Raw genomic sequence first — 288,358 nt, 5'->3', positions numbered from 1 at the left:
GAAAATACAACATCGTTTTAAATACATGGTCCAGATTTTCTCATCTCTCTCAGGCAGAGGAACTCTAGTAGCCACTGGAACGTGGGGGAGAATTATAGCATCCTAGCATCATCTGCCAGCATGGATCTCCATCATTTTCCAAGTATCTCTACTTTTTATAAGACATATGATGAAGGCTGCTGTGGAATGCTTAATGATCGGAGAGGGCAGAAGAAATGTGTCACAGGAGGTGGGTGAGTGTGGGGTGGGGGAACCCTCGGGGCTGTCTTTGTTTCAGAGATGTGGCTCAGAACACAGATTCATTTGTGAGTTCCAAAGAACCGTTTTCACTTAAAGGTCATCCTGAGGTTCCAGGAGACAAAGTGAGACATAAACAGGAAAGCAGCAGTTGTCCCCAACCCTGGGACAGTCTGTTTGCCTTGTCCAGGAAGCACAAAACCCATAAACCCTAATGGCCCCACTTCTGTGTAGAGTGGGATGGGGAGTTAGTGGAGCAGTGGACGCTGCCCAGCAGGAGAAAAGAAGGAAATGGTGGACTCTTCGGGAATCTGATCAAGTTTGTCTCAAGTGCCTGAGAGACATACCCTGGGAATTCCCAGGAAAACAATTTGTAGTGGGAAGTTTATGCAGGAAGCAATAACAGAATAGGGTTTATTATGATTAGTATAGTCTCCATTTTAATCCCCAGGCTGGTGTACAAAGAGCAAACATAGACCACACATCTCTTTAGAACTACTGATTTAACTGTTAATTTTGATAAAAATTTCTGGCTTTGAAAGTAGAAGACTAAAGTAGGGCCATTGTAGGAACAGGGACAATAGCAACGATCAATATTCCTTGGACACTTGACATTGCCCAGTCTCCTTTGTAGTTAGGCTGAGGGCGTGTGATTGGTTCTGGCCAATAGAGTTCAAAGAAGAGCTAAACCTCTGTTCTGTTAAGCAGCTGGGATTTGTGGGTGGAGGGAAACTTGTTTATTATGCTAGCTAGTGGTAACCAGCCCAATTAACACACACTGTAAACTTTGAGTTGCTGATTTAAAACACATTATTGTGATGCTCTGATAGTAATAAAACTGGTGATTTTAGGCTAGACTCTTAGAAGTTTTTGAGACTGTAATGGTACCTTGTATTAGTTTTCTTATTGCTGCATAACAAATGACCTTGAAAGGTGCTGTTTTATAGCAACAAGCATTTCTTATCTTAATGTTTTGAAGGTCAGGAGTGTACGAGTGGCTTAGTTAGGTGATTCTGACTCAGCATTTTTATGGTATGCAAGCAAGGTGTTGGCAGGAGCTTTAGTCATTTGAAGGCTTGTTTGGGGCTGGAGGATCCACTGATAATAGGAAGACTTGATTTCTCACTGGTTATTGGCTGGAGTTTTCAGTCTTCTTGACATGGGCCTCTCCATAGTCATTCTCATGATATGAAAGCCAGAATCTTCCAGAGAGAGTGATCCAAGAAAGAAAGCAAGCAGGAATCCACTGTGCCTTCTCTTGCTTAGCCTCTGATGTTGCACTCTGTCACTTTTGCTTTTTTTTCCCCTGTTCATTATTTATAAGTCACTAAATTCAAGAGAAGGGGAATAGACCTTCAAGAGAGTGTCATAGAATTTATGGATGCATTTCAAATGACACATATGCTATTATTCCAGAACAGGCTTGTAGGAAGCTGATGGGGATGGAATGATTGATTACACCTAAGATTGGGAAGAGGGGTTTCAATGATCCATCATAGAGCAGGTTGATGGAGTGTAATGATATAATTGCTCTGTTCTTACAATGCTCCCTGGTCTCACGAATGAATAAAAGGAGCCTAACCTGTTCTATTAAAACTAAGTGGACCAGACCCCTGTCCTGAGGCTGCATACTGAGATGGCAAGGAGAGCATGAAAGCCTTCCTGCTTCCCTGGTCATTTACTGCAGTAAGTCACAGGGGGCATTCTACATGATGCAGAGTAAATTTCTCCTCATGAAACAGGGGCCCTGGCTTCGTAGGTGGAGATGCAGCATCCTCCTCTGATGTAACCACCATCTGCTGACCTCCTGGTTTGCCCAGGTGGCACAGCATGCCAATTGTTGGTACTCACTCTGGGCATTTGCATAGAAGAATAGGAGTTGGACCATAAAGAAGGCTGAGCACCAAAGAATTGATGTTGTTGAACTGTGGTGCTGGAGAAGACTCTTGAGAGTCCCTTGGACTGCAAAGACATCCAACTAGTCCATCCTAAAAGAAATCAACCCTGAATATTCACTGGAAGGACTGACGCTGAAGCTGGAGCTCCAATACTTTGGCCAGCCCGATGAGAAGAGCCAACTCAATGGAAAAGACCTTGACCCCAGGCAAGATTGAGAGCTAGAGGAGAAAGGAGAAAGAGGATGAGACGGTTAGATGGCATCATTGACTCAATGGACATGAGTTTGAGCAAATTCCAGGAGATGGTAAAGGGCAGGGAAGCCTGGTGTGCTGCAGTCCATGGGGTTACCCAGAGTCAGACACAACTCAGCAACTGAACAACAATAGGATAAAATAGGGTAGAATAGAAAAGAGAGAAACTCTTCCCTCCGTACAAGACACAGTGGGCAGATGAAGCAGATCTTGATTTAAGCCAAATTTCAGGAAATGTCAATAGCACTGTAAATATTGGCTCTGAGGCCTGGGATTTTTTTTTTTCTCCTGTTTCCATAGTGTCTATAAAAGTGTTATATGCGTATACAATAAGCTCCTTGCTGAATAATTTTCTTTAATTTATTGGATGAATCAGTACCATGGAAAACTAGAGGGTGGTGGGAATTCAAGATTTGTTAGGTTTCTGATTCTAGAAACGTCCATCCCTGCCACAGTGATGACAGGCTTGCACCCTGAGGAAATGGTTGTGTGAATGTCTATAAAGGTCTGTCGGGGTCCAGTCCAATTCACGGCTAAGCCCACAGTGGGACCTATGCCAACAGGCAGAGCAATGGTCAGAGATGAAGGTTCAGTCAAGCCACATAGTCTCAGGCGGGTGATGTTTCAGGAAGCAGATGCCATACTTCTTGCTTCATCATCCATAGAAAGCAGCCACCGGAGACGGCTAGAGAGCGTGGTCAAGCTGAACATGTCACGGCAGCCTGCCAGAAACATACAGGTAGGGAGCCAGGGGAGGGGTCAGCTTCCTTCTCATCTGGGCGTGACTTCTGGGTGAAGTAGGACATCCCCACCGAGCCACCGCTTTACTCTAACTTAAAAAGGACTTTTATTAATTTTTAAAATTTTATTTTGGACACCAAGAGGAGAATAAAATACAGTGAATGTCACAGAAACCAAGATCAGGGTTAGCAAATGGAACTGGAAAAAAAAAAAAAAACAAGAAAATGAGGACAAAATGTGCCCTTCGAATTCACTGTTACAGAATTTACTGAGGATCATGGGAGAACAGTGCTGATGAAGAAATTGATGGGTGGGGTGGGTTGAGTAGAAAATTCAGGCTAGGAAATGTGACTAATGATTTTAGACAACACTTTCAACAAATTATGCTATAAAGAAGAGCAGAGAGGGATCTGAGTAGCTGGAGAATTTAATAGGTTGTTGAAAAAAGGTTTTGCTTTATTTATTCATCTATCCGTCTATTCATTTGTCCATTCACTTATAATTTCCATTTGTTTTTGTTCTTAATATACATATATATAACAATTTTGAATATGAGTCAAAATTTCTATGTCTGAAAACCCTAAAGACTCTACCAGAAAATTACTAGAGCTAATCAATGAATATAGTAAAGTTGCGGGATATAAAATTAACACACAGAAATCCCTTGCATTCCTATATACTAACAATGAAAAAACAGACAGAGAAATTAAGGAAACAATACCATTCACCATTGCAACAAAAAGAATAAAATACTTAGGAGTATATCTACCTAAAGAAACAAAGGACCTATACATAGAAAACTATAAAACACTGATGAAAGAAATCAAAGAGGACACAAACAGATGGAGAAACATACCGTGTTCATGGATTGGAAGAATTAATATTGTCAAAATGGCTATTCTACCCAAAGCAGTCTATAGATTCAATGCAATCCCTATCAAGCTACCAACGGTATTTTTCACAGAACTAGACCAAAGAATTTCACAATTTGTATGGAAATACAAAAAACCTCGAATAGCCAAAGTAATCTTGAGAAAGAAGAATGGAGCTGGAGGAATCAACCTGCCTGACTTCAGACTCTACTACAAAGCCACAATCATCAAGACAGTATGGTACTGGCACAAAGACAGAAATATAGATCAATGGAACAGAATAGAAAGCCCAGAGATAAATCCACGAACCTATGGACACCTTATCTTCGACAAAGGAGGCAAGGATATACAATGGAAAAATGACAACCTCTTTAACAAGTGGTGCTGGGAAAACTGGTCAACCACTTGTAAAAGAATGAAACTAGAACACTTTCTAACACCATACACAAAAATAAACTCAAAATGGATTAAAGATCTAAATGTAAGACCAGAAACTATAAAACTCCTAGAGGAGAACATAGGCAAAACACTCTCCGACATAAATCAAAGCAAGATCCTCTATGACCCACCTCCCAGAATATTGGAAATAAAAGCAAAACTAAACAAATGGGACCTAATGAAACTTAAAAGCTTTTGCACTACAAAGGAAACTATAAGTAAGGTGAAAAGACAGCCCTCAGATTGGGAGAAAATAATAGCAAATGAAGAAACAGACAAAGGATTAATCTCAAAAATATACAAGCAACTCCTGCAGCTCAATTCCAGAAAAATAAATGACCCAATCAAAAAATGGGCCAAAGAACTAAACAGACATTTCTCCAAAGAAGACATACAGATGGCTAACAAACACATAAAAAGATGCTCAACATCACTCATTATTAGAGAAATGCAAATCAAAACCACAATGAGGTACCATTACACGCCAGTCAGGATGGCTGCTATCCAAAAGTCTACAAGCAATAAATGCTGGAGAGGGTGTGGAGAAAAGGGAACCCTCTTACACTGTTGGTGGGAATGCAAACTAGTACAGCCGCTATGGAAAACAGTGTGGAGATTTCTTAAAAAACTGGAAAGAGAACTGCCATATGACCCAGCAATCCCACTTCTGGGCATACACACTGAGGAAACCAGATCTGAAAGAGACACGTGCACCCCAATGTTCATCGCAGCACTGTTTATAATAGCCAAGACATGGAAGCAACCTAGACGCCCATCAGCAGATGAATGGATAAGGAAGCTGTGGTACATATACACCATGGAATATTACTCAGCCATTAAAAAGAATTCATTTGAACCAGTCCTAATGAGATGGATGAAGCTGGAGCCCATTATACAGAGTGAAGTAAGCCAGAAAGATAAAGAACATTACAGCATACTGACACATGTATATGGAATTTAGAAAGGTGATAACGATAACCCTATATGCAGAACAGAAAAAGAGACACAGAAATACAGAACAGACTTTTGAACTTTGTGGGAGAATGTGAGGGTGGGATATTTCAAAAGAACAGCATGTATGCTATCTATGGTGAAACAGATCACCAGCCCAGGTGGGATGCACGAGACAAGTGCTCCGGCCTGGTGCACTGGGAAGACCCAGAGGAATCGGGTGGAGAGGGAGGTGGGAGGGGGGATCGGGATTGGGAATACATGTAAATCCATGGCTGATTCATATCAATGTATGACAAAACCCACTGGAAAAAAAAAATAAAAGTAAAAAAAAAAAATTTCTATGTCTGTTTTGCATCAACTTCTTTTTATTTTTACTTTTTACCTTTCAATCTCCTTCCTCCATTTCTCTCACCTCCCCATCCCAACCTCTGGCAACCATCAGTCTCTTCTCTGTACCTATGAGCTTATTTTCTTGTTTGTTTGGTTTTTTTTAATTTCACATGTAATGGATATCATATAATATTTGTCTTTCTCTGTATGACTTATTTTAGTTAGCCTATGTCCTTGAGGTGCATTCATATTGTCACATGGAGATATATGCACCTCCATGTTTATTGAAGTAACATATACATCAGCCAAGATATGAAAACTACCTAAGTGTCCATCAATAGATGAATGGACAAAAAAGATGTTAAGGGAGGGATCCTACCCTAGAGTTATGGGAATGGCCAAACACAGAAAATCCAACAATAGGCAAATGAGACCAACAGCAGTTTATCGAACATATACACTCATCCCCTGTCCTTCATTATGTCCCAGTGGAGGAAGATAGGGCTTGAACTGGGGCCAGAAGGAGCAAGCTGGCTTTGTAGTAACAACAGGGTAGGGTAACCCCTGGTTCCTATAGGTCTGAGGATGTCATCAGCCTGCTTGAATAATTCTGTAGGCTGGCATGGAACCAAATAAAACCCGCTAGCCAGGGATGAGCAAGAACCACCCTTGGCCTGTTTGATAAGGAGGGTTGCTTGGCTAGGGGACCTTACCTGCAGCAGCAACATTCAAAAGGAACTAGAAGCAAAGGCTAGGCTATTTGGGGCCCTTCTGATGGGAATAGTTATCACCTGTTGCTGTTCAGTCATTAAGCTGTGTTTGACTCTTTGTGACCCCATGGACTGCAGCACACCAGGCTCCCCTGTCCTTCATTATCTCCCAGAGTTTGCTCAAATTCTTGTCCACTGAGTCAGTGATGCTATCTAACCATCTCATCCTCTGCCATCCCCTTCTCCTCCTGCCTTCACTTATTCCCAGCATCAGGGTCTTTTCCAGTGAGTCAGATCTTCACAGCAGGTGGCCAAAGGATTGAAGCTTCAGCTTCAGCATCCTTCCAATGAATATTCAGTGTTGATTTCCTTTAGGATTGACTAGTTTGATCTCCTTGCTGTCCAAGGGACTCTCAAGAGTCTTCTCAATCACCACAATTCAAAGCATCAGTTCTTCGTCGCTCAGCCTTCTTTATGGTCCAGTGCTCACATTTGTACAAGAGTACTGCAAAAACCACAGCTTTGACTATACGTATTACTATTTGTAGTCTTACAATCCATACTTTAAAGAGACAGTAACAGGGTCTTGGGGTGGTTAACAGGAATATTGCCCAAGAATGCACAGCCAGGAACCCATGAAGCCAGAATCTCACCTTCTTTTTACTTCTAGAAAGAGGGTTAGGAAAGTATCAGCCCAATCTTTTTCTTTAGTGCCTCCTCCATCTCACTGGCATACAGTGCGGTGTGAAGATAGGGGTTTCTGGTTAAAAGAGCAGACAACTGAGATCTTTGAGTTCAGTCTGCCCCTACCCTCCCTCTGCCAAACTATGTGCTTGCGCACCAAGAGCCCTGAGTCAATACCAGCCTTTAATGGTCCTGGGATTTTAAATCTATTCAGCAGGCAGCACCCAGGGTATGGTTTCCAATACTTGGAGATATCTACATATGCAAATCTCATGCTGTATAGTCTCTTAAGACAGCTTGTGATTGGGAATAGATTTTAGATGATGTGTTTGGTATGCATGCATGCATGCTCAGCCGCCTCAGTCATGTCTGACTCTGCGACTCTATGGACTGTAGCCCACCAAGTTCGTCAGTCCATATGCTGTCTAGGTCTGTCATAGCCTTTCTTCCAAGGAGCAAGCAACTCTAGAAGTTCCTAGTTCCCAGAGTGGGGAAGTGCTTCTCCCAGGGGGAAAGATCGAGTCTCATTGGAATTTATGCAACGGCTGTCTTCCAGTAACTTCAGGCTCCTTATGCCCAAGAGACTTGTGGGTGAGGAAAGGGGTGGCCACGCTGTCAGTAGTGAGTGACTTGATCTTTGGAAGGTGGTCAAGCTGCTATTACACCAAGGACACAGGATAGAATAGGTTTGACACTTGGGAAAAGGCTCGGGCAGCTCTTCATTCTCTCATGCCCAAATCAAACAATGAAAATAATCATAACTTAAAAGGGTGTTGGAAACAGAGACTCAGATTCCTCACAGATGAGAGTTTGAATCAGCCTATCAGACTGACCACCCCTGCAGAGATGGGCCAAGGATAAGGTAATCAATACAGGATAGTTGATAAGGGAGATGAGAAGTATGAGTTCAAGACCAACCGAAGCAGCAGAAGTGGTAATGGTTCTAAAAGTGCTTCTCATGTAACTGCCCAGGAAACAGGCACACACGGAAGCCTATGAAAGTTCTTTCCACACAGGGCAAACCTACTATAAGAAGAAAGTAGATCTGGACAGCACAAGGGGTAATGACAGTCTTAGTCCATTTGAGATATGACAAATTTAGACAGCATATTAAAAAACAGAGACATCACTTTGCTGACAAAGGTCCATAGAGTCAAAGCTATGGTTTTTCCAGTAGTCATGTACAGATGTGAGACCTGGACCATAAAGAAGCCTGAGCACCAAAGAATTGATGCTTCCAATCTTTGGTGCTGGAGAAGACTCTTGAGAGTCCCTTGGACAGCAAAGAGATCAAACCAGTCAATCCTAAAGGAAACCAACCCTGAATATGCATAGGAATAACTGATGCTGAAGCTCAACACTTTGGCCACTGGATGAGAAGATCCAACTTACTGGGAAAGACTCTGAGGCTGGGAAAGATTGAGGGCAGGAGGAGAAGTGGGCAACAGAGAATGAGATGGTTGAATGGCATCACTGACTCAATGGACATGCGTTAGAGCAAACTCTGGGAGATGGTGAAGGACAGAAAAGAGTGGTATGTTACCGTCCATGAGGTCTCAAAGAGGCAGACACAGTGAGTGACTGAACAGCAACAATAACAGAAAACCTTAGACTAGGCGATTTATAAACAATGAGAGAAATTAATTTCTCACACTTATGGAGGTTGAAAGTCCAAGACAAGGTTGCCAAATGGTCAGGTTCTGATGAGAATCCTCCTCCAGGTTGCAGATGCCCAATACCTTCTCTCTGTGCCCCAGATGGTGGAAAAGTGCTGAGAGCAATATGAGGTCTCTGTTACAAGGGCACTAATTCCATTCCCGAAGGCTACACTCTCATGACCTAATTACCTACCTCCTCTCTCTCTCTCTCTACACACACACACACACACACATACACACACACACACACACACACATACACACACACACATACACACACACACATATGTTAACCACTCAGTTGTGTCCAACTCTTTGCGACCCCCTGGACTGTAGCCCACCAGGCTCCTCTGTCCATGGGATTCTCCAGGCAAGAATACTGGAGTGGGTTGCTATTTTCTTCTCCAGGGGATCTTCCCAACCCAGGGATTGAACCCAGGTCTCCCGCATTGCACAAAAAGCTTATTTCTTTGGTTAAACAGAGGCATTGAACCATGGGCTTCCTGTCTTTCCCTATCTGACAGAATTTCCTGTTACCTGATGAATCTTGGTATTAGAAGTAGTGTATCTGGACCTATATTGTGATATTTTGGATATAGAAGAGTCAAAGTGGTTTAGGTCCTTGTTACTTTTTCTTATAATGTAAACAGAATGCTTTGTGAATGTTGAATTCCCCAAGATACAGTATGCAAAGTGTGCATATAAAATTTTTATGAGATTTCTTTTAGAGTTTGTGTGTTTTACTCAATAAAACAGTTAACACTTATCAAGTCACATCACATTTATTCTAATCACCATCCGTCAACACCTAACTTCATCATATAGAATATTGTATATTCTTATTTATTACCAAGAAATAGACTTTTTCAAGTCTATGATGAAAACGTTTAGATGCTAACTTACAAAACACATACTTGGAGTAGATATATTTCTCATCCTTTTTTAGAGATGTATATGAACAATATAAAATGTAACTATCAATAGAAAAAAATAATACCACTCATAGTTGCCCATGTTCTCAAGCCTTTAGTAAATAAAGACAAATAGGAGGTCAAATTGTGTAATGAATATCCCTCCACATGGGGCAGAGAAGAAGCCTCACCTCCCCCCAGACATGACAGCCACATAATATAGATTTTCTGGGTAGACTCCAGATCCCAATACTCTGATCTGTTATCCTTAGATTAGCATGTAGGGCTGTCAGATGACTTGTCCTCTTTGGGGGAGGAGCATGGAAATAAGCACCTTCTTACGCAACCTACAGAGCCTCGAAGCAGAGAGGCTGCAGTGTCCTTGACTTCCTGGCCAGGTGCTCCTGGCTGGCCCTTTCCCTGGCAGTTCCCAGCAGACCTGGTTCCTGGCAGTTACGCCTTCGCTTTCCTTCCAGGTCTATTTTTGCCCAGAGTTGCAGATTCCCCACCACAAGTCTCCATTCTTTTCCCCCAAGGACCCTATCAGTTTTCATAAAGGAGGGTTTTCCTTGCCCACTCCTGGTGCCTCTGAGTCACAACCAGCATCCTTGCCTGTGGGCCATCAGCCCACTTTCTTAACTAACCAACAACCCTGTTTTTGCCTCAGAGAAAAGTCCCTCGTGTGATCATCAGAACTTCAGCCAGAGGACACATGTGGGCAGAGCCTAGAGCAAGGGCCAAAGACAACAAGCCCCAGGCAAAAACAGAGATGTGAAGTCATCTCCAGTGCCTGCTGTGCCTCCAGACACACCCCTGGTAGAACCTGTGCTCTCCCTGGGGGGACCAAGAGTTCTCACTCCCTTGATACAGCGAAGTCAAGTGTCTCAGCCTTGGAGAAGTCAGGAGGCTTAAATGGACATTTTCTCTGTTGAGTCTTCATCCATGTATCTTGATCCTTGAGGTTATACAAATAGTGAAGCATGAGACATTTGATACTGAGATCTCATATGTTCTACATCAAAAGGAATGAAGCCTGATAGGGTTCTAGGAAAATGCATACCATTGTCTGTGGTAGCCGTGTCTTCAATTCATTTCTGCCATGTTGTTCCAGGGAATAGCATTTTAACTCAGTGAGGGCAGGGACATCCCTGTTTTATCCCTGATGCATAGCTCACACTGTTGATATCTACACAAATATTGATAGAATGAATGATCAGTCTGATTTGAAAGGGCATTTATCAAACTTTTACTCCATCAAACATAAGAAATCATTGATGATGACCCCTTTTGCTCTAACTTTTCAGAGTTTGCAGAGATTTCTTTGCAGGACTTCATCACCACCGCAACAGGATAAGGTGGTCACCTTCATCTAACTCCTCTATATTACCTTTCATCCCAGGCACTTGTGCTCTCCAATGCTTCTAAGAGAAGACTCTTTTCAAGGTCAGGTAGACGAGAAGGATTAGAAAATCCCACACTCCATTAGGTGAACCTATTTCTACTAGGTTCATGAAAGGATGAACTTATATTCATTCTTTGAGCTGTGGTGTTGGAGAAGACTCTTGAGAGTTCCTTGGACTGCAAGGAGACCCAAACAGTCCATCCTAAAGGAAATCAGCCCTGAATATTCATTGAAAGGACTGATGCTGAAGCTGAAACTCCAATACTTTGGCCACCTGATGTGAAGAACTGACTCATTGGAAAAGACCCTGATGCTGGGAAAGATTGAAGGTGGGAGGAAGATGGTTGGATGGCAACACTGACTCAATGGACATGAGTTTGAGTAAACTCTGGGAGTTGGTGATGGACAGGGAGGCCTGGAATGCTGCAGTCCATGGGGTCTCAAAGAGTAGGGCACAACTGAGCGACTGAACTGAAATTTTTCTTTCTAACTGCCCCCTACATTCTGACAAGCCAGCCTCAGATCATCTCCAAGAGCAAATGGTGCCAGGTCTTCACCCAAGGAGAAAACTTCAACTCTTTACCACCAAGAGTTGGGTCTCTGAGTATGCTACTCATTAACCAACTCACTCTCTCGTATCCACTTGTAGCACATGGGTGGGAGATTTTCTAGTATCTTCGCCAGTTGATCTCCAAGTGTGAACAAGAATACGGGGAGAGGTTCAGCCCTGGAAACCCAAAGCTGGTAAGGAGCAAAAAATACCTCTGCAACCATCTGCTCAAATTCCTTTTCATTTCTCTCCCTTCATCCTCCTCACTTCCCCGAAATGACGTATAATAGAACCATAATTGAGGATGAAAAGGGCTCTGCAGAAACTAACGCAATATTGTAAAGCATCTCTGTGTGTACTTAATTGCTCAGTTGTGTTCAACTCTGTGACCTTTGAACTGTACCCTCCAGGCTCCTCTGACAATGGGATTTTCACTTTCTTCTCCAGGAAATTTCCACTGGGTGAAGCTTTAAATTGGCTCTTGTTTTTACTCCACTCCTCTCTGCTCTCCTGGGCTCCTCGTCTGAAAGGCTAAGTATACGCCCCACGCCCCAGTTCATGGTTTTCAGACAGAGGATTATGTCAACTGGACTCGAGACTGATCTTCATTTTCCACAAATAGATGCAGCTCCCATCAGCTGGGCACCCTGGCAACCTCTGTGACTCAGGCTCTTCTGTGAGTCTCGGTTTTCCTGCCAGCAGGCTCCTGATCTCTCCTGTAATCAGGGTTCAGTCTCTTGCTGGGGGACCCGCACCAGTGGACACCACCCAACCAAAGTCACCCTGAGATGGGTCATATTTGGTGAAGCCAAATTACAGCTTCACCCAATGGGTTGCCACTTCCTTCTCCAGGGGATCTTCCCGACCCAGGGTTCAAACCCGCATCTCCAGTGACTCTTGCATTATAGGCAGATTCTTCACCCGCTGAGCCATCGGGAAGCCCAAGGCAGCTCTAGCCCAAATTTTAAAAATAGAAGGTCTCTGAAGCACCCAGGCTGTCAACATAATATATTTATAATCATACGTATAACTATAGAGTTTTGGTCTTGCGTTTTCCTCCAAGATGCTGACCATACAAATGCCCCCAAAGCCTCACAGTAGGCTAGAGAGAAGTAGGTCTTCTGAGGATGGCAGGGATGGTGTGAAGCTGAAAGAAGCAGTCCCTTTCATCTGACGGCCTCAATAACTGGGACTGTGAGAGAATCATTTTGTTCAGGCTTTCCCATTTCATAACAATCAAATAGTCCTCAGCCTCCATGAAGTCAAACTTGAAAGCTTCACATGAGGCAAAGGCCGCCGTCGACTCAGGTTAGCAATGCCCTATCCCATTGTCTGTGCAGGCAAACCCAGGAGCAGACTGGAAACCTACCACCCCTGATGCTAGAGCGGTGATTTCTGCTGACACTGCAGTGACCCTGTCTCCCCAGCACACTTCCTCTGCTATGTTATCAAGTAGAGCGAAGCCAGGAAAAAGTCAGTGAATCAAGTGTTTACTTGGCTGGTGAGTGTTGATAAGCAGTTGGCCTCTGTGTAGTTCTGGACCCGGCACACACTCCACAACCCCGCCAGCTCCGGGCTCCAGAGCATGCTGAAGAGCAGGTGGCGGTTCTGAAACAATACCCACTTCCGGTTTTCAGCCCAGCCCCGGCTCGCTTCTCCCAGGAGCTGGACTCAGCCCTGTTTATGCTGAGTCCGTCTCAGGGTCACTGTGGTTGAGTGGTGTCCACTGGTGCGGGTCCCCCAGCAAGAGACTGAACCCTGATTACAGGAGAGATCAGGAGCCTGCTGGCAGGAAAGCCGAGCTCAGAGAAGAGCCCGAGTCACAGAGGCTGCCAGGGTGCCCAGCTGATGGGAGCTGCATCTATTTGAGGAAAATTAAAGTCTTTTTGAGTCCAGTCTAGAGTCCAGTTGACATAATCTTCTGACTGTCTGAAAACCATGGACTGGGGCGTGGAGATATACTCAACCTTTCAGATGGGGAGCCCAGGAGAGCAGAGAGGAGCGGAGTAAAAACAGGAGCCAATTTAAAGCTTCACCCAGTTGAGACTCTTGTTGTTGCTATTGCTTGATGTTTAGTCATTCAGTCATATCCGACCCTTGTGACCCCAAGGACTGTAGCCCCACCAGGCTCCTCCGTCCATGGAATTTTCCAGGCAAGAATACTGGAGTGGGTTGCCATTTCCTCCTCCAGGACATCTTCCTGACCCAGGGATTGAACCCGGGTCACCTGCATTGGCAAGCAGAGTCTTTACCACTTAGCCACCCAGGAAGTCCCTGTTAAGACGAGAACCCATCTTTCCAGAGTGGCAAACAATAATAATAATAATGGTGATCATGATCATAATTATTGTTATTATTATAATGACAGTACATTAAATGAACATCCACTGAGCTGTTTGCTCACTTCTGCTTATGCTGATACTTCCTTGAGGTTCACAGGAGCGATATGGCAAAAATAGATTCTTGCCCCTTCTGACTCCAGAAAGAAAGCAAATTATCTTGAGTTTTACAGCCTGAGTAATCTAATTGGACCATGAAGAGAATTTAGATACATGCACCAAGATTAAGCCATCACACCAAAGGAGATTCTCCTTGTGACTGACCTTTAAAACCAGAGGGGTGAAAAGACCTGGGTGTTGAGAAGTCCGTGTTTTCCTCCAGCTCTGTGGTGAGTTGGCACCATGGCCTTGAGCAAGACCCTGGGCTTTGTGCATCCTCTTAGGTCCAGGAAGGTGCTGCTACCTGCTGAGCCCTCCCTGATAGGGGAGCTCAAGCAGGTGGGGAAGCCCTCTGAGAAGGACAACGTGCAGAACAGAAGCCAGGCCCCTGGGGATGTGGTTCCTATCACTGCTGGGTCTTTTGCAAGGATTTGCATTATGTCGTCATTCAGCTGTGGGAAAATGAGACTTAACGGAATAGGACCTGTAGGTTGGAAGAAGAATGATTCTGGTGGAAAAGGCTGCGGCAATTCCTTTGACCTTTGCTTTTGATTTTTAATTACTTAGACCCCACAATCACTCTAGTGCCAAAAGGTATCATGGATGAAGCATTCCACACCCTCAAATGCACAGCTCTTCTGGATCATTTGGCTACATAATGATAGAACGCATTTAGGAAAAGTCTTTCCTGACTACTCAGTGACCTAAGAATCCACCTGCCAAGGCAGGAGACGCAGGAGATGCAGATTCAATCCCTGAATTGGGAAGATCCCCTGGAGGAGGAAATGGCAACCCACTCAGTATTCTTGCCTGGGAAATCACATAGACGGAGGAGCCTGGCGGGTTACAGTCCATGGGGTCACAAAAGAGTTGGACACGACTGAGTGACTAAGCCTTGTGATCTAATAAGCAGGGAAGAGGTAGGCGCAAGGGTGGAGCCATCATCAGCTAGGCAAGGAATGCAGGAGCCCCAGAGGAGCTTGGCAAACACAATGCTGCCTGCCCACACTTCTCCTAATGAAGGACACTTTGCCCCTCTGCCAGGAGGGCCACCAGCCCCTTCTTGGGTGGCCTCAGATGCAGAGAGAGGCCTAACCAGGGTACCCACCACCAATGACAGGTGGAGGAGGGAACACAGAAGCCTAGCGTTTGGCCATTTTAACCCCCAGCATCCCCATAGGGTCAACTGATGCTGTCTCCCATCATCCCATGCATGCATTTCTTCTCCTTTGACAGGTGTCAATCTCCAAGGGCACTCGTTAATAAACACCCTATACTTGAAACTCCATTTCAGAGTCTGCCCCTGGGGACCCAATGTGTGGCAACTAGGAAACAGAACAGATGAAATTCCCCAAGACAAAGAGTGAGAATGAAAAGACGAAAGACAAGTGTGCTTTCTTTAGTACTGCCATCACTTTTCCTGGCCTGGGTTTCTGCTGGGACAAGATGCCAAGGCAGAGTGGAAAGGATACAGGAGTTAGGATCCTAGGGCCTCCTTCTCGTCTGAGTTTGGCCAGTCACTACTTGTATGATCTTAGATAAATCAGCCTGCCAGGGGCCCTGTTTGCTCACTGGCAAATGGCGAGACCAATGATGCTACCTGAGAGCTGATTCATCATGAGGGTCTATGAAGATAATGGATGTGAACAGAAAGCCATAAAATGCCATCTACTACTGACCACTTCTCTCCCCTCCAACCAAAGCTTGGAGAGCCAGTGGTAGCCTGAAAACAGCAGCCTGAAAGGAAGCGTTTCTACTTGACTCTTCTATCTGCAGGCTGGTGGAGAGATTGCAGGGAAGAGTTAAGAGCCAGAAGTGATGGAAAACAGAACATGTCTCATAAACCCTCACACAGCAGGTAACCTTGAGTGCCTGCTACACAACAAGCATCATGCCAGTCCCTGTCTTCAAGGGGCTCACAATGGAGGGGGGGGGGTCATGCACATTGACTAAAAATCCTTAAAAACATCCCACAAAGAAGTAAAACCTCCCATAGGGAAATGAGCCAAGTAAGAGCAGTCAGAGAAGGCCTCCCCAAGGAAGTGATGCTTGAACTGAGAAATGTATGATGGGTAGGATTTATGTCAATAAAGAGGAAGGGAAGGTGATTCTGAAATCTGAGAAAATGCAAGTGCAAAGAGGTCCCCGTGTTCACTTGTGATCAGTGAACACAAGGCCTGGAAAGCTTGAGGGTGACACCTGGAGAGTCAGGGGAGTGGGGGCTGGAGAGGGTTACAGAGGCGGGTGAGGGCCACAGTGATCAATGACTGGCAGATCAACTAAAGGCCATCGTCTTTGTTTTAAGTGCAACAGGGAGCCATGGATGGGCTCTAAGTAAAACAATCAGATGATTACTCAGGCTGCAGAGGGAACGAAAGATGGGAGGGAGGAAGGAATAGATAATATTAATGACAGCTTGTACTGATTGAGTTAGTATGTGCCTGGCACAGTTTTAAGTTTCAATGAAGTACAGGCACCCAGTAAGACAGGTACTCTGGCGATCCTCGTTTTAACTAGGAAGAAACTAAAGCCAAGAAAAAATAACCAGGATCCCAACCAAGCTGTGTAGCTGAAAAACCATACACTTAACAACTACACAATGCTATACTAGGGGTAGACCAGATGGTTGGTTATTTCAGTAACCTAATTTAGGTGGTAGCAGTGAAGCTGGGAAGCAATGGACACATTTCTGAAGATATGCAGGAGACTAAAAGACAAGGCAGAATCCATTGTAAATTGGTCATTGAATGTGGAGGAGATGGCCTCAGGGTTAATGCTGGGGTAGAAGCAAGAGAGGGGTACCACTCCCTGAGATGTGGGCCCTGGAAGAGAACTAGGGTCACATGTTTCCTGGCCGGGGCAGGGGGCTGCAGACAGCATGAGTCCACTTGGATCTGGAGAGAACCGAGATGCCTTGGGGACATACTGGGTTGTATTGAATTCTTGGAAGGAGACATTGTTCTGTCCTCTCAGGAGACTGCAGTTCTTTCTACTTGGTTCTGATCCATCTGGTACCTGCACATGTTAACACAATATACCTCATGAGCACACAGGGGAAGTGCCACTACCTCCCTTAAAGTCTCTTTCCAGAGGCCAGCAAGTCCCCCATCCCTCCACTTCAGTCCAGGAAATCAACACCAAATCGTCCTATAAAGCAAAAACCATCTACCATGAGGACAGGCAAGTGTGAGGGATGGTTAAGAGCATAGATTGTCATCTGTGTGGCTTTGAAAGGTGAAAGTGAAAGTCGCTTACTCGTGTCTGACTCTTATAGTCCATGGAGTTCTCCAGGCCAGAATACTGGAGTGGGTAGCCTGATCCCTTCTCCAGGGGATCTTCCCAACCCAGGGACCGAACCCAGGTCTCCTGCATTGCAGGCAGATTCTTTACCAACTGAGCCACCAGGGAAACCTTTAATTAAGTTTATTTATTAAAAAAAAATTATTTCTTTTAAGGAGCATAGATTTTAAGTCAGATGCTGTAATAACAGTCTGTTCAGCCAGCCACGTGTGTGTGCATGCTCATTCACTCAGCCATATCTGACTCTTTGCAACCCCATGAACCGCAACTCTCCTTGCTATTCTTTGAAACTGCATTCAAATGGGTATGTTTCTCCTTTCCTCCTTTTCCTTTCGCTTCTCTTCTTTTCTCAGCTATTTGTAAGGCCTCCTCAGACAACCATTTTGCCTTTTTGCATTTCCTTCTCTTGGGGATGGTCTCGATCACTGCCTCCTCTACAATTTGATGAACTTCCATCCAACCTGAGTGCTGAAGAATTGATGCTTTTGAACTGTGGTGTTGGAGAAGACTCTAGAGAGTCCCATGAACCTCAAGGAGATCAAACCATTCCATTCTAAAGGAAATCAGTCCTGAATATTCATTGAAAGGACTGATGCTGAAGCTGAAACTCCACTACTTTGGCCACCTGATGCAAAGAGCTGACTCACTGGAAAAGACCCTGATGCTGGGAAAGATTGAAGGTGGGAGGAGAAGGGGACGACAGAGGATGAGATAGTTGGATGGCATCATCGACTGGATGGACATGAGTTTGAACAAGCTCCGGGAGTTGGTGATGGACAGGGAGGCCTGGCGTGCTGCAGTCCATGGGGTCGCAAAGATCAGAACATAGCTGAGTGACAACTGACTCACTGACTGACTGACTGAACTGCAACTCACCAGGCTCCTCTGTCCGTGGGATTTTCCAGGCAAGAAAACTAGAGTGGGTTTCCACATTCTACTCCAGAGGATCTTCCCTCCTCAGAGATTAAACTGGAGTCTCCTACATTGGCGGGTGGATTCTTTACCACTGTGCCACCTGGGAAGCCCTCAGCCAGCCATGACAAAATACCAAAGATCAGGTGGCTTAAACGATAAATATGTGCTTTCTGACAGTGTTGGAAGCTAACAGCCCAAGACCAGGGTGACTTCACGGTCAGTTTCCAGTGAGGCCTCTCTTTCTGGCTCGTAGATGGCTGTCTCCTCAATGTGTCCTCAAGTGGCCTTTTCTCTGTGTGCGTCATGGAAAGAAGAAAACCTCTACTGTCTTTTCCTCTTATTATAAGGACACAAGTCCTATCGGATTAGGGCTTTTCCCTTAGACCTCATTCAACCTTAATCACCGCCCCCAAAGGCCATACATCTGCACAGTCACTCTGGGGACTTAGGGCTTCAACATACATTCTGGGTTCCATCATTCATGAGCTTGAGATTATGTCTTTGCACAATTCATTAATCTCTCTAAAGCTCAGGTTTTCTATCTGTAAGATATGGTTACTGGGAGAATACAATGAGAAAATACATGTAAGACATATAAAGAATCAATGCCTTCAAACTGGGTGCTGAAGAAGACCCTTGAGAGTCCCTTGGATGGCAAGGAGATTAAACCAGTCCATCCTAAAGGAAATCAACCCTGAATATTCATTGGAAGGACTGATGCTGAAGCTGAAGCTCCAATACTTCGGCCACCTGATGTGAAGAGCCGACTCATTGGAAAAGCCCCTGATGCTGGGAAAGATTGAGGGCGGGAGGAGAAGGGGACAACAGAGGATGAGATGGTTAGATGGCATCATCAACTCAATGGACATGAGTTTGGGTAAACTCCAGGAGATAGTGAAGGACAGGGAAGCCTAGCGTGCTGCATTCCAAGAAGTCATAAGGAGTCAGACACAACTGGACGACTGAACAAAACAGAGAGACCAGGAGCTGATACACAGCGGCCAAGTAGTGTTAACAATTATGATCTCTGGCAGAAGTCACAGTGGATGGTCACTCAACAGAGCTTGAATCCTGGAACCATAGGAACCGCCCCCCACCCCCCCCCCCCAATTACTCCCATCCTTACTCTTTTCATCCTGAGGCCTGTCTTGCGCGGAGCGTGGTTGTGAATTATGAGGACAGTGCCGAAACATCTCATACATCTCAAAGACGTTTTGTTCCTGTTCAGCTGCAGAAATGCTTGCCATTTGTTTCCTGGCACGAGAAGGAAGCCCCACCTATGAAGCTTGCTCAGTGAGAGCAAGAGGGAGGGGACAGGAAAAGCAGTTTGTCTGAAGACTTGGAAATCTAAAGGTAGGGTTTTTACACATGAGTGATGGATGGAGCCATCCTCTCTGTAATAAATCCTTCTCTTTTTCTCATGGTTGATTTCAAGGAAAAGAAAATGCCTGCACTCTCTGTGACCCTTGACGAGCCTCTTCTTGAGATACAGACAGAAGTGGTCTCTTGCCTCCACTTGGGAGCTTTCTTCACTGAGGCCTCCCAAAACACAACCTGACTCAGAAGGTGGTGGGTCCCACGTGCCGCGGCCTCTCGTGGGGTGATTGCAAAACAGGCAACTGAACTACACACTCTATAGCCACTCAGGACGCAAGACCGCCCCTCACCCCAAGGGTAGGACAGGAAATGGGACAGCTAAGTTTCAACAGTTTGGCCACTTCATACAAAGAGCTGATTCAGTGGAGAAGACCCTGATGCTGGGAAAGATTGAAGGCAGGAGAAGGGGACGACAGAGGATGAAATGACATCACCGACTCAATGGACGTGAGTTTGAGCAAGCTCCAGGAGTTGGTGAAGGACAGGGAGACCTGGCATGCTGCAGTCCATGAGGCTGTGAAGAGTCAAACATGACATAGCGACTGAACAGCCCTTTAGACTTTGAATTCACAGTCTGATGTTTGGAGGAAAGAGGGTTCCTAGGTACTGCAGATCCTGAGGGGGAGAGTTCTCTGTATGAACACTTGTGGGGGCACAATCATGCCTGATTTGGAGACAGGAATTCTTGTGGAAAGGGTGACTTTCACAGACAGCTCTTGCCTTCTTCTCTGGCACCAGCAACCCACAGGGAAAACAGGCGGCGCCTTTGCTAAGATGCCTTGAGATTCTGTCACTGTTTGCGTTAGAAATAAGTAGCTAAGTTTCCCAGCAATTATTGCCATCGACACTAAAAGAGAGGAGAAAATCGTGTGAGCACAGTTTTTTTTCTTTTTAATAAAAGACAATAGTTTTCTTAAGAGAAAAGAAAAACAAGCAAAAAAGACTAAACTACTTTCATGTGTATGAAGAAGAGGAAAGGGAAGAAAGGAGAGGAAGAGGAGGGGAAGGAGGAGAAAGAAAAAGTGCACCTGACCCCTAGGTACCCTTTCCCAGGATGGGAGGGTCATGTCTGGAATCTCAAAAGCTGGGGCTTCAGAAGGCACCCCATGCATCCTTGTTTCCTGGAATCTACTAAAAGAAAATGGCAAACCAGCCAAGATATTTGACTGAGGTTTGCTAAGAAAACACATCCTCGGTTTGGGTTGTTTTCTGAGAGGAGGGTCGGAGAGATGTGGTTTAACTACGAAAATTGCTCGTGGATGGTTATGGAAATAATGACTCTCTCCATAGCCCTGAGCACCGCTGGTTGCAGCTATAGGAAGCAACACAAGACAGTAGGCAAAAATCACCTGGGGACGTGAGCGGGATGTCCCACTGACGGAGGTAGGCCCCAGGAAAGCATCTTCTGTGTCAGTTGCCCAGAAAATTCTGTAGCCAGAACGTGTGTTTACTTATTGAAGTGGAGGGCAAGAAGCTTCTGATTTCTGGAGCCTGGCTAGACTGCGAAATGGAATAAGAGAATCTACTTCATGTGATTTGTGGTCCACACTCCCCAGAGAAGGCGCAGCTCAGGTCTCTGACGTCTCCCATTCAGGAACCTCAGAGGACCCATTTTCATGTTCTTTTAATATCAGTTTATGACACATTAACCAAAGTCTAAACTGTTTGACTTGACCTTGAAGATAGTTTTAGGCAATTACAGCCCACAGTATAAATGCATGAATGTTACCCAAAAGCTGGGTTAACCTCTTGGTGGGTGTCAAGCCAATAGACATAACCAAGCCAGAGATGAGAAGAAGGAAGGACTTAGTGTTATTTGCAACAAGTAAGGAGAATACTAAGGATTCTTCCCAAAGCATTTGTGCCCCAACACCACAATTTTGGGGGATGTTTTAAGCTAAGGGTATATGCCTACTCATGAAAGGGCTTGAGCAGAGGAGAATTCAAGTTGAATTTGGGGCAAAAGCTGACAGAGTCCAAGCTTTAGTTGATTGATGTCAGGAGGGTAAACATTCTACAATCCTCCACCCAGGTGGGAGTCTTAATTCCTGCAGAACTCAAAGACGTGTTGTGGTTGAGTTGCTAAGCTGTGTCTGACTTTTTGTGACCCCATAGATTGTAGCCCACCGGGCTCCTCTGTCCGTGGGATTTCCCAGGCAAGAACACTGGAGTGGGTTGCCATTCCCTCCTCCAGGGGATCTTCCAGACCCAGAGATTGAACCCACATCTCCTGCGTCTCCTGCATTGGATTCTTTACTACTGAGCCACCTAGGAAGACTCTCAAAGACATACTATTATGCACATACTAAATTCCTTGAGTTTAGTATACTAAACTCATATACTAAATACCTTGAGGAGGAACTAGGGCTCTGCTTTTTCATTGCACTGTTGTTTGCCTGCCTTTTCTCTGTTCCTGCTTACTTTGTTCCCTTGAGGTCATTAACTTCTGAGACCTGTTCAAGGGCAAGCACTGTGGCCAGGCTGAGATAAAATAGCTTAAGCCAAAAATGCCTTCTCTTATGTCAAGAAAGACATGCCTAGTTCTCTTTCTTTAGGAACCCCCTACCTTATCGGCTTACATGAACAGTTTCCATTGCTCTGACTTAATAAGATAAATAATAATAACAATTCTAAAGAGCAGATGATTTTGGTTGCTTGGCCATCAGAATTAGTTCTTTCTCTTTGGTGTATCTTTGTGGTTACCCTTTATGGTGTCATGTGTCTATTACCCACTATTTAGGGAAAGATAAACTAAAGTTGTGTTACACTTGATCTTACATTTGGAGTTAAGGATTCAAAAATTCTACCTAACTATCTCCAGTAATCAGTGAAAGGTCCTAAATTTCTAGATCATGGCGCTCACATGCCAGCTCAGTCATTTATATGTGGTCATTTGTTCAAGAATTCATCCATTCCCTCAGCCTATCAACACGTGGTCCATACCTGCAGAATCCTGACTCCACCATGAATACAAAGAACTTTCCAGGGACACAGCAACATCCTAACACCATGGGGAGCCACGGGAGGGCATGGTTACTTCTCAGGGACATCCCCAGAGAGGGAGAGGGTCGCTTTTGGTCTACAAGGATGGGAAGGATTTGGGCAGGGAGAAAGAAAGGGCTTTTAAGAGGCTGTAGGTAGACGGTTTTCCAAGTTTGAGCAAACTAAGGAAGGAAGAAATGAGAAAAACTGAGTGATCAAACTGCCAGTTGCCAGTGTCAACTGAAAAATAAAAAGTCACAACCTAAAACTTGAGAATGTTTTATTTGGCCAACTTGCTAAAGACTTTAGCCCAGGAAACGGCTTCTCAGATTGCTCTGATGGACTGCTTCTGAAGACATCAGGGAGAAGCCAGGATATACAGGAGTTTTTACAACAAAAACCAGGTCATCGAAACACCAAAAGATTGCTGTTAATTAAAGAAATCCAGACATCATCTCAAGGTGGAGAATTGAGTGCTCTTCTATGTATGGGAAGGGCAAGAGTCTGGGCCCACTGCACTCCTTCCTCAGAGGTGCATCCTAACTATCTGGGGCCAGGATCCTTTTTTCGCCTTCCGGAATCCCCTCAGGGTGCACAGCTGGGGGTGGTTTCATCAGCTGATGGCTTGACAGCTGCAACATTCCTTGTTTACTGATAAGGTAGGTGACGTTCTTCATCCACACCTGAAGATGCCGGATGAAGTGGCAGATGAAGATGGTGACAAATGAGTGGATAACAAGACACAGTAGATTGAAGTTTGGATTTTTAAATTTTTTTGGTAGCAGCTGGGAACCACAGAAAATGTGTGAGTAGGAGCAGGAAAATTAAGGATCTGGGGAGAAAGTGCAGTCTGCTGTCAGTGCAAAGGACTAAAGAGGTGGATGAGAAATGCAGGGATCAGAGATGGGCCAGAGCAGGAGTCCCAGAGAGAAGCAGTGAGGAGCCAAGGGGAGTATCATGGGCGGAGGGAAAGATGAGGTGGCTCTGAGTGAGTGAGGATGGCTTTAGACCAGGGATGCATAGCCCTGGGCTTAGTCCTAGCTCTGCATTTGGCACCTGGGCCACCAAGATGTAATGTATCCAGCCATCAGTTCCTCCAAAGTGAAGGCAAGAGATGGGAGGAATCCCAGCCTTCCGTACAGAAGCCTCTCCTGTGAGCCAGTGGAGACACTGTAGGGTGGAGAGCTTGACTGGTCAGGAAAAGAGAAAGTTTCAGAGCCAGGGGTGACCTTGGTGATGCTGGTTCTCAAACTTGAGCACAGTTCAGAATCACCTGGGTGATGTGTTAAGAGATCAGTCAGCCATCCCTGGAAGGAAAACTGTGAAAAACCTGGACAGTGTATTTAAAAAGCAGAGATACCACTTTGTATAGTCATAGCAAAGGTCTGTACAGTCAAAGGGATGGTTTTTCCAGTAGTCATGTACAGATGTGAGTTGGACCAAAAAGAAAGCTGAGCACCCGAGAACTGATGCTTTCAAATTGTGGTGCTGGAGAAGACTCTTGAGAGTCCCTTGGCCTGCCAGGAGGTCAAACCAGTCCATCCTAAAGGAAATCAACCCTGAACATTCATTGGAAGGACTGATGCTAAAGCTGAAGCTCAGTCCTTCAGCCACCTGATGCAAAGAGCCGACTCATTTGAAAAGCCCCTGATGCTGGGAAAGATTGAAGGCAGGAAAAGGGGACGACAGAGGCTGAGATGGTTGGATGGCATCACCGACTCAATGGACATGGGTTTGAGCAAGCTCCGGGAGACAGTGAAGGACAGGGAGGCCTGGTGTGCCGCAGTCCACGGAGTCACAGAGTTGGACACAACTGAGTGATTGAATGACAACAGCAATTTGAGGTTCCTTTCCCACTGCACAACACTGTGTGAAACTCTCCTCTGGAGTGTCTGGAGTGTTGCAGGGAATCTGAAGCCCAGAGGGGCTGAGTTGGTGTCCAGCCTCTAAGGGGCACACCCCCCAGTCTCTAGAGAGGGGACCCCCTCCAAGAGGCCACAACTTCTGGGGCTCTCTTTTTCCATCTAGTCCATCTCCCCAGGATGGAAAGAGAGCATGTTGAGCTCAGAAGATCCCAAGAGCCCAAACAAGAGGCTACAGATTTCAGAGCAGCTGGCCTGAGATGGCCCAGGGGCTGCGGTTCAGCTGCTACCAACTGCTTCACGCTTGTCAGACCTCATCACTCTCAGTCAGCAGCCCTCACTGGGCCTTCATCAGAGCTTTGAGACTTGGCCAGGGCACAGGCACGTTAAATTTTGACACCTCCTCATGCCTTGCTGTCCAGAGCATCATTCAGGAGAGGCTTCTGAGCTTCCATGGTGGCTTAGACGGTAAAGCATCTGCTCACAATGCGGGAGACCTGGGTTCAATCCCTGGGTCGGGAAGATCCCCTGGAGAAGGAAATGGCAACCCACTCTACTACTCTTGCCTGAAAAATTCCATGGACAGAGGAGCCTGGTGGGCTATAGTCCATGGGGTCACAGAGTTGGACACAACTGAGTGACTTCACACTCACCCACACTCACGCTGAGATGCTATTGGAAACGGACAATCTCGGGCTCACCCTCGACCCAGGACTCGGAGTCTGTATTTTCACAAGATCCTGAAGTGACGTATCTGTGCTGTGTGCATAGTGGAGTCTGAGAAGCTTTGGTTTCTGCCTCCTCTGCTGTCTGTACATTCCTCTCCCCCAGCCCCTACCTAAGATAAAGAAAGAAGAGAAGGAGAAGGGAGGTGAGAGAGAGGGGAAGGAGAGAAAAAAAGAAGGAAAAGAGGGGAGGGAGGGTGGGAGGAGATTGAGTGTTTGGGAGGGATGAATAAAGAGACGGGACATAAAGGAAGGGAGAGAGAGGTTTAGAATCATTTGTTGCTGCTCAGTCACTAATTTGTGCCCAACTCTTTGTGACCCCATGGATTGCAGCATGCCAGGCCTCCCTGTCCATCACCAACGCCTGGAGCTTGCTCAAACTCATCTCCATTGAGTCAGTGATGCCATCTAACCATCTCATCCTCTGTCGTCCCCTTCTCCTCCTGCCTTCAATCTTTCTCAGCATCAGGGTCTTTTCAAATGAGTCAGCTCTTTGCATGAGGTGGCCAAAGTATTGGAGTTTTAGCTTCAATATCAGTCCTTCCCATGAATATTCAGGGTTGTTTTCCTTTAGGATGGACTGGTTTGGTCTCCTTGCTGTCCAAGGGACTCTCAAGCGTCTTAACCAGAACTACAGTTCAAAAGCATCAAGTCTTCGTCACTCAGTCCTCATTGTGGTTCAACACTCACATTCATTGGGCTTCCCTGTGGCTCAGATGGTAAAGAATCTGCCCATAATGCGGGAGACCTGAGTTCGCTCCCTGGGTTGGGAAGATCCCCTGGGGAAGGGAAAGGGTACCCAGTCCAGTATTCTGGCCTAGAGAGTTCCATGGACTACAGTCCATGGGGTCACAAAGAGTGGGACACGACTGAGCGACTTTCACTTCTCACATCCATACATGACTAACTACTGGAATAAACCATAGCTTTGACTCTAGGGGCCCTTGAGTCAGTGATATCATTAGAGCCGGCCTCTTAACATCAGTCCAGCTGCAGGACACACCTTTATTTTTCCTCATGTGAGCTTTGTTGGTGCTGACTAGGACCAGGCAGTGAGTATTTTAGAATCCTGAAATCAAAGACCTCTTCTAACCTCTTCTTGCTTTCCTCTCCTAATAAGGGAGGTTTTGGTCCCCATTCCTGTAAGAGATATTAAACCACGTGGATTATGGTTGATTCATCACACAGCCATCTGGAGCAGGAAGTACATTAAACCCGGAGCTTGTCTGCACATAGCTAATTGAAACCCTCAATTAATCGGATTAGCTTCCACCTTTAAGAGAAAAGCAAATACTGGGAAAACAAAGCGGCACCTGGGATTAAGCCTTCCTTCTTGTAAGACTCAAAGGGGTGGCTGTCTGCACAGGCAGGCACCAACCGCACCCGTCATCCTCTGAGACGCGGTGGCTGGGAGGGAGTTGGCAGAGAAGCAGGGTTGGCATCCCAGCACCACCCTGCACAGGCTGCATCAGCTTGGTGAGTTCACTCGGCTCCCTGAGGCTCGGGTTTGTGGCCTGTGCTTTGGGGATTAAACATTTTAAAAACCGACTCAGCGGGGTCATTGTCCAGGGGATTAGGAGCTTGTGGGACTGCTAACCTGGCAGCTTCTCAATAGGAATAAGTTCTCTGTCTTTTTTTAAATGTGTGTGTGTGTGTGCAGCTGAGTTACATCTGACTCTCTGTGACCCCATGGACTGTAGCCAGCCAGGCCCCTCTGTCCATGGGCTTTCCCAGGTAAGAAGACAGCCAGTGGGGATTTGCTATGTGACTGAGGGAGCCCAAACTGGGGCTCTGTGACCACCTCGAGGGGTGGGACGGGGTTGGGGGTGGGAGGGAGGGGACATAGGTATACCTATGACTGATTCATGTTGACGTATGGCAGAAACCAGCACAGTATTGTAAAGCAACTATCCTCCAATAAAAAATTTGAAACCAAAAAAGAATCCTGGAGTAGACTGCCATTTCCTCTTCCATGGGATCTTCCCAACCCAGGGATCATTGAACCCGATTCCCCCGCATTGCAGGCAGATCCTTTATTACTGAGCCATATTTACATGCTTCCCAGGTGGTGCTGGTGTTAAAGAACTCGCTTGCCAATGCAGGAGATGCAAGAGATGCGGGTTCGATCCCTGGGTTGGGAAGATCCCCTAGAGGAGCTCATGGCAACCCACTCCAGTATTCTTGCCTTAGAGACTCTCATGGACAGAGGAGCCTGGCAGGCTACAGCCCATGGGGTCACAAAGAGTCAGACACAACTAAAGCGACTTAGAAGGCACAGATATATATGTAAATAATTAGAAACAGTGTACCTCAACTACGTGTGTAAAATAAGCCACGTTTCAAATTTAAGCTGAACAACCAAACTGGGAAAATTCAGTTCAGTTCAGTTGAGTTCAGTCGCTCAGTCGTGTCTGACTCTTTGCGACCCCATGGACTGCAGCATCCCAGGCCTCCCTGTCCATCACCAACTCCCGAAGTTTACCCAAACTCATGTCCATCGAGTTGGTGATGCCATCCAACCATGTCATCCTCTGTCGTCCCCTTCTCCTCCCACCTTCAATCATTCCCAGCATCAGGACTTTTTCATGAAAATCACCTCAGTAATATTTGCTGTTATTGAGAGCACTGTACATACTGTCAATACTTTAAAAGTGGATATCTATTCTTCACACCCTTCATCCCCTCCCCGCCAGGACTGGGTTCCCTGGCCTTCATCCCTGCATAGAGCAGCCCTGGTCCAACACAGAGGGGAGCCCTGGGCTGGCCCCGCAGCATCACGGGCCTGCATGAAGCTGAGAAAGCTTTCATTAGGACCTGCTGACTGTGGTCTGGCTAACACCAGCAGAGCCGGCTGCTTCCCACCGTGGGGAATCCCAGTCAAGGTCTCCCTTGTTTTGAAGCAACAAGACAAACAAAAGGGGAGCCTGCAGACAGAAGGGGGGGCCTTGCATGAAAAGCAGAGAGGAGATGCGCTGGGTCTCTTTTACGAAGCACCCATGCCATCTGCTGGCCGAGGGCGAGATTGGCGTGAGTCCCTGGTGGGGTTCAGTTCAGTTCTGTTCAGTCCAGCCGTTCAGTTGTGTCCGACTCTTTGCGACCCCGTGGACTGCAACACGCCAGGCCTCCCTGTCCATCAGTAACTCCCGGAGTTTACTCAAACTCATGTCCATCGAGTCGGTGATGCCATCCAGCCATCTCATCCTCTGTCATCCCCTTCTCCTCCCGCCTTCAATCTTTTCCAGCATCAGGGTCTTTTCCAAGGAGTCAGTTCTTCCCATCAGGTGGCCAAAGTATTGGAGCTTCAGCTTCAGCATCAGTCCTGCCAGTGAACACTCAGGACTGATTTATTTTAGGATGGACTGGTTGGATCTCCTTGCAGTCCAAGGGACTCTCAGCAGTCTTGTAGGTTCGGCGAGTCCTTTTCATTCCCTCAACTTTGGTTTCTAATTAGAACCCCAGGGTTTCTTCACAGAGACACATTCTTCATTATTTCTTAGGAAGAATCTTGCATATCTTTATTCTCCTTTCTTCCATCCTAAGATTTCTTTTGCTCTTGTTTCACCGGACCTTTGATCGGAATCTCCAAGTTGCCATCCTAGTTCCTAAATTTGTACATCAGTCCAAACCTTCAAAGAAGGAATTCTCTAAGAGGATTAGGTTTATCCTCTCAACACAGAGAGCCTTCCTGCTTATGTCTTAGCAGAGGCAGTGGGGCATCGCAGCTCCGATCACAGGCTCTGCCACTGGACTGCCAGCATTAGGCAGTGTTAGACCCCCACCCCGGCTCAGACCTTGGGCCACTCACTGACGCTCTCTGTGCCTCCGACCCTCGTGTGGAATGTGAGGCGGATTGCAGAAACCACCTGGAATGCCTGTTCTAGCGTTAAGTGAGTTAATACCCGAAGCGCTACTTTAGGACTGGTCCATGATGCTAAGGAGCTGGGTGTTTGCCAACCTTGGTTTCAGGGCTATTCTTGCAGTATTTACCACACTGGGATGTGAGTTCACCACCGGGCCAGTGATTCTGCAGTGCGTGTGCGTGAGCAGATTATGTCTGCGCCAGACATCGTTAGCGCGCAGACACGGGGACGCCCATGCAGGTGGTCTGCCAGCTGTACTCACCTGAGCCCCAGGCAGTGACCGCTCCATCATCGGCCACCCCGCCCCTGACACACACCTGTGTAGAGTGCGCACCTGGCCCCCCCGGAAACGCTCTGCTCACGGCAGCTTCCTTCTCCATCTCTCCTGCCAGCTGGTTTTGGAATGAACAAATGCCAGACCGGCTGGACACTGAGTTAAAACAACAGGACGTCTCAGAGCCCTTTAGAGTCTGAGTCTGCCCTTTGTATTCTCCATTCAGAACACACAGAAGCGGACTTCCCTGACGGCTCAGTGGTTAGGATTCCCCCACTCACCCTGCACGTGGGCAAGGGTTCGATCCCTGGTCTGGGAACTAAGATCCCACATGCCACATGGCCAAAATAAGTAAACAAAATATATTTTAGAAAAATTAAAAAAAAATAGAACACATGTGAACACATGCTCCCTCTTAGATCTGAGCTGTTTTTATGAACGTTATCTGGAAAGTAGATGAAATAATAAATGAGTCTCTCAGGACACATATAAAAACAGATTATTGGTGAGAATAGCAAGGCTTCTGGCTTGGAATTTAATGATGCTTTTCTACAAAGGGATGCTCTTTCCCCGCCACAGGAATCACCAAACACATCTTTAACTTAAGGACATCAGACTGAGAGGAGGATACAGCAAAGCCTCCCTTCCCGGGTGTGTGTCGCTGAGTTGCAAACACCTCGCTTTTTGTGAAGGACTTGCAGGCAGTTACAGTGGGGCGGGGAGGGGAGCGTGTCCGCGCTCTTATGGAAGGTTCATGGAGGGGAGGCGGCTCTGTTTTCACTCAAGAACATGACTGCAGCCCTCACCCACACCCCTGGCCCGGCTGCCTCTTCCCTTGGCAGCTGACCCCTCGCCCTGAGATGCTGTGGAACCCAGGGCTGCTTGAAGGGGTTCCGAGGCTCCCAAGAGGAGTATGTCCAGGTTTTGGAGGTCAGAGCCAGGGCAGAGTCTGCAGGAGGCCCCAGGGGAGGTTGATTCTGATGTTCCCTCACCTGAGGGTCTTCAGTAGCTCTGCTGACCGGAACCTTCCAACGCTGGGGGGGGACCGACCCCAGTGTTCTCCCCATCAGGAGGCACTGATGGAATGAGCGGATGAGGCAAGAGTGCTGAGTGTGCAGCCCGCAGAGCACACACACACGCACACGCATGCACACACATACACACGCACACACTCACACACATACACACGCACGCGCGCGCGCACACGCACACATACACACACGCACGCACAGATACACATACACACATGCACGGGCGCGCGCGCACACACACACACACACACACACATACACACACGCGCGTGCGAGGACTTTATTTATTTATTTATTTTGCGCGAGGACTTTTAAAAGAAGTATGTGCCGACTTGATTCAATCTCGAGATCTCTCCCCGAGCCCTTCCCAGGCTCGAAGCACGGTGGAGCTGACCTCACAGCTGACCTCTGACTCCTCTAGAGAGCAGAGAGACTTGACCGCGGGGATGGAGGTGCAGAAGGCGAACCCCCAGGCAGAACCTGGGTGTCGCGTTCCTGGTCGCCGAGCGCCACCTCGTGGACGCACGGGAGGCTTCCGGCGCTTTCGCTGAGCCTCCCGGACTTCCCGCCCAGCCTGCCCGGCCGGAGGCCCTCTTGGCCCCGGGTTCCCCAGGCGTGGTGACCGCGCGGCGTGCTCCAGAAACACTTCTACACTGGCTCTCCTTCAGGGCCCCTCCAGTCAAGAGGGGCGCGGCTGCAAAAACTGCTCCACATCGCTGTGAACTCACAGAAAGGAGGGGTCGGAGCTCTGAGACGACAGCAGACACACACACAGACACACACACACAGGGACACACACAGACACAGACACACACAGGGACACACACACATAGACACACAGACACACACAGGGACACACACAGACACAGACACACACAGGGACACACACAGACACAGACACACACAGACACACACGGACACATACACAGACACACACACACACAGGGACACACACACACACAGGGGGACACACACACACACACACATGGACACACACACACAGGGGGATACACACACAGACACACAGACACATACACAGACACACACACACGGACACACACACAGACACAGACACACACAGGGACACACACACACACATAGACACACAGACACACACGGACACATACACAGACACACATACACACACAGACTCACACACAGACACACACGGACACACACGTACACACACAGGGACACACACACACGGACACACACACACACAGGGGGACACACATACGGACACACACACAGACACACAGACACACACAGGGACACACACACACATAGACACACAGACACACACACATGGACACACACACACAGACACATGGACACACACACAGACACACACAGGGACACACACACACGGACACACACACAGGGGGACACACACACACAGGGACACACATAGACACAGACACACACAGGGACACACACACACAGGGACACACGCACACAGGGGGATACACACACAGACACACAGACACATACACAGACACACACACACGGACACACACACAGACACACAGACACAGACACACACAGGGACACACACACACATAGACACACAGACACACACGGACACATACACAGACACACATACACACACAGACTCACACACAGACACACACGGACACACACACACAGACACACAGACACACACGTACACACACAGGGACACACACACGGACACACACACACACAGGGGGACACACACACGGACACACACACAGACACACAGACACACACAGGGACACACACACACACACAGGGGGACACACACACAGACACACACACACACACGGACACACACACACGGACACACACACAGACACACACAGACACACACACACAGGGGGATACACACACAGACACACACACAGGGACACACACACACGGGGACACACACACAGACACACACACACACACGGACACACACACACAGACACACACATGCAAGGACACACACAGACACACACACACGGACACACACAGACACACACACACAGACACACACACATGCAAGGACACACACAGACACACACACACAGGGATACACACACAGACACACACAGACACACACACATGCAAGGACACACACAGACACACACAGGGACACACACACACAGGGACACACACACACAGGGGGACATACACACAGACACACACACACACAGACACACACACAGACTCACACACAGACACACACACATGCAAGGACACACACAGACACACACACACAGGGACACACACAGACACAGATACACACAGACACACACAGACACACACACATAGGGGGACACACACACAGACACACACACACACAGACACACACACACACAGACACACACACACAACAACACGCAGAGGCACAGACATTCAAAAGGAACCTGTGCTCAAGGCTTCTTGCCCCCAGGGCTCTGCACCCCGCCCGCCTGCAGCACACGCCCCTGGGATCCCGTCAACCCCAGTGCGGGGAGGCACCGTCCAACCAGTGACCCCGGTGGCCAAAGCTACCTAATCAAGGTCTTGCCCCTGTTGTGTGTTTTCTTTTTTTAAGTCTCATTTTCTGCCCACCCCAGATAAGAATGCAGGTCTGGGCCTCCCAGGGAACAATGGAACAAGCCAGGAATCCTGGGGTGGGGGCAAGGCAGTGATCGTTCACCCTCTACACGCCCTGATCGCCGGCCCCCACCAGGGTGACCGACAGCCCGGGGCTCGGGTCACCCACCGCCTGCCCTCTGTCCGGGGCAGTGGACCCGTCAGGTGGTGGAGACTTCCCTGGGGAGGGTTGGTGAATCAGGAGCTGATAACACAACTCAGAGGCTCCCCGCACCTTCCCTGGGGAGAAAGAGAGAAAGTCAGTGATGATCTGTGCTCCCGAGACACACAGGCCACCCTGCGGGAGCCGATGTAAAGTTAAGTTCCAAGCTGCCAGGGCTGGAGGGTTTAGAGACGAGGAAGGAAAACAAACAAACAGGCAGAAAGAGCCAAATGGCTGCAGTCCTGGCAGCTGCAGGGGAGGAAATCGTGCTCCCTCCCGGCAGGAAACCTCGGCTCTCCAGCCTGGGGTGTGAATCTCAGGACTTCTGAGCTGTGTGACCTTAGGCAGAACGACTTAACCTCTCTGAGCCACAGCTTCCTCAACCATCAGGTGAAGATTCTGACAGCGTGAGCCTCGTGATGAAGACCCGATGGGTCAACAGTAGTGTTTACTTGAAGAAGAGTGGCTTCTCCTTTTAGAGTGGTCCTTCGTGGTGATCCATCCAAAAGACCTGGAGTTGAATCCACGCTCTTTGAAAATTCACGGGTGGGTCTTTACTGACTGCATTAGAAGGGAGGTGGCGAGGCAGAGCCACAGAAAACACAAGAGTGCTGAAATTACTAGAACAAACCAACCGACTGAGCTTACTCACTTACCTTGCACATCCCGGGCGGCAGGCAGCCGTCCCAAACGCCTCCTCTCTCTTCAGCCCTGCTCTGTCCCCGAAAAACGCCTCCAAAAATATTATTGCCCTTTATAAGCACTCCCTGCTTATGCTCATGGTTCCCACTCCTGGCTGCCCATTCAATGCACCTATGACTGAGTCCTTTTGCTCTACATCAGAAATTAACACAACATCGTAAAGCAACTATACTTCAATAAAATTACAAAGGAAAAACCTTTTAAAGGGCCAACCTCCGGTCCCCACATCAGATGAGTGAAACCTGAATTTCTGGAAGTTAGCTCTCGCTATCACTCATTTTTAGATGCTCTGAGTTGATTTCATTTGCATCTAGGGTAGAACTTGCTCTTCTAGATATTTTTAAAACTATTCCTTTTAAATGAGTCCGTTGACCACCTCTGGCTTCTGTCAGTTCTCCTCTGTGTGTCTGTGATTGCTCAGCCACTGTTATTTGCATGAAAATAGGTTGAAAACAATCATAGTTCCTTCAACAGGGAACAAGTCAAATATAAATGGCACATCCAAGCAACAGAAACCACCATGTAGCTATGAGGAACCAGGAAGCTTTCTCTGAAACGATGTGGAACGTCTCTAGGGTACATTTTTAAGAGAAAAAAGCAAGGTACACAGCAGTGCACAGGGAACATACTCTGCCAGCATTCACATTGAAAGGGAAGAAGGTAGGTGTTTCTATTCATGTTGTCTTACATATGCGTTTTTAAAACTGTAGAAAGATACACAATTGAACAATAGTCATTATATGTTGAGGGGAGGCTGGGAAGGAGGAGACCAGAGGGAGAAATATTGTGTGCTATTTGGTATTTTCAAATGCCAAACATGAGATCCTGTTACTTATGCAAAAGTTGAGATAAAACGAATTAAACAAGAGAAGAAATCAAGGGAGGGGGCACGTCTGAAACTTGCTCTGGGCCTCCCGTCGGGTGGGAATAGCAAGCCAGAGAGTCTCTTCCCTGGCTGCGCTTCCCTTCTGGCGAGGGAGACATGGTAAACACGCAAACAAGTAAACGCAGTGAAGGTGACATGTGCGATGGATGGGGCAACGCAGCAGGTTGTGGGGTCAGGGGTCAGGGGTGGGGGGGGCGGGTGCCGGTTTTAGCAGGATGGACCTGAAGGAGCTGGTATTTGAGGAGTGCCTCAAGGAAGGGAGGGACTGGAGCCTTGAAGATACTCGGGCAGAGAACAGCACGTTCAAAGGCCCTGAGGCAAGTGCGGGTTCTGAGGATCGGCAGGGTGGTCAGTTTCCCTGGAGTGGAGTGAACCAGCGGATGGTGGGTGAGGAAGTCTCGGAAGTGATCGGAGGCTGGCGGTCAGGTTCTCCAGGGTCCTGCTGGTCACTATGAGGAGGCTGGTTTTCACTCTTACTCAGAGGACCAGGCAGCATCGGGAGATTTGAACAGAAGAGCAATGTGACTGGATGAAGGTTTTAAAAGGACTTTTCTAGCCACTGAGTTAAGAATGAAATTGCAGCGAGGCGGGGAGACTAGAAATAGGGAGATGGGTTTGGAGAGATGGTAGATTGTGTGTTGTCCCTTTATAGTCCCAGGAGTTTCCTTTCTGGGCTTACCTGCCTCCCACGTGTAGAGTAAACTCTCCCCACCCTGATGACATTGCACTTGCTTTGGCTCAAGGGCCATTGGTACATTCTAATTCTGTTTTCTGGAAGAACCCTAACTGATTCATAGCCCAAGTCCAATGTTGCTTTGCAGTGAATATTCTGGAGTTAGAGCATCTCCCTTTGACCAGAATAACCACACGTAGTGGGACAACATGAGACAAGGATGCTGAATTTCCTGATACTGTGGATGCCACACCAGCCCCAGACTATCTCCCCGCCTTTGGAGTTTGACATGGAGGAGACACAAACTTCTCCTTTGGTTAAACCATTGTTTTTCTTCTCCTATAGTCAAACTTAATTATAAGTGACCTTTATTTAACCAACAGAGAAGGAAAGACAACTTCTGAGACACTAAATTCTATAACCAAGTTCAAACAGTCATGAAACAGTAGGACTCAGTGTATGCCCAGGGAGCTGGAAACCCTCTCTATGTCAACTACAATCTGCAAAACCCAGACTTTTAAGTGTCTAGGTGCTAAGCTATGGTTTTTCCAGTAGTCATGTACAGATGTGAGAGTTGGGCCATAAAGAAGGAGAAAGGAGAAAGGGGTGACAGAAGATGAGAAGGTTAGAAGGCATCACCAACTCAGCGGGCAGAAGTTTGAGCAAACTCAGGGAGATAATGAAGGACAGGGGAGCCTGGTGTGCTGCCATCCATGGGGTCACAAAGAGATGGACACAACTGAGTGACTGAACAACAACAAATATCCCTTTTGTATCTGTGGGGAAAGTATTTCTTTAAGTGATATTATTTAATCCAGAAAGCCTAAGAGGGGACCCATAATTTGTCAACTGAGTGACAGAAGAATGAGCCAAAGATATTTTAGAAGCAGAGAGGTCACTAGATCTGAGGCCAGCTTGGACTAAATCAGCTCAGCCATTCTCACAGTCTAAGGCGAGACGGTAGGTCAGACAGAATCCACAGGCAGCAATGCTGAGAAAGTCAAACTGTTAGTCGCTCAGTCGTGTGTAACTCTTTGCGACCCCATGGACTGTAGCCCACCAGGATCCTCTGTCCATGGGATTCTCCAGGCAGGAATGCTGGAGTGGGTTGCCATGCCCTTCTCCAGGGGATCTTCCTGACACAGAGATCGAATCTGGGTCTCCTGCATTGCAGGCAGGCTCTTTACCATCTGAGCCACAAGTTGCATTCATTATCTACTGCAGTGTAATCAATTTCCCTGAAACATGGTGGCTTACAACAACACACATTTTTATACTGCACAGTTTGTGTGGGTCAGGAATTCAGAAGCGGCTTAGCTGGGTGGTTCTGAGACAGGGTCTCGCGTGAGATTTCGGGCAAAATTTTGACTGGGAATGAGCCCATCTGATGGCTTGACTGAGGCTGGAGGATTGGCTATGGGTGGGAGTCCTCAGTTCCTCACCCTACGGCCTTACCATTGGGTCATTTGGGTGTCTTCCTGGCATGCAGTTGGCTTTCCCTGGATTGAGTTATTCCAGGGAGAAGACAAGGAGAAGGTCAGCAGGCCTTTTACCACCTAATCTCAGAAAACACACTCTGTCACCTCTGCAACTTTCTATTGATTAGCAGGTCAGCCTACACTCAGAGGGTGGGTAATTAAACACTATCTCTTGAAAGGAGAGGGCCCACAGGAGACGCATGTGAGTGACAGGCAGAGGGATGTGGAGACATTCAACAATAACTAACCATCAGAGAGCCTTTGGCAGAGGAAGTCAAACCTGGGGAATACCGAAACCTGCTGGACCGAAGGTGAACTCTCATTGCCCCTGGAAGAGGAAACAGCATTCTCTGCAGGGAGCGGTCGGAGGGCAGCACGCTTTGCTGCCCCCACAGCATGCTGCTGGCGAGCGGGGAACCGTGGCTTCCTGTGTGTTTATCCAAAGTCCTTAACAGCGCGGAACTGGGGCTTCCTATGTGTTTATCCATAGCCCTTAAAGGACATTTGCATCGGAAGATACACCATAGGTACAGAAGAGTCTGTGACGTGAACACACAGGGCAAGAAAAGAAACAGCTCCCACTATGGGAAAAAAGAACATGTCCTTAAAACACCTGAGCATCCCTCCTTGACCCCATCTCTCTTCTCCCCATTGAGAGGTAATCACTCTATTGGCTCTAAAATAATCAGCCCCTTGCTTTTGTTCCTACTTTGGAACACTTTTGCATGACTTTTGAACAATATATTGTTTGTCCTTGCCTGCTTTTGAAATCTAAATAAATGAAACCACATTGTGTATGTTTTCCTGATATTTATTTCTTTGGCTCAATATTAAGTTTATGAGTTTCATTCATGGTCATCTGTATTTCCATGATGCGCAGGTACTAAAATTGGCTTATCTACTCTAATGTGGACGGATTCCTGGGTTGTTTCCGGTTGTTATTATTACAAGCATATTTGTAGGGACACTGTGGTTCATGTATCCCAGGGGACTTGTGGAGGCCTCCTGGTTTCCCTTGGAATTTCCCTAGCAGGGCTTTGGGTATACACTTTATCTGTTCTACCGTGAATGCCAAAGAAGGACAAACTGTTTTCCAATGAAATTGTACCGATCTCTGCTCCTACCAGTAGTGCGTGAGAGCTCCCTTTGTTTTATGTCATAGCCATCACGTTCTTGATTGGGCTTTTTAATCTTGGCCAATATGGTGGGTATGAAATGGATATCATTTTGGTTTTAATTTGCATGTCCTTGATTACCATGAGCTTGATCACTGTCCATACATTTATTGTTCATCAAATTCCCACTCTTAAGAAGTGAGCTATTCAATCTTTTTACATATTATTTTATTGCTTTTTTCTTATTGATTTACAATAGTTATACAATCTAGATACTAATAATTTGCAGGTGATGTGGGTTACAAATGTCTTCTTCCAAAGTGTACTTTGTCTTTTCGCTTTCTTTAATGATGTCTATTATGAAAAAGTTCTTAATACAAAACTTTATCAATATTTCTTTAGCTCTTGTAGTTTTCTTTGGTTGTATTTAAAAATTGTTTTGTACTTCAAGGTCATGAAGGTATTTTTCTGGAGGATCTCTGAAAATCTTTATGCTTTTGAATTTTAAAGCTTAGTTAGTCCTTAACCACATTTCATTGATTTTTGTGTGGTATTATATGACACTCTATCATATTTTTCCCAATATAGATTTCTAATTGTTTTAGCTTCATTTATTAAAAAGTCTATACTTTCTGCACTGATCTTCAGTATCATTTACGATTATTTCAGATATTCATATATGTTGAATTTGTTCATGGACTTCTATTCCATTGATCTATTTGTCTCTTTTTGAGCCATCTCACACTGTGGTTTTTAATTAACTATACTTTATAAGATTTAGTGTCTGGATGGATGAAAACCACAAAACATAGACTGTTTTTCTTCAAGAGTGTCTTTGTTAATCAGGCCTTCTACATAAATTCTAAAATCAGCTTGTACAATTAAAAGGAAAAAAAACTTGGGAGTTTTTGATAGAGAGTGCAGTGAATTTCCAGATTTTGCAAATTAACAGACATTTATAATGCTGAATCATAACAACCCCATGAATATGATTCATCTCTTTATTTATTTAGATCTTTGATATCGCTCAGTAAAGCATTATTACTTTCCTATAGTGATTTTGCATATCTTTAGTAGATTCATTCTTAGATACACATACTTCATGTTATTGTAAAAAATATTTTAATGTTTATTTTTCTAAGTGTAATTGTTAGCATGTAGAATGCCATGGACTTTTTTATTTCAACAGTTTTGCTAAGACTTTCATAAAGTCAAAAAATTAACCTTTAGGATTCATTTGGATTTTCCACATAAACAGCCATATTTTTTCTGATGAATGAAATACTTATTTTTTTTCTTTCCAATATTACAACTTTTATTTCTTTTTTCTAGTTTGGTTCTGGTGAGAACCCAAAATTATGTTGAATATAAATGGTAATTGTAGGCATCTTTATCTTATTTTTGACATCAAGAAAAGGCTTTCAACTTTAAACCTTTCAGTCTGACATTTGCTATATGTTTTTACAGATAAACTTTAATAGATACGCTTTCTATTCTTAATCTGCCAATACTCAATAATATATACCTGTTTTATTATATTAAATAAATTTTGTGTCTATCAGATGATCATGTTTTGCTTCTATAGTATGCTCATGTGGGAGTTACACTAATTGATTTTCCAGTATTAACCCAACTTTGCATTATTTTGATAAGTCCAACCTGGTTATAATATAAGTGCTTTCCTGTACATGGCTAAATTCTGTTAGCTAATATTTTGTTTAATATATTTGCATCTCACAGTCATAAGTGTAATTGTCCTTTTTGTACTACCTTTGTTAGCTTTTGCTATTTTGTACAATTTGTTATGCTACCATTACAGATTGTATTGGGGAGTGTTTCTTCTTTTTAAATTCTCCACAGTGCTTGTGTGAGTGCTAAGTCGCCTCAGTTGTATCCAACACTTTGTGAATCCATGGACTATAGTCTGCCAGGCTCTGCTGAACATCGGATTCCCCAAGCAAGAATACCAGAGTGGGTTGTCATTCCCTCCTCCAGGGGACCTTCCCAACCCAGCAATCAGCCCACATCTCTATGTCTCCTGCATTGGCAGGCGGCTTCTTTACCACTAGTGCCACCTGGGAAGCCCATTCTCCACAGTACTTTGGGTAACTGTGTGGGACTGTTCGTATCTTGAATATTTGGTTGATCTCACTGACGAAGTTGGTTGGGCTTCCCTTGTGGCTCAGCTGGTAAACAATCTACCTGCGATGCGGGAGACCGGGATTCGATACCTGGGTTGGGAAGATCCCCTGGAGAAGGGAAAGGCTACCCACTCCAGGATTCTGGCCTGGAGAATTCCATGGACTGTATAGTCCCTGGGGTCACAAAGAGTCGGACACGACTGAGCGACTTTCATTTTCACCGATGAAGCTATCTGTCTTGTAGTAGAAGCCATCTGACTCGTAGTAGAAGCCATCTGACTTTGTGGGAAGATTTTTTTTTTTACTACTTATTCAATTTCTTTAATGACTGTAGACTATTTGAGTTTTCTATTTCTTCTTGAGTCATATGTGATCAGTTTTATATTGCACAAGTATTTGTCAACTTAATCTTCAAATGAATCAGCTTAAATTGGTTTGCAATAACTTCTAATTTTAAAAAAAATTCTCTGCAACCATAGTTTTAGCCCTGTTTTCATTCTTCTTATTATTTTTTTGTGGCTCCTCTCTCCTTTTTTACCAATTTTACTAGAGATTTGTCAATCTTATTAATCTTTTCAGAGAACCAACTTCTTTTGTTAATTCTTTATATTTTAAATCTACTTTTCAATTCACTGATTTCTGCTTTCGTGTTTATAATGTCCCACTTTGACCTTTCCTTTTTTGCTTGTTTTGCTGTTCTTGTACAATTTTTAAAAAATAGCACTTACTGTGGACTTTCCTGGTGGCTCAGAGGTTAAAGCATCTGCCTGCAATGCGGGAGACCTGGGTTCGATCCCTGGGTTGGGAAGATTCCCTGGAGAAGGAAATGGCAACCCACTCCAGTATTCTTGCCTGGAGAATCCCATGGATGTAGGAGCCTGGTGCGCTATAATCCACGGATCTCAAAGAGTTGGACACGACTGAGCAACTTCACTTTTTCACTTTCACTAACTTCTATTCATTTTTCTATTTCAATATAAACATTTAAGATCACAAACTTTGCTCTCTGTTCTAACTACATGTCACAAATTTTGGTATGTATTGTTATTTCCTGTGTGTCATCAGTCACTCAGTCTTGTCTGACTCTTTGCAGCCCTTTGGACTGTAGCTTGCCAGCCTCCTTATTTTGCTAAGTCATAAATATGTTGTCAGTCAGCTCAGTTCAGTCGCTCAGTCCTGTCCAACTTTTTGCAACCCCATGGACTAGAGCACGCCAGGCCTCCCTGTCCATCACTAGCTCCCGGAGTTTACCCAAACTCATGTCCATCAAGTCGGTGCTGCCATCCAACCATCTCATCCTCTGTTATCCCTGTCTCCTCCTGCCCTCAATCTTTCTCAGCATCAGGGTCTTTTCCGATGAGTCAGTTCTTCACATCAGGTGGCCAAAGGATTGGAGTTTCAGCTTCAGCATCAGTCCTTCCAGTGAATATTCAGGACTAATTTCCTTTAGGATTGACTGGTTTGATCTCCTTGCAGACATGTTGTAGCTTCAATCATAATTTATTTGAAAACGCTAGTATGTTTCTTGAATACAATTTTTTTTGCTTTACTTTTGAGTTCTAGCATTGCATTGGGTCAGAGAAGGGACTGTGTCATTGTAATCCTTTAAATGTGCTGAGATTTGCCTAATTAGCCTATAAATGAAGATTTTTAAACAAATGACTCATACGTGTTTGCCTCCAGTAATCACTGTTGTCCAGTCTCTTGCTGACTACCCCGCACCCCCACACACATACACAACTGGGCATCGCATACTAACATACAGTTCAGTGTTTTTCCAACTGTCGTCCCCTCCTACTAGTTTCTTCCTGTCTCACCCATATTCCTGCCATCATATGAATAATAATTTATTTACCCATCCTATGGTCTTACTCTTAATTCAGTTTTCTCCAAGAGGTAGAACAGCATAGTGGCTAGACATTGAAACTTTGGAGTTCGACTCTGATTCAAATCCTGTCCCTGCCACTTAAACAGCAACAAGAACTTGGATAAAATGACCTTAACAAGTGTCCAGTCTTCATTGAGTGAATGATACAGAACATCTGTTAGCGTTTCCTTCTTAACTGGAATAAGGCTGCTATGCTGAGCATGGACCAGACAGTGTGGGTTTGAAACCCAATGACCACTGCGCAATCCCACTTCAGAATATGCCATATAATTGTGAATGGAAGGAGCATTACTGGATGCAAAATCTCAGGCTAAGAAATATGATGAGAGCAAGGATTTCTTGTAAGGAGAACTGTCATATTGACCACTCTAAGACAAGTCCCATTGTTAGGGAGGAACCATTATTCCCCACTACACGTTTCCATGTGAGGGCCTTCCCCAAAGTCAGTCTTGCTCTCTCCCCACCCCTTCCAGTCTCTCCCACAAGAAGAGGTGGGACTTACCCTGCTGGAAAATGATTCAGATTGTTCTTTCCCTGGGTATCGCCTTTTGTGAAGAAGGCAGTTTGCTTTGATCTCTGCTCACTTTCTGCCAACTTGTTGGAATATCCTGGCCTTCTAAACAAGAGACCTTACCAAATGGCTTCATAACTTCTAGCCCAAACTCTTTCTTACATTGTGGTTGTGGCTGTTCAGTCGCTTGGTCAAGTCTGACTCTGCGACCCCATGGACTGCAGCACGTCAGGCCTCCCTGTCCATCACCATCTCCCAGAGCTTGCTCAAACTCATGTCCATTGAGTCGGTGATGCCATCCAACCATCTCATCCTCTGCCGCCCCCTTCTCCTCATGCTCTCAATCTCCTCGTACCTTTCTGTTTAACCTCTGCTCCCATCCCCCCTTAGCATCTGAAGTGGAAAGCCAGCCTTCTCCCAGCCTCTGATGCCTGCTGGGAGGTGGGAGCTGTTTTAGTCTGGAGCTAGGTTGGGTTGAGGCTCACTGGGGCTTCCCTATACTCTTTCAGCTGAGCCATGACTAATGCTGAGCAGGCTGTGACCAACAACCTCCATGATGCATGCCTTTATGGAAGAGTGTTGCAGTGGGGTGGTCTTCCTCTTAAGTAAGAAAATGTGGAGGCACCTCCAACAGTCCCACCAGCCAGTTGCCTCTTCCCAGTCCCCAGAACCCAGCAGTGTGGAACAGACACGATGCATTTTAACCTCCGAGCAAAGTGGGCTCAAGTCAATCTGGAGACCAAAGACACAGGACAAGCAAATTTGGGGGGATTCTAGCATCTAAATTTTTAACCCCAAAATGAGTTCCTACCCTTGGGACTGAGTGATACTGATCAAAAGTGAGGCTTTCAAGCCATCTATGCATTTCAGATCCTTTTGCCTGATCTTCTAGGTACATCTGTATGACAGTTCATCATTTTGCAAAACCCAGATTGTAAAGAACTGGAAAAAGATCTAAATAGCTAAGTAGTCCACCTACTGACTGCTGCTGAATATCTGGTGAATAATCACATGGTCTATACCTGAGTATCCAACATTCAGCAACTGCTGGGCAAAGGATTGGCCATTCCATACAGAGCACCTCTGTTAAAGAGTTCTTCATTGAGTCTGGCCAATGGGCATCCATACTGAGTCCACGTTTAGTCCAAACGGTTATCTTCTTGGATGTTTACTCATACTCACAGGCTTCCCAGGTGGCTCAGGGGTAAGGAATCTGCTTGCCAATTCAGGAGCCCCAGGGGACATGGGTTAGATCCCCAGGTTAGGAAGATCGCCTGGAGAAGGAAATGGCAGCCCGCTCCAGTACTCTTGCTTAGAGAATCCCATGGACAGAGGAGCCTGGCGGGCTACAGTCCATAGCATCACAAAGAGTCGGGCACGACTGAAGTGACTTAGCATGCACGCACACATTCGTCCTCACAGCTGAAGACATTTACTCACAGCTGAATGCTGCCATTCACCATGTTGGGTCCTGGACTGACAGTGAATGTGATCCTGCTTCCAGCAGAAACACTGGACATCCCCTTCAGCTATTCTTCCATGCCATAATCTTGGGTTCCCCCCCTCCTCTTCTCTATTAGGTTTGCTCTAGCTGGCCTATGTACCTCTGCAAGATTATATCCAGAACTGATGTTGGAGTCAGTTCAGAACAGTATACATAAGTTATCTTTCACAATCTTTTTGAAAAAAAGCAACTTACATTTGGATAGTGGTATCTCTTTCCTATGTCCTGTCAACATGGACAATATATCATTAATAGAGGTTTGGGAGTCAGTACTGGGACAGCATCAGTTCACGCTCTTACCTTGGGTAAGCTGGATAAATTGCTTGGTCTAAGTGTCAGGATTTTTTATTTTTAATTGTTATCATGAGGACAACTGGAAGGGGTAATGAGACCATGATTTTGAAGTGCTCAGTGCAGTGTCTGCCCCTGCCGCTTAGCTCACTAGATATTGTATGCCCACACGTCACTGCCATCATCTTCAAAACCAGGATGTTTTTCACATGTGCTTTTGTTCAGTCAACTCTCAGGTGTTTGAATGATGCAGCTCCTAATATCATTAAGCTCCAGTTAGTCTATTATGGGTTTCTCTGGTGGCCCAATGATAAAGAATCTGCCTGCCAATGCAGGAGATGTGGGCTTAATCCCTGGGTGGGGAAGATTCCCTGGAGGAGGAAATGGCAACCCACTCCAGTATTCTTGCCTGGAAAATCCCATGGACAGAGGAGCCTGGTGGGCCACAGTTCATGGGGTCATGAAGAGTTGGACATGACTGAGCATATACGCACACGAAATCTGTTAAACTTGGCCCATCCCTTCAGTCAGCTCTTTTGGATCCTGAAACTGTCATGCAACCTATTTTTCTTTTGGCCCATGGCATTTGGAATTGTCCTTGGTGTACATCCTATATCTTCACCTTAATAAGCTATGAATAAGGTCAAGGGCAGAGGCCTGAAGCCTGTCCTCATGACCTATCTTCCAGATGGGTATTGATCTTTTAATCATTACTCTTGAATGTGCTCAACCAGTCATGACCTTGTAAAACCTTAAAACTGTTTCCTGATGTCCTTTCCTAATGAAATCCTAGCTACCATTTTTGTATTATTTTCTTCAGACAACATGCTATGTGTATCTATCCATGAATCAGGAAAAACTATTTTTTTTTTTCCATAAAGTTCTTACATTTAACAAGTTTCCTGCAGGTAGGTCTTTTAATTCAACAAGTTCTGACACAAATGATAATCAATTAATATTAGGACCTGCTTTAAAAAACATAATATTTGTTAAAATCTTTTATAAGAAAACAGATGAAGCCATTTCATTTTATAAAATTAAGATAAAAATGATAAGTTAGAAGAGCATGCACAGTGATTTCCATACAGGATGGTATTGGGCTGCTTTTTCAATAGAATCAAAAGAATATGTAAATACTATGAAGAAGTTAGCATATGCCCCTACATTTTCAACATAAATGTTTTCAGACTGGCCAGATTAAGGTCTACAGCCTTATTCCAAGAAGTCTGTATCACCAGTGGGAGAGGCTGCCACAGTGCCTGTGGCTTCAGGTACATAGTGCTGCTGAGAGGAGGCTGGCCTTTTGAGCAATGTGTGTTTTTGAGAGGTTTGATTGGCCAAAGGGTTTTAGAAAATGCTAGAAGACAGACAGAATATCTATGGTTTTAAGCAGAATTCTAAGGCAGCTCCTAAGATTCCCAACTCCCAGTATACATGCCTTATAGACTCCGCTCTATTTGAATGTGAGCAGGACCTATGAACATGACGAGTTATCACTCCCTTGATTAGGTTACATTCTATGGCAAAAGGAGTTTTGCAGATATAACTAAGACCCCTAATCAGTAGACTTGGAGTTAATAAAAAAGGAGATTCTCCTGGGTGGGCCTGATCTAGTCAAGGTGAGCACTTAAAAGCCAGAGAGCTTTGAAGTGAGAGAGGTTTTCCTCCTGGCCTTGAAGAAGCAACTGCCTTGCAGAGAGGGCCATGCAGCAAGGACCTCAAGTGGTCTATAAAACTCAAGGGTGGTCCCTGGTGATGGCCAGTAAGGAAACGGGACTTTAGTCCTACAACCACAAGGAACTAAATTCTGCTAGCAACCAGTGAACTTGGAAAAGGACCCCATCCCCAGAGAAGATCACAGTCCAGCCTGACTCCTTGATTTCAACCTGTTGAGACCCTGAGTGGAAGACCCAGCTAGGCTGTGCTTGCATGCCTGACCCATGGAAACTGTGAAGATAACAGACATGTGTTATTTCAAACTGCTGAGTTTGCGGTACTATGTTACTCAGCAGTAGATAACTAATACACAAGGGCGAATTAACAATAGGGAGGAGAGTTGTTCAGAGGGAGCCTAACTCTGGATGGCACTTCCAGAGTAAACTGAAGTTTCCCTGATGGTTGCTTTTCATGTGGCCACAGGGGGGAAAAAAAAAAAGTTATGGCATTGAGATTTCACACTGACCATCCCACACATAGACACAGATTATCTTTTTCTGTTGCAGTGACTCCCAAACTTCAACATGCTTCCAAATTACCTGTAAGGTGTGTTAGACCTGATGGCTGAGCCCCACCACCAGAGTTTCTGATCCAGCATGTCTGCAGTGGGGCCTGAAAATTTGCTTTTTTAACAAGTTCCAGGTGAGGCTCCTGCAGCCTCCTGGGACCCCACTTAGAGCACCGCTGCTCTATGCTAAGATGAAGACATTCTAGTTATTTTTAATACTTGATGTCTATAGCCAACCATTTCCCCATTTGACATGAAAACATTTCACCAATATTTTTTAAACCCAGGTTAAGATAAAAAGAAGGAATGGAAATGTGATGATACCTTTGAGTAATCCAAAGCGCTTTTCACTCTCCGAGTAGTCATCTCAGAACCTCTATTTGGGTGGCATGGTGGAAGACAGGTAAAAGTGATGGTGCTTCCTTTAAACACAGGTTAAAGGTCAATGCAGTGGCCCATGAGAACTCCATGTTTTCCCTATCTGCAATCACTGCCCACCTCCCAGGTGTTAGCAGTCCCTGCAGCTTCATCCGTTCATGTGGCGCCGCTCCAGACCCTTGGACCCAGGTGGCAGAAGCCGTAGCAGTGCCAAGGAGCTGTGAAAGAGGGGAAGGCACTCTACCTGTACCAGTTCTGACAAATTGCTTCATCATGAATCCCTCTGACACTCGGTAAGGACATCCAACTGGGAGCAGAAATGAAGTCTTGACTGAGATTTGGGAATCCACAGAGATTCCATCATACACAAATCCCAAAAGACTGACATTTAAAACAGGCAACAAGGGTCCCATCTCTTGCCAACAGAAGGGAAATTCTATAGCAATCGTGTGTGTACCTCAGGGCAAATGGAGAGATGGGGGAAGCAGAGGGAAAACGTTCTTGATGTCATCATGAATAGCAACTGGAGACTACTTCGGATCTCAGTTCTACAGGAGCAGAGAGTGAATGTTATTTTAGTCTATCATTGAGGAATTATTGGGGAGAACTCAGCATCATCATGTTATCTAAAATGATCCCAGTTGCTCATGCTGGTCATAAAGTTTGCTAATAATTTGGATGGGGGGGTGGGTGGGAGAGGGAGGTGGGGGAATCATAACTGAGAACATCTGTTAAAATTAAATATGAGAAGCCTGCCTTGTTTTTATTATTTTGCTCATGACACAGTCCTGAAAGAGGGGAACTGAGTGATTATGGGAGTAAATGGCTATTTATATGCAGAATGTAGGTGTGCTTCGACTTTGCATTCCAACATAAAAATGAGTGATCTTTTCCATTAAAACAGTGTGGGTCACCCCCGGCTGCCAGCTTTTATGCTTTTACTTATTTATTTATCTTCCCCAAGGAGGCACAGGCACTTTGCAGGCCTTTCCCAAGCTGCCGTAATTGATGGATAGTTGGATTTCTTTTAATTCAAGTAATGCCGAGTGTCTGCAGCTTTGGTAATCGGATCCTACCAGCGTTAGAGCCCACTGCCAAAATATTCAGAGCACAGAGGTTTGGCAACGTCATTTAATCATCGCGAAGGGATTACAGAGTGCAAAAGAAGCCCCCAGACAGCTCGGAGATGGGCCAATTCAGAAACTGACTCGGGCTGGGGAACTGCTCAGGCTTGCTCCCTCTCACATGGCCCTGCATCCCCGCTCTCCTTCACCCTGGCTGAGGCTTCGCCTAACCGCCTTCACCCTGGCTGAGGCTTCGCCTAACCGCCTTCACCCTGGCTGAGGCTCCATCCTCCGCGGCACACAGGAGAGAAAAGGAAGGAGTCAAGCGGGACGGACTTCGGATCAGAGAAATAAACAGTGTCTGAACACATGTCAGGCTCAGGACTGGTCAATCCCAGACCAGGGTACCCAGATTATCCTGGTGTGGGAAGGTCAAGGCCACAGGCTACCCGCTGAGAGCCTCTGATGCAGAAGCCAGATGGTGAATTTAGAAGCCGTCCCTGGTCTCGTTCAAGTGAGACACTGCCGCTGTCTGTGATGCTTTATTTACCGACAGTAACACAGTTTGCGCCGAGAACAAGCGTGTGTTCACCATGCAATAGATGCTTTCATGCAGGAAGGAAGGGTGATTTGTGACTGGATGGGGATCTGGAATCTGTCAATGACCACCCCAGCTTTAGAGGCCTCTTTCCACTCTGGGCCTAAGCCTGGAGGCTCCCAGGCTAAACCTTTGGTCTTCTTGCCCTAGACAGGGTGAGCTGGCAAGAAGGCCCCGGAGAGGCCCACACCATTCAGGTGCCAAATGTGCTAAGTCCTTGGCACTCCCTTGCATGAGTTCCCGGACAAACAAAACCTCTAACACCAAACCCACCTCCACACAGCACAAGTTTCTATTAAACAACTTGAGTTACTTTAAAAAAAAAAGTGCAAAGGCAGACTCCTGTGTAAATCTGATTTGCCATGCTAGGCCAAGCTTATTTTATTACATACATTCTGCATTCTAAGAACTAGTAACTTCATATTGTAAACATTAAGCATACAGAGTTAAAGTTCAAGGCCACATTAGATCATTGATTGTCTCTTGTGTCGTGTATCTTTGGCTGGCCGAGATCAACTCGTAGTGTATAAATGCATAAGTTATATAATTATTATATAAAAAGGAAAAAAAAACAAAAAAACAAACCACTGACTTGCATACTTCATTCTGACAAACGCACAGCGTTCGCGACTCAAAAGCAAAACTGGAGGCTGCCTCGCCCCGACACCCAGGCGGTTTCAGACTGGGGTAGCCAAGAAGGCTAGCGCTTACCTGACCCCGTGGAGAGCAGAGCCCTCCGCCTAAGGATGAGGTCCTGAATGTTTCTTTTTAAATATCAGACAATTCCAGTTACGGGTTTTCTTTTGATAAACAAACAAACAAAACAAAACAAAAAAGAGATGCATGGTTTTGTTTCCGCGTTCTCCTACTGTACGTGCCCTGCCCCCATCACGCTGCGTCCTTCCTCCTAACACTGGATTTGGTACAACACTGGCCGCATGAAGCCTCAAGCCTCCACGACGCAGTTCTCTGCAGAACCGACACCATCCCGAGTCCAGTCTGCACGGCTCGAGGAGCTCCCTTCCTAGTCCTTCCCTCCTCCTTCCCGTGTCTTCCTCTCCCACCTCCTCCACCCACACCCACATGCTCTCTCTCCACACACTTCCTCAGTCCCACCCTCTGGCTCAGAGTTCCCGTCTTATCATCAAGGAGTTGGAAGCCTCGGGTTGTTCTTCACATCCATTGGCAAGAATCTGATTTCACCCAAGACAGCAGATGCCGATGAGTTCCGTTAACAGTGTCTATCGATGGGCCACCGGAGCCTCCCTCTCCTCTCTTTTCTGTGTTTGATATGTTTCTCTTTTTAAATACAGGTAGTTCTCCTTCCAATGACGTTAGAAATGGCATGTTAGGTCCAGACTGTGTGGTATCTATTGCTTGAGTTTAATCCCTGCTTAATGCACTAGCAGGATTCCCAAGGACTACTCTATTAAGGTTTATACACGTCTTCAGAATGTTTTCTTTGGCACTTTGTCCTTATGACGTCACGCTTCTACTTACAGTGTCTTTTACAAGGTCGGTCCACAGATTACCTGTCCGTGTACACCGGTAGCATCCTCTTGATCTCTGTAGTCATGGTTTAGTAAGTCCCTCCTGCTCAGAGTCTCTGGTTCTCTCCCCCTGCCCCAGTCGAGCGTTCGCGTTTCCCTTGAGGCACTTCTGATTCGTGGTCTCGGATAAGAGTTTGTAGCAATGGATGGGTGTCTACACAGGTGCTGGGAAAGGCCTCTGCTGGGGGCTTTAGTAGTAAGTGCCCAGATGCGAAGGCATATGGCTGGCTGGGAGCCTGGTGCTGGGGTAGATGCCCCCCGTGGGTGAATTCCAGTACGGGTTCGGGGCGGCGAAAAAACTGGACGATGTCACGGGGAGGGCTGGGGGGTGGGGGGCCACAAAGTTCATCTTCTGTGGGTGGGCGTGATAGGAGCCCATGTAAGGGAGGTCCGAGGGGTACTTATACAGAGAGGACTCCGGGGGGTGGGGCTGGAGGGCCTGGGCGATTCCGTGGAAGTCGAACTTGTAGGCGTAGCGCTTCCCGTGGACCTTGGTCATGATGTTCTTGTCGTAGTAGTAGCGGAGGGCCCGGCTGAGCTTGTCATAGTTCATGTTGGGCTTGCTCTTCCGTTCCCCCCAGCGCCGCGCCACCTCGTCCGGGTCGGTCATCTTGAACTCCCCGTTGGTGCCCTCCCAGGTGATACAGTTGGAATTCGAGCTGTCAGACAGAAGCTCCAGCAGGAACTGCCACAGCTGGATCTGCCCGCTCCCTGAGGAGGTGGGGGAAGGAAACAACATTCGTGAGAACACCGGTGTGCAAAGCCATGGCCGACTCTCTGCGGCCCCATGGACTGCAACCCGCCAGGGCCCCTCTGTCCATGGGATTCTCCAGGCAAGAATACTGGAGTGAGGTTGCCATGCCCTCCTCCTCCAGGGCATCTTCCCAACCCAAAGTTCTGAACCTAGGTCTCCCACATTGCAGGCAGATTCTTTAGACCGTCTGAGCCACCAGGAAAGCCCAAGAATACTGCAGTGGGTAGCCTATCCCTTCCCCAGGGGATCTTCCTGACCCAGGGATCGAAGCAGCATCCCTTGTGTCTCCTGCACCGACAGAAGGATTCTTTACTACTAGTGCCACCTGGAAAGCCCCATGCAGAGTTCCTTTAGCAGGCTGTGCGCCCATCCCTCTGGGCTGGGGGCATTGGTGGATCTTGTCCCCCAGCACCAACCCCCTTTCTCCAGAGAACTGCCCTTGGCCAAACTGGAGCTGCCTCAACCCCCGCCTGCCCCCCAACCAAGTAGCCCATGACCTGATGGACTGACAAAGAAATCCAGAGGTCAGCCCCCTGCCCTCAAAGAAGGACCAATTCTGTGATGCTGGTCATGCCCGGGACTTAGCATGGATGGGGTCAGACTGAAGCAAGGTTCCCGCTAAGGTCACATGCATGCACACTCAGTGGCTCAGTCATCTCCGACTCTCTGTGACCCCATGGACTGCAGCCCGCCAGGTTCCTCTGTCTAGGGGATTCTCCAGGCTAGAATACTGGACTGGGTTGCCATGCCCTCCTCCAGGGGATCTTCCCCACCCAGGAATCAAACCCACATCTCTCATGTCTCCTCCATTGGCAGGTGGGCTCTTCACCACTGGTACCACCTGGGAAGCCCAGCTAAGCCCACAAGCTTCCTTAATCTCTCCCCTGCCATCTCCGGCATCCTCTCCCTCGAGAACATACCCTTCGTGAATCGCTTGCCCAAGTATGCTCAGCCCAAGCTCTGCATCTAAGGAACCTGGCCTAAGATGATGATCCTTGGTGACGACCAGACAGATATAGAGGCCGATCCAAGTCCTTTCGGGAATGCAAAGAATTCCCACAGGGCAGAGTTCAAGTCGGTTTCCTTCATTTCTGACTTCCTTAGAAGAGCAGCCAGGTCAACTTTGTGCTTTGGGGGTGGGAAGACTTAATTTTCCTCTTTTGTGAGACAGAAAGCTGGCATTATGTGGCTGGCAATAATGACTTAGTACCATTTATGTTGGCTAGGTCAAGTTGAATAATAAAAGTCAGATTTAGGAAATGAACATCGAAAAGTTTATGGAAAAAATAGAGAATGGAAGTAAACACCGTTATTTCTAACATAACATGGGGCTGGCACGCAGAAAGCCATTCTGTCAAAACTTTTCCTAGAACAGAATTAACCCACTCAAAATGAGGAAGTTTAGAAAAAAAAGTTGGCTATGTCTCAAACCAGATCACCCATTTCCAGTATTTAGGCAAATGCATCATAACGGAAATCCATGTGCTGCCCCTGCGTTGCAACGCCAGTTGGGTTAAGCAGAGTTTTCAGATGAAAACACTGCAACCATGAGTGATTGCAAGTCCTCTTGGGAGCAGAATGAGGCTCCAACTGAGTCAATGCGATCTCATTTGACTGGGTGTCCACACAGTTCTCTTGATCCCACTGGGGGTCTAGCGATGTGGCTTTTAGGTTTTATTAAATTCAGAGAAACATCCAGGCACATCATTCTAGCCTCTACGCTACAAAACTTTAGGATGATTGATGGCTCCCTTAAAGAGAGAGGCATGCAAATACCCACAGTCAGACTGTGGCCAGGAGAAGCTAAGACGCTTTAAGCAGGTTTTAGAAGCTTTGAAAACAGGTAAGAGGCAGGTCTTTGCTCCCAAACTCCCAGATACCACCTTGGGCTTGTTACCAAGGAGATGACCTTTTGTTACACTATGAGTAAATACCAATAGATATGATAAAATGATTAAAGGAACTCTGCCAATTCTTCAGGGAATTGATGAAATGTAAAAATCAATTATAAATTTGTTTTCTCTAAATCCTGTCCACAAGCTCCCCATATAAACAGCCCAGCTCATAAATCTTTGTTTCCACATTGGCTGTATGCAGTGGACATGTTTGTGAATCTATCCATACGATAGCATCGTGAGAAAGGTCAGCCTTTTCTGAATACGTTCTGGAAAATTAGCATTTTTTCACTCTAGCAACACATTTGAAATGTATTAACAGCTTGTAGTTCATCGCAATGTAAAGTCTTCACTTTTGGGGGGCCACATATTCGAACTGTTCTCAATTTTTGCTGCCCCCAATATTTCATTAATATGCATTTTAAAAAATACAAAGAGCAGTTTGAGAAAACCATATGGTTTTAGTATACATATTGTAACTAAAGGATTAATACTTGAAAAAAAATTCCATATATGACTTGGGAATAGGGAAAAACATGGATTTTTGATTTAAACAATCTAACATATGTTTCAATATAAGCACACAGAGTTGTTTGAAAATAGATATTCATTGTCAACCTCCTCCCACAGAGACAGCAATCCCATAGATTTTGTATAAAATACACAGATTTTCCTAAACAGCCAAAATTATACTTGTCATCTCTTCAAACCTTGGCATTGTCTCTGGGGAATCTGTCCCTCACTCACTTCTTTTATAAACGTGTGTAAGAGAAAAACAGCAGAGAAAAGTATTTTCTCATCTCTCCTGTTTCTAACTAGTAAGTCGGGGACCTAAGTTCAGGATTAGAAACTGGAAGGTCAAGGGATAGATGAGGAATTTCTCCTTTGACTAATTTACCATCAGCCTTTAAGACACAGGGGCTTGGACTTCTGAGCCTTTCAAGGGTATATGGGAATAAGACATCTGTAAAACAAAATTCACCTGCTTTCTTACCAAAAAAAGCCATAAATGTAAACTGATTAATCTTTAAGTTGTTGTTGTTTAGTCACTAACTCATGTCCGGCTTTTCGTGACCTCATGGACTGCAACCTTCCAGGCTCCTCTATCCAAGAGATTTCCCAGGCAAGAATACTGGAGTGGGTTGCCATTTCCTTCTCCAGGGATCTTTGTGGACCAGGGATCAAATCCCCGTCTCCTGAATTGGTAGGTGAATTCTTTACCACTGAGCCAGCAGGAAGCCCCATTGTTTAAGCAGATGCTATCAAATGCAACATTATGTCAAGCTCATTAACTGTTCAGTGTGATATAACAACACCCACCGCCTTCACAGTCTATAGCAGATCTTCTTGTTCTGCTTGAATTCTCAAGGGGGCACAATATTTGCTGAGGAGTTATAGTTGGTGGTAAATTAATTGAGTTATTCATGGCTATAGCATTTCAAAAGCCATTTATTAAATCCTTCTTTTACTGTCGAAACAGTAACACTGTGCATTAAAGGTGTGTATTAGAATATAGAATAGAGATTCCAAAACACGAATACCTAAGATTTAGGTAGTCTAAGAGTGGGTGTCTCACCAGCCAAACCAACAAGTAAAAACAGAAGCCCGTTTAAGACCTATTGTCCATCCAACAGCCTCATCACCTGCACCTCAAGAATCACCTTCTTTGGGAAAAAAAAAACAAAACTTGTTACATCTCTTTTCTCCTCTATCCTGATAACCCCCTTTGAAACATCAGTAAAGAGTAGCTACTTTTGTCCTAGGTTTGTCCAGGGTAATTAACTAAAAAGGCAAGATTGGGGATAGGGGGAATCCAAGCCTGTTGGCTGCCCACCTACAGGAAGGCCACGTGGGATGAAGGGGCCTGGGGCATGGCTTCAAAGAAAACAAAAGGTAAGCCTTTAATTCTGGGGGAGGACCATCATCTCCGATTCAAAGAAAAGAAGAGAGAGGTTCAAAAGGGAGCGGATACATGTATACCTCTGGCTGATTCATGTTGAGGTTTGGCAGAAAACAACAAAATTCTGAAAAGCAGCTATCCTTCAATAATAAAAATGAATTAAAAAGAAAGAAAAGAGAAACACTGTAGCACAGAGGTACAAACCGGGCAACAAAAAAGGGCAAAACAGCTAAACGGTTTATAAACCACAGAGAAAAGCACAGCTGGGAGTGACTCAGCAGCCGTGGGGCAGGCAGGAGGGGGCGTCCCAAGGAGGACCCTCGGCCCCCAGCTGACCGAGGGAGAGAGCTGTAAATAAAGCAGAGTGGACCCAGCGGGCACTGTGGGGGCTGATGGTTGGATTTTCTGCAGTAGCTAGAGATGCTGCAGAAAAACTCAAGTGCACAGCCTGGACCCCCCGCCACCACGTCAAGATCAAGGCAGCAGGCGTGTGTCCTAGATGGAAGGCTCTGCCAGGGCTCAGGGTGGCTCAGACAGGACTAGTAGGGGGTGGGTGGGGGGGACAGGGAAGCATGAGGGCTGGACGCACCCCTTTGGAGTCGGCACCGTCTCAGCTGAATCCTGGCTCTGCCTCTTGACGGAACTTGGGGTGGCTCACCCGGCCGTCTATGCCTCAGTGTCCCTGTCTGCAGAATGGGGTGATGTAATACTATCAGCATGGTGGTATTAACATACTACCTTGCAGGATCTCCATGAAGACAAATTCAGTGCATGAGTGCTCGGATCATGATCTGTCTGAGCTGGTAACCAGGGTTTAACGAAAGGTATCACCCTTGCCTACAAACAGGAGACGCCAAAGGAAACCAGCCACCCTCCTTCCTCCCCAGAAATCGCAGGCTGGCGGGACAGAAGCTGGGAATGGTGGTGTTCTCAGGGCTGGCCAGTGTCACTGGAAGCTAACTAGTACCAGGCATCATTCTGAAGATGTTCCATGTGTTTGTTTAATCCCTCGCTCCCCAGAACTACGTGACAGCCCACGGCAGGTGAGGAATCAGAGCCCAAGAGGCAGAGTGGCTGATCTTGCCAGAGGTCAGCAAGGGTTGGAACCTGGACTCCAGGCCTGCTTCCAGGCCTGCTTCCAGGCCTGGGTTCTACACACACCTCCACAGGCCCTTCAGGTCCTTTGTCCCCTCCCTGGATCTGCGGTTGGTAAGTCTCAGTAGAAGACTGGACACTCCCACCTCGTGTCCAATGCCAAAGCATCCCTAACACTGGTCTCTGGCCCTGCCTGGAGCAGGTTCCACTTTCACGCTCATCATTAAAGCCTCCCCAGTGAGCCCCAAGGGAGGCAGTGATCTCCTGTTCCCAAGAAAGCACTTTCCCGGAGAAGCAATTTCTGTTCATCACAGGAGCCATGATAAACACTAAGCCACTCTGATGGGATACAAAGGGGGCGATGTCGCTAGTGTCTGATTCAGAACTTCATAATGCAAGGACACACTCGTCTCAGCAGGAGAAATGTGGTCCCCACTGCACACCAAATGCATATTTGGGAGGGAGATGTGGAAATGCTGTTATCATTTTGGGCATTCACATCACGTGAGGTCATCTTTTCATTTAAAATGGTTTTTAAAGTTTGCATCATGTGGAGAGCAAAGGCAGCGGTTTCAAGTGGTGAAGGATTTATTTATCAGAGACCGGGCAACCAGAACCAAACAGGAAGAGGCATTCTCATTAACAGCAGGATAAAAGACATTCTCGTCTTAGGAGGGGGAGGCCCCATGAATCTAACTGCCACACAGCCCAAGGAGGGATGGAGAAAGTGAAAGTGTTAGTCGCTCAGTCGTGTCTGAGTCTGTGTGACCCCATGGACTGTAGCCCACCAGGCTCCTCTGTGCATGGGATCTCCCGGGCAAGAACACTGCAGTGGGTTGCCATTCCCTTCTCCGTGGGATCTTCCCCACCCAGGGATCAAACCTGGGTTTCCTGCAAGTCACCTGCATTGCAGGCTGCTTCCCTATCATCTGAGCCACCAGGGAAGCCCACTTCATTTTATAAACTAAGTAAGGAAGTCTTTATCTTCGGGTCAGAAGTTGGATGTTGGGATTTCCCTAGCAGTCCGGTGGTTAAGATTTCGCCTTCTAATGCAGGGAGACTGCAGGTTCAATCCCTGGTCAGGGAGCTGACTCTACATACTTCGAGGCAAAAAAAAAACACAAAAAAAAACAAAAACAAAACCCAAAACATAAAACAGAAGCAATATTGTAACACATTCAAAAAAGACTTTACAATGGCCCACATTAAAAAAAAAGCTGGATGTGGCCACTTTCCCTGGACCCAGCAGACACGGTCTTAGTGGAATAAAGTGCGGCCTTGGCTCACGATGCCAGCGCTGCTATTGGGTACTGAGACATCTTCCATTTCCCCAGGCCAGTGAGTGGTCCTTGCTCTGCCCCCAAGTTCCTCTATCCACTGTGGGCATCCCCAGGTACTAAACGCTCTCTGCTAAGGGCACACAGCTCCCTTGGGCCCCAAGTAACCAACCGAGCCACACCTTTATCTGTGATGACATGGGCACAGAACTGTATATATTTCACTTAACCCAGCGGGGTGGGTGAAAGGGCCGGTCTGGTTTGGTTTGGTGCTGCTGGACAGGTTCCTGCTCTGCATCCTTGACTGTAGACCCATCCCAAGCACCGAAGCAGCTGTCTGAAAGGCAATCCTTCCTTTCTATTCTCTGGGTCCTCATTCTCCAAGAGCTCCCTCTTCCCACGCTCGCTCAGTGGCAGTGGTGGGGCCGGAAAATATTAAAGCAGATTTTGGAGGCAGAGAGTCAGGGTTCAAATCTGGCCTCTCTTCTGGTGGGCTGCGTGACCCAGGAGAAGTTAGCTCATTCATCGGGACCTCCGACTCCCCTTCTGCAGGAGGAAGATCGTGGTGTTCTGAGACAAGCATTTGCCCAGGCATGATATGGCCGGGGGCGGGGGAGGGGAGCTATTGGATTGTTATTTCACATTATTGTATGAACGTTCCCAGAGCATTCCAGCTTCCGCCCTTTCCCCCTCTCTAATCTCTCCTGAACGCTCCTGCCAGATCAGCCTTCCTGAAGCCTGACTGATAATCATCATGTCAAAACACAGGAATGGTTTTTATGGGACTGGTTATGGATGACGGTGGGAGAGGAGAGTGGAAAAGCTGGCTTAAAATGCAACACCCAAAAAGCTACGATCATGGCATCCAGTCCCATCACTTCATGGCAAATAGATGGGGAAACAATGGAAACAGTGACGGACTTTCTTTTCTTGGGCTCCAAAATCACTGCAGGCGGTGACTGCAGCCATGAAATCAAAAGATGTTTGCTCCTTGGAAGAAAAGCTATGATAAACCTAGACAGCATATTAAAAAGCAGGGGCATCATTTTGCTGACAAAGGTCCGTGTAGTCAAAGCTATGGTTTTTCCAGTAGTCATGTATGGATGTGAGAGTTGGACCATAAAAAAGGCTGAGTGCCAAAGAACTGATGCTTTCGAATTGCGCTAGAAAAGACTGTTGAGAGTCCCTTGGACAGCAAGGAGATCAAACCAGTCCATCCTAAAGGAGATCAACCCTGAATATTCATTGGAAGGACTGATGCTAAAGCTGAAGCTCCAATACTCTGGCCACCCGATGGGAAGAACTGACTCACTGGAAAAGACCCTGATGCTGGGAAAGATTGAAGGTGGGAGGAGAAGGGGACAACAGAGGATGAGTTGGTTGGATGGCATCACTGACTCAATGGACACGAGTTTGAGCAAACTCCGGGAGTCAGTGAAGAACAAGGAAGCCTCGTGTGCTACAGTCCATGGGGTTGCAGAGTCAGACAAGACTGAGTGACTGAACAACAATGGAGGCAGTTGCAAATGGGAAGCTGAGCACAGGCATAAGAATGGGCCCAGGAGACGTAGTCACCAGGTGGATGCCGAGGAAACCTGTGTCCGTGGAAGCTCCTTGAGACTGAAGGAGAGTATCTTGTTACTCCTTGCATTCATTTATTTGGCAAATAATTTTTGAGCACCTGGTCTATGCCTGGATTTAATGCAATAAACAAAACTGACCCTTTCAATTCTCTGCTGTTTAAAAAACATTTACTGCACTAGTTACCATTAACTAAACTTCAGCGTCAAAGATGCAGAACTCCCAATAACAATGATATTTTCCATTTTCCAAAGTATAGATTCCCTTGTGGGGATTTATATAGAATCTACATTTTCCCGTTTCTAACCCCATTTTGGCCTCAACGTTTAGGAAATACACATTCCAGCTGGGATTTGCAACATGCCTGTGACATCTTGGCATCTGAAGTTGCTGTTGAGAATATGCAGCAGACGCTGTGCATTTCTGAAGTGGATGCCAGCACAGCTGGTTCTGACCCGAACACAAACAAATCAAACAATCTGGCTGGCACTGAGGTGTGGTGACAGGTGACAATCCTTGGCAAGGGACAGGCTACAAATGGCCGATTAAGAAGCTGAGCTTTCCTCTGGCATCTGAGTTCAGACACAGGCCATTCATTGATGACGAGCCTCAGTTTGAAGTCTTATGGTTGTCATTAGGTTCTTTTTTTTTTTAAAGATATCATTTTATCTGCTGTGTGATGGGCTGAAGTGTGGTCCTCCCCCCATCCCCAATTCATATGTTGGGTTTGCCCAGTACCTTGGAATGTGACTTCATTGGGAAAAGGATCTTTAGAGGGGTAATCAAGTTAAAGTAATGTCATTTGCACGGGCTCTAATCCAGTTTGACTGGGGTCCTGGTAGAAATGGGAGTTTGGGCACAGAGATAACATACAGAAGTAAAGAGATGCAGGCAAAGATGGCCACCTGCAAACCAAGGAGAGGTCTTAGACAGATTCTTCTCCAAGCCCGCAGAGGGAAAGAACCCTGACAACTTGATTTTGGACTTCAGGCCTCTAGTACTTCCCAGGTGGTGCTAGTGGTAAAGAACATGCCCGCCGATGCAGGAGACGTACAAGACTTGGGTTTGATCCCTGGGTTGAGAAGATCCCCTGGAGGAGGGCATGGCAACCCACCCCAGTATTCTTGCCTGGAGAATCCCCATGGACAGAGGAGACTGGTGGGTCGCAGAGGGTCAGACACAACTAAAGAGACTTAGCACACACGCATGCCTCTAGAACCAGGAGACAATAAATGTCTGATGTCTAAGCCCCCAGCCTGTAGTACTTTGGCAGAGCCGCCCTAGGAAGCTGAAACAGCTTGGATTCGGTAAGGATGCTCTTTGCTGAAGCTAAATGTTAAGTTTATAACCCAACCATCTTATTTTCCCTTTAGGCAAGTAATCCAGTGAAACAACTTAAATTTGTTCAGTGGAAGGGATTTCTTTGCCTATACAGGTTCAATGTTCAAAATAGCTCCTGCCCAAAAGATAATTTTTTAAGAGCAAAACCATCAGCAGTGTCTCACCTGGATTTGCAAGGCGGCTACTTGTGGGTCCAAGAATCTGGTAAGGATCTGCAGCAAAAATAAAAGACACGGTTTTGAGCAGGTGGGATGTAATGGCAAGAATGATGCTGACCTGCTGGTGTTTCCAGATTTCAGAGCTGAAAATGCCTCCCACACCAAAGTCCCCCAGCACCACTTCCTGTGTTAGAGAAGATGTCACGTGTATCTGAGACAAGCTTGGAGGTAAAGATCTCGAGCTGGTGGTTGAGCTCAGATTTGGCCTGGGGTTCCTGACATCCAGTCCAGGGCTCTCTCCATCCCAGAACACAAACAGGGCAAATGTCCTCAGTCCCCCATGGTCCCCAGGACAATACTGGCTGCGTTGCTCAGCTTGCTGGCAGAAGCAACCTTCCACTGCATTTATGGGCTGATGTTGTTGTATGTGGCCTGGAAGGTAAAGTCAAATAATTCCCAGGACGCAAAGAAGCTGGGTGCAGATGGAATGTATTTTCCATATTTATTGCATAGATTTTGTAAATGGTTTAGCAAAAACTCAATCATTTCCAATTGAGTAGACTGGTAATTTAGTGCCCATTTTACATATGGAACAGTCCTAAAGAAGACAAAGGAACATTAATTTCATTTAGAAAGTGACACATCTTAGAAAGATGCTGCTATGCCCATTTCTTCTTTTATGACCATCAAGAGGTTCCCTGAAACATACCTAGCTGAGGACGCTGGTCTTCAGTTTTGGGCACTGCGGAAGGAGATGGCTGAGCAGCTGAAAATCCAAAAATGAAAGAGACGATTAGCCATAACTTGTGCTTCACTACTAGATTTTGGTGCTGCTGTTCATCATTCCACCAATTATCTCAGTTATGAACACAAGAGTCCTAATCTTATGATAAGAAGCATCTCAGGGTAAGGAAAAATTTTCCTTTTTAACAAAATCAAATGCAAACACAGCAGCAAAACAAAGGCCTTCTAACTTATTTTAAAATGTTATTTGTGCCCCATTTTTTCCAAAACTAAAAAGAAAATTTGAGATGGTTTACAAAACAAATTAAAATGAATTGCCCTCTAAAATAAATAGATAAAGGGAAATTACTAGGAAAGTAAAATAAAGCAAGGAATACTTTAAACATGGCCAAGGTTGGGAAATGACCTGGCGTTTAATCCATACTCAAAGCATCCCATGAAACATGTATTTGTTCATGTGGAAATACATCACATTGTTCACTTCTTTCTGTTAGAGAAATATGTCTAATCCCCAAAGAGAATGAATCATTGCATTTAAAGATCAGTTGCACTTTGGGGCCAAAGGGACACACACGTTGTATGTTGAAAAAGCACAAACTGGCTAAAGAGATGATCATTTACTCCATCACCCACTGCCTGGTGATGAGAGGGTTCAAGGCAGCGGGAACCAACACCGTACCTTTCGACTGAGGGGCGGGGTGGCCGTGGCTGGTCCAGGCGGATCTCCTGGGTGGTTCATAAGGTAAATCTGTAAAGACAAATAAAATGACTAAAAGATCAATGATGTAGCTTGATAATAGCTATTTTCTATGCTTTTTAAAGTTTGTGTTTATTAGAATAAGTGAGAAAACCCAGTGATCCAAAGAAACATTCAATCTGGGTTTCATGAGATTTATGTTTTATTTACAAAAGATAACTTCGTATCTTTTATTGATCTAACCCATTTTCACCCATTAATCTGAAAACTCCCATGGACAGATTCTCTGGGAGCTGGTGGACTCCCCTAAAATAATTTACTGCAATCATAGGTCAAGGCCATATCAAGTTTCTTACAATCTATTTGTTTTGCTTCCAGCTTGAGCTGACTGAAGTCCATTACCCCTTTATTATGTGCATGACCTGTCTGAAACACAGCCTGCGGTATTGATGAATGAACGGATCCTGCTCAAGGCCTGACCCTAAATCCACCAAATGGCATTCATGTTCCTTCCTCTTCTTGGAAAAGAGGACTGCCTTCTTTATTTGCCACCTGCCTCTCTCAGCCACCCCTCATTCCCCCTCATCCACTTTTATTAAATCAGTCTTAAGGGACTAGCTCTTTTTCTGTGCAAATGTCTACTTTTTCTCCTGCTCCAAATCAATTTAGGATTTCCCTAAAAGGAATCTCATGAAGTCATCAGTAAGACTGAAATAGTATTGCCTCCGCAACATATCAGCAGTGATCATAGAGCTGAAGTATATGCCAATGATTTTTTTTGGTATTTATAATGTATTGTCACTTGTCCCATAAACCTTCATCACACTTCGCATATGCAAACTGAATAATTATATTTCGGCACCCTCAGTGCAAGTTCTATTATGATTATGACTCTAAGTTGTTTCAAGTTTCCTTTAAAATATATTCCAGAAATGTTATTATGCATGCTCTTACTGACTGTGCCTACGTAAAGCTATTGGTACATGCAGTCTTATGACAGAGCCATTTCATATCTACGTCTTCTTGGATCGGTAGGTTCAACGCCGTGTGTCACTGGGCCAGCTGAAAGCCATACCCAGGTCCTGCAGCAGGTGCCCTGCTGCCAGACACCTGGAGATGGCTATACACTCTCATGTGGAGAGATTTTAAAATTGGTTTAAAGTTGGCCATTTGGTGGGTCTGTCTTCAAAAAGCTTGACTTACGTTGCAAAAGACATGTCTCTTTCCATTTTCCTATCCCAGAGAGACAAGCAATGAAATGCAACATGAAATCCAACACAGAATTGCCCTAATTTATTTGGTCTGTTTGGCTACGACCATCTCGACTGGTGTGGTCTGTGAAATCCTACTCTCCAGAGCTTCGGTTGAGTTTGATCACTTTCTCTGCTGCTGCGTACCACTCCCTCTCCACGGGTACTTTTGTATGTTGGGACTGGAAGCGTTTCCCACCCAGTCCCTCGGAGTCTCATTTTTCTGATGTTGGGATTACACAGGGGAGTTAAATCTGCAGCTGCTATCAATTTACCACTAAATTTCAACTTCGGTCGCTGGGGGCATTTGCACACGGATTCTCATCTAGTTGCCTTTTGGCTAGAAAATGGCTAGCCAGAGTTTCAATTTGAGAACTGTCTCAGAAAGAAACATCTAGGAGGGCAATTGTAAGAGTATGTTAGCCCACTACAGGAGCAGACAGTCACACCGACGACAGGGTTTTTATCTACAGAGTGAAAAAGCAAGACAATCCAGAAATATGCTCCAGGTCCTCGTGTCTCCATGGACCAGCAATACTGGTAACATCTGGGAGCTTGTTATAAATGCAGAACCTCACTCTAGGTCTACTGAATTAGAATCTGCATTTTATCAGATTCGTGTTAAAAAAAAAAAAAAATAGAGCTACCATATGACCCTGCAATCCCACTCCTGGGGATATGTCCGGAGAGAACCATAATTAGAGAAGACGCGTGCACCCCACTGTTCATAGCAGCACTACTCACAATAGCCAAGACATGGGAGCACTGACTACCAGCGGATAAAGAAGATGCGGGACACACGCAATGGAAGATTGGTGTTTAGCTGCTGAGTCATCTCTGACTCTTTTGCGACCCTGTGGACCATAGCCTCCCAGGCTCCTCTGTCCATGGGATTTCCCAGGCAAGAATACTGGAGTGGGTTTCCATTTTCTTCTCCAGGGGAATCTTTCTGACCCAGGGATCAAACCTGCATCTCCTGCACTGGCAGATGGGTTCTATACCACTGAACCACCAGAGAAACCACACAATGGAATATTACTCAGCCATTAAAAAAGAATTAAATTATGCCATTTGCAGTAACACAGATGGGCCTAGTGATTATCACTCTATTGAAGTAAGCCAGACAGAGAGAATCCCAGTGACAGGGGAGCCTGGTAGGCTGCCGTCTATGGGGTTGCACAGAGTTGGACACGGCTGAAGCGACTTAGCAGCAGAGAGAGAAAGACACATATATGATATCACTTACATGTGGAATCTTAAAAAAAAATGATACAAAGGAGCTTATATACAAAATAGATTTAGACCCACAGACATAGAAAACAAGCTTATGGTTTCCTAAGGTGGGGGAGGGATAAATCAGATTAACATATACACACTATTAAAAATAAAACAGAATCAACAAGGACCTACTGTATAGCACAGGGAACTATACTCAATATTTCATAAAAACCTATAGGAGAAAAGAATCAGAAAAAGAATGTATGTGCAGGTATATATATGTATACATACACACACACACATATATATATAACTGAATCACTTTTCTGTACACCAGAAAATATCATGACATTGTAAATCAACTATACTTCCATTTCAAAACAAGATCTCACTTGACTTGGCTGTACACTGAAGTTTGAGAAAGCCTATTCTAGACAATTTCCATTTTTCTTTTCTACAAATCTGTGTTCCTACAGATAATTATTTCAGAAACGCTGTCTGAGTCTGTGAATGCCAATAAATGAGAGGACAGGGTTCTAGATGGAATGCTTTTGCCTGAAATATGAGAACACGAATGTAATTAATAGCCAGGGTCAGTCAGTGAGTCTGCTACTACCTTAAACATAAGATGACTGCCTGTGAAAGGTACCTGGAAGAAATTAAGCACCAAGCTACTAATAGAAAAATATTCTGAAACTCTTTCTTCATGAAGTCCTTCGTAGAGTGCACAACCGTGTCCCATCCTGCCTCGAAAATCAGTCAGGACCTAAACAACTCCAAGCCTGATTTCTTAGCCAAGAACTTGAGATGTTTACATGAACAATGATTAATGTGCTCGTGAACATACTGCCATGGAAGATAAGTGGAGTTTTGTTTTTGTTCATGAAATTCTGCCCCAGGGCTGTCTTATCAGCTACTGATCATGTGCCGTGGGGGCCCCGAGCCCCCTCCTGTGGGATGTGACATTGGGAAATGTTGAACCAAGCCTCGCTGAGAGACGACCATTTCAGTGACATTGCCAGCAGCTACACCACCTCGAAGCAGAGCCAGTTTTGAGCAGTTCTGCTCCTTGGCTGCTTGAAAAATTATGACACCGTGTACATTTGCTATTGGCCCCTGATGGATGAGTAGATCATAAGACTTCGAGTAAGAACACAGTTTACATGTCACTTCTTGGTGGTCATTTCAACCCACCCTTCATTTCTCTTCCATTTTGATCTTCCAGGCCATTAACTCATAAACTTGGCAGAAGGTCTGTGCCAGGGAAGGCTGCTTTCTGGCGTGGGTTCTGCTTTTTTTATTTCTTTAACAGACTGTTTTAAAACTGAGTTTTATAAGAGCCATTCCAGAGGCAGCTGAAGGTACCAAAGAAGTACGCTCTCTGCTATGATTTAGACCAAAACCCATGAAACTACAAAGAAGGATTGTGGCTGTTGCTGGCTCCCTCACCCCAGCACCTCTGCTTATGTCCTTGGAGTTAAGATAACTGTGGTGTTGGAGCAGACTCTTGCGAGTCCCTTGGACAGCCAGGAGAGCCAACCAGTCAAGGCTGAAGGAGATCGACCCTGAACACCCATTTCAAGGACTGATGATGAAAGTGAAGCTGAAGCCCCAACACTTTAGCCACCTGATGTGAAGAACTGACTCACTGGAAAAGACCCTGATGCTGGGAAAGACTGAAGGCAAGAGGAGAAGTGGTCAGCAGAGGATGAGATGGTTGGACGGCACCACTGACTCAATGCACATGTATTTCAGCAAACTCCGGGAGATAGTGGAGGATGGCGGAGCCTGGCGTGCAGCAGTCCATGGGGTCTCGAAGAGTCGGACATGACTTAGCAACTAAACAGCAACAAGATCCGTTCCTGATTCTGAACGAGACTCCTCCCCCGCACTGCTCCCTCCTCCAGACATCAGTGATGTAAGACAGCGTCCTTGCTGTCCTTCTTGCAAGATCAGGTTCACCAAGTTTTATACTCTCTTTTCATCAGGATCACCGAACAGCCCTGCTGGCCCTCTTCAAGTCCACCCGCCACTTTAAAGGACCAGAACTTGGATCGTGAGAGGGCTTACCCTCCCTCTGCAGGACCCATGCCACATGTACAAAGCAACTCTGGAGGTCCCTGGCTGTGCTGGATGTGAAAGAATGGATTCTGCCAGCTCTCAATGAGCTTGGATGCTAACGGCAAAGACACAAAGACCAACAGCTACGGCCCAAAACCAATCTCTAAACTCCTACTTAATGCACGGAATTTTTAGAGTCAAGCCTAACTACTGTGATTAAATTACCCTCTCCCTTTCTCCTCCAGCTCTCCCTATAGTCTTCTAAACTCCTCTGTCAAAGCATCGGGATCCAGTGGGCGGGGGTGGGGGGGGGGTGGGGTGGGGGGGGGTATTTCACCTTCCCTTCTCAGCCAGGTTTGCAGGTTCTGTGGTTATAGCAGAGGCACGGCAAAGGCAAGAATGCATTTTCAGCCACGTGCTGTGATGGAGGCTTAACTGAGGAGACAGGGCACTAGCTATGTGGTCTTGCTGTGACTGGAGAGGCTGACTGGCTCTGTGCTGCAAACCCTGAAGGAGGAATCACCGCAGATCCCACGGAACGCTTGAGGAACACCAGCTGGAAAGCCAAAGTCAAGGCTGCACTTGCAGACCCAAGACTCTAGCCTCTTTCAACAACATCCTAGATGTGGGTCATGGTGTATGGGTTGCCATGGTGATGGACGAGGAGAGCGTGGGGTCACAGATCGTCCTGGGCTCACACCAGCGCTTTCACACTACACCGCTCCCAAGATATCAGGCAGGGCTTACATCACGAGGTCAAACACCAGCCTGCAAGTTTCCCCGAGTCAGACTTGCCTCTGTGCCCATTGAGGCCTCAAGGGGCCATTGTCCCCAAAAGGCATGAATGCAGCAAAAAAAAGAGGAGGGTGCCTATGGGGAGGATGGGAAAAGGACTTCTGGTAATAATAACTGACTCCCAGAGAAACACATGTGATACCACAAAATGCGATCATAAAAAAAGAATGTAAACGGATCTGCCCATGTGCTAGAATTTTCTAAGAGGAGTGGACAGACTCAACTAAATGCTGGTTCAACAAAGGGATCATGAAAACAGGGGGCATTCTGAATCAGGACAGTTTGGGAAAAATAAATAGGAACGAGCACGGGAAGGCAGGGGGCTGCAGCATGAACAAGGAGTATGTTGTCCATCGTGCCCTTTCTTGTAAGGTCCCCGGGTGGTCCCGGCTGATTGTGGGGGAAACAGAAAGGATGCAGCCTCTGGACAGGGCAGGCCGCAAGGGAACTCTGGAACATAGGCTCAACGGACCATGGCAAGGAGAAAGGGAGGAGGGGGCAGGCAGCCCAGGGCTGGGTGCTGGAGAAGGAAGGAAATGAAGGAGCTAGAGGGAGCACCAGGACATTGGACTCGGCAGGACAGATGGATGGGAGGAAGGAGTCCCCTGTCTCCGTGGGTGTGAGATCAGAGACGTGAACAGACACTGCAAACCAAAGGTGCAGGGGAACGGGAACTCGGGCCTCTGTCCCCAAGGACCTCTCCCCAGCAAACAGTCAGCAACCACCTCTTCTGAAAGAAACTCAGTGACCACAGGCACACGGTCAGATTCTCAGGGACCCCCCTCTCCCAAAGACCCCTGCACCACCCATCTGCCCCTCCCCGCCTCCTCCCAAGCCATCGCAAACTTCTCCAACTGCACCACTACAAGGCCGTCCCTGCAAGGCTGATCACGGGCCCACCCCAAGTGTACAAACAAGTCGACTCTCCCCAAGTTCAAATCTCTCAGTCTGGCTGGCAGCAAACAGCTCTCTGGCGTGTTCTCTCTGATTTAAATTCTTCGTAGCTATCTCAGACACCTTTCAGAATCATCGCGGCAATCCTCAAAACAGGTATTTTTGGGAAAACTGAGTCTTCCAAGTCACGCTTGGATGACAGATGGAAGGAAAGTGCGTGATCAGGGTTTTGCCAGGTGAACGAGTGCTGGCCACCCTTGTCTCCCTGGGGTGTCCCCGCCGGGGTCCTCCCAGCCACTCTCCTCTCTGACACCTGGACGCTCCAGAGGGTTCTGATGAATCTACGGGCAGGGCAGCAGTGGAGACTCAGACATGGAGAAGAGACGTGTGGACACGGACGGGGGAAGCAGAGGGTGGGACGGACTGAGACAGAAGCGCTGAAACAGACGCATCACCACGTGCAACCCAGACAGCCAGTGGGGATTCGCTGCATGACGCAGGGAGTCAGAACCCGGGGCTCTGTGACAACCTAGGGGCTGGGAGGGGGTGGGAGGTCGGAGGGAGCTTCAGGAGGGAGGGGACACATGTATACCCATGGCTGATTCATGCTGATGCATGGCAGAAACCAACACATTAGTGCAAAGCAATTATCCTCCAATTAAAAACAAATTTAAAAAGAGGATATAAAAGTATGAATAAAACTTTATAATATTAAGAAAAGGACCTCTTCCAAATCCACCACATCCTCAAACAGGGTAAAAAGAAGCTCTAGGACCCACTGTTTTTTTCTTTTTGAGTCAAGTAGCATGTGGGGTCTTAGCTCCCCAGTCAGGGATCAGACCTCTGCCCCCTGCACTGGAAGCACAGAGTCTGACCAAGGGAAGTCAAAAGACCTACTGTTCTGTCTGTGAAGCAACATGTAGTCTGGACCATCACACTAAACCAACTCACATGGCCACACGACCCCAACACCAGCTCACAATTCCCGACTTTTGAGACTTAGACACATCCACGAAATCTCTTCAGACAAACAAATGAGCAACCCCTGGCCAAAGGTTTACAGGCAGCTTCTGCTTCTGTGAGTAAAACACTTACAAAATCAGTATGATTTGCCTATAAGTCCTGTGTCCCCCTAAAGGTGCATTTACTTGCAGTAAGCTCAGGCACATCTAGACCTAGCATGACACGTGTGCGTTGATATTCCTTTTCCAGTACAGGTCGTGGGTTTCTTTGGAGCCAGTCTAGATCACTGCAGACCCTGAGTCTTGTCCACAATTACATGGCCTGTGTCAGATATAACTAAGCACGTTGGCTGAGCTTTTCCACTGTGCTTTTCAGGAGGGACAGGGGAGAAAACTTTACGAGGTCAGAGGACAGAAAATCGCCGGCTCCATCGCAGTACCAGAGCAGTCCTCACCTGGAGAAGCATCTTCCCCTGTGCTAGTCAGCTCACTGGTCCCCCATCTTTTTCAATGGGGAGAAACAGCAACCACAAGCTTGGTGCATGGGACCAGCTCACAGGGGGACTTGGGCAGCCTGGACAGACAACAGAAGCTGAAGAGCGACAGCTTGGGTCTAGGAAGGGAGATGGGAGTTCCAGATCCACGTGTGGACAGGCAGAAGCCATCCCACAGCCCTGAGTCACGATTCCTCAGCTATGAGGCTTGCTCACGGCATCCAGCTCGCGGGGTTGTGCATACCACTGAGGGCTTAGATGTGGGAACCACGCTTGCCCAAGGCCACCCCCTTGCACTTCTCCACCTGGCAACACTCCATCCTCCTCTGGTACACGGCCCTTCCACTGCAGCGCACAAGGCCCATCCCTTTCCTGGAGGGAGGAATTCAGGGAGGAATCCTTCTCCCTTCCTGCTCCCACAGCCACTATTGTCAGAGGTGGTGCTTCTACTGCAAGATCAGTGCTTTAGGTTAAACATCCATTTCTGTCCCTCTGGCTCCAGGCACCTCACTCTTAAACAGTTAAATATTATGCATGTGAGTCTGTTCTGGCTCTAGGTGACTTTATTGAAACATCTAGAGCTTTAGCCTGTGTGCCGTGGGCTCATTCCCCACTGCACACCGTGGCTGGCACTCAGGAGGGTGGGTGGCCACCTAGGGAAAGGCCAGATCAGCTTTCTGAAGGCAGGGAGCTCTCTGAAGTCTGACTGATCTTTAGATCCCCAGCATCTAATATCGCGCTTGGCACAAATAGGCCCTTGATAACTACTGATATATATTTTTTCATGAATGACACATAAATTAGAAAGCTAATTAAGTCATTAGGAAAGACATAAAGATTCAGGTGTAAATATGATCGATTACACACTTCTGCTCTGAAAGGCTGGCTCTCGTGACAGCTGGGAACTGGCCACTTGTGTTAGGTGGACACCACTGGTTCTGAGCTATGCGATTAGGATGGATGGATGATACTATGTCCTTCTGTAAACTTGAAATCGGACAGGTGTAGGGAATGACTTCTCGGCCCATCTGTGTCTGAAAGCAGCTGGTGAACGGGCTGACCTGCTTTTCAGCCTGAGGTTCAGGGAGGAACTGTCCCTGTGATCTCTGAGCGGAAAGGTCTGACTGATGCTAGGCTCCAGATCCACAGAGGCAGAGTCAGGCTGTTTAGGGCTTCCCATCCAAGATCAGCTGTGTCACGTGACGTAGGTCACGCATCTCATGGGACATCCTGGGATGTCTCTCAAAAAAAAAAAAACAAAAACAGATGACACAGGGGTGTTTTCGTACCTGGCCTAGTTGTAATTCTTTGCGTAGCTTCGGGATATACTGAAGTATTTGGGAAAATAAAAGCTGCACCCCCTGCAGACAAAAGGAAAGACAGAACACATGAAGGTCTTGCTGCTGTGGTTGTCCATCTCAGCAACAGTGCCTAGCCTACTTTCCCCCTGACAACCAAGGGAGGCGGCCTCCTGGAGCCAGCCACGCCTGACCTGGGGAGCAGGGACAAGGACGTGGGTCAGAAACCGATGCTGGAGCTGGAAGGGATGCTCCACTTGGCACACAGGGTCTTGGGTTTGGATTATTCAGCTTCCTCCTGAAGCCCCTTCCTGTGTTTCTCCATCCTCCCACAAGCTTGCTTTATTAGAACAATTCTATGCTGGGTGTTTTCATTTTCAAATTGTACAAAAATCCATAAAACATTTTTACAGAGCCCTTGGAAAGTGGTACCAAAGAATTATAACTATTTTGCCAAAGAGTATATGGATCTAATTAAAAATGAATTCACATCTCTGTTCAGATGCCTGTATTCCCTTTCTCTCTCTCAATCAATGCTCCACTTGTTAACGGACAAAATTTCCTTTTTTCCAGCTCAGTCCATTTGGAATGTGCTACCCTGCTTTTCGATTGCTTCTATGTTTAGCAAGGACAAAAATAATGAAATCAGAGCTTCCTTGACACTTTCATTCCCTGCTAAAAAGAATTCTTAAATGACTATGAAGTTATCTGAAAGTGAGTGTATTTTCAAAGCATTTCCTAAGGGAGGGGAATTACTTTGTCTAAGGTGCTTGCTATTTCTGGCCACAAAGTTCTTAAAAAGCTGATTGTGTAACCTACATCAGAAAAGTGTATGATCAGTTCAAAGCAATTTTTTTAACTTCAGATTAAAAACATAATGTTCTGAACACTGAGGGCCAGCTCAAGAGATCAACTAGCAATATCTGCTATACTCAAGCTTGCACTCACTCATATTACATGTTTAAAAATAACATGGCAAACATTTGGGAAACGGCTGCATTTCTCTATGTGGGTTGACCGTGAATTGGCTGGCTCGCTTATGAGGGTCCTTCCAACACTCGATGGTTTTCTCCCTAGCCTGGGGGTGGCAGAGGGTCCCGGCAAAATGATACAGTGGGGTTAGCAGCCTGTGGTCAGGCTTACACAGTGTCTCCATCACAATGGAGAAAAGGGATGCCACCAGGACCACATTCATCCACAGAACGCCCAGACTCTACTCTCAGCCTCTACTGGGACGGGAGGGAGAGGGGTTAGCCAGGAAGAAGCATCAGTTAAACTCTATCAGGCTCAGGCCAAAAAACATAGATAAATAAATATTAATAAGATATAGAATCAATAGCTAAGACATGGAATAGCAGGTATTTGGTCACTAACTTCAAATCTTCCAAAATCATAACATAGCCTCCCTTGCAACAAAAGCTCCCCATAGGTAACCAACATTTCCTCCTACTGCCTTTTGCAAACGTACAAGGTCTGTGCAAGAAGATACAAGTCAAGTCAAATGGCCTAAAACTTCACCCAAAAGGGAAAAGTATAATCCCTGCTGGTCCTAGTAAATACTCCTTTAAGAATTAAAAAAAAAAATTTTTTTTAAGTGTTGAGTTCTCAGCCTTTAATTTTCAAAGGAGATAAAGGAGGACGCGAAGGGCTCCTTTATACAGGACTTGCTTTCAGTTTCTATAGTCAGCACAGGTCATCTTGGAGCACTCAGAGCAGCAGACAGTAACCCAGCAAAGTGAGCTAAGGCTATGGCTAGAAGCTAATCCTGCACATCTCCTGGTTGAAAGAAATCCTCTGACTGGCAAGGAAAGCAGGGGCGTACTCAGAGACCAAAGAGGCTGCAGTAACGCCAACACAGAGCCCAGATTTACCAAGGACCCCTCCACCATCCACCTCTGCCTTCTGCTTTCCTGATGCACTGGCTGTCCCATGTTCCACCTGGAAAGCATGCGACCTATAAACAAAAGCCTATGCTTGTCCTGGGGGCAAGGGGCGGGGCCAGCATTACCTGTGTTTCTAGCATGCATTAACCGTGGAGAGTTTTGTAAGGCTTTATCAACATCATCTGAAGTCAAATGTGGAAGAGGTGCTACAAAACAAAACAAAAAGGCAACATCCAAATGAAAAAGAGAGAGAGAATTACCTTCCTTGAAAAACAAAAAAAAGAAGAAGAAAGATAATATCTGCCCCTCCCCCCTGCCCCCAACACTCCCCACCCTAAATATCATGGGCTGCTTGGAAATCTCTCCATGGCTTTGCTACCAGTTAGCATGGTAAAACCTAGATGAGGGCCTATATTGAATTCAGGGATGCCAGGCAAAGCATTTACACCAAAGAGTTCACACCACCCACTGTTGCACTATCTCGACTAGCTCCTTCTGATCGTACTTGACCTTTCAGAAATACTAAAGCATGCAGCAAATTCTATAGATTCATGCCTCTCATTGCCAAGATGCCATCCCCATTCTGACAGGCTAAGCCACATCTCAAGATACCAAGCGAAAACGCTCCTCACTTTGTGTTGCAGTGGGATATGCAAGGGAGTTTGGTTTGGCTTTCGGGAAGATAAATGCCATACTTCCCATCAAGTAGGAGCCATTCCGTAATGCTTCTCCTTCCGTTTGGACATCATGGAGGTGAAATAACATGTGACCAGGTAAAGCTCTGTTTCCCTCTGATATGTGATCATCTCGGTCAGGGGAACCCTGGAGGAGCAACTGAACGCTAGAGGTGACTTTGCTGCTTCTTATAAAAGAGCCACTTTTCACTCCGCATCTGGCTAAGTCATCACCTTCTGAGCATTCTCTCAGATCCTAATGGGAATCGGGTTAGGGCAGTAACAGGGCTGAACCCTCTGCATCTGAGGTTAAGAAGGACCTCAGACAGTGCTCTTCGTGGGAGAGGGGACCACCTTACTCTCTCTGAGGTAGTGCAGGTGCGACAGAAGGATGTCAGCGTTGTAGCTCGGGGTGAGCCTCTGGAAGTCATCTTTGGTCATCTTGCACAGCTCCTTCCCGTCGATATTCTGGAATAATAAGATGTCAACGTCTGGAAGCCCATATTCTTTGACTGCCCACTCCAGCCACTGCCGGACATGGTCTGTACTCCATAGTGTGGGATCTGAAAGGGGACGGAAGAATATTTAATCAACGCCTGAAGACAAACTCCTGGGGCAGAGACATATCCCATGTGGGATCTCCCACCAGCCTCAGCTTTCCAGAGCATCACCTGCCACTCTTCCAGAATTTTCAAGCCAGGCTCAGGGACCAGTCCAAGGAGAATGTCCAAGGAAGAGCAACTGACTTGTACTCGGAGACTACTGTCTTTAAAGTAAGTTTTTTTGTTTTTGTTTAAGCAAAGAAGGGTATTTATTGATTCACATAACTGATAAGTCCAGGGGATATACTAGCTTCAGGCATGGTTTGGTCCAGGAGCACAAATACTGTCATGAGGACTCAAGTCTCTCCAGGGTTTGCCTCTCTTTCCTCTGTACTGGCTTCATTCTCTGACTGGTTCTTTTGGTATGTTGGGCCCTGTTGGTTTGAGTTTTCCATCCTACAGAGCTAAACAACTTCCGTAAAGAGGTTCTGAGCCTCTTCTCCACAGTTCACTAAAATGCTTAGGGTTGAGAATCACTGGACCCACTTGAATCACAAGGCCATTCCTCAACCAATCACTGTGGTCAAGGAGGGGGGCTGTGCCGATACATCGGGTCTGAATTACACGTTCACCCAGGAAACTGAAGGTTAAGTCAGACTGAGCCACATGAACTGACAACAGAGAGAGGAGGCTCTAGGAAATAGCAAGGAGTTGCTACAAAGGGATGGAATGGATGCTGGTCAATCAAAAACAACACTGATGTCAATGCTAAGACCAGATACTGAAAAAGTTTAAAGGGAATTATCCTGAAAGTTTAGGATTCATCACACCACTTGCTTCTTTGTTGCTCAATTAACCTAACGTTTCCTGGAAGGATATGGTTTTCTTCTTAGTCGTTTCTTTTTATTTTAATTTTTCATTTATTCATCTGAATAAAGAATATCTGAATCACTTTGCTCTACACTGAAACTAACCTAACAATGAAAATCAACCAAATTTCAATTTAAAAAAAAAAAAAATGGGAGGGACTTCCCTGGCAGTCAAGTGGTTAAGACTCTCTGCTTCTAGTGCAGGGGACCTGGGTTTGATACCTGATCGGGCAACTAAGATCTCACATGCTGCACGGCACAGCCACAAAGTAAATAAAATTAAAAAATAAAATAAAATTTAAGAAACAATGAGAAAAAAATGAACAAGAATCAATGAAAAATTTCCTTCAAAAAATACTGGTATCTTTATATGAAAAAAAAGAGCAACACATATCAGGAAGATGCTAATTACATACTAATAAAAAAAAATCCCATACAATATTTGTATGAAATACTGGAAAATATTGACCACAGAATTGGAAGTGACGTGTAGGTCAGCCTGAACCCTAGCACCTCCCAGGAGTGAGTGTTTCTAGGCAGGAGGCATCAGTTACACGCTTTTCCTGCAGAGAAGCTGGTCTGGCGACTCACTCACACCTGCAGGAGGCAAGCTGGCTGGGGGCGTTCACATTCCACAACCATGGCACAAACACCCGCAGGAAGCAGGCGGCGGCGTCACGCTCGGCCGCCAAGTATGGAAGGCGACCCCCGTAGGAGCAGGAGGGCAGGGCCCTGGGGAGAAGGGGCAGGGGAGCCCCTCAACGGAAACACAAGCTGAGACCACCCCACGCAAACAGCCTGGGTGGAGGGTACCCAGGACGCCTCGCTGGCAGATGGGGCTCCTCCCTGGGGTCCCTGAGCACTAGGAGACATCCGGACCAAGAGCAAGAGGCCAGAGTTCTTCTATCCCCCAGGACTCTCAAGGCCGTGACCCCCGGAGACCGCTTCTGTCCTCTGCGTTTGTTTCCCATGTGGAATGAAAGCCTGGGTCTGGGTGGGGTCTCTGGACAGGCTGCGAGAGGGCAAGCATGCCACGAGGCTCAGATCATCACAAGTGGAAACATCTGCTGTGGGAATAGACCACCCTTCTATCGCTTTCGAGCTTAATGGTTCTGGAGTCCCGTTTGCTCTCACTAACGCTTTAGGCAGCTCGAGCACGGGCATCCGATGTGCTGTTGGAATACAGTCTGTATTCCAGAAAGAACAGAGGAATGGCGAGACACAGCCAGACAGCCACGTGCCGTCAGAATTCTCCTTCCTCCCTTCCGCCTTCCCTCCTTTCCTTTTCTTTCTCACTCTGCTTCTGTCTCCCCCTCCCTCCCTGCTTTTGTTTCTTCCCTACGGTTTCACATCTTTCTTAGTAGAAAGGAATCATTTTGACTCCAACAGAATTCATTCCCCAGCCCACTGCCCTCCCGGATACCCAGGAGGAAGCAGCATCCTGAAATGTTACATGCACCACCCCTGTATATATCTGAATACTCTTGCTGTATCCACTATATATACTGTTGTATGCCTTTCAAGTTAATATAAACGGCACCTAATTTGCTTTTGGCATTCAGCACTGTATTTTCAGGATGTGTCCAAGTCTATCCATGGAGGTACAGTTCATCATTTAAGCAACTCTTATGCACCCCCTCCCCATGAATATACCCAATTTACTTATCAATGAAGACCCCTGTGTCCCCCTCCCCACCCATATGTGAAGGAATCTGCATTGGTCCATAGCCTGGACTCCACATGAGAGTCATGGGGAGATTGAAAAAAAAAAAAAAACTTCAGAGGCCTGCTCTCACTCACAGAGATGCTGAATGAAATCTGCTGGAGGGCAACCTGGATATCAGTTGTTAAAAGCTGTCCACATAATTCTAATGTGGTTCAGACCATCTACTCCCAGGTTTCACTCCTTAAGAGTGTGATCATGGGACCTGGAAGCCTCCGCCTTCCCTGGGACCTAATTAGAAATGCAGAATCCCCAAGTGCCAAGCAGGCTGCTGAATCTGAGTCTGTTTTTTCATAGGATTCTCAGCTGACCCACGTCCACATGAAGCCTGTGGAAGTGCTGGCCTAGGTGAGTACCTCCATGCAGAATCAGTGGTCACAGGACCCATGCCTAACTAAGATCTCTGGTTCTGCTAGAAAGCACAGAATATCTACAAAAGCTCAAATGGCAGCGTTGACAGAAAGGTACGCCTATGCCTTTGTAATCCAACCACATGGAAACATTTTGTTAGCCTGTGAAAACTGAATGTTAGCTCCATCCAAGTCATTGAGTTTGGATGGCTCTCTGCCATGAGGTCAGAACTCTGCTTTCACAGAGAAAACGTTCTAAACTTCAGACTGTTTCCATAGAAAGTTTTTTTTTCCCCCTTTTTCTCATGGTATGTCATGACTCCTCATCATATAGGAACAAATCATATATTGGCCTCAGGATGCCCTGAATTCAAGTTCTCTTTCCTTAGTTCTGTGCAGAGGTCAATGAAATAGCCTTCTTGGAAAGAAAGCCTTCCCTTCCACAGGGTCCCCAAGTCATTTCCTGTAAATTTCACCACTAGGTATAAACAACATGGAAGGACTATGTTTTGGTGTAACTACTTCCTAGAAATCAGTTCATTCTGGGAAGGCATTTCTTCTCCTAACGGTGGAAACATATTCTAAAAATGATAGATAAATATCTTCCGGAAAGTTGCTGGGTTCATGCTAACATGACCAAGTGACACCTTAGGAAGACAGCCAGAAGGAGGCCAGTCTCTCTCCAGCATCCCTTGGTGTGCCTGTTAACTGGTTTCCCTAGCTAGGCTCAAGGTTGCAATGGCTCTTTCAGTTTTCCTTTAAGGGACTCTTGTGCAAGACCCCGGAGGCCAATTTCTCTTTGCCCTGAACTATGAGCGCTAAATTCTTGCTTTGGATTGGTCAAATGGCCCTTCTCTTGTCCTGCTGGCATGAGCATAAATTCCTACGACCTTCCCAATCGGCAATTCGGCAATACTTGTCAGATGCCTTTGAAAAACTGTGTGGATAGTCTCTGAACTAAAAATTCCACTTCTAGAAATTTATCCTTAGGAAATCATGGAGGAAGTGCGCAATGATTTATTTTCAAGGATGTTCTTTGTAGTGTTGTTTATAATAGCCAAACATTGGAAACACCCTAAATGTCCCACAAAACAAGAGAACTAGTTAAGTTTCTGTACATTTAGGAACATCCTTGTGATATTTAGAGACTAAAATTACACTGCTGAATGTAGTTACTGATATGAAAAATGTTCAAAATAGATTAAAAGTTTTGAAAACATTATGGTAGTACAATTATATTCTTCAAAGAAATACAAATATACCCATGGAAAGAATTTTCAAGAGATATGCATTGAAACGGCAATTATTGTATCTGAGCAAAAGGCAATGGAGATTTAAAATTTTTTTCTTTTCACTCAACTTTATCTTCTCTTTTTTTTCTACAATGAACATGTGATACTTTGATTAAACATTTATATATAAATATATATACATATATATATATATATATTCTCTGTGTTTCAAAATCAAAACAAGGTCCTATAAAGGACTGCACATGTACATTTGCTAAAATGTTTTTATTACATTTTCATAAAATTTTAATATTACTTTTTTTATCCAGTTCATTCATGGGAGTTGTTTCATTGGAAAAGAATAAAACTACACCAAGCCAGGTTACTACTGTATCCTTTTGGAATTTGATCTCCACACCTCTGCCCTATACATTTAGAAGCAAAGAATACTAAAAACAAAATATGAAAATATGACCACTTGGTAGAGTAAATGAGGACGTGCCTTTCCAACCTGTGGGGCGCTGTTATTCTAGACCGCCTCTATGGGTGTTCTACAGAGAACAGTTTGCAAGGATCAAGTCCGAACTCTTCAGTCTGAAGCACGTGGTCCCAGGTTTCCAGGCCCCATGGTTTTCCTAAGCATCATTCCCAGCTTTTCCTCCACCCTGGACCTTCCATCCCCACACACCCAGCTGTCATCTCCCGAACACACACCCTGTCTGTGTCCACACACCGCCCGCTGGTTGAAGACTCACCTTTCCTGCACCCTCACTTACACTCACCACCTCCTTTGGGTATCTGTCCTCCACATTCTTGAGGTTTAGGAGCTGATAGTCACTCCCTAGGCAGGGAAGTGATGACAAGACAGGGGGCTCTGTCCCCGCCCCAGTGGCAGGGCCCACCCTCGGCTTCCCCAAGCTCCCTGGGCCAGGCATGGATGCCACTCTTATAAAGGGTATTTTTCTAGGGTTCAAGTCAGTGTGTGGGGTCTCAGCTCACCCTTCAACTCCACAGAGCACCCAGGGGAGAGGCTTCCAGGTCTCCTCCATGGCCCATGATGGATCAGCAAAGTTTTCTTATTTCTGCCCTACCCTGCCATCACAGAAGGGAGCTCACAAGGTCCCACAAGATTCAACCGGCCTTCTCTCTTTCCCGGACCCCCCACCATGCATATGAAGGAGAAAGCAGAGGGGTCACAGGATGAGCCCCAACCCAGGGTCACCTCTGCCTCCGCTCAGGGGTGGATCGCACACCCTCTGCCCCCAGGAAGTGGTGCAGCTCAGAACCTGTCTCCTAATCTCATGTTGAGCCTGGGGCTTCTTTTTTTCTTTTGGTGTCATTTTTTTTAAATTGGAGTATAGTTGATTTACAAGGCTGTGTTAATTTCTGCCGCATAGCACAGTGATTCAGTTATATACACATATATTCTCTTCCATTATGGTTTATCACAGGATACTGAATATAGTTCCCTGTGCTACAGAGTAGGAGCTTACTGTTTACCCACTCTGGATATGCCCGTTTGCATCCGCTAATCCCGGACCCCCAATCCATCCCGATCGTGTCCTCCTTCCCCATGGCAACCACCAGTATGTTCTCTCTGCCCCTGGCTTTCTTTCTGTTGCCTAGATAGGTTCCCTTGTATCATATTTTAGATTCTACATGTAAGTGATATGATATGATGTTCATCATTCTTACTTCACTTGGTATAGTAATTCTCTAGTTGAATTCCTGTTGCTGCAAATGGCATGATTCTGTTCTTTTCATGGCTGAGTAGTATTCCATTGCATATATGTACCACTCTTCTTTACCCAGTCAACTGTCAATAGACATTTATGGAACAATGTGTAGATTCCAAGGACCAATAGGACTTTAGTCTTAAGACCAACAGTCTTAGTAGTCCTTAGACTAAGCTGAATTTAACTAAGCATTTACAATATACACAAGTACTGCAGGGATTCAGAGGTAGCCAAGAAAAAGATGCTGAGAATCTATCGAACAAGGTAGCTATGAAGATGACCCACAAAATGGAATGGAATCTTTGTTATCTGAGTAGGACGTGGAAGTACAGAGAAGCAGCAATTCATCCCAATCAGGAAAAAAAAAGTGGAGGGGGGATGGTTTCACCAGAAGAGTTTGGCTTGAGCCTGCATGAACAAAAAAGATTTTGACTGCAGCAGGATGACAGATGGAGAAGGGAACGGCAACCCTTTCCAGTATTCTTGCCTAGAAAATCCCAGAGGCAGAGGAGCTTGGTGGGCTACAGTTCATGGGGTTGCAAAGAGTTGGACATGGCTGAGCCACTTAACATTCTCTTTCTTTCAAGGAGAACCTTGAGGATCTTGCTAAGAAGGTTGGACTTTATGATCTAGGAATTTCAGGGTCATTGAAAATATCTGAAGAATCAAAGAATGTCTTAATTCACATCCAGCATAGCAAATTTGGTGATCAAATAAAAGGTTTTATCAGGAGCCAGAACACTCATATTTGGGCTCTGATTCAACCATTCCTTAGATGCAAAAGTCAACCTCTCTAGAATTTTCTTTTTTCTGTGGGTAATTAAGTGAAAAGTTAAGGGAAGAGAAAAGTCAATGAGATAATGTATGTGGAAGCACTTTGCCAACAATAACACATTACAGAGCAATAATGCATCCATGTACTGGATTCTGCATTGCAAACTGCTAAATTGAAATAGACAATCTATTATCACAGGGGAAGCCTCTTCCTTTCAACACAAAAGTCTGATTTATCACTTTATTTTAAGAAGCTTTCGGAGGTGCTAATGGCAGATGAACCACGAGCTGCTAGAGATAAGTTGTTTTGTTTTCAGCCCTCCAGTTCAATTGTTTTAAAAACATCTGTGTCCACAACACGTGGACATCAAAATGGTAAATCCCCGTGGTACAGGGCTAAAAAAGAAAGTCATCTCTCTCTTTCTCTGCAGCCTCTTACTTTTATTTTAGATTACACAGTTAATATCCAAAAGTTTTAGAAATGTTATTTCAGTAAACTGAGATTAAAACAATAAATAAAAGCAAAGCAGATTTGCACTGTTTAGGCGGGAGTGTTGAGGGGTGAGGGGGTGACAGGCAGTGGGTAGGATTAGGGTTGAAAATTTTTTTTACATTTCCCTGAAACTGGATTCTGACTTAGTAGAATTCCACTGCTGCCAGGAAAATATTAAGTAGATATTTAAATTAAGCAAAAGGATACTGCATTGCTGAAGACAAACCGCGCCTTCTTGAAACAAAATACCTCTTATAGGCGAGCATCCTGTTTCTAAGACACTTGCCCTACCCGAGAATGAACCAAATTGGTGGTAAGTCCTGAGTGTCATTTTTCTTGAACAGTATCAATGTAAAATACTGGCTTCCAGAAAGAAAAAATCATCCATGGTCATGAAAAAATACCAACAAAAATAAATTGCACTTCTAAGTCATATCACAAGCCTATGAGGTCTTTGTTTATAAAACCAGACCCTGGCGAGGCTGCCAGTCTACTGTTCTAGACACTCAGAAGCCTGCAAAAATAAGATTTAGTATTTTGCCGCCTCATCAGAACAAATTTTACATTTATAAAGAAGCCTAAATAAGAGAACTGGCTCAAATTTGAGCTTCAAGAAATTGAAATTTGAGCTCAAGTAGAGCCTACAGTCAAGGTTACTTACGAATCTTTTCATTTCTGAACGATGAATGCGGTTCAGTTTTTGTCTTGATAATTACTGATTTCTAATTTTATTGAACTTTTGTCCATGAATGAGGTCTACATGACACTGATTTTTTGAACAATGGTTGTTACTCCCATGGCACAGTCAGTTTCTGCAAATGCCCTTTGAGTACTTAAAAAGAAGGCTTCTAATTGTTGAGTACAGGTATCTATAAGAAACCACTAGATCAAAATTAGTAATTCACACATAATTTCCATGTCATTGATCTATCAAAAGCTTAGAAAGGCAAATTAAAATCTCTCAATAAAGTGAACTGGTCTATCTCTCTGTATAGTTCTTTATGTATTCTGAGGCTAAGTTATTAGGTATATTCAGCTTTATCATCGTACATTCTTCATAAATGTAAACACTTTTTGATTATGTGATAACTATCAGTTTTCTCCACTAATGCTTTCTGTTTCCATTCTTGTCAGCTTTATTTTGACTGCAATTTGACTAGTGTATCTTTTCCCATCTGTTTACTGGCATTCCTTGTCTATGTTAGATGTTTCTGTAAACAGTACATAACTCTGTTAACTCTGTAGTACTTTTTAAAAATCCACTTTATCATTCTCTGTCTTTGATGACGAATTCGATCTACTTATGTTTATTGTTACGGGTATATCTGATTTCTAACACTTCATGCTTTTTGTTATTGCTGTATCTGTTCTTTGTTTCTCCTTTCAAATATCCGATTGAATTCATCTATTTTTCTTTGCTGCTTTTTGTTTGTTTGTTTCTCTACTGGTTGGGTGTTTCACATTCTACTCCAATTTCTTCACTTCTTAATCTTTATGCAAAATCAAAATTTAATCCCCAAATGTCCTTTGCCCAGAGAACGTAAGGTATTTGGGAACCTTTACCACTAGTCCTGCATCGCTATGCTTATATAATAATGTCAGTCAATATTTTTATTCAACATTATTAGAGTCTGTGGCAGGAAAAAGAATGTTAAGAGACCTAGAGTTTTAGGTTTTAGATAGATCTAGAGTTTTGTCAGTTTCTCCCAGTTCCTGGAAATTTCCTGCTATTGCCCTCTGCGCCCTGTTTTGCTGTTGAGAGGTTTGCTGTCCTTATAACTGTCATTATTTTCTGATAGTCTGTCTTCTTTCTTTTTATAGGGGGGTAATTAGTGAGTTTGCTAGTGATTTTTTTTTTGGCCACACCCAGTGGCGTGTGGCATCTCAGATCTCTGATCAGGGATGGAACCCAGAGCCTTAGAGCAGAGTCCTAACCACGGGACCACCGCCAAAGTCCCTGTCTCTTCATCAGTTGGCGCTAAAGTCCTTTGTCTCTGGTGTTCTGCAGTCTCACCATAACGTGATTAGAGAAGATGAATTCTTCTTTATCCTTCTCTAGACAGTGTTTCCTATATTTGGAGAATGGCTTTATCCATCAATTTTGGGAAAGTCTTAGCTGTTTACCTCTTCAAATATTGCATCTCATCCATTCTCTTTATTCCCTTTTTCCAGAACTTCTAATAGGTCTACCCTGAATCCTTCCCAACTGTTGACTTTTTCCCTTAAATTTCCCCTTTTTGTCCCTGTGCTGCACTCTGAAAACAATCTTTGATTTGCTTCTCAGTGTTTTCATATCAACTGTTTAATCCATCTACTGAGTTTTTGATATTTTCTGATCTGAATTTTGAATACACTCTTGTGTTTCTAGGCATTCTACTTTTCCTTCTTCAATATTATCCATTCGTTTCCATAATATTTTTCCTTTCTTTGCTTATTCCTTCTTTTATGTATCTGTTGTTTAGAAATTAAGCCATGTCCAACTCATGTGACTTCACGGACTGCAGACTGCCAGGCTCCTCTGTTCATGGGATTTCCCAGGCAAGAATACTGGAGTGGGTTACCATATCCTTCTCCAGGGGAATCTTCCCAACCTGGGGATTGAATCCTGTCTCCTGCGTCTGTTGCACTGGCAGGTGGATTCTCTACCTCTGAGCCACCAGTGAAGCCCTTTAGGTATCTAGTCACTTTTCAAATCTACTTACTTTATATTCTCTATATCATACTTTAATTACCTAACATTACTGAGGGTTTTAATCAGGTTGTCTGTTCTTTCTGCTGAATCTTGGCCTCGATAGGTTCTTCCCGTTTTCATAATTTGGGTTTCCAGCATCATCTTCTGTAGGTCTTTATCTGTAGGAATTCTGTCAAGCCTGAATTGAAGGTGAGCTTCTCCAGCAAGATTTTGTCTTTATTTCTAGCGCATAACCACTTTTCAATGGCTAATTTCTCAGACTGGAGACTGTTGGAACACACAGCTGTGTGCATGAGTTAGGAGGTCCAACCCCTGCTTTTGCAAGTCCAAGATGTCATCTCCTGTCCCTAATTAATCTTTAAAACCCAAATATCTGTATTATAGACATCAGAACTCCACCCCCATCCATGCACCTAAGATAACATGAGACAAATGGGACGAATAGGCCTCCCTGTTCTCAGTTTCTGCCTTGTCTTTAGTCCCTAAGGAACTTGCTGACTTTCTTCCCAGTTCAGCTGTGCATTTAGAAGGTTGTCAGATTTTAAGCATCATTTCCAGGGACTCTGCGAGAGGCCCTTTTAAGTTTAATGGTTTACTAGAACCAAGAGTCTTCTCTGCATAAATTTTACCCATCTACCTTCAAACTTTTCCTTTTTCACTGCAGCCATCAGCCTAGCTCACACTATGCTCCACTTCATTCACGGATTAAATAATCCATTGTCAAAAATTAACTGTACATATGGATTGTTCTATACCCAGGGGAAGAGCACAAAGAACTGTAAAAAAACAAAGTGTGCCTACTTTCAACTCACTGAGAATCAACAATTCCATCATATATTTTATTCAAAAAATACATGACTACATTATTTTTGTTGGGCTCTAAAGATATCTTTGACATTCAGACATGCTAAAATATTTCACTGGATAGTCATTCTCAGCTCTTCCTAAGTGGGTTATCTAGCTTGGAGATTTTGTTTTTCTTTTTTTCCCATTTCCTCCTCTTAGTTAGTACTCCATGACAACACTGCATATGCTCATCATGTTTCAGAAATGGAGTGACCCATTCCACTTAAAAGTTTCTCCCTGCTTGGGTGGTCTCTCTTTGCTCCTCTTTAAATATTGGTATCCCCAGAGTTTTGTTCTCCACTCTCCTCACTCCATAGACATCCCCTGGCCATCTAGACTCTCATGTTCCAACTACAGCATGTATGCAGTGTTGGTTTTCAAGGGGTGCCACAAAGAGAACCACACATCAACTGGCTTAAAACTATAGGAACGTGGTTCCTTGTAGTTCTGGGGGCTGGAAGTCTGAAATCTAGCTGTCAGGAGGACTGAGCTCCCTCTGGGACTCTGGACAGAATCCTTCCTTTCCTGTCCCATCTTCTGGGGGTGGGTGGCATTCCTCAGGGTTCCTTACAGCTGCACCCTTCTAATCTCTACCCCCATCCTTACATGGCCTTCTCCCTGCATCCTCACATCATCTTCCCTCTGTGTCTGTCTGGGTCCAGATGCCCTCTTCAGATAAGGGCAGCAGTCATTCTATCAGGCCCACCCTTGTGACCTCATCCTAACTTGATCAAACCTGAAAATACTCTATTTCCAAATCAGGTCACATTCCAAGGCACTGGAAGTTAGGATGTCAATGTATTTTTTTTTGGTAGGGGCACAATTCAACCCATAATAAATGCTTATCTCTTGAATGTAGGGCTCTCTCCCCAATGCCTGAAGAAATATGAAAAGAAGAGCTGCAGTTTTTGGAAGCATTACCATATCCCAAGCACTGTTTATACACGTCACACATGCATCTTATTTAATCCATACTACCATCTTTATTTTGATGGCACAGAAACTAAGGCTCAGTAAGATTAAATGACTTTCCAGAGCTAGAAAAGGCGCCGTTTAGAACTCAACTGTATGATCCTTGATAAAGGATTTTAACCCTATGCTCTATAGGACACAGTGAACTGCCTGGTAGGGATCCCATCGGTATCTTAAGTACAGGATGAATCAAACGAACATCATGTGTGCATGCTCAGTTGCTCAGTCATGTCCAACTCGGTGCAACCTCATGGACTAGAGCCCTCCAGGCTCCTCTGTCCATGGGATTTTCCAGGCAAGAAACCTGGAATGGGTTGCCATTTCCTTCTTCTGGGGATGTTCCCAACCTAGGGATCGAACCCATGTCTCCAGCATTGGCAGACAGATTCTTTACCAGCAGCACCACCTGGGAAGCCCAAAGGAGCATCATCTACCTTAAATTTTTTTTCTACATTTACGAACTTCCACCCAGCTATTTTTGCTAAATCAAAGCTATTTTTAATTAGATTCTTCCCTTGGTTTAAAAAAAAAAAACATAAATCATTATCATCATGGAAATGTAAAGGTTAAGAGCTGAGCAACATCATAGACAATCTTGAACATCAACTTTACTCCACGACTTACTACTTACATATTTGAAAAGGCCGTTTCAGAATCTACAACAATTTAACAAATTTACTCCATCATTCTACTTTCTTGGGTTCTTCCTAGACACTTCTGATCATGTATTAACAGCATACGAATAAGAGCTCAGTCTCTGGATTCAGACAGAACTGGGTCAGAATTCTGGCTTTCCACATCATTGGCTGGGACATCTTGGGCAACCATCTTACTTCCCTAGTTTGAGTTTCTGTATCTGTATAGTGCGAATAACAAATAGTTTCTACACCATAGGATTTTTGTGGAATTTAGATAAGATTGTTGCTATTCAGTTGCTCAGTCGTGTCTGACTCTTAGCAACCCCATGGACTGCAGCACGCCAGGCTTCCCTATCTTTTACCATCTTTCCTGTCATCTTCACCATTAAATAAAACCTCTTCAACAAACAGCACGGCCAAGTGGCTGACAACACTGTGTCCTCAGCAGACGGGCGCCATTTCTGTTTTTATTATTTCAGCCACGTAGAACCCAATGACAGTTGCCTCAATTCAGCTCCCAGTTTAAACATATATTAACTGGGACCTTAGGATTTAAGTTTTAGTTGGTTGGGTTGTTCAGTTGCCTGACTTAGCATAAAAAATTGTAACCAGAAGCTTATAGAAACACATTCCATAATGCAGACATAATGGGAGAGATCTCTGGGAGTGTTTGGAGGCATGACAAAGTAAAGCAGAGAAATGTGTAGTTTATTGGAAACAAATGTATGGTTACCAAATGGGAGAGGGAAAGGGAGGACAAATTAGTGGTGTGGGATTAGCACATACAAACTTTTATGTACAAGTAGATAAGCAACAAGGATATATGTGTGGCATAGGGAATAACACTCATTATCTTATAATAATCTAATCATGGAGCACAACCTGTAAAAATACTGAGCCACTATGCTGTATACCTAAACTAGCACAATATTGTAAACTGATGAGGAGAAAATGGAAGTATTAGTCACTTAGTCGTGCCTGACTCTTTGCAACCCCATGGGCTGTAGCCCACCAGGCTCCTCTGTCCATGGGATTTCCCAGGCGAGAATACTGGAGTGGGTTGCCGTTTCCTTCTCCAGGGGATCTTACCGACTCTGGGATTGAACACAGATCTCCCTCAAGAAAGGCAGATTCCTCACTGTCTGAGCCACCATGGAGGTCCCTGTAATACTTTAATTTTAAGAAAGAAATGCTTCACCAGCAGATACTTAATCACTGAGTACAGGCCTGAGGATTGGCTCTGGTCTCACCATCCGTACATGTATCCTCGGGAAAGTTCTTTCATTTCCCCAGGGCCCAATTTTCTCACGTTTAAGAGTTTTGTGGGACTTCCTTCATGGCTCAGTGGTAAAGAATCCGCCTGCCAAGGCAGGAGACACAGGTTTGGTCCCTGGTCCTGGAATGTTCCACAGGCCGCAGAGCAACCAAGCCCATGGGCCACGTGGAATATTCCACAGGCCGCAGAGCAACTGAGCCCGTGGGCCACGTGGAATATTCCACATGCCACAGAGCAACTGAACCCAAGTGCTACAACTACAGAGACCTGTGTGCCTAGAGTCTGCGCTCTGCAAACAGAAGCCACTCCAATGAGAAGCCCACATACTGAAACTACAGAGTAGCCCCTGCTTGCCACAACTAGAGAAAGCCCCCACGCTACATCGAAGACCCAGCACAGGCAAAAATAGATAAATAAATACATTTTTTTCTTTTTTTTTTTAAATAAATACATTTTTAAAGGATTTAATGATAGGGCTTCCCTTGTGGCTCAGCTGGTAAAGAATCTGCCTGGAATGCAGGAGACCCCAGGTTGATTCCCCAGTTGGGAAGATCCGCTGGAGAAGGGACAGGCTACCCGCCCCAGGATTCTTGGGCTTCCCTGGTGCCTCAGCTGGTAAAGAATCTGCCCGCAATGCAGGAGACATGAATTCAATCCCTGGGTTGAGAAGATCCCCTGGAGAAGGGAAAGGCTACCCATTTCCGTATTCTGGCCTGGAGAATTCCACGGACTGCATAGTCCACAGGGTCACAAAGAGTCAGACACGACTGAGCGACTTTCACTTTCAGTGATAGTTAAGAGTGTGTGTCCACTTGACTGGATTGTGGGATGTCTAGATATTTCATTAAACATTATTTCTGGGCCAATCTGCAAGGGTGCTCCCAAAAGATGCTGGCCTTTGCACTGTGCGACTGAGTAAAGGCCAGGAAAGGGTGAGAGAAAGAGAGAGAGACTGGTTCTGCTTCTTTGAAGAACCCTGACTCATAAACAGCTGAATGAAGATCAGCAAGAATCTTGCAAATGCATCCCCGGTGGTCCTCTGATTCCAACTAACTAAAGCCGGATTCCACTAACTCGACTGATGCATGCTTAGTGACTTCTGCACACAGGCCACGAGTTTGCTGCTTTTTCTGGTGGTGAAGAACGCAAAAGACATTATCACCAACTCACGATGCTCTCAATCTAATAGAACACACAGGCTTATAAATAACCACCTTTAAAAAGATTGTTGTTGTTCAGTTGCTAAGTCGTGTCTGACCCCATGGACTGTAGCACACCAGGCTTCCCTGTCCTTCACTATTTCCCGGAGTTTGTTCAAACTCATGCCCACTGAGTCAGTGATGCCATCCAAGTATCTCGTCCTCTGTTGTCCCCTTCTCCTGCCTTCAATCTTTCCCAACATCAGGGCGTTTTCCAATGAGCCGGCTCTTTGTATTAGGTGGCTAAAGTATTGGAGCTTCAGCTTCAGCATCAGCCCTTCCAATGAATATTCAGACTCGGTTTCCTTTAGGATGGACTGGTTTGATCTTGCAGTCCAAGGGACTCTCAAGAGTCTCCTCCAACACCAGTTTGAAAGCATTAATTCTTCAGCACTCAGCCTTCTTTATGGTCCAGCTCTCACACCTCTACATGACTACTGGCAAAACCATACTTTTGACTATATGGACCTTTGTTGGCAAAGTGATGTCTCTTCTTTTTAATACTGTTTAGGTTTGTCATAGATTTTCTTCCAAGGAGCAAGCATCTTTTAATTTCATGGCTGAGTACACTGTAATAAAACATTGGCCATTTAGACTTGGAGAGTATTTTCTTCCATTGCTTGTTATTCATCTACTTTCAACCTGAGTTTGGAGATGTCATCTTTAGAAAAGGTCTTGTGCAGGCCATAGGAACTTTCTGCCACTTTGAGAAATCAAAATCCTACTTTCTAAGAAACCAAACCAGCAAAGACTCACACTGGGCGTATGCTTTCTGTCTGCACTGAGCTATTGGCTAATATAACTCACACTGTCCATAGTGGATGTCACAAGGAAGGTGCTCACGCCTGAGTTAAGCCCAAATATAATGTCCAGAGATTCTGCACCAGGAAGAACATTCCCTTCCCTGTGAAATTTATTTCTGAAAAAAGACATTATTTCCCCTATGGATCTTTTTATGTTAGCCACCAGGAAGCTCAATGCCATTCTAGAAACTAAGCCACAGCATCTTGGCCAAGCTTGTGGCCAAAAGAGCTACATTATTCCTTCATGTGACCTTGGTTTTCCATTAATATTCATAATTGCCTTAGTTGTGGCTGTTGAGTTGCTAAGTCGTGCCCAGCTCTTTTGCAACTCCATGGACTGTAGCCTGCCAGGATCCTCTGTCCATGGGATTCTCCAGGCCAAAATACTGGAGTGGGTTGCCATTTCCTTCCTCCTCCAGGAGATCTTCCCAACCCAGGGACTGAACCCAAGTCTTCTGCATTGGCAGGTGGATTCTCTACCAAACGGAGCCACCTGAGAAGCCCGACTGCCTCAGTATCAATCCCCAATTTCTAACTGATTAGTAGTTTGGCTCCCGTGACGATCACTAGTTTAGTCCGCAAGGTATCTCAAATCCTTCATGGAATTAAACACTATATCTAGCATGAAAATGAAAGTGAAAGTTGAGTCGCTCAATTGTGTCCGACTCTTTGCGACCCCATGGACTGTAGCCCACCAGGCTCCTCCGCCCATGAGATTCTCCAGGCAAGAATACTGGAGTGGGTTGCCATTTCCTTCTCCAGGGGATCTTCCTGATTCAGGGATCAAACCCAGGTCTCCCGCATTGCAGGCAGACGCTTTAACCTCTGAGCCACCAGTGAAGCATAGACTATAATATGAAACCACATAAAGAGTGATGGAGGAATTGCTTAGACGTCATCAGGGAAGCAATGAAGGTGCCTAAAGATCCGGGGTGGTTTCTTAGAGAGGTTGGATTTAAAAGGTGCCTGGAAAAGCGAGAAGGACTTGTTAGCAGGGGAACGGAAGGACATTCCATCGGAGGGAAGCGCCTGGCAGAGGACACAGGGGACAACGCAGCACAGGAGTAGGAAGATGTGACTGGGGCCAGGACAGGGCAGAGGAAGACGGCGGAGGCGGCAGGGGGTTCAGAAACCCCATCAGGAGGGGATAAAGGAAGCTGCTCTTCCCGAGTCATGCTTACGGTCATCTTGTTCCCCAGCTATTTGGAAACACGTGTCTGAATCACTCATCTGAGCTCTTAATCATGCTCTCCCCGTCACGAATGACTTAACTTTATGCGGCCGGGTCTTATCTGCTTCTCACAGGCTTCGGTCATTTCCTCTGTGACTAGTACAAGAGGATACCTCACATGTTGAGTAGAAGTCACCCCGCAAGGAAGACCTGAGTACGACCCGAGAGGAGAAGCTCCAGCCACATGTGTCTGGGGACCAAGGACTGGGGCTTTAAATCTCCTAAGAGCTTTTATTCTCCGTGACTGGAATATTCCAAGTGCTCAGCGAATGAATAAATGAATGAATACAGAGAGTGAGCTTTGTTAAAAGGTGAATAACTCAGCTCGGTGCTCTGTGATGACCTACAGGGGTGGGATGGGGTGGGATGGGGTGGTGGGGAGGCTTCAGACAGAGGGGACTATATGCATACATACAGCTGATTCAAACTGTTGTAGAGCGGAAGCTGACACAATATTGTTAAGCAATTATACGCCAATTAAAAATGAAATTTTAAAAAGCAAACAGGGGAAACAAAGACGCATGTGGCACCTATTTCTGAGAACTTCTGACCCCCATGAGCATTTGTGCCCAAGGTGAATATTTAGACAATGAAAACAGAAGTGTTTGAAAAGCCCCATGCCTCAGCACCCATTTTGGGGAATAAAAACAAAGAAAAGGAAGAAATCCTCTCAAAATGATGTAAGCTGCTGAAACCAGAGGTTCTGTTGCATTTTGCAATTTTGAAGAAAAGTGGGTGAAGACCGTGCCTTCCTCTTTGCCAGTGCGCTGGGTTATTAGCACGTCGCCAAGGACACGGTCAAGACCTACACGGTGACTGCGGAAGGCCACCCGGCACCGTATCCCTGTGATGCTGAGGCGTCATCAGGCAGCACAAAACCTGTGTTCCCTGTAACATACTAGTTCCACTGTGCGAGAAGGACCCATTGCTTCTAAACATCCATCTGGGTTCACAGCCCTGGGGCAGCAGAACTGGAAACACCCAGAAGTCTGACTCCTGGGCTGTCCCCGAGTCGTCTATGCCGCTGACGGGAACACAGTGAATGCAGGCAAGCACCGGTTGACCTGCTTGGTCTGAACAGCGCTCAGGGCTGTCACCAATGAACAGGGCCGCAGGGCTTCCTCCTCAGCTCTCTCATCACACTTTGTGCCTTGAGTGGCCCTGGATTTCCCAGTGAATGCCCTGACACAAGACCTTTACAGGCTTTATCATGTCAGCCAATGACACGTACCAGCCACAGCTCCCGAAACACGTCTGGAGGCAAAAGCTTTAGGACAGTTCTTTCTTTTGCCAACTCCCTTTCCCAAATGATGTCTTTATTTCAAATAATGGAAGTGTATTAAAGCAGCATTTATTTGTGTGTGTGTGTGTGCTGAGTCACTCAGTCGTGTCAACTCATTGTGACCCCATGGACTGTAGCCCTCCAGGCTCCTCTGTCCATGGAATTCTCCAGGCAAGAGTACTGCAGTGGGTGGCCATGTCCTCCTCCAGGAGATCTCCCCAAACCAGGGATCGAACCTGTGTCTCCTGCATTGGCAGGTGGATTACCATTACACCACCTGGGAAGCTCAACATTTATTTAGTATCTTCTATCTAGTCTGCTGCTGCTAAGACACTTCAGTCGTGTCTGACTCTGTGAGACCCCATAGACAGCAGCCCACCAGGCTCCCCGATCCCTGGGATTCTCCAGGCAAGAACACTGGAGTGGGTTGCCATTTCCTTCTCCAATGCATGAAAGTGAAAAGTGAAAGTGAAGTCACTCAGTCGTGTCTGACTCTTAGAGACCCCATGGACTGCAGCCTACCAGGCTCCTCCATCCATGGGATTTTCCAAGCAAGAGTACTTCTATCTAGTCTAGAGCTCTTCAAACCCTACAATGCATGAACATCACCCAAAATATGTGCTAACAATGTAGAATCCTCCACTCCATACTTGGATTCAGAAAATGTGGAGGTGGGCACTTTTACATCCTAAATCTTCCAGGTGACCCCGATGCAGGTGGTTCTGATCATACTCGGAAAAACATCTCCCAGTCAACCTCCAAATTAAACTGAGCCAACAAGAGCTCAGCTGGGCCCTCTGAACTGAACTGAACTGGGCCCTCTGTCTGCGGTTCATCTTATTAATAGTGACATCACTGAATGATACTTTGACCTGCAACCATGAACATAAGAAACAGCCCAAGCCTATGAGGTGCATACCTAGATATACAGCTATTCACACCACATAAGACAGATAATAGGTAGACAGATGATGGATAAATACACAGATGGGAAGACAGATAGATACCTATGGCAGAGAGATAGATGATGAACAAATGAGAGGCAGATAGATAGATAAATAGGGAACTGGAAAGATAGATACAGATGACAGACAGACAGATGATAAATGAGAGGTAGATAGACAAAGATTTATAGACAGATGGAAAGACAGACACAGATGACAGATGATAGATACAGAAAGAGCACAGAAAGTAGACAGAAAGAGCACATGTGATGTATTGTCTAATCTCTACACCTTGAGAAGGAGAGGCCTAGCCAGTGGCGTTACGAGGACAACAGGTAGAAGTCAGGGCTTCCCAGGGTGTCTGGTGGCCCTACTGACTGAGTGCTTTCATGTGACATCCCTGTTACCTTCCAACGACAAACCAAGAAACATATTTTTTTTACAGACTCAAAGAGCTGGACCATCTTTCCCACATGTTTTCTTTTAATCCTGGGGACACTGAGGCATGTACTGATTAAGCCATCGCCTTCACATAGCCTGCTGACACCTTGGACCCAATAAAACCCACTGTTTGCAACTATGCAGGATATAAAGTTTGTGTTAATACATACATATGTGCTAAGTCGCTTCAGTTGTGTTCAATTCTTTGCAACCCCATGCACTTAAGCCCCCCAGGCTCCTGTGTCCATGGGATTCTCCAGGCAAGAATACTGGAGTGGGTTGCCATTTCCTTCTCCAAATATATATATCAACATACAAACCTCACCCCTGGTTTCACTGCCTGTTAAGTTCTTACTTTAGCCCATGTTCTCAATCCATTTACTTTTAAAACAGATTCTATCTTTTTCTTATTTATATTTGTGTGATCATTCTTAAATCCATTCTGAAACAAGGAAACAGTGTAAATATATTCAATGAAGGTCTTTTTATTCATTAGAGATATTTGAGGAGTTTTTATAAAGCTCCTGAGTTAGACACATGTGTGCGTGTGCATGCGTGTGTGCTGAGTTGCTTCAGTCATGTCCGACTCTGTGCAACCCTATAGATGCAATCTGCCAGGCTCCTCTGTCCATGGGATTCTCCAGATAAGAATACTAGAGTGGGTTGCCATGCCCTCCTCCAAGGGATCTTCCCGACCCAGGGATCGAACTCAAGTCTCTTATGTCTAACCTGCATTGGCAGATGGGTTCTTCACCACCAGCGCCAGCTGGGAAACCTGAGTTAGAGACAGTGAGTCTCAAAACCAGGGACTTTAGAAGTGAGGAATCCAGGCCAGGAGTCCAAAAGACCAGTCTTTTCCTGTGTCTTCTCCTGTCTACACACCAGTCTCCTTGCTCAGTGCTTCTCAGGACCATTTTCAGGTCTAGGACACGAAGGGTGGTATGCAGCTGATTGATAGTGCAAGTGCTTAGGAATAAATAACGGATTTGGGGGGTGGGGCTGTCTTTCTGATTTGCATTTAGAAGAGCCAATCAATGTGCTTAAATAGAAGGAACTATATGAACCAGTCGTAACCAGGTTTGGAGAATTCTGCTAAGTGTGCAGAACTCTCTACACCCAAAATGTGCCCTAGTGAGGTGCCTGGATCTCAGAGTTGGGGCCGAAGGTATGGAGGGGGCAGCTGATACAGCCGCGCCCGGGTCCTGCTGTCTTTACACTGGGGTTTTTCAGGATTGTGCAATATAGCTGTGTGTCTGTGTGTTCATCTGTGTGTCTGTGTGTGAGCACACATACCTGAGGCTTGACCAATAACTGCAAGACTCACAACTTGCAACACCAGCCACAGTGAGCTCTCTTACAAACCTGGTTAACTGAATAACTGCCCTCGCCTCGGCGTGAAGCAACCAAACGAGGGGACAGCTGAAAGAGGGCTTTCTTCAGGGGATGAAACAGCCTTTACACAAAAGCTTAATATGAGCCAATCTGTGCAACCAGGCTTCCAGCCGACCAGCTGACATTTAATGAGGACCTACTACACAGAGACAGCATTTTGCCAACAAAGGTCCGTCTAGTCAAGGCTATGGTTTTTCCAGTGGTCATGTATGGATGTAAGAGTTGGACTATAAAGAAAGCTGAGCGCCGAAGGATTGGTGCTTTTGAACTGTGGAGTTGGAGAAGACTCTTGAGAGTCCCTTGGACTGCAAGGAGAACAAACCAGTCCATCCTAAAGGAAATCAACTCTGAATACTCATTGGAAGGACTGATGCTGAAGTTGAAGCTCCAATACTTTGGCCACCTGATGCAAAGAGCCAACTCGTTGGAAAAGACCCTGATGCTGGGAAAGATTGAAGGCAGGAGGAGAGGGGAGTGACAGAGGATGAGATAGGTAGCATCACCGACTCAATGGATATAAATATGAGCAAACTCCAGGAGATGGTGAAGGACAGGGAAGCCTGGCAGGCTGCACTCCATGGGGTTGCAAAGAGCTGGACATGACTTAGCGACTGAACAACAACTACACAAATCACAAAGGGTGGATGTCCTGACTTGATTAAATTGCTTCTTTGCCTCTTTCCCATGAAAATGGCTCTCCTGTTTTCTAAACAGTTTATTTAACATAGGAAGCAAGTTTGGCCCTACTAGAAATGATACTGACAACATCAAAGCCTGCGTCTGGCATGACAGAAATAGGACCCCGTCAGATGAAAGGATGTCACGGCACCAGGCTTAGCTCCTGGGTCTGTGATTCCATGCAGATCTCAGATAAGTACCTTCAATGTACTTCAAGCCTTTCCTCAGAATGAGTCTCTCATCTTAGAGAACTAAAGGCTTTGTTTCACCTAAACTGAGGAAATTACATTCTCAAGGAGAAAGGCAAAGGGTGAGATGGGCTTGGGCAGACATCCCCTGGGTTTCGTCTCATCCCATTCCGCTCCAGCCAGTGTCCAAGGCAACAACACCCCTGCCCGAACCGCCCCTCCCCAGGCACACAGCTGCTCTCAACCCCTTCAGGTACCACGCATCCAGGATGGGCCCCTTAGACATTCGCCTTTCCACACTTTTTTCCCACTCAACCAGAAACGCCTCCAGTTCTAAGTCATAGCAACAAGTGGTGGTTCTCAGGAATGTAGCTTAGTTGCCATGATCAAACCAAAGGCATGCCTTCGGCATAAATGTCCACTTCCTTTTTGGAAACATCAAAAGCAGCTTTGTCCTTCTCATGAGGCACACACGAGACTCACTCCACTGTCCCCTATAAAGGCCTTATTCGTGCTTCAAGATCAGGGATGGATGAGTCCTTTCCTACCTCACTGCTTCCAACAAGCTTCATGCAGTTTGCTGAAAGCTACACAGCGACCATCCTGAAGAGAAACCCAGTCCGTGAGCCGAGTCAGGTGTTTTGCACTCTGAACTTTCTTGCTTGGAAGGCGGTGGAAACAGAAGCCCACTGGAGGTGGTCTGGTGCAGACTTAGGGCTGGGGGTGGGAATCATGCCATGGAGGGGATTTGATCTCGTTGGTCATCACACCTCACAAAGGTGAACTCCCGGTGGCACTAGTGGTAAAGAACCTGCCTGCCAACGCAGAAGACGTAAGAGACGTGGGTTCGATGCCTGGGTCAGGAAGATCCGCTGGAGAAGGAAATGGCAACCCACTCCAGTGTTCCTGCCTGGAGAATCCCATGGACAGAGGAGCCTGGTGGGCCACAGTCCTTGGGGTCACACAGAGTCCGACACGACTGAGTGACTAACACGTTCACTTTCAAACTGGCAGTGGAGACGGTCCCCTTGACTTCTCCTGGCCCCTGACCCAACTGCCAGAGGAGAACTATCAACTAGAAGGACCAGTCTCAATTCTGGAGGGAAACTGTGTAACTGCTGCACTATACGGAGCAGCTTTTAGCATAAGGGGGCCCCTGGGGCCCTGTTAGTACTTCCCACTCAGTGGTCCAGAATGATGGAAAGCTGAAGCAACCCAGTAAATACAAGATCATGGAAAGACTAATATCCTACAGATGTCGAGATTCAGGTCACCCTACCAGGGAAACAGGGCTTCCCTGGTGGCCCAGTGGTAAAGAATCTGCCTGCAATGCAGGAGACACAGGAGACTTGGTTCAATCCCTGGGCGGGCAAGATCCCCTGGAGGACAGCATGACAACCCATCCAGTTATTCCTGCCTGGAGAACTCCACAGACAGGGGAGCCTGGCGGGCTACAGTCCACGGGGTCGCAACGAGTCAGACACGACTAAAGTGACTGAACATGCACACACCACCTCCGGGGCAAGGGAGAATCAAGCCTGCACCAGTTTCACCCATGCTCATCTCTTACAACTCCAGCAATAAGCAGAGTCCTGGGCAGGACCACCCAGGGGTCAGGCACTCTTTCGTCCATTCTTCCCTCAGTTAATATTCGCTGAGGACCTAGGGGACTCCAGGCACTGAACTTGGCCACACAGGACTTTTGTGGGTCTTACAGTCCACTGAAGGAGGAAGATAAGAAGAGAACTTCCACATAAAAGTCCACTGCAGTGACAGAGGGGAATACATGCAATAAAAGAAAGTCAGACAGGCAGGGGTTAGGGTCACTGGGTGGAGTAGCGGAGGCACACCTCTGGATGCGGTGGCTAGAGAACCCCGATGAAGGGCAGAACTCCCTGGAACCAAGGGTTTCCGGATACAGAGACAGCAAGTTCAGTCCCAGAGGCAGAAGGCGAGGGGCCCAGATGGCCGCAGCGGGTGATGGAGGGAGCGCCCAGGGGCTACGGGAAGGGGCTTGAGAATGAAGGAGTCAGGGAAGTTTGTCTGAGTTCTAACTCACGCTAAGTTGCTAAGAAGTGTCCAACTCTGTGCCACCCCATGGCCTGTAGCCCACCAGGCTCTTCTGTCCAGGGGATTTCCCAGGCAAGAGTACTGGAGTGGGTTGCCATTTCCTTCTCCAGGGGATCTTCCCAACCCAGGGATCAAACTCACATCTCCTGCATTGGCAGGTGGGTTCTTTACGAGTGTGCCACCTGGGAAGTTCTCACTCGCCTCTTACTAACTGCAGGCCGACCTCTCCGAGCGTCATTGTCCTCATCAGGGCACTCGTGACAAACCACGCTAAGTATTGCTTGAGGGTTCATGACACCAAAAATTCAGTGTATGCGCATCGCTCACTGAAAACCTCAGTCAGGACCCGCCAGGGGTCACCACTGCTATTGTTGTGGTGGGTATTTTTGGTTTTATGTAGCACATTTCCTCCTAGGAGTTTTAAGGCATCCTTCCTATTACCTTTAGTTTTGCTAAATAAATAAATCCCTGGCATGGTTCTCAAATCCAGAGTTATTGTTTTGGATTATGTTTAGAATTATTTCTGGTAAAGAATGACTCAGGCTCTTGGAGTCTGTTTCATAAGCCAGTGAGGATTGGAATTTTGAGTTCTGACAACCAACAACACAGGGCTCCCAATTTTAAATTATGCCAGGTAAGGAAAAAACGTTAAGCCTACCTTCTATTATAAGTAGCACTTCATAAAAGGAAGGATATTTAACACCAAATAAGCTCAGAGAAAAGGCAAGTCCTCCTTGGAAAGGTCACTCTGCATCGATTCTCTCTCTCTCTCACACACACACACACACACACACACACACACACACACACGTGCATGCACATAGCAGTGAACATTTCACCACGGTGGACGAGTATCTGCTGGTCCATCTGCAACCACCAGTGCAGGCAGCTGAGGGTGACCAATGCCAAGGGCAGGAAGAGAGAGCTGAGCGGAGCCTGAGGAAGGCCCGGGCCGCTGGCCGAGCATCTGACCTGCGGGGACGATGACGCGGCGCTCATTGGTGGTCATGTTTGGGGGTGGCATGTGCTTCTCCTCCATGTAGCTGCTGTAGTTCATCCCGACGGTGTCCGGGCTGCCCACCATCTTCCCGCCTTTGGCCATGCTGCACTCATCAGGGGAGTTCCTGGAGGAGAAGAAGACACAGCCTTCCATTACTGCGGCCCCCTAGAGCCTGCCTCCCTGCCTGTCCGTGATGCACAGAGAGAAGCCAGGAAGGGAAAGCTGGAGGGGAGGGAGAGGGGAGGAGGCGGACACTGTGGAAAGACAACGCAGTCATCTGTGATGAGCTGAGTGACCATGCCTCCTCCAGGTTCACATATGGAAGCCCCAGTCCCAACGTGAAGGCATTTGGAGGCGGGGCCTTTGGAAGAGAATGAAGTTAACATGAGGTCACGAGGCTGAGGCCCTTATGACGGGATTAGTGCCCTTAAAGAAGAGGAAGAGACCAGACTTTTCTCTTTCTCTCTCTCTGCCACTGAGCTTACAGTGAGAAGGTAGCCATCCCCAGCCAAGGACAGAGCTCTCACCAGACACCCACCACCAACCAGCCCAGCATCTTGGTCGTGGACTTCAGTCTCTAGAACCATGAGAAAAAAATCCCTGCTGTTTAATTCCTGCCCTGGCCCATGGCATTTTGTGACAGGAGCCTTATGAGACTAAGACGGTGCCCGTGCTCGCCGGAAGCAGAGCACAGGCACATGGGAAGCAGAGCTGCCGCCTGGTTTCCATCCCTCCAGCCAGCTTCTGCAACTGTCGTGTCAAAGCCCCATCTGTGACAGCTGATTGGAAACACGTGCAGGGAACACTGAATGGGCACTTGTTCTCCCCGTGTGACTGCAAACAGGCCACGCACCCAGATGGTGAGAGGCGACACTCTGCCAGGTTTATTCCAGAGTGACACACCTCTTCAGAACCTCAGAAGGAAACCTTTGTGTTCACTTTCAAATCCCTGCAGCCAATCCTTAGACATGGAGTTTTAAGGCTCCCAGTGCTCCTGGCTTAGGTGTGGGCAGGAAGGGCAGAAAGGGGAGCAGGACTGGCCCCCCAGAAGCAGCAGGATAGGGGACCCCAGCAGCCCTGGAAGACTGGGGTCAGGGAGTGAAACCAGCTATGTGCCAGGGGTCAGCTGCTGGGCCGTGGGGAACAGCTCAGAGGGTCACTGTTAGTTAAGGCATCCATGGACACTTGGATAAAGACAAACTTACCTTTCTGGAAAAAGAGAAAAAAAAAAAAAAGAATATCTGTTTCTTAAGTAAGATCTAAAAGTTACTGGGGGAGAAGGCACTGGCAACCCACTCCAGTACTCTTGCCTGGAAAATCCCATTGATGGAGGAGCCTAGGAGGCTGCAGTCCATGGGGTCGCTCAGAGTCGGACACGACTGAAGCGACTTAGCAGCAGCAGCAGCAAAGGTTACCGGATGTGATGAAATTGCTGTTGTTCAGTCGTCAAGTCATGTCCAACTCTCCGAGACCCCATGGACTGCAGGACGCCAGGTTTCTCTGTCCCTCACCATCTCCAGGAGTTTGCCCAAGTTTGTGTCCATTGAATCAGTGACGCCATCCAACCGTTTTATCCTCTGTCACCCTCTTCTCCTTCTGCCCTCAATCATTCCCATACGTAATAGGTAAACTCCAAACAGAAACTCTAGCTTGAGCAAGAAACAGAAGAACGTGTGAATGCCTCCTTAGATGGTTAAGCCAGAGATCACTAACACAAGATGCCTGTAGCTCTAGAATCCCGAGAGTTGAGTTATATCATCTGAGGCAGATTTCTGAAAATGTCCTCGTAAGCGTTACCCAACACAGGATTTTTTGTACTCTTGGCAATCTATGCAACCTACTGGATTTTAGATTTCCATCCCAATGTCTGAGGCCCTGATGGCTGTGGGCTCCACCCCAGTGGGTCTTCCTTTGTCTCTTCCACACCATGTCAGCTGGAACTCTGCAGCCAGTCTGCAGAATCTTGGAACTAGAGGCCTGGCGTGGATGCGGCCTTCAAGTCTAAGGAGGCGTCAAAGCAGAAGGGCACTCTCTGGGTGGGGCCGGACTGAGATGCGATGGAGAAGGTCATTCTGGACCCAAGAGTTGTGCCAGGGGTGTGGACAGGAAGGACGGACCACAGGCCCTGGAAAGAGTTCATTCAGCATCTGGGAACTTTGAAGCTACAGATTCATTCTCAGCATCCTTTGCACAGGTCTGGTGCTGATGGAGGGAGCTCAGGGCTAATGATGAGGATGGAGCAAGTAGGTCTGTGGACAGAGGTCATCATTGGGGTCGCCCAGACGGAGCCCGTACCGTGGGCCGGGAAATACATAACCCGGCTTCATGGCATCCGCACAGCTGTACTAACATGAAGGAAATTCAAAAATAATAGCGGTCAGAGTTCCCATGGTGTGAACCCTCTATATTTCTGATGCTGCCTACACATGCATTATTTCCTCTTGATGCTATTTTTCCTGGCTTCCAACATTTATCTCTAAAAGACCCATCCTAATATCACAACACTGGATGTCTTCACTTGAGACTTAAGTTTCCTATCCCCTTGGAAAATTCCATCCGTTGAGTCGAGTGTGTGTGTTTTGGTCTATTTGTCTCAAGGAGAGAAGTTACTAGGGAAGAAAATTAGAGGAGTTTGGTTCTTTAGGAAAAAAGACTTTAGATGCTACGTAGGTGATGACTGCTACTCTAGGATGAGCGCTGTTCAGATCCAGTCATTCACTCCTCATTTAGATCATTTTTTTAATTCAGTGCTCGCTGTATACCAGGCACTACAAAATTCTTTCTTCTCCAGCAAGGCAGTTAACCACCTAAAAAGTGAAAGGTCAAGGAGATGTACAGAATTACAGGAAGAAGGGTCACTGGGGATTATGGACCCTTCAGACGAACTCTGTCATTTTCTTACAATCCTACTGTCCAACTTCCATCTCTGAGGACTAAGCTCTAGGAACAGACCATGTCAGTTTTCCCATGGCATTAAAACAGATCCCTCATCAAATCCGGAGATACAATGAGCTATTAAACTGCGTTCTGTGTACTCCAATATACACTAGGGCAGACAAACATGGTTTGACTCCACTTACATGAGATACCGAGAATAGTCAAGTCCATAGAGTCAGAAAGTACAGTGATCGATGCCAGGGGTGCAGGGTGAGGAAAGGAGAGTTAGTGTTTAGTGGGGACAGAGTTTCAGTTTAGGAAAGTGAGCAGCTGGGGAGATGGATGATGGTGAGAGATGGACAACGCCATGACTGTACTTAGGGCCATTGAACCATACAGTCAGAAGTGGTTTAAATAGTATGCTTTATATTATGTGATTCTTACCACAATAAACATCATTAAAAAAATAAAAATAAATTGCATTTTATTAGGACTTTACAAAAATATGTGTATGTATTTAAAACAGGAGTAATCTTCAATAAGGTTAGTTTATGTCTTCACCTTATAACCATAAGACATAATTCACTTTATTAAGATTTTCCAGCCAGCTTTCAGCATTAGAAAAAAAAAAAAAACCAGCAACATGAAATGCTATTTTCAAAAGTTGTTCATTCAGGACATTTTTTTTTTTTAATGTTTTTTCCCCCACCGTATTTTGTTTTAGCATCAGAGGAAGACAGAAGGGGACCGTGTTTATGTTCATTTCAAATAGTTTCTGTAATAACTCTAAGGGAACTCCAACCTCAGTGCGGGAAGCGCGTCACCCCAGTAGGGCCACTGACATACAGAACTCAAGCCGGGTGTTCAAGTAACACTGATTAAAGTGGCCTCAGCTGTTCCATTCTCCTTGTTCAGCCTTTCCCCACTAAGTATTCTCCTGGAAATTTTAACAGCAAAGTAGCAGCATATATACATGTCATCACGTTCTGAGAGCTTAACTGCTATCAGTCCTCACGACAGCCTGGCATCAGCTCCATTTCTCAGCGGTGTAAACTGAGAACACCAGAGAGAAGTTGCTTGCTCTGGGTCTGAGTCGGGAGGAGGCAGAACTGAGGCTTGAGGCTGGGCAGCTTCCACTCACTGTCTGCGCTTCCAGATGTCCCCCCCCAGCCAAATTCAGATGGCTGGGATGACGGCCTTGTAAGCGGTGAAACAGATCTTCATTTCAGGAAGGCATCAAGAATGCCCAGCCCCCACGTAACTCTGGTTTAAGCTCTGCGCTGCATTACCCAGCTGTGCTAAGAAAAGATCCACATGGGAACCTGTCCATGCTTACTGTGCTGTTGAGCTCCACCTTCAGCGTGCTAAGGTGACTTCTTAGAAGTCACAGGAAGAAACTTCCCACAGACAGCTTGGTATTCCACCTGCACTAAGCCTAAAACAGAGGATCCCATGTTTTCTACTCTAACAAGGTAAGGATTTGGGCATTCTTGCTTTGAAATGCACATAGTAAAGAGCATCCCATTAAATATGATATTCTTAATACTCACCTATGTGCTCTTTAACAGTCCCTATGAAAGTTTTAAGACATTTTTTAGATGTGCTCTAAATGGGTAATCAACTGGTGAATATAAAATTTCTTATTATTTGAGGCATGAATTTCTTAATCGCATATAAGCCGGGTTCAAGATATTTCTCTCAAAGACTCTATCTTTCAAGGGCATGGAAAAGCTATTATGCAAGTCAAACCACAATGAGGTATCACCTCACACCTGCCAAGATGGCTATGATAAAGACAAAAAGCAAAAGTTAACAAGTGCTGGAGAGGATGCAGAGAAACTGGAACCCTTGCATACTCTTGATGGGAATGCAAAATGGTACAGCTGCACTGGAAAATGGTATGGTGGACCCTTGAAACATGTTTGAAAAAGAACAACTATATGATCCAACAATCCCACTTATGCATATTTATCTGAAAGAATTAAAATCAGGATCTCCAAGAGACATGAGCACTTCCATGTTCACTATGTACTATTCACAATAGTGAAGGTGCGGACCTAAATGTCCACGGATGGATAAGTAGATAAAGAAAATGGGGTACATGCACACAACAGAATATTATTCTCCTTAAAAATAAAGAAATCAGAAATAGATTATAGCATGGATGAATCTCAAGGACATTATATTAATACTAAGTGGAAAAAGTCAGTCTCAGAAAGACAAATACTGCATGATTCCGCCTTATATGGGCTATTTTAAAAAGTCAGATTCAGAAAAAGAGTGAAGTGTTGGTTGCCAGCAGCTGGAGGAGGGAAAAGATGGGGAGTTATTAATCAATAAACATAAAGTTGCAGTCAAGTAGAATGAGAAAGCTCTGGGTATCGGCTGTACAACCTTGTACCTCTGCTCAACAGTAACGGACACTTAAAAATTTGTTTACAGACATCCTTAGCAATCAGTGGTTAAGATGTCACCTTCCCATATAGGATCCAATCCCTGGTCAGGGAACATGCTTTGTGGTAAAAAAACCAAAACAGAAAACAGAAACAGCATTGTAACAGGTTAAAGGCAGGCTTAAAAATTGGCCACATAAAAAAATCTTAAAAATTTTTAAAGCTGGATCTCATGTTAAGTATTCTTACTACAATAAAGTACATTAAAAAAAAATCATTGTGTCTTAACCATTTTCTAGAGTTCACATTTTCAGGTCTGAGTTCTATTTATAACCACAGCCCCACACAACACGCAGCAGCAGGGAGGAGAGAGGAGGCAGGAAGACAGCTGGTTGCCCCCACTCGCAGCAGGAGAAATCCCACATGGGCTTGGGGGTCACCCTGACAGGGGGAGGCAGGTTCAGACTGAAGAGTGCCAGGAAGGCAGTGGACAACATCTGAGGGGCCAAAAAGTTGGGTGTATCACTCCCCCAAGTCCCTTGAGACATCCTGGGGGCCAATTTTAGGAGTTTAATCTCTACAGCAATCTCACAGACTTCCATGTCACTTGGGCATAACTGCGGCCAATCTGGAAGTCAAAGTGTTAATGGCTCCATCATGTTCAACTCCTTGTGACCCCATGGTCTGTCCATGGGATTCTCCAGGCCAGAATACTGGAGCGGGTTGCCATTCCCTTCTCCAGGGGATCTTCCTGACCCAGGGATCGAACCCAGGTCTCCTGCACTGCAGGCAGATTCCTTACCATCTGAGCTACCAGGGAAGCTCACTCTAGGAAATATAGAAATAATGTAGAAAGATCCTTGAACCTTCATGATGAACAAGATGGAGTGCTGGTGCCCTTCTTCTGATAACTAGGAACACATGGCCGGCTAAAATGTCCAGAGTCTCAATTAAGATGAGTTGAGATCATGAGCACTGACTTCCTAAAACACACCATTATTATGAATTAATGGTGAAAGAACATGGCAAAGAATATCAAATAAATGAGAAAGTTTACTCAACTTAAATTAAGTTGAAACTCAGACACACTAAACAAACAAGATTGGGTTCTTGAAGCTCCAATACTTTGGCCACCTGATGCAAAGAGCTGACTCACTGGAAAAGACCCTGATGTTGGGAAAGATTGAAGGCAGGAGGAGAAGTGGGCAACAGAGGATGAGACGGTTGAATGGCATCACTGACTCAGCTGACATGAGTTTGGGTAAGCTCCGGGAGTTGGTGAAGGACAGGGAGGCCTGGCATGCTGCAGTCCATGGGGTCGCAAAGAGTTGGGCACTACTTAGCAACTGAACAATAACAATATGGTTCTGATGAGTAGTCAAGAGGGACTCTTCAGAAGCTACTTGGAAGAACAAATGTTTAGCTCCTGTTAACATTTTTCTAAGGAGAAGATTCCATTATTTTCATCTGCAACTCCAGAGTGATATTTATGTGTATGTGTGGTGCCTCTGAGTATATTTTATTTTCCTGCTCGTCTTCAAACTATGTGACATTTGAGGTAGATTGCAAAAATGCGCACAGGACAAAAATAACATAAATGATCAAAGGAATGGAAGTGAATGTTATATAAGGGCAGAAAAGCAATTAATCAAGAGATAAAATCAGCACATTGAGTAAGCTTACTATTTATAGTTGCTCAAGGTAGCACATCAATTTATCTCTGAACTTTCTACTCGCCAAAGCAAAAAAGGAAGTATATCCTGTGACCATTCAAGATGTCAAAAAAAAAAAAAAAATACACATGAACCAAGTTATTCAGCAGAAGAGAAGCTTTTCCTGAGCTGAAGCTTGAGAGAAGTTTCTCCTGTGGCTTCTCCTTCAGAGAACTGGGTGGTGAAGCAAGCAGAACCCTTCCCACCGCCCCCACAGAACTGAGGACATTCCCCGTGTAGAGCAGGTGCTCGGAGCACTCAGCTCTCAGCTGCCTCAGGTACAGGAGTGCCGGGGCTGTGTGTCCTCAGCCAGTGCGCCACACTTCCTGTCTCTTGACACTGCTTTTGTTATAATTTATTTATGTACTTTCCATAGCACTTTGATTGGAGATACATGCCTCCTATGTTCACTGCAGCACTATTTATAATAGCCAGGACATGGAAGCAACCTAAATGTCCATCAACAGAAGAACAGATAAAGAAGATGTGGTCCATATATATATATATATACAATGGAATATTGCTCAGCTCTTTTTAGGGAACAAAAGGGTGCCATTTGCAGATGCAAATGGACATAGAGACTGTCTACAGAGTGAGGTTTAAGTACAAAATGGTACAGATGAACCTAGTGGCATTGTTTTGGAAAGAATCAGAAAAATGAGTGCAAGAATATAAGACATGAATGATTAAAAAATGAAAAGATATTGAGAGTCGGAATGCTATATACATATATTCCAGTTTCCACAATCTTCTAATTTCTATGTTTTATTTTCAATTTTTTTTATTATGTATTTATGGCTGCACTGGGTCTTTGCTGCTGTATGCTGACTTTCTCTAGTTGCTGCAAGCGGGAGCTACTCTCCAGATGTGGTGTGCAGGCTTCTCACTGTGGAGGCTTCTCTTCTTGCAGAGCACACGCTCTGGAGTGTGGGCTTCTACCTTGAGGTGCATGGGCTTAACTGTCCAGCAGCATGTGGAATTCTCCCAGACTAGGGATCAAACCCATGTCACCTGTACCAGCAGGCAGATTCTTAACCACTGGACCACCAGGGAAGTCCTAACTTAGATGTTTCAAATCCAAATTTGCCTCTGGGAAATTGATCTAATGCATGGTGGTTGAATAAACATTTACAGATCTTATCTGGTTCATCTATCCCATACTGGACTGCTTACTTATGCTAGAGAGGGCTCCAAACTCTTATGTATTCATGTTATAGTAAATACAGGGGTGAAATATGCAAAATGGTGCCTAACACACAACAAATGTTATGTGTTAGCTGTTGCTATTTATCTCACCCCCAAGGTCAAACACCAATAGGCAGCAGCAATGATACAGGCAATGTGCAGAGACTTGGGGGGCAGGTTGTGTCTAAGCTCATACGACCAGCAGGGGAGGGGCTGGGATTTGAACTTAGACAGTTAGGGTCCTGAATCCAAGGACTTGACCACCACACTACAGGACCTCCCCTGGTAATTCCACATGAGTGGTCTCTTTCCCAGACATAACACATCATGGGATGGACCCTCAGAAGACTCAGCTTCATCACTGGTGGGTATTTTCTGAAGCATGTCCTGAAGTCAGTCAAGGAGAAGGCGATGAGAGCTGAACAGGGGCAGCCCCGTGCAGATGAAGGCAGAGCCTCCTGGGAGATGCTAAGTGTGGCAGGGTTTATTTGGACAGAGATACGAATCGTGATGTCTGGTTTATTAAAAAAAAAAAAAGTTGACCTCCTCGATTTATAGTTGAATGCTGTTTGTTCCTCCCCCAAACCTCCTAGAGGCACTCAGCAGGGTGCAAGCTCTGCAGAGATGGAGCGTGAACATTGCTGAGTGTGAGGAAGTCAGGTAAAAGTTTCTGGACTCAGAAAGCAGAGCAGGAGGGACTGTGACCCAGATTGTGGGTCTAAGAAGACAGGCCTGAGGACCAGGGCAGAACCTGGACCATTAGGAAAGTAGGCAATGTCATTGTTTTAAGATGAAGTGGACAGGGAAGGGACTTCTCTGGGTCCAGTGGCTAGGACTCCACATTCCCAATGCAGGGGGCCCGAGTCAGGGAACTAGAGCCCATATGCTTCAACTAAGAGTTTACATGCTGCAATTAAACATCCCACATGTTAAAACGAAGACTCCATGCAGCCAAATAAATAAATAAAATAATACTTTCTAAAAAAGACTAAAACGAGCTCTGTCCAAGAAAAAAACGTTTTTTTCACTGTTTCCATACATAATCTCTTCTTTTTGAAAAGGGTTTATCACACCTATAGGGCTTCCCAGGTGGTTCTAGTGGCAAAGGACCCGCCTTTCAAGGCAGGAAACGTGAGAGACACAGGTTCGATCCCTAGGTCGGGAAGATCCCCTGGAGGAAGGCATGGCAACCCACTCCAGTACTCTTGCCTGGAGACCTTCATGGACAGAGGAGGCTGGTGGGCTACCATCCATGGGGTCACAAAGAATAGGACACAACTGAGTGACTTAGCACACACACACACGCATCATGTCTATAAGCATGTACCGTGAAATTAAAATGAGAGCTTTGGTTTCTGAAACACAAAATAAAACTTGGCATCTGACATTGGTTTTCTTGAATCAGAACCTCCTTACAGTGGGGCAGATTCCATCATGGAAAGAGCCCTTGCTGAAACTGCACAGACGCGGTCCTCAGTTTGAAAAGAACGTGCGGTGCCCTTGTTGAGTGTGAAGGGACCTCGTTTATGCGAGAAGGTCCCTGAATGCAGCCCCAAGCCACAGCCTCGAGCTCACCAGCCACGTTAAAACTGGGATCCACCCTCACGTCACAACACTGGGGGGGGGGGCGCCTCAGGCTTGAGAGAAAGCCCCCGAGGTAGGTTGAAATTGAAGTTGGGTGATGGATGTAACTTCTTCCAGTGGGTGGAGGCAAACCCGTCAACCTTCTCAAAATCTACCCACTTTTCAGGGCCCACCCTGCTTCCTGTTCTGGAGTTTGTCTTGCACTTGGAGACGGCTGTCCCCTGCCTTACGTGTTCTCCATCACATCCTGCTAGAATACTTCTGTTCACATCCGAAATGCATATTTTAAAAAATCTTTTATTGGAGTAGAGATGATGTACAGTATTGTGTTAGTTTCAGGAGGATAGTAAAGTGAATCAGTTATGCATACACATATAACCACTCTGTTTTAGATTCTATTCCCATATTGGTTATTACAGAGTATTGAGTAGAGCTTCTGGTACTATACAATAGGTCTTTGTTAGTTACCTATTTTATATATGGTAGATGGGGAAAAGTGGAAACAGTGACAGATTTCATTTTCTTGGGTTCCAAAATCACTGTAGATGGTGACTGCAGTCATGAAATTAAAAGACACTCACTCCTTGAAAGAAAAGCTATGACAAACCTAGACAGTGTATTATAATGCAAGGACTTCACTTTGCCAACAAAGGTCCGTATTGTCAAAGCTATGGTTTTGCCAGTAGTCATGTATGGATGTGAGAGTTGGACCATACAGAAGGCTGAGCACCAAAGAGTTGATGCTTTCAAATGGTGGTGCTGGAGAAGACTCTTGAGAGTCCCTTGGACTGCAAGGAGATCAAACCAGTCAACCCTGCAGGAAATCAGCCCTGGATGTTCACTGAAAGGACTGATGCTGAAGCTGAAGCTCCAATCCTTTGGCCAGCTGATGCAAACAGCTGACTCACTGGAAAGGATCTTGATGTTGGGGAAAATTGAAGGCAAAAGGAGATGGTGGTGGCTGAAGATGAGATGGCTAGATAGTATCACCAACACAACGGACATGAATCTGAGCAAACTCCAGGAAATAGTGAAGGACAGGGAAGGCTGGTGTGCTGCAGTCCATGGGGTCCCAGAGAGTTGGACAAGACTTAATGACTGAACAACAAGAAGAACATTCCATTGTTTGTATGTATGTGTATACATACAATACATATATATGCATATATATATTTACGTGTATATATATATATGTATATATATTCTTTATCCCTTCATCCGTTTAGCAAACATTTATAGAGCAAGTCTCTATACCAGGCACTGTCCCAGGTGCTGGGGATACAGCCATGCCCGTCTCCATGGTGCCTGCGTCCAAGGAGGCAAACGAAGCACCTCTCCCCAGCCCTACATATTCTGCCCTTGAAGCCCACGGTCCACACCCCCTCTGACCCTTCTGTGAGTGAGCAGCCATATGTTTACTGGCAATGCGGTCTTCAGCTCATTCCCCAGTTCATCCGAAGGGCACTGTCTTCCTGGATGTCCTTTTCAGTTTACGAGGTGATTTCATGTTAAGAACCTGATGAGGAAACTGCCTGGGAGGACCTCAAAGGTTTTCTTGGGCCACTCCAAGAGTCCGAAGAGGTCAGTCCCATGAGAGGGCCCTAACGATGCAGGCCTGGGCATTCATCCCAGTCAGCCTCAAACTGGAGTCGGAACCAACCCCCTCCTCTAGCGGTTCTCCTCCTAAGAACTCTGAAAGCACAGACTTAGTCCTAATCGACCCAACACGCTCCTAATCGGGTTACGCGCCGTGAATGGAGGTAGTCACCACAAAAGGTATTTTTAGGACCCCAGACAAGGAGGAGATTGTCTGGAGCGCTCCAGGGTAATTTGTGGGTCTGTTTTATTTCTGACTCAGAGGCAGTGGAAAAGCTGCTTCAGAGAGCCCGCGGCCGAGCGGCGGGTGGAGCTCGGCTGTGATTCATGGAGCGCTCGGGGCTCAGACTGAAACTGGAGATGTTTGTCTTCACAGCTGCGTGTTATTTTTACCCTTACTAAATATTCTCTTACACCTGGAACGTCAGCCTCTTCCCACCAGGCCCGTTCCCCTCCCCCCTTCTCCAAAGCAGTTGGAAGACAAAATTAATTAAAGAGTCACTACCAACAGTTAGCTCTTTGTCCCCAAAAGGGGGCTGACGTTTCCCTGAGAAGGTTTCATGATTTCAGGGTGTGTTTCTTTTAGCAGCTGAAAACGGGGATCGGCAAGACCACATCGCACTCAGATCTTGAAAACTGGGGAGGAAACGCAGCCTTGACGAATTCATCCTTTGGAAGTACCATATTCTGTAGAATAAGATCTCTGCAGAGAGTTTACCTGACCAAGATGTGGCATCCCTTCGATCTCCTGAGTTTCTTTTTTCTTGAGACACTTTTCCTTTTCCAGAGAGGAAAGAATGAAGCCAGATAGCCGTGATGGTACTTCAGGGTTTTATTTCCCGAACAGGCTATGTAAATTCTGGTTAGCCAAGATGATTTTCCTTTACAGGAGAGAAAATACCCAGCATTTCCCCTTGCCCCTGATGTCAGCATCCAGAGACCTGATGGGATTCGTTTACATCATAGGGAAGACCACAGCTCTTCCACAAAATGGTGCCCATCTGTCCGACATCCCAAGAGATGGCAAAAACGGTCACGAGTGATACCAAGAGGAGAGATGAAGAACGCAGCGGGAGCCCCTGAGAACACGTCTCCCTCACTAACTTTTCCCCAAACGAGGGCCTTTCAATCCATGCTCCAGCCCCGCAGCCCAGTGAACTGACGTCTGTAAAGACCCAAGGTCCCTCGTAAGTAGGCCAACCTATTCCTACCCGACTTCACTCGCACAGTTGGGAAAACCACTCGTTTTCCAGTCTCCGACACTGAGCCGCCCACGGCTTGGAAGGTTGGCAAGGCAGCTGAGCTTAACTAGGAGACATCTTTCATGCCAATCGGATTCAGAACCCCGAGGCAGAGAGCAACCAACGTCACCAGAGCTACAAATTTCACTATCCTAAAAGAGGACATAAAATCTCCGAGAAAATGTCAGAAAACATACATGGAGTCAAGTCTCCATGTGTCAAAGCAGAAAGATGTGAGAGAGACTAGGGAGCCACTTTCAAAGGTCAAATATTAAATGTTTCGCATCAAATGAGAAAACCTGATGTTAAAAGACCTTTAGCCAAGATCTTGTTCTGTAGGCAGGGGCTGGGCAAAGCACCTCTTCCCACACAATGACATGTAGGGAATTTGAACAGTCACCATCGTAAAACTGAGAATTTTTTATTTTTAATTTCAGCCCACTGAGTATTTACTACAAGCCACTGCTGGGCTCAGACAGCAGGTCTCCTCATCATGCTAATTTTTTAAAAACGTGGTTCTGTTTGGAATCACCTCATGAAGGTACCATAAAGAAGGCAAAGTGCTGAAGAATTGATGCTTTCGAACTGTGGTGTTGAAGAAGACTCTTGAGAGTTCCTTGGACTGCAAGGAGATCCAACCAATCAATTCTAGAGGAAATCAACCCTGAATATTCATTGGAAGGACTGATGCTGAAGCTGAAGCTTCAGTACTTTGGCCACCTGATGCAAAGAGCTGGCTCATTGGGAAAGACTCTGATGCTGGGAAAGATTGAAGGCAGGAGGAGAAGGGGATGGCAGAGGATGAGATAGTTGGATGGCATCACTGACTCAATGGACAAGAGTTTGAGCAAACCCCGGGAGATAGTGAAGGACAGGGAAGCCTGGTGTACTATGGTCCGTGGAGTTGCTCATGACTGAGTGACTGACATGTTGACTTTTCACTTCCCAGTGTCCAGGCTGAAGGGGCCAAGGCTCACTTCTCAGGAGGATTTCCAGCTTTGGCTCGTCCACCCCTCATTTGGGGGTGCAGTCCCCGAACTTGGGGCTCAGCCTCACTTCCTCTTCCTCACTCCTTGTGTTCGTGCTTAGTTGCTCAGCTGTGTCCAACTCTGTGTGACCCCACTGATGATAGCCCACCAGGCTCCTTCTCTCCATGGGACTCTCCAGGTAAGAATACTGGAGGGGGTTGCCATTTCCTTCCCCAGAAGATCTTCTCGACCCAGGGATCAAGCCTACATTTCCTGTGTCTCCTGCATTGCAGGTGGATTCTTTATCCACTGAGCCGTCAGGGAAGTCCTTCTCACCTACCAGCAAAACATATCAGTTCTACCTTCAGAATATGTCTAGAATGTAACCACTTCTCCCACCCCTGCATCGCTACCACCCTCATGCAGGTCTCACCATCTCTTACATGAATTCCTGCAGGGGCTTCCTAGTAAGTTTTGGCTTTAACACAGAGGCCAAGGACATCCTGCTAAATTTGAGAGACATCACGTCCCTCCTTTGCTCACGGCCCCCAGGAGTCTCCTAGCTCACTCAAAGAGTGAAGATCAAAGTCCCTCACTGGCCCCATAATCACTCCATCTCAACCCCTATGACTCTCCCCCTTAGTCACTAAACATCAGCCACAGTTGTCCCCCAGTGCTTCAGACTAACCTCAGGGCCTTTGCACTTACCACTCCTTTAACTTGGAAAGTTCTTCTGCTGGTTAACCATAAGACCGCCCCCCTCACTGACTTAGGAACTTTACTCAATTGTCATGTTCTCAGAGGTGATGTTTTCAGGCTGTCCTTTCTAGAACTACCACCCTTGGTGTGCTTTTTTTTTTTTTTTCTCCTTAGCATTTATCATGATCTAACCTGCTACCTTTCGTAAGCTATCCGGTTCAGTGGCTGTCTTTCCCATTAGAAAGTGAACTTAGAGAGGCAATATTTTTGTGTACGTTTCATGACTGCATGGCCAGTACCTATAACAGTGACTGCACACAGTAGATGCTCAATAAATACTTGGTGGGTGAAGGAATGACTGCAGGCATAACCGGGATGTCTGGGACCAAGATGGACCCATCAGGAAGCCCCCTTTTCTGTCACCTTAATCACACTCCTGCACCATGCTTTTTAAATACCACATCAAAAGCATCCTGCCATCTGACCCTAAGCTAGATTTCTTCACAACACACAGTGAATCTGTCTCCCAGACCACAGAGAAAGGCAAGGCCCAGTCCCTCACCGCAAAGACTCAGGCAGACAAAAACTACTGCAGTGGGAGGCTGGGGGTGGGGTGGGGTTCCTGCTCCATCCAGGCAGACTTCCTGGGAGCAAACCCTCCTCTGCACATCCTTTCTCCAGGACTCTCCACTCTACAGATCACTTCTAGCCAGCTCCGGGGATTCTCTTTTGTCATCTCCCTGGACCCTGCAGCAGGGCTAGACCAGTGAGCATCAGAATCCCTGGTGAGGAGGGGGGCTTGTTAAACCTGGAGGGCAAGGCCCCACCCCCAGAGTTTCTGATTCAGCTGGTCTGGGTGGGGCCCGAGAACCCACATCACTCACAAGCTCCCAGGTGGTACGGATGCTGCAGGTCTCAGGGCACCCGCTTTGAGAACCAGGACACCAGGGGATGTTACCCCTGTCCCCACTCGCCCAACAAACTCAAACAACAAGTTCATGGTTCCAGGTGGCCTGGGCTGTGGGCTGGGAGCCGGACTCTCAGCGCGGCACGCAGAGCCCTTCCGCTCCAGCTGCAGTGAGCCTCCAGGCGGGCAGCATGGAGGAGGCATCGTTGCCTGCAGAAGGATGAAGGATGCTCAGTGCAACCTGGACATGCTGAGTGTCCAAGACAGGGATGCTGAGCCAGAGTCAAGCAGCCTGCTTTGCACACGACACTGCCCGCCTGTAATGGAAGGCGATCCCCCTGTGGACTGTGTGTGCCGGCGCGTGTGTCTTTCTTGGCCTATCTTGTGGGTCTACAGCGGCGAGTGCCTTAGGAACCACACACAGAGTCAAGGCCGTCAGCTGGGGGCTCGCCCGGAGGCCAGGTGGCCCTGAAGCCCCAGCAGGGGCCTCTGTGAGCACCGGCTGTCCCATGGGTTGTACTCATGTCTCCACTGCGTGAACATCTGGGGGTTTCTCGTATGTGAGGCTGGAGTGAAGAAAGGGGAAAGGCACAGGGGCCAGGGGCCACTGAGGCTGAGAAACGATGTTCGCTGTCTACATGGCGTGCAGTGAGGCTCGTGTCTGCAAGGACTGTGTGATCTGATGCTGCAGCTGCCAAGCTAAACCCACAATTACACCCCTGTTGGCTCAAGGTGCCTTGCTCTCCTGTTTTCCTTTTATTATTTTTTATAGGGCTCCATTAGAATGGAAGCAGATCTCACTTCACCACGTGTATTTCATTTCATGAGCCTGTGGGCGCGTTGGGGCTGAGGTTTTGTAGAATTTCATCACTTGCCTGGGAAACTCAGTCCCTCCCTCCTCCAGCCTTTTTCTTTCCCGCGGAGGGGGACGGGTGGATTGGAACTGAGCGGACCATTCCCAGGGCCCTTGCGTGTGTGCTGCGTGCACACTCAGTCGTGTCTGGCGATGCCGGAGACTGTAGCCCACCAGGCTCCTCTGTCCACGGGATTTTCCAGGTGATAATACGGGAGTGGGTTGCCATTTCCTCCTCCAGGGGACCTTCCTGAGGCAGGGGTCGAGCCTATGTCTCCTGAGTCTTCCACATTGCAGGTGGATATCTTACCATTGTGCCACCGGGGAAGCACACTGCATTCTCAGGGACTGAATCCTCATGCAGTAGGAGCAGGGTGGTGTTCTGGCATCACCCAGGCTACGGAGTGGTCTCTTCCCCCCGGGGGATGTTTGCAAAAGAGTAAGGAGGGGCCACAAAGGTAACAACCCACACCTTCCAAGCCCAAGTCCAATTTCTTTTTTTTTTTTATTTATTTTTTTTATTATTATTTTTTTTTCCAGTGGGTTTTGTCATACATTGATATGAATCAGCCATGGATTTACATGTATTCCCAATCCCGATCCCCCCTCCCACCTCCCTCTCCACCCGATTCCTCTGGGTCTTCCCAGTGCACTAGGCCGGAGCACTTGTCTCGTGCATCCCACCTGGGCTGGTGATCTGTTTCACCATAGGTAGTATACATGCTGTTCTTTTGAAATATCCCACCCTCACATTCTCCCACAAAGTTCAAAAGTCTGTTCTGTATTTCTGTGTCTCTTTTTCTGTTCTGCATATAGGGTTATCATTATCACCTTTCTAAATTCCATATACATGTGTCAGTATGCTGTAATGTTCTTTATCTTTCTGGCTTACTTCACTCTGTATAATGGGCTCCAGCTTCATCCATCTCATTAGGACTGGTTCAAATGAATTCTTTTTAATGGCTGAGTAATATTCCATGGTGTATATGTACCACAGCTTCCTTATCCATTCATCTGCTGATAGGCATCTAGGTTGCTTCCATGTCCTGGCTATTATAAACAGTGCTGCGATGAACACTGGGGTGCACGTGTCTCTTTCAGATCTGGTTTCCTCAGTGTGTATGCCCAGAAGTGGGATTGCTGGGTCATATGGCAGTTCTATTTCCAGTTTTTTAAGAAATCTCCACACTGTTTTCCATAGCGGCTGTACTAGTTTGCATTCCCACCAACAGTGTAAGAGGGTTCCCTTTTCTCCACACCCTCTCCAAGTCCAATTTCTGACTTATGTAGGTTCCTCCCGAACTTGACTTCCAGAGGCAAGTGTGCTGCAAGGAAGTCCACTGCACCTGAGCTCAGAGCAAGGACAGCAAGAAGGAGCTGGAGATGCACTTCATTTCTGGCTGCAGCCCCTGACTCCCGGCCACCCCTGGCCTGAGGCTTCCAGGCAGTGGGTGACGTATCCACCCTCTCCAGAAAGACGCAGGGAGGAGGCACGTTCAGGGGCTGCATCCTGGTCCCTGGTGCTCAGACGAAGCAGAACCATGCCTCCTCCACAGTGTCCCTGCCACGAGCCCCTCCCGGGAGGATTCCCGGGACACTACGGGGCAGGGCTGGAACAACCAGGTGTTCACTGGAGGTTTCCAGAATGAAGGCGGAGTCAACGCATGTCCACACTCCCGTCTACAGAGCCAGAGCTGACACGTGTAAAGATCACGCAGCAAGTCAGCAGCATCTGTGGATCTGATCCTGGGAGGTCCCTCTGACTGCCTGCTGCCTCTTCGAATCCTATAGAGGAAATGGGCCTTAGCTGCACTGATGGATTTTTGAGTTTTCCCTTCCTCCATGGCTTCCCTGGTGGTTCAGACAGCAAAAAAAAATCTGCCTGCAATGTCGGAGACCTGGGTTCAATCCCTGGAGAGGGAGGATCCCCTGGAGGAGGACATGGCAACCCACTCCAGGATTCTTGCCTGGGAAATCCCAAGGACAGAGGAGCCTGGTGGGCTGCAGGCCTTGAGGTCGCAAAGAGTCGGACACGACTGAGTGATTAAGACTTTCATTTTCACTCCCCTTCAGGGGAGCCCCTTATATTCTGCAGAGCAGATTATGCCTCATGTCCACCTTGCACTATTGCACTGGTCACAGCTGAAGGCTGGTCCTGGGGTGACCTGGTGACATCAATCTGCTGTATGAACCTCCTTCCAACACTTCCCACTCAGCCAAGCTGAGTCCCTCAGGGACAGGGCACTGGCCACACCAGCAAACGCTAGCCTAGAAATCTGAAAGGAACAGCTCCACTGACCACTGGCCAGCCAAGTGGCCAGGAGCCCCAGGTGTGGTCAGTTTTCTGAGCCTTCCTGGCCAGGCCACTGCTCTCAGTGACTTAAATCCAAGGCCAATCGAGGTGTTGGTCTGAAGGTATTTCAAAGGTGTGGTTAACATCTATCATCCTTTGATGTTAAAGAGAGCTGATTATCCTTGATTAGGCTGGGGGCCTCGTCTCATCAGCTGGAGGTCGGAAGCAAAACCTGTACGTTCCCCGAAGAGGAAGGAATTCCGCCTCAAAACGGTTGCATCCACGGCCGCTTCAGTTTCCAGCCTGCCAGTGTACGCCCAACAGATGTCAGACTTGACAGCCTCCGCAACTGCATGAGCCACATCCTTACAACAAATCTCTTCAGTGGGTGCCCCACTGGTCCTGTCTCTGCAGAACCTGACTGGCACAGCAAGGCCAGGCCCCACCACGCTGGATTCCAGTGGACGCTGAGCTCAGGAAGGACGGGCAGAAGCCTCTGTTCCAGAGAGGATCAACACAGAGAAGATGCCACCCTCCTGCGTTTCCAAAACATTCTGGATGCGAGGGCTGGCACTGGGGGACTGGTTGACATCTGTGTCATAGCTCAGATCCACTGAGCTGAGCTTCCTGCCCCGCACTGGTCCACACCAGCTTCACCATTTCCCATCCAGGACGCGCTCAGCGCTGGCTCACAGGCAGGCGGATCAGCCGTGCGCTCGTCCCAGGTAGTGCCCAGCGGGCGGGCACCACCACGCATCCAGGAAGAAGACGGAGATGTTGACAAGGTGGCCTCCCCCGGAAGCGGCCACCAAAGTGTGTCCTAGTTTGCTCCCAAAGCTGGAACCGCCTCTAACGAGCCTAGGATGGGACACCTCTGAGCATCTCAGGGCTCCATGACAGCCTGGGAGAAGAAATGACTGATGCTTCCATTGTCTCCCTGCAAGAAAACGGTCCAGTTCCTCCACACATGGTTTCATTTCCCAGGAAGAGACCCTCGCCAGAGGCCACCACTTTGCAACTACCAAGGTGACTTCCTCAGTTAGCCAGGAACACAGGAGTAGCTTCCAACGGGTGGTGTCTTTCTTAGGGACTTGACGCCTCAAGGCCAAGTTCAAGGTTGCCTTGAGCACCCCCCACACCCCATCCCAAATTCCCGGGGTGACCAACCTTGGGCTGGGGAGGTGGCCCCCATGGTCCAGCCAGGAGGGCAGGTGGACGTGGGCTTCTGAGGAAATGCACAGACCTGCATCAGAGGAAACGGTATTCACGCGTCTCCCTTATTTATTTATTCCTCCGTTTGCTTATTTGTTCATTCATTTATTTAAATCCGGCCAGAAGGAAAGTTTTACTTCTGCAGCATCGTTCTCACCTCCTGGCTCAAGCTCCTTTCTGAGCCTTGCTAAATGCAGACTGGCACTCTGAGAGCTGGCCCAAGGCCAGACTTGGCAAAACGGGCCAGGGCACGGATCCCCCTGCTAACTGCCAGCTGGAAGCCACGCTGGTGCCCTCTGCCCAAAGTGCTTTCTCTGATTCTTTCTCCTTCTCCCCTCCATCTCCATCTTTCTCTGTTTCTGCCTCTCTCACACACGCACACACACACACACACACACACACACACACACACACACACGCACACACGCATGACACCCATGCTGATGTATTTCCCGCAGGCAGAAACAAGCCTTGGAAGAAGACCTCTTTAGAAACGCACTCCACCCCATCATGACTATCCTGGCGTGTATGGGATCACGTGACTCCATCAAAAACAGAATCCACTGCTCTGCTCAGCACTACGTGGCAGCCTGGATGGGAGGGGAGTTTGGGGAGAGAGTGGGTCCATCTAGATGGATGGCTGAGTCCCTTTGCTATTGACCCAAAACTATCACAACATTGTCTGTTAACTAGCTGGACCCTGATACAAAGTAAAATTAAAAAAAATTAAACAACAACAACAAAATAGAATCCATCACTGTTTAGAGGGCTGGCGGCACAACGGCCCTTCTATATAAACACTGCTACATTCCTCAGAACAGAGCAAGTCTCAGGAACAAATGCAGTGAACGGTTGGTGGGAACATTCTATTTGATGGACAGGATTTACCTGTGAAGTATTTATACATATTCTATGTAATGATGAACCTGCTGGACTCTACGACTGCATTCCCACCCTAGGCCTCCCAGAAGTCTGGGAGCTTTCACTTGATGAGGTCCAGGATGAGCCCACCTCAGCTAGAATCCACTTCCAGGACCAGTGTCACAGCAGAAAGGCAGCATCCCGCTTCCGAGAAGAAACATGATGCAGGGAAGTGAACGACTCCCTGGAGCCCAGGTAAGCCCTAGCACCTCCCATCTCCGTGTCTGGCACATCCAGCCTCACACGTGACGTTCCCTCTGGGGACTCTGACTTGGCGTCTTCACCGACACCACACTAGAAGCTGACTCGACGGTCTCCAGCATGTATAAAACACGACACTTATTTAAAAACACACTGACCATTAAAATGTGTAAGTAGCAAAAAGGGTCTGCTCTAGCTGCAAAGGAGTAGGGTGTGGAATCAAACACCCTTGGTTTGGATCCAGTTTCCGAGTGGCTTGAAGTGATGCTCAGGGTTAGCCAGAAAATGCCTGAGTCTCAGCTTCCTCATCCATCAGATGCGGACAAGCGTTCCTCTCGGGGCTGCTGAGAGGACTGGCAGGCCACTGGCTGCCTACAAAAGGGATTTCTATGTAGTAAAGTGCCAGAAAAGGGGAGCTGTTCTTGTGACTCTAGGCAGATTATGCACATTTAAATGAAATTCTCTTTGTCCTGGGATTTTAAATGACTCTTCCTGAATATATATGGGATTTTTTATCACAAGGGCTTCCCAGGTGGCGCTAGTGATAAAGAACCTGCCTGCCAATGCAGGAGACGAAGAGACTCAGGTTCGATCCCTGGGTCGGGAAGATCCCCTGGAGGAGGGCATGGCAACCCATTCCAGTACTCTTGCCTGGAGACTCCCATGGTCAGAGAAGCCTGGCAGGCTAGAGTCCATAGGGTTGCAAAGAGTCGGACACGGCTGAAGCGACTTAGCATGAACGCACCCATTATATCATAATTGAAATCAATTTTACTTTTCAAAATGGCATCCAATGAAATGCTTTTGAGTGCCTGGGATAATATATTCGTTAACCCGCTGCATTTAGGTGACAGCAGCATGACACGCTCAGAAGAGTTAACACTTCTGAGTGATGCTGGTGCTTGGTTTTAAGTATAAGTAAAGATGAAAGGGAAAAGCAAGCGTTCAGAGCCGGTGACCGGGGGGGGGGCAGAGGCAGCGGGTCCATCACGTGGTGCCGATGTGCACTCTGCTGCCTGCCCACGGGCTGACACTCTCCCGCTGTGAAAACCTGAGACAGTTTTACTTCCGGGGCAGGAAAACCCTCCGAGATCAGTTCTGCCATATGTGGGCAAGGCCTCCCCTTCCCACGACACCCTCACGCCTGGGAAATTAGAACTGCACATCTCTTCAAAGCAAGTTCTCGGTAAATACACTACCGGTTTTTCACAACCTCTGTCCTCCACGCAAACCACTGGCGAACACATTTTCGCAGCCTCGCCCAGGGTTCCTGTGCAATGGCCTCACTTTCTGAAGCCGTCTTGGGGGCAATGCCATCCACTTCCACTCGGCCTTTTCAGGGGCCGGGGACCCAGGCGGCCGGGAGGATTCGAGCTGGTGGTCTCCTTACCTTGAGCCGTTCACCTGGTTTGGGTTACATTCCATCTTGATGGTGACCCTGGCTGGGGGTTGAGACAGCCAGTCCTGCTGAGGGACGCGTGGGCTCATCTTGGAGGTCTGTCCATAGTCGCCGGAGGAGGACGCGGTCATGTCCGTCTTGGGCAGGTGCGGCGTGCCGTAGGCGCACTCAAACAATGACTGGTCCTCGCTGACGACCGATAACGCTTCCTAAACATCCAGAGAAACACACCTTCAGGACATGCCAAGGGACAGCCGTGCTTCAGAAAGTTGCTAACGTTAGAGTCATTTTTAACGGGGACCCCGCTGCCTAGGTACCTTTTCTGATATCCATTTCTACCTTTCAAAAGAAAAAAGGAGCTGGCTTTCTTTCCCCGAGAAGGTAAGAGGTGGAACTGGCAGACTCAGAAAAACTTCTCTGCAGGTCCCCAAACATCCCAGGCCTGACTGCAGCCGTGCAGATAATATCCACTTTAATCTCGACTCAAGGAAGTTGGATTTCAAAGGTCTTAGAAGACATCCAATTGCACGTGTCATTATTTGACAAATGCAATCTATAATTCAAGCAGGCAGGGTACAGCATGGTCATGAAGATTAAAAAACAGACATGTGACTGCTAACACCTAAGCATCTGGCAAAACTGCCACATTCCCAGGAGATTTTAAAGAAGAGCTACTTAGAAGAAGAGTGTGGGGGAAATGGGGCGCCAAAGGACAAACAGACAAAGATACGAATTTTTCCATTTCTAAGTTATTAGTTGAGATAGAGTTTCAAGCGGTGCTTCCATGATGGCGAACATCTGGATGATAAATGAACCAAAAAAAAAAAAAAAAAGCTGTGAATTAACCAGAGGCCTCTAGAATGTTTAAAATATCTATATCACTAAATGGCTCTTTTTCACCCTTACTTTCTATTCCTATCTTCACTCATTTTGCATGATTTGTTGAAAATAAAGAGCAATGTGCCATTGTTGGAGCATTCTTCTGTGGCTTTAAGTCAAACAAGTGGTTAACCTATGGCTAGGCTGACATTGTACAGCCACATCCACAAAGGCAAATAGGATTGGGAAATTTCAGCTGCTTGAATGATAACTCATGCAGCTACACAGAATAACTACAACACAATCCAATTTGGCTTTCTATAGTTTAAAAAAATAAAGTCCGCACGGGAATTCATGTTTATTTCATTTCTTAAACACCCTTGGTACTGCTATTAGCTTTTGAGAAGCAAATGCTGTTTCCATCACATATTTTCTATAAAATGGAAAGCTATGGCAACCTTCTGGTCTGGACTTCCCATCCCCCAGAGGGGAAAATCTGAGATCCGGAAAGGTCCAGACCTCACCTAGAAGTGAGCAACCCAAGATCAAGCAGGGAATTTGTGAGGACACCAACGACTGTTTTGTCATCGGCTCCCTCCTGCCCCTACAGCCCGCATATGACGCTCTTCTTAAACATTTCTCGGTTTGGGATATGGGTCTGCGTTAGCATTTCTTAGCATTTCTTGTTTGAATTGATACTTAAGTCAGGATGCTCTTCTCCACCCCAGTTGTTAGTATTAATAGTAAAGCTCTTCCAAGCAGCCTTTCTAAGAGAGAAACCCCCCTTCCTACAAAGAAGTATCTGAATCTTTAGGGCACACATGCAATTTCACAAAGCACCCCCCAATCCAGTGTGTACCGCCTCCCATTCTACCTCCTCCCCACCTACCCAGGGACCAACTTCTTCATCACTCTCCAAGTGCATGAACTTCACAGCCAGCTGGGCACCCTGAGCTGTGAATCAGTGAGCAGGGAGAATCACGAGGAACAAACTCAAGGCTCTGGGTCTGAGTGGTGGCCAGGTGTCCGTGTGGAGGTAACAGCCCCCTGCCCACCACTGACATGGCTAAAATCCCTTAGAACCACAGTCCTGTGATATTTGGGGAAACAGTGAGCTGAGGATTTAAACAGTAACACAAACTCTACAAAACAGTGTGCTGGACCAACCAGAGAGCCAGAGTAGGCCCAAGAAAGAAAAAAAGAAAGAAAGAAAGAAAGAAAGAAAGAAGGCATCTTGACTACCCAGCAAAAGCAAACACGTCAGCAGAGAGCAGCAATCTGAGAAACGCGCCCGGCAGATGGGGAGGGGGGGCGGGAGGTTGAGGGGGGAACCTGAACCTAGGCGCTCTCTGGTCTGGTCACACACGGAGTGAGTGGATGCAAGGAGTCTCAACTCACAGATGCGGGGTTAAAAATCAAATCGGCACCACAGACTTAGTGCAGTCCTGCGAATCCACAAAGGCAAAATTAGAGCTTCTTCAATAAAGTTTGCAAAACAGAGTCTGCCTTCCCATAGCAGCACTGGAGAGAATGCTTTTTACACACTCAGAACAAAAAAACAAAACAACCAAGGCTCTCCTGCCTGGTCCTGCAGACCCCACCAAGCCTCGGAGGGGAATAACATACTATGTAATGTTAGCATTGGCTCACTGACTTAAGAAAAACACGAATAAACTGACAGAAACGGGTTAAATGCGAGGGACAGACTTCACATCACAAATGAGTAAGAAGAAGGCTTTCACAGCACAAAGAGTAACGATGTTAAAATAGGAGTGTATCCCCTAGATAAAGCAGGATATTCCGGCAAACACACCCAATGACCAAATACATAAACGCAGCATAGGATTGAGACACTGGACCAGCTTACGAGAACTGAAACAAGCCTTCAGTGTGTGTTTGGGGCGGGAGGAACCTATTCTCACATCTGGCATAGCATTATTTCACCACATGGTTTCCTAAAGAAAGAAATCAAAGTTAATGGAGATCGATTTAGGGGAAGAAATTGACAAAAAAGCTAGAGATACGGGGCGGGGGGCGGGGGGCACACAGCTTTCCTGCATATCTGAAAACTCTCCTCTGCGTTAATCCTTCATGAGGATGGTCATAGCCTTCGGAACAGCAAAAGTTGCTTTTCTTTACTAGAGAAGTTATCTAAAAATGAGACAGCTTTAGGATAAAACGTTTCATTTCAAAAGGGGTGACATGAGGTCCGTATTCTGGAAAGACAGAGCGTGCCCCGAAGTGATGCTAATTAAGCCAAAGTAGCCAAACATCTAGGATTTAGTACAAGTCAGGAAAAAATACATAATAAATGGAATCACATAAACACACTCACACACATACCAACTTAGCACACTAGAACAATGCAGGGGTAAAAAAGAAGCTGAAGGGTTACTTTCAGAGACCTGCTTCAAACAAGGGGGCTCCCTAAAGTTAACTGCTGTTCTTTAGAAGGAAAGGAACGCCATACATCAACAGCATGCCTTTGTTCACCCATTTGACTTTGTCTATTACGTGAGGATTTCATCATCCCTTTGGTCCCAGGATGAATGACAAAGGCTGAGGCATAGGATTCTCCCACCCCAGTGGCCCTGGGACTTCAAAGCTGGGGAAGGAGCCCGAGCCCAGTGGGATTAAAAGCAGAACGGACCACTGCTCAGGGGCTGGTAACCAGGACCACATGAGGCCCGTGTCTCCAGCTCTGCAAGTGACTATTCCTGGCCTCGACAGATGCTCTCCCACTCCCCTGACACCTGGCTTCCCGCCTCATCCGCAGCCATCTCACCTACCTACCTGCCTACCTGCCAAGGGTGTGGGCAGATGCCTTAGTTAACATGTATGGCTTATTCCCTCAGAACCTTCGGCCAGCCTCGGGGATTCGGAAACTGTTTTGGTTACTTTATAACAGAGAATTAAAAAAAAAAAAGTCCAAACCTGGCAGAAACGTGGCATAATAATTTAATACGCCTGCCTCTATGTTACTATAAAAAGACATGAACTTTAGATTGGTGTGTGCTGGTGTGTGGGGGGTGTTTTCTGTAGCTCCAGAAAGCTGGAATATTCTGATGTGGCCAGTGGCAGGCGACCAATGCCATTTTTATGAACTTAGAGCAGAAACGCATAAATTCTAAGCAAATGGCCCCCCAAACAAACGGGACCGCTGTGTTAGTACATACTGTTTATTACTATTTATTATTATTTAAATACTGAATACACCAACAACATATGAGGACCATTCCTTTGGACTTTGGTCATAGCAGTTGACCAGTAGTTCCAGAAAGTGAAGAGAACTCAACTAGATTATATTTCAAACGTGAGGCTAAAATATGATTCTGTTTTTAAGTAACTAGATTTGGGTACAACAAAGGATCCACAATGCTTATATTAAAAAAAAAAAAAAGTTGAATGCACATTTAAGCATACTGACATTTCCAGCAAAAGATTTCAGAGATCCTGTAACAGATGAATTTTTTTCTGTAACAGATGAGTATTTTGAGAGGCTCCTATGGTTCCAGCAGAAGAATTATAAAACAAGGGTCTGGACTCAATTTGGCTTCTAACTTTTGATCCCCATAGTTCATAAAAACACTGAAATGTCAATACAGAGAACACAACATACTTAAATTTTCATGAAAATCTGGGCGTGGTAAAGTGTTGAAACTAAGAAAGTCTTAAAGAATGATTGGCTCTCTTTCACAGCTGGAGCCAGGAGAGTATACAGAGGAAAATGATCCTTACATGGTTTTCAAAAACCCAGAAAATGGCCAGAACCAGATGTCCAGAGGACGGGATTCCCATTGACCCTCAGCTTCCTCAAGTCTTACGTGCCTCAGTTACGAAAAACAAACGGAAAACCAAGTGGAACAAGCATGTTAAGATGATGGTCACGCTTCAGAAAAAAAAAAAAATTCTTATAGAAGTCCTTGCTATCGCAATACAATGTCCACTTTAGGAAGCCAAGGTCATCCAAAATCCACAGTCTGCCTTTTTTCCCACGCATAACCAACCAGAATCTGGTACATCACCTAACAGCTTCCATTGCGATGAAAACGACATCTTTTAGCCAACACCTTTACGACATCAATATGTTCTCTTGACTCATAAACAGCTGATCCATCACTTAATAAACCAGGTTACACTGGTAAGCAACTCATATGGAGCATCCCTTTAAATTTTATTTCATTGTTGTTGGTTTCTTTCTTTAGGATATGCCATTTTCCACATTTTACCAGCTCTGAAATCTGGATGCATCTCACCATTGATGGCATGTCATGGATTATTGACAGCACTTATTCTCCTTTTATGGCTGGCAAAATTATGATTCATTTTATCATCAATGACATCTTACATTTTATGAACTATGGTCATCCCTGGTAGCTCAGATGGTAAAGAATCTATCTGCAATTCGGGAAGACGTGGGTTCAATCCCTGGGTTGGGAAGATCCCTTAGAGGAGGAAATGGCAGTTCACTCCAGTATTCTTGCCTGGAGAATCCATGGACAGAGGAGCCTGGGGGGGCTGCAGTTCATGGGGTCATAAAGAGTCAGAATTAGGTGCTCATCTTTGTACCCTATGCCAAGACTTCCCAAGTGGTGAAAGAATCTGCCTGCCAATGCATTTGCCGCAGGAGACTCAGGTTTGATCCCTGGGTGGGGAAGATCCCCTGGAGGAGGAAGTGGCACCCCACTCCAGTATTCTTGCCTGGAGAATCCCATGGACAGAGGGGATGCTTGGGCTACAGTCCATGGGGTTGCAAAGAGTCGGACACACTGAACACTCAAGTGTGAAGAAGGAGATGACGCTGGTCATTCCATGCTGATGATAGCACGGTGACGTCAGGAATCGTTCCCGCCCACAGATGAGAACTGGGAGGGGCTGGGAAGAAGAGTGACGTCAGCATTCAGATAAGGCAGCTGCGGGCCCGTGGATGGACACTCTGCGCTCTGGGCGTGGCAAGCAGAAAGAAGAGAGGGGCGAGGTGCACAGTGTTTCCCCACGGCCTTATCACAGCTGAGCAAAGAGCAGCCCAGACAGCAAAGACAAGAGATGGAACCACCTAGAAAGAGAGAGGCTGGTGGAGAGGAGGGCCGGGAGAAGGGTGAGGGGATACACGCCCAGAGTCCCAGCACCGAGGATGGAATTAAGGGATCAGGAGAGTAAGGAGATAAGTCTGCTGGAAACTGGGAAGGAATCTTCTAAGTATTCAATACAATAAGCTCTCCTATGGTCCTAAGTTATGCAGCAATAGGTCCCAGGTACACTTAATTAGCTTTTCTTACTTATTAGTTTTCCTAAAGGAAATCAACCCTGAACCTTCATTGGAAGGACTGATGCTGACGTTGAGGCGCCAATACTTTGGCCACCTGATGCGAACAGCCGACTCACTGGAGAAGACCCTGATGTTGGGAAAGACTGAAGGCAGGAGGAGAAGGGGACGACAGGGGATGAGATGGTTGGATGGCATCCCTGACTCAATGGACATGAGTTTGAGTAGGCTCCAGCAGATGGTGATGGACAGGGAAGCCTGAGGTGCTGCAGTCCGTGGAGTCGCAAAGAGTCAGACATAACTGAGTGACTGAACAACAACTTAATAGTTTGAATCAACAAACCTGTTCTTTTCATTGGTTAATCAGATAATTCAGACCCAAACTGATGGCCATGCATCGGGATGTGTTCACTGCAGGCGGATGCAATCCATACTGCACAGGAAGAACTGGGCAGGCAGGAACACTTATCAATACACAGTGAGAGCCCCACGGAGGCAGACCTAGCTATCCTGGAAGACGATTGATTGGGTTGTCTCAAGCACAGTTCTTCATAACGTCTCTTCAAGCAGAGTGCATGCAGTAGATGCTTCTGGAAAGCCGACTCGTATCACAGTTAGAGGAGAAAAAAGCAACACAAATAAAACAGACAATGCACCTAGGAAAGACCTCCACTTCATTTGCCCAACAACAGGCCAGTCCTCCGAAAATTTTATTCTCAGCATGTGCAGTTGTGCATTCAGATATTGCCAACATCTCATGAGATGAGAAACCTCATCTGACCAGTGCCTTTTAACTACAACAAAAAAGCCAAACACTGTGAGTTCAAGTTGCCTCATCAGGATGAGCAGGAATCATTTTACCCCTTCTCGATATTATTTTCTTTCCTTAATTCTTCAGCAGAAGAAACATTAAAATCATATATTAAAGGCAGCATCTAGCTTTGAGCTCACATTTTTCTCATTTAACACATTGCTATTTTAGTCCCCCCAAATATAAAAAATCTTGGATAAACCTCAAAGGAAAGATGTATGTAAGCAAATGAAGTCCATTTAAGAGCGTATTTCTCCAATGTGGTATCGCTTCGTATCAAGCACGTTTACAACTGCAATACCAGCCTGGTGCTAGAAGAATGAGGCCCAGGACTGTGAGGAGATACGTGCAGGCAAATATATTCGTATACACACATTCACATACATGCATTCACACAGTGCATATTCACACACACATATATCCACACACGTACATATCCATACCTCCATATTCATGCACATACACATACATGTTCATACACACACACATGCACTTCGATATCCATACATATACACATAAATATTGGGTGGGCCAAAACATTTGTTTGGTTTTAAGTCAAAATAAGACATTTTTCATTTTTCTTGAAGAAATTTATTGAACACTATTCAATAACTGAACAGACTTTTTTGCCCAATGCAATATATTCATACTTACCTACATGCATATTCATACACACATGCACACGCACAAACACATAAACATGCACACATATACTCAAATACATATGTGCACACATGCATGCATTCATACACACATACATGCATGTTCATCCACACATGCATGTTAATGCACACACATGCACAAATATTTCCATACACATGCATCTAACATGCACACACACACACATATCCATCTATCTCTCATCCTTACTATCTTTGCTCATTGAGCACTGTCCAGAACCTGACCACAGTCCTTATTGGTCAGCACACCCCTTTGGGGCAACTGTTGCCTAAAGGATAAAGAACCAGATTTCTTCCCCTTTCACCTTGATTTGTTTCTTTCTCAAACTCAAAGGTACTTTCTCTCCCCTCAGCAAAGCCCTTTAGAAAAGAGCTGGAAACCAGTCTCCCTGTGACCTTCTGACGAATATCCCCGCTCTATTTTTTTCTTTTTTTTTTCCATTTATTTTTATTAGTTGGAGGCTAATTACTTTACAATATTGTAGTGGTTTTTGCCATACATTGACATGAATCAGCCATGGATTTACATGTGTTCCCCATCCCGCTCTAAACTCACCAGCTTTCTCCTCGGCTCTGAGCCGCCTAGCCAGCCCCGGGGATTCTCTTTGCTCACATATTCTCCAACTGCTGCCTTTATTAAGAGACAGGCCTTTTCAGGGCAGGACTGTGTGTGTGTGTGTGTGTGTGTGTGTGCCTGGCAATCAAATAGCTTCTTAACATCACATGTCTGTTGACTCTTCAGGGCAGGACTGTGTGTGTGTGTGTGTGTCTATGTGTGTGTGTGTGTGTGTGTGTGTGCACGCGCGCCTGGCAATCAAATAGCTTCTTAACATCACATGTCTGTTGATACTTGTATTAATCATAGAACTAAGTCATGAAATTTTACAAAAACCCCATGATAAATCTGTAGGTCCAGAACCTTCCTTCACATCAACATGAGGGAACACACACTTGTGAGGCTGACTGTGCAGTCAGGGGCCAGGAGTTTGGAAACGGATCGCCACTGCCACCATATCCTCCATCATGTGATCCTGGAGCACATTACTCGCAGGGTTTCGACTGAAATCTGCGGAGGCTTAAACTAGAGTCTATGGAGCTAGACCACATATGAAAAAAGGAAGACTTGCTAGAAAATGAAGATTAGCAAAGCAAGAAGAGAAGCAGTCGGTGGGGCAGCTGAAATCCTAGAAGACTGGCACAGTGGAGAAAAACGTCAAGCAGAGAAGCGTTTGGTTCCACCCAATGAGAGCTGGACTTAAATGAACTCCCAACATTCGAAACCCCACAACAATAATTTTAAAACAACGCTTCTGTTTACTTTCTCAGTTCTGTGCAGATGCTGTTTGGGACACTGGAAAAAGGAGGATAGATGGGCATACTTGGCCTGGTCATCCAAGGGTATGAGGGTTTGGGTGTGCAGGGTGAGTTACGGTCCAGGGTCCTACCACACAGCATCACGCCGCGGGTAACAAACTATGTGTCCCCCAGGCACAAACTTGGCTCAGAGGGGAGATCTTATGCTAAGTGTTCTTACCACCAAACAGAAAAATAAATAAGAGGAAAGGAGGAAACTCTTTGGGAAGTGATGGATGTTTATGGCTGCTTATCTCCAAACACAGTGCATTGTAAACATTAAATACCTTGCAGCTTTTAGTATATTCATCAGGCTCTGGTAAAGTTGGCTTTTAAAAAACAAAGGCAACAGTGTGTTTCAGCGATGTTAACGGCTCCTTTGTTCTCCTACAAACAACCCCCCCCCCCCCCGCCCCCGACCCAGCCATAGGCTTCTTTCCTTCTTTAGAGATGAACAAAAAGTGTAAAAACATGTGTGGAAACATCCTGTTTGTGGGGGCTGCACCCGAATGAGTGCAAAGAATGCAGTCCGGACCCCTTCGGAGCCTTCCACGCCCTCCTGGTTCTGCGTGGGGTAGATTCCACTCCTGACTTTCCGTATGTGTGCGTGTTTCTCTAAGCGCTGTCATCACGTGACACTCAGAGACCATTCATCAAAAACCTGCATCTTACTTTCGTCCAATCTGAAACAATTCATTTGGAATGAAAAGATGATCTGTGTTTCACTTTTGACCACCACGTTTAGGATACATAATGGAGGTGCTCCAGAATGCTGGAGACAGCGTGGTGGCAGGGGGTTGGGGATGCTGAGAGCCGCAGGATCCCTTGATCCCTGGGTCACCCCGGGAACTTCCACAACCCTATCCTGCTCCAGACTTAGTCCCACAGTGAGCCACGGTGGGATCACTGCAGATCCAGAGGCTGCATTGGCCCCAGCCCTCCTGAAGCAGAATCCACTTTATAACATCACCCCCAGGTGAACCTGGAGACTGCATATTCACCTGTAAGTCCTACTGCCTTATCCTTTGGGCTTCCCAGGTAGCACTAATGGTAAAGACGCCCCCTGCCACTGCAGGCGTAATAAGAGACCCAGTTTCGATCCCTGGGTGGGGAAGATCCCCTGGAGGAGGAAATGGCAACCCACTCCGGTATTCCTGCCTGGAGAATCCCATGGACAGAGGAGCCTGGTGGGCTACACAGTCCACAGGGTCACGAAGAATTGGACATGACTGAAGCAATGCCTTATCCTTTTGTGATTCTCAATTTCTTCAACTATAAAGCTGATCTTGATTACAGCCATCCTGCTCCCAACCAGGGCTCCCAATGGGCCAGGTGAGTTGGCGTACGTGAAAGTTTTACAAACCTTAATACTGCCTATCAACTGTGATCCAAAAAGAGTTGATGTGACTGACCGAAATTCTTCATGTGTTTCAAGACAATAGTTTGGATTATCCATCTCAAGTCATATTCATCTGACAAGCCAGGAACCAGGAAAAGTGCATCCTCTCTTGCATGTCATCCGTCACTCATTCTTTGTTACCTAAAAACTTTAAAGGTCAGCTATCTTTATCTAACATGGGGAGAAGGATGAGCTAGCATTTCTTATGGTCAAGAGCATGTGATTTAGGCTTTATGGTCCTTGGTCCAGTTCTTCTGTGGGTTTTCGGTTGCAATTCTACATTAGTTTGTTGAATGTCAATTAAATATAAGTTTGGTGTGGAATCCAGATTTCCTGTTGGCAACTGTAGCCTCAACAACCGGCTGGGGCTTCCCAGGTGGCACCAGTGGTTATAAAACGAAAACAAAAGCCCCGTCTGCCCCTGCAGGAGACATGGGAGATGTGGGCTCGACCCCTGGGTTGGGAAGATCCCCTAGAGGAGGAAATGGCAGCCTACTCCAGGACTCTTGCCTGGAAAATCCCATGGACGGAGGAGCCTGGGGTTCATGGGGTCGCAAAAGGCTGACTTGGCAGGCATGCACGCAACAACTGGGACATTCCCTGGCATACTACTTTAGTTTTCTGTACAATGAGTGGATGTATGGATGAACAGATGAATGAATCAGTAATACACCACGTCTCATAATTCCCATTAATTTCCCTAGAACTGCATGTGGCACACAGCTAATGTTCCTCAAACTTTCCTGCAAAACTCTTCTCTTCCAGGATGTGGCATCCAAGATGCTTTTCATCTTAACTTTCCCTAAAACCTCATGGGGTTCCTAACACACTCGGACAAGGAAGTAACTCTACGGCAGTCTTGTGAAGAGGCTCGCGGGACTCTTCTACCCTTCTGATTTCTGAAGCCTCACTCACCCACATGAGGCTGCAAGCGACTCGGGTTCTAAGAGGCACAGTGGCCCCTGAGAAGGGTACCCCACGCCCACAGGGATGACAGAGCCCTCAACAGCTCTCCTCTGTTGGAGCGGCCCTTCTCTGAGTCCCAAGGGAGGCATCTCATCCTCTCCTCCCAAGGAGCTCCATAAAAACAGGCAGCTCTAGGCTTGGCTTTTTCTAAACACACACCCAGATGCTAAAAACACAGCATACCACACATCTGGAATGTGTCTCATCCATGAATCTCTGACACCATGGATTCATTGTTTTCGAGAAAATTCCAAGAATTTTATTCATGAGAAAATTCTGGCACAATGGGAAACGCTGGCAAGCATGAGGGGCCACAGATGTCCTGGCCTCCACACACACACACACACACACCTGTCGCCCCTTCAGCACCTTTCCATCAGGTACCGACCCCACCCCTGCAAAATTCCAACCCCGGATTTCCCATAAAAGGAGGGCACATAATGCCCTTAATCTTTATAAGCGATGCCATTCCCCCAATGGTTGCGTCACTCCAGATGCACTCTGCAATGGACATGTGGGAATTTAAAAGGAGCGGCAGGAACACAGAGTGACTAGTGTGAGAAGCAGCCGCGTGCCCTGGGGCCACGGCCTCCTCATCTGTTCAGTGAGGGTCTGGCGTCCTGATGTTTCCTGAGGTCCCTCCACGCTCTAAAATGAAATCTATTGTATTTAACTACTGACATTCTCTTCCTGCCAGGGCCAAACCGCAGGCCCCAATTTCTCCACCTTTGAGCAGATATGTGCCTGAGGGTGGGGGAAATCCATCCCCTGGGGAGCTGCCAGACGCTCCTGAAAGTTCAAGTTCAAAGCGAACTGTGGGCGCTTCCCAGGCTGCCCTGGGTTTTAATTTGCCAAGTCCTCTGACTATTCATTGGAAGCACTGATGCTAAAGCTCCAACACACAGGCCACCTGAAGCGCAGAAAAGACCCTGATGCTGGGAAAGACTGAAGGCAGGAGGAGAAGGGGGCGACAGAGGATGAGATGGTTAGATAGCATCACTGACTCAAGGGACATAAATCTGAGCAAATTCTGGGAGCTAGTGAAGGACAGGAAAGCCTGGCGTGCTACAGTCCATGGGGTCAACACGACTGAGTGACCAAACAACAACAGGATAACTTCTTCTGTGCTCGTGGTGGGGAAGTAGTCCAGACTCTGAGAGCTCATTTCAAGTCTTCAAGCGCAGTTAGGACCTAAGCTCCTGGACGGGAACTCTGGCGTTCTCCATAAAACACATCACACATCGGTAACAGTAAATACGGTTCTGCTAACAGAGCATCTTACAGAGACTGAGGCTCTCATGATGGGGCGAGGGGGTTGCAGAGTGGGGGCCTAGGTGGGAAGCCCCACTTTTCCCAAGGTGTTCCAGGGAATTCCTTCCTTTCCTTTCCACGCTCATTCCCAAGGGCCACACAGCACAATGGCTAGAACAGACAGAAACACGAACTCATTTTCTTTTTCATAGGCGCCGGCTCCCATTGTGGAAACAGCCAAGGGCTCCCCCACGGTGCGGACCTGTTGCGGCCAAGCTCTCACTTCGGCTCTGGGAGTGATGACGCCTCCGTCCGTCCCCGGGGCCGGGAGGCCAAGCCTGTGCTGTGCACCACATTTTCCAGTGCATAAATCTGCACAGGAAGGAGACCAAGGAGCCAGGGTATCATGACCTTTGTTCCCGCTCCACGCTGAGCTCATTCGCCGCCCGTGATCTAGCTCACGGCACCAGGGAGGACCCTGTCAACGAAACACTTTTCATGCACCAACAAGCCGGTTGCCAGCGAGACTGGATTTTTACGACTCTGAGAGTGTTGATCTCAAAACCTAACGCGTTTGAATTATTCATTGTGAACTTGTCCAACGATTTCAAACTGTGCATACATAGATCATACCCAACGAGGCTCTCCTGAGCCCTTCTGTAAACTGGTCTCTTTAAAGATCTGTAGAGACGTTCCTACCAAAATCACTCTAACCTGCAGAACAGTTTAGTGGCCTAAAAATCTTCAGGATGTCTATCCAAGGATCTCAGTGTTGCTTTTTAGCTTGCCTCCTTACTTGGGACTCTTATTTCGCTGAATCCCCATGGAAGAAGCAGAGTCAGGGATGTCTATGTCTTCCCATATTTTCCAGGAGAGAAAGGAAGTTTCCAGGACTCAGAATTGTGGGCATTGCTGTGCATACTGTACCGGCACAAAGAGAGGTCTGTGTAGAGCTATCTCCTTTCCAAGAGGGTGGAGTTGCCTAAGTCACCCACCCACTTAATTTGCATAAGGCGCCTTAGGGGGCGGGGTCACATGGAGCCAAGTCTACCTAAAAAGGGAACTTATAGCTGTTTAGTCGCTCAGTTGTGTCCAACTCTTTGTGACCCCATGGACTGTAGCCCGCCAGGCTCCTCTGTCCATGGGATTCTCCAGACAAGAAAACTGAAGTGGGTTGCTTTTCCTCCTCCAGGGGATCTTCACAACCCAGGGATCAAACCCATATCTCCTGCATTGGCAGGCAGATTCTTTACCACTAAGCCATCTGGGAAGCCCATGAGGGCAACTGACTTAGTACAAAATATGACTTGCCTGCCTGTCCTCCAGTCTGGTAGACTCGCACTGATCGCTATGTGTAAGCACAGAGACACTTTAAAGTAATTTCAAAACTAAGACAAAAGTCTACAAAGACCTGTGAATTAGAACCTTGCTTTTCAAAGTCTGACCCTTGGACCCACAGCTGCCGCAGCATCACCTGGGACTTTGTCAGATACACAGAAGCCCAGGCCCCACCCCAGAGCGACTGAATCAGAGCGCAACTTAACAAGATTCACACGGGGAAGGCAGGCACATTGTGCTGAGAACTGGGTGAGAAAGTGGTAAGTTCTCCCAAAGAAAGAAGAGGCGGGGCTGGGTAAGGAGGGGGAGGAGGAGAGGGCAGACTCCTGTTTTTAATTAAGAGTGGTCAGGGAAGTCTGCATGGAGGAGGCGAGGCCTCAGCAAACTTCAAGGTTGTTGTTTAGTTGCTAAGTCACCTCCAACTCTCTGCAACCCTATGGACTGTAGCCCACCAGACCCCTCTGTCAGTGGGATTTTTCAAGCAAGAAGAATTCTCCAGGGGATCTTCCCAACCCAGGGATTTAACCCCCATCTCCTGCACTGGCAGGAAGATTCTTTACCACTGAGCCACTTGGGAAGCCCAAGAACTTGAAGGAGGCTGAGGCAATAGCAGAACAAGGCCAGAGGTGGGCATCGGGATTGGAGGGTGGGACACAGCGATCAGCAGCAGCCAGAGGAAGTGTTATCTCAGGAGAGGAGGGACAGGAAGTACCAGCCCTGGGTGAGGAGGTGGGCCACGTGAGGCTGGGGGCCGTGGCCGGACCTGGGTGGTACTGGGAGTGAAATGGGACCTCTCTGGACATCTTGGCTCAAAGCCCAGGGAGTGGTTTCTTTCCCAAGACACACCAACATTTTCCACCTCTGAAGGTCTCCGCACAGAAAATACTTTCTATCTGTTGAGTCTGATTACTTTCAAAGCTCAGCGTAACCTACATGCCTGTATCACACACACCACGCTGACACCAAAAGCCACGCCTCACAAGATGTTACAGCCATCCTTTGTCCCCAGGACAACGGAAACTCCTATTCGTCATCGTGCACAGAAAACTGCAGGGATTCAGAAGAGGTGCTTTTCATTCAGAGAGCCTGTTGATGGCCATGACTGCTGTTGAAAGGCTTTTGCACACATAGGGAATATGCCACTGAGGCTCAGCTCTAAGGGGCAGCCTAGTGGAGACCTACCTATGAAATCAAGAGGAAACACAGCACTCAAGTGATCCCCACCCCCAAGTCAGCCGGCATGGGGCTCGAAGTTTCTGGAAGCACGGGCAGATGACAGGCCAGAACATCATGCTGACCACTTCAGGCGGGAATGAAAGTTTCAGGGCTGGGGCAAGGATGCAGATGACCAGCCATTTCCTCTTTAAAAACAATGATAAGCTTGGCCTTAAGGAGGAGGCATTCAGAAGCACTGGGTATTGTGCTTGGGGGTGGAGGACCCTTATTCTCCGAGCTCTAGCTGGTGGAATGCGCTTCCTCGTTCATAAAGGGCGGGTCCCCTACTGCTGCTGAACTGTCCATATGTTGTCAACATGGGCCTTGTGGCCGCCTCTGAATCCAACGTCAACATTCAGCATACAGTCTGCATATTGGTTTCCTCATAGCTTCCCTCAGCTCAGTCGGTAAAGAATCTGCCCACAATGCAGGAGACTCGGGTTCAATTCCTGGGTCGGGAAGATCCCCTGGAGGAGGAAATGGCAACCCACTCCAGTATTCTTGCCGGGAGAATCCCATGGATAGATGAGCCTGGCAAGCTACAGTCGATGGGGTTGCAATAGTCGGACAAGACTTAGCGACTAAACCACCACCATTGGTTTCCTAGGGCTGAGGAACCAAGTACCGTAGATCAGGGGGCTGAACCAGTAGAAGCTCCTTCTTTCACAGTTTTAGAGGCCAGAAATCCAAAATCAAAGCACGTGCAGAGCTGGTTCTTCCTGAGGGCCGTGGGCTGCTCCAGGCCCCCTCTCCCTGGCTTGTAGACATCTGTCATCTTCCAGGGCCCTGAGGTCTTTCCTCTATGCATGTCTGTGTCTACACCGAAGTTCCTTTTTTTTAAAGAACAAAGCCATTTGGGATTCAGGCTCCACCTTATGTTGTTGTTGAGTTGCTATTGTGTCCAACTCTGCAACCCCATGGACTGCAATGCACCACACTTCCCTGTCCCTCACCGTCTCCCAGAGTTTGCTCAAACTCCTGTCTATTGAGTCAGTGATGCCATCCAACCATATTCTCCTCTGTTCCCCTTTCTCCTCCTGCCTTCAGTCTTTCCCAGCATCAGGATCTTTTCACATGATTCGACTCTTCAATCAGGTGGCCAAAGTACTGGAGTTTCAGCTTCAGCATCAGTCCTTCCAATGAATGTTCAGGATTGCTTTTCTTTAGGATGGACTGGTTGGGTCTCCTGGCAGTCCAATGGACTCTCAAGAGTGTTCTCTAGCACCACCATTTGAAAATACCAGTTCTTTGGTGCTCAGTCTTCCTTATGGTCCAACTCTCACATCCTTACATGACTACCAACATAGCCATAGCTTTGACCCTATGGACCTCTGTCAGCAAACTGATGTCCTCATCTTAACTTGATGACCTCTGTAAGGACCTGATATAAATAGGATCAGAAACTGAGGTTCTGGGGGTTGGGACTCCAACAAATGAACTTAAAGGGACACAATTCAACCCATAAGAGGACAGAGAATGTGTTCATTTCTGGGTGGGGAAGGGGCTTGCAAGATCTTAGATGCCCAACCAGGGACTAGGGCTGGGCATCTAGGGCTAGGGCTTCAGCCAATAAAAATGCCTAATCCTAAACACTGGACCTCCAGGGAATCCCACGAGAGTGTGTCTGTTTAATTCACTGCCTAGTGCCACATCAGGTACCAGAATAAGAACCATAGGGCAGCGGTTCTCAAAGTGTGCTCCAAGAACCCCCTGGGGTTCCAAGACCCTTCGGTTTTCATGACACACTAGGGCGTTATTTGCATCTTCCCAATTCATCTTCTGACAGGTGTACGCTAAGGTTTTCCAGAGGCCACAGGACGTGTGAGAGCAGAACAGGCTGGCTGCAGAGGCAGATATGAGAACCCAGCTGCTGGCTGGGACTTCACTCCATCCACCAACAGCAACACCCAGATTACTTTTAAGTACCCACGCTATGCTCAGTCATGTCTGACTCTTTTGCGACCCCATGGCTGGCTGTTAAGCTAGATATTAAAGGGACTTGCAAAAATGTAGAAGAATCTGACTCCTCTCACTAAATATCTTTTTGGAAAATACAGTGATTTTTCATAAACAGATGTTATTTAAATTAACATATAATGGGTTTGGGAGCTCAGTCACTCAGTCGTGTCTGACTCTTTATGACCCCATGGACTGTAATCTGCCAGGCTCCTCTGTCCAAGGCAAGAATACAGGAGTGGGTTGCCATGCCCTCCTCCAAGTGATCTTCCCGACCCAGGGATCGAATCTACATGTTTTGGGTCTCCTGCATTGGCAGGTGGATTCTTTATCGCTAGGGCCACCTGGGAAGCTCATATAATGGGTTTATTATTATTTTTAAATGAATTCATAAATCAATGTTCCAAGAATGTCTCAACTTTTATTTCTCATTCAGTAAACATCAACAGATATAACCCATATTCACCACTCCCTTTAGTGACCTCAGGCATTTTTAGGGATGTCGGGGTCCTAAGACCCCAAGATTGAGGACCACTGCTTAGGGATATAAATGCTTAGGACCTGGCCTGTCTTCTCTGAAGTAACCTGCAGTCGAAGGGTGATAAGACGCTCTATGAAGAACATATTTTTAGTGGCTAAGTGCCACAAAACAGCAAGTTTTTTGGCCATCCCCTTAGGTTGACAACAGAGGGTTCTCATTAAGAAAAAATAAATAAAAGGCAATCTGAAGTCTCCCAAGATAGCACTTAGTGATGTGTTCAATTTGAAACATAAGAACTTAAGACACCAAGGGTCAGGTGGACAGGCAATGTTTACACCCCAACTGCTCATCTGATTGCTGGCCCCAGACTCCCTAAGACGACAGGATCTACTAAAGAAGCAGGTGGCCTGCCCACTCCTCCAACCCCTGCTAGCCACAAACTGCCTACATGCCTCTTATTCCAGCTGAACCTTCATGAAAGCTGTCTGTCTTTTGGCAAAATAAGAAGAGGTCCATGGGAGACCCCAGGCCAGCAGGAAACATTCAGAGGCTACAGACCACCTACTCGCTGCTTAGCTGGCTGTGCCCTGGGTCTAAGCCCTCTTGAGAAACTGGTCTGGGGTTGACAGGCTGCAAGGCTCAGGCCCAGACTCCCTGCTCATACCCCACACGTCCATTCTGGTTCACTCCGTGCATCTCTGGATGGGCACGTGGCACTCTCCAATTAAGGCTCTCTGCTGTGTGCTCAGACTCTCAGTCGTGTCTGACTCTCTGTAACCCCACGAACTGTAGCCCACCAGGCTCCTCTGTCCATGGGATTCTCCAGGCAAGGATAGTGGAGTGGGTTGCCATGCCCTCCTCCAGAGGATTTTCTTAACCCAGGGATTGTACCTGCATCTCTTGCATCTCCTGAATTGGCAGGCAGACCCTTTACCACCAGCTCCAATTAATGCTAAAAACATCTCTCTCTTTTTTTAATGACCAGATGGTTTTCATTTTTAAACCTGTATCTTGCACTTGGAATAGTCTCTCTCTTTAATATCCCTGCTAGGGATGGCATGTAGGTATCTCATTTTAAAACCGATTCTCAAAAGCATCTGATTCAAATGACAAGCAGTTGGCCTCCACCCTGTGCAGAGTAACCAGAGTGAGCACACTGGTGGCAATGATATAAAGATGAATTGTCCCCAAAGTCTATTATTCTAGATAGACTATTATCATGTTAACAGAAGGACAAAACACTGGGGAAAAAAGAAGGGAAGATTCGTCAGCGCTGGGGGCGGGGCCGGGGCGGGGGGGGGGGCGGGGGGATACAGGCTCCTTGAGGGCAGGGGTGTTTTCTTTAGTGATGTTTTTAGAGTCTGGAGAAGTGTCCTCACGTGATGCACACAGGGAACATCTACGGCACGAACTCTTAGTATGCAGGTACTTTGTGTAGTGCTGAGTTTATCTACTGCTTGGAGGATGGAGGGAGGAAGGGAAGAAAAGAAGGAGGGAAGAATGAAGGAACTAAGAAAAGAAGGAAGGAAAGAAAGAAAGAAGGAAGAAAGAGAGGGAGGGATACTCTCCTTTCTCCATGGAAATGAAAATCCTATCATGTCACTCTCTTACCCTAAAAGAGAACCCAATTTCCCAACATGTTCCAGCCCCTAGAAACCCATAAATCCTTCAAAGTGGGTTCTAGAGCTTGTTATTCTTGTTAACTATTCCTGAAGCCACTTGTTAGTGACCTGAACAGTGAAGATAACTTCCAATCCACAAGAAGAGGCAGGTTAACCTGGCGAGTTATGATCTACATCATTTTGACTTTGCAGGAAAATCCTCCTACTCTACTAATTCAAGGACTATTTGGATGGGCCGCTGGGATTCAGGATCCAATGTTGGGATTCGAGTTACCGAGTTAAGGACCTTGTTCTCTGTGTGGATGAGGTCCCACTTTGTACTAATAGTTCAGAGAAAGACTCAACAGATGAAAGCAGAATCAAGTTCATGTTCGAGTTCATGAGCAATACCACGTCCCTGTAAGATTCTTGTGCTGCAAGTGTTTCCAAGGAAATTAGGACACTCCCGGCGTGTGCATTGGAGGGACTGAATGGAGTTCTTGCTCCGTGGCCCCAAACAACCCTCTCCCCTCCCATCTGGCCCCGGACCTTCAACAGATGCTGCTGTTGCTGCTGTTTAGTCGCTCAGCTGTGTCCAACTCTTTGCGACCCCGTGGACTGTGGCCGGCCAGGCTCCTCTGTCCATGGGATTTCCCAGGCAAGGATACTGGAGTGGGTTGCCATTTCCTTCTCCAGGGGATCTTCCCCACCCAGGGATCGAACCCAAGTCATGATATAATTTCCCGAAAAGCAGTTGGACACAAAAGTATGAAGTCAGAAACACACATTTTCAAAGGACAAGTGTATTATATCAGTACTAACAAGTTAGGTACAGCGGGGGCAGGTGTGTCTGTGTGGTTGGAGGGGCAGGAGAGAAAGGAGATCAGGAGGAAGTATGTTGAGATTCGAGGCATGAAAATAAGAAGAAGGGACACCAACAGACCCACAGAGAACGGGTGTTGTAACTGTCAATGTGCTGTCATCAAATCACCAGCTTCAAAGGGTTTGGATCTGAGGTCAGATAGAAATACACTAATTTGCACCTTGACACTGGGGCTTCCAAGAATTATTCAGTAGTTACACCTCAGGGTTCAAAAGACGGGAAAAGCAATACATATGCGACTCACACGATCAACTGGTCAATTTCAAGTGACATCTGCATACCCAAAAAAAGTTTGCTTTCCTGGCACATAATGTGGATTCAGCCTGGTTAGCAAAGCGTCAAGTACACTTGCAGCGTGTGTGTCAGTATTTCATCCGTGACCCTGGGCCACATGCACACTCAACAGGGGTCAGTCAGGCCGTGGCCTGTCACCCACTCTGGGAGGTACTGGAACCTTTGTCTTCCTCCCGCCAGCTTCCTGCCATCCTCAGAGATCTCACTGGCCATCAGCCAATGATCTGCAGCTGGGTGAGGAAAGGGAGAAAAGGTGAAATTCCTCTCTATCCACATCAGGGTTTATTAGTGCTCTGGGGGAAAGGTTTGTGGCGGAGAGTCAGGGAAAGCCTGTGTGTGGATGAGAGTCATGCTTTACAGGGATCTGTACCTCCCTCATCCCCCAGAGGTCAGTTCATCAACAGTGCTTCTATCCTAGCTGGGATGGCCCACCTGCTTCCATGGATATGGAGGGAGGCGGATGTTGGGGTTAAAATGACAAGGATACTGTGAACTTGCTTCCTAAAAGCAAACATTGTGGAGCTGAAGAAGACTCTTGAGAGTCCCTTGGACAGCAAGGAGATCCAACCAATCCATCCTAAAGGAAATCAACCCTGAACATTCACTGGAAGGACTGATGCTGAAGCTGAAGCTCCAACTTGGCCATCTGATGCGAAGAGCTAACTCATTGGAAAAGACTCTGATGCTGGGAAAGATTGAAGGCAGGAGGAGAAGGAGATGACAGAGGATGAGCTGGTTGGATGGCATCACCAACTCAATGGACATGAATTTCAGCAAACTTCAGGAGATAGTGAAGGACAGGGAAGCCTGGCATGCTGCAGCCCATGGGGTCACAAAGAGTCAGACATGCCTTAGCGACTGAACAACAAAAAGCAAAAATTAAACTTGAGACAAGCAAAGGTTTGCAAAGTTCCTATAGCATTGGCCTCAGTTCCTAAAGATTTTTTTTTTTTTACAAGAATCATGGAATAACTGAAATTCTAGCTGCCTACTCAGCACCAGTCAGTTAATGATGCTAAAACGTATGCCACAGCAGAGGCTGGAATACAACATTCTAAATTACCCTTTGACAACTGCAACTCAAAGGGAGCCTTTCAGAGTTCACACTACACCCCATGCAACCACCCAAATAAACCAACGATCTGGACAAATGTGGCCTCACAAAGAAAATGTGACCTGAAGACCAGGCCCCCAGCCTCTTGTCCAATTAGATGGTAGCTCCTGAGACCCCTGGAGGAACTAAAAGTGAAGTGAAAGTTGCTCAGTCGTGTCCAGCTCTTTGCGGCCCCATGGACTATACAATCCATGGAATTTTCCAGGCCAGAATCCTGGAGTAAGTAACCTTTTCCTTCTCCAGGGGCTCTTCCCAACCCAGGGATCGAACCCAGGCCTCCCACATTGCAGGCGGATTCTTTACCGGCTGAGCCACAGGGAAGCCCAAGAATACTGGAGTGGGATCTTCCTGACCCAGGAATCAAACCAGGGTCTCGTGCATTGCAGGTGGATTCTTTACCAACTGAGCTATCAGGGAAGCCCATAGAGACTAAAGTTTCCATTATAGAAGCATTTCTACCAAGAACAGTTTCGGTCAGAGAACCTGAGAAATCTGTGCTGAAGTTTAACTTTTTCAGACTTTGGACATACTTGTTTTTATATTATACTCATCAATCATGAACTCACTCAGTCACTCGTCAAACATATATTGACTCATGACATTGTGCCATGCACTGTGGTACAATGTCAGCATCTCTTACGAGATCTGATGGTTCTCTCGTTATCTTATTCAAAAATCAGTCATAAATGCTCATACACATCATCTCCGTGAGCCAGGCTCTACTGCTTTGGAAGATACTGCTTCTTAGAAAAATGAATGAATCATAAGGACACAATTAATTGCATCCTCTCCCTAGAATAATTTTATTTTATTGCTTTGAGCTATTCTCTTTCTTCTTAGGATATACTGGAAATGTTTCCTTTTGTTTTCTCTTAGGTAAACTTAATTTGTAACAGACACATGCTATGACAAATTGTTTTCATTTTTACTTTCAAATAAACTGAGTGAAAAACTGAACTTACAGGCAGCCTGTGTGTTTTGCTTTTACAAAGGAAAAGAAATAAGTGTATAGGCTTATGTTTTGTTTTTTTTAGTTGCTTAGTCGTGTCTGACTCCTTGCAAGCCCATGGACTGTACTCAACCAGGCTCCCCCGTCCATGGCATTTCCCAGGCAAGAATACTGGAGTGGATTTCCTTCTCCAGGGTATCTTCCTGACCCAGGGATTGAACCTGGGTCTCCTGCATTACAGGCAGATTCTTTACCACTGAGACACCTGGAAAGCCCTTACGTCTGTGTTAATAAGGCAACACTGCAGTAGGAATTATAACTCCTTATATTGCCTCCTGCTGTGTAGAGTACGAATACATTCACAAACTCATTTGGATCCAATATAATCTTTATACATTGTGAATGTTAACACTTGAGATATTTGTCACAAAGATTTCCCCAGTAATTTGTAATTTTCCCAGACAAAGCTGTAGGATTTTTTGTTTTTCAAAATTATCTCCATTCATACAGTAAAAAAAACAAAAATTTACTTGTAAGGATTACCCGTATGTCTTTTCCTGTCTTAATTCCAATGAATTTACCCAACACACAGGGCTTCCCTAGTAGCTCAGCTGGTAAAGAATCCACCTGCAATGGAGGACACCCTGGTTCGATTCCTGGGTCGGGAAGAGCTGCTGGAGAAGGGATAGGCTACCCACTCCAGTTTCCTTGGGCCTCCTTGGTGGCTCAGCTGGTAAAGAATCTGCCTGCAATGTGGGAGACCTGGGTTTGATCCCTGGGTTGGGAAGATCCCCTGGAGAAGGGAAAGGCTACCCAACTCCAGGATTCTGGCCTGGAGAATTCCATGGACTGTGCAGTGCATGGGGTCACAAAGAGTCGGACACGACTGAGCGACTTTCACTTTCACACCTACTCAATACACACTGGGCACGCTGGGCGGCTGAGGGGATCCAGGAAAAGTAAAACCTGGCCTCACTCTGCAGGGGTGTTTATACCTCATAATTACACGTGCCCAACAGGTTCCTAAGCAAAACCTTGTACCAGGAACCAAATAAAATAAACTCAGCCTTCAGAACATGAAAAAGGAAAATGAACATTATAATCAACTTCAGCACTGCCAAATTCTATTTATTTCTTTTTCTAAGGGTCTGTTAAAGTCCCCCACAGTGATAGCAGACGACGGAGTAATCGTTGTGCTCGCTGAGTGTACACCAAGTACCAACAAGACAAGCCAACATGGAAAACACTTTGCAATGTTTTTCATAAGACTGGACTGTAAGCTAAGGAAGGAAGGGTCAAGATGATGCTATTGACAGACCTGCAGAAACTGATGCTGCTTCTCTCTCCTCCATGTAGTCTATCCTGCATCAGCTCTCTGCTTTATGTATTCAGGGTCTATATTATAAACTTATAATCAGTTTGTATGTTCTGCTTTATATATTGTAGCTTAGTTCACCATGGTGGATGCCAGTGAACGATACATAAAAATTGGAGACTTTTTAAAATGTTAATTTGTACAAAGACTAAAATTAGATTCTGAAATTCAGTGATGAAAGCGGGTACATGGTTCTGTCACATAATTTAAATATTAGAATAAGGAAAAGCCAAGAAAGCTCTTACAGAAATGTTTGCATCTTGGTTTTTCAACTAAAGGCAAATGGCTCTTGACGCCCAGGCAGGAGGGTGTTTGGGATTACGTAGGGCATTTGGGGCTGGCAGGACTGGGAGGGAGCATCTGGCCGTCAGTGGGCAGAGTCAAGGATATCTTCACAATATGGTTTAGCTCTACATAATCAGAGAAGACTACTGGCCCCAAATTCCAAAGGTGCCTCTTGCCCTGGGTCAAGAAGGGCAAGACCTAGAGAGCTCATCAAAGGATGACAAATTTCTGGAACCGTTAGAGAACAAAGTCTCATTCTTTGTGGATATAACCAATCACTTAAGCATTTATGGTTATCGCATTTGTAATCCTTTAAGTAAACTGGCCATACATTCATCATGAGTATTAAACCTAATTAAATGATTCTAAGCTGATAATAAAATTACTCGATGACCAAATGATAATTATTCTACAAGTTAAAAAAAGAGTTCAGCATCATAGTATATTTAATTCTCCCTTTCCTGAATTTGAAATGTTAAGAGTAAAAATGTCTGAGAATTCATTAGTCTAACAGAGTGAACATAATTCAGAGTCCCATCTATCTGTTAATGAAGAAAAGCAATTCCTTTTCTGATTACCTGTGAAAACCACAGTATTCAATAAACCTATTATAGAAAAGAAGGATTGGACTACTTCTTTTAAATGTCTAAGAAGCACCTCATAAAAGCAGTATCATATGATATTTGTCTTTCTCTGTCTGGCTTACTTCACTCATCTCTAGGTACATCTATGTTGCTGCAAATGGCATTATTTCATTCTTTTTTATGGCTGAGTAATATTTCAGTGTGTGTGTGTGTGTGTGTGAATCACATCTTCTGTACGCAGTCATCTGCTGATGGACATTAGGTTGCTTCCATGTCTTGGCTATTGTAAATACGGCTGCTATGAACATTGAGGTGCACACATCTTTTTTAATTAGTTTCATTTATATGCTCTATGGTAAAGCACAGGGAACTATATTCAACATTTTATGAAAACTTAAGAGAGAAAAGAATTTGAAAAAGAGCCACTGTGAGGACAACTGCAACTAATACAACATTGTAAATCAACTATACTTCAGTTTAAAAAAGGACAAAATGGAAAAAAAAGAAAAGAAAAAGGACCTAACAGGCTCAGAACAGATCACCCGATTCTTCTTCCAAAACCACACTTCTCCCCATCTGTCTCTTTTGCCCGCCTTCCTTGACTGCACAGCATGCATGATTAGTGTATAATGTACACGTGTGCATTTGACTTCATCTGAAACACCAGACACACAAGAAGGTAAAACCCAGGAGAGCAGAGACTGGTGTCCCCAGAATCTGAGTAACTCTCAGCAAATGTCAGGCACTGAACACTTGTAGAATGAAGGAATGAATGGCATGAGGTACTATCACAGGCCACCTTCAGGAGCTCATGTGACACGTGATGCTCTAACGAGCTATAAAATGAATTAGCCATTATGCACAATCACTTACTGGATTATATGCTGACAGCTTGACAATTTCATAAACACATTTTGATCATCATCTCATTTGATCCTCTGTGTGTGTGTTTGTGTGTGTGTGTACTCTAAGTCGCTTCAGTCATGTCTGACACTTTGGGACCCCATGGACTGTAGCCTGCCAGGTTCCACTGTCCATGCAATTCTCTAGCCAAGAATACCGGAGTGGGTTGTCATGCCCTCCTCCAGGGGATCTTCCTGACCCAGGGATCGAACCGCATCCCCTTGTGGCTCCTGTATTACAAGTGGATTCTTTACTCTGAGCTACCAGGGAAGACCCTTCAATCCTCTTAACCACTCCCCATTCAGCAGGGAAGAAAGAAAGTGAAGTTGCTCAGTCGTGTCCAACTCTATGCGACCCCATGGACTGCAGCCTACTAGGCTCCTCCATCCGTGGGATTTTCCAGGCAAGAATACTGGCGTGGGTTGCCATTTCCTTCTCCAGGGGATCTCCCCGACCCAGGGATCAAACCTGCATTGTAGACAGACGCTTTACTGTCTGAGCCACCAGGAGATTTTATGATATCCAGTTGCAGAGATAAATACATGGGTGGTTATTGTTGCAAAAGTCTGTTTGTGAGTCTGTTATCTGCAGGGCTTCTCAGGTGGCTCAGTGGTAAAGAATCCACCTGCAATGCAGGAGACACCAGAGACGAGCCTTCGATCCCTGGGTCAGGAAGAGCCCCTGGAGAAGGAAATGGCAACCCGCTCCAGTATTCTTGCCTGGAGAATCCCACGGACAGAAAAGCCTGGCGGGCCACAGTCCATGGGATTGCAAAGAGTTCGACACGACTGAGCAAGCAACATACATTGTTATCTGTGAGCTTCTAATGCTCTGACCCACCCATAGAGATGTCAGTTTGGTGAGGCGCCCACAATAGATGCTGCCGTCTGGCACCTGCCCTGAGCTAAGCAGACGGCAGGGTTCCTCAGAGAACAGGAGTCCTAAGATGCAGGCGATGGAGCTCTGAGACTCAGGAGGGAAAAGAAAGAAGACATGTATCTGCAAAAAGGCATTCCTAATCACAGTGGGAGGGGGAGGAAATAAGTCACAGCTCCTAAATTCAATTCTCTTTTTCATGGAAAAGGAAATGACTGCCCATGGGCCAGTTTTAAACTCTGGCCCGCAATCTGGTGTAAGCTTCTCTGCTGGGTCTTAGTGCTGACTGGGCTTCCATTTTGAAGAGTTCGATCCACTGGAGAAGGGATAGGCTACCCACTCCAGTATTCTTGGGCTTCCCTGGTGGCCCAGCTGGTAAAGAATCCGCCTGCAATGCAGAAGACCTGGGTTCCATCCCTGGCTTGAGAAGATCCCCTGGAGAAGGGAAAGGCTACCCACTCCAGTGTTCTGACCTAGAGAATTCCATGGACTGTGTAGTCTGTGGGGTCGCAAAGAGTGGGACACGATTGAGCGACTTTCACTTTCTCTTTCACTAGAGCTCAAAGGAAATGCTCTGTAGCTGTATCTTCACCCTTGCACTTGGCGCCCCGTGCTGACCCTCAGCACCCTGCCTGCAGGCCCAGCGTGAGGCGGGCAGCGGCCACAGAAGACGGGCTTGCCCAGGACCTGCACATCTGTCTCCTCCTTCCTGAGGTGGGCCCCTTAAGTGTTGTGTGTTTCCAGAACACAGGACGGTCTACAAAATGGACTGCAAAGCGAAGCAAAGAAGTTCTCAGCCAAGTGAAAAGAAAGAGACCGAGATACGTCAAGACAACAGAGGAATGAACGCGCTCACAATTGAGAGAGAAAGACAGGAGACAGAGAGAAGGAAGTGATTAGGTTTCCAAAAGCCAAAGCTTGGACAAGTTCAGCAACAAAATATATAATGAGAGTGGAGCTTTATAAACCTAAAGAATCTGACAAATATCAAATGCCTATATTGACATAAATAAGGGATGGAAATAAGAGACTATATGGGCAAAAAAACTTCGCTTCACAGAAGAATCCCAAATACTAAATGTAGAAGGAGGGAGGGAAAACAGAAATTCACCCTCAGAATCCCATAGTCTTAATTGCTATGGGCAAGACGTACTGATGGAGCTCTAATTAGTGGGCCATACTTGAAGAAGAAGGGGATGACAGAGGATGAGATGGTGGGATGGCATCACCAACTTAGTGGACAGGAGTTTAAGCAAATTCCAGGAGATGGTGGAGGACAGGGGAGACTGGAGTGCTGCAGGCCGTGGGGTTGCAAAGAGTCAGACATGACTTAGTGACAGAAAAACAACAACCACTTTAAGGAGAAACAGGATATTCAAATGCCCTCAAAGGAGCTCCTTCAAAATGACTTATGAGTAATTGTTCTTATGGCCACACAAACTTTGGTACCTTCCCCTCCACGAGGTGGAGCTTAATTCCCTTCCCCTTGAGTGTGGGCTGTACTTAGTTCAGTTCAGTTTAGTGGCTCAGTTGCCAAGTGTTGGCAACCCCATGGACCGCAGAACGACAGGCCTCCCTGTCCATCACCAACTCCTGGAGTTTACTCAAACTCATGTCTTTCAAGTCGGTGATGCCATCCCACCATCTCATCCTCTGTCGTCCCCTTCTCTTCCCGCCTTCAATCTTTCCCAGCATCAGGGTCTTTCCCAATGAGTCAGCTCTTCCCATCAGGTGGCTAAAGTACTGGAGTTTCAACTTCAGCATCAGCCCTTCCAATGAATATTCAGGACTAATCTCCTTTAGGATGGACTGGTTGGATCTTCTTGCAGTCCAAGGGACTCTCAAGAGTCTTCTCCAACACCACAGTTCAAAAGCATCAATTCTTCAGCACTCAGCTTTCTTTATAGTCCAACTCTCACATCCACACATGACCACTGGAAAAACTATAGCTTTGACTAGACGGACCTTTGTCGGCAAAGTAATGTCTCTGCTTTTTAATATGCTGTCTAGGTTGGTCATAGCTTTTCTTCCAAGGAGTGAGCATCTTTTAATTTCATGGCTGCAGTCACTTTCTGCAGGGATTTTTGGAGCCCAAGAAAAGAAAGTCTGTCACTGTTTCCATTGTTTCCCCATCTATTTGCCAGGAAGTGATGGGACCAGATGCCATGATCTTAGTTTTCTGAATGTTGAGCTTTAAGCCAATTTTTTCACTCTTGTCTTTCACTTTCATCAAGGGGCTCTTTAGTTCCTCTTCACTTTCTGCCATAAGGGTGGTGTCATCTGCATATCTGAGGTTATTGATATTTCTCCCGGCAATCTTGATTCCAGCTTGTGCTTCATTCAGCCCAGCGTTTCTCATGATGTACTCTGCATATAAGTTAAATAAGCAGGGTGACAATATACAGCCTTGATGGACTCCTTTCCCAATTTGGAACTAGTCTGTTGTTCCATGTCTAGTTCTAACTGTTGCTTCTTGACCTGCATACAGATTTCTCAGGAAGCAGGTCAGGTGGTCTGGTACTCCCATTTCTTGAAGAATTTTCCACAGTTTGTTGTGATCCACACAGTCGAAGGCTTTGACATAGTCAATAAAGCAGAAGTAGATGTTTTTCTGGAACTCTCTTGCTTTTTCGATGATCCAATGGATGTTGACACTTTAATCTCTGGTTCCTCTGCCTTTTCTAAATCCAGCTTGAACATCTGGAAGTTCATGGTTCACATATTGTTGAAGCCTGGCTTGGAGAATTTTGAGCATTACTTTGCTAGCGTGTAAAATGAGTGCAATTGTGCGGTAGTTTGAGCAATTTTTGGCATTGCCTTTCTTTGGGATTGGAATGAAAACTGACATTTTCCAATCCTGTGGCCACTGCAGAGTTTTCCACATTTGCTGGCATATTGAGTGCAGCACTTTCACAGCATCATCTTTCAGGATTTGAAATAGCTCAACTGGAATACCATCACATCCACTAGCTTTGCTCATAGTGATGCTTCCTAAGGCCCACTTGACTTCACATTCCAGGATGTCTGGCTCTAGGTGAGTGATCACACCATCATGATTATCTGGGTCATGAAGACCTTTTTTGTACAGTTCTTCTGTGTATTCTTGCCACCTCTTCTTAATATCTTCTGCTTCTGTTAGTTCCATACCATTTCTGTCCTATATTGAGCCCATCTTTGCAAGAAATGTTCCCTCGGTATCTCTAATTTTCTTGAAGAGATCTCTAGTCTTTCCCATTCTGTTGTTTTCCTCTGTTTCTTTGCATTGACCACTGAGGAAGGCTTTCTCATCTCTCTGGTTCTATTCTCTGGAACTCTGCATTCAGATGGGAGTATCTTTCCTTTTCTCCTTTGCTTTTTGCTTCTCTTCTTTTCTCAGCTATTTATAAGGCCTCCTCAGAAAGCCATTTTGCCTTTTTGCATTTCTTTTTCTTGGGGATGGTCTTGATCCCTGCTTCCTGTACAATGTCATGAACCTCTGCCCATAGTTCTTCAGGCACTCTGTCTATCAGATCTAATCCCTGTAATCTATTTCTCACTTCCACTGTATAGTTGTAAGGGATTTAATTTGTACTTAGTTACTCGGTTCTAAGAAATAAAGCACAGAAAAGGGAAAAGCAGTGTCCTTGTAGTGATAAATACTGGCAGACACCACCTTCACCAAGGGATCCAGGTCAACACCACCAGCAAGAAGACACAGCAATGCCATGCCACGATGCCGTGAGACGGGTGCGTCACCTCTGCAGGATTTTCTTCCTAAGAATCTACTACCTCTGCCTTGGCATGACAACCCTTCATTTGTCAGAGAGCCATTCTACCAAATACCTCTATGGTTTTTCCAGTAGTCATGTACGGAGGTGAGAGTTAGACCATAAAGAAGGCTGAACACTGAAGAATTGATGCTTTCAAACTGCAGTGTTGGATAAGACTCTTGAGAGTCCCTTGGACTGCAAAGAGATAAAACTAGTCCATCCTAAAGGAAATCTACCCTGAACATTCATTGGAAGGACTGATGCTAAAGCTGAAGCCCCAGTACATTGGCCATCTGATGTGAAGACTTAAGTCATAGGAAAAGACTCTGATGCTGGGAAAGATAGAGGGCAGGAGGAGAAGGGGACGACAGAGGATGAGCTGGTTGGATGGCATCACCGACACAACAGACATGAGTTTGAGCAGGCGCCAGGAGTTGGTGAAAGACAGGGTGGCCTGGTGTGCTGCAATCCATGGAAAATTGGTAGAACATGAATAAAGTGTGTTGCTTATTTAAAAACAGGAGGTGGTAATTTTTTTCTATAAAGAAGCAAATAGTAAAAGTTTTCTCTTTGTAGGCCATGTGTTCAACTTTGAAACTACTTACCCCTGCCTCTAAAGTGCAAAACTGGTCTAAGACAACACAGCAGCAAATGGGCATGGTTATATTTAAATAATATCACTCCTTTTAACCTGTACTTAGGGCTTTCCTGGTGCCTCAGTTGTAAAGAACCTGCTTGCCAATGCAGGAGACACAGGTTTGATCCCTGTGTCAGGAAGATTCCCTGGAGAAGGAAATGGCAACTCTAGTACTCTTGCCTCGAAAATCTCATGGACAGAGGAGCCTGACTGACGGACTACAGTCCGTGAAGAGTCGTACATAACTTAGCGACTAAACAAATATTCCAATACAACTCTCATACAAAAATGGGCCCTGGGGAATGAAATAATGACATTGGCAACAACATGAATGGACCTAGAGATAATCATACTAAATAAAGTGAGTCAGAAGGACAAAGATAAACACTATGAGATACCACTTATATGTGGACTATAAACTATGACATGGATCTGTCTATAAAATAGAATCAGACTCACAGACATAGAAAACGGACCTGTGGTAGCCAAGGTGGGTTGGTGGGAGCTGGGAAGAGGGAAGGGTTGGGAGTTTGGGATTAGAAGATGCAAACTGTTATATCTAGGATGGATACACAACAAGTTCCTTCTATACACCACAGGGATCTATTGAATATCTTGTGATAAACCATCATGGAAAAGAATATGAAAAAGTATATATATATATATATATATATATATATATATATATATAACTAAATTACTTTGCTGTACTGCAGAAATGAACACATTGCAAATCAACAAAAATAATTTTTTTTAATTTAATGGCTGGACAGATCCCATTAAAACCCGGGTCATAGTGCTATTTTCAAGAACCCAGAATAACAAACTGAACAAGTCCCCCGTCTTCCATCCAAATCCCTCCTAATAAAGTTGAGAAGTGCTTTGCCACAGCATATGAATAAGACAACAGGACTGGAGTTCATAACCACTTGGGCGCTGCTCCTCCTGTGATAGTGGCATTAAGACCATCCTATAGTCACAGGACCTTTCTTTAAGCACGGTCTTAGGCAGGTCTGTTACAAATAAAGCAAGAAACCTCACAGTGAAACAACCTCGGAGCTGGGAGGATGGCCTGGGAGGGTGTGGAGGTCTTTGTCAGCACACGTGAGCAAAGCCCGGAAGAAGTCTCCACCACATTGGAGCATCCTAACCACGGCCCCAGAGTAGCGGGTGGCGGGACACCTGGGGCTGAGACTGGAATGGACCCATCTGCCCTGCTGAGCAGCGTGGCCTTTGTCACATGTGATGGGGAGCTGGGGAAGGATCTCCTGCAGGTGAGTACCCAAGTCTGTGTTTCAGAAAGACGACACCAAAAGGGCAGGTGGATCCACTGCAGGGCGCCTACCATGCCTGTGAACCAGGAGGACTGGCTTGGGCCCCACCGTGAGGGTCCGGGAGGACCGGCTGCGGGCCCCGTTGTGAGGGTCGGGGAGGACCGGCTGTGGGCCCCATCGTGAATTTCTGGGAGCAGCCGTGGAAGATGCAGGTCTTGGACTCTCTCTCAGTGGGAAGGACGGAGGTCCTGACCCTGGAACTTAACTGCAGCCATTTTAGGGGGAGCTCTGAACCCATGATCTCACACCTCCGGGAAGCTGAATTTCCTCCCTCTGCATGCACCCCAGGCTGCTCCGGGTGAGTAAGGAGGTTCTGCTCACCTCTAAAATGTTAAGTTCGTGACTCAGTCTTCATTACCACAAGCCCAGCACAAACGCCATGAGCACACGCCGTCCTGAACTCGGCCACCTTGAGAAACTTCCCCAATCTGACTTCCCATCACTTCAACCCCATCTTGATATCACTCAACTGTCCAGGCAGGTAGAGGGTTGAGTGAGGTCATTTTTCTTTAGTAAAGCACTTGGTTTATCTTGTTCACTGTCCTTTGGGACACTGAGCCCATTTTTTTTTTTAACATGATCCTACTACACTTAATTCTACATATATAAATTGTTCTCTCTTTTTGCAGAGAGTATTTTAAATAAGAAAACAACTATTTCAGAGACAAGAGAGTAGTGAAATTGTAATGATTGAAGCTTAATCCTATCTTGACATATGGGAAATTGGCTCAAGTTTGGGAGTGCCAAAAATTCAGGAGCATTTACAAATGCCAAGGAGGAAATATCTCTCACTTTGTGGGTGTGAGAAAATAGGATAGGTGAGGGAGATGTGGTTTGGGAATATTATTACTTTCTGAAATGACATATTTAAATGTATGGTACAGATACTGTAGTAAAGTGAATGAGTTTGGATCTAAACAGGTATAAATATTTTACTTATGTTTATTTATACTTATAGAAAAGACTCTGATGCTGGGAAAGATTGAAGGCAGGAGAAGGGGATGACAGAGGAGGAGATGGCTGGATGGCATCACCGACCCGATGGACATGAGTCTCAGTAAACTCCAGGAGTCGGTGATGGACAGGGAAGCCTAGTGTGCTGCAGTCCATGAGGTCGCAAAGAGTCAGACACAACTGAGCGACTGAACAACAACATACTCATATATACAGGCTTCCCTGGTGGCTCAGACTATAGAGAATCCGCCCATCAATGCAGGAGACGTATGATTGATCCCTGGGTCAGGAAGATCCCCTGGAGAAGGAAATGGCAACCCACTCCAGGTATTCTTGCCTGGGAAATCCCATGGACAGAGGAGCCTGGCAGGCTGCAGACCACGGGGTTGCAAAGAATTGGACATGACTTAGCAATTCAACAACAACAACAACGAATACTCATATATACATACGGCATCAAAGGAGGAAATAAGTTGGAAAAAATAAGCCCAGTGATTGTTTTTTTCTCAGACTGACATGAGTGTAGAGCTAAAGAAAAATGGCTAAAAGTTTACTCATGAGCAAATCTGTCTTTTGAGTATTTCCTTCCGATAAACAGCAGAGAATCCTGGGAGGGGCAATTCTTGCCCATGTATGAGTCATCCACGGATTAACTGTAACAGCTAAGCCCCATTTTTGGTCCTGGAATTCACTCACAAAAATGGTCATGCCTGAGAATTTCCTGTCAGTCTGCTCAACCCCACCTCTGTCAAAGCACTCACCACTCGCATATTTGACACAGGAATCGATTGGTGTGTCTGACCCAGGAATCGAACTGGGGTCTCCTGCATTGCAGGCAGATTCTTAACCAACTGAGCCATCAGGGGATGCCCCGTGTATTCCTGAGAAGAACTCTCGAAGGGAAAATGAAGAATTTCTCAGGAGGAAAGGCCAAGAAATAGGACAGCACACACAACCTTGAATTCCACTTTAGTGCGACCTTCCTGGGTGATCAGAGAGGGCAGGCACGTTGGCCAAGCATCTCTGGATACTGTATCTTCTGTTTGTATCAGGTGACCTTCAGCATCAGAGCCTGCTGGGTCCCTGGGGGCTCTGGGCCCTGCCCTGCAGTTGATCAGGTCAGAGGCCCCAAAGAGACACTGCACCAACAACTCAAACTTCCATCTCTTCTCTGCCTCAGCTTTTCGCCCTGAAAACCATGTGCTTCTTGTGGGTTGAAAAATCTCTTTAAGCCACGTGGTGCTTTGTGGGGCAGATAAAGCACCTACCCTGAAAGGACCACTGAAAAACAATGAGATTCCTGCCTGTGGGGAAGGTGCTAAGTATGCAGTCCTTATTTTCAGAATAAAAATTAAAACCGGGTGAAATGAAAAACTTAGCTCAACAGTTTTTGTTATTTTTCTGGAGAAAACTTTGTGACAAGAAGTCTCCAACCAACAAAAATATCTGTAGACAATGATAATTTATGCCCTCTTTTCTCAGTGAAATGAATGGCTTTAAGTCAGGTAAAGAGTATAGGTAATGTATTGGTAAATACTACTGAGCAAGCGCCAGGAGATGGTGAAGGACAGGGAAGCCTGGCGTGCTGCAGTCCACGGGTGTTGCAAAGAGCCGGACGTGACTGAACAACAAATAGGCAATGTAGGATCTTAACAACCTGAATGGCAAGATCAGAGGTGGCTATCACTCACAGCAAGTGCCTGTGTGGATTCATGCGTCTAACCTACATGTTAACCTTTCATGTAGGAGCTATCACAATCCCATTTTAAAGATGCAGAAACTGAGGCTCAGCTAATGAATTAAGCTGCCTGGAGCCCACTGCCAGTAAACACCAGAAATCTAACCCAGCTGCTGGATCCAAAGGGCACGGGTCTGACCACTGAACACACTCAAACAACCTGGAACTGAAGTAGCTTCAAAGGCATCTTGAAATGCAATGAAAAAGTATTAAAAACCAACCCAGCCCATGAAAAGAGCCAGTGTATCAGAGATGCGATGTTCAGAAGGGAAGTAACCTACATCATTTAACTTTCTCTCCATACCGTTAACTCTGGGCTCCTGAAAAGGGCATCATCCCCCATTTCACTGGTACCCCATGGCCAAGGAGGGTTTCCCCTGTGGCTCAGTGGGTAAAGAATCTGCCTGCAAATGCAAGAGACTTGGGTTCGATCCCTGGGTTGAGAAGATCCCCTGGAGAAGAGAAAGGCTCCACTTTAGGACTCTGGCCTGGAGGATGCTACAGACTGTATATAGTCCAGGGGGTCGCCAAGAGTCGGACACAACTGAGTGACTTTCACACCACGGCCAAGGCACTCCCATCTCTTCACACCTAACACAGAAGGACCTGGGACAAGACTGAACCTGACCTCAGCTGAAGCAGGTGGACCTCTCCTCTAGGTAGAATGCTCCTCTTCCTCTGAGAAATCACAAGAAAAGAGCCAGCCTTTCCATGGCTCACCCCAGGGAGCACCAACCGCTGTGAGTACAAGGCTCTCTGCCCCCCAGCTGCACAAGTAGGGGCGTGACCTTCAAGAGCGCCAAGCCTGTCTCTGCCCCAGGGTCTTCACCCACGCTCAGCCCACAACCCTTCCCTGAGGCAGCCAGCCTTGCCCTCGCATTGCCTTCGGATCTCTGCCCGCCAGCCTCCCCCAACATCGCGTCCAGACCGGAGCCCCCAGCCCCCGCCAGCAAGCTTCTCTCTCCCCTCTCCAGTCGCACCATCACTGTTCCGCAGCGTCCTAGCTGCAAGACCCCCCACAGGCCCCTGCTGGATGGAGAACTCCATGTGAGCCTGCCCGCCCTGCCTCCCACACCCCCAGCATCCACAGTCCACAGCTCAGCGGCTCATCAGGATACACGGAAGAGTTGATTCCCACAAGCCAAACCCAAAGGGCTAAGAAGAAGATTATGTCCTCTTGCCATGCTCTTGGTGGAATCTCTCTGGACAAATCAAACGCCCTGAAGCTATTTGTCATAATAAAACAAAAACCTGCCTACTGCTTTTAGGCACATACGTGAGGACGGTACCTGCGGACTCCTGGAAATTAAACAGAAGCTTGAAATGTGCACAGGAATTAAAGTGTCCAGCGCCAGAGAATTCAGCGTGGACGCGGCAAACAGAACTCCTCATGGCTTAGGTGGGGGCTTAAGAATGCAGATGTGATCGCTACACCATTGTTTTTTACATCTCTGGCAGTGAACAAAGCCCTAAGTGTCACTGGGCATCTTAGGAGCAAGGGCCTGCCGGGAGGGAACAGATGCAAGGGCTTTGCGCCTTTTCGTCAGCATAAGGGGTCCGACGGTCCCCACTGTTTCTGAGCGCTCGGCCTTCGTAACACCCCCGAAACGCGTTCTCCTAAAGATGTTCCCTGAGATAGGACACCGCTCTGCATTGTTTAGCTGCATACCAGCATGAATATCCCAGGGTAATCCACCCTTCTTTTAACGGCCGATGACAGCTCCAATGGCTGGGCAAAAATCAGTTGAAGGAAAGGGAAGTCTTGTCGGAAATGAGATTAATCTTGTAACGAGTGTTCAGCCCTGATAACCCATCTGGGCACACAACTGCTTCAACTGGAGAGCTATTAACCTTCACCCGGCAAGCTCTGTCCAACCGTTATAAACATTAAAGAGACAGAGACCTTCCCCCCTCCTCGTAGACTAAACAACCAGATTTGAATTCCACGTAAACGGCCTCTTTTCTGCAGATGTGTGGGGATGACGAAGTCTAGGGGGGCAGGTGGGTCATGGCTCTGCTGATAACTCAGGTAATTAACTTTGGCTTTGCTTTGCTCAAATGGAGCTTATTAGCGTGAAACATCATCTGGGACAATTTTCAGTAAAATGACTAGCTCGAGGGAAGCTGGAAAGAGTTGATTTCATGCAGGAACACACACGCTGCTAGGAGAAAACACAACTTGAGTGTGCCCCCCCCCCCCAACCCTTTTCTATTTCTTTTATCCAACAAGAGGGGTAGGTGCACAGTCAGTTCCTCTCTTCCAACCACGGCGGGCACTTGCATGAGAAAGGCAGCTTGTGGTCACTGAAAGGAGATTTTTCTTTTTATCTCTGAGAAGATATTAGCTTTCATGTGGAGCAAACCTGTGATCTTGCCTTTATCAGCTAATGCTGTAACCGATTGAGTTAACCAAGTCGCCCCACGTAAATTCATGAGTGGTTAGGGTGACTCAGGTGGTAAAAAAAATCCACCTACCAATGCAGGAGTCCTGGTTTCAATCCCTGTCTTGGGAAGATCCCCTGGAGAAGGGAGTGGCTACCCACTCCAGTATTCTTGCCTGGAGAGCCCCAAGGACAGAGGAGCCTGGCGGGCTACAGTCCATGGGCTCACAAAGAGTCGGACACAACTGAGCGACTAACACTTTCACTTCAATTCAGGACATGAACCACCTACAACTGAAAATAACTTTCACGACACTTTCAAGACACACTCTGAAGTCATTTAACTTATTGTTCAGCCCATAGCCCTCTTTAGCATCAGTTTATACAGAGCCATTGGGTTATCTATATCTAAGATAATAACAATGACCAGATAAAGGTGAAGCCCTCTGAACCTTACAACTGATGACAAAGCAATGTGGGTGCATCATATACCCCACATACGGCATTTAAAGAAGGAAAACATTTAAGTGCATATGCTAAGTCATAGGAAGGACGGGATGTTCTATGGAACTAACTTCTCCACTGTGCTAAGTTATTTCAGCCATGTCTCTTTTTGACCTTACGGACTGTAGCCCACCAGGCTCCTCTGTCCAGGCAATTCTCCAGGCAAGCACACGGGAGTGGGTTGCCATGCCCTCCTCCAGGGGATCTTCCCCACCCAGGGACTGAACCCAGGTCTCTTACATCTCCTGCACTGGCAGGTGGCTTCTTTACCACTAGCACCACCTGGGAAGCCCATCCTCTCTACTAGTGTGGCTGTAACTCAGATTTTTTTTAAAAGTGAAAAAGGAAAAGATTCATTTAGCATGTTCTAAGTAAACTTATCTCCCCCAAGATTGTCATCCAGTCTTCATGATGACCACAGACAGCTCTCAGAATAGCTCACCCTAACAGGGCGTCCTATCTCTCCTTCGAACGAAGTTTCTCTTCCTCCAGAAGGTAAGTCACAAGTGCCAGTCCTCAGGGTTGGGTCTGCACATACCCAGCAAGGCTGTATCTCCAGTATCTCACTCACGCTGGTCTCTAGGAAGAGCATGAGAGAGGGACACAGTAGAGGGTACACGTCATACAGGGACGTTACTGCAAGGACAAAATGTCCTGGCCTCAGGGTCTTGCCTTCAGGCTTTGCACGTATTGCATCACACACACTGCTGCTCCTGCCATGAGTGGGTAAGACCACAGCGCAGGAGGCGTGAGAGGAAAGTAAACAGACCAACTCCTGCATCACAGGGACACAGACCATCTCTGTATTTGCAGCAAAGCTGATGCCAGCAAGGGACCCCATGGTCCAATTCTCCCAGTCACCCTGGGAGCTTTTAGGGAAGGTGGAGATGGGCTACAGCTACAGTCACTTGAACTGGTCAGCTTTTCAGCCTGGAGTAACCACTGTGTGTACTTGAAGGAGACCAGGTCACACACAAACAGCATGACCAAAGTCTCCCGACTGGTCTTGATTAAATTCGCATTTCTTTCCCAAGAAAATCTTGCAGAGCCTTCAATGTCCCTGATAAGATGAAGCTCAACTTCACTTAGAGTCAGATCCGTTTCATATGATGTAACAGCAGGATATTCAGGGGTAGATCTTGCTTCTGGTTCCAAATTCTTTATGTATATAACCTCAGTATGATAAACAGACAGAAGACAGAAAAGAAACCATAGCACCTGAGATGATGCCATCTTATGTCCTAGAGGAGGGCAGGTTCAACTCGAGGACATATGACAAAAGCCACATGAATCATTTTTTTATAAGATGCAAACAGCACACTCATCCATTAGTCTAGATTGGGTAGGCAGGATGAGGGGGACTGGCTAACTCAGTGCCCACGTGACTCTGATGGCTGGCGTGGGCTGCCCTAACCTTGTCACATTTCTCGACATTTACCAAGCACAATGATGAGATCAGGGAAACCACAACTTCAAACCCCGTATCTTGTGAAACTGAAACAATTGCAGAGTAAACACTTTGCCCGACAGTGATTTTTGTTTTGATCATCATACTTGATTGAACCACGGGGCAGTTGACATCCATGCTGTGAAGTCGTATATTTTTTTCAGTGAAACAAATTGCATTTACCTATTCCAAATTGGTATGGACATCTGTCTGATTTCTATCTAAGCATGAATGTAAGAATCTCAGTATTAGTGCTTTAGTTGTAGGCTTTACCACTGAGTAAACCTCTCCCAGTGGTCATGCATGGATGTGAGAGTTGGACTATAAAGAAAGCTGAGCACCGAAGAATTGATGCTTTTGAACTGTGTTGTTGGAGAAGACTCTTGAGAGTCCCTTGGACTGCAAGAAGATCCAACCAGTCCATCCTAAAGGAGATCAGTCCTGGGTGTTCATTGGAAGGACTGATGCTGAAGCTGAAACTCCAGTACTTTGGCCATCTCAGGCGAAGAGCTGACTCATTGGAAAAGATGCTGGGAGGGATTGGGGGCAGGAGGAGAAGGGGACGACAAGATGAGATGGCTGGATGGCATCACTGACTTGATGGACATGAGTTTGAGTAAACTCCAGGAGTTGGTGATGGACAGGGAGGCCTGGCATGCTGTGGTTCATGGGCTTGCAAAGAGTCGGACATGACTGAGCAACTGAACTGAACTGAACTGAACTGAAACCTCTTCTAGTAGGCAGGCAACATGCAGAAGAGAAGATCCACCTTGAAACCTGATTTGTCTCCTTCCTACCTAAAGAGTTGCCCCCAAACCAACCTGGAACTTCATAATGTGACCTTATTTGGAAATAGGATTTTTGCAGATGTAATTAAGGATACAGAAGAGATTGGACTAGATTAGCAAAGACCCTAAATCCAAGGAGAGTATCTTTTTAAGGGACCAAGAAGGGCAGACAGAGACTCAAATAAGGTGACATGAAGACAGAGGCAGGGATGAACATGATGTAGCTCTATTTCCAGGAAGGTAAGGATTGTGGATGGCCGCCCAGAGCTGGATTGGAGGCATGGAATGGATTCTTTCAGAGTTCTCAGAACCAACCCTGGGACATCTTGATTTTAGGCTTCAGGTCTCCTAAACTCCAAGACAACACATTTCTGTATTTTAAACCCCTAGTTTGTGGTTATTTTCATGGAAGCCCTAGAACACTAACAGACTACAGGTAGATACTGTTTTTTAACAAACTTTTTGCCATTCCAAGGTGTTATGTGGCCCATTAATTGCCTTACAGGGTTAGGAAAGCCTCCAAAAGGGCTTGAAGGTTAACTCCCAGCTTGCAGCAACCAGACAGCTGAAATTTTTCAGAAGAAAATTAATTCTGCAAAATTTTTCATATAAACTCCTTTGTCTGGCCATGCCCTGATTTTTCTGCTTGGGAAGATGTGTCTCTTGTACCACTTGGGGGAAAAATGTCTGATTTACATTTTAATTCAAGTCTTGATGATGTGGGGGGTGGTTAACAAACATCTTTAAATCTCTCAACATTTGTTTGAAAAGAATGTTACATGTTGAAGGAAAAAAAACAGAAAAATTTTAATTTAATTAGGTAAATTAAAACCTAATTTCTTTAGTATGTTTTTCCAGCCAACATTTATGGGCGAATTTGTCAAGTTAAGATTGAAGTAGAGTGATTTCCAATGCGGTGCTAGTGTCAGTTATGCACATATACATACACCTATTCTTTTTCAGATTCTTTTCCATTACAAGATATTGAATATAGTTCCCCGTGCAACAGAGTAGATCTTGGTTGTTTATCTTTGCTGTTTATCTATTTTATACGTGCTGTGCTATGCTTAGTCGCTCAGACATGTCCGACCCTTTGTGACTTACAGACTGTAGCCTGACAGGCTCCTCTGTCCGTGGGATTCTCCAGGCAAGACTACTGGAGTGGGTTGTCATTTCCTCCTCCAGGGCATCTTCCCAACCCAGGGATCAAACCCGCGCCTCCTGTGTCTCCTGCATTGGCAGGCGGATTCTTTACCACTGAGCCACCTGGGAAGCCACCTCATATATACTCTTTCACAAACAAAATCCTAGTTCTCTTGGGCATTCCTTTTAATTATCCTAAAGACAATGAAGAATTTCCTGACCCAATGGATAATTGGGTTGAGAAACACTGGAATCCTCAATGGCCAATCAAGTTTCTTCCAACATTTTAAACTCCAAAATAAAAGCTGTTTCCTTCTCTTCAACTCTTTAAAAACTAGACTGTAGTGCTGGTTAGGACAGAGACCAAGTCAGACCTCTTCTAATCATGTAAACTGCCAAAGACATGCTGCCCTCAGGGAAAGATTTTAGTACCCCCTTGGTCATTTATTCTTGTGTTCATTCATTCAGCAAATATTTATGAGTCAGTATTTTATGTGCTAGGCAGTGGAGAAATGGCAGTGAGCCAAATTCTTAAGATGGAAAAATTACTCGGTTGGAAGTTCATTTTAAAAATCTTACCAAGATAACCAAATTCTGTACATTTTAGGAAAGATCACATTTTCCTTGGCTTACATATAATACTTGAACCAGTAAAGCTCATTACATTAAGAATACATGAGCTAAACTTGAAATTTCAGTATGGAATCCAACTTTATTACCTGGCTTAGATAAACTGGTTGTTAATTGGCATTAAAGTTAATCTTTCTTGTAAAGCAGATTATCTTGCAATTGAATACAAATAACTTAGCTATTTATGAAAATGTTCCCCACATCATATCCATGGCACAGGTCAACTATATAATAATCACAGTACTGGAAGGGCTACCTGACTCATCAATGAATATGGAAACCCTTAGCGTGAACCATACACAGGATATCAGCACACGTGTTCAAGGGATCAAGTTACAGCTTCAAGGAAATTTCTGAAGAGTAACTGCAGTTAACAGAAGAAGACAAACAAATGGCACCCATCCTAATCCATTAAACACAACCTTCTATGACTGTGCGCCCAGGAGGAGTATTTGACCAGTGGATTGTACGAGCTGAACATTTGGATGAGCCGGTGCAAACCTTGCAGAAACCAGTAGGTGCTGCCACTCAGCAAAAGTGAAACTGCTGCTTGGTTTTGCCTCAACTAGGCCAGTATCATGTAACAAAATGCAGGCTCTGGGAACTGTATTTCTGCTTCCAGTTTTCACTCAGAAGCACCTCCAACCACGTCCCAGAACAGACATATGCATTTATAGGGCACGTGCTCAGAAATATTCAAAATTCCATTATGTCCTGGGCAACCTGCACAATCATCCCACCTTCCCAAGCCCAAGAAGGTTCTCTAAGATAACACATGCTTATCATCTGACATCAGGCATTCAAGCTGGACACAGGAGCATGCAAGGCACTGGTCCCAAGACATAGTAATAACTTTGTCTTCTGATCAAGAGGTACAACTTGTCTCCTAACCTCTCGGAGGCAATTAACACAATGCTTTGTATTCGGGTCAGACTCTTTGGGACCCTGTGGACTGTAGCCTGCTAGGTTCCTCTGTTCACGGGGTTTCCTAGGCAAGAATACTGCAGTGGGTTGCCATTTCCTTCTTCAGGGGATCTTCCCAACCCAGGGATCAAACCCTCATCTCCTATATCTCCTGCACTGGCCAGCCAACTCTTTACAACTGAGCCACCAGGGAAGCCAATAATTGCTCACTGAATTAAATGAATTAATCCTCTATGGTGTTATCACCTCACTAATTAACGCACTCATTCATGCATTTATCATCCAGGCAGATATTCATTTACTTATTCAATAGACATTATTACCAGGCATGGTCCGCACAGATAAAAGATCATATGGCATCAGCCTTGTAACTTAGGGTATAGAGGGCCAAACTTTAACAAGCAGAGTGTGAGAGTTTCTGTTCTTCAATGAAGTTCCATAGATTCCTAATCATGAACACCAACTGGCAATTCAGTAGATGTCTGCTCTCCTCTAAAGAACGTGTGAGCCAAAGTAGTCGGTTTGAAAGAGCCCTGGACTCCTTTCACACTAGGACCACTCCAGAGACCAGCTGTGGTTCCTCACTGCAGAAACACATTCATTCATTCAGTCATTTTTTCATTTAGAGGAAAGGAGAGAGAGGAGACAGTAGCATCTTATAGCCCTCCAGCTTGGTTTTCTCTTTGGAGCTTCAAAACTACTGAATTTCTGAGTTCAGCTGCCGAAAGATTGGTTCATACATTGCTTGAACTCCTAAGTGGACTGACAACAGTGACTCTTATATTTATTCTACTATCTTCAAAGGAATGGTATGAAAAAGAAACCAGAAAGAGGGAGGGAAGTACTTTCTCCTCTTGAGAAGAAGCTACAAATATCTGAAGTCTACTGGAGGAAGCCATTCAAAGATGAACAGCAGAAACAAACATAATCAAGAACTGATGACTTCAAACAAAGCAAGCAAGATGTGACAGTATATTAAATAACAAGAATGAGACTAGGATTAATAACCAGAAAGAGCTTACACCAATTTGCACACAAAAACGCACTACTCTTCAAACATGTGCTAAGCTGCTGCAGTCATGTCTGACTCTTTGCGACCCCATGGACTGTAGTCTGCCAGGCCCCTCTGTCCATAGGGATTCTCCAGGCAAGAATACTGGAGTGAGTTGCCTTGTCCTCCTCCAGGGGATCTTCCTGACCCAGGGATCGAACCCGCATCTCTTAGACTCCAGGATTGGCAGGCGGATTCTTGACCACTAGCACCACCTGGGAAACATGACTGTATTAAGCTGTTGCATCCTTCCACCAGCACCAAGAAGGGTGTTTTCAGCACTGCTAAATCCACTCTACAGATAAGGAAATTGAGGCACAGAAAAGGGGTGTGCCCTTGCTATGGCATGTTGGAACAAGGGCCTGCCCCTGGCCGTCTGGTTCTGCTCTGCAATAAGACACTGGGTCCTCAGGAAGGGATATGGGGCTTTAATCTCTAGGAGGGGATCATAAACATTCAGCCGCTAGTCCTCTTTCTTCACTAACCTGGAGAAAAGAGGCAGGGGGGAAAAGGCCTATTTAAATGAGTTTAATTTCTCCAATTCGTTACTGAAGAATATGTCTGCATGCATGGAAAAAAGACAAAAGACAAAACAGAAAAAAAAAATCTTCAAAAGACCCCTGATGGTGTAATATCAGGTCTTCCTTAGTGGCTCAGACAGTAAAGAATCTGCCTGCAATGGGGAAACCCAGGTTCGATTCCTGGGTCAGGAAGATTTGTCTGGAGGAAGAAATGGCAACCTGCTCCAGTATTCCTGCCTGGAGAATCCCATGGACAGAGGATCCTGGTGGGCTACAGTCCCTGGGGTCGCATGGAGTTGGACACAACTGAAGCGATTGTGGATTTAACTCCCTTTTCTAAATTATTTTCTAGACTCCTCCTGTGATTGTTTTGAAAATGGAGAAAGAGAACAAAGTTTTTATGATTATTGTGTTTAAAAGATATGCTATCCAGTGGGTCTCTTACACCTGTATTCAGGTTTAGTATTCAGGGTTTAGTACACCTGTTTTCAGGCTGAAAAAACAAAACAGAACCAATCACCACTGTCAGGCAGGCAGTGGTGATTTTCAGAGAGGAGGTCAAAGATGAGTCTACCAGCCCTGCGACAGCAGCACAAACCAAGATTCCCATGGCGCCAGAACCATCACAGACTCAGGAGCTCCGAGAAGTCATTTCATAAAAAATAAGCAGACGTGGCAGGGAGGCAGCAGCTGGAAGGAAACACGTTGGGAGATGTGTCTCAGAGTTTCACTAAAAGGCAACAAAACTTCACAGTGAGGATGGAGGGGGGACAAGTGCAGAGGAAGAAAGATCATTCAAACAGGAGGTTCCTGAGACAATAACCACGTCTTCCAACAAGATGAGCAAAAGCACATAAACAAGGGGGTCTCAAAAAGAAAAATATCACTGGGGGCAATTTCATGTCAGTCCCACCAAAATATGTGTATTGAGTGACTGTGTGAATAAAATCACCAGAGTGTGCGGAGCAGCGAACTGCGGTGTTGAAAAAGATTCTTAAGAGTCCCCTGGACTGGAAGGAGATCCAAATAGTCCATCCTAAAGGAAATCAGTCCTGAATATTCATTGGAAGGACTAATGCTGAGGCTGAAACTCCAATACTTTGGCCACCTGATACAAAGAACTGACTCACTGGAAAAGACCCTGATGCTGGGAAAGATTGAAGGTGGGAGGAAAAGGGGACGACAGAGGATGAGCTGGCTGGATGGCATCACAAACTCAATGGACATGAGTTTGAGTAAGCTCCAGGAGTTGGTGATGGGCAGGGAGGCCTGGTGTGCTGCAGTCCATGGGGTCGCAAAGAGTCAGACACGACTGAGCGACTGAACTGAACTGATGTTCACATACTGGCATCTTCATGAAACTGGACTACATGTAACCACGTCTGGCAGCTTCTCGGGGTCACCAGACAAAGTCTCTGCCTTCCCCTGGACGGACACGAACATCTATGGAATACACACTGGACTGACTCTAGTGGACACTGTCTTCTTGTCCATTTCAACTCAGAGCTCACAGGCACTTTCTGATCATCCAAGGAGGCACTGCAGCATGAAGGGACCCAACAGTTAACAGCGGCTCAGTCTTCTGATTACTTGGGAGACCCGCTGGAGATCAGGGTGGAGCTGAGGGTTTCCATGCTTTGAGTACGTAAACAGCACTCTTTGGGGTTTTGCCAAGGCTCGAGTTGAGTGGCTTTCAGGTGCTGTTTATTTTGTTTAGTTTATTGTTCAGTGTTACTGTTTGTTGACTTGATATATTTTTTCCCCCACAAAGGGGCCAGTGGGTAAGGACATATCCTGTAGGTGGAAAATTGATGATTCCCTATTGTTCAGTGTTTGTGTGTTGTGGTTTTATTTGCTTTGGTTCAAAGGACCTAAACAATGCATTCACTGGAATTTAATAACTTCAGCACAGAGAACAATCTGTGCGCTGAGACTTCTGTACCCAAATCGGGTGAGCTCTGCTTGACTAAAGCAAGTGGAATCTAAAAAAACCACCCAAAAGAAAACCTCCAAGTGAAATCTCAAGGAGGCTTATTTGTCAATACATACAAAAACAGACTCATGGACTCACAGACCCAGAGGACGAACTTACAGTTGCTGGGGGGTAGGCACTGTTAGAGGGTTTGGGATGGACATGGACACACTGCTATTTTTCAAGTGGCTCACCAACAAGGACCTACTGTACAGAGCAGGGAACTCTGCTCACTGTTATGTGGCAGCCTGGATGGGATGAGAGTCTGGGGGGAGAAGGGATACACACGATGACTGAGTCCCTTGTTGTTCACCTGAAGTCATCATGACATTGTTAACTGGCTGTACTCCAATACAAAATAAAAGGTTTAAAAAAAGAAACAGACTCATGCATCATAACCCACGATTTCAAGGGGACCAAAGAGCCCACGGAGGGAGTCCTACTCCTAGAAATGTCTAACTAGCTACACTCCTCTTTGTAAAACCCAGGCAACAGACAAGACCAAGGAGGAGAACAAGGGTCTACAGCCATTACTTTGGAAACATCACACTGTCGCCCAGTTCACGATAGTGAATTCTGCCGACAAATCTGTAGCAAGAGGCTCACCGCCCCCCCGCCCCCACCCCCCCACCCCCACCCCCGTGGAGGAGAGAGAATGTACAACAAACCACGCCTTCGCAGAGGCAGTTTCCATCCGGAGCTCTTCCTGCGTCGCTGAGCCTCTGGTTGGGCTGGCTATCTGTGTAGGAAGTGGACGCAGGAAGTATCTGTCTACAAACCCTTTATCCTCAAGGTAATTGCCACAGCAGCATTTTACTGTTTACCAAAGCAGTAAACATGCGATCTAAAAAAAGATGTTTTCCATCTCCAAAGAACAAGGCTTAAAAAAATATATATGTGTGTGCTTATTTCATAACCAGCTTCTTATCAAAACCGCCGACAATATGACTGTGCTCCCAAGACCCAGGGAGTCGGTGGGAACAGCCTTGGGGGTGGAACAGAAGCTTCACTCTCAGGGAGGCCCCCAAAACACAGCCTGGTTTTCCTCCCTGAGACGCTACTCTAGCAAAGTTGATTTTATTTCTCTTCTTCCAGGCTTAACACAGGCTGAAGAGAGTCAGGGTCTTTGGCTGAACAGGTAAAATCAACAAGACTTTCCATGTTAACTCAAACTGGCAGAATGGATAACCTATAAAGTCATGTGTAAAAGAGATAACTAGTGGGAACTCTGCTTTATAGTGCAGGGAGCTGAGCTCGGGGCTCTGTGATGACCTAGAGGCGTGGAACAGGGGATGAGGTGGGAGGGAGGCTCAAGAGAAGAGAAGATATATGTAAATTTATAGCTGATTCTTGCCTGGAGAGTTCCAGGGACAGAGGAGCCTGGTGGGCTACAGTCCATGGGGTCACAAAGAGGCAGACACGACTGAGCGACTAACACTTTCACTAACCCTTTCATTGCTAATTCACTTTGCTTTACACAGAAACTTACACAACATCGTCAAGCAATAATGCACCAATAAAAACAGGATGACAGACATAACATCTTCAAAAATAAACATGTCACTTGTATTTGATCTTGGGCCACATTCTTATTTTACATGCATGCTAAGTTGCTTCAGTCATGTCTGACTCTGCAGCCCCATGCACTGTAGCCCACCGGGGTCCTCTGTCCATGGGATGCTCCAGACAAGAAAACTGGAGAGGGTTGCCATTTCCTCCTGCAGGGGATCGTCCCGACTCAGCGATCAAATCCTTGTCTCCTTGTCTCCTGCTTTGGTAGGCAGGTTCTTTACCACTAGGGCCACCTGGGCAGCCCTCTTATTTGATACGAGGATATGAATATGCTTCTCGCCCTAGAAGGTCACATAAGAAGTTAAGGACAGAACTCAAATGTGGACACACAGCTTTTGATTACCTGGTCAACCTTGTCTCTATTTCTTTACCCCTGATGAAAAGCTTGAGAGCCTGCACTGTCCCAGGCTTCCTGGGACGACAGACGTGACTGGGTAAATGGAAGCAGGTCCAGGGAGAACCCCTGAGCACTGGAGATGTTTGGGGAGCGGGGGGGGTCCTCTCCATGGTTACTGCTTTATGTTTTAAAAAGCTCCTGTTGGGTTGTCAATGAGAGCAGAGAGGAAGAAAGAGGATGGAAGGAACATGAGCATGAGATGGACTGAGAGAAGCAGAGGGCAGCCAGACCCCCGAGCAGGGGTCTCCAGGGCCAGCTGCACAGAGGCTCTGGCCGCCTCCACAGCAAGCGCCTCCTGGCATCGTTTTAGGTCCCGCTCCAAGGCAAAGTACTGGGAATAACTGAGTGCTCACTGTCCTGGAAGAGTCTTTATTTCTTCATCAAATGAAAAGAACACATGCATCAAAGGAAAACTGGCCACCTTCAGGAAAAAAAAGAATTCACTACCTGTTATAAATTGGAAAAAAACTTTATGGATTTCCTGAGTTTGGTCCTAGAAGGAAAACTGATGTGACTCAAGTGAAGAATAAAATTAGCTAACAAGCATTAAGGGCCTCAGAGAACATTCCAGCTGGGTTCATCTGCCCGGGAGCTCTGTGAAGTGGAAAGCGTGGAGGCTCCCTCTGATGGAGGGAGACGCCCAGAGGAGGTGAGGGGAGGGACCTGCCCAGGGAGAAAGGCCTGGAGCCCACTTCTGCGCTCCCAAGAAGGGGCGGACGCCAGGCGGCGAGGCGCCTTCCCCCGAGGCGGCCCCGCAGCGCAGGCTGAAGGCCCGGCCACCCGCCCAGGCCGGCCTCTCTCCACTTCCCTCGCCTTCACGGCGACGCCTCCCTTTCCTTGTCTGAGCGATAAGACCAATCCTTTCCCCACAGGGTCTATTTTAAGAATGAAGAAATGAGCGTATCAGGGGCCTCCCTGGGCATAAGATAAGCTCTGGCCGGCTCCAATCACCTTCACCCCACTGACGCTCCCGTGAACAGAAGGTGACACCTCCAGACAATGCAGCTCCCAGGGGGCTTTGCAGTATAAAACCACGTAGTAATTTATATATATATATATGTTTGTTTTTTTGTTTTAACTTGGAGCAACGTCTTGGGAAATCTACCTCACATTGAGACACAAACTAATTATGTTGACAAATTCTAGAGTGTTGTTTCAACAGCTTCCTCTTCCTCAAAGGTGAGCATCGCCCGCCTGCAGTTAAACTTTAAAAAAATAAAACTCAACAGGGCCCAACGGGGTTCAGGGGGACTAGAACAGTGAAGCTGCTACTGGCTGACGATTTGAATTAATGAACTTGGGGGCCTGCGGAGGGGGGTGGTTGGGAGGGAAAACTTCTCTTCGGTGGTTTAACTCTATTTCTGTACTTGTTCAGTGGAAAAAAAAAATATCAATGTGCTATCCTATAATGTTATAACAGGAGGAGAGATGTTAAATCTTCAAGGTTGAATGATTTAAAGGCCATTGTGTTAAGATTCAGGAGTGCAAATTCTTTGCAGGATGTACTAGAAATGCTCTTTGTTTTACACTCCAGAAACTGACATGCATTGTCTTGAACAAAGTCATTTGAAGTAACAGCCCTGCTGTTAATGTTATGATTGGATTATGATGTGGCTTTAAAAATAAATAATTTCACTTGGCCTTGGCATTTCTTTTCTAAATGTCTCAGCACTTATCTGTGGTGAACAGCAGATTACGGTTTTTCTTCCCAGAGTCTAGTTCCATGAACACCCCTACGGAAAGACTTGGTAAGGCCTGATGGAAAACTCGGGAGACGCAGGCAAGGAAGTTGATACTTGGGGTGAGGAAACTGGAATCAGCCGCTGATCTGGAATCTGGAACCACGGGCCCTTGGATGTGGCCAAATATGGAAAGAATTCTTGTCACCAAGCACGGAACTGGGTACTAGAGTTTTAGAGTTCTTGAATTTTCTAGTCCTTTATCTTAATCAGCCAACAAGACCATAATAACTGTCGCCTATGGGGTTTTCTCCCTCAAGAGTGGTAACATAAATGAGCCAATTATGGTAATTTTCATTATTTAACATATATCCTTGTTTTCTCTTTCTTTTTTATTTTTAACTTATGAAAGTATGATACATTTACAGGAGACATATCACTATATCCTTTAATATATTGTGTTGTTGTTTTTTTTTCTCCCTGCATAGTAATTTAACATTAAGAGCTAAGGCAAATACCAAGGGAAAAAAAGATCATATGGTGATAAATAGAGGGGAAACAGATTTGTGTGCCTGGAGCACGTTTCCCAGCCTCTCTCTAATCCTCCTTCCTTATCTGGACAAAAAGCACCAGGATGCAGGCTGCAGTAAGCATCTCATGAGATAATGTGAGCACCCAGCACAGAGCCTGGCATGGAACAAGCCGTTGTAAGGATGATATTAAACTGGATTACGAATTCCAGATACAACACCTACCCTTGAAAAACTTTTTTTAAACTCTTTATTTTATATCAGAGAACAGCTGGTTAAGAATGTTGTGGCAGTTTCAGAAGGACGTGGAGGGACTCAGTCATACACATACATGTATCCCTTCTCCCCCAAACCCCGCTCCCATCCAGGCTGCCACATACCACTGAACATATTCCCTGTGCTACACAGTAGATCCTTGCTGGCTATCCATAATACAGAAGTGGGTACATATCCACCCCACACTCTCTAGCTATCCCTTCCCCCATTCTTCTCCCCTGATAAGCATAATTTAAGTGTCTTTTCTATGCTTTTATCAATAGCAGCTCTATTTAATTTGTATTTAAACTAGGAGAAATACCTCTATAGCAATACATCTATTTAAAATCTGCAACAATGATTATCTTCCTGATACCTTAACTTTCTCTTTATGACCTTAAAGGATTTTAATCAACATTTTTTTCAACAAACATTGACTGAACCCCTACAAAAAAAGAGATGGGCAGACAGATCACAAAAAACAGGTTCTGTGGTTTACACAGGTAGACACAGAATCACACGCCCAAATGCAAGCAGAGCTGAGAGCCACGCTGACAAGAGAGAAAACTAGGCAGGAGAGAGAAGACAGAATGAGGAGTGATCTTAGACTTTATACAGCATGCCTCAGCCAAGTGCAATAGGGAAATAAGTCTGATCAAACAGGGAAGGAAAGAGTGAATGAGAAAAAGATCCAGAGGTCACAGTGGCCACTGCTTGAAATAGGTTTACAGCAAAAAAAAAAAAAAAAATAGTGTAATGAAACACTCTAATTACTGAAATAAAAATGAGATTCCATTTTTGCCCGTCCCAATGGCAAAGCTTCAAAGAGTGAAATATTCAGAGTTGTTATGAGTGCAGTGGAAATAAGTCTCATATATGACCATAAGTCAGAACTGGCACAACCCTTTTAGAGAATAAAGTGGTCATTTTTTTAAAAACTGTGGCAGAAACTTAAAAAAAAAAAAAAAATATATATATATATATATATATACACACACACACACATACACATATAAATACACATACACACATACCACTTGGTCCAATAATTCCTTTCCTAAGCACTAAGACTAATAAAATAAATTTTAAAAAATTATATAGAGGGTGCATTGCAACGTAATTAGTGAAAAATTGAAAGCAGTATTATTTCCTACAAGAGGATGGGTCAGGCAATTCCCCTGGAGAAGGAATAGGCTGCCTACTCCAGTATTCTTGGGCTTGCCTGGTGGCCAGACAGTAAATAATCCACCTGCGAAGCAGGAGACCTGGGTTCGATCCCTGGGTCGGGAAGATCCCCTGAAGAAGGTCAAGACAACCCACGCCAGTACTCTTGCCTGGAGAATCCCCGTAGACAGAGGAGCCCGGTGGGCTGCAGTGCATGGGGTCACAGAGAGCTGGACACAAGTGAGCTCACCAGCGCGCAGCACACACTAGGATACTGGTTACGTAAACCACAATACTTATTTTAGATGGATTATAACTAAGCATAAAAATTACACTTTCCAAAAGATGTCTGTGACGTGGGGAAACGTGCGTCAAACAGTGCTCACTGAGACCAGCCGGACGGTCAGGGAGGCGGAAGGACAGACAGAAACACGCAGTAGGAAGACACACGGAACACTGATGCTCTTCTCTGGCTGCTGAGCCCGGGAGCAATGTATACTGCCTTTTTGCAATGATTCCTTTTTTTCATCTCCTCTATAGTAAGGATGTTTTATGACCATAATTTGCACAAAACAAGATATGCATTTTTCAAAATAAATGCAAATAATTAAGGGAAACAACAGTGGAAGGATGCAACAGGCAGGAGCGAGAAGCTCTTCAGGCCTCTGCCCTCCGCCAGCCACGGCGCAAACAGCCTCCACCCTGAGAGCAGGACTGAAGCAAGCCTCTGAACAGCCGGGCCGTGAGGGACCCCCGGACGTTCTGCCTGCCCGGGTGTTTGGCTCCTGCCTGGCTGCACCCTTATATTATCCAGGGACTCCTACAGCCCCCCTGGCCTGACCCCTCCCGGCTCCCGCGTGCCCTTCCCTGCCCGGGAGGCCGCAACAGTGACCTGTGGAAGCGACCCGCTCTTCTCCTTGTCTTGCTGGGCCCCTGGAGTTCACAGCCGGAGCCGGCAATGGGGCACGCAGACTTCAGAGCAGCGCCAGAAAGACAAGGCAAGTTCGCCAGCAAAGCTGAGATGCGCATCGCCTCGTGGCATCTGCCGTTCACCTGAGCAGTTCCCGGAGCTCTGCTCTCCTGGACTCACATCAGAACAGGCATTAGGATCCCACCTTATAATTCCACCTTATGGGGGGCGGGGGAAGCGGAGCTCAGGACCCTGGCCCAGGGTCATGGGACTGGGAAGGACTCAAAGGCAGGGGTGTCTGTGGCCACAAAGCATCAGAAACCTCAGGGCCGTCTGACAGAGGCCCCAGGGAAAAGAAGAGCTGCCCTCCACGCATTTGGGGTCCCCTGATGCATTTGAAGCCATCCCTCAGCCTGAGAAAGGATCCCACAGGAGCAGACATGCCCCCACTGGGAAGGCCTGGAGACACTCTCGGTCAGGCCCTCTTCTCAGCAGGTCCTACACGCAGAGAAGCTCTCCTCCGGGCTTTCCCACGGCCTCCTGTACCTTGACGCTCTTCTGTCCCAGCTGGTTAGATCAGTGCATCTGCCAAGTTACGCGGGTGTCAAGGGGTCCAGGACGTGCAGCTCTGGGTCTCCCCTTCCCACACAGAGAGCCTTATTCTGGAGGTCTAAACACAGAAGTCAGCTTTCCCTGAAAGCATCAGGGACAGCTGTTTGACTTATTTATTTTATTCTTATTTGTACGAACAGTTTTTCAACTTCCCTGGGGGCTCAGATGGTAAAGAACCTGCCTGCAAGTAGGAGACCCTGGTTCAATCCCTGGGTTGGGAAGATCCCCTGGAAAAGGGAATGGCAACCCACTCCAGTATTCTTGCCTAGAGAATCCCCATGGACAGAGAAGCCTGGTGGGGCTACAGTCCACGGGGTCACAAGCAGTCAGACACGACTGAGCAACTAACGCACACACATGGTTTTTCAAGAGACATTAACAAGTGCATGTATGTGTGGGGAGCAGGGGCAGAGATTTAAACAAAGATCTATTCTGTAAAAAAAAAAAAGAAATTAATGAAATAATCACTTTAAAGAAAAGATGGATAATTAAGGAATGGTTCGACAGACTGAACAAGAACAAAGAAACACTGCAGACTTCCAGAATATTCTCCGAGAGCACTGCAGGCCCTTATAAAGGGGATCATGAGAAAAATAACCCCCAAAATCCTATCTTTTCCAATTCCCTTTCCCATGGCCATTGAGGCAGCATGCCCAGGAGGGCAAACTGTGTCCAGGGCCACCCACGGACAGGAACACAAGTCATTTTAAGATTGTTCAGCCACTGAGTCATGTCTGACTCTTGGTGACCCCACGGACTGCAGCATGCCAGGCTTCCCTGTCCTTTACCTCCTCCTGGAGTTTGTTGAGACGCACGTCCACTGCGTCGGTGATGCCATCCAACCGGCTCTTTTTAAGATCACGGCGGGTAATTCTACTTTCAGGCCAGTGCTCTGGGAACACAACCGTGACCCAGTGGGGCAGCAGTATTTTACTTTCTAATCCTTCCACTGCCACTGACTCCTAAAGTAACCAGAGGCGAAACAATTCAAATTTCACTGAAGCCAATGAACTGCTGAAAACCCATATGCCCCAGGGCTGTTCAACTCATTCCTCATATCCCTCAAAATACTATATATGAAGGAGATGAGCCTCCTTCATACAACCCTGAGGTTTTACACACGTTGGATTCACACCTGAGAGCAAATACTCAGCAAGTGCCTGCTATGCGCAAGGCACGAAATACATAGAAGTGTCGTGCTTTTAAATTGTTTTATCTTCTATTTAACTGAAGTACAGTTGATGTACACTACTGTAAGTTACTGTAGTATAATATAGTGATTCCCAATTTTTAAAGGTTCTACTCCATTTCCAGGGCTTCCCAGGTGGCTCAGTGGTAAAGAATCTGCCTGCCAATGTAGAAGCCTCGAGGTCAGTCCCTGGGTTGGGAAGATCCCCTGGAGAAGAGAATGACAACCCACTCCAGTATTCTTGCCTGGAGAATCCCATGGACAGAGGAGCCTGGTGGGCTACAGTCCATGGGGTCTCAAAAGAAACCAGGCATGACTGAGCAACAACTTCGTTTCCAGTTATTAGAAAATACGGGCTATAATCCTGGGGGTACACAGTATGTCCTTATAGCTTATTTTATGTGGAATAGTCCTCTTCACCACTCACCTCTCTGTTACCCCTCCCCTCCCCTCTCCCCACTGGGAACTATGAGTTTTTCTCCCTATCTGTGAGTTTGCTTTCTTGTTTGTTGCTGTGGCTACCTTCACTAGTTTGTTGCATTCTTTAGCGTCCACATGCAAGTGATATCACAGGGATCATCAAAACCCCCAACTTCTGTCAAATCAAAGAAAGGAACTTCCAGAAACCACTCACTGAAACAGGAGTCGCATTCTCCCTCCACAAGCCTTGTTAGGAACCTTCCATCTCCTGTCTGGTTCTAAGAGGCTCTCCACTCACAGCTGCAAACTGGGCCTCTAGTTGCCACGAAAATCCTCACAACTCCATCTGAAAGACTAAAGACCTTTACCCTCTAGGATCAGGGGCTGTAACCTGTGGCTCCCAGGACCACCCAAGGACAGAAGTGGATTACAATAGAATTAGCTTCCCCTGTCACTCTGCAATTGGCTTTTCCTGCCCTTAAAAGCATTATTCTGAGAAGCGACTGCAGGCTTCATTAGACTCCCCAGTGGCCCAAGGCATAACAAAGGATCAGCGAAGTCTCTGGGAGACTGGATTAAAAAATCCTAACTGAAGCAAAATCAAGTTCCAAGGCTAACAACTAGCTCCTTGGAGTCAGTAAGCAAAGGCAGTGCAGTTTTGTAGAGAAGGCAGGAGAGGGGTGTTAAGGACCCCCCAGTATTGTCAGGTGCCTCAGAAGGCCTGGAAGTACCAAAACTGACTCAGGAATTGCATGTAAGGGCATTAGTTCTGATGCTTCTATACGCTTCTATTAGAGCTCTTAATCTGATCTTAAAATTCCAGGACCTTTAAGGAGAGATGGACACATTCACATAAGCTCCCAAAATTTTTTTAAAATTCCCATGGAAACACTTTGTTCCCATTTCCAAAATATGAAGGGAAAGTGAGGGTGAGAATCATAAAGACAGGATAGAAACATTGAGCTTTTCAAAGTGCCTCACAGGATCTTATTCAAGCCAAAAAAATAAAAAGAAAAAAAGAAAGAAAGAAATCCACTCAGACGCAGAGGAACAACTTCAATTCTGTGCATCTGATACCTGATCGACTAATTGATTTATTTACTGAAACAACAAAAAGCAGAGTGCATTTGGGACTGGCAATTGCCCATATGACAAACTGTTTCCTAATTCCAACAGCCAGCCATGGCCGTAATGTTCCCTGTGCTAATTTGAGCTTTGCACTAACATAATTAAAACTGCAGTCAACAGACTCCGGCCGCCTTTTTTCCACTCTATAAACAAGTCCGTAAAATCATTTCATTACTTTACCCAGGAAGCCTAGCAGAACATGTCTTGAAGGAAGTTACCTATAAAGAAGGTCTATTTTATTTTAACAGAGGATTAAAAAGGGTCCACTCGAAGTAATTTTGAAAGTTTACTTAAGCTATAGACAATATACAGAGAATGCAGTGCAACCAAACGTTAAAATAAGCAGAATATCCTGAATAAGTGTAACTCTTGCCAAAATTCATTCTGAAAAATCACAAGACATTGAAGCTTTGAAAATATTTTCATCTCTTAGAAATGTATACTTTAAATTAAACAATGACACATTTGTATTATATGCAAAACACCCCACACTCTAAAAGATGGCCTGTTACTTCAATGTCCTTTGATACACTGATTTTTTGGAACAAACACACATAACTGTACCCGACCTATTCAAAATTTACAGAGAACATTAGATTTAGCTGCTATGAAATATGGACATGAAAAAGGGTGAAAATAAGAATTAAAAAGGCAGCATTTGGGGTTATAAAATCAAACAATTTCTGCTTATATTGCTGAAAGTAGAGCATGTCAAACACTAGATTTTAAAATTTCTTTCTACATCATTATATTTCAGGAGACTTTCAATCCTTATAGCTGAAGAAAGAAAAATCTCTGTAAGATTAAAGTCTTTGAATCATACCTTGATGATTATTTTTTATATATTATTGACCATACCTTGAAAAACAAAACATATTTTGAGAAATACTGACAGAACTTCTGAAACACAGTGTATACAGTAAGCATTAATTAAATCCTCTCACACAAACATTTCAAACTCCAAATCAAGAAGGATTTTTAAACACTGTCATGGTCCAATTCTGAGCAGTTTCCATCCATATTCATGAGCTTTCCAATTAACTATAACCCTTGATGAAAACTCAGCCAAATGCTTTTCACCTTCATGCAGCAAAACTAAAGACACGCGGCCAAGAAAACTTTCTTTTTCCTCTTTTCAATATCTAATTTTGCTGCTCATTTTTTCTCGTTTCTACAAATGTCACCAATCTGGCCTTGAAAATATTGTTAACAGGCCACTTCATGGACTCTTATGCTGCTGACTAAGCGTCCAACTGGCTTCACCACCAGGAATGAGGCCACATTTGTATTTTCACCTCCACAGATTCACCTCCACCTTCATCTCTCTATGCTACTTACCAGAAACGTCTGCAAGAAAAACAACGCATCAGACCACACACCCCAGCACACAGAGAACAGACAGGCAGTTCCCACAAGGCAACCATCACGGGGAAGAAAGTCTACTCACAGTGCTCCGAGAAGTAGGTACTTTATTAAAGATAAATACATAACCGAACACAACGAATTACCACCATGCCAGTTATGAGAACGCCCCGTGCTCAGCCTGAAGGTTCCACAAAATCAAGGCAACACTGGCAAGTCCCATGACCGACAGACAGCCACTTGCTTCACCTCCAGAGGGACCGGCTGGCATCCCTGATGCTATGGAGGCCTTCGAGAACATCCGCAAGTTCAACATTTCCAAGCCCATCTTTGCCTCCGACCCTGCCCTCCAACCTCGCCAAGTCCATTGCCTTCCAGCGCGGAGGCACCTCCAGGCACCGCTAGAGACAGTTAAAAGAAAAGGAAAATTCGGACGCGCGCTGAAAAGCTTTTGCAAAAGTCATCCACAGCCCTCAACCGTGAATTTAGAAACCCCAACTTTTTTCTGAGTTTGAAGTTTTTAAGCCTTGCGGATGGTTGGAGTAGGAAAAAGGAAATTTACTAGGCAGTGCAAAGGAAATCTTGTTGTCCTCTATTGTGGCAGTGGGGGTGTTGCCCAATGCTAACTTATCTGCCTTGATAAAGGAAACCAAAGAAAAAAGGAGCAAGCACAAGATTTGGTCAAATGAAAAGGACCCCTCTGCTTACCTTAATAGTGCTGGCCATAATGCAATCAAGTTTATTGATCGTTAATAAATGTTAATAATAATTATTGCTTCTCTCTGACCAGAAAGTAGTTTTGATGAGGTTGTTTAGAGCGGATGAGATTGTGCTAAGTCTGGGAAATGAAGTCAGCCAATGGCAGGAAGAGGTTTCTATTGGTCCTGGCCGCCCAGCCCGAAGAAACAGGATATTTGGGAGTGGAGAGATAAGAGACCCTGAAAACAATGTTGTTTTTCTTGATGATATGCAGCCAGGAGATTTTTTTTTTAATTAAAAAAAAAAAAAAGACATCAATTGCCTGGGCCTGGGATGGCCACAGCAGGTGTGACCCCGTGTGCCGCCGTGTGACACGCTGCCTGGGGGGGGCAGGATACAGATGTGGCGGGACTCCGCATGCCTTCACGTGGGCGGCGAGCACCCGGGGCCCCTGGGCGTGGATGGTGCCCTGCAGCTGGGTGGCAGGCCTCCTGGGCCCGCGTCTCCCCGGATCCGCCACACGCCCGGGATGCGGGACCTGCGGCTCCTGGCATCACACTCCCTGCTCCATCCTCTCCAGAGGCAACTCTGCAGGTGGTGCTTATTTCTTGCTGATAGGAGAGGATGTTTAATAATAGGATGCTTAATGGCAGTCATTCTTTCGCCTGCTGATTTTTAACCTTCGTTGGTTCAGCATCTCAACGTGAATGTTCCAGAACAGTTTCGTTTTCTCCTTCCAAACATACACAATTGCTATCAGCCCCACAATAAACCAGACTTCCCTGGTGGCTCAGCAGTCAAGAACCCGCCTGCCGATGCAGGAGATGTAGGAAATGCAAGTTCAAGCCCTGGGTCGGGAAGATCCCCCTGGAGGAGGGCTCAGCAACCCACTCCAGTATTCTTGCCTGGAGAATCCCATGGACAGAGGAGCCTGGCGGGCTGCAGTCCCTGGGGTCACAAAGAGTCAGACACAATGGAACACAAGAAACCAGTTAAAAATGCAAAGACTCTAGGATGAAAGTGACCAAGAGAAATAAAGAGGAAAATAAACGTGTCAAATGCTTGTTTTCAAATGTTTACTTAAGACCTAAGGAACTTAAACAACTACACACGTTTTTTTAGCTGAAAACATCAAGTTGACCCCACTCTGACAAGTGTCCAGGCTGTAGACAGCAGACCCTGCGAGAACTCCTGGCTACACAGGGATGCCATATCCTCATTAAGCGTTTTAAAATCCGACCTGCAAGTTCAGGGCCACAAGTATGTTTTCCACTTGGAGGAAGTGCAGCTAACGCAGGCCTGAACATTCCTTAGAGGGTTTCAGGCCTTTTAATTACTCACTTGCAGGAAATTACTTGTTCTCTGGAAGAAATAACATTTTGCTTTGAATGGACCCACACACGAAAGCTGGGCCAGTAAAGAGGTGTGGTCTCCAGAGGGGACCCGCAGAACACAATAGACCCAACCCTGAGTCATCCCGCAGTGCGCGGTCTCAGAGGTGGACGGTCACTGAACTGACTTCACACAGACTTCAGGCCTGCCTGTGTCAGAGCTCCAGAAAAGAGCCCGCGTGTCTACAGATTTTACTGATCCCACGATTTCCCCCCTGGCTTAGAACAGCAGGAGAAGGAAACCTGAGGAGGAGGAGGGGTGGGAGGAGGGAGAGGAGGAGGGAGAAGAAGAGAAAGAAAGCGGGAGGGATGGAGAGAAAGAGGGGAAGGAAGAGAGAATGCAAGGAAGAAAGAAAAAGAGAGAAGGGGAAGCAAGAAAGAACGAAGGAAAAGAAACAAAGAAGCCCCAAAGAGAATGTGTAAGAAGTCTCATTCCCATTCCGTGTAAAAATCAGACCCTGACCAGTGCTCAGTATCTGCATTTTGAGGGGATGCTGATTTCCGCTCTTTTCATCTCCAAACAATAAATGAGATGGCAGGCTGATTAAAATTGTGTTTCCCCTAAAATTTCAAAGTACTGAGTTGTTTTATCTGGGCAGCTTCCATGAGGATTCAGGAGAGCTGGGGGCGGGGAAAAAACGCTCTTTCGGCTCCACTGAGATTCCTTGTTTTTAACTCTGCTAAGAAGCATCCATTTTTTAAATGTGAACGGTGGCACCCTAATCAGCAGAATTCTATTATGAATTTTCCAAAGAGCATCCTTAAGTAGGGTAACCACTGTGCTTAAAAAAAAAAAAAGCCAGGGAAGAAAGTTCTGCCTGGCCCCAGGTCACCCCTGCACCACTGCGGCCTGGGTTCTAGCCCAGCCTTGTTCCCCGCAGCAGGAAAGCAGCAGCATTTTTATGGAGATTTAATTCTTCCTTGAGGGGTCTTGCCCTGAACTCCTCGGTTCTTGTCTAACTCAATCAAACAGTGAACAGTGAAAATGTTTAACTCTTCATTCAGAAATAATGTCAGACTTCAAATGCCATAGGATATCATGTATGTGAGAAATATAAAATATGACATACCCATAAATTTTTTTTAAATGCTCACTTGAATTTTTAAAAAAGAAATAAAATATGACACAAATGAAGCTATCGAGGAAACAGAAACAGACCTACAGGCATACAGAAGAGATCTGTGGTTGCCAAGGGGGTGGGTCGGGGTGGGAGAGGGATGGTGGGTGTTTGGAGTTAGCGAATGCAAACTTGCAAACTATTATATATAAAAATGGATAAACAATAAGGTCCTACTGTGTGGCACTGGGAACTATACTCACTGCCCTGTGATAAACCATCATGGAAAAGAATACGAAAAAGCATCTGTCTATGTAAAGCCAAGTCACTTTGCTGGGCAGCAGAAATGAACATGACATCGTAAATCAACTCTACACCCATGACATTTTAAGAAGAAATACTGTCAAACTTATAGAAAAGCTACTGGATAACTCAAAGAACTTCTAATATCCTTTTTACCAGTTCCTCCAGCTTCAGTAATTTACATCTGCTTTGCCCTCTCCCTCTCTTGCATATATATACATACAAATTTTATTACTTAATAAAATTTTATTAGACTAATGTATTTGCTTGGAACTTTCATACAGAAAACCCGATGATACTCTTTGATCTATTTTCTGAAGATTCCACCCGTAAGTTTCCTTCTGTCTTATTTTAAAAATGCATGTACTATAGAAAATGATGAAACAAAAGTTCCATTTTGAGATCATGAGCTATAAATTCGGTTACAAAATGAAAACAGCAGATCTTCCTCATTTCTAATGACAGATGTTGACTGATTTCTGCCATCTTCCAAGAGAATTATTCTGGATGTCTAGAACAGCAGCATAATAGCATCCCAGCCCAGGATATTCTCTATTTAATGCAAAATTCTTAGGGGGAAAAAAAAAGGGAACTTTAATTGACTTTTGACAGCATAAGGCATATCTATTAATTAGAATACAGTAATGCAGAAACCATTTCCCAAACATTATTCTAGACAGAAGTCATCTAAAGACAGATATATCACTTGGCGCTCCCATCACCCCCACTCAAGCCTCTGCCACCAAACAGACTCAGCAGCGTAAGGACTGAGGCGCCTTTCAATGCAACACCACCGCTTCTTCGAGAAAGGCATCCTGAGGTCACTGTGTGGGCCCGTTTCAGGGACAATCTTAGAGACCCTCCATATGGGTCATCCTTCCATGAATCTCTCAAGCCAGGATCATTTTCTGCCCTCCTTGGTCCACAGTAAAGACCATGGTGTCACGGTGTAGCATCCGTGTGAATAAATTGCACACTTCCACTCTGTATTTATCCGTCATGGACCCACTGACCATAGAGTTACCAAAACCCTTCATCAGCCTGTCTGTATCCTGCGTGTCCGGACTCTTCGCAACCCCGTGGACTGTAGCCCATCAGGCTCCTCTGTCCATGGGATTCTCCAGGCAAGAACACTAGAGTGTGTTGCCACTTCCTACTCCAGGGGACCTTCCCGACCCAGGGATCGAACCCACGTTTCCTGCATCTCCTACATTGGCAGGCGGATTCTTTACCACCTTGCCACCTGGGAAGCCCATTCATATCTTACTCCAAATGAAAAAGGAAAGAGTGTAAAGCAGAACCTACTATTACTGTAACTATAAAAGGAGCACTGTCATTTATTATCCTAAAACCACATCTTCCCATTTCTAAAGAGTCAACAAATTCTCATCCTTGTTCTCCTACAAACTTCTCCACGTGGGATCTCACAGGAAGGTCGAGGGTTGAGAACACTTGGAGAGAGGGCAACACAGTTGAAAATGACGTCTGAGCATAGTAAGGCGGTAACAAGCCAGAATTGTAGTTGGAGACCTAACAGAAGACTCACTCATGACTGACAGCTTGATCCCTGTATTCGACATGCATACCATGATAGACTTACTGTTACTGGAAATACCGCAGGAAATCGATGCAGAAGATGAATACTTAGTGATACGGAAAATTACAGTACGGTATCTGGTAAGTTAAAAGTCAGGTTATAATGGAGAATTATATCACAGACTCATTTTGTTAAAAATAAAAAGGCAAAGTAGAAACATTAATAGGCTATGTACTACAATAGTAACAGAGAATCTTTGCTTTTTTGTTTTTCCTCCTTTCTCTCTTGGTTCACTGTATTTTCAAAAGTTATAATAATTTCAATAAAAATAAAGATATAAACAAGTACATAATAAAAACAGAATGAAATCTGCTTAACTATTTTAAGAAGCCCAAAGCCCAAATCTAAATTCTGGTCTACAATTAGATATTGGTATCAACAAATTTGACATCGAAGACTTTTCTGGAGCTGCCAGAGAAATTTGAATATATGACAACTGTTGCATCATATTACAGATTTATTGTTAACTATTTACATTAAAAGCTTTAATGATGCTTTGTAGAAAAACTGCCTATTTACAGCTGCATTCTGAAGTATTGAAGATAAAAAGCCAATAACTTATGCAACTTATTTAAAATAATTCATGAAAAATAACAATGTGAATATGACAAAATTATACAATCACCAAACCTCAATCATAGCTTATATGAGTGTTCATTGTATTGTCTGCTCTATTCTTTGAGTTATAAAATTTTTATAATATAGTGTTAAATAAAAAGTTCTAATAGATTTCTTTCTTTTAAAAAGTTACAATAAACCTAAGTTACACTGTAATATAAAAGCTACATAAGCAACATGCAATGTTCAATTTCTTCTGTAAATATCTGTATAACATGCAGCATAGGATATCCGTTTGTCAACCTCTATATGTGTGTGGACCAAACTTCAACAAAAATAGGGTAGGGCTTCCCAGGTAGCTCAGATGGTAAAGAAACCATCTGCAATATAGGAGACCTGGGTTCACTCCCGGGGTCACGAAGAGACCCTGGAGAAGGAAATGGTAACCCACTTTAGTATCCTTGTCTGGAAAATCCTCACGGCCAGAAGAGCCTGGTGGGCTACAGTCCATGGGGTAGCAAAGAGTCAGAAACGGCTGAGAGACTAACACTACATGGATCAGCTGGTAAAAAATCCGCCTGCAAGTTGGGAGACCTGGGTTCGATCCCTGGGTTGGGAAGATTCCCTGGAGAAGGGAAAGGCTACCCACTCTAGTATTCTTGTCTGGGAAATCCCAGGGACAGAGGGGACTGGCGGGCTACAGTCCATGGGTCGCAAAAGAATCGGACACGACTTAGCACTAAAAAACAACGACAAGTATAAAGTAGCTTTCTGGTTAATTTCAGTAGGGAAACCCAATCAGACACTTCCGTGCATTGTGACGGCCATCTCTCCAGCTTCACCCCCCTCCCCCAGTCAATGAGTGCCTTGTCCACGCCTGGCACTCCGGTGGGCACTAAGGAACAAAGATGGCAGGACTCGGTCCAGCGCCTGGGTTCTCAGCGTTCAGGAAGCCTCTGTTCGGCGACTCAGATTCCTCACACACAGAGGTTGGGATCAGTCCATAAAACAGACTCTTTGTGGACAAAACAATAGGACAAAAGTGCCGAATATTTATTGTTCCTAGGATGACACATGAACCTTAAAATGTATAATATTTGGATTATTCAAGAGAGCCCGGCAAGAAGGATGTCCCACGGATTTTTGGCAGGGACATGCCTGAGATTGTAGATAAGGATCAGGACTCTGGAGCGGCCCCCACAATGGAAAACTACATCACTCAGTGGAACTTTTCCGTCTCTATCAATTGGAGGATTTGCCTGAGAACACAGCCAGCATAAGGCACTCTTAGCCCCAAGGTCACCAGCGTCTACTCAGTAAGGACCACCTTTCCAACGTTTCCATTCGAAGCAGACTTTACGAGTACAGTTTCATTAGGTAAGACGGTGTGTGGCATGCCCTCCAGCCACACGTGAAGAAATAATCCAATTTCCATTTAAATAACTAATGTTTCAACAGCTTCTCTAAGTGGTTAATACATTCTTTAGCGTCTCGGTGGATTTGAACTAATCTAAACCAAGGAAATTGTTATCACACAGTAAATCCTCAACTTCTCAACACCAGGCTGCAATTTCCTTCATTTTGAAGCCATGTGTCAAGTTCAGTTCTTTAGGCCCAGATGGAGCAACGATTTCAGTGGACACGATTTCATAAGCATCACCTATATCCTCAAGTTTTGCCAACTCTGCCTCTTACCCAATGGTTCTAAAAATGCAGGAGTATTAAAACCCGTATCAGGAACCCTAAGTATGTCAATTTAATACTTAAGGCTGAAAAAAAAAGTTTTTTAACTTTTTATTTTACATTGGCGTGTAGACGACTAACAAGGTTATGACAGTTTCAGGGGCACAACAGAGCGACTCAATCATCCATAGACACGTATCCATCCTCCCCCAGACTCCCTGCCATCCAGGCTGCCACACGACATGGAGCAGAGTTTCCTGTGATATACAGTAGGTTTGTATGATACCCCCTATATGCGCAATCTAACAAGAAATGACACATTTTTTTAATTAAAAAGCAAAAACAAAAGAAACAAGAATAATTATTTTTGACACAATCATTTAGTAAGGAGCATTAAAATTTCCTGTTTAAAAGATCATGCTTCTATATACAATTTATGAGCCATTAAGCGCATTTCAAGGTCTTCATTCATGTAACTGGGGCATAAACAAGTATAAATGTTATAGTCATCAGACTGCCACTGATCACCACAGATAGCCCAGCATCCATACCCCATAACTGGAGGATTCAAAAAGGTACGTGGCCATCCACCTTAAGGCTGTCCTGCCCCTCTACCAGCTACTCAGATCTAGGGTTCTATGTCTGAGTCACTGTCCTCAGTCATTCCCCCCAGCCACCCCAAGAAGTTATCTGGGGCTGCTGAAATTAACTTCGATTTTGAACACTTGTTATACTTCTAAATTTTTTTTTTTAATTTGTCAGTCTCACTTATAAGATACTAAAAATCAGCAGTTATTTTTGTCTTAATGTATAATGATTTTGTAAATTATCTCTTAAAGAAATGATACACTATGGCCCAGAGAAAGATCACTCACACTGCACCATAATGCCACTCAGTTAATGGAAATTTACAGAGAAGCCTGCTGTCCACATCTGCTCCCCTTGCTTATAAAGGCTGTTTCAGTCTCAGACTGAGACGACTTTTCTTTCCACGTCACTCAATTTTGATGTGAGAGCTGGACCATAAAGAAGGCTGAGCACCAAAGAACTGATGCTTTCAAACTGTGGTGCTAGAGGAGCCTCTTGAGAGTTCCTCGGACAGCAAGGAGATCAAACCAGTCCATCCTAAAGGAAATCAACCCTGACTATTCACTGGAAGGACTGATGTTGAAGCTCCAACACTTTAGCCACTTAATTAATGCGAAGAGCTGACTCATTGGAAAAGACTGATGCTCGGAAAGACTGAAGGTAAAAGGAGAAGGGGGGAAACAGAGCTCGAGATGGTTAGATAGCATCACCGATTCAAAGGCCAGGAATCTGAGCAATCTCTGGGAGACAGTGAGGGACAGGGGCGCCTGGCATGCTGTAGTCCATGGGGTCGCAAAGAGCCGGATACGACTTGGCAAATGAACAACAACAACAATTTGTTTATGCTTTTGCTGATTTATTTCTATCGCAAATGGAATCAGAAAGGAAACCACAGAACCACGCGCTGTGCCATAAATAGTGCATTTAGATTTGCATGGGTGTAATCAGGCAACCTGCTGACTTAACTGAGTCCTAGGCCCACACTTGAAGGCAGGCGAGGCAAACAGCGTCTGTCCCCCTCCGGCAGCCCTGCCAGGCTGTATTCTCCCTACGCTGCACCCTCTCTGCATCATGCCCCTCCTCTGCAGGGCATCCTCTCCACGTGCACCCTCTCTGGACCACACCCTCTCCCTCTGCAAAGAGATGTAAAGAACCTTTCTCTTTTGGAAGGTACAGAGCACAGGCCTTTTTTTTTTTTTTCCTACTTCACCCTCACGAAAAGAAAACTTGCTTAATTCTATTTAAATGCGCCGAGCTGATTGGCAACTAGGAGGTAGATGAATTCAGTCTGCATCCGACCCCAACACATCAGCCTATCACCTGGGAAAGGACAAGTGGAAATGTTCCTTCTGAATGTATCGTCAGTGAGTGGCCACAGAAGCCACCGTTTGCCTAGTGGATACTCTTTTACCCTTTATAACACCTACAAAAAGAATCCTCCCTCAAGAATTTTAGGAAGCAACTGCCTATTGTCCAAAGAACTACACCGCTTGGTTTGTTTGCTAGCTGGAAACCAGAGGCTTTGCAGGGAATTTCCTTTTGAACGGCTGGGGCTGTGGTCACTAGAGGGCGCTAAATGTCCCTCTAAAAGGTCTTTAGAAGAGAGATGAGTACGCCTAATTTTTGCCTTTTACTTTTCTTGAATTGGTATTATAACAATATGAAGTTATCTCATTTTAATCCATTAAAATCACAGTCCAACATTCAAAATGTAGGAATTCTTTGAAAATTAAAATGTTTTCAATATCATGGGACATAAGGAAATACAAATAATAAAAAATAAATATAAACAGATCTGCACCCAAGACTAATTCATTCTTCTGGGTGAGATCTGACCATAGAAATTGTATAATTGTTCTACATCACTGTGAATAATTTCAAGCTCTGAAAAATATTCTATTTCACAATAATTCTAAAGGGTTCAGTAAGCCCCCAGTGCAAGTGCCATCAAATAAGTGGTAAATTCTGAATGCATTTATTTTCTGGTTTCAGGGATAGCACCTTGCCTAGAGTCAGATATCCTTTTCAGACTTGAGAACAGTGGGATATGGATTATACTGTAAAATGTGAAAGAGACTTTGTGGTCTCTTCCTTTATTAAAAAAAAATTTTTTTTAAAGCCTGTAGTATCTCAATTGCTTATAATGCAACACGTCAAAATGATACACAATATGGAGGTATACATAAATAGAGTTGAATAAAATGAGCCTTGAAACTAAATACAAGCATTTTCTTGAGAATAATCCTATTATGCAATTACACAGACTTTGATAGTCATCAACAGGCTATACACTTTAAGCAAAATTCAGTGCCTTGGAAATACATGCAAAACCCAAAAAGTTTTGATTTTGCAACTTTTCTCTTTTTTGTCTTCACTTGTACTTGAACATATCTGTATATGTCACTGTTTTCCTTTCACTTCGGTTCATGTACCAAGGAAGAGTGAGGTCAGTGGGTGAGGGCTGTTTGTGCTTCTGCCTGTCAGAGGGGGTGCTCTCACCGACATCTGAGGGGCCCCCCGGTAACTGCGGTTGACGACGGATTTTCCCCTCGGTCTGCCAGTGGAGCAGAGGTTTGTGTGCAGCGTATTCTACAGAAGGAAAATTAAGGCAGTATTTCATCTGTCCGTCTGTGATTTCTAAAGGGAAACAAGCTTGACTTGGGCACGTAAATGGCAGAGTAGTGCGTGGCATGAGGCATTGGAAACCATTAGGAGCAGGGGACTCCTCGGCCAGCTTCTCCCTGATCCAGCTCTAGACAAAGGACATCGTCTGCAAAAGACAGTCCAACCAAAAGACATATACAACCCTATGTACATGTTAGTCACTCAGTCGTGTCCAACTCTGCGGCCCCATGGATGCCAGGTTCCCCTGTTCATGGGATTCTCCAGGCAAGGATGCTGGAATGGGTAGCCTTTCCGTTCTCCAGGGGATCTTCCCGACCCAGGGGTGGAACCCTGGTCTCCCGCATTGCAGTCAGATTCCTTACCAGCTGAGCCACAGGGAAGCCTAGCAACAACCCTGACTGCCTACTCTAAGCTGGTTCTGTGGGAAACTGAGGCTGCGAGCGCAGGCCGCCGCCTAGGGCCACAGGTGAAATCAACAAGCCCAGGCTGCAGGGGGAGCCCAGGGCACCCCGATCTCAGGGGCCTTGGCTCAGGGCAGTGGGTTCTAGGGCTAGCCTTGTCCTCACCTGCGTGGGGACTGAACGAGTCGTCTAACTCACCTGGGCAGACGTCCACCTACCCATCCATTAGTACGTCTGCAGGCCTGTTCAAAGGAGGGATTAGCAGGCATTGCACACGCTGCTCTGGGCCACCCTTGCCGCACCCCAGAGACTGAGAAGAGTGGTCCCCAGGGGCCCCCAGGGCTCCGTCACAGGGCTGGTGCTCAGCCAGCAAATGCAGAAGGAATGAATGAGCGAGTGAAGACTGAATGAATGAAAACGCCCAGGAGCCCTGGGAAAGGCAGCATGCGCTGTGCCAATGGGCAGCCGGGGAGAGGCCTTGAGGGGACCACAGTTTAACGTGAACCTGAGGCTCTACGGGGGTGGGTGGTGACAGTGATAGTCAGAGCTGTCACACGTCCAGCCGTGGTGGCGTCCCTGAAGAGCGGTGGTGTGGTGGTTTCGTCCCTAAGTCACGTCCGACTCTTGTGGCCCCATGGACTGTAGCCCGCCAGGCTCCCCTGTCCTTGGGATTCTCCAGGCCAGAATACTGGAGTGGGTTGCCATTTCCTTCTCCAGCGGATCTTCCCGACCCAGGAATCGAACCTGGGTCTCCTGCACTGCAGGCAGATTCTTCACCAACTGAGCTACGAGGGAAGCTTCTGAGCTATGAGGGAAGCCTTGAAGCGGGGTGGCTAGACCACTATCTCTTCCCTCAAGTCTGAAGGGACCATGCCCAGCATCTGTGCTCTTCAGCTGGTTTTCAACGGCTTGGTGGACGAGTCCCAAGATTTTCACTCGAAATGAAGATGAAAGCTGCTGCTTAAATTGTGAGCCATCCAAGGCCTTCCCACTTCCTTCCCCTTTCTCCTTCTCTCTCTCTCTCTCACACACACACACACACACACACACACACGATGATGATAATGATGAAGACGGATGACAGGCAGACAGCATACTAATGCAGAGATCCAGAGAAGAATAAAGAGACAGCCTCTCTGCCCCCACCCACCGTGATGCCTGCTCTCCCAGCAGTCTGCCAACCCCTCTCCCAAGCATCCAGGCCACCTGCCCGGGCTAACTTCAGAGGTGACTTTCTTGAGCAAGTCCCCCCCAGATCAAGGTGCTGAGAAGTGACGGAGGCAAGTGGTGCCTAAGACATCTTCTGCTCTGTACTTTATGGGATTCCCATCTCAATAACTGACCCACAGTACCTGGCAGGGAATGGAGAGTCAATCATAAACAAACACGGAATGACTAAACAAGAAAAAAAGAAGACTGAACAAGTGAATGAGTACATGCCTTTTATCGCACCTGCATCACGCTGCATTTAATGCAGACTTCCCCGAGTCACAAAATAAAATAAAGGCTGTCATTCCTACACCCCAAGGCCCTGGTCATTGTCCAAAGGGAACCGTGATGAAAAGTATTTCCAGCTAAACTATCTCAGCAACCAGGTCGGCTTCATGGGAACTGAAGGACAGATTCACTGCATTTCTATGCATTTGCAGTCTCACCCATGACAATCAGATTTCCCGAGATGCTCCAGTCAGACGTCCTGTCACACAAGCCCATCTTACAGGGTGACGTCAACACTGCTCCCGTCCAAGCTGGGGGGCTGGTGTCTGCAGGGTAAGTTCAGCGACACGACTTCCAAGGTGACCCGTGAAGGTGATACAGCTTCCACCTGGCTTCCTGGGGAGCAGCCCCTCTTACGTCTCAACCGCCACCCTGAGAGGAAGCCCGAGGCCCACGGAGAGGTCGTTTGTGGGCGATCAACCTGGCCCGCAGGCAGCACCAACCCTCAGAGGTGCAAGTGAGGCAACGTTCAAGATGACCCCAGCCCCAGCTGCCCCTTGACTGCAACCACCTGAGAGACCCCAAGTGAAAACTGCCCCTCCCAGCCCTGGAACCATGAAAGTGAAACTGAAAGTGAAGTCGCTCAGACGTGTCCGACTCTTTGCGACCCCATGGACCCACCAGGCTCCTCCGTCCATGGGATTCTCCAGGTAATAATACTGGAACCATGAGGAGTAGTAATATCAGATCACAATGACCACACACGTGATTGCTGTGATCAATGATCAGATGATCATTATGATTTGAAGCCACTAAGTTTTAAAGTGACTTGTCAGCCTCAGTGACGAAGGAGGAGGGCATCAGAAGAGCTTTTACTTTTTTGCCACGTTGTTACAGCAGAACCACCTTTTTTCTACGTGATTATTTATCCACTCATCAAACATTTGCTGGCACCCATTATACACTCAGCTTTGTGTCAGCCATTGAAGATGCAGAAAAGAAGACAAGAGGTCCTCAGCCAAACAAACGAACCAAAAGACTCCCATATTAGCTGGAGACAGAAAGATGGCAAAATCACAATAGTATCTCAACAAGAGAAGGGACAAAAGATGTGAATTTAAGGGCTTTTCTTCTGCCCTCTGCTCATTAAACGCCTAAGTGCCTCGGGGTCCCTGGACCCCACCCAGGTGGAACCCCTGCTGCTCCACTCCTGACCTTCACCCTCAGTTCACACCCAACGCCAGCGGCTCCCCAGGCTTCACACTGCTGGTGCCCCCGCTTCCGTTTTCTAGAAACTTCTCTGCCCATCAACCCCAGATGACTCTCCCATGGAGACGTGGGAAACCTTTAATTTCCCCCTCTGTGACTTCACAGAAAAGGCGGGGGGGTGAGACATGAGAAGCAGAAGGAGAGGATTCATTACCTCGAGTTACGAAAAAGAAAAGCCCTAGTGTTTAGAAGGTGTTGTTATTATTTTTCCTGAAACATTAGCTCCTAGAAATCAGGAGCTCTGTGTCCTTATGGCCGTCTCGAAGATTTCCAGCACGCCTTGGGGGCTGCCATCGGTCAAGTTTTGACTGTAATGAGAGCCGTCTGGAAGGAGGCAATGGTGGATTCTGGCCACGCACCAGATGAGAGCTTTAGGGTGGGCGAAGAGACACACAGTAGGACTCAGTTTCCAAAAACAACAGTCACGTGCGCTCATCCTCAAAAGTGGACAAGAAAAAGGTGCAGTCTTGAGTGGAATTCTCCCGGAAGGTCTGAGATTTCATTTTTCAAAGGTCAGCTATTCTGCTTTTAAACCCCCAAATGCTTCTTGTAGATGAAGGATCACTGTTCCCCTCCTGGACAGCCGGAGCACCCAAACTTCACCTCCCAGACTGAGCTAGGGTTTGAGATATTTGATTCCATGTTACTTAAAGCTGTTTCGAGCTTTTCATCAGGAATGGAAACCATTAATGTGTCTCACACGTCTCTCTCCGTTTTATGGAATTCTTGTGCTGGGCAAGCTCTTTTTCTTTTATTATTTTCTTTTAACAGCCAGAAAACTGGGAAGTTCACAAAGAAATTGTTCAACTGCCTTAAATGACCCTTAACCTAAGTGGTTTCGCTTAATCTGTAAATTGGAGTTAAAAGTATTTCAGGACCTTTGGAGTGGGAAGCCCTTTGTCTTTAAAAGAGCGCAGAGACCCCTAACAATGGGGCTACACATACCTTGGGCTTCTTTGTTCCTTACTGCAAACCAAAACCAGATGTGAAATATCAGCGGCTACCTTGTACTGACCCAAAGAAGTTGAGGCTAATCCAAATCATTCTTAATAACTCAAAACTGCCACCCTTTAACTATCTTAGTTTTCTTTTCTCACTTATAAATGCAAAAAAGAACTGACAGTTACACATTAAAATCCATTTCCCTCTGAACACATACAGATTTCCTTCAGTAAGAGCCCAGAATAAAAGCTCACTTCCCTAAACTGTGCTGCTGTTATCTGACTAGGTTCCAGTTTAGTGATCAACACCTTTCACAAAACATGATCTGAAAGAATTTATCCTGAAAACGAGATATTTCTGTTGTTACCTTTTCCCGAGACTCGTTAGGTGTGGAGTTCCTTGAATAAGTCAAAGTGCTTGTAAATATAAGAAAACAGAGAGGTTTAAGGTGAAAAATCTAGCAATCTAAAATGTTCCCACTTAATGTGGAAATCATTTGAATTCCCAATCATCTGCCTGAATTTTAACAGTAACGTATATAAGTGAAGGAGAAAAATCAATAGAAACCAAAATGATTCAGAACCCCCCAAATGGAGGAATCCATCCTCTGCACCAAATTTGAGCATTCTATCAATATCGTCTATTTACTAAATCCAAGAGGAGCTATTTTAATACAAAATCAAATATAAAATTGTTTCAGACATTGAATATTGCATTTTACCTTTAAAGCAGGCACAGAGTAGAATGACTATAGATACAAGGCTAGACACAGATTGATTTTTAATGTCTATAACTATGGCAATTACATTGTCATGCTGAGTAGGACTTCTAGTCCTATGCTAAAATTAGATTGATGCATATGTATACATAAAAGAAAGGATAAGACAGAGTCATAAACATATTTCATCAACATAAGACTGTGGATGTAAGATGGAAAGCACCCCATGACTTAATATATCACTAGGAAAGAAAAGAATCACTTGGCCCAACAAAATTAGCCACAAAACTTCCTTATCCATCAATTGTAGACACATCCCGACTTCTGAAAACCAGTAAGTGCCTTAGCACAGATGTAATGTGGTCTACTGACAGAAGAACAAATCATGAACACACTAAATTTGTTATTCGGAACAGACCATAGGGTTTCTCAACCTTTGCACTAACAGCACTCTGGAACTGGATAACTTTTTGTCGTTGGGAGGCTGTCCTGGGCATTGGAGGATGTTAGCATACGTGGTCTCCACCCACAAGATGCTAGTGGCATCTTCTCTACCCTCCATTATGACAACAAAAACCGTCTTCAGACACTGCCAAATATACCTATGGAGTGGAGGCAAAATCATCCCAGCCGGAAAACACTGGGACTGAGCAATTCAGTTTGATCAGCTTCACAGTATAATTCAGTCTATGTATAAATGACAAATGGGAAAGTCAACAGTAGTATATTGCTAGATGAGATGTATTGACCTAAAAAGAATTACATAAGCAAACAGTTGGTGCGTGGATAAAAGTGCCTGCTGGCCAGCCAAACCAATGGGATGTAAACAGCTTTGAGAAGTGCTCAGGATCACCAATCAGGTCAGTTCAGTTCAGTCGCTCAGTCGTGTCCGACTTCCTGTGACCCCATGAACCGCAGCACGCCAGGCCCCCCTGTCCATCACCAACTCCCGGAGTCCACCCAAACCCACATCTATTGAGTCAGTGATGCCATCCAGCCATTTCATCTTCTGCCATCCCCTTCTCCTCCTGCCCTCAATCTTTCCCAGCATCAGGGTCTTTTCCAATGAATCAGCTCTTCACATCAGGTGGTCAAAGTATTGGAGTTTCAGCTTCAACATGAGTCCTTCCAATCAGTAGGGAAACACAAATTAAAACCATAATGAAATGTCACCTCATACCTGTTAGAACTGCTATCATCAAAAACAAAAAGGAGAATAGCAAGTGTTGGCAACGAAATGGAGAAAAAGGAACGTTTCCACCCTGTTGGTAGGAATGTAAATTGGTGCAGGCACTATGGAAAACAGTATGGAAGTTCCTCAAAAAATAAAAATACAACTGCCACATGAACCAGCAATTCTACTTATGGATATTTGTTCCAAGGAAATGAAATCACTATCTCAAAAAATATCTGCACTCTCCTGTCCACTGTAGCATTATTATTAATAACAATAGTCAAGACATGGAAACAAGCTAAGTGCCCATCAACGGATGAATGGATAAAGAAAGTGTGGTTTATATATAAAATGGAATATTGGTTATAAAAAAGAATAAAATTATGCGATTTTCAACAGCACGGATGGACCTTGAGGGCATTATGCTAAGTAAAGTAAGTGATACAGAAAAAGACAAACACTGCATGGGCTCATAAGTGGAATAATAGTAATAAGAAGAGGAAATGCATGAACACCGAGAACAGATTGTTGATTGCCAGAGGCAGGAGGAGAGGGGTGGGTGAAGGTGATCAAAAAGCACAGAACCCAATTACAAGGTATTTATCTTAAGCCCTGGGAAAGTAATATACAGCATGATGACTATAAGTATAGTACGATGTTGAATATTTGAAAGTTGCTAAGAGAGTGAATTTTAAAAGTTCTCATTACAAGAAAATGGTGTGGTGATGGATGTTAACTAGACTTACTGTGATAACTGTTTCATAATATTAGTATATATATATATACATCAAATCATTATGTCATACATCTAAGACTAATACATTATTATATGTCAATTATATAGAGTGTCAATTATATAATTGTTATAATACATTGTTATATGTCAGTTATATAGATGTAGGCAATAAAGATTTTTAAATTAATAAAGTTAAATAACATGAATGAGGTAAGTTGTTATCATAATATTTCACTATCTACATGAAATTTTAAAAAAATCAAAATGAGGAAGAAATTAAAATCAAAAACATAGTATTTTGGGCCTATCCATATTTAATATTTTCAAAAGTGAAAAAACCTTTAATTTTTGCAACATTGCAAGAATGTGGAGGAAAGAGCACTCTCATGCTCATTTATTAGGAATATAGATTAATACCATATCAGAAAGTAATTTTTCCTTTGACTCAGCAATTTCCATCTGACAAATCCATCTTTTAGAGATATTCACAACAAAGACAGGTACAAGAATGTTAACCTTTTATTTATCATAAAAAAAGAAAATAAGTTGAATTCTATCAGAGACTAAATAGACTACAGAGATTTAAATCCACTGTATAGAAAATGTTTAAGGTATCATAAGTTTTAAAAATTACCAGATAAATTTTAGTAAATGCAGAGAAAACATCTTGAGGTATAAAACTCAGTATAGCAGTTGGGATGTGAGATAACTCCCTCTTTTTAAGTCAAACATTTGGGGAAAGTTGAGCTATAACACATGCTGTTTATGTAATCAGAAAAAATGCAAAGCATATTCTGGCATAGAAATATTAAAATGGCACAAAATTTAAGTGTATTAATAAATCTACTAATAAAAACATAATAGGCTACAGATTGCACTTCATAAAATACATAAATAACATAAATAATGCACGTTCATATAGATACAAAAAAGTACAAGTTTATTCACTCATCCCAGAAATATTTGAGTATCTAGCTTTATTAAATTAATGTTGGTAGAATGATGTGAGACTCATTAAAACAAGACATTTGGGGAAAATGAAATTTTAGTTGAGTCCCACAAGATTAGAATGTGTTCAGATTATGGGGGGAAAACATTAAAATGTTTTTTTAAAAAAAAGAAATTTCAAAACTGGTAAAGGAGTTGATTCAACATGAAAGGAACAGATAATGTGCAGGTAAGATAATTCTGAGAAATGTACCAAATAAGGAAATATCTTGGCATCTACAGACAGTTGTTATTGACTCATTTGGGCAACGAGAATTGACAAGAATAATTTAAAGGACATGTGACATAAAATGCTTCTAATTAAAACAAATTTTAAAACATGGTATGGAGTGATGGCTGTAGAGATTATTTATATCCTAACTCTAACTTGAGGTAGGTTAGGTTCTGTAAACAAAGAAGAGTAAATGTGAAATGGATTCAGACAACAGTGTTACTGTTTCTGCCCTTAAGCTCTCATGGGAAATGGGTAAAGTTACTAATCTTAAGAAGCTAGAAAAAAAAAAACAAAGAAAAAAGGAGAAAAATAAAACTGATAAGGATAAAATTTGTGAAACAGAAAATGAACAAACAGCTGAGAAAATTAAAACCCAGTCTAGTTCTTTGGTAAGATTAATTATTTACAAATCCTTGATAAGTATAAATAAGGAGAAAAGAGGAAAGATTGAAATAAAGTCAAGAATGAAAAGGGGGACATTACTATAGATCCTACAGACATTAGGAAAATTATAACAGCACATTACAAACAATTTACTATCAATAAATGTGAAAATTTAGCTGAAATTGATAAAATTCTTAAAAACGTAATTTATCAAAATTTTCAGAGAAATACAAACGTGAACTCCTGTAGTGATTAAAGACATGGATTAAAACCTTCTTAAAAGAAATCTTCAGAAAAATGAAGAAAACTTCCAAACCCAGAATGATTTATCAGCACATTCAGACTAAACAGGAATTAATGTCAGTCTTATACAAACTTGTCCAGATAATTAAAACAAAAGGAAAACTTGATATCAATGTGTCTAGGACATTATAAGAAAGGAAAACTATAGACTGATCTCACACATAAATGCATATGCAAAAAGCTTGAAGAAATATCCCAGAAACCAAATCAACAGTATATAAAACAGAATAGTATGTACTATGATCAAGCTGAGTTTATCCTAAGAATGTAAGGTTACTTCAACCAATATCAACTATCAAATTTACATTGTAAAGAATAAAATATGATAATCTCAAATAAAAGAGGACAAGGCATTTGATGAGATTCATTATCTATTCATGATAAAAATTCTTAGCAAATTAGAAATAAAAACTAATGTTAACAATCAAAAAGGGCACCTGTCAAACCTACAGTAAACTTCATACTTTAATGGTGAAACACTGAAATCTAATTTTTTTTAAGCTGGGAAAAAAGATGAAGAGGCTTACTATCACAACACATCATAAACTGTGTTGGGGTCCTAGTCATTACACAAGCAAGAAAATGAAATAAAATGCCAAGGAATTGGGAGAAAATAGATAAAACTTTAACTATTTGCAGAGGATAATCGTTTTTTACATAGTATAAGCAGGAGAATTTAGAAGTGAATCATTAGAATTAATGTTTGGGAACTTTGCTAGTTACATCAATATAGAACACTCAGTTTTATTTCTATGTATCAGCACCAACAGAAAATAAAAATTTTAAATGATACATTTTCATTAGCATCAAAAAATCTTAAAAATACGGGAATAACTTTATATAAGATGTGCAGGATCTTTACACAGAAAACTACAAAGTATTATTGAAAGAAGACCTAAATAAATGGAAAGCTATACCACATTCATGGACTGAAAGACTTAACAAGATGTCCATTCTCTTCAAGTTAATCAACAGATTCAATGCAGATCCAATCAAAATTGCAACAAGATTTCTGTAGAACTTGATAAAACGATTCTAAAACATGTTTGAACATGCAAAGCTCAAAAACAGACAAGATACTCTTAAAGAAGAATGAGGTAAGGGGACTTCCTCAATGGTCCAGAGGTTAAGACTCCACACTTCCAATGCAGAGGGTGAGGGTTTGATCCCTGGTGGGGAATTAAGACCCCACATAACAAGTGGCACAACCGAAAAAAAAAAAAAAAACAGAAGAATGAGGTAAGACAACTTGCTTTACAGTGATATTCATGCAGGTATAAACAAACAAAACAATGGAAAAGAGAAGAAAGCCCAGACACTGATTCATGCGTATATGGACACACTTGATTTTTTTAAGGGGTGCCACGCAGAGCAGTGAAGAAAGAATTCTTAGAAAATGGTGCTAAAGAAATGTAATATGCATACAGGAAAAAGAAAACTGACTAACTCACACCATTACAAAAGTCAATTCCAGGTGAACTGCATATATAAATGTGAGAGGCAAAACAGTAAAAGAGTAAAAACAGTATCTTCATAATTTCGCAATGGGGAAGATTTTGTAAATAAGGCACAAAAACATTAAAATATAAAATGACATACTGATAAGTTGATAACTATATCAAAATTAAGAAAATATCAAGACGTTCTTGATATTATTAAGATACTACCATCAAAAGATACTATTAAAAGAATTAAGGAGCCAAGTCATGGAGTAGATGAGAATATTTTTAACACATCTAACCTACTATTCATATCCAGAAATGTAAAGAACCCCTGTAAATCAGTAAGAAGACATGCAATTCAATGTAAAAAAACAGAAGTTGGACAGGCATTCATAAAAGAGGCCACCAAATGTCCACTGAACATAGGAAAAACTTCGATCTTATTAGTAACCCAGGAAATGCTAATGAAAGCTACACTGAGATAACACATAACACATATCAGGATGTTGAGAACGAGAGAATGACGACATTCTGAGCCTAGATGTGGAGCAACAAGAAGAGTCACACACAGCCGGTGCTTGGAAATGATTTATGAGTCAGAGTTCCTGTAGGAAACAGCATAGTCAAAGAGTGATACCTAACGACCGTTTCATGAAGAAACTTACAAAGACAAAGGCAGAACCGAGTGAAAACTAGGGGACGAGCCTGCGGTCCAGAAGGGAGGGGAAGGCAATCCAGTCCTCGGGCTCATGGTAGCACGCACGAGGGGGCTGTTTCTGCTGTTCCAATTAATCACGGGGCACATTTTACCTTTAATAAAAAGGTGCGTGTAATCATGAAATGTTAGATGTTAGGAATGCACTCTCTGGTTGTTTCAATTAAACACTGTACTGGGCTATGTAATAAAGCAGAACATTGGTATTCTATTACAAGTTAATCACTACAGGGATGTCGCCTATAAACTTTAAATTATACACTAATGGCCCATCTCTGGGAATTCTGCCTCCCAGGTAATGAGTATTAAGCTAAAATACCTTTGTTTTAAACACACTGCTATATTTAAAACGGCTAGCCAACAAGGTCCTACAACAAGCACAAGGAACTCTACTCTAGCTTACGTGGCAGCCTGGATGGGAGCAGAGTTTAGGGGAGAATGGATACATGTATATGTATGAAAGTGGCTCAGTCACGGCTGACTGTTGGCAACCCCATGGACTGTAGCCCGCTAGGCTCCTCGGTCCATGGAATTCTCCAAGCAAGAATGCTAGAGTGGGTAGCCTATCCCTTCTCCAGGGGATCTTCCCAACCCAGGGATCGAACCAGGTCTCCTGCATTGCGGGTGGATTCTTTACCATCTGAACCACCAGGGATGCCCCGTATATGTATGACTGAGTCCATCTGCTATCCTCCTGAAACTATCATAACATTGTTAATTGGCTACATTTCAAAATAAAATAATAAGTTGAAACTGTAAAAAAATAAAACCAACAAAACATCAATGTGAAAATAACTAAAATACCTTTAACTCACAGGAAACAAGCTGGCCAGGCCCACCTGTGAATGGCTGCAGGCAAGAAGAAATGAACACCTCTGGAGTCTGGCTAGAACCAGGACTCCACCCCACACTCCTTTAGTGTAAAAGAAGCCTGAAATCTAACTTGGGGAAGATGAATCTTTGGGACACCAGTCCACCATCCTCTCAGTCGGCTGTCTTTCTAATTAAAGTTGCTGTTTCTTGCCCCAACAAATTGTTCTTGGCCTGTCTTGTGGTGAGTAGTATAAGCCTGGACTTATAACAGCTATCCACACAAGGGTAAGATGTAATTGAGGGCAGAGACCCTGAGCTGGGAGAAAGGGGTAACTGAGAAGCACCTTGCCACCCAATTAGCTTCCAAATAAGAGAAGGGCTTCCCTGATGACTCAGCAGGTAAAGAATCCATCTGTAGTGCAGGAGACACAGGAGATGTGGGTTCGATCCCTGGGTCGGGAAGATCCCCTGGAGGAGGGAATGGTAACCCACTCCAGTATCCTTGCCTGGGAAACCCCACGGACAGAGGAGCCTGGCGGGCTACAGTCCATGGGGTCGCCTCTGTCAGACACGGCTGAGTGCATGGCACTCACTCGTAAGGGTAGCTCAGGCCGGTCCCAGAAAACCATTTATTTCAAAGTCGTTTTGTATAATTCCCCCTCAAGAAGAAAGAAAGGAAAAGAAAGGAGGAAGGGACGGAGGGAGAAACCTCCAGGGCTACCTCTTCTTCTCAGGTCGGCACATCAAAAGTTGTCACGCAGAGAATGCTTTTACCGGCAGCCTGATGAAATATGGGGTTCAGCAGTGAGAAGGGGACGATGGTGACCTGCAGTAACATGCCAATTCTTCTTGTCCAGGTGCAAGGAAGTGGAGATCAGTAATGTGAAGCATCATGAACACTTCTCCTGACCCTCAAAACTCCTCCATGGGGGGCACACTCTGCTGAGAGGGACTGGCCCCCAGGGACAAGGGGCCCTCATGTAACAGGTGGCATTAAGTTAAAGTCAACACAACCGATAGGAGCCATTTACAGAAGCAGCATTTGAAAAGCCCCTGATGCTGGGAAAGATTGAAGGCAGGAGAAGAAGGGGACAACAGAGGATGACATGGTTGGATGGCATCACCGACTCGATGGACATGCGTTTGAGTAACGTCCGGGAGCTGGTGATAGACAGAGGGGCCTGGCGTGCTGCGGTCCATGGGGTCGCAAAGAGTCGGACGTGACTGAGCGGCTGAACTGAATGGAAGCAGGGATGCAGCCACTCCACGTTCCCGAGTCAGGCTGTTTGGCAAATCAGAGAAGCAGAGAGAATACTGGAACGCCATGAGCCAGGCCAAGTAATTGCATCCGGCGTCCGCAAAGCGGGCGAGACCCAATTCATACTGAGGAGGGTGGCTATATTCCCAACGTGGCAGGAAGCCCTGGGGCTGGAGATGAAACAGATATGGTATGATCTGACACACATGCTCTAAAGCATCTCTCGATGCTGAATAAAGGACTGTCAGCATGCAGGAAGGGAAGCTGGGAGAACCCGGGTGAAGGACAATGGAGCAGGAGCCCCTGGAGGAAGCGCTGACAGGACTGGCTGATACACTCGAGGCAGAGAAGAAAGAAAAGAATCAGAGACGATTGGAGGTTTCTGGATGTTGTTTTGTTTACCTTGCGTGGCCTTAGCAACCGGGAGGACAGGGTTTCCACTTTACAGAGCTGGGGGGTCTGGGGGAATACAAGATCTGGGGAAGACAGATCAGGATTTGTACTTAAAAGTCAAAGTTGTGCATGGATATGCATGTTGAGATATCAATTAAGAGATGCTTATAAACAAGGAGGTAAGATTGGGAATCACTGAAATTAGTGGTGGGGGAGGGGAGTCAAACCATGTGATTTTTATATTTTTAATGGTGACCATATTTTTAACAGGGAGGTAAGTGTAGACAAAGGGATTAAAGCCGAGCCTTGGGACTGTCCATCACTTAGATGCTGAGCAGAGAAAAAAAGAGCCAGCCTATGACTCAGGGCAGTGCAGGAGGGTTTCCACGCAGCCTCAAGTGCCTGTCGGAGATTTGTGGTCACAAATGCTGAGTGAGAGCTGCCAGCAGAGTACGGTGCGTCTTCTGAGGCAACGCTCAGCAGCTCCGAGTGAATGAAAGGAGCCAAGCCGGAGCCCTGAATCACAGAACCTCACTGGGCGTGTCCATTCTTAGCTGAATTTTACAGATGAAGGCGCAGAGAGCCAGAGACGCTAAGGAACGTGCCCCGCGGACTAGAGTAGAGGCAACTAGAGAAAACCTGCACACAGCAAGAAAGAAAGAACCACAATACTTAAGATTAAAAAAGAACGATATTCAGCGCTCTTGGGAAAGGTATTCCTCCACAGAAATGCAATACGGTTCATCACAGTGTGATGGATAAAATAAGAGAAGAAAATGATGGGAATGAAGTTCACTGAATTTGTTTGCGCAAAGCCCTAACTCAGGGTTTGAATTTTGGAAGCTGAGATAAAATGGGGAGCCACTTAAGCAAGGTTTTAGGCATTTGTAGCTCAAAATGAGCACAATGATGACAAACTTCTTCCGAACCTGCTGAGTAAGAATACCTGGAGTTACAAATAAATGGACTCAACTTGGCCATTATGATCAGAAAATATGCTCTGGGGGTACATTTTCAGATCCAGCCTCCCTTATTTGATCAGATATTTGCAATTTGTGACAAATATTAAAAGTACAATGTGAATGAAATTCAATTATTTCTGGGTAAAAGTTCTTAGTATGAAGGGTTATAATTCGTGTTTTGTACACAACTACAAGTATTACTGTATGAAAATGGAGAGTTTTCTATTATGGAAAGAATTGCTTAAATATAAACTAGAATAGCATTAATAATTTTTCATAATATGTGGCTCCCTCCCTAAGGATAAGCAGTGGAGTGGGGGGAAGGCTTTCTTTTTAGGAAGTGGTATAAGTATGGCCTGCTTCATATATAAATTTTGTTAAAATATAGTTAATTAAGCTAAAAGATGTAAAATAAGGTATGGACTTTTTCTCAACTGAAAGATTTACTTCTGAAGTAATGGGCTTTACAAAATATGCACTTTTGGTTTCCTTTTTCTTAGTACCTATAAATTTACTAATAAAAGGTTTTGTCTTGACTTACTAACATTTGAAAAGATGGATTATACTGGCATCCCAAGAAGAGGATATCATAAATTAAAACTCTATATATGAACTATATTCTCTTATTTGCAATATGACAAATGATCGTGTAAAGTCACAATCAATAAATGCTGCTTGAATGTTATAAAGTGGATTTGGCCATAAGTATTCTTACAGCAATGTTCAAAAACACCCCAACTACTTTAATTATCACTTTACAGTGCAGATAAGCATGTCAAAATATTTCATTTTAATCAAGCAATTATCTATATGTGGCTTCATTCTACACTGTGAAAGTTCAATCAGGTATTTCCAAGGTATTTATCAAAGTTCAATAGCAGTCCTGTCTCATAAATCAATTGCAGACTAGACAACAGGAATAAGCAAATTCTTGTTTGTTTCAGTATTTTCCAAGCCAATCCCAAAGACAAGAGTTGTTATTCTCATGTGAATTTCCAGTAAAAATCTGGGCGATCTTGCTTTGACCATCTGCTTAGATACGATATGATGGAAATAAAGTTTAAAAAAAAAAAAAAGAAGGTATAAGCTCTATTAGACTATTTTTCTTGGACATGAAATGTGTTTAGGGAAGAAATGAGTTGTTCCATGAGCTAGGGCCCTTATTTCTTACGTGGGAGCAACTTTGGCTTCACAAAGTGGTTTTATCAAAGGAGGCTTTGTGTTCGGGGGAGCCGAGTTGTCCACTCAAAACCATTTCAAAAAACACCACTGGATCCCAGGCTTCCAGGTTCCCTCCTGAAATAGGGCTTATAGTTCTTAAGAAACACACACAGGTGGCAGAGTGGGCAGAGGGAAAATAATAGGGGCAGAGGGTGAAAGCTTATATCCTATCCATGGCTGTCTATTGCAGGCATACAGTCCATTATTACCTTCTCCCATAACTTTTCATAGAATCCGCAGTACTGTTATTGTTGCTATACCTTATGTAACACCAAGTTTGTATTTATAACAAGCATTCTAATGAGTACCTGTCACTGACATCTCTCCAAAAATACTCAGAAAAAAATTTCTAGGATAAACATCTCTTTCCTATTTCATCTAAACAGTAGTACTGGCTATTAAAAAAAAAAAAAAAAAAGACAAAGACTAGTTTATCACATGCCACAATCCCCTATAAATGTTTTATGTACATTAATCGTAAGTTACTAATTCTTAACCATAGTCTTATGAATGAGATGCTATTCATTCCATTTCACAGGTGAAGAAATGAAAGCTTAGACAGGGTTAAGTCCTTTCTCCAAGGTTCAGAAAGTAAGAGGCAGGATCAGAACTGCAACGAAGAACTCTGTGACCACGGAACTGGTGGTTGTCCTGACCTGCTCCTCTGGGCTTCCACCCCAGTTAATGTTCTGCATCCCAGTCTCACTCCATTCATTATCGTAATTCTCAATGACATCCCTATTACCCATGTGGAATACTCATCTACATCTAGCCCAATTTGCTACTGCATTTCAATGTTATTTCATATGAAAACAATCAATAACAGAAAGGACCTGGATCCAGTTTCAAAAACATAATTTGAAAGGAATTCACTCCGAAAGCTCCAAGGAGCCCAGTGAGCTCCGAGCAGCACCCTGGAAGGGCTTCTTAGCTACCTTCACTCCCCTTTGGATGTCTCCATCCATCTAAAAATACATGTCTGGCTCCGCCCGCTCATAAACAGAAACACAGAGACACAGTCTCCAAAGGCAAAGCTGTGCTTTTAAGGGGCATTCTGTTTTTGTAGGTGTTCAAGGATTTGGAATCAAAGCAGCAGAATTATTAAAATTAATCCAATTTTCTTTCATTTATTTTCTTAGTTCATACCTCTAAAAGATATATTTTGGAAGGCCCTGTTCAGCCCAACCATTTACAAATCAAAGCTTTCTTTGGAATCCTAACCCAACCTAGACAGGGACCCTCTGCCAACTCCGGGGCCCTCCCCACTGTCAGGAATATGGCAGCATTATTTGACTTGTGCTCAGATTTAATTATAGTGTCAAAAATCTACCTTAAATGGCTTTCATCAGCGGCCAAAACTGTGAGTCTTTCTGGCTTGGGCTTCTATAAACAAAGAATAAATTTCACTATGTCACAAAGCAACTCGGTGACCACTGGACCAGAAAGACTTTGCAACCACTTCTGGCTGGAAACAGAGGCAACGTCTTCATATACATGACTGCTGGCTGATCATTTCAAATGACTAATCAACAGAACCAGGGCAAAACTACACGAGCTACAGCCCTGAAATCCCTCAGCCTCAGCCGTTCACACTGGCAGAGCCTGAACAAAGCTGCTGATGACTCTTCCTGCTCTCTTTCAGCCCAGTTTTAGAAACATCATTGCACATTTAGAATTTAATGCACAAAAGGATCCTTGATAACAGAATATTCTGTTACGAGAAACTCCAAAATACAGAGGAGGTGAAAAGAGCTTAGGCTTTCTTTAGTGAAGTGGAGAAGACAGGAAACGCTTCTCTGTGTAAGTCCCCAAAGCAAGAAATTCCAGAACCAGAAATCAGCATCCTCTACTTGGGAAACATTTAAAAGTCTAAAGAGAGATCGCCCAGCTCAACCTGAGCACTTCTGAAACTGCTTCTACAAGACTCCTCTATTTTAAATTCTTCCCAAAGAAAGTACAGAATTAATACCAAACACAAAACTCAGGCAAATTCCAAACAATGAGACCAACAGTCACAAACCACTGCTGGAAGGGGCAGAGACCGATGCGGGAATTCACAGCATTTGCAATCATAGAAACAGATCAGCAAATGAACTTGCAAAAGGAAAAGGGAAATTTTGGATATTCCAAGAAAACAAGTCAACCAACTTGAGAGAAGTCCCAAGTCCCACCTCTGCCGGTGTGGTGTGATGACCAGGGCGGAGGAGACGGTGACACCACTCACGTCTCCTTCCTGGCTCCTGCTCCACCGCCTCCGCTGGGCATTAGTCCTCCCCCAGGACCCTGCCCACGTCCTCTGTGAAAGGCCACGTCCACACCCTCCTCTTAGATCGACGCCTTCGCAGCTACCCGAGCTCTGCCCCGCTCTCCATGAGGATCTGAACGTCCACAGGCCTGCCAGAACCTCACCCGGATGAACACGAGCCCTGCAACAAAACTGGATCCCCATTAAGTGCAGGGGTCTCCTTGGTGCTCCCCCTCCCGTGTTCCTCCTCCCTCCTGCCCCACCCCAAGCCAAGACACAGGGGCCACTGGAGAGCCATCACGCTGCGTCCTCCGCACCGTCCAATCCACCCCCAAGATCCCACTGACTGCACCTCCTCCTACGTGCTGCTATTTAATCGACTTCAGCCGGGACAGCTTCCTACAGGGGAGGAGAGGCATATTTACATCAGTGGGAAAACAGATCCTTGCACATCTCCCATCAGATCCCAGAACCCGCAGAAGGCAGGGAGAAAGCAAGTCTGAAATCGCCGTCTTCACCTGTCCGTAGCAACCACACTTGCGGTTGAGACAGCGGTGTGTGGGTTTGCAAAAGTCAACTGGAAGCCAAGAGAGTCAACGAGGGGCTGAGCGAAACCTCAAGCTTATTTTTCCTGTAAGGCAAGAACATGAACAGGGATACCCGAGGAACCCATTAAAAAAAAAAAAAAAATAGAATGCTGTTTCGATTACTGTGCGGGAACGGTAACTCTAGGGTGGGGAGGTGTGAATTTAAAGAAGGGTGGAAGTGTATAAAGGAGTCTTAAAGAGGAAGAGGTGGTCTGGTAAACACACGGATGCTGTGCCTGAGGGAGACGCTGGGGAAACTCAAGGAAAGGAACTGTCTCCTCCGCGGCAGGGTGAGAGGACAGGGATTGAGTGTCAAAGAAAGTAAAATAATCCATGAATGGAGCAAACTCCCTGGAAGCAGGAAGCCAGAGCCAGAGTAGGAAAAAAATGTGAGCTCCGCTCTACATCCCTCAGTCTCTATCTCTGTGTCTCTGTCTTTGTTTCTCTTCTTGCTTTCTTGCCTTCTCCCCCTCCCATCAAATTAATCCACTTCTAGAATCTTATACTAAATGAATTAGATGTAATTACTGTAACATTAAGGCTCAGACAGTAAAGAATCCGCCTGCAATGTGGGGAGACCAGGGTTTGATCCCTGGGTCAGGAAGATTCCCTGGAGGAGGAAATGGCAACCCACTCCAGTAATCTTGCCTGGGAAATCCCATGGACAGAGGAGCCTGGCAGGCTACCGTCCAAGGGGTCGCAAAGAGTTGGACACAATTGAGCGACTGACACTTTCACTTTTCTTTGTAATATTAACCACAATTTTGTCTGTGATAGTGAAAAACCAGAAATTACCTAGAAGAGTCAAAGTTGGACTCTTAAGAATATATGGGAGTCTTTACGATGGCTTGCCAGGTGGCTCAGTGGTAAAGAATCTGCCTGCCAATGCAGAAGACCTGAGTTCGATCCATGGGTCGGGAAGATCCCCGGGAGAAGGAAATGACAACCCACTCCAGTATTCTTGCCTGGAGAATCCCATGGACAGAGGAGCCTGACGGGCTACAGTCCACGGGGTCGCAAGAGAACTGGACACAACTGAGCAACTAACCGTTTTAAATAGTTTACTATGTCATAGGAGACTATGCTACAACAGGAGCTGATACTTAAGATTTTACTGATAAACAGCGCGTGTGTGCTAAGTCCTTCAGTCATGTCCGACTCTTTGTGATCCTGTGGACTGCAGCCCGATAAACTCCTCTGTCCATGGGATTATCCAGGCAAGAATATTGGAGTGAGCCTTCATTTCCTCCTCCAGGGGATCTGCCACCCCAGGGACTGAATCCTCGTTTCTTGTGTCTCCTGCATTGGCAGGCGGGTTCTTTACCACTAAGCGCCACCACCTGGGAGAGCAATTAATAAAACTCTTAAATATTTTTAATTGCAATAATCTAAATCATTTCAATTTTATTTTTTTAAAATAAATTTGTTACATTCTAATATAAATACATAGAATTTAATAAAAATGCTTTTATCTATTAACTAGAAGACTATTACTGAAAAAGAATAGATATTATTTCTGAGTAATGGGGCTAGGAAAGTTTTATTTCTCTTTTCACTAACTGGGCTTACTAAACTATCTACCATTATTAACTCTGTAACATATGTTACTTTTTCAAGAAAAGAATAAGATTTACAGTTATACAAATATTATTAGGACATGAAAAAATGAAATCAAGCAGCACAAAAAATTATCCTAAGAATCGGAAAATTATGTTAGGAATTCTGAGTGAAGCTGCAGCAGTTGAGAATAATCATAATTCTGAGCATCTAATAAGACAAAGTAATGAGAGAAACAGGATGACTTACAGAATATTTTAAATTGAAATATAGTTGATTTACAATATTGTGTTACTTTCAGTTTAGTTCAGTCATTCAGTTGTATCCAACTCTTTGCCACCCATAGACTGCAGCACGCCAGGCCTCCCTGTCCATCACCAACTCCCAGAGTTTACTCTGGAGTAAACTCTCCCAGAGTAAACACTCATGTCCATTGAGTCAGTGATGCCATCCAACCATCTCATCCTCTGTCGTCCCCTTCTCCTCCTGCCTTCAATCTTTCCCAGCATCAGGGTCTTTTCAAATGAGGCGGCTCTTCACATTAGGCGGCCAGAGTATTGGAGCCTTAGTTTCAGCGTCAGTCCTTCCAATGAACACCCAGGACTGATTTCCTTTAGGATAGACTGGTAGTTTCAGATGAACAGCTAAATGATTTATTATACATATATATATATATATTTTTTTCGATTCCTCTCCATTATAAGTTATAACAACATATTGAGTATAGTTCCCCATGCTATATAGTAGGTTCTTGTTGGTTATCTATGTTATATTTAGTAGTGTGTATATTTTAACCCCAAACTCTTAATTTTGCCATCTACTAAGAAGTCCACCAGTTTACAAAAAGAGAGTTGATTTAGCTGCACTGTCAGACTTGAAGGTAATTTTCCACGAGGGACATCCAGACACAAAATGAGCAAAATCCTTGAGAGGACTTCTCTGAAATGGCCACAGACACCACAAGTGTGGTCTGTCCCACACTGGGTCTTGGTGAAATTCAAGGGCGTAAGATTCAAGTGAGGTTGTGAGACGAAAACTCCCCGTGGACCCAGGACAAGGACACGGTCCAGTCCTGGGAGACCAGAGGGGCTCCCAACACGGTCTCCAGACCAGCCGCGTCACTTGGGGCTGGATGGAAAAGAAAGGCAGGAGGCCCTCTGCAGGTTCCCAAGTCAGCATCTCTGAGGTCAGCCAGGAAATCGTTTTAACACATCCTCCAGTTTGAAAACCTGTGTGGTAAACAACCTCCTGCTCGCTTATAAAGGGATGGTACTACGTGATCACCGAGGAGTGACTCCCTACTGCACTCCTTAGACTATCAAGCCCCATCCAGTTTGCTTTCCCCAAGACCTCCTGTTCTTCTTCATTTGTTTTTTTCCAACTTACTTATCCCCTGCTACCTATTTTACTTAAATACCCTGTAAAATGTCTTCCCCACCAGAATGATGGCTCTCTGAGAAGAGTGATTTCATCCTTTGGATTTGGTTATATGTGCTATATTGCTCAGCATATAGCACAGACTTAAAGAAAAACCACTGAATGACTGAACCACTGCCTTAGTAGTAGAAAATTAGGTCGCTTCCAACATTTCAATATTAAGAACAAGATTATTTTTAAAACTGCATTCACTTATGAAAAAATTCTAGAGATTAAGTCAAAGATACAGACATTTAGAAAATTTCTAAAATGGTGCCAAAGGCATACCTGACATTGTACTACCAGGCTTACAATTTATAAATTATTTTCAGATACATGACCATGTTTAAATCACCCCTATAATCTAATAGTAGTTAGTGATATAATAATTCATCCTAAAAATCTATCCATTCTTGAGTTTAGATGCATCACTGAGACACTGTTATCAGAGATTCATCTGATTCACTGAGAAATCAGATGTTGAGTTTTAATACAACAGAAGAATGGACCTAACATTCAGTTTCCAGAAGCAAACATTTTTATTACAATAACATGGATTCGACCCACCCTATGGGAATGATGCCCAAGGATTTAAACCTTTTTACAATATTTGGGGCCAACCCAAGTTACATGCTTTAGAAGTTCTGAATTGAAAAAAAATTTTTCCAGGAATCTTTGTTGAGCTTAATACAATTAATCACACATCATGTCAACAGAGGCAAGACTAGGTCACAACTGGAATCTTGTGGTTATAGAGCCTTTGTTCATCCTATGTATAGATAAATCAGTGTCGCTGGCTAGCATTCAGATCTCAATTCAGAGATTAGCACTAAAACCTTCAGTCATTCAACTGTTTATTTAGGAAATAAGCTACTTGTAGGAAGTTACTAAGAATTTTAATTAATTTCTTAATAACCTTTAATACCACTTATTTTATCTAAAAAACATCTTAAGCTTAGCAAATTTTTTAGTAATCTTTTATTTTTTACTACTGTCTTTTGTTAAAGATTTTAAGCTTAAATGAATTTCTTCAGTAATCTTTTTTTTTTTTTTTACCATTTATTTATTTACTATTATTGTCTTTTTTAAAAGGATTGCTCTTCCAAAAAGTTGCAGAGAATGGAACACTCCCAAGCTCAGTCTACAAGGATAACATCACCCTGATACCAACAGGGACAAAGATATCACAAAAAAAGAAAATTACAAGCCAATATCACTGATGAACATAGACACAGAAAACCTCAACAAACACTAAAAACCAAATCCAGTAACACATTAAAAGAATCATACACCCTGATCAAGTGGGATTTATCCCAAGAATGCCAAAATTCTTCACTCTATACAAATCAACCAATGTGACCTACCACATTAACAAATGGAAGAATACAATCATATCAATAGATGCAGAAAAAGATGCATATCAATCATATCAATAGATGCAGAAAAATAGATGTCTAAAAACTAGACATCTACTCAAAGTTCAACATCCATTTATGACAAAAATTCAACATCCATTTATGACAAAAATTCTCCAGAAAGTGGGTGTAGAGGGAACCTGTCTCAACATAATAAAGGCCATATACGACAAACCTACTGCTAATATTATACTCAATGGTGAAAAGCTGAAAAACATTTCCTTTGAGATCAGGAACAAGACAATGATATCCAAGCTTACCACTTATATTCAGCATAGTTTTGGAAGTCCTAGCCACAGCTATCAGAGAAGAAAAAGAAATAAAAGGAGTCCAAACTGGCAAAGGAGAACTAAAACTGTCACTGTTTGCAGATGACATGATGCTATACATAGGAAATTCTAAAGATACCAGAAAACTACTAGAGCTCATCAATGAAGTTGGTCAAGTTGCAAATTAATATTAATTAAAAGTTGCAGTTAATTAAAAGTTGCAAATTAATTAATGCAGAAATGCCTTGCATTCCTATACACTAACAATAAGAAACAAAGAGAGATTAAGGAAACAATCCTGCTGACAACTGCATCAAAAAGAATAAAATACTTAGGAATAAACTTACCTAATGAGGGTAAAGACCTGTACTCAGAAAACTGTGAGATACTGATGAAGGAAATCCAAGATAACACAAAAAGAGAAATACCACGTTCATGGATGGGAAGAATCAATTATTGTGAAAATGACTATACTATGCAAAGCAATCTACAGATTCAACAGAATCACTCTCAAATTACCAAGGGTATTTTTCACAGAATTAGAACAAAAAAATTTACACTCTGTATGGAAACACAAAAGACCTCAAGTAGCAAAAGCAATATTGAGAATGAAGGGCAGAGTCGAACTGGCTCCCTGACTTCAGACCATACTACAAAGCTACAGGAACTGAAGAGTATGGTGCTGGAAGAACAGAAACAGGAATACAAATAAACGGAACAGGAAGGAGAGTCCAGAGATAAACCCACCCACCCAGGTCCACCTAATCTATGACACAGGAGGCAAGAACATACAACTGAGAAAAGACAGTCTTTTCAATAAGTAGTGCTGGGAAAACTGGACAGCTACATGTGAAAAATAAAAAGAAAGAAATTAGAACACTCTCTAATACCACACAAAAAAATAAACTCAAAAGGAATTAAAGACCTAAAGGTAAGGCTGGGTACTATAAAACTCTTAAGAGGAAAATATAGGCAAAACATTTTTTGACATAAATCTCAGCAAGATCTTTTATTGACCGACTACCTAGCGTAATGAAAATAATAACAAATGAACAAGACCTAATTAAACTTAAAAGCTTTTGCAAAGAAAAGGAAACCATAAACAAAACGAAAAGACAGCCTCAGGGTGGGAGAAAATATTTGCAAATGAAGCAACTTCATTTGCAAGGCTAAGACTTCCAAATGAAGCAAGGAATTAATCTCCCAAATACAAAAACAGTTCATGCAGCTCAATATAAATAATAAAAAATAAAAACCAAACAACCCAATCAAAAAATGTAAAGAGGCATTTCTTCAAAGAAGACATACAGATGATACATGACATCAGATATATGAAAAAATACTCAACATCACTAATTATCAGAGAAATGCAAATCAAAATTACACCTTGGTTATCACCTCACACTGGTCAGAATGGGCACCATCAAAAAACCTACAAACAGTAAATGCTGGAGACGGTGTAGAGGAAAAAGGGATACTCCTACACTATCGGTAGGAAAGTAAATCAGAGAACAGTACAGAGTTTCCTTTAAAAAACTAAAACAAGAGCTACCATATGACCTAGCAATCCCATTCCTGGGCATATATCTGGAGAAAACCATGGTTCGAAAGGATGCATGAACCCTAGTGTTCACTGCGGCACTATCTGCAATAGCCAGACATGAAAATACCCTAAATGTCCACTGGCTGAGGAATGGCTAAAGAAGATTTGGACATACATACAATGGAATATTACCCAGCCATAAAAACAAATGAAATAATGTCATTTACAGAGACATGGATGGACCCAGAGGCTGTCATACAGAGGGAAGTAAGGCAAAAGAGAAAAACAAGTATCATATAATAATGCATATATGTGGCATCTAGAAAAATGGTACAGATGAAACCTGTCTGCAAAGCAGAAAGAGATACAAAGATGAAGATAACAAGTGTATGGACCAAGGGGGGAAAAAGTGGGGCGGGGGGGGGGGGTAGGATGAATTGGGAGATTTGATTGACATACTATTTACTTCTTATATGCCCTTTTTCCTCCTCTAATTGTTTTACCCCTGTCTATGGCGGAAAATGAAAGTTAAAGTCACTCAGTTGTGTCTGACTCTGAAACCCCATGGACTGTAGCCTGCCCGGCTCCTCTATCCATGGAATTCTCCAGGCAAGAATCCTGGAGTGGGTTGCCATCTCCTTCTGTAGGGGATCTTCCCAACCCAGGGATCAAACCCAGGTCTCCTGCATTTCAGGTAAATTCTTTACCATCAGAGTCACCAGGGGATCCCTGTCTATGGTATCTACTATTAATGAAATTTTGTGCACATCCTTTCAGGTGTACTGATAAACAAATTAATATGCAAGTCACTTGGAGGGGGTCTATATACTAACTATATAAATTCTATGCATTAAACATGGTTTACATATAAACTGTAAATTTATCCAAACTAATTTGTCAAAATGATGCCAGTGCACTGGAGTTACTAGGACCAAGGATATCCAAAATTTACAGTTTGTGTCCAAACTAGATTTTCCCCTACTTTATAGATGGGACCTCATCAATCTCATCCTCCAGCATTTATGTGGGTGTGTTGCCTAAAACTGTACAAAAATGATTCATCTTTGGTAATGTGATATTACAAAGAAATTGCTTTTCTTCTGTTATTGTTCAGCTCAGCCATCTTCATATTTCTTACTATTAGCTTTTCTAAAAGTCCTTTAGTTTAATGAATTTCATAGTAATTTCCAGGACAGTCTGGAAGATTCCCAGCCCTTGCAGTTATTGGGGCTATGTGAGAGACTCAGGCCACTGGAATGTAAACACAAGTGAAGAATGTCACCAGTGCTCCAGGTATCACACAGAACTGTTATAAGTTCTAAGTGTCTCTTTTCCCTGCTACAATGGCCCTAGAAGCCATGTATTGATATGACCAAGTCACAAGATGGTGAAACTTCCATCAGCCTGAGGACAGTGTGAAAGTCTGTCAGGTTAAGCTACTGGGTTGCTAAGTCATGTCCATCTCTTTTGTGACCCCATGGGCTGCAGCCCACCAGGGTCCTCTGTCCATAAGCTTTTCCAGGCAAGAATACTGGAGTGGGTAGCCATTCCTTCCTCCAGGGGATCTTCCCAACCCAGGGATCAAACCCGGGTCTCCAACATTGCAGGCGGATTCTTTACCATCTGAGTCACAAGGGAAGCCCAAGGTCCTGATGGACATCTTTATCCCCTCTGTCAATATACACGTCACCACCTTGCTTACGTATTTGGTCTTTTTAGATCAGCTGATTTAGATATACAGATACATCTGTGCTATGCTACGCTTTTGAACTGTGGTGTTGGAGAAGACTCTTGAGAGTCCCTTGGACTGTAAGCAGATCTAACCAGCCCATCCTAAAGGAAATCAGTCCTGAATATTCATTTTAAAGACCGATGCTGAAGCTGAAGCTCCAATACTTAGGCCACCTGATAGGAAGAACTGACTCATTTGAAAAGACCCTGATGCTGGGAATGATTGAAGGCGGGAGGAGAAGGGGACGACAGAGGATGAGATGGTTGGATGGCATCACCGACTCGATGGACATGAGTTTGGGTAAGCTCCGGGAGTTGGTCATGGACAGGGAGGCCTGGCGTGCTGCACTCCATGGGGTCCAAAAGAGTCAGACACGACTGAGCAACTGAACTGAAATGAACTGAACTGAACTGAACTTCTGTTATGTGGGCAGTGCTAAGTCCCTTCAGCTGTATCTGACTCTTTGCAACCTTATGGACCATAGCCCTCCAGGCTCCTCTGTCCATGGAATTTCCCAGGCAAGAATACTGGAGTGGGTTTCCATTTCCTCCTCCAGAGGATCTTCCCAACCCAAGGATGGAACCTGTGTCTCTTATGTCTCCTGCACTGGCAGGTGGGTTCTTTACCATGATCATCAAATCATCATCCACATTTTGGCACCCATCCTTTCACACCTCTCTTGAAACATAAAAATACACTCATGTATAATTTTACATATATGCATCCCACAACCTACATGGTGTTTTCGTTTTAAATGGCATATTCTATCATTCTTATTTCAGGAGGATGGGATTCTAGACTGTGCTTTTCAACTTTACATCTTTGTGAATTATCTGCACTTTTTAAATGAGCAGATAATTATTTATATAACTTCACAAATGCAAGCGTAATGAAGTTTTCCAATAAAGCTGTTCTCATATGGAAAACAAAGACAATAAAATCAGAATAAGGAGCAAGAACAACTTCACGGTGGCTCAGACAGCAAAGAATCTGCCTGCAATGCAGGAGACCCGAGTTTGACCCCTGGGTTGGGAAGATCCCCTGGAGAAAGGAATAGCAACCCATTCCAGTATTCTCACCTGGAAAATTCCATGGACAGAGGCATTTGACGGACTACAGTCCATGGAGTCGCAAAGAGTCAGCCTTGACTGCGCAAGTAACACCTTAACTTTGACAGGAAGTAAGACGCTCTTGCGACACATTGCAGATCACTCAGAGAGAGCACGCCACCGTTTAAGAAACCCTGCTACTTGGATCAAATTGGAACTATCTCATTTACTTTGAGATTTTACTTTTTAGTTGTAGTCTGACCAGCACACAAAAAAGTGAATTTTACAAGGTGATGCTAGTATAGGAAACACGAGAGAACAGCCAGGATGTTACAGGAAATAAAATCCATGGGAGAGGGACTACTCTGGTGGTCCAGCATTTAAGAATCTGTGCTGTCATGCTGGGAACATGAGTTCAATTCCTGGTCAGGGAAATAAGATCCCACATGCCAAGGAGCAACTGGGTCCACGTGCCACAACTAGAGAGCCCACACTGCAACAAAGGATCTCATGTGCTGCAACGAACACCCAATACAGCCAAAAAAATATATATATATATTTTTTAAAAAAATGCAGGAGAGAATAGAGGAGGAAACCAGTGGCACTGTGTTGCAAAAGAAAGAAAATAAATAAGGATCAGAGGAAGACATTAAGTGTGTTGTCCTCAAATATTTGGAAAGGTTGCATTTGGAAAAGGGATTCCCTTACTGTTTCGGTTTGAGTAGTTATAGAGGGTACGTAAGAACAAGAGATGAACTTTCCCAAAAGGGAAGAAAAGGTGGCAGACCGCTTTTCAGGAATCTGTAGGGGAGAGTCCTCCTCTGGGTAAGGGATGGTCAGGTACAGATCTAAATTTCTCTCAATCCAGGATCCACATCATCAGGTTTCTTGGAAAAGACATCATTTCCTGCATTTCTCATACAGGGACAGTTACATATTCAAGTAGCACATGGCTTTTCCCAATGGCAATGACAGTGCCTAGAAAGCAAGCTTTTTCTAGCTAATGAATCTGACTTCAACGGACATCATTTGCTAGTTTTCAAGATTCTAACAGAAAAGTTCAACGTGTAAAGATCTGCAAGAACAGTGATCTTGAAAGGTTTACAATCTAGGACTTTGTAGTTACAGCTAAACATAAAGGCTACCCTGATGGCTCAGCAGTAAAGCCTCCGCCTGCAATGCAGGAGACTCAGGTCCAATCCCTGGGTCGGGAAGACTCCCTGGTGAAGAAAATGGCAACCCACTCCAGTATTCTTGCCTGGAAAATTCCCTGGACAGGGGAGCCTGGTGGGCTACAGTCCATGGGGTTGCAAAGAGTCAGACATGACTGAGCACACACACATGCATGCACTAAACATAAAAATCTGTGCATCAGAAAATGCTCATGGTATTTAATATTTGGTTCAATAGGACCTTGCTTGCCAGGTAACTCAGCAGTAAAGAATCCATCTGCCAATGCAGGAGACGCGGGTTAGATCCTTGGGTCAGGAAGATATCCTGGAATAGGAAATGACAACCCACTCTGGTATTCTTGCCTGGAAAATCTCACGGGCAGAGGAGCTAGGTGGGCTGCAGTCCATGGGGCTACTGAGTCCACGGGGTTACTGAGTGCACAGGCACACACACACACACACGCACACATGCACACACACATTCACACACACAACGGGACCTAGAGAGTCCTATGTGGGCAGCCACTGAGCTACAGTCATGCCCAAAGAGCAATGACTGAGCCTGAGACATGAATATTAATATTAATAAATATGTATTAATATTAATAAACCATCATAAACCAGAACTTTCTTTAATTGCACAGGAGAGTGGGCTTCAGGTTTGACTTTCCCTCAACAGAGGTAAATGGAGCGTTCTATCTGAACAGGATGGGTCGGAAAGTCTGAAGCATCTGCCCTAACACATCTGGTGCCCAGTGGTGTGGATTCCCCAGGGGAAGGGATGTCAAGGCGTCATTATTCAAAGTGACTCCCCCACCGCCACCGCCCCGAAACGAGTTGGGATAATCAGAAACAGTTCACAAATAAAATAAGCCATAAGATTCTCCATTTTCTCTGGGTACCCTCCCCCGCTCGGTGACATCACTCAACATGTGGCCACACGGTTTTTCCAGGACGGCCCCCCTCCCAAGGCTGGAATCTGGCGGCCGGCTAAAATTACCACTTAAAGCAAGGATTGACCCTTCCTTGACACTTTTGAAGAAGGATCCGTGTGAAAAGCTACCCTCGCTCCTTGGACGGGCCAGAGGGAAAGCCTCTGTTTTCATTCGGTAAAAGATTCAAAAAATAAAAATAAAAACCTAAATGAATAAAGAGATGCCATTTTTAATTGTTCTAGAAGTCTGGCATGGCTATATTAAGACAATTGCTATTTTATATGTAGAACAGGGGCAAACAAATCTCAAGGGATTAAAAACCATGTTCTTGTGGTTTGCTTTTAAAAGCTGCAAATTTGAATTCAATTAAAAAAAAAAAAATCATGGCACAAGGACAAAACAAGAATGAATAAAGCTGGGGAAAATGTCCATCCCCAGTCTTCAGAGCGAAGGGCCGCTGTGAGTCTGTGTGTTTTCAATTACACATGTTCAGACAGAACCAACGTGCGGGGTGTTAAGCAGAACCTGATCCAGAGAAAGATTCCCAGAGTCACTCTTTGATTTGAAACAACCACATACACACTTCGGTCCATTAAAGAGAAAAACATGTTAAAAAAAAAAAAGAAGAAAAATATTATCATATGATTTCTCTCTTTCTCCTCTCAATAGAAAGCCAGCCTTAGGCGCGTCAGTGTAAGAACTAATATTCTGTATTTTCTTGGGTGCTTTTAAAACAATAGTAAGGAGCAAAGAGAAGAAGCATGAGAAAGCTCAAGCATTGCCCAGGCAAGCTAACAAATGGGGGGACATCCTCCCATTAATCACAGACACAGACAGATGCTAACTGGACGCATGAAAGTTTTGACAAGATGGAACTGTTAATGGGTGAGTCAAAGGTGTTTATTTCTAGCTTCTCTTGAGCTGCAGGGGAAAAAAGCATCGATTTTTTTTTTTTTCCACATAATAAGGATCCCGTAACTGAAGATGAAGAGTATGTACGAGGGAAACAGGTCTGTGGGCTTCCATTCCAACTGATGCGACATAGTTCCTGAAGTCACTTCTAAGGGGTTATTTCACAGAACTGAAAGCAGCCTCCACACCTGGGCTCTCCCTTCATCTGGAGCAATTCTAGTTCAGAAAAGGTGACTCTTTGTAGAGGAGTTTCATGGAAAAGGCTATGAGGATTAAGAGGAGCTTCAGGGACTGAAGTGAGGAAAACAGCTGAAAGCAAAGATTTCTGAAGTTAGTTCTGACGTTAGGGTGTGTTCAAAGATGAGAACAGACCATTTGTCATCTCACATTATTCTGATGAAAAGGAAGCTGCGATGACATCGTCTTCAATACACACTCTCAGCTACCCCCCACCAACTCCTCGAAGCAGGGATTCCAGGTGGTGCTAGTGGTAAAGAACCCACCTGCCAATGCAGGAGACAGAGGAGACACGGGTTTATTCCCTACGTCGGGAAGATTCCCCTGGAGGGGGGCATGGCAACCCACTCCAGTATTGTTGCCTGGAGACGCCCTTGGACAGAGGAGCCTGGCAGGCTGCAGTCCATGGGGTCGCATAAGAGTTGGACATGACTAAAGTGACTTAGCACAGATCGATAGAAGGCATGATCACCCAGACATTCTCACTGGTGTTTTTGTGTGAGGGATTCCCAGGTGGCACAATGGTAAAGAATCTGCCTACCAATGCGGGAGATGCAAGAGACTGAGGTTCAGTCTCTGGGTCAGGAAGATCTCCTGGAGGAGGAAATGGCAAACCACTCCAGTATTCTTGCCTGGAAAATTCCATGGACAGAGGATCCTGGCAGGCTACAGTCCATGGGGTCGCATAAGAGTTGGACATGACTTAAGTGACTGTAAACAACAGACTCCAAAGGAATATAAAGAAATCAAATAAGAAAATTACATCATTTGACCCAACAAGCTTCCCAGTGCTGGAGCGGTCATCAACTGACTTCGGAGACTTCTGGTAAAAAATTAACCACGTGGTAAGCTACAGAGCTACAGGGCACTATTTTCATTTTTGTCTGTGTTTCCCGAACCTGAAAGTCAGCAAAATGCTTTTTGGATGAAAATGTAATAGAGCACTTTGAGATTTCAGATTTCTAACTTAAAGGACATATACAAAAAAAAAAAATATTTTTTCCAGACAAGGATTATTAGAACCCAGGAATAATACCCAAGCGAGGTTACTAGAACACCTTTCTTTGAAAACTGCCCTACTAATTTTTTCTAAATTTCCAGACATGGAAATCTGACCGAGGACTGAATGTGAACTCAAGCTGCAGGTGGTCCGGGCAATGGAATAGGGACCTGCAAAGCACAAGGCCGTGTTCCTACAGCAGACTTCTCCATCGCGTGTCTGCTATCAGTACACTGGCCATGCCCTCACGTAAATGCAAAGAAGTCAACCCGCTTAAAAGTGAGTCTCTTCTTATTTGAGCGTCTTTGTGTCAAACTCAAAGAAGCCTCATATAAATGATCAAAGACTTTTCAGTGGTTCCTCCAAATACACAGACGGGTGAGGGCTGCCCCCCTTCAGTAATTTTCAATGAATCCTCTGAAATGAAGGTTTTGAAGATGCTTGCCAATGGAACGTCCTGCCTCACAGCTATAATATTTTTTAAAAGGCATTCAGTTTAAATTAATATATTTGGCCAGACAACTATATTAAAATTCCTGTTATTTTTTCTGTTATAATGGTAGCCTGTGGTATGACTAGTCTTCTTCAAAAATCTGTAGAGTTATTGCTTCGCTCTTGCCTGGGGTACATCATGTGTTTTTCATTTGTGCGTGCTACATGGCAATACCTCATTAAAACAAACACTTCAGCTAAACGAAAGTCTTCATATCGCGCCACAGAGAGCATACGTAAACTCACTCGGAAAGTTTCAGAGCCTCGTTACTCACGGCAAACTGCTCTTAACACCAGCCGCTCCACTGATATTTCACCCTGCCAGATGATGTCACAGGATTCATGCTCTTAAAACCGCCTGCCCCCGGCAAGTATATATTTTTTCTCATATAGTAAGCAAGGGGAGGTTAAGGAGTAAACAGAGCTATTTTCTTTCCTACACAAGAAACGCCCCCTCTTCCCTGGCCACACACACACACACACACACACACACATACACGGATGCTCACACAAGAACACATCCAAACATTTCACTTCTAGCAGTGTAACAAAAAGTTGTAGTACATTTTGGGCAAATAAAACCTTTATAACTTGCCTCTCTCCTGCTGGACAGCTCCTTCACCCATGCATTTCCTAAGACAGACAATACCAGAGGGTCCACTCGGATCTCCACCCTCTGTGTTCAATCCTGGAATGACTCACCTCCTAATCTGAAGCTTTGGTGTGCGTGCTGAGTTGCTTCAGTTGTGCCTAACTCTTTGTGACCCCATGGACTGCAGCCCACCAGGCTCCTCTCTGTCCTTGGGATTCTCCAGGCAAGAATGCTGGAGTGGGTTGCCATGCCATCCTCCAGGGCATCTTCCCGACCCGGGGATCGACCCTGTGTCTCTGTCTACCTGCACTGGTAACAGGTTCTTTACCACTAGCGCCACCTGGGAAGCCCTTAAGCTACGGAGGGACCTGAAAATCACTGTTGACAGAAGACCAAGTTGAGATTTTTCAAAAACAACTTCTACTATTCTTAAAGGTTGGGGAGAAGAGGTTGTTTTGAATGTTTCATCAAGGTTGCCACTGCCAAAACAACACTTGACTCAAACAGTTCTCAGAAGTCACACATAGGAAGCCTACAACTTCAAAACATCGTCTCCTTTGAAGAACAATTTCTTAAAAGGCACTGACTGATGGAAGAAAAGCAGGTGGCACTCAACAGCTTCATTTATTAATCTTAAAAGAAGAGTTTTGCACCTCACACCCATAAGGATGGCTACTATGAAAACAAAAACAAAAGCGAAAAATAGCAAGCACTGGCACGGATGTGGAGAAATTTGAACCCTCGGGGCACTGTACATGGAAGTGTAAAATGGAACAGCTGCCATGGAAAACAGTATGGCAGGTCCTCCAAAACTTAAAAATAGAATTACCCTATGATCCAGCAATTCCACTTCAGGATACATACCCAAAAGAACTGAAAGCAAGATCTTCAAGAGATATTTGTACGTGAATGTTCACTGCATCATCATGCACAACAGCCAAAGGCTAGAAGGAACCCAAAGGTCCATCAACAGATGAATAAACAAATGTGCTATATCCATATAATGGAATATTACTCAGCCTTAAAAAAGAAGCAAATTCTGACACCTACTGCAACATGGATGGATCCTGAAGGCATTATGCCCAGTGAAATGAATCAGGCACAAAACGGCAGATACTGTTAATACGAGGCTAGTCTATTTGACTAGAATAATCAAATTCACAGAAACAGAATGCAGAATTGGCAGTTGCCAGGGGCTCAAGAGAGTAGCAAATGGGAAGTTGCTGTTAATGTGCACAGAGTTTCAGTTTTATCAGATGAAAAGTTCTAAAGATCAGCTGCACAAAAAAGACCCTGATGCTGGGAAAGACTGAAGGCAGGAGGAGAAGGGGACGACAGAGGATGAGATGGTTGGATGGCATCACCAACTCAATGGACATGAGTTTGGGTAAACTCTGGGAGTTGGTGATGGACAGGGAGGCCTGGCGTGCTGTGGTCCATGGGGTTGCAAAGGGTCAGACATGACTAAGCAACTGAACTGAACACCCATATGAATATTCTTTATAGTGCTAAAATGTACAATTAAAAATGCTTAAGGTGGTAAATCTTGTTATGCATATTTTACTAAAATTGAAAGTAACAAAGATTCTTCAGCACCTACTGTGGACAAAGACCATTTGATTTCTATCACTGATAACCATTTCATGATTTTCAGGGCACCTCTCCCCAGACACGCATTCCTTCCTGCGCATATCTGGTATTAGATAACTCACAGTATATACATCTATCAGCTATTCAACCTGAGAGACCCAAAGATGAATCAGGAGTGTGACCTACATTTCAAGATATTACAGGGACATAAATAGAAGTTAGAACGCGTTCAGTACTGAAAGCTGCTGTGTCTCCTAGATCTTTTCCAATTTGACAGCAATTTCATATATTCTGCCACTTTGGCCCCATAAGTCCACTACTGTTTACAAATTAATGTACTCGATTTTGACACAACTTCCCTTTTCATTGGAAGGATACAGATAAAATGCTAAAGGATTCCAGGGGTAGAAGGAACGTCCCATTAAATCCATGTTTTCAACCATTGGGAAACACACACACGATTCTTTTAATCAATGGGCTTCCCTGGTGGCTCAGTGGTAAAGAATCTGCCTGCCAATCAGGAGACACAGGTTCGATCCCTGGGAACTGGCAACCCACTCCAGTATTCTTGGTTAGAAAATGCCATGGATGGAGGAGGCTGGCAGGCTGCTGTCTGTGGGGTCGAAAAGAGTCGGACACAACTTAGCCACTAAACAACAACAAAATCAGCACCATCATCTTGGTGCTTTTTCCATCTCATCCTCTCAGCTGCCCCGCCCTGATTACACAAGCTGTCTCTAGACCCAGTTCTAGGTGATTATACCTGATCACTGGAGAAGGCAATGGCACCCCACTCCAGTACTCTTGCCTGGAAACTCCCACGGAAGGAGGAGCCTGGAAGGCTGCAGTCCATGGGGTCGCGAAGAGTTGGACCTGACTGAGCGACTTCACTTTCACTTTTCAGTTTCCTGCACTGGAGAAGGAAATGGCAACCCACTCCAGTGTTCTTGCCTGGAGAATCTCAGGGACAGAGGAGCCTGGTGGGCTGCCATCTATGGGGTCGCACAGAGTCAGACACGACTGAAGTGACTTAGCAGCAGCAGCAGCAGCTTACCTGATGACAAGCTTACACAGACCAAGAGCCATCAGTCCCTCTGCACCGCTAGGAATGGAGCTCATGTGAGGCCCTCCACCAGACGGGGGTTAAATATCCTGTTGGTAAGTTACCCTGGAATCTGAACCCTCCAGGTAGACACTGAGGTCATCTCCCACCAAAACCAACCTATACACAGGGCTCTGGGAGCCGCCAGAGCTGTAGTAACAGCTCTATCCAGGGCACAAACTGGAAAGCTGGCTGGGCAATGCCAAGGCTGAGCCACAGGGGGAAGCAGCCCACACCAGATAACTGTGGTTTCTGGGGCTGAAGTCGAAGCTGAAGCTCCAGTACTTTGGTCACCTGAGGCCAAGAACCAACTCACTGGAAAAGGCCCTGATGCTGGGAAAGATCAAAGGCAAAAGGAAAAGGGGGCAACAGAGGGTGAGATGGTTAGATAGCATCACCAACTCAGTGAACATGAATTTGAGCAAACTCCGGGAGACGGTGAAGGACAGGGAAGCCTGGCGTGCTGTAGTCCATGGGGTCGCAAAGAGTCGGACACCAGTTAGCAACTCAACAACAGAACAGATATTCACTCCCAGGTCTAAAATTCTCTTTCTTCTTTTTAATCTACCTTGAGAACTCCTCGCCATCCTTCCGGACCCGATCGAGCCTTTCCTCCGAGGTGAAGCCTTCTCCTGAAACATCGCCCACTTTTCTGTGTCCCCAGCATTTTGTCTTTTTGTTCTGTGCTGTGCTCAGTCATGTCTGACTCTTAGCGACCCCGTGCACTGCAGCCCGCCAGGCTCCTCAATCCAAGGGATTCTCCAGGCAAGCACTTTGTACATCCTCTGTCAAAGCTTCTGTCTGTAGAGCTGTGGCCACTACTACATTTGCAGGCAACAGACCACACATTTGAATGTCCAGAGTCCAACACAGGGCCTGAGACTCTATGCATGTGGATAAAAGGATGCTTGAACACATGAAGACACAGGAAGAACATCAGTACTCCTAGTTCAACACACCAGCTGAAAGTCATCCATGATCCATCTGCACTTAGAAATGCCTAACTCGGCTGCCTCAAAGTATTTCAACCGCCAAATTTCTTTTTGCAAGGGAAGTCTTAGCTTAACCACGCCCCCCCACAAAAAAAGGTTTTTCTTGATACATTTAACAGATGCACTTTTTTTTTGGAGCCAATCAAATCTCAGGAGTTAGCGCTGTGGAAGGAAAACAGAGTTAAATGTGTCCTTGAATGTTCCTGGACCCAGTAAGTCCTCCTTCCTTCACAACTCTTGGACCACAGAGACAGAAATACATCCAACACGAGAAAGGGGTCTAATGAGAACTGGGCTCCCGTCAAGGCACTAACCACTTTACTACCCACCTTTACTTCCCCCAACTGGCTAGGGGGCAATTCCAGATTTCTGGAACTGATGTCTGGCCACAGCTTGTCCTAGGGCTAAGCTGATAAGTCGGTGAGGTACTCTGCTGGTTTCCATGGTTTCAACAGAGCAGGGCCATTTCACAATGTACCAAGGCCCTTTGCTGTCAGCCACTTGGTCAAGCGTGACTGGTGCTGACCAGGAGTCAGGGACAGGAAGTGCCCCGGTTTGCTGGATGTAACCTGCAAGTCCAAGGAACTCTCCATGTGGTTCTTGTTCAAGGTCCACTGTGGACTCTTCTCTGACCACCAGGACAGCTCCTCTACTTCTCCAAGATTCAATCTCTACTAAAACGAGACTGGGTGTCTTTCATGGTGGCATAAATCCTTTATCCCCAGGAACAGAGACTTCCTGGAGTCTATTCAGGACTGCTAGAAAGCCATAATGGCAGTTCAGTCTTCCTAGGAAGGAGTAAACGAGCTTCCTTAAGACCTCAGAATCCCAGGTTTCTCACCTACATACAAAATGGAAAAGAATAATGCTTCTTTCATTTCACTCACAAAAATGTGAAGTCAGAAGCTGCCCTATCCATCAAGGCATTTGAATGACAATGATGTTGAAGCTCTAATGTGCAGAGTGATGGTCATCTTCACCTGCCAAGCATGTCTGGAGCCCAGAGAACCCAACAAAAATAGTAACTTCTAAATCTGTGCCTCCTAAGGCGGCCACGAGCCATGTGTGGCTTTGGAGCACTTGAAAGTAGACAGTCCAGACTGAGACTCACTGTAAGTATAAAGTGAAAGTCACTCAGTCGTGTCTGACTCTTTGTGACCCCATGGACTGCAGCCCACCAGACTCCTCTGTCCATAGGATTCTCTAAGTAAGAATACTGGAGTGGGTTGCCATTTCCTCCTCCAGGGGATCTTTTGGACCCAGGGATTGAATCCGAGTCTCCTGCATCTCCTGCTTTCGCAGGCAAATTCTTTACCACTGAGCCACCTGGGAAGTCCCTCAAGGCAGATACTGACACAGTATTGAAGGAAAGTATTTAAAGAAAATATGTGATTAAAATTCATTTCACCTGTTTCTTTCTACTTCTACTTTTATTATTTATTATTATTTTGGCTACGGGCAAATGGAAAATTACATACAAGGCTCGCATTCTTACTTCTGTTGGAGAGCACTGCTCTAGACTGATAAATACCTTCCCTGGTGGCTGAGACGGTAAAGCGTCTGCCTTCAATGCAGGAGGCCCGGGTTCAATCCCTGGGTCGGGAAGATCCTCTGGAGAAGGAAATGGCAACCCACTCCTGTATTCTTGCCTGGGAAATCCCATGGATGGAAGAGCATAGTAGGCTACAGTCCATGGGGTCGTGAAGAGTCAGACACGACTGAGTGGCTCCACTTTCACTCTCAGATTGGTAAATATAACTTTTGAGTTATTTTTAAGCATGAGAGGATAGAAAGAAGTCAATGAATAAAACCAAAGGGTTGAAAATCAGAGACATTTAGCAATCACGACTATATTTTTTGAAGCAGTAATTTTAGAGCTTATTCCTGAACCACTAGAGCACTAACTGCCTGACTTCCCCCCTCCCCAGCTTCCTTTTTGCTAAGGAGTCCAATTCATGTACACACAGACTCAAGCAAGAACAATCCTAGGACCTTCCATGCGTGCAGGAAGCATGGTCACCCAGGAACTCAGGCACAGCTCTAATCCCAGCGGGTATCACAGGGAGCAGCACTTGTCCAGTTCTTCTCTGACTCCAGGTCTGATGTGCAAAACCAGAGCTTGCATCACCTGATTTTTTAACATCGTTCAGAACTGTTTTTGTGTCTCAGACTTCCCTGGTGGTGCCAGGGCAGGGGACACAGGTTCAATCCCTGGTCCAGGAAGATCCCAAGTGCTATGGGGCAACTTAAGCCCAAGCATCACAACTCCCGAGCCCAAGTGCCACAACCACTGACGCCTGTGTGCCTTCAAGTTCGTGCTCTGTGACAAGAAAAGCCACCGCAGTGAGAAGCACGCACGTCTCAACTAGAGAGTAGCCCCTGCTCACGGCAAATAAGGAAAGCCCGAGCGCAGCCAAAAATAAACAAAAAAAATAAATGTATTGTTTAACTTAAAGAAAATACTTTGTTTTCTTTTGCCATTTTTTAAATTGAAGCAAAACTCACATCCCGTGAAATTAACCATTTTAAACAACTCAGCGGCATCAAATACGTTCATAACATGTGCAGCCACAAACTCCATCCGGTTCCAAAGCATCTGCATCACCCCCGAAGGACACCTGCTCCCTGTTTCCTCCCTCCAGTCCTACTGTTTTGAGCACAACTGATCTGCCCTTAAGCAACTGAATCTGCCCTTAAGCACGGGAAGCTAACAATTTTACTTAGATGATCAATAAACCGCAAGCCCACGATGAGTGAATCATCTAGTATCTCTCAACATCCTGACACGAAGTAAGTTGCCTAGAACGCAATGGAAGACTCGGACAAGAACGAACACCTCGATCCCCCCAACTTCACAGGAATGAAACCCCCTCCACGGAGCAAGGTCCAGCCAGGGGTCAGGGCTCCAGGACCCCATGACCCATCAACACACCGGCAGGCCTCAGACTTTGCCTTGGGGATTTTCCCAACGTCCCCTGTCCTCTCCACCTAATCCTTCAAGGAATCAGGCTCTCCCGGGTGTTGAAATGTCTCAGTCGGCCCCCATTAAAATATCTGCCACGTGCCAGCTGACAAGCCAACCTCTAAGACCTAAGGGAGATCTTGGTGATGACAGGGGTGGAGGACACGCTGGGAGGGACGATGGAAGCCATGCCCGGACCTGTCTCCCGATGCAGAATTCACAAAGGAAGGGCTGGCTGTCAAGGCCCCCCGGCTAGAGGCCCTTCCTTTAGCTGACCCTTCAGCACTCAGCGCTTCTAAGAGGTCTGGGGCCAGGATGGAGCGTGTGTACGATTCAAGGTTAGCCGAGCTGGACCACAACTGCAAGTGCTGAGCACACCACTGTGTATCTGTCCTGCCTTTCCGATCGAGGGTTTTAAAAATGCTGCCGATCCCATCTGGATGAAAGATGTCATCCAATTATAAATTCTTATTCCTCTTCTTATTGCCTTGTAAGCATTCTGATGCTGGCTTTTACGTGCCCAGATGTTTCTGTTTAAGGCGCTTCATTCAAATGAAATCTGAAGAAAAGTCCAGATTACCCAGCCACAAAGACCTGAGTAAAAATCCCCTCAATCATCCTGGTAATCCAAATAAATTCAGAGCATGAAGGTGGGCTGCCTGGATAGCTCTGGCTTAAAAAAAAAAAAAAAAAAGCTTTGTCTTCCATTTCACTTTGCATTATTATAAGACACTTAATTACACTTCATTTATAATAACAGGAAGGACTTATTTTACACCATAGATTGCCGCTTGCAGTAGCAGTAAACAGGCCTTACAGGGCTGATCGATCACTAACATTAACTGAGAAAAGCAACCACTTATGCATTTTTAAGGCAATACGTCAGGCTTAAACAGAATCAAACTAGCTGAAAACTTATTTTGTGAATGACTGAGATGAAAATGCCATCAGTTTTATGCAAAAAAGTTTTATTTCAAACTGACTTAAGATCTATATCGAATAAAACACACAATCTGCAATGTACTAACCAGAGTGACTCAAGTAGAAATCATGTCATCGTTCTCAAAAATAGATAATCTGAAAATATCAACAGCCTCAAAGGAAAAATACCACATACTCTGAGTTCTACCACCTCATTTATAAATCCACCATGATGCCCTGTGAACTTTCCAATTAAATTACTCAAATCACTGACTTTTCTTTGTATTTTGGTTTGTTTATGAATTCTACTGATTGGTTTGCTATGATTCCCAAAGGCTAAAAGATGTTTCCCAGGACAAATGACATCATCACCATGACAAGCTTAACGGTGTTTATACCAATTGGTCTAGAGGGTCTTCAAAACATGGCTTTAAAATCACAGTTGTTATGCAGCTTAATGTGTCCCTGATGTTTCTGGAATAATAGATTTCTAAAAATCAAGGGAGAGTCTTGTCAAAAGGAAATCAATTAATCTACCTTATGAAGAACTAATTCCTATTCATTACAGATAATGTGACATTTAAAATGTGAACACAGAGGGGTCTAACACAGAAAAATAAATAAGTAAATAAACATTAAGTAGGCATTTCATACAAGTCATTACTTTATAAGAAATAACTAGGGCTATTTTATAGAAAGGGAAAAATATTCATAGAAGTATAAGAAATGTCCTATTACTGCATGAAACTTTATTGTTACCAGTTTAGAGCTAAGCTTTTTAAATTTGTTTTGCAGCTACCTAAGATTCTTCTTGGAAGGGAAGTTATGACCAACCTAGACAGCATGTTAAAAAGCAGAGACATTACTTTGCCAACAAAGATCTGTCTGGTCAAGGCTATGGTTTTTCCAGTGGTCATGTATGGACATGTATGGAGAGTTGGACTGTGAAGAAAGCTGAGCACCAAAGAATTGATGTTTTTGAACTGTGGTGTTGGAGAAGACTCTTGAGAGTCCCTTGGACTGCAGGGAGATCCAACCAGTCCATCCTAAAGGAGATCAGTCCTGGGTGTTCATTGGAAGGACTGATGCTGAAGCTGAAACTCCAATACTTTGGCCACCTCATGTGAAGAGCTGACTCACTGGAAAAGACCCTGATGCTGGGAGGGATTGGGGGCAGGAGGAGAAGGGGACGACAGAGGATGAGATGGCTGGATGGCATTACCGACGCGATGGACATGAGTTTGAGTAAACTCTGGGAGTTGGTGATGGACAGGGAGGCCTGGCGTGCTGAGGTTCATGGGGTCGCAAAGAGTCGGACACGCCTGAGCGACTGAAGCGAACTGAAGTGAAGATTCTTCAGGTGACAGCCCTCAAGTAGAACACAGCAAGCCTGTGGCCACAGACTTTCTATCTGAACTTCCAGCAATGGAAAGGTTTATCTTTCGGAATTTAGTCCCACTGGTGTGTGACCAAGTTAGACAGAATCGATCTTTCTATGGAGCTGAAATCACCCTTTCTGCAGATTTCACCATGAAAGCAGGTTCTGCCCAGTCTAGCTCTACACAAAGTAAGTATAATCGATCTTAGGCATCATAATACCTAAAGCATTCCTGTTCCCCAAGGCCTTCTGTAATCGCCAGACCAAACATCCCTTCATCGCTCACCATCCTTCAGATGATTTGATTTCAGATCTTCAGACTCCTGATTCCTGTCATTACACTCTATTTACCAACGTCTCTATTAATATATCAACTACATATGAATAGGTTTCACAAAGAGAGATTACACCAAAGTATGAGTGCAGATTATTTCTATACAGAATTATGGGCTCTTATTTTCTTCTTTATGCTTTTCTGTGTTTTCTCAACCTTCTATCAAGGGCATATGTTATTTCTGCAACCAACGAATTCAATACTCATTCAATGATCATTACTGTGCACCCATGATGTGCCAGGATCTGTTCCTCGAAGTGAGGATACAGCCACAAACAAGTTAAATGAAAACCTCTGCCCTTGTGAACTTACTTCTCCCTGAAGGAGACACGCAGTTCAAAAAAAAAAAAAAGAAAGTAAAATTAATAGCATGTTCGCAGGTGACATAAAATTGAGAAGGATAGTAGGGGTGAAGTGATAGGATGGGCAGGGAAGACCTTTCTATGAAGGTGATAAAGACCTAAAGGAAGTGAGGGCGTCCTCATTGACTCAGATGGTAAAGAATTTGCCTGCAATTCAGGAAACCCAGGTTCAATCCCTGGGTTGGGACGATCCCCTGGAGAAGGAAATGGTAACCCACTCCAGTACTCTTGCCTGAAGAATCCCATGGACAGAGGAGCCTGGCGGGCTGCAGTCCAAGGGGTTGCAAGGAGTCAAACATGACTGAGTGACTAACACTAAAGGAAGTGAGGGGATAAGCTACTCCATGGGGGCAGACCCTTGCAGACTGTAGGAGCAGCATCTGCAAAGGCCCTGGGGTAGGCGCATGCCTGGGATGCTCAAGAAACACCCGGGAAGCCAGTGTGGCTGGAGTGGAGGGAACCAAAGGTCAGGCCCTACAAGACGAGGTCAGAGGGTGCAGCGGCTTGTGGACCTGCATGAAGACGGGGGCCTTTACTCCCAGGCAGACGCCAGGTCTGCAGCCATGGAGTGACCTGGTCCATGGAGTGTTTCAACAGGTCGCTTTAGCTGCCTGGAGGACAGACCCAGGGCAGGTCAGAGCAGAAGAAGAGACTGACCGGGAAGGAGAGTCAAGTCACAGTCCAGGAGAGCCAAGTCACGGTCCAGGCACAAGACGATGGTGACCCAAACTGGCAACAGAGAAGCGGTCCTGTCCTGGCTTTCCAGGGTTCAGACAACAGGACTCGTGGAGCAGACACAGTGAAAAGGAGTGCTGGAACTAAATCCCACACTCCCAATGTGGTCTCCCCGCGGCAGAAGAGAGAGGCGATTTTACACTTCCTTTCCCAGGGTATCCGATTCTCACAGACACTGAGACCCTTTCGGCGAGCCAGCCAGCATGATGAAAATGATTACACGAGGGACACAGCCCACGTGGGCGAGGGCACGAGCATCTCTAACTGAACGCCGCCCACGAGCCACAGCCTCCTCTCTTTGCATCCTTCCTCCACCCTCCCTCTTTCTGAAACGCCCATTGTTAACTTCCCCTCCTGGGTCTGGTCTCAGGTTTCCCAGATTCCTTATCAGCTCCCGGCTTCACTTAATCTCCTCGTGGTCAGCTCATGATTACCCTCCTGGTCCCTTGAAACCTCTCATCTCCTTACTAACCAAGAGGCTGGGTGCCCCCTCTTCCTTCTTCACCCCGATTCCAGACACCAAGCATTGCTGGAGAAACCATGCAACTATATTGGATGGGTCGACCACAAATTCTATAACTTTTTAAAGTTCATTTGGAAATTTACTACTGCTCCTTAACTTTTTTTTCATTTCTAATTCACTTCCTACGTCATACCCAACATAGCTACTGAACGCCTTCTATTTGTCTGCATTGTTCTCAATTGCTCAGTCATGTCCATCTCTTTGCAACACTTTGAACTGTAGCCCGCCAGGCTCCTCTCTGACCATGGGATTTCCCAGGCAAGAATACCGAAGTGGGTTGCCATTCTCTTCTCCAGGAGATCTAACCAACCCAGGGATCAAACCCACGTCTCCTGTTTCTCCTGCATTGCAGGTGGATATTTTACCCACTGAGCCAGCAGGGAAGCCCTCTATTTTTCTGTCTCTCAACCCAAACCTAGGGGCTTCCCTGCTAGCTCAGCTGGCGAAGAATCTGCCTGCAATGCAGGAGAAGGGAAAGGCTACCCACTCCCGTATTCTGGCCTGGAGAATTCCATGGACTGTATAGTCCATGGTGTTGCAAAGAGTCAGACACGACTGAGCAAGTTTCACTTCACTAACCCAAACCTGCCCTCAGGTCACTCAGAGATGATCCTGCTTTTTTATTTTGTTGAGAAAAATGAAGCCACATAAAGTAAGTGCTTTCATTAAGAGGCTCTCACTCTCAGGGCTTCTCAGGAGCTTCACCCATCTCCTCCCCCATTTTTCCTGACTCAGAGAAAAAAAAATCTCCCTTGTGCCTTTCCCAATTCAACCCCTCCTTCTGTACCCTTGAAATGGACCTGCCAAGGTTTGGTAGCTTGCAGTCTTATTGGCTGTCTATTCCTTTTTGTATCTTCCATCTTTCTTTCTGCGATGGATACTTTCTCTGTGCAAGAGAAATTTCTTCTATCCTAAAACAAATAATCCAAAGCATCTCTTGATTCCACTTAAGCCAACATTCAATATCTCACTTTCCCTTGTTTCAACAAAAGCTAATTAAGCCAGGAAGGCGCTATGGTTCTCAGACACAAAGACAAACATGATGGGATTCTGGCTTTCGCCCCTGTATTTCTCAAAAGAAAGAAGAGTCAGCACTCCTTGCCATTCTGGCCGCTTTCTCTATACTTACTTGTGAGATGACTGTGGGTGAGCTCCACCGAGAGATCTTCTGTGGGGTAACCAAATCCATTCCCAAGGGGGAATCTCCCTCCTCATCCGTGTTCGAAACCCTCCAGCTCTGAGCTGTCTCAGCTCCATTCCACTTCCTGCCCAGCAGCTCCAATCAACCCTTGCAAGCCAAAGGTCAGAAACCAAATTCTCCAAAGTTCTCCTCCCCTGTCTCTTCCATCCAACTCCATTCTTCTTTCCTCATGAACCTTCCCATCCCTAGAAATGGCTTCTCTGTCTCCTGGGCCTCCAGGTCCAGCCTCTAGTCATCCTTAACTCCTCCCTTCGCTTTTCTGGTGGTTCAGAAAGTAAAGAATCTGCCTGAAATGCAGGAGACCCAGTTTCGATCCATGGGTCAGGAAGACTCCCCTGGAGAAGGAAACGGCAACCCACCCCAGTATTCGTGCCTGGAGAATCTCATGGACAGAGGAGCCTGGCTGGGTACAGTCCATGGCGTTGCAAAAGAGTTGGGCATGACTCAGCGACTAAATAACAACAACAAGCTCTGCACGAAACACCTCATCGCCAATACCCAACTCCATCCTCCATGCCCACATCTTGTCCCTTAATCACCAAAGTGTTTCTCTACCCCAGATGTGAGTGGCAACCCTCCTGCTTAAAACCCCATAGAAGTTTTAATTTTTTTCCTGTTACCCATCCACACATATTAGAACTAGCTTCCCTGGTAGCTCAGTCAGTAAAGAATCTGCCTGCAGTTCTGGAGACCTGGGTTCAATCCCTGGGTCAGGAAGATCCCCTGGAGAAGGAGATGGCAACCCACTCTAGTATTCTTGCCTGGAGAATCCCACGGACAGAGGAGCCTGGCGGGCTACAGTCCACGGGGTTTCAAGAGTCGGACATGACTGAGCGACTAAAGAGAGAGAGAGATGCTATGTTTAGCCCTCCTTCACTTACACAGAAGTGCTCTGATTACAGGCGCCCTGTTCTGGTTCCTTTTCCACCCACCACACACCCACGAGCATAGGGGCCATCTGAAGCATCCTCCAGTCTTGGCTTTACATGTCCTTCCTTACTCAGGTGGGCCCGTGTGATAGCATCTCAGTCACCACTTACTATGCAGCCCATCTTTGCCACCATCACAATAGTGTGATACAAGCTCATTTTAAGGCGTTGGGCACAAGTGCCCACATCCCCGAGAGAACATATGTTTCCTTTTCTATGTTATACAGTGGTCAAGCTCTACTCCGGGCCCAAGGCCTTTTTCCTCCTAATCTGTGTCCTCATCAAAAGAAACACAATCAACAGGAAGCTAGAGGGGGTGGCGCTGAGACACAGCCTGGTCCAGCCCACAGCCCACAGCCGCCAGAGAGATGCTGGGAAGATGTTCATCCCTGGCCTCGACTTCCAGAAACCACTGCACGTCTACTGGGGAAACTTCAGAGTGGACAGGGCAGAACGCCAAGGTCAAGTTACCCGCTGACCTTGGTTATGTCTCCTTGTCAAGCTCCCTCCCTCAGCTGGACATTTCTTCAGAATAAGAAAGGTGTTCAGGTTAGGGATTTCTTTAGCAGCCCAGCGTTTAAGACTCCATGCTTCTACTGCAAAGGGGGCATAGGTTTGATCCCTGGTCAGGGGGGAGGAGGAGGAGGCGCTCAGTTGTGTCCGACTCTTTGTGACCCCATGGACTATAGCCCACCAGGCTCCTCTGTCCATGAGATTTCCCAGGCAAGAATACTGGAGCAGGTCGCCATTCCCTTCTCCAGGGGATCTTCCCGACCAGGGGATGCAACCCAGGTCTCCTGCATTGCAGACAGATTCTTCACCGTTTGAGCCACAGGGAAGCCCCTTTGGCAGGAAACTAAGATCTGATCGCCATGCAGTGCGGCCAAAAAGAATTAAAAGAAAAAAAAAGAGTGTCCAGATCAATCCAAACAATCCTTAAGTGCCAAGCAAAATGAATCGATGATCATTTATTTCTTGTTTGCGCGGCCACTGAAGTGGTTCTCAACCCAGCTGACAAGCATTAGGAATAATACTCCTCTCCTAAGCCTCGAAGGGAATTGCACCTGTCTGCCTGGGGTCTGCCTGTCTGGAGAACTGGTTTTCGTCATTTCCGTTGAGTTGGGAGTATGAGAGCTAGGATGTGAGAAGGAAGAACCTAACAGAGACCCAGGGCATCTCCCATCTGCTTGGTCGATTCTGTGCTGGATAACCTGCAAGTCAGTTCATGAAGAGAGGTGGATTTTCTGCCACCTTCTTCACCCTAAATGTCCTGATTTGGATTTAACGTCGAGCTTCCATTGTAGGTGACCATGGGTTTATTCTTGCTAAAATATTTGGAACTAAGTTAGTGATGGAAGAGGGTACCCATAGCAGGACCAGCCTGGCTGACCCTGGGTATGTGTTTGCAAGTGACGTTTACAGACCCCATTCTCAATGCATTAAAATGAAGAGGGTATCAAACTTAATAAAAAAAAAATTAAAAAAAAAAGGAAGGCCTCTGGAAGTGATTCTCCTAAGAGCACACAAGAAAGAAGGCAAGGAGAGCAGGGAGCACTTAACTCTGAAAAGGCAGCAGCCAGGCCCCAGGCGACACCTGCCCTTAGGACCAAAATACCACTCAGATGATGCTGGCTTGTGAATGTTTTTTGTTTTGCTTTGTTTTATCTACTCTGTGGAAACTGATTTGCCTTCCACAAGTGAAACTGGTGACTCAGACAGTAAAGAATCTGCTTGCAATGCAGGAGACCCAGGTTTGATTTCTGGGTCAGAAAGATACTCCGGGGAAGGGAATGACAACCCACTCCAGTATTCTTGCCTGGAGAATTCCATGGACAGAGGAGCCTGGCGGGTTATACTGTCCAGGGGGTTGAAAAGAGTCGGACATGACTGAGCACGTCACCACCTACGTCTACAAAAGTAAGATAAGACAGCACCCTCGGCCCGTTCGGGAACGCTCTTGGCCCCTGAAATAGTAATACTTCCATGAATCTAAATAGGCGAGGAACAGCCCAACACCAGAACCTTTGCTACCCCAGCCAGCATCTTCTGTAAAACTGCACCATCATTATCTAATTTGAGGCAATATTTAAATTGTAAGGTATAATCACATGCAATAAAAAGTACAAAATGCATAAAACATAACATAATCCTTTCCTCCCTGTCTAATTTAACACATAGATGCTAAGCAGAAAAGTAGCTAAAATACCAAAAATTACATAAGCATCACTGTTTTGCATCAAAAAGACTTTGATGAGATGTATGATGATAATTTGAGTGCCCCCCTGGTGGCTCAGATGGTAAAAAATCTGCCTGCCATTCAGGACCCAAGTTCGACCCCTAGGTCAGGAAGATCCCCTGGAGAAGGAAATGGCAACCCACTCCAGTATTCTTGCCTGGAGAAATCCCATGGACAGAGGAGCCTGGTGGGCTACAGCCCATGGGTAGCAAAGAGTCAGACACAAATGCGAAACGATCACTTTCGTTGAGCAATTATCACTTTCACTCTAAACAATGATATTTTTCTCTAAAAAAAAAGTTACCATATCATTCTCAGGTCCTCCTTTAGCCCCATAAGGTCTAAAAAAGGGAAAGAGCCACAGAGACACAAATCTCACCTCTTAGCAACTCAGCAAAAGCAAAAACTAGCAAAAGATGCCCCTCCTGTCTCCCTCTGCAACCTTTGATTATCTGAGTCAGGAACAGTGCCCGCCCCAAGAAGCAGGCTTTGGACTCAAGCAACAAAGAGACTTACGATTGCTTATTTTAAAAATTGTGAAGACACAATTTCCTGGTGGGCCAGTGGTTAAGATTTCACCTTCCAATGTGGGGTGGTGTAGGTTTGCTCCCTTGTCAGGAAGCTAAAATGCCACATTCCTCACAGCCAAAAAAAAAGACAGAAACAATATTCTAACAAATTCATAAACACTAAAAATGGTCCACATCAAAAACATCTTAAAAAATAAAAATTGTGGCACCATACATAAATTGATAGTTATTCATTATCCATTTAATTTTTAAAATTATGTTAAAAAAAAATAAAGCCTCTTAAACCAATACAGGCAACCATTATGAGATCCTCCAATGCTTCCCTTGAACAGGGACCATCTTCTGGTGGCTTGGAAAGAAAAGAATCCACCTACAACGTAGAAGATCCAGGTTCGATCCCTGGGTGAGGAAGATCCCCTGGAGAAGGGAATGGCTACCCACTCCAGTGTTCTGGCCTGGAGAACTCCATGGACAGAGGAGCCTGGCCAGCTATAGTCCAAACTGTTGCAAAGAGTCAGACATGACTGAACACGCACCACGAACAGGGACCATTCTCCTATGACTTTTTTAAAGGGAGACTAAGTGATAATTTTTAAAAACTCTACATACCCTGACTTTTGGGTAGTATTTTCTGTTATCGTTTACAACAGTTGTGTGTAAACTTCTGGAAGCACATTAGAATTACCTGGAGGCATTTTTTTTAAACAATATACAAGCCAATCTGTTATCAATTAAATTAGAATCTCTGGCGAGTGAGGACAAGACACAGGCATTTTTTAATGCTCCCTGGATGATTCGTAGGTATCACAGGTTGTCAACCAATGTGTTAAAAGCATCAAGCGCCAGCTGCTTAGAGGATTAGAGAAGCTCTCAATTAAGATGGCGCTCTGTTGCACATCCTGACACCACCCAACTGTGCAGACAACACAGGGACGTATCCAAGCAGCTAGTTTAGCCACTCCACAAAAATCTACAACTGGAAGTGTCTATCTAGGAAAGCTCAGGCTCCCCTAGCCTAGGTGTCCAACCTGCTTTTCTGTGATCTGCCGTCAGGGAGGTCTCTCTCGGGACTTTCCTAGTGACTCAGTCGTAAGGAATCCATCTGCCAGTGCAAGAGACGCAGGTTCCATCTCTGCTCCGGGAAGGTCTCACGTCCCATATAGCAGCCAAGCTCGCAGGTCACAACTATCGAGCCTGTGCTCCAGACCCCGGGAACCACAAGCACTGAGCTCACGTGCTGCAACTGTGCGTCGGGGCCGCGTGCGTCGGGGCCGCGTGCGTCGGGGCCGCGTGCGTCGGGGCCGCGTGCGTCGGGGCCGCGTGCGTCGGGGCCGCGCTCCACAAGGAAAGCCACGGGGATGAGAAGCCCAAGCATCGCCAACGAGAGAGTGGCGTCGCTCACCGCAGCCAGAGAAAAGACCACGTGGCAACGAAGACCCAGCACAGCCAAAGTAAGTAAAATGTAAAAAAGAATCTCTCTCTCTCTCTCACACACACACAGTAAAGCACAGTGGAGGGTCTGCTGGGAATCGTTTCACACTCACAACTTATTTAGCTGCATAACAGGACCATGTCACGGGAGATGATGTTGGCAAAACAAAGGCTAGTTTGTATGCATGTATTTATTTGCGTGGAAAAAAGAGAGAATTGAGACACAACACGCCAGCAATAACCTTTGCTCATATGGGGTGTCTCAACCTGGGTTTCTTAGAAGGCTTATCTTGATGCTAACCCCAAGAGCTGCTTCTTTGAGAGATGCAAACCCAGGCAGGTGAGAGTGAGGGTGAGGGAGGCAAGGAGGGAGGCCTGGGGAGCAAGCCCGCACGCTGCCGCTCCAGGACAAGCCACAGATGGAGAGGCGGCTCTCTACGGAGACCCGCAGACGCCTTCCAGAAGGCCGCAGAAGCCTCGCCTCACCGCAGCCCATGGGAGGCACGGAGAAGAGGGACCTCAGCTGCCCGTGTTATTCCTGAGTCCTCTGGGTCACTGATCAGAATTCACCCTGTGCGCTGGGTGATGCCGTCCGGCCCCAGAGGTGACCGCTCCCAGAGTCAGATGCTAAGGCCGGTGCGGGACGCCTCATCCAAGGGCAGACGTGGCAAGAGAATATGCAAGCCCTCCTGTCTGGTTGGCAGCCACGGGCAGGAAGGCTGGGACGTGTGGGGCAGGTGAGCGGCCGGCCCGGGCAGGGGAAGCCAGAGGAGCTGGTCAGGGACTCGGAGGCGGAGGCGGGCGAGGAGCCGAGGGTCTGGGAGACAGGGGGCGGGGAGACCACGGAGGTCCTCACCCTCAAACTCTGCTCCACGGCTGCCGTGTGAGTGGCGGACTCCCAGAACTGAGCAGAGACCGTAACTACCGCTGGCCACAGATGGGCCGATGGAAGTGGGGCTCAATCTCGCACAAGGCTTGGGGCACAAGAAATAGGAGGCAGATGAATCAGCAAGGGCAGCCAGCCAGGAGCAACAGAACACTAACAGTTTGATGAAGCAGGCTAGACAATCTCGAGACATACCTCTGTATACATAATTCAGGAAGAAAGGGCACATTTTCACACCTGCTATGTTAAAGTGAGTTATTCAATATACAGCATTTATGTTTTTAAAAAGCTATCTTATATATCTAAAAAATCCAAATTGATGAGAGGTGTAAATATTAAAAACTAAGCCATAAAGAAAATTTTCAAAGATACATATTTGCATAATTTAGCATGGTACAGCCTCTGTCACTGTGAACTAAGAGTCCATAAAGGAAAATACTGATAGACTAAGCTACATTTAAAATAATTAAGATACTCTATATGTTCAAAAAAGAATCTAAGCAAAATTAAAAAGCAAATAGTTGTTCATTCTCAATGACAAAAAATATATATATTCGTTGTAAAAAAAAAAAAAAAGAAAGAAAAATTTCAACCATCTGGAGAAAACATTTGAATTACCTTTGAACAGAATTTTAACATCCTTAACATAAAATAAAAAACCTTCCCACTTTCCTCTGTTTTTTAATAAATGTTCATTGGCTGGCTATAGCATACTAAGTACTGTGTCTCACACTGGCAAGACATTTTTGACAAACTGCATAAAACATATTCAAGACTACATGGAAAAATGGGCAAAGAATATGAAAAAAGTATGAATAGCTAATAAACTTTTTGGAAAAATTAATATTCAAGGAAGTGCAAATAAAATGACATATCCACTTTTTGCCATTTACACTGTCCAGTCAGAAACATATAACAATAAATATTGGCAAGCACTGGGGGAAAAAAGTACCCATACACTGATGCATGCTTAAGTTGGTACAAGTCTTCAATTGGAAACTTGGAAATTCACATAAAATATTAGAATTTTGCCTATTTTTTAACTTAGCAATTCCACTTCTATGATTATAACTTTAAAAAGTTGCCACAGGTCAAAGCAAAGATTATTCAACACAGCACATGTTATAGCCAAAATTTGAAGTCACCTAAAAATGCATCAATAAATATTTAGTTCAAAATTCATGGAATATATATAGGACGCAATTCCATAAAGTCACTAAACAGTGTTCAGGACATGGGAAAACATCAACGTAATATTTATCGATGATACAAGGGCAGTTTCAAAAATGTTTACCAAATGTTCCTTTTTGGCAAAAATAATTATACGTCATTTTGTTCATGAAAGCATAGACTGGAACGATGTCCATCAAAGCACTGATTGTAGGTATCTGAGTTGGTGAGGTTTTACATAATTTTTTAAATTTTTGTTAAGTTGTTCACAATGACATATAGAGCTTTTTCATTAGAGAAAAGAACAAAAAGACATTTATTTTGTAGTCATAGAAGGAGACAGAGGGAAAAAGTCACAGAGAGAGAGAGGAATGTGAAATGACGGACCTGCAGCTCCTCTGTGACTCCGTCAGTTTTCCACAGCACTCTGTGGGCACAGGAGAACTGGCTAAGTCTTTGATAATGTCATTTTCCTCCTAGATACCCAAAAGACTACACTTCCCAGCACCCCTTGCAGTCAGTACGGTCATGTGACTGAATTCTGGCCAATGGGAAGTGGGTGGAAGCCATGATGGTCTATGAAACACTTGTATACTCCAGTTACCCATTCTTTTTCCCACCCAGTGGCTAAGAATGGAAAGGCTTCTGAATACATGGAGAACAGCAAAATCCAGGCAGAGGCCGAGCGGGAAGGAGACTGGATTCCTGAGTCACTGCCTACAAGAAAGACACCGGGAGAACCACCACACCAGGAACCCCTGCCTTGAACTGGGTGAAAAATAAACTTATTTTGTTGGACCCCTGAAATTCGGTGGTTCGTCAGGGCTATTAGTGGGCTTCCCCTGTGGTAAAGAATCCACCATCTGCCAGTGCAGGAGACATGGGTTTGATCCCTGCATTGGGAAGATCCCCTGGAGAAGGGGATGGCAACCCACTCCACTATTCTTGCCTGGAAAATCCCATGGACAGCGGAGCCAGACCGGCTACAGTCCACAGGGTTGCAAAAGAGCTGGACGTGACTTAGCGACTAAACAACCACAAAGAGGTTTTAGTCTTCCCTGATTAACCGTGAAGTAGCCCCTCACTCCTAGCCAGCACCCCAGCAGAGCAGCCCACTTAGAGCAACTTGGAATTAAGGGATCTTCCTGTATCTGCCCCAGGACCCCACCCCATACTTCATGAGACTCTGCACTTAGACACTCACAAGCACATGTATTCAGCCACTTAAAGCTACAGGTGCTCATGAAAAGAAAGTTCTGTTGCTGTGACCTGGTACCCATGATATCATCGATGACATTCCTTAGAGTGCCAAGAAAAGTGTTAACTCTCTCCACTAACTACAAGAAAATGAGAAATTCGGGACTTTATTTTTAGTTGCTAACATATGCATTTCTGAAAACTTAATTTAAAACCAAAAGAAATATTTCCATATTGAATTTCAATAGTGCAATATGCTGTTTGAGAATAAAATTAAAAGATCCGGTACATAAAGAGCTGCAAAGTTATATAATCCTCACTGTTTTTCACTGTGATGTGTGCCTCCAGGTTGCAAGTTATAAGTGGATTAAGCAAGACTTTGTGCCATGTGCTAGTAAGAGACATCTCCCAGATTTCTAGGGCTGCTCTGGGGGTTTTAGGGATCTATGAACATCAAAGAGCAAAGATTTATTATCTGAAGAAGAAGCTAATATATTTAAAAACAAGACGGGTTAAATCTTGAACACCTTAGAAGTCTTGGGGCTTCAACTAACCAGACCAACAGAGTGAACAGAGCTTTTTTACATCTCTTCAAGGTGCAGATTAAAGCCTAACCACACAGGGAAAGCAGTATGTGTTGTGGATAAATTTCCCTTGTTTCCTCAGAGGACTCTCAGAATGTTCTAAAGTATGTCTTTGGAGTGACTGTTCCGTAAAGACGCACACCTCCGCACCATCTGCATATTTACCTTTGTTATCTGCGCGTAAAGATACAGAAATAACTGAAACTGGGGAGACGTACGCGGTTTTCCTTGTGTGTCAGCAACTGAATGAAATTTTTTAAAATCCTCTCTGACTTGGAAGTATTTTATTGTTTAACATATGCTATGGGCAACTGGCATTTTATATTTAATTTTACCACTTTTTCTTTTAACTGGAACAGGACATTAAGTTCTTGGCAGAACTTAAGACTTTGGGGCTCAGACTTTCAGCAGAGGTCCTCATTCTAAAGGTAGGGACCAGACTACCGAGGTAGAACATGTTTAAGAGTTGCCCTAAACCTGGTCTGGCAAACTCAGCCCAGCATTGATTTCAAGGGCACAGGAGAAGGAAGGAGACGAAGGGGAAAATGGGCAAGTTAGATGTGACAAGAGGGGGCTAACCACACCACTCTCCTCCCACTCTGAAGTTTCTCACCCTGAAACAGGTCAGAACAGTGGGGGCAAACAAACCTAAGACTGAACTGGTGATTGAAGACTTCCCTGGTGGTCCAGTGGGTTAAGAATCCACCTGCCAATGCAGGGGTCGTGGGTTTGATCCGGGAAGATCCCACACGCCTTGGAGCAACTAAGCCCGTGCATCACAGCTATTTAGCCCCTGCTCCAGAGCCCAGGAGCCACAACTACTGAGTCCGTGTGCTGCAACTACTGAAGCCTGAGCACCCTAGAGCCCATGCTCCACAAAGAGAAGCCCCCTCCATGAGAAGCCCCCACGTCACACCGAGAGACGAGCCCCCGCTCGCCCCAACTAGAGAAAGACCGCACACCACAACAAAGACCCAGTGCAATCAAATTTAAGTAAATAAATAGTTTTTAAAAGAAAATAATTAACTGGGTTTTTGAGCACATGAAAATAAAACTGTACATTAATTTTAAGTGACCCTAAACCACTCTCGATGGAGCTGAGATGCTGTTTGAGAGATGAAGAAGACGTTCGGTCTTAAGCAGATGTGAAGTCGTGAGGAAAGTAAGGTTTTAGGTGCACTTTACTAAGTCCAGCTCATTCAGTAAAACAGTTACGTACATGTATGCTGGCAGTCCATGAAATGAGGACAACTTTGTAAAATTCATGTTGGTACCAGTTTTAAATTTCAGTCTTCCAGAAAGGGTAAATCACAATCCTGTTGGGTCCCATGAGGCATTCTATTTTACTAAACGCGTTAAAAACTTCTCGTCCAAAGGAAAAGATTACCGCGAGTGTGCTTCAAACAAGACATCATTTTCCATCCCTCTCCAACTCCTCAAACGGTAAATAGTGATGGCATGGAAATACAAGTGCTGTTTAATGTCACCCCCGCATTCCACAGCCCGGAATAGCTGCTTCTTTGGGAGCTTTCTTTCCATCCTGTATCAGTAAAGAAAGTGGCTTTAAGTCACCCAAAAGGAAGACGTGAAGAAACCTGCCAGGTATACTTACCACACACAGAGGTGACAAAAATTGCACTGCAAGATGAAGGGGAAAATAAACAACTCCAAGGAATAAACTAAAAACATGAAGACACATTTAAAAAGAAATGAGGTCATGATGGCAGAATCTGTAAACAGTTGAACCATCAATACCAGGAAAGGTGTGAAATGGACAAGGGCGTTCATCAACATGGAAGGGAGCATGTAAAATAACATTAAAGGAAGGCACTGACCAGATAATCATAATGTAAAGACAATAAGAGAGTCAAGAAGGACAAGTGAGATCAAGATTCAGTCTCCTTTGGGGATACGGGACAAACTGAAGAAGTGTCACATGGAGGAACGCTGTCTATTGAGCCCCACAGTGGAGAGCAAGCTTTGCCCAGCATTGAAGCCACAGACCCTCCTGCTTGAGGAAGCCTAGAAGGAGCCTAGTGTGGACATATCCCAAGTAGAACAGGAAACCCATGAGAGTACCCTCCCTCAGTTTTTTCCGGTCCAAAAATCCCCAAATCTGATCGAAGAAAAAGGCTGGAGCAGAAGCATGGCTGAAGCATGGGTGGAGTTCCCTTCTGGTGACCCACATGTGAGAGGACCTTTCTTTTCTTTTTAATTGAAGAATAGCTGAGTCACAATATCATGTTAATTTCAGATATACAGCACAGTGATTTAACTATATATATAGTGTGTGTGTATATATGTATCTATATATATACACACAAACATATAGATATATTCTTTTTCCTATTCATTTCCCTTATAGGTTATTACAAATTGTTGAATATAATTCCCTGTGCTATACAGTAGGTCTTTGTTGGTTATCTGTTTTATATATGTGTATATATGCTCAGTCGCTCAGCCATGTTCCACTCTTTGCAATCCCATGGCTCCTCTCTCCATGGGATTTTCCCAGCAAGAATACTGGAGTGGGTTGCCATTTTTTCCTCCAGGGGATCTGCCCCATCCAGGGATCAAACCTATATTGGCAGGCGGATTCTTTACCACTAAGCCACCTGGAAAGCCCATTTTATATATAGCAGTAAATATATGTTAATTCCAAACTCCTAATTTATCCCTCCCCTCTTTCCCCTTTGATAGCCGTAAATTTGTTTTCTACATCTGTGAGTCTATTTCTGTTTTGTAAGTAAATTCATTTGCATCTTTTTTTTTTTTTAGATTTCACATGTAAGTGATATCATATGATATTTGTCATCTGATTTACTTCACCTCCTATGATAACCTCTAGGCCTATCCATGTTGCTGCAAATGTCATTATTTTAATCTTTTTTATAGCTGAGTAGTATCTCATTATGTGTATCTCGTATCTTCTTTATCCGTTTATCTGTGATGGACATTTAGCTCCTTTCCATGTCTTACTTATTGTAGATGGTGCTGCTGTGAATGCATCTTTATGTATTAGTTTTCTCTGGATGCATATCCAGGAGTGGGACTGGGGTTGCTGGATCATATGGCAACTCTAGTTTTCATTTTTTAAGGAACCTCCATAATGTTCTCCATAGTGGCTGTACCAATTTACATTCCCACTAACAGTGTAGGAAGGTTCCCTTTTCTCCACACAGGAGGGGGCTTTCTGCTTTCTAGCACCATATCTGATAGGAAATCAATTCCCTCTCCCTGAATCTCATGTCATTTCAAGCACTAAAGATCACAGTTGGCCAACCCAGGCCAAAGGTAGCATTCAAATAAAGCCCCACTACTGGACTTAAATGCTGGCGGGGGGGGGGCGGGGGGGCAAGCATTGATGGAATGACCAACATGATTTGGGTATTTAGACCTGAAATCTGAGGAACCAATAAAGCCTTAACCAAAAGCTGAAAGAGAAATTTACTGTGAATTCTGAATTGTAACTGAAGAGGCAGACAATATAGCAAATAGAGTAAAAAAAAAAAATGTATATCCAGAGGTCTAAAACCAAGAAACATCCAAACAGTAGCATCAATAATCTAAAAGGATTTTTTTTTAAGGATTCTGATTTTCCATCACAGTGGTACTGGATAAATGGTGGAAATTCTCAACAGTGAAGGGGCCCCAATCTAAGTAGTAAGGACAAGAGGCTAACCCTGTTGGGGAAATTGTAGTTCATGGGAAAAACAGTTGTCTGTAGTATTGATGTGATGTTACTTTCTCATATGATCATGGTTTAAAGGATTATCTTGGTAAAATATATACTGGTTAGATGTGTAAATGCTCGTATCATTAGCACACATTAAATGATTTTATACATAGTTTCCAGGGGTGGGTTAAGAGTGGTTTGTGAAGCAACTGGAAGCAAATGGTGGCCCAGAGCCTCTCTAGGGAAGACTTGGTGATAAGGGTCTCTCATAAAGACAGTGAGGGAGAGAGACTGTGTAACGATTAATGTTATACATTCACTGCATGGAAAAACATTGTCCAGAATTATGAATTAATTAACAGCCTAGAATTCTTTTTTTCATGCTTATGAACTATACAATGAAAGACTGCAATGCATTTTGCATAGCTTGCATTTCTTTAAAATTGCTGCTTTCTAAAATTCTCTTGTTCTCACATTTTGTTGGGGAACCCAACTACTGAGCAGTAGAGTTTCACCCAAGAAATAGCAATCGTTGGACATTTCTGAATTTTTCCATATTGACTTCTTTCTTGTTACATCTATCCTTGATTTTGAAGGATTGCTTATGCTTGTGTCAATGCAAGCAATCAGTCCCCAGTCATTGTGTGTCGCATCATGATACTTATTGTACAACAAAGCCTGAGTTTCTACCAACTGTAAACCCCTAGTTAGGTGTCTCCCTCCTAATCCAGTCATCTATACCATGGCCTTTTCTCTCTTCACACTCAGCAGATTCATAAGGTTATCTGCCTTTAGTGATTTCACTTTCTTACAGTATGAAATGATGAAGGTTGATAAAAGGAGAGATTACATTTTAAAGAAATAAATAATAAAAAACAGGAAAGCAAAGCTAAAAGAAACAGCAGCTCTGATTTATTTCTCTGTGAGACTCTCAGGTCTCCTTAAGTGTTTTTCTGTTCTGGCTCTCCAAATCCAGCCTAAGCGAAAATGAAGAGGTATGGTAGATGCTCCTAACCCATATGCACAGTTCCCAAAGACCCCAGGAGGGTAAAGACCAAAATGAAGCAAAACTAAAAGAAGATAAAACAGGGGAGCTGGGTTCAATCCCTGGTTTGGGAAGATCCCTTGGAGAAGGGAATGGCTACCCACTCCAGGATTCTTGCCTGGAGCATCCCCAGGGACAGAGAGCCTGGTGGGCTACAGTCCATGGGGTCGCAAAAAGTCGGACACAACTGAGCAACTTTCACGCACTCACTCACTTTGTCAGCAAGGGCACTTTCTATTCAGCAGAAGACAGTCCTACAGATGGTAAATTTGCAACCCCTTCTTAATAAAGGACAGAGTAACAATGTCCAGCAAACAATGTCCCTGTCGGGCTGTTCCCAGGAGGTGGCTACTTGCTGTTCTTGTCTCTGCAGACGCCCCTGACAGCCCCAGAGGCGGGCCCCTCAGGTCTCCCTTCACGAGAGAGCCCAGCATTCACCTGAACCGAGCCTCCAGATGCTCACAGCCCCTCCGCCTCGTCTCAGACTCATAACGGAACCCAGCAGGGCGCAAGCACCTGGCCACTTCTGCCCGTCGCTGGACCACTCCAGAGGCACCGTCTGCTCCAGGGCTCCCCGCTGGTCGGTCGGAAGGTCCCATCTGCATCTGGCTGCAGCTATCCCTGCCAACGCCTGCAGCATCCTGGTCGTATCCTTCACGGGAGGACCCCTCCCCCGCAAATAATCCTCCTGCATTCCTAATTCTGCTCCAACATCTGCTTCCCAGGGAACCCAACTAACTCAGCGCTCCAAAAACCAGTGCTGTGCTAGTGCGAAGTGACCTTCCACACTCCAGTCTGAAGATCAACGCTCCAGAAATTAAAACGGCTGCAAACTAGATACCGCACATACAACGGACAGACAACAAGGTTCTCCTGTATAGCGCAGGGAACTATATCCAGTCTCGTGGGATAAATGATAATGGAAAAGAACATGAAAAAAAATGTACATACAAGTGAATCACTTTGCTGGACAGCAGAAATTAACACAACACTGTAAATCAACTATACGCCGATTTTAAAAAAGTTATTTCATACCAAAAAACTGAATTTCATGCAATTCCAATTAACCATGTTATTGGGCCATATCAAAGGGAATAAATAGGCATCTAAACTTTAACTGTCAGTGAGTGAACCAAGGATTGAAATGTCTTTATCGTCATGATGACACAAAATAATTAGGACTGTATATAGCACGCTACTATTTATATTTGGGGGTAAATCTAAATAATTTTATGTGATGCAAAAATAACAGCAGATACTTAATCATTCAAGTGATTTATATCATATCAATCAAAAGGTTTTTTAAGATATATACATTTTAATGAGTGTGTTTTAGGAGAAAAAACCTGGCAGGATATTATGCGAAGTGAAATCAATCAGACAGACAAAGACAAATACTGTGTAATTTCACTTAAATGTGGAATCTAAAAAAAGCCAACTCATAGAAATTGAGAGTGAAGTGGTGGTTGCCAGGGGCTCAGTTCAGTTCAGTTCAGTTCAGTTGCTCAGTCGTGTCCAACTCTTTGCGACCCCATGTATCACAGCACGCCAGGCCTCCCTGTCCATCACAAACTCCCAGAGTTTACTCAAACTCATGCCCATCAAGTCAGTGATGCCATCTGGCCATCTCATCCTCTGTCGTCCCCTTCTCCTCCTGCCCCCAATCCCTCCCAGCATCAGGGTCTTTTCCAATGAGTCAACTCTTCGCATGATGTGGCCAGGGGCTCAGGGTAAAGGAAATGGGAAGATGTTGGGCAAAGAGTATAAATTTCCAGTCACAAGATGAATAAATTCTGGGATTGAACGGACAACATGACTGTAGTTAACAATCCTGTATTGTATACTGGAAGGTTCCTAAGATCTGAAATGTTCTCATTCCAAAGGGAAAAAAAGAAAAGATAATTATGTGAGGTGATGGAGACACTATCTCACCCTACTATAGCCATCACTTCACAACATACATGGAGCAAATCCTCACCTTATAACCTTAAACAATGTCACATACCAACTCAACCTCAATAAAGCTGGGGAGAAAAACCAGCACACAAAAACCTCGTGTCATTTTGTTTTTATAGCCACAGCTCTTCACCAGGCATGCCTTATGTCATCTAAGGTGTTTTCTTTGTCTTGTTTTTATTAATTATCAGTGCATTTCGACAGCCCCCTGTCGAAATTTGCAAAATAAATGTGCAAAAATGACTATAAGCTTTTTAAAAAATGACTGTAAATCTGATAAACTTAAGTAGCAACAGAGCACTGTTCTAATTAAAAAAAAAAAAAATTTGAAGTGTAGTTGATTTACAAGAGTGTTAGTTTCAAGTATACAACAAAGTGGTTCAGTTATACAGATTTTCTTTAGGTTCTTTTCCATCAAAGGTTATTACAAAATATTGAATATAGCTCCCTGCGCTATACAGCAAATCTTTGTGGTTTTTTTAATTTTTTCCTAATTTCACTTTTGAGGAATAAACTGAAGGGGCTTTTCAGTCCTTTTACTGAATATGTGTGAATTTTCCATTCCTAAACAGCAAGGAGTAAGAACAACAGCACGCTGTTTAAATTATTCAAAAGAGAAAAATATCTTCTCTCTTTGGGTCTGTTTTCTTTCTTGATGCTTTTGTTCATGGCTAATATTGCCTTTCAGTTCAGTTCAGTCGCTCAGTCGTGTCCGACTCTTTGCAACCCCATGGATTGCAGCATGCCAGGCCTCCCTGTCCATCACCAACTCCCGGAGTTTACTCAAACTCATGGCCGTTGCCTATTTTCTGTCTAATTCTTCTAAGACAACCCTCCTCTGAAAGCCCAACAGGAAACCCCCCATTACCTCTTGTCTCACTGTCAGCTTCTAGATCCTTTTTGTAATGTGTAACAAAATAGGTACATTTACATAAACTTGGTTTTTTTTCCAAATAATAATGGAAAGTAAAAATTTGAATTGCAGACTTTTCAGACAACGATTAAGTCACAAAAATTTGATTTCTGACTGTTATTTTAGGCATACCCTTTTAATTTGTGATGATAAACTTCAACATAAAGACAGATTAAACTTGGATTTTAAAACAAAGGATATGAGAATCACATGCTTAGAGTTCTGTATTTCCGTCAGCCTCAAACTCAGTTGGCGCAATAATACCATTATCGTAAACTTTTATGGGGCTAATCTGGAGGTCCATATAAATTGGTATTATTGTTTATTTTTGGATATTGATAATAGCAGCCTATTAGCAGTTCATGAGAATGAAAGGTACTTTTCAGAAAATCCACAAAGAATCACTAAAAAATTAACAGCAGGCTTTGGTTCTGTTTGTTTACTTTTTTAAAGCACATTCGCAGAAGTAACATGTACTCTCTCAATTAAAGCAAACACAAGCAGGATTTTCATTTAACCCTGGAATCTGATCTGTGAAATAAAAAAAAAAAAAACTTTCTCTGCTATTTACAGTTCCTGCTTTGGGAAAAATCCCAACATCTGGATACCAGAGTCAGCAGCAAAATCCACAGAGACACATGTGCAATTTTATGCCTGCAAACCCACTATTTTTTCGGGTAAAACGACTGGGGAGGTGCTTCTTCCTCATTTCTTACTCCACAGAAATTTTGAGGACTGTTTACCAAATGGATCCAGGGTAAGAAATCATATTACGTAACAAAAAGCCGGTGTACACACCTACACGTGTGTAACGAAAAGACCTTCCAAAAGAGTACTTTTCCTTGCTATATGCGATGCACCCTGAACATTTCCACCCTTTTCCATCTCATTCCATTTCCTTTTGTCAATACCAGCTTTGACTCATGTCCACAAATGGGTCGTGACCTGCAGTTTGAAAACCAGGGCTTCCAGGCCACGCTGTGAAAAACACCGGTCCTTAGGCCAGCACCAGCAGGACCCTTGTCTGAAGGGCAGAAAGAATCCCAAGGCCCATCGATGCCAGTCTCCAGGTGACTCGTGTGCCCATTCACGTTTGAGCAGCTTTGCTCTAGAACATGATACTCCAGGATAGAATCTGTCATCTGAACTGAGTTTAGACAAAGAGCGTGCCTCGAAACCAGCGTTGTTCAAAGGAGCTCTGTCATTCCACTGACTTCAAGAGGCAACATGTCTTTCTGGCAGGAGAGTTAGGTGCAAGTGAAAATTTATTTTCTGTTTTATCAACTGCACCCCATAGGGCTTCCATTACCGGCACAGGGCTCCTAACCTGGGATACCAGGCCCTCCCAGGGGCTGGGGTGTGGGGGCGCAGAACTGGTTGCAACAGATCTGTGAGCATATAAGAGTGTGTATGTGTGTACTCATTCTGGGTGGCAGGGGGGAATAGAGAGCATTTACCAGATTCTAAAGGAAATCAGTCCTGATTGTTCATTGGAAGCACTGATGTTGAAGCTGAAACTCCAGTACTCTGGCCACCTGATGCGAAGAGCTGACTCACTGGAAAAAGCCCTGATGCTGGGGAAGATTGAGGACAGGAGGAGAAGGGAGTGACAGAGGATGAGATGGCTGGATGGCATCACCAACTCAATGGACATGAGTTTGAGAAAACTCCGGGAGTTGGTGATGGACAGGGAGGCCTGGTGTGCCGCAGTCCACGGGGTCTCAAAGAGTCGGACGTGACTGACTGACTGAACTGAACTGAACTGAATTCTTAAAGAGTTCTAAGATTTGGGCCCTTCCCTGGTGGTCTGGTGTTAAGACACCACACTGCTGCTGCAGGGGCAGAGGTCCAATCCCCGGCCCGGGAACTAAGATCGCACATGCCACATGGTGCAACCAAAAAGAGAAAAATTGATAAGAGTTCCAAGACTTAAAAAAGGTGGGCTATCAGGCTATGAAAAGACACAAAGGAAACATAAATGCATATCACTAAGTGAAAAGAAGCCAATGTGAAAAGGCTATATGCTATATGCTTCCAACTCTGTGACAGTCTGGAATCCGCAAGACTACAGAAAGAGTAACAGTGGTAGCCAGGGGCAGGGAGGGGATGGAGGAGCAGAGAAGGAATGAACAGGCAGAGCACAGAGTTAGAGAAACAGGTCGCTATATGCTGGTCCAAGGCCACAAAATACACAGCACCCAGAGTGAACCCGAATGTAAACTACGGGCTCCGGGTGACGCAGATATGTCAAGGCAGGTTCATCAATTGTTCACAAATGCGCCACGACAATGGGAGAGGCTGATAGTTGGAGAGGCTGTGGGTGTGTGGGGAGAGAGTATATGTGAAGCATCTCTCTTTTGATCAATTTTGCTGTGAACCTAAAACTATTTTCAAAAAACATAAATAAAACTATATACATAAAAGCACATCAGAAACTATATACAGATGCTTTTGAACTGTGGTGTTGGAGAAGACTCTTGAGAGTCCCTTGGACTGCAAGGAGATCCAGCCAGTCCATCCTAAAGGAAATCAATCCTGAATATTCATTGGAAGGACTGATGCTGAAGCTGAGACTCCAATACTTTGGCCACCTGATGTGAAGAACTGTCTCATTGGAAAAGACCCTGATGCTGGGAAAGACTGAAGGCAGGAGAAGGGGACGTCAGAGGATGAGATGGTGGGATGGCATCACCGCCTCAATGGACGTGAGTTTGAGTAAACTCTGGGAGTTGGTGATGGACAGGGAGGCCTGGCGTGCTGCAGTCCATGGGGTCACAGAGTCGGACACGACTGAGCGTATGAACTGAACTGAGTGCCCTTGAGAACATATTGTCTCTTCTGCAAATGGGCTGTGTGGTTACAACCTTCAAAGGAGGAGAGAGAAGGATGAACAATGAACTGGGCCGTCATTCCCAGAACAAAGTTCCTGGGTCACTGTTGCTTCACTGTGACCACTTACTCAATTCCATCCACACCTCTATGTTAAGGACCTGGTAGACTTAGGGTTCCGGGAGACAGACACAGGTGACTGATTATAATAAGGTCACTTTAGGTAATGTACAATCTAGCAAGCAGAGAAAACGGACGCAAAAATAATCAGCATAAGGTGAATACCTGTCCCTCCCTCCAAATGGCAGGGAACAAATGTCAAGATTTGGGGGATGGAAAACAGAAGCAAGAGGTCAGAAGAGCCTGGAGGAAGGGAGTCAGTCCCCGGGTGAGTGGGCGCTCCGAGGAAGGGTAGAAACGCTATGGCAGAGGCACCAGCTTGTTTCCAAACATGATCTCTTCCGGTTTGTCTGCCCCATTCCGACTGGTGTGCCCATGCTGGCTGTCAACACCTTGGTTATCTACCCTTCGGGAGAAATGAGCAGGAGAGAAACTGCTGCAAAGTTAGGCTGAGTTCATTGTGCACGGAACACATAACTCAAGACCGTGGGTTTGGGACTTTCCTGGTGGGCCAGTGGCTAAGACTCCACGCCCCCAATGCAAAGGGCCTGGGTTCAACCCCTGCTCAGAGAACTAAGATCCTACATGCTGCAACGAAGAGCTTCCCTGGTGGTTCAGACAGTAAAGAATCTGCCTGCCATGCGGGAGACCTGGGTTTGATGCAGGGGTCAGAAGATCCCCTGGAGAAGAAAATGGCAACCCACTCCAGTATTCTCGCCTGGGAAATCCCAGGAACAGAGGAGCCTGGCGGGCCACAGTTGGTTGCAAAGAATCGGACAAGACTGAGCGACTAGCAGTTTCTTTCAGGCTGCATCTAAAGAGCCACGTGCCTCGGTGGGGGCTGATGATGCCACATGCTGCACTAAACCCAGTGCAGCCAAACAAACACATATTTTTAAAAAACTGAATGAGCCATTAAAACAAACAAATAAACCTGGGCTTGATGCTGGCAGTGGTTCTGTGTGTCTTCTGTGAACACTGATTGACTTTCTTGGTGGTTTTCAAAATAATGCACATTTTTTTTTTTCCTTTAAACAAGTTATATAGAAAAGTGGGGAATGCACACAAGTAAAAGCAAGAAAAATAGGCCCTGTCAAAGTGAAAAGGCAAGGGAAAGATAGTAAAAAAGAACATCAAGAGGGGCAAGAAAATAACAATATTTATGTCATGGGGGTAAAAATTAAAAGGCAGAATGAACATCAAAACCAACCTGTATGACAAATACGGTAACACAACTCAGGATGGGTATCATTGAAGTATCACGGATACAAGTTGTTGAGAAAAACACCAAAACTTCTAAATGCCAACTGCAAAGAGTTGCCCACATGAGCTGTCTACACTTACTCATTCTCCCTTTTGGGTTTGAACCCACTCCAAGGAGGCTTTTGTCCACTTCATGCAAATTCCTCTATCCAAGGCTGCCAATGTATTTCTAACTTTTCTATTTTTATTTTCCCAATGCTGGGAAAGATGGAAGGCAGGAGGAGAAGGGGACGACAGAGGATGAGATGGCTGGATGGCATCACCAACTCGATGGACATGAGTTTGGGTAAACTCCAAGAGTTGGTGATGGACAGGGAGGCCTGGCATGCTGCAGTCCCTGGGGTTGCAGAGAGTCGGACACGACTGAGCGATTAAACTGAATGTCTTTCATGCTGTCAGAACTGACAGTCTTACCCTCCACGGGTCTGGCACTCCCTCTGGCTTCCTGGACCCGCCAGCTCTTCCTCTCAACCTCTGTGGGCTCCTCCTCCTCTTCCCAAACTCCGCGTGTTGGAGGGACTCAGAGCTCATTCCTAAGGCTCTTCTGTAACTCAGTTCCCAGGTGAGTTCATCAGTCACCAAGCCTCAAATGCAGGCCGATGACTCACCATGTAAATAACCCATCCAATATGCATCATGAAGCTGTTTACAAAAATCAAAGCTTCGATTAGATCATGTTACCCATTCTGCTTAAACCCCCCAATAGTCCCCTGCCCCCTGACATGCAAAATAAAATGTACAAGTCCCGGTCTTTGCAGATCAGAACTTCCCATATGGCCTCACCCTTACTCCACACCAGCCCCCATCACCTGCAGTTCCTCGGACAAGCCAAGCAGGCTCCAGTCTAATGGCCTTTGCCTGTGCTGTCCTCTCTTCTGCAGACACAATTCCTGCATCGGAACATCACTTCCTTCAGGTCCCTCTCTGAACTCAGTCTCTGAGTCATGTCTGCTCTCTGTGACACCATGGCCTGTGTGGTCTGTCCTCTGTCCACGGGAGTCTCCAGGCAAGAACACTGGAGTGGGTGGCCATGCCCTCCTCCAGGGGATTTTCCCGACCCAGGGATCGAACCTGCGTCTCCTGAGTCTCCTGGTGGATTCTTTACCAATTCAGCTGTTCCCAAAATCCTTCGCTAATCTCCCGGGCAAAATGCCACCTTTCCCTCCATCACGCTCCTGATGACCTCTTGATTCAGTTCAGTTCAGTTCAGTCACTTGATTACCTTACTTTAATTTTGTAGAACACCAACCAGCATTAAAATTCATATATTGATATCTATACATACATATGTGTTGTAACGCTGGCAATATACTATATATATATATATTTCTGCCTAATCTCTCTCAACCCCTAGAATGTAAGCTTCATGCAAGCAAGGATCTTACCTGTTTGGTTCATGTTATATCCCCAGCAACGTTGACTGGTTTTGTGGATATGGGTCCCAAAAATTACAAAAGAGAAAGCACAACTTGATGATAAGTACATGAGGAAATAATCACTGCCACAAGCTTTCAAACAAAATAATGCTGATAAAAACTCCACTTTCCACTCATCAAATCAGCATAGGTTAAAAATCACAACAAATGTAATAAAATTACATTTTCAGATACTCCTTGGAGAAGTACAGAAGCGCATAATTGGATGGGGAGATATTGTTATCCAAAGCCTCAAAAATATTGGTAGTATTTGAATTAATCAAGGTTTCTGATCAGGGAGGGCCTTCCCTGATAGCTCAGGTGGTAAAGAACCTGCCTGCAATGCAGGAGACCCCAGTTCAATTCCTGGGTCGGGAAGATCCCCTGGAGAAGGGATAGGCTACCCACTCCAGTATTCTGGCCTGGAGAATTCCAACTGTGTAGTCATGGGGTTGTGAAGAGTCGGACATGACTGAGTGACTTTCACTTTTCAGATCAGGGAGGAACTGAAGAAAGTGATCTTGTAGGGAAGTTAACCAGGCAGCAGAGATAAGAAGCAGATAAGGAAGGCTGGGCGGGAAAACCTGCAGGCAGATGAATAGTTACAGTCCAGAGACAGCGCAGGTCAGCCACGAATCCCACACAAAGTGGAAAGTGAAGGAGAGAAAAGTGTTAGAGATAAGCCCTAAGTTTTAAGCCTGGTCACTGGGAGAAGTGGCCATGATGGAAAAAGGAAAAGAGGGATTAGCAAAAATTTTTAAATGATGACAGGGCTGCTGGTGATGACGCTGATGATGGATAATCATTCCTACTTACCAGACACTATTTTAAGACCTTCACATGAATCACACCACCTGATCTCCCTACAATACTAGGCAGTGGACACCACTTTCCTCATTTTACTGATAAAAGAACCGAGGCCCAGAGGGGGCCTTGTCCAAAGCCAAACATGAAATGCCACGCCAGGGAGTATAAAGGAAGAAGTATGGCTTTCTAGCCTGTTTGCTCAACCATTACTCTGGAACCGCTTCGTCCCAAAGGGAAGTGTAAATAAGTAAAGTGAAGTTGCTCAGTCATGTCCGGCTCTGTGACCCCATGGATAGCAGCCTATGAGGCTCCTCTATCCATGGAATTTTCCAGGCAAGAGTAATGGAGTGGGCTGCAATTTCCTTCTCTAGGGGATCTTCCCAACCCAGGGATCGAACCCTAGTCTCCCACATTGCAAGCAAATGCTTTTATACCGTCTGAGCCACCAGGGCAAGCCAGGAAATCTGTTTCTGCCTGGTTTAAAACCGGGGACCTTTCACATGTGAGGCGAACGTGATAACCACTACACTACAGAAACGGGACAAAGGGAAGTGGTTCATCAGAAATGCCATGATGCTACACAATGATGAATCTGGCCTCAAAGGAGGCTGGACTCTCTGTGACCTAAGCTCTGCATTCAATGCACTAGAATATATGAAGATGTTCCCAAGATGTGCAGCCATCATTCAGCAGAAGTATGGCTCCTCTGGTTGGCTGCTGAAGATACGTGTACCCACATCCAGGTGAGGTGTCTGCACCACTCCTGTAAATGTGAGACTGGAACTCAGGAGAGAAACCAGAGCCAGAGATGACAGAGTCCCCTGTGTGAAGGTGACAACCGAAGTCATGAGACTTTGAGATCAGAAGGGAAAGAAGGTGTGAGAGGCAAAAGAGAGGGTGAAAGTAAACCATGGAGGACCCGTAAGGTCAATCTTGCCCCCACTCATTAGTAAGAGCTCTCACTGGGAAACACACCTCTCTCATCGTGAACTCACTATCTCTGAGCTCGCCTCTGGCCCACGCCTCCCGCACATCAGTGGTCCCAACACTGGGTCATGCAACAAGGATAACGAAGCTCAGGGACGTTCCGGGGGTCCGGTGGTTGGGAATCCACCTGCCTAACGTGGGGGACGTGGGTTTGATCTCTGGTCAGGGGACTAAGATCCCACGTGCCTTGGGGCAATGAAGCCGACACTGTGCAACTCAGGAGCCCGCGTGCCACATCTAGAGAGAAGGCCACGTGCCACAAGGAAGAGCCCTCGCACCATGACTAAAGATCCTGCATGCCACACTTAAGACCCAACTCGCCAAATAAATATTAAAAAAAATAAAAATAACGATGCTCAAACTCCACATGTGCAAAAAGAGCCACAGGCTACATCAGAGTCAGCCATGCTGATGATTCTGATACACTCAATTGATGGGGGCTGACTTGAAACATTCTTGATTCAAATTCTGGATTAGTTAATTTCCCATAAGGCAGAAGGACACTTCTCTCCTGGACTCCTGTTACACCCCAACAAGGAGCCGAGGAATCATACTGGCATCTTGAAGCCCAAGTCCAAACAGCATACTATAAACCCTTATACTTCCACTGTATAATCGTAAGGGATTTGATTTAGGTCATACCTGAATGGTCTGGTGGTCTTCCTTACTTTCTTCAATTTAAATCTGAATTTTGAAATAAGGAGTTCATGATCTGAGCCACAGTCAGCTCCCAGTCTTGTTTTTGCTGACTGTACAGAGTTTCTCCATCTTCGGCTACAAAGAATATAATCAATCTGATTTCAGTGTTGACCATCTGGTGATGGCCATGTGTAGAGTCTTCTCTTGTGTTGTTGGAAGAGGGTGTTTGCTATGACCAGTGCGTTCTCTTGGCAAAACTCTGTTAGCCTTTGCCCTGCTTCATTCTGTACTCCAAGGCCAAATTTGCCTATTACTCCAGGTATCTCTTGACTTCCTACATTTGCAATCCAGTCCCCGATAATGAAAAAGGGCATCTTTTGAGGGTGTGAGTTCTAGAAGGTCTTGTAGGTCTTCATACCATCATTCAGCTTCTTCAGTATTATTGGTTGGGGCATAGACTTGGATTACTGTGAAACTGAATGGTTTGCCTTGGAAATGAACAGAGATCATTCTGTTGTTTTTGAGATTGCATCCAAGTACTTCATTTCGGACTCTTTTGTTGACTATGATGGCTATTCCATTTCTTCTAAGGGAGTCTTGCCCACAGCAGTAGATATAATGATCATCTGGGTTAAATTCACCCATTCCAGTCTATTTTAGCTCACTGACTACTAAAATGTCAACATTCACTCTTGCCATCTCCTCTTTGGTCACTTCCAATTCACCTTGATTCAAGGACCTAACATTCCAGGTTCCTATGTAATATTGCTCTTTACAGCATCGGACCTTGCTTCCATCACCAGTCACATCCACAGCTGGGTGCTGTTTTTGCTTTGGCTCCATCTCTTCATTCTTTCTGGGGTTATTTCTCCACTGATCTCCAGTAGCATTTTGGGCACCTACTGACCTGGGGAGTTCATCTTTCAGTGTCCTATATTTTTGCCTTTTTATACTGTCCATGGGGTTCTCAAGGCAAGAATACTGAAGTGGTTTACCATTCCCCTCTCCAGTGGACCACGTTTTGTCAGACCTCTCCACCATGACCCATCTGTCTTGGGTGGCCCTCCATGGCATGGCTCATAGTTTCATTGAGTTAGACAAGGCTGTGGTCCATGTGATTAGATTGGTTAGTTTTCTGTGACTGTGGTTTTCAATCTGTCTGCCCTCTGATGGAGAAGGATAAGAGGCTTATGAAAGCTTTCTGATGGGAGAGACTGACTGAGGGGGAAACTGGGTCTTGTTCTCATGGGCGGGGCCATGCTCAGGAAATCTTTAATCCAATTTTCTGTTGATGGGTGGGGTTGTGTTCCCTCCCTGTTGTTTGACCTGAGGCTAAACTATGGTGGACATAAGGAAAATAATGGTGACCTCCTTCAAAAGGTCCTCTGCACACACTGCCACACTCAGGGCCCCTGACCCTGCAGCAGGCCACCGCTGACCCACGCCTCCACCAGAGACTCCTGGACACTCACGGCAAGTCTGGGACAGACTCTTCTGGGGTCACTGCTACTTTCTCCTGGGTCCTGGTGTGCACAAGGTTTTGCTAGATCTGATAGACAGGGTACCTGAAGAACTATGGACAGAGGTTCCTAACACTGAACAGGAGGCAGGGATCAAGACCATCCTCAAGAAAAAGAAATGCAAAAAGGTGAAATGGCTATCTAAGGAGGCCTAACAAACAGCTATGAAAAGAAGAGAGGCTAAAGGCAAAGGAGAAAGGGAAGGATACACCCATTTAAATGCAGAGTTCCAAAGAATAGCAAGAAGAGATATGAAAGCCTTCCTCACTGATCAATGCAAAGCAATAGAGGAAAACAATAGAATGGGAAAGACTAGAGATCTCTTCAAGAAAATTAGAGATACCAAGGGAACATTTCATGCAAAGATGGGCTCAATAAAGGACAGAAATGGTATGGACCTAACAGAAACAGAAGACATTTAGAAGAGGTGGCAAGAATACACAGAAGAACCATACAAAAAAGATCTCCATGACCCAGATAACCACGATGGTGTGATCACTCACCTAGAGTCAGACATCCTGGAATGTGAAGTCAAGTGGGCCTTAGAAAGCATCACTACGAACAAAACTAGCGGAGGTGATGGAATTCCAGATGAGCTACCTCAAATCTTGAAAGATGATGCTGTGAAAGTGTTGCACTCAATATGCCAGCAAATTTGAAAAACTCAGCAGTAGCCACAGGACTGGAAAAGGTCAGTTTTTATTCCAATCCCAAAGAAAGGCAATGCCAAAGAATGCTCTAACTACCACACAATTGCACTCATCTCACACGCTGGTAAAGTAATGCTCAAAATTCTCCAAGCCAGGCTTCAGCAATATGTGAACCATGAACTTCTAGATGTTCAAGTTGGATTTAGAAAAGGCAGAGGAACCAGAGATCGAATTGCCAACATCCGCTGGATCACCAAAAAACTAAGAGAGTTCCAGAAAAACATCTATTTCTGCTTTATTGACTATGCCAAAGCCTTCGACTGTGTGGATCACAATACACTGTGGAAAATTCTGAAAGAGATGGGAATACCAGACCACCTGACCTGCCTCTTGAGAAACCTGAATGCAGGTCAGGAAACAACAGTTAGAACTGGACATGGAACAACAGACTGGTTCCAAATAGGAAAAGGAGTACGTCAAGGCTATATATTGTCACCCTGCTTATTTAACTTATATGCAGAGTACATCATGAGAAACGCTGGGCTGGAGGAAGCACAAGCTGGAATCAAGACTGCTGGGAGAAATATCAATAACCTCAGTTATGCAGATGACACCACGCTTATGGCAGAAAGTGAAGAGGAACCGAACAGCCTCTTGATGAAAGTGAAAGATGAGAGTGAAAAAGTTGGCTTAAAGCTCAATATTCAGAAAACTAAGATCATCACTTCACGGCAAATAGATGGGGAAACAGCAGAAACAGTGACAGACTTTATTTTTGGGGGCTCTGAAATCACTGCAGATGGTGACTGCAGCCATGAAATTAAAAGATGCCTGCTCCTTGGAAGAAAAGCTATAGCCAACCTACATAGCATACTAAAAAGCAAAGACATTAATTTGCCAACAAAGGTCTGTGTAGTCAAGGCTATGGTTTTTCCAGTAGTCATGTATGGATGTGAGAGCTGGACAGTGAAGTGGGCTAAGCGCCAAAGAATTGATGCTTTTGAACTGTGGTGCTGGAGAAGACTCTTGAGAGTCCCTTGGACTGCAAGGAGACCCAACCAGTCCATCCTAAAGGAAATCAGTCCTGGGTGTTCATTGGAAGGACTTATGCTGAAGCTGAAACTCCAGTACTTTGGCCACCTGGTGTGAAGAGCCAACTCATTGGAAAAGACCCTGATGCTGGGAAAGACTGAAGGCGGGAGGAGAAAGAGGATGAGACAGTTGGATGGCATCACGGACTCAATGGACCTGAGTTTGAGTAAGCTCCGGGAGTTGGTAATGGACAGGGACGCCTGATGTGCTGCAGTCCATGGAGTTGTAGAGTCAGACACAACTGAGGGACTGAACTGAACTGAAACCCTTATACACGTGATTAGGATATTCAGAGTAGTGGTGCAAAACAATGAAGCCACCAGTGTAAACAGAAAAAGAAAAAAAATCAGTTGCTCTGATAAATGTTTACCATCATACTCGTCTGAAAAAGTGAGTGTTACTCTCTGAGTCATGTTCGACTCTTTGCGACCCCATGAAGGTGGCCCACCAGGCTCCTCGTCCATGGGATTCTCCAGGTAAGAATACTGAAGTGGGTTGCCGTTCCCTTCTCCAGGGAATCTTCCTGATCTTGACACTGGGTCTCCCCCATTGCAGGCAGATTCTCTACCATCTGAGCCACCAGCGCAGCCCCATAAGACTAGGTTAGTTAGTTAAGTCACTCAGTCGTGTCTGACTCTTTGTGATCCCGCGGACTGTAGCTCACCAGGCTCCTCCATCCATGGGATTCTCCAGGCAAGAATACTGGAGTGGGTTACCATTTCCTTCTCCAGGAAGACTAGGTTAATCATTAATAATTATTCGTTATCTAAGCAAGGTCCACAGAAACACCTCAGGTGCTTGTTAAAACGCAGATCTCTGAGTCCAGCCCAAACTTACTGGAGATGGAGCTTTCTCAGAGCACCCAGGAATCTGCATTTTTATTAGATTTCCAGGCTATCTTCTGAGAACCACCTCTGCGAGAAACCTAGCAGGAACAATGCACGAATCATTCTCCAGAGAAATGATCTGAATGTCCTCCAACCCCCGTTTACAACACTGGTAAAGCTGGAGGCCTCCCTGAAAGTCAGGGTCGCTGAATCTTAACGGGAAGTTGCCAGTTTGGGGGACAGCACTCCCTTAAGTCCCCCGGCACGTCCCCTGAGCACAGCCCCCACCAAGAGATGGGGCTCAGCCCCACGAGGAGCAGGAGACCAAGTCCAGCCCTGCTCCAGCGAACCTCACCCAGAATACCTGCAGGTAAGACTTTGGATGTTAAAGTCTCTACAGTTTTGCCATATCAAATATCTTGATATTTTTAAACAGTGTTACCTTCTGGTTACACAAATCATCTCCATTCATTGTGGGAATATTCACAGATTTGCTCTTCTGTGTTTCATTAAGTGCCACCGTCCCAGAGAAAAATGAAAGCGCAGAACAATGACCTTGCAGCATAAATAGCCAGGGTCTCCTGGCTTGTCGAGGGATGTGCTAAATGACCCCATCGGCACGTGATCAAAGCTGATTTACTGAAGAAAAAACAGGCAGCGTGTCGAAGGCTTGCATCATCTTCCCAGGACACAGATTCGCTCTAGGCCTCTGTTGAGTATGTCATCGAATAGATAAGCAGTCTACCCTCCTGGGAAGCAAAGTCACTACGAATCAGATTTGCAAAGAAGTGCAAAAGGCTCACGGTTCAGGGGGTCCTCCATGGGTCAGGCAGGAGCTGAGTAGGGCACTCCCACCCAGGAGCCCGTGTCTCTTCTCCAGGGTGACGGGACAAGTCACAGAAGGCATCCAGTTGCTCACTCAGATACAGAGCCGGGCACTTCTTGCATCTGCTTCGTGTTACTTTAAAAGCATACTGCTCATCGGCTGGGTTCTCAGGCCTCCCAGTGACCTTGTGCTCAATGCTGGCTACTTCTTAAATCTCTTTCAGACCCTTCCTTCTATGAAATGCAAACAGGGTTTAAGTTTAGCATCTTTTATGGTCAGAAATATTTAGCATTGCTTCCAGAGAGGCAGCCATGGAGTCATCTGGGAAAGAAGGGAATCCGGCAGTGGACTTCCTGGCAACTACTGACCCTGTTATCTTTACAGTTATTTCCAGAATATTCCCTCTTCTTCATTCTCCCCTCCTACTATCACTCTGTAAGCGTATGCTAATATATTTATAATATTACACATTAATAATATAATAACATTCAACTGCTTTAGTTTTTAATAAAAATAAAGTGTGGTATTATTGGCAACAGTTAATATATTAATGTATAACACATTAATAACATATTAATTATATATGTGTGTGCTCAGTCACTCAATTGTGTCCAACTCTTTCCAACCCCGTGGACTGTAGCCCACCAGGTTCCTCTGTCCACGGGATTTCCCAGGCAAGAATACTGGCGTGGGTTGCCATTTCTTTCTCCAGTGGATCTTCCCAACCCAGAGATCGAACCCATGTCTTTTGTATCTTCTGCATTATAGGCAGATTCTTTATCACTGTGCCACTTGGGTAATAAAGTGTTAATAATATATTATCAAGCTTATCAGTAACATATATAAACAACATATTATAAAATTACTATAAAATTCAACAATATATAATATACTGCATCATATATCAATAATACATTATATAATTAAGGATATTAATGATATTACAATATATTGATAATAATGTGAGATGTTATGAAAGTGAAAGTCACTCAGTCGTGTCCAACTCTTTGCCACCCCATGGACTATACAGTCCATGGAATTCTCCAGGCCAGAATACTGGAGTGGGTAGCCTTTCCCTTCTCCAGGGGATCTTCCCAGCCCAGGGATTGAACCCAGGTCTCCCGCAGTGCAGGCGGATTCTTTACCAGCTGAGTCACCAGGGAAGCCCTAATAAGTGTTTAATGGGAGCCAAGCAGTGTTCTGAGTGCTTGAAAAGCATTAACATTAACTAATGCAATCCTCATGATCCTATGAGGTAGGTACACTATCTGTCCCCAAGTTACAGCTGTGGCAACTGGTAAGAAGTGGCTGTCTGTTGTTCAGTCGTCAGTCGTGTCCAACTCTTTGCAACCCCATTTACTGCAGCATGCCAGGCTTCCCTGTCCTTCACCATCTCCTGGAGCTTCCTCAAACTCACATCCATCAAGTTGGTGATGCCATCCAACCATCTCACCCTCTGCCGTCCCCTTCTCCTCCTGAAGTCTTTCCCAGCATCAGGGTCTTTTCCAATGAGTCAGCTCTTCCCATCAGGTGGCCAAAGTATTGGAGTTTCAGCTTCAGCATCAGTCCTTCCAATGAACACCCAGGACTCATCTCCTTTAGGATGGACTGGTTGGATCTCTTAGCAGTCCAAGGGGCTCTCAGGAATCTTCTCCAACACCACAGTTGTAAAGCATCAATTCTTTGGTGCTCAGCCTTCTTTATGACAAATAATAATGCCAGGCTTCAAACCTAGACCATCTGGCCCCAACCTACTTCTAAAAAATGGGCCAAAAAATATACAAACGTTAAAGGGGAAAGGAACAGGAAGGGGAAAAAAAATCATAATTAGAAACAAATCCTGAGAAAGTCGACTTTTCAGTCCTTCTCCACATGTGGAAGCAACTAGGGAGCAGAGCAGAGGAACTGCTGACCCTGTGGTCCGCTGTCTGCCTGATCCTCACACGAAACCTCGGGAGCAGGAGCTGGAGGTTCACTGGCCGTGGACCCCAGGCCTGAGCCCAGCGCGCTCCTCTGGGCCGCAGAGCAGCAACAGGCTCCAGGCGTTTGTAGAGGAGGCCGCTCGTGGGCCGGACCTGGGAGCCATCGGGGCGGTGGGGCACAGTCTGAAGCCCCCGACGCTCCCCCTGGTCCAGCACGGTGGGACCCCCCCAGAAGACTGCCAGGCTGTCTGTCCCCAGGCAGAAGCCACGCTGGCCCAGCACAGGGCTTGTCTCAGGACCAGCTGGGACGGGTGAGGTGGGGATGGGGAGGTCCAGCCTGCACCCTGCGCTGTGTCCCAGAACGTGTGTTTGGGGAACACGTGTCCTCTGCCCCGGACTGCAGATGCTATGCCTTTATGGTCTCTTATTCCCACACCCAGGCTTCCCCGGTGGCTCAGATAGTAAAGAATCCGCCTGCCATGCAGGAGACCCGAGTGCAAGCCCTGGGTTGGGAAGATCCCCTGGAGAAGGGCGTGGCAACCCGCTCCAGTATTCTTGCCTGGAGAATCCTGGTGGGCTACAGTCACAGGGTCACAAAGAGTCAGACAGGACTGAGCGACCAATACCTACACCCCCAACCCGTTTCAAGTACACGGAAGGCTTTGATAAAAAATGTTTGAATGAATGAACGAGTGAATCAGAGAGAGCTTCCTTGTTGCAAAAGGATTCAATGAAGTCACTCAAAGAGCTAAAGGCGGGTGGGCTCTCTCAACTTGGGAAATGACCAACGGATTGAACAGACACGTGGCTACCAGGGGCAGTGGGGGGGTGCGGCTGAAGGAGGGGTGCATTGGGAGTCTGGGGTTAGCAGATGCAAACTGTTACACAGAGAATGGGTAAACTGCAAAGTCCCACTGTATAGCACAGAGAACTCTATTCAAGGACCAGTGATAAACCATACTGGAAAAGAAGCGAGAAAATAATGTGTATGTCTGTATAACTGAATCACGCTGCCCTACAGCAGAGATTAACGTAATCCTGCAAATCAACTATCATCTAATTTAAAAACAAAAGGGCAGAGCAAAGAACCCAGAGAGCCCCACGCTCAGGTCCGGGGCAGACACAGCCCGTCACCACAGTCCCCTGCCCAGACGTCACGTAACCAGAGCGGGCTCACACCCTCCTCAGCAGCTAGACCAGCGAGGGACCAAGCAGTCTCTCTCTGCCATGGTGATCATCAAGGGTTGACAATTAGAAAGCGTCTTCCCGAACGTGATGCCATCCTGAGCCACCCACCTCCATCTTCCCGTCCTCCTCTTTCAGCATTGTCCCTTCTTTACTGTAAATATCACTCTTAACACGAACAGGACATGTGACACTGTGCAAGTTAAGAAACAAGGAGCAAGCGTTCCCGCCTGAACTCAGCCGACAGAGGCAACACCACGACCTCAGAACCCCCCCTCCCTACCCGAGTCCCTCCCCCAAGCCTTCCCCTCCCTGATAAGGCATTTTTTTCTGTCCTGAATTATTATATGCATATTGCGCCTTTGTTCTTCTTTTTGCCACATATGTGTGTCTCTGAACAACATATGTTTTGTAGTTTTTCCTCTTTTTGATCTTTATATGCGGACTCATACTCTATTTATTCTGCTGTGACTTTTTTTTTCGACCCAATTTTGACAATCACACACACGGGTACACAGACACAGGTTAGATGCTTGTAGTTTATTCTTCACTGCTGTGTAGTATTCCACTGGGCGGGGGGCAGACCACAATTTATTTATCCTTTCTCCTGGTGGGCGTTTGGGTGGTTCTAGATTTTTGCTTATGCGTGTTTCCTGGCACTTCCATGCGATAAGGCATATACTAGGGCGGACCTGCTGGAGCATGATTAGCTTAAGTAGGCAATGCCAAACTAGTAATAATAAAGTACAGCTGGTATTATACCAGCTTGCCGCCAGTGTGGACGGAAAGCCTTTCTGTACCACTTCCAAACCTCCATGCCAGTGACTGACATTATATGTATACCATTACTATCATATCCCTTACCCCCCAACCACCTCTCAGAGTAACTGGCCAACACGCCCCATACATGCACTCATTCCCTTGCATGTGGTCATGATAAGTCTCAGATCCACACATATCCATGAAAAGCACATGATGTTGTTTGGGAAGTGTGCATGCCTTCCTCTATGTAAATAATACTGTGCCACTGAGCACATCCTGTTTTAGATTTTTTTTTTCCCTCAGTATTTTCTAAGAGGTATCCATGTGGCTCTGTATAAATCAGACATGATGACACTGTGTCTTCTTCAACATGGATACGGCACCCTCATTTTACGGACCACAAGAGCTCCTGGTGGGGTCCAGGTGCATTACCTGTAATAACTGATCATGAAATCCTCACACTAATCCCCAAAGTAGGTGCTTCTGCTTCAGAAAAGAGGAAACCAAGGCACAGAGAGATTAAAGAAGTTGTACACATCACGGAGTTACCAATGATACAGCGGGAATTGAACCGGGTCCTAGGATGCCAGGACCCGTGTCACGAACTTTGCCAAGAACATGCAGCTCAGGAAGTTTCAGGAACCAGCATCACTAGGTCACACCGCCTGTGAGCCACAGGGTGGAACTAAGATTCAGACCCTTCCCCTCTCAGCCCCAGCCTCCTTTGACCAGTTCAAAAATGTACAGTATTCCAAGTGGGCAGCTGGTCAACAGCAAAGGAAACGATTACAAAAGGTACCAATCAGACGTCTCTTAAAAGTCATAAACTTCACCACTCTGCCCATCCTTTTCATCCAGTGTTAGTAAATGAAAATATTAAAACAGAGCTCTTAGGAGGAAATGCAATGACACAAATGGAGAACTCCTTTATCAGGATGAGAATTCATCACCAGAATCTTTGCCAAATCCTAATAAAATGGATTTTCTGGTCTTTTTTTCCCTGCTCAGGATGTAACAGAAAACATACTCCACATTGGACTCTGTGGTGCTTAGTCATGCTGGCCAAGCACCTTTGTAAAAATGTTGCCTACAGCCTGAAATATACAGCCCATTCTCAAGCCTCTGACCTTTAAAGGTGCAGCACTTTTCCATTTTTGGAGATAAAAAAGTTGCAGAGCAGAAAGTAACAAATTGTCTTATTGGAGGTTTATAGAAGCATTGTGACAAGACCTACACAGACAGCTGCAAGAAGAAAGGATTCCTGCACCAAGAAGTTTACAACAATGAGCCTCACCCCGCTTCTTTTTTTCTTTTTTTTTAGGAAAAAAGAGGCCTGAATTCTTTGGGACACTAGTCCACAATCTTCTCAGTCTGCTGGCTTTCTGAATTCAGTTCAGTTCAGTCGCTCAGTTGTGTCAGACTCTCTGCGACCCCATGAACCACGGCACACCAGGCCTCCCTGTCCATCACCAACTCCTGGAGTTTACTCAAACCCATGTCCATCGAGTCAGTGATACCATCCAGCCATCTCATCCTCTGTCGTCCCCCTCTCCTCCTGCCCTCAATCTTTCCCAGCATCAGGGTCTTTTCTAACGAGTCAACCCTTCCCATCAGGTGGTCAAAGGATTGGAGTTTCAGCTTCAGCATCACTCCTTCCAATGAACACCCAGGACTCATCTCCTTTAGGATGGACTGGTTGAATCTCCTTGCAGTCCAAGGGACTCTCAAGAGTCTTCTCCAACACCACAGTTCAAAAGCATCAATTCTTTGGCGCTCAGCTTTCTTTATAGTCCAACTCTCACATCCATACATGACAACTGGAAAAATCATAGCTTTGACTAGACGGACCTTTGTTGACAAAGTAATGTCTCTGCTTTTTAATATGCTATCTAGGTTGGTCATAACTTTCCTTCCAAGGAGTAAGCATCTTTTAATTTCTGAATTAAAGCACTAATACTTGCTCCAACAACTCACAACTTCTCTCTGAATGTATTAGCCTGTCATCCAGCAAGCAGTACAAGTTTGGCTGCGGTAACAGGGATGAGTCTGGATCCATCTTCGGTGGTAAAAGGTGCTACCCGTTGGCAGAGCAACAGAACGATCACATGACCTAACCAGCTAAGTGCGTACTGTTGTGACACCGTAATTTTTATCACAAGAAAGTGCTTGAGCGTTCCCTGGTGGTCCAATGGTTAAGAATCGACCTGCCAATGCAGGGGACACAGGCTCTATCCCTAGTCCGCAAAGATCCCACATGCTGAAAGACAATTAAGCCCAAGTCCATGTGTCACAACTGCTGAGTCAGAGCTCTAGAGCCTGTGCTCTGCAACAACAACAAAAAAAACACGGCAAGGAGAGGCCCCCGTGCTGCAGTGAAGACTGTGCACCTAGAGAAAGGCTGCTCGCAGCAATGAAGACCCAGCGCAGACTTAAATAAATAAATAAAACGTGCTTGGCTGCTGCTGCTGCTAAGTCACTTCAGTCATGTCCGATTCTGTGCGACCCCATAAACGGCAGCCCACCAGGCTCCTCCGTCCCTGGGATTCTCCAGGCAAGAACACTGGAGTGGGTTGCCATTTCCTTCTCCAAAAAAGTGCTTGGAAGGGCCGGCAAAGAAAGACAAATAAGACGTGCTTAATAACTTACTATTCTCATCAATGAAGAATAGGCTAAAAATACATTTAAAGTTCAGTTCACTTTCCTTGTAAACCAACTGCCACAACTGTCCCATTATGTAAGTCAAGACTAACATTTCATAGTTATTTACCATCCCTCCTTTGTAAAATCATTTCCAGCTCTTTCAGTATACGAAAGGATAAGAGTAATTTGCTCTGGCAGGCAAGAACTATAGGAAGCTATGTGGGATACATTTCCTAAATACAAAAGGATCATTTCTCTCCTCCAGATCAGCCTATGCAGGGGCACGAAGGACGCATAAAGTCTTTATGGCTGTCTCCCTGCACAACTGCCACGTGAAGTCAATTCTGCAGAGAATTCAAGTACTTTCTAGATGAGAAAAACATTTCTGGAGCAGTGAGCCAAAAGCAAACTCTTCCACTCTCTGTATTAACATATCAAGTGTCATGTGTCATTTATAAGAACTTCCTCTCCGAGAAATAAGAGCTGTGTCCCTCAGTCCAGAACCAGAAACATCTCAGCACAGAAAACTTTACTGAGTAAACTCCCCAAATTGGGTATTTTAGGGAACAGTAGAAAGCAGTCTTATTTTCCTGACTGTTGTCAAGGACACCAATTCCATATACGGGAAAAAAACAAAGTCCAGGAATAATTATTAAAGTTTCAGTAGGTGGAATTTGATAGATTTACAAAAGAAGCAAATGGCTTTAATAGAATTCTCTCTACCTCAGAGCCAACACTGGCTATTACTATCTGCCGCTCTAAATTGCCAGTTCATCTTCAAAGACACAGAAGCAATTTGAGTTGAAATTTGTTTTCAAGAAACTCTCAAGGTTACCATTTCTCAGAATTATCCTTCACTTACATTTACATTAACCAATATGAGGATAATAAGATAAATCAGAGATGAAAACACAGGTCATTTCTGAGACCAAATACAGAACGTTTCTCCTGAACACATTTACAGGGATCATGTTTCTCAGAGTTGTATGTTTGGACTGGATAAATTAACTTTAAAAATCTGCAATAATTTCTTGCTCATCTCTTCTTTTCCTTCTGGTTGGTTACGAATAAAACACCAGTCAAAATGAATTTCAGTTGTTGCTGCTCATACTCTGAGCTTCAGGAGATATTTCTTGTATCACCTTCCTTCTCTGAGAGCTTCTCTTTGCAACCTGTGGCTTCATGATTAACAGAGACTACAAGAAATCCCCTCCCCGATCTGTAGGTAGCATGAACACACTCACCAAACACATTCCAGATATTTCTGAAGAAACCTTATCACAGCCACAAGAGTTTTCCCACTTGTGTTTCTGCAGACATAGCGGCCATGCCCCAATAAACCATCACACAGAAATCAAACGATATAGTCTGCCAGAAGGGCCGGTCCTGTCAGTCCCTGGGTGAAATCTAGCATCCTCCACACCCTTCGGACTCCCCGTATTTCTCACTCTTGAAAGAACACCCACAAAGCCATTAAAAAAAAACACACTTAAAACTCATTACTTCTAATTCCACTTTCAAAGAAATCAAATGTGTGTGAATATGAGTTGCACATGGTACACAACACTTTTCCAAATATACTGCTTTTAAAATGCACGTGTATATGTAAATGTGTGTGTGTAGATGCCACTTCGGAGGGTGTTTTATGTTTTAGCAACCCCACCCCAAAATGGTAAAATTGTTCAATACCATAAACTTTCTCCTTTATAAGCCACTTTCAATTTTCAATAAATGTTTCAGGTAAAGAGTAAAAATTAGTATTAAAAAAAAAAAAACAAAAAACCTGACCAGGCCACTTGGGGAAATGAATTTATATAGGGAAAATCAAGAACTGGCAAGGCAGTGAGCGAGCTGGGCCAACCCAGACAGCTGAACCAACCAGCGCAGGTGCAGACAGCCTATCTGGCTGATGTAGCTCAAGCCCCAACATTCTCTGTAACTTTTATTTGGGTCAAGTATATGAAAACCATCACTTCATTTCCTCCCGGTGGCTGCAAGCACGTGGAAGCAGAGCCCTGAAAGGAACGGGCCGGCTTCCTCGCAGGGACTTGCCTTGGCTCGAGTCTCATCCCCCCAGTTCTCTCACCTCCAGAGCCCTCGGAAGAGCTGTCAGTGGGCAGAGGAGGGGGGGAGGCGTGCGTGACGAGCTGCTGAAGTGTCGGGGCGCCCCGATAACACGGAGGCTGAGCGCTGGAAACCCAGGCCCCCCGCCCCTCCCGTCTCTCCCTAGGTAACCCCAGGAAGCGTCAAGGAGATGGAATTAGAACAGAAGTCAGAGAATTTTGGATGCGGTTTTCGATGTTAACTCAGAGGTCAGCTCTCCTTCCCTGCAAAGAACCAGATAGTAAATACTGTCAGCTTTGCAGCCCATATGGTCTCCAAGTTGGAAGGACTCAACTCTGCCATGACAGCGTGGAAGCAGCCCCCGACAGCATGGAAATGAGCGTGGCTAGAGCCCAGGAGAACACTCCTTCTGCACAATGAGACCTAAACTTCCTGTCATTTACATGCACTGTGAAATATTCTTTTGATTTTTTTTTTCAACCATTTAAAAATGTGAAAGGCATTTTCTTCGCTCCCGAGCTGTGGAAAAACAGACAGTGGACTGGGTTTGGCTCACAGCTGTGGACGGCGGACCCTGGCACTCACTGAGAGGTGGGCAGAGGTCTGTGAAAATCCAGTCAAGGAGGAAGTCAGGGCAGTTTCATGGCCAGGATGGAACCTACCTTGATATGAGCTGCTGGGTCTGGGACAGTCTGAATCATGACCTTCAGGAGGCCAGCGTGGCTACCATTCACTCAGCATCCGAGGCAGCTAGGAGACACAAAGGGCAGACACAGACAGCAGTAAGCGACCACGTATCGGTGTTCCGTTTTCCATCAGGACTGAACACAGCACACACACAACAGTGAAGAAATCCCAGCTCTGCATTAAACGTTTGGTTTTATTAAAAACAAAACCAGAACAAAAACAAACTTTCTTTTGTATTGGAGTATAGCCAATGAGGAAGGACAGGGAAGCCTGGTGTGCTGCAGTCCACGGGGTCGCAAAGAGTAGGACACGACTAAGCAACTCAACAACAACACCAATAGCTGAGTAACGGGGCTTCCCAGGTGGTAAAGACTCTGGAGACGCAGGAGACATAAGTTCGTTCGATCCCTGGGTCAGAAAGGTCCCCTGGAGGAGGAAATGGCTTCCCACTCCAGTATTCTTGCCAGGATAATCCCATAGAGGAGCCTGGCGAGCTACAGTCCACGGGGTCGCAAAGAGTCGGACATGACCGGGCGCACACAAAGATGAACAATGTTGTGACAGTTTCAGGTGATCAGTGAAGGTCTCCTTGGATGTTTGCCTTTAGATGTGAACAGTGGATGAAGTGACTGGGAACCCAACTTCTCTTATGTTGGGAATATCACTTAGTTTTAATCCCCATAACCCTAAGACGTCAAGCTCCCCAAAATCCAAGTCAAATTCAGTTGATACACATCATTTTACATGAGCAGCGTCTATGCGTGAAGGAAGAAATGAGACCCCCAAAATGGTATTTTCTATTATGTTGACAGAATTGGACTCTGACGTTTCTACCCAAACTAATACCATCTACACACCTGTACTTTGGCCACCTAATGCAAAGAGCCAACTCACTGGAAAAGACCCTGATGCTGGGAAAGACTTAAGGCAGGAGGAGGAGGGGGTGACAGAGGATGAGATGGTTGGATGGCATCACTGACTCAACAGGCATGAGTTTAAGCAAATTCCGGGAGATGGTGAAGGACAGGGAAGCCTAGTGTGCTGCAGTCCATGGGGTCACAAAGAGTCAGACGTGCCTGAGCCACTGAACAGAAACACATCTGTAAGCTTCGTAACTGCTCAAGTGCTCAGACATGTCTGACTCTTCGAAACTCTATGGACAGACTGCAGCCCGCCAGGCTCCTCTGTCTGTGGGATTTTCCCAGCAAGAATATTGGAGTGGGGTGTCAGTTCTTCTCCAAAGCTTCATAATTAGGCACCTAATAAAAAGCACAGCTACTGGTCACTGAATGCATAAGCCGCCGAGGCTTTAGGGCTCAGGGCTCCAGGGCCATTGCCTCACTGAACCCTAACCACCCCTCTGAGTGTGCACATTCTCATCAACCAGTCAGGAATGTGGACACCCAGTGTGTACATGTGTGCTCAGTCATGTCTGACTCTTTGAGACCTCATGGACTGTAGCCCGCCAGGCAGCTCTGTCCATGGGATTCTCCAGGCAAGAATACCAGAGTGGGTTTTCATGCTCTCCTCCAGGGGATCCTCCCAACCCAGGGATCAAACCTCTTGTCTCCTGCATCTTCTGCACTGGCAGGCAGATTCTTTACCACTGTGCCACCGTCGAAGCCCGTGGACACCCAGGGAAGTCACTAACTTCTCCAAGATCATGTGGTTAATAAGAAACAGCGCCGGGATTCAGGTCAGACTGGCCTGACACCAGGACCCAATAGGATCTTCGGTTTGACATAATTAACAGGTTTCATCCTGTATTGTGAAGATAATTTAATGTACTAAAGATGAATTAAGTTTTAAGATACCAATATTCTAGGGATAAATACTTGACCCAGGATATTCCTTTCTTCAGATTACAAACCAGCGTGTTGCGGTTCTTTTCTGCCCTCCCACACCAGAACCACTCTCCACTCCCCCGTTCCACCCTGCCGGTGCCCCCTAGGATTGACCCCGACAGACAGACGACCTCAGCTGGGCGCCCTTGCCTTCTGGGCCCAATCAAGTCTAACCAATGAGACACCATCTGGAGCTCAGGGGGCAGGAGGAGAGAAGGGCACTGGTACTTCTTCCCGGCAGCCACCCACCACCCACTCACGGTCCCCTCCATTCCTGGCCACATAGCTGATCCCAAGGGGAACCTCTCCCATCCTCCAGACCCTTCCCCAGGGCTCCACGCACCATTTCCCCAATCAGCCTTGGGCTCTGTAGGTCTATCAGTTCTTCTCTGGCACTGAAACTAACTTTTTCTAATTTATGTTTTTAGGTGGCATCACTCTTTGATTAACTCTTAATGTTGTGTGTTTTCTTTTTCATAAATCAGGCCTCTGCCTCTGAGCAGTAGCAAACTTCAGAATGAAAACAAGCAGCTTGATGACAGGAAGACAGACAGAAAAGCGGACTTCCAACTCTGCTTTCAGACACATCACTCCGGGGGGCTGCCGGGGCCCTCACAGGAGTACATCTGTCATCCAGGCTTTCTGACCCTCTCGAGGTACAAACACACCCACTTTCAACACAGCTCGGCCTCTCATGGGATGCCTTCATCCTCAGATCTGCATGCTTGGGGGTGCATGAGTCACTCAGTCATTTCTGGCTCTTTGTGACCCCATGGACTGCAGCCTGCCAGGCTCTTCTGTCCACAGGATTTCCCAAGCAAGAATATTGGGATGGGCTGCCGTTTCCTTCTTCAGGGGATCTTCCAGACCCAGGGATTACACCCGTGTCTCCTGGGTCTCAATGCCTTGGTAGGTGGAGTCTTTACCTCTGAGCCACCGGGGAAGCCCTAATGCTTGGGGGTGGGGTGGGTGGGGTGGAGTCCATCCCCCAGGTGGCTGCAAGTCCCAAGAACAGGGGGAGCTTGGTTGTCCAAGAAGATGACCAACTTGGAACCTCAGACATTATTTTTTCCTAAAGTCAAATTTCTTGATCCTGGGAAATATGCAATTCCCCCTTCAAGTCAAAAGTAAGTCCTCTGGGGGATAATAGTTGCTAAATATGCAAAAGCAATGAAGCACTGTCCTGAAATTGACTAGGGGAGCAGTTGAAGGTAACCCAGGTTCTTGGCAAACTAGGGGCAGGGCAGAGGACAGGGGCCTGGCCAGAGGTCTCTCGGAACTGGCTCCCCTGGTGCAGGGGGGATTCCTTCGACTCCCCCAGGACGGCCTCCTCAGGGCTTCCGGACAATAGGAAGCCCCCACCCACCCAACCACTGCAGGACCCCATGCTCAGAAACAAGGGTTCTTTTTGTAGGCTTCAGCATGTCCCCTAGGGAGCTCATCCCACACCACCCCTGCCCCCTGCACACACATACCACAAGCCTGTCCCCTACCCTCAAAGCCCAGGAGACTTAGCAACCGCCTCTGATCCTGAAACGCTGCAGGAGGCAGCTCTGGGGGGGCCCTGCGCACAGCTCTCTCTTCCCGCCTGTGGGAACCGGGTCCCTGGGCCCCAGGGAGGCACAGCAACGTGGCGGGGGCCCAAGGCGGGTACACGGCTGACACCAGGCCCATGTGCCAGGCCCACAAAGGAGCCACCCTGGACACTCCAGCGTGGTCATTTCTCAGATGACCGCAGCCCCTGGCAACATCGAGAGAGGAGAACGGTCCAGCCTGGTATAGGATTACGGGAAACCGCAAGTGGGTTGTTGTTTGAGTCTGCTCAGCATGGGACTGGCTTTACGGCCCACGGAGACAACCAAAGTACCCCGTGTGTGCTGCAGGTACAGAGAAGGCGGAGACTAGCTGGCTCCCATTTTCCTGCCGGGCTACAGTGGGTTAAAAGAGGGTGTCAGTTCTCCACACCTCTCTGGGTCCGTGCCCTCCACCCGTGACAGCGGTTCCTCTCGCTTACTAGGGTCTGCTTCCCCAAGCCTGGTTCTTGGGCAGCCCCTGGGCCTTGCTTTCATCCAACAGAACACAGCAGAAGGACAGCCCAGGTCTCAAGAGAAACCAAGCATTTCCACTTGTAACTCTCTAGCCCCATGGAAACCTGCCCAGGTTAGTGTTTTGCAGACTAGAGGCATGTGGAGAAAGCCCAATCATCCAATCTCTCCAGCCAAGACCACTGATCATCCATCGGAGAGACCATCAAACCCGGGGCACATGAGGGAAACTACAAAACCAAAACTGTTCAGGAAGGTTAACATGAATGGCAGACCCACAGGCTCACGAGAGGAACAAATGCTACTTGTTTTAAACCCCTGAGACTGGAGATATATTGTTGCATGGCATTTCTGTGTCAATTACCAACTTACACAATATGCTTTTAATAACCGGGTTACCTAGATGCCCCCGAAGACTTTCCCAACTAAAGAGATAAAAGGTGCCTCCAATAGGAATTTCAAAAGAAACTGACTTCATCTCAACCCACAAATAAATCATTTCAATTCATCTAAGAGTGAAAGTGTTAGTCACTCAGCCATGTCTGACTCTTTATGACCCCATGGACTATAGCCCGCCAGGCTCTTCTATCCAGGGAATTCTCCAGGCAAGAAGACTAGAGTGGGTTGCCAGTCCCTTCTCCAGGGGATCGTCCCAACCCAGGGATCAAGTCCAGGTCTCCTGCATTGCAGGCAGATTCTTTACAGTCTGTCTGAGCTACCAGACATGATCTCAAACTCTGACCCGCCCTCAAAACGAGCTGGGAAACTGAGGAGGAACCGAGAAGCTTCAACCAGAAGACTCTGGGATTCTCGGAGCCCTTCCCTCCGAGCTGAATTCTCACTTCCCATGATGGGACCCTGCCAGCCTCCTGGGGTTTCTAACTACAGTGAAACAGGATCAACATTCTGGATATCCAAGACCACAGACGCATCACACAAGTCACAAAGGCCATTTGATCTGTAACCCAGAAAGACATAAACTTAATAAGGACTGTTTATGTCTCATGTCTTTAACGGGGAGGTCTGGGGTACTTTCAAGGCATAAGGATGAAGCTGTGGGGAAGGGGATATATAGATTCCAGATGCGATACAGCCACGCCCTTCCAGGGATGGAGAAGGGGAAACAATTGATACAGATACCCAGAGTTCAGTCCTGAGAGCAGGCAGCCAGGGGCGCTGCCTGATGAGGGACATGGAGAGTACCCAGAGGAGGGAGAACCATGGAGGCGCCACCACAAAGCCTTGAAGAGCAAGAGGCATGTGGACCAGCAGGAAGGCAGAGAGGCGGGGGACCAATGCTCCTCCCATCCCCCCACCTTAGGGAGCCAGGGTATATGATCCTAACCACCACCACCACCACGAGGACCGTCATCAACTCGAGGAACTAATGAACCAGTCAAGGTCAATGAGCGCCAAAGAACTGACGCTTCTGAACTGTGGTGCTGGAGAAGACCCTTGAGAGTCCCTTGGACTGCAAGGAAATCCAACCAGTCCATCCTAAAGGAGATCAGTCCTGGGTGTTCATTGGAAGGACTGATGGAGCTGAAGTGCCAATATTTCGGCCACCTGATGTGAAGAGCTGACTCACAGGAAAAGGCCCTTTTGCTGGAAAAGATGGGAGGCAGGAGGAGAAGTGGGCAGCAGAGGATGAGATGGTTGGATAACATCACCAACTCAATGGACACAAATTTGAGCAAACTCGGGGAGACAGTGGAGGACAAAGAAGCCTGGTGTGCTGAAGTCCATGGGGTCACAGAGTCAGACACAACTTAGCACAACAACTTAGACACAACACAACTTAGACACAACTTAGCAACTAAACAACAATGTGAATGGTGGTGTCATCCTCCAAACCAGATCAGCTAAGAAGCAACACCTCCAAACCCCAGCAGGGTGACCACTCTCCTTCCCCACTGTCTCTTCCTTCCACAGACACCCTCAACTGTCTTTACAGTCATCTGGTGTCTGTTCTTCCTGCCATTTGAGATGGTATCACGGATTTTTTTAAAAGCTCTTCTAATTCACTTTTGTGTTTCCAATGAGCAATTCTCAAATATTTAGTCGTTGATGAATGACGTGATGCTTTTATATCCCTGTAGGAGCCTTTTATTTTCTCTTTTACTTGCCCTTGAACCCTTGCAACACTTGAATCTGTGTTATCTAAAAACACTTTCTCCACTACATACTTCTTGCAATAAATTCTTTGGGTAATATATATGTTTATGACTTTGGATTTCACGACCCAATGTTCTTTTATTATTGGGTATCTTAAAAACTGAAACGATCCCTTCTTCATTCCTGTTTTGAAAACGCCAATGCTTACTACACAAAAAAAAATATTTGATTTGGGTTTCTTTAGATAAAACTGCATCAGGTGCGGACTGGCACACAAGGCCAAAAGGAAAATGAGGATTGTGTAATTAGGGAGGCAAGGCTGTCAAATAGTTAAGAGAAGACCTGGATATCTGCAGGGCTGGGACCAGAATAGAAAAAGGACACTTCCTCCCTGTTTCCCTTCCCAACCCGGCTCTGGCCCATTTGCAAGACCCCCACACAACCATGTGGACATTCCAATCTATACGGCCATGATCTCTGTCCGTCAGGCCTAGAGAGGCACACACAGGAATTGCCAAGGGAGTGGATCTCAAGGACGGAGGCTGTGTTGGCCCCAAAGATGCTCAGGACAGTTTGGGCAGGAGCTCTGGGCTCCCAGGCACTGCAAGTGTGGTGTGCACTGGGGGATGGGCAAGAGAAGGTCCTAGAAGGCATGAGGGCAGGGCTCCTGCAGATGGTAGTGCATCTGAGAAGAGGTACAGGGTCAGATGCAGGATGGAAGCCATATTCGATTTTCTGCCTCAGTTCAGTTCAGTTCAGTCACTCAGTCATGTCCGACTCCTTGCAACTCCATGAACCGCAGCACGCCAGGCCTCCCTGTCCATCACCAACTCCCGGAGTCCACCCAAACTCATGTCCATCGAGTCGGTGATGCCATCGATCCATCTCATCCTCTGTCGTCCACTTCTCCTCCTGCCCTCAATCTTTCCCACCATCAGGGGCTTTTCCAGTGAGTCAGTTCTTCGCATCAGGTTGCCAAAGTACTGGAGTTTCAGCTTCAGCATCAGTCCTTCCAATGAACACCCAGGACTGATCTCCTTTAGGATGGACTGGTTGGATCTCCTTGCAGTCCAAGGGACTCTCAAGAGTCTTCTCCAACACCACAGTTCAAAAGCATCAATTCTTTGGCACTCAGTTTTCTTTACAGTCCAACTCTCACATCCATACATGACCACTGGAAAAACCATAGCCTTGACTAGATGGACCTTTGTTGACAAAGTAATGTCTCTGCTTTTTAGTATGCTGTCTAGGTTGGTCATAACTTTTCTTCCAAGGAGCAAGCATCTTTTAATTTCATGGCTGCAGTCACCATCCGCAGTGATTTTGGAGCCCCCAAAAGATAGTCTGTCACCATTTTCACTGTTTCCCCATCTATCTGCTGTGAAATGATGGCACCAGACGCCATGATCTTAATTTTCTGAAAAGGTCGCCCTATCTTTTACTACCTTTATTTACACAACTGTAAAATGAAAACACCCTTAGTCTTTGTACCAGCTCCTGGTAGACAGCTCTTAAATTTCCTGAGTGTTAAGGGTGATGGAGGGGAGGGGTGGCTTCCCAGGTGGGTCAGTGGGTAACGAATCCACCTGCAAAGCAGGAGATGCAGGAGACGTGGGTTCAATCACTGACTCAGGAAGATCCCCTGGAGGAGGGCATGGCAACCCACTCCAGTGTTCTTGCCTGGAGTGTTCCACGGACAGAGGAGCCTGGCGGGTCACAGGCCCTGGGGTCGCAGAGTCCGGCAGGACTGAAGCACTGAGCACGTACACGCAAGGCTAACGGGACCACGGTTTTGTCTTTTCTTGGAGGGGTCTGTGGCAGGTCTCAGCGGTGGCACGCAGGATCCAGTTTCCCCACCAGGGAACCTCAGCCCCCCATATTGGGAGCAAGGAGCCCCAAACACTGAACCACCAGGAGTCCCAGAACCACGTTTAGTTCTAATGAAGTGACTCGTGATGGACCCCTTGATGGCTTCAGGCTGGTCTCAGAACTTCCCAGCCTTGATGGGAGACCTGGAACGTTCAGCCCCAATCCGACCCTCTCGAGAGAGAGAGGAAGAGCTAGAGACTGAATTCATAACCGATCCTGCCTACATGATGAAAAGTTCATAAAACCCCTAAATGACAGGATGCAGAGAGTTTCCTAGTTGGTGAGCAATCCCCATGTCCCCCAACTCCTTGAGGAGGCCCCTGTGCTCGGTACCCTTCTGGACCTCCATCCTACAAACTCCCATCCATCTATTCACCTGTGCCCTTTGTAAAAAACTGTCATAGGAAGTACAGCACTGTCCTGACTTCTGTGGTTCCTTCTATCGAATCACTGAATCCTGCATCATAAAGCAAACTCCCCCTGGCTATCCATTTTACATATGTAATGTGTATGTTTCAAGGCTCTTCTCTCAAATCATCCCACCCTCGTCTGCCCCCACTGTGTCCACAATTCTGTTCTCTATGTCTGTGGCTCCTTTGAGAGGGAAAGTGTTAGTCACTCAGTCCTGTCTGACTCTTTGCGACCCCAGGGACTAGAGCCCGCCAGGCTCCTCTGTCCAGAGGATTCTCCAGGCAAGAATACTGGAGTGGGCTGCCATTTCCTGCTCCAGGGGATTGTCCCAACTCAGGGATTGAACCCAGGTCTCCCGCACTGCAGGCAGATCCTTTACCGTCTGAGCCACCAGCGAAGCCACCTGTGGCTCCTTTGCTGCCCTGCAAATAGCTTCATCAATACCATTTTCCTAGATTCCATATATATGTGCTAATATACAGCATCTGTCTTTATCTTTCTGACTTACTTCACTCTGTATAATAGGCTCTGGGTTCATCCACCTCATTAGAAGTGAGTTAAATGTGCTCCTCTTTATGGCTGAGTAATGTTCCACTGTGTCTATGTACCACACCTTCCTTGTCCATTCATTTATTGAGGGACACATAGGTTACCTCCATGTCCTAGGGACTGTAAATAGTGCTGCAATGAACTTTAGGGTACATGTGACTTTTTCAATTCTGGTTTCCTCAGAGTATATGCCCAGTAGTGGGATTTTGACAACCCAGAAGGTGGGATGGGGAGGGAGGTGGGAGAGGGGTTCAAGAGGGAGGGGGACATATGTATACCCGTGGCTGATTCACACTGATGCATGGCAGAAACCAGCACAACACTGTTAAGTAATTATCCTCTAACTTCAAAAAAATTACTGAATCCTGGACAGAGGCTGTGGGAACCCCCAACTGTAGCCCCGCTGGACAAAAGGATGGGTAACCTGGGGACCTGATGCTCTTCACTGGTCTCTGCAGTTGGGGAGGGCAGTCTTGTGGGCCTGAGCCTTTAGCCTGTGGTGTCTGGTACTAACTCCGGGAAGTCTCAGAATTAAATCAAATTGTAAGATGCTCAGTTGGTACTGGAGAGCTGGAGACATGGCTGATGGAGTTGGAAAAGACACCACCTATTTGATATCAGGAGGAAAAAAGACCCTCAATTACCACCTCCAAACTGATGCTCTGCAATTCACACATGAAAGTAAAAGACACTTGCACCTTGGAAGACAAGCTATGACAACATATTAAAAAGCAGAGACATTACTTTGCCAACAAAGGTCCGTCTAGTCAAAGCTAACATTTTCCCAATAGTCATGTATGGATGCGAGAGTTGGACTGTAAAGAAAGCTGAGCGCCGAAGAATTGAAGCTTTTGAACTGTGGTGTTGGGGAAGACTCTTGAGAGTCCCTTGGACTGCAAGGAGATCCAACCAGTCCATCCTAAAGGAGATCAGTCCTGGGTGTTCATTGGAAGGACTGATGTTGAAGCTGAAACTCCAATACTTTGGCCACCTGATGTGAAGAACCGACTCATTGGAAAAGCCCCTGATGGTGGGAAAGATTGAGGGCAGGAGGAGAAGTGGACGACAGAGGATGAGATGGCTGGATGGCATCACCAACTCGATAGACATGAGTGTGAGCAAGCTCTGGGAGTTGGTGATGAACAGGGAAGCACGGCCGTCCATGGGGTCATAAAGAATCGGACACGACTGAGCAACTAAATGGAACTGAAGTGAATTCATACAAGTGTGACACAAAGTTTGGCCAGTGTCTATTCAACTGGTTAGTCCCCGAGTAGAAGCACTGTTTGGTGAATCTCCCCTGCATGCTACCCAAGGCCTTTGGGACTCTTAGATTGAATCATGCTCCTGAAACCCCTCACAGGGCTAGGCAGACAGTAAGCACTTCATAGGGCTTCCCTGGTCGCTCAGACAGTAAAGAATCTACCCGCAATGTGGGAGACTCAGGCTCAACCTCTAAGTCAGGAAGATCCCCTGGAGAAGGGAGAGGCAACCCACTCCAGTCTTCTTGCCTGGAGAATCCCATCGACAGAGGAGCCTGGCAGGCTTCATGGCGTCACAAGAATCAGACTACTCACTGAGTGACTAACACTCATTTTTCTTTCAAGCACTTGATAAGTGGCCATCAATACTGGAAATACATGGAGTCGCAAAGGAGTCAGACACGATTGAGCGACTGAACTGAACTGAACTGAATACTGGAAAGAAAACAAGCAGGCCGATACTGTATAAAATCCTGCAACTTTGTGAAAAATAATTCCCAAGAAATAAGCTGCTCACTTTTCATAAGGGTCATTTGTCCTTAATTTTAAAATGGAATTTTTAATTTTAGGCTAACTAGTCATTAAGTCCAGGCACATTAAGTAAAATGACTCTGAGCAAACTCATCATAACGGATCCATTCACTGAAAGAGCCGGTTGTGAGGTTCACTGATTCCAGATGAGTGGACATTAGGTACGTTGGTTTCTTACTATTAATGGCAAAACTTACCCTAAGAACTGCACAGATCTGACTCTCCCCTGGGCAGTGGTCTCCTAAATGGAGCAGGAGGTCAGTGAGACGTCCACCCAGGGCCCACGATTTCAGGAGGCACCCCCTCTCAGCTCCTGCAGGTCCAGAGTCAGCACCCAAGAGGGAGCATCTCCTTGAAACTGGTGCCTCCCTCGGCTCCCTCGGGCCCCAGCCCTGGCACCTGCTCTCCCCAAAGTAAGCAAAGGAGATCAGTGGGAGGTGGAAATACAAGAAACCAAATGTACCTCCACGTTCATCTATAAACAAGAAACTGAACTCCTTCAGTAAGATAAGGCTTTATCTTTCCATCAAATATAAACAACTACTGCAATAGGTTGAACTGTTTCCATCACACAACCCTTCATGGTGGTGTTGCTCAGGTGCTCAGTCGCGTCCGACTTTTTGCAACCCCATGGACTGCAGCATACCAGGCCTCCCTGTCCATCACCAACTCCCGGAGTTTACTCAAACTCATGTCCAAGGAGTCAGTGATGCCATCTAACCATCTCAACCTCTGTCGTCCCCTTCTCCTCTGCCTTCAACCTTTCCCAACATCAGGGTCTTTTCCAGTGCGTCGGCTCTTTGCATCCGGTGGCCAAAGAACTGGAACATCAGCTTCAGCATCAGTCCTTCCAATGAATATTCAGGATTGATTTCCATTAGGATGGACTGGTTTGATCTTGCTGTCCAAGGGACTCTCAAGAGTCTTCTCCAGCATCTTCTCTTGCACCACAATTCGAAAGCATCAATTCTTCAGTGCCCAAACCCCCAGCATCTGAGAAAGTGACCTTATTAGGAGACAGAGTCTTTCTGCAGGTAATGAAGCTAAAGTGGGGGTCATTAGGGTAGGCCCTAACCCACTATGACTGGTGTCCTTAGTTAAAAAAAAAAATAAGAAAATTTCGAAACAGATTTGCATAAAGAGAAGACAGTGTGAAGACATAGGGAGACGATGACCATCTATAAGCCACAGAGATGGACAGACAGGAGGAACCAGCCCTGTCCTCACCCTGAACTCCGGAGCTGGGAGAGAACAAATTTCCACTGTCTAAGCCTCCCTATTCTGTAGTACTTTGTCCCAGCATCCCTGCAAATGGACCCATCTTTACTTCCCATCGTTTAACTGATGAGGAGTACAGGCCCTGATGGGGGTGTGGCCTCAGGAACCATGTCCAATTAACTGCACAGTTTCTTCCTGGACACAAATTCTGCTCAAAGCCCGGCCTAGGCACCATGCCCTGTTGAACCATCTACTCATCACTCCCGCCTTAACGTCAGGAGAGGACAGACTCTTTTAAGTTCGAGGCATAAGTCAGTGATACACCAGCCCCACCATAATCTCTTCGACCGCTGGAATGCTTTTTTTTGAGAAAAGCCTGACAGACCTGAAGAAATAAGGGGCTTGTTTTGTAGATAAAGTGCTAAAATTCTCCATGTTTATTTTTATTTTTTTGCGTAGCTAATGAAGGCAAAGACTCAATCCCTGTGTGGGCCTCTCAAAATGAGGTGGCAATTGAATTCAGGTAAAATAACTACTAACCAAATCTGGTAATAGGACAGAAAAATATAGCTAGCATAAAAGCACATTCAAGAAGGTATTACATTGATTTGCATCCCTTCAGTAACAGAGACAGTGTTTTATTAGTTAGTTTCTGTTCTTATCACAATTCTTCAAAAGCATTGTTTCCTATAATTTTATACTATATAATACCACCTGTTAAAATAGTACTTAAGGATCTTGGAAATATATTCAATATTAAAACTATCTATTGAATAAAACAGTTCAATAGAATATATATTTATAATACATTCTTCTAGAATTGCAACGGGCTTCTCAGGTGGCACAGTGGTAAAGAATCCGCCTGCCAATGCAGGAGGCATAAGAGACTCGGGTTCAATCCCTGGGTCGGGAAGATGCCTTGGAGGAGGAAATGGCAACCCACTCCAGCATTCTTGCCTGGAGAATCCCATGGACAGAGGAGCCTGGTGGGCTACAGTCCACTGACTCCTTGCAAGGAGTCAAATACAACTTAACGAGTGAAAAACAACACAGTTGCCATATCACTTTATTGGGAAATTGTTCTACTCTGAAGAACTTTTTCTTCCAAAGTATGGTGCTCCTTTAAAAATAGATTTCTCAAATCAATACTGCAATTATCCTTTAATTAAAAATAAATTAAAAAATAGATTTCTCATTTTTGCTTATTACACTGATGCCACTGGAAACTCAGAAACACAAAGTCTCCTATGTATATAGGTGGATAATCCTAAAATAAAGTTGTACATAATTATTCAGAAAATAGGAACTGAGCAGAGAATCACATAAATTATCAGCCCAAGACAGAACCCTTCTACCTCCTCGCTCAACGTAAGAATTGCTGCTTATCTTCACAGTGTACTTTGCCATGAAGCTATCCTCATGAACCAACAATTTCCATGTCAAAAAATAGCTTGAATAAAGAAAGAGGGCAAGCAAAAAATTTTTAAAAAGCACAGCTCTGTAGACACTGTGATTGGCTCTTTGTTTCTTCTGGATGGAGCAGAAGAAAGCAGAAGGTAGAACTTACAAAGTGGTGACTTTAAAAACTCCCCAATGCGGAAGGCAGGAGCAGGTGGGACTGGGTCAAGGGCATTTTATGTGGTAGGTGGGGGGCAGAGAATCTAGGGAACAACCTAGGTTCCTCAAAGTACATTAAAGGACCCCAGAAAAGGTCTTGGAGGTTTGGGACCCCCAAATACCAAATACTGAAAGTACAAAATCTTTACATTCACCTTTTTCTAAAGACTCTAGAAAGGCAGGACTTTTCTGGGGCTTTTTGTTTTACCTTGAATCGCCCTCGGCTCCCCCATCCTTTTCCTCTATGAGTCATTTGTCTTGCCTTTGGTCAACACGGCTTCTTCTTGGACCTTCAAAGATCTTGGAACAACCTGAAAGAGTATTTCAATATAGTAAACCTTGGGTTTTTTCCCCAAATACTAAGACCAAGGATCAACTGTACATTTAGTGACAAAACCTACTGCTAAAATATTATTTTACAGTGTCTTAAAAGAGGGATGAACTTAAAATTCTTTCTTCTAAAAAAAAAGTAAGGGGGCAGAGTTGGGGCAGCATTTCTCCAAATAAAGTTCAGCATCATAAAGCAAAAACTAGGAACGAGATAAAGGCCAAGCTGTAACGGACGTACTGACATCCACGTATACTTTTGCAAAGAAAATATTTTGAAAATCTTGTCCTTTCCTCCCAGCTCCCAGCTTTAGTAATAATAGTTTCCCCAGATGAGTATTTCAGCACTGCTCTCTGCTCCAAACAGTGATGGGGTTTATTCAACATCCTGAGAACAGTAATTAGACAACTTTTTCAGTCACATGTGTAGATGCCACAAGGATCCGTATTTTTTGCCAGCATAGAGCACTATTAAAAAAAACTTTTAAGATGAGAGCAATACTAAAAAAAAAAAAAAAAGTCTTTCTTAGAATATGCCTGTCAGAGCGGCTCTAAAATCCATTCTCTTATTTTTTGGAGATACAGGAATTTCTGTGCTTCTGCAACTTTCCAAGTCAAATAACCAATCCCAAAATATTTAGCACATTTAACAGGATCCTCATAACATGACGAATTGCAAATGACAGCTTTTTCAGTTGAAAATATTTTCAAATTAGAAAATGCCTTAAGTAGTGCATCAAAATCAATATTTGCAATGGGCGATATTATTTATAGATGGTTTCACAGGCCAGCCAAGCCTCCCACTCCACCCCAGAGGCCCCCAGCCAGCTCCACCTGGAGGCTTGGGCCTGTGCATTGAGACACAGAATGCAAATGGCCCAACTGGTGGGGCAAAGGGTTTGGTAGGACACGGAAAATGCAAATTCTTGGGGGGAAATTGGGAAAATTAGGATACAAAACCATATATAGAGAGTCTGATTCCAATATTATATAAGTGTTGGAGAAGGCTCTTCAGAGCCCCTTGGACTGCAAGGAGATCCAACCAGTCCATCCGAAAGGAGATCAGTCCTGGGTGTTCATTGGAAGGACTGATGCTGAAGCTGAAACTCCAATACTTTGGCCACCTGATGCGAAGAGCTGACTCATTGGAAAAGACCCTGATGCTGGGAGGGATTGAAGGCAGGAGGAGAAGAGGACGACAGAGGATGAGATGGCTGGATGGCATAACCAACTCAGTGGACATGGGTTTGGGTAAACTCCAGGAGTTGGCGATGGACAGGGAGGTCTGGCGTGTTGTGGTTCATGGGGTTGCAAAGAGTCGGACACAACTGAGCGACTGAACTGAACTGAACTGAACTCCAATATTATATAAAAAGAAAATAAAATGAGTGAAATGCACGAGGGGGAAAGAGGTACAAACGAACTTAATGACAAAACAGAGGTAGAGTCACAGATGTAGAAAACAAGCCTATGGTTACAGGGGATGAGGGGTGGGGGGGGATACACTGGGAGATTGGGACTGACACATACACATATGTCTACTACATAAAGCAAAAAACTAATAAGAACCTGCTGCCTAGCACAGCGAACTCTATTCAATACTCTGCAATGCCCTATACAGGAAAATAATCTAAAAAAAAGAAAGAGTGGATATACGTCTATGCATCACTGACTCACTTTACTGTACAGCAGAAAGTGACCCTGTAAATCAACTATACCCCCCCCAAAAAAAACAAACCAAGAGGGGAGAAAGAGGAGGAGGAAGAGGGCTCTCAGGAGGTTCAGTTCAGTTCAGTTCAGCTGCTCAGTCGTGTCCGACTCTGCGACCCCGTGGACGGCAGCATGCCAGGCCTCCCTGTCCATAGCCAACTCCCGGAGCTTGAAATCAAAGCCGGAAGTGGTCCTCAGCTTTCCAGCATGAACTACAGGGAGTCTTACTTTCTCCCTTCTAATCATGGCTATTTTCCAAATTTCAGAATCAAGAATACTCATCTTGATAGTCACAGAAGAGCTACATAATGGTCAGTGGATAATCCTAAACGCATCTGCAATGCGCTGTCTTCACAGTGATGGGAGAGAGCCATCTACCCATGGAGCCCAGGGCCTCCCTTCTGGGTGACAGGCTGCTCTGCAGGAAGGCGGGGGGGTGGTGGCGGAGGGCGGCCTGAATTAGGCCACGCTTTGCCCGGCAGCACAGATCTTGAGTTAATTTAAGGTGTCTCCAAATCTCCTCCTCTTTAAACCTAAAAGCCAATATTGATTATTTCTTGGTTGAATGCTTTCCATGGACAAGGGGTTAAAATAGTATTTAGTTTCCAATCACTGCAAAGGCAACACAAGTTTTAAAAGCCTGGGCTCAAATTCCCTCTACTGTGGCATCCTATAGTACACTTTGGTGCCCAAACCTCTTCTCTGCCAAAAGAAACACTTGATTTCCGACGGAATATTGGTGGGCTCGACTTAAAGACAAGAGCAAAGGCCAGAGACGATTCTCTGTGCAATGGGTATTTTTCAATTAGCATGATAATGTTGTTAAAATCTCATCCACCCAGAGGGCACTTTATCTGACAACATAAATTACCCGTAAGCCAGCTGAGCGGCCTCCAAGGATCCAAAAAGATGTCACGAAGTCTGGGGAGAGAGAGGCTTTGCCAGAGAAAGGCACGCTACCAGCCGCGTGAGGTTAACAGCCGGCC

At 45.4% G+C, this 288,358-nt stretch overlaps 1 protein-coding gene across 5 annotated transcripts; it reads right to left on the bottom strand.

Annotated features, from left to right (window-relative positions):
- Window positions 1-48,965: 48,965 nt before the first annotated feature.
- On the bottom strand, window positions 48,966-285,621 carry ERG (ETS transcription factor ERG). Of its 5 annotated transcripts, none has more exons than XM_061167302.1 (11): window positions 285,544-285,614; window positions 271,850-271,937; window positions 120,543-120,760; window positions 98,483-98,634; window positions 73,499-73,702; window positions 72,591-72,671; window positions 70,574-70,645; window positions 61,593-61,661; window positions 60,879-60,935; window positions 60,176-60,223; window positions 48,966-50,879 (listed from the first exon to the last, which is right to left on the bottom strand). In XM_061167302.1, exons 2-11 carry the CDS (start codon window positions 271,886-271,888, stop codon window positions 50,359-50,361), a joined length of 1,461 nt encoding a protein of 486 aa, XP_061023285.1. In that variant the 5' UTR covers window positions 271,889-271,937; window positions 285,544-285,614; the 3' UTR covers window positions 48,966-50,358. The 5 variants fall into 5 exon arrangements, with proteins under 5 accessions (XP_061023285.1, XP_061023289.1, XP_061023288.1 ...); XM_061167306.1 differs by lacking the exons at window positions 271,850-271,937; window positions 285,544-285,614 and adding exons at window positions 158,690-158,826; window positions 178,650-178,765; XM_061167305.1 differs by lacking the exon at window positions 70,574-70,645 and having other exon boundaries at window positions 285,544-285,612.
- Between the last annotated feature and the right edge of the window lie 2,737 nt (window positions 285,622-288,358).

Source organism: Dama dama, chromosome 19, assembly GCF_033118175.1.
Source record: "Dama dama isolate Ldn47 chromosome 19, ASM3311817v1, whole genome shotgun sequence".
Taxonomy (NCBI): Eukaryota; Metazoa; Chordata; class Mammalia; order Artiodactyla; family Cervidae; genus Dama; species Dama dama.
This window is presented reverse-complemented; position numbering and strand designations above follow the sequence as displayed.

What these genes read in the sequence shown, in the direction of transcription:
- ERG (XM_061167302.1), bottom strand. Translation starts at nt 271,888, where the DNA reads ATGATTCAGACTGTCCCAGACCCAGCAGCTCATATCAAG. An exon ending in CCGCGTCATCGTCCCCGCAG is followed by an intron (nt 73,703 to 98,482) that starts GTCAGATGCTCG and finishes GTCCCCTTTCAG; the next exon opens with ATCCCACACTATGGAGTACA. An exon ending in TAGCCGCCTTGCAAATCCAG is followed by an intron (nt 50,880 to 60,175) that starts GTGAGACACTGC and finishes CCACCTCCTCAG; the next exon opens with GGAGCGGGCAGATCCAGCTG.